Source organism: Choloepus didactylus, chromosome 13, assembly GCF_015220235.1.
Source record: "Choloepus didactylus isolate mChoDid1 chromosome 13, mChoDid1.pri, whole genome shotgun sequence".
NCBI classification, from domain to species: domain Eukaryota; kingdom Metazoa; phylum Chordata; class Mammalia; order Pilosa; family Megalonychidae; genus Choloepus; species Choloepus didactylus.
In genome coordinates this window covers 8,183,809-8,472,166 of record NC_051319.1, presented here as the reverse complement: position 1 = coordinate 8,472,166, position 288,358 = coordinate 8,183,809, and the positions used below count along the sequence as shown (strand labels likewise).

The following is a 288,358-nucleotide window of genomic DNA, read 5'->3' as shown; positions in this document are numbered from 1 at the left end:
GACACCAACTCGATGTTGCGATTCATGCTCCAGTGCTCCCTGTGGGCTCAGGCTGAAGCTGGACTCTGCTGAGACTGCCTCCCTGTCAGCACTACCCCTGCCCTCATCCTTCTCCCCTCACTCCTCCTCCTGACAGCACTTCCTCAGTATATCACGTGCACAAGAATCCCCCATCAAAGGCTCTGTTTCTAGGAATCCCAATGTAGGACAGACTTCTCCCGGGAAAAGTATATAAACATTGTATACTATCAATTGAAATCTATGTGTGATTTTTTGTGATTGGCTACTAATGAGAATGCATTCTTTCTAGTAATGTGCTCTACCCGCATTGACTTCCGGCCCTTTCTGTGCATAGTGACGGGTTTATCCCACTTTCACTCAAGCTTTCATTTAACAACATTTACAAAACACCCATGATATGCACCAAGTATTGAATAAAACTTCCTAAGGTCAAGGAGTTTATAATGTAGTAGGGGGGACTCACCTGTAGCCACAAACTCTGCTTCAAGATAGAATAAAATATGAACAACAACAAAGCTAAACATAGTACTTTTAGAGTCCAGAGAAAGGAGTGATTAATTTTGATTGAGAGGGTCAGGAAAAAAGGGTACAGGGGAGGCAGTATTTTAACTGCGCCTCAGAAGGTGGTAGGATTCTGATAGGTGGAGGATGAAGGGAAGGGCATTCCAGAAGAGGGAACAGCATGTAAAAGGCACAACTCCTGGGGATGCATGCCATGTTCCTAGCATGCTTGTCTGCTTAGGGTGTGAATTTTTTAGGTTTGATTCTCAGAGGGCAATATTATTTCCCTTGTTTGTGTATTTCTGGAAGGAAGCCTTTTTACAGCCCCAAGTATTGGTGTTTTGGTTTCCTAGGCAGCTCAAGCAAATATCATGAAATGGTTTGGCTTAAATGATGGGAATTTCTTTGCTCATGGTTTTGAGGCTGGGAAAATGTCGAAATCAAGGCATTGTCAAGGTGATGCTTTCTCTCTGAAGACTGTGGCATTCTGGGGCTGCTGGTGATTCTTGGCTCCTCTGCCACAGGGCAAGGCACAATGGCAGTGTCTCCTGGTCTCTCCCTTCTCTTCCAGGTTCTGTTTCAGTATTTCAGCCTCTTGCTTCCTGTGGCTTTCTCTTTCTCTGTGTCTGAATTTCATTCTCTTATAAAGAACTCCAGTAGCAGGATTAAGACCCATCCTGAATGAGGAGGGCCACACCTTAACTTAAGTAACCTCATCAAAAGATCTTATTTGCAATGGACTCACACCCACAGGAATGAATCAAATTTAAGAACATGTTTTTCTGGAGGTACCTACAGCTCCAAACCACCACAGTTGGTAATAACTCCTCATGAAGCTGGAGAGGCAGAACCCATTGTGCAGCCACCACAGGGACTGGCTAATGGTAAATGGCCACAGGAATGACAAGAGCCCTCCCTGGCCTCTTTAGCCTTATGTCAGCACCAGCTTGGGACAGGCAGAGTCACAGTTGAAGGTTTCCTTTAAAGTCCCTCCCTCCAGGAGCTCTGTGCCTGCACAGCTCACATACATTCCTTGGAGCCTGTTGTCCATGCCCCCTCAGAAGAGACTTTCCCACCAGCCAAATCATGGCCCAGGTCCTGAACCATTTTGAAACAGGGACAGAGCCTCATCTTATTGGTGTTTGTTTAGTATGGGCACTAAGATGATGTCTGGCACAGAGAAGGTCAATAACTATTTATAAAACAAACTTTCTTTGGCTTTGTTGATCCACCTGTTTTGCTAGTCCCTTCCCGATGGGAATAGATCCAAGTCAAGTTAGAAAAATATTTTTAAACCAGATATAAAGAACTTAGATACATGCATTGGCTATAATGACTACAGACCACGTGACTTTTGTTTGCCCGAGAGATACAAGAAAGCAAGGTGACTTTAAAAGGCAAAAACAGTGATAAACTAAAAAGACCCTAGAAGGGCACAGGGTGTCAAACTTTGAAAGTCGGTGATTCTTTGACCCACTGAGTCCATTTTGCCTCAGTTAGGATCTGTGTGTGTGACCCTCTGTCCATCTCTTGATTTTTTTTATGTGTTTTCTTCTTCGTATCTTTCTGCTTTTCCATTTTTTTCATTTCTTTCCATCACTCCATGTCCATCTTGGACTATCCACATATCTGTCCATTTCCTTGTTTCCCCTCTCTCCCTTTGGACTTTCTTCCTAAATTAACTATCATTAGAAGTAGGTCTAGATGTACATTGACACATATCATGAGGCTGATGCTTTCCGATCTCTTCTAAAGATGTGTAAGGAGAGTGCTTTGTCGATGACCTACTCGTACTTTAAAACACCTCCGTATCTTTGCCCCACTTCTCCTTCCTTCACCTCTCAGAGAAGTCTCTTTTCACTGAGCCGCCCTCCATGATGAGTTATGATCTCATCCCTCCATCCTTACTCTCTTTATTATCCTGTCACCTCCTTCACTGAGTCTCAGGTGTCCAGACACCAAAAAGCAAAACCCTCTCCCTGCCCAACATTTGCCCTCTTCTGTAGCCATCACAGTACCACACCAAACTTCTTGAAAACATTTCTTTGTTCCCTTTGCGTCCCCTTCCTTCCCTTCTATGTAATCCTTAAACCCCCCTGCCATTCCAAACGTGGGGAATTACTCTTGCCTGATCCCAATGCCCACCAAGGTGCCTGATCCAGTGATTTTTTTTTTTCCAGTCCTTATCCTCCAGAACATTTCTGTAGTATATCACACTATCTACCACCCATTCTTCTTGAACTCAGCACCCTCACCTGTCAAGGTGTTGGACCTCACAGCTTCTCTCTTTCCTTGCCCCTCAGATCCCATATGCCCTCCCCTCCCTGGCTCCCCTCCACTTCCTGTCTTCTAGAGGTGCACGTTCTTAACGGAGGACTTCCGGATTTCTTACCCTTCCCCCATTACCTCCAAGACCTCACCTACCCAGCACCCCACACACCTGAAGCTCTGGTCAGTGTCTCAGAGTGCCAGTGAGTTTTAGGTCTGAGGGCAGACATTTTCATATATATGTGTGGTATCCATGTGACCCACGTTTTCACTATTTACCAAACAGCATCAGGGGGCCTTGTCTCTCCTGTGCCTTTTTCTATGAATGGCTTTTAGCTTAGTTGGCAGAATTCGGCCAGGAGGGCCCTGTGCAGGCTCGGAGAACAGGTGGAGAATGCTGGGGGTGGGTAGCTAGTTAACCATTCACTTCCCTTCCATGAGGGGCAGCAGAGCAGTGGCCCCAGCCTCCCTTCACCCCTGCACCCCAGCCCCGGGGACTCATCAGCTGGACCCTCCCTGCCCCAGCAACCAGCCAAGGAAGCCAGAAGGCCAGCAAAGCCCCAAGCAGGGCATCCCATGTCAGCATAATGTTACTGCTCACATGTATAATGCTGATTGTTCTGGAATTCTGTTCCAAACAGGCACTTCGAGGAATTTAGAGAAAATCATAACCTGAGCTGTGTCTTCATATCTTCTAAGGAAGAATTTGTGGGGTAAGCCACAGCATCTCAACATTAACTTTTCTTCCCCAACTTTTTATTATTATTTTGAAAAGTTGTGGGAAAATGTTGAAAAGTCAGAAATGTTGAAAGTACAATGAAAATTTATATCTATGCCCTCCACCTTCTTCAAGAATTAGTAATATTTGCCAGATTTCCTTCACCTCTCTGTGTAAGTGTATGTACATGTTTTTTGTTTTTATTAAGCCACTTGAAAGGAAGTCACAGACATCATGACAATTCGTTCCTATATAATTCAGCATGCATCTCCTAAAAATAAGGACACGCTTCTACCAAACCACATGCGATTATCAAACCTAAGAAGATTAACAGTAATTCTATAGTGTTGTCTAATAGCCAGGTGTAGTGGTTAATTTCATGTGTCAGATGGGCTAGGTTATGGTGTCCAGTTGTTTGGTCAAACACTGGCCTACTAGCTACTGTGAGGGCATTTCATAGATAGGATTTGCAGCTACAATCAATCAATTGCATCTACTTAACCAAGGAGATTACCCTCAGTAATGAGGGTGATTCAATCAATTGCAGGTCAGAAAAGTCGGAACTGAGGGTTTCAGCTGTCAGGAGAATTTCCACCTCACCTTCAACATTGGCGCTTTACAGGATGTCCAGCCAGCCAGCTTCCCCTAGGGAACTTGGACTAAGGACTTCAACTTCACCTTTATTGGAGTTTTTAGACTGTGGCTTGCCCTATGGAGTTCAGACTTGCCAGCCCCCTGGCCAAGTGAGCCAATTCCTTATCATAAACATATTCTCTGTTGGTTCTGTTTCTCTGGCGAATCCTGACTAATACACCAGGCCATAGTCAAAATTCCCCTATAATTCTAAGAATATCTTTTATAGCTTTGTTTCTGCCAAATCAGGAGTCAATTGAGGTTCATAAATTGCATTTGGTTATTATTTCTCTTTGGTCTATTTAAACTTTTTTCAACTCTACTGAAATAAAATTAGCATTCATTGTAATGCAACCATTTTAAGTAAACAGTTTGATAAGTTTTAAAAATATGTATATATTCTTATGTATATATACTCTTATGTATATATACATAAAATATATATACTCTTATGACCACTATCCTAATCAAATTAGAGAGAAAATTCCCTCATGAGCCATTTGCAACAATCACCCACCCCTTCTTTCCCAGGCAACAACTGATCTGATTTTTGTCACTACAGAAAGCTTTGCCTGCTTGAGAACTTTATAAATGCAATAATGATTGGGCCAGAAGCAATGGGTTCTCTGTCCAATGTACGTAACAGCCAATTCATGACACCAGGGTTTCAAATAGAGAAAGAATTTATTGCTAGGCATGAAGCAGGAGATCAGATGACCTACCAGCCTAAAAATCTGTCTCCTCGAGTCTAAGGAGTTCAAGGTTTTTATGGATTCAAACAAGGGGAGCTGGAGTTGTTACCATTTCAATAACAAATATAAGCAGAAACAAGGAGAGATGGATGTTATTATTTCAATAACAAGTACAAGCAGAAACAATTTACAAATGTAAAGGAGAGGAGCTGTGCTAGAATTAAAGTAACCATTACAAGCACAAGTCAATGGTTAGTTCTGAGCTGACTCAATTTTCTGCATTAACATTAGGGGACATTAGGGGGTGGCCTTTGTTACAATCATTATCAAAGATCAAGGCAACTGGATTACAGTTCAGCAATTTCAGGCATTTACTTTCTAATACACTGTAAGTAAAAAAGAAATACCTGTATATTGACGCAGTAATCATAATAATCATTTCTTAAATCCTAACTTCTTGATTACAATAATACAATTTATACTCTCTTGTGCCTGGCTTCTTTCCATCAGCATAATAGTTTTGAGATTCATCCATATTGTTGTACACATGAGTAGTTCGTTCCTTTTTATTGCTGAGTGGTATTCCATTGTGTGAATATACTATAATTTGCTCACCATTCATCCAGTGATGAACACATTTGGATTGTTTCCAGTTTTAAGCTATTATGATTAAAGCCACTATGAACATTCATGCTCAACTCTTTTTGTGGACATATGTTTTCAGTTCTCTTGGGTAAAAATCTAGAAGTAGAATTGCTGGCTCATACAATAAGTGTATGTTTAACTTTATAAGAAATTGCCAAACTGTATTCCAAGGTGTTTGGAATGTTTTACATTCTCCACCAGCAACATATGGGAGTTCAAGTTTCTCTGTGTCCTCACCGATGCTTTATATTGTCATCTTCTTACTTCTAGCTGTTTTATTGGGTATGCAGTGGTATCTCAGGGTGGTTTTAATTTCCCTGTCCCTGATAACTAGAGCTATTGCACATTTTAATGTATTTTTTTCCATTTGCTATTATATTCTTACTATTACCCATATATGTGTGTGTGTGTGTGTGTGTGTGTGTGTGTATTCTTTTTTTTTTTAATCATCATTTTATTGAGATATATTCACATACCACGCAGTCATACAAAACAAATTGTACTTTCGATTGTTTACAGTACCATTACATAGTTGTACATTCATCACCTAAATCAATCCCTGAAACCTTCATTAGCACACACACAAAAATAACAAGAATAATAATTAGAGTGAAAAAGAGCAATTGAAGTAAAAAAGAACACTGGGTACCTTTGTCTGTTTGTTTCCTTCCCCTATTTTTCTACACATCCATCCATAAACTAGACAAAGTGGAGTTTGGTCCTTATGGCATTCCCAATCCCATTGTCACCCCTCATAAGCTACATTTTTATACAACTGTCTTCGAGATTCATGGGTTCTGGGTTGTAGTTTGATAGTTTCAGGTATCCACCACCAGCTACCCCAATTCATTAGAACCTAAAAAAGGTTGTCTAAAGTGTGCGTAAGAGTGCCCGCCAGAGTGACCTCTCGGCTCCTTTTGGAATCTCTCTGCTACTGAAGCTTATTTCATTTCCTTTCACATCCCCCTTTTGGTCAAGAAGATGTTCTCCATCCCACGTTGCCGGGTCTACATTCCTCCCCGGGAGTCATATTCCACGTTGCCAGGGAGATTCACTCCCCTGGGTGTCTGATCCCACGTAGGGGGGAGGGCAGTGATTTCACCTTTCAAGTTGGCTTAGCCAGAGAGAGAGGGCCACATCTGAGCAACAAAGAGGCATTCAGGAGGAGACTCTTAGGCACAAATATAGGGAGGCCTAGCCTCTCCTTTGCAGCAACCGTCTTCCCAACGGTAAATCCTATGGTAGAGGGCTCAACCCATCAAACCACCAGTCCCCTATGTCTGTGGTCATGTTACCAACCATGGAGGTGCGGTAAGCGAATACCCCTGCATTCTCCACAGGCTCCTCAAGGGGGCACTACATCTTTTTTTTTTTTCCTTGTTTGTCTTTTTTCTTTTTTTTTTTTTTTTTAACTTTCCCTTCTTTTTTAAATCAACTGTATGAAAAAAAAGTTAAAAAGAAAACAAACATACAATAAAAGAACATTTCAAAGAGACCATAACAAGGGAGTAAGAAAAAGACAACTAACCTAAGATAACTGCTTAACTTCCAACATGTTCCTACTTTACCCCAAGAAAGTTACATAATATAGCAACATTTCAGTGAACTTGTTCCTACTACATCCATCAGAAATCAACAGACCATAGTCATTTCTGGGCATCCCCAGAACGTTAAATAGCTTATCTGTTCTTGGATTATTGTTCCCCCTTCCTTAATTGCTCTCTACTGCTAGTTCCCCTACATTCTACATTATAAACCATTTGTTTTACATTTTTCAAAGTTCACATTAGTGGTAGCATATAATATTTCTCTTTTTGTGCCTGGCTTATTTCGCTCAGCATTATGTCTTCAAGGTTCATCCATGTTGTCATATGTTTCACCAGATCCTTCCTTCTTACTGCCGCGTAGTATTCCATCGTGTGTATATACCACATTTTATTTATCCACTCATCTGTTGAAGGACATTTGGGTTGTTTCCATCTCTTGGCAATTGTGAATAATGCTGCTATGAACATTGGCGTGCAGATATCTGTTCGTGTCACTGCTTTCCGATCTTCCGGGTATATACCGAGAAGTGCAATCGCTGGATCGAATGGTAGCTCTATATCTAGTTTTCTAAGGAACTGCCAGACTGACTTCCAGAGTGGCTGAACCATTATACAGTCCCACCAACAATGAATAAGAGTTCCAATTTCTCCACATCCCCTCCAGCATTTGTAGTTTCCTGTTTGTTTAATGGCAGCCATTCTAACCGGTGTTAGATGGTATCTCATTGTGGTCTTAATTTGCATCTCTCTAATAGCTAGTGAAGCTGAACATTTTTTCATGTGTTTCTTGGCCATTTGTATTTCCTCTTCAGAGAACTGTCTTTTCATATCTTTTGCCCATTTTATAATTGGGCTGTCTGTACTATTGTCATTGCGTTGTAGGATTTCTTTATATATGCAAGGTATCAGTCTTTTGTCAGATACATGGTTTCCAAAACTTTTTTCCCATTGAGTTGACTGCCTCTTTACCTTTTTGAGAAATTCCTTTGAGGTGCAGAAACTTCTAAGCTTGAGGAGTTCCCATTTATCTATTTTCTCTTTTGTTGCTTGTGCTTTGGGTGTAAAGTCTAGGAAGTGGCCTCCTAATACAAGGTCTTGAAGATGTTTTCCTACATTATCTTCTAGGAGTTTTATGGTACTTTCTTTTATATTGAGATCTTTGGTCCATTTTGAGTTAATTTTTGTGTAGGGGGTGAGGTGGGGTCCTCTTTCATTCTTTTGGATATGGATATCCAACTCTCCCAGCCCCATTTGTTGAAAAGACCATTATGACTCAGTTCGGTGACTTTGGGGGCCTTATCAAAGATCAGTCAGCCATAGATCTGAGGGTCTATCTCTGAATTCTCAATTCGATTCCATTGATCTATATGTCTATCTTTGTGCCAGTACCATGCTGTTTTGGCAACTGTGGCTTTATAATAAGCTTCAAAGTCAGGGAGTGTAAGTCCTCCCACTTCGTTTTTCTTTTTTAGAGTGTCTTTAGCAATTCGAGGCATCTTCCCTTTCCAAATAAATTTGATAACTAGCTTTTCCAAGTCTGCAAAGTAGGTTGTTGGAATTTTGATTGGGATTGCATTGAATCTGTAGATGAGTTTGGGTAGAATTGACATCTTAATGACATTTAGTCTTCCTATCCATGAACATGGAATATTTTTCCATCTTTTAAGGTCCCCTTCTATTTCTTTTAGTAGAGTTATGTAGTTTTCTTTGTATAGGTCTTTTACATCTTTGGTTAAGTTTATTCCTAGGTACTTGATTTTTTAGTTGCTATTGAAAATGGTATCTTTTTCTTGAGTGTCACTTCAGTTTGTTCATTTCTAGCATATAGAAACATTACTGACTTATGTGCATTAATCTTGTATCCCGCTACTTTGCTAAATTTGTTTATTAGCTCTAGTAGCTGTATCGTCGATTTCTCAGGGTTTTCTAGATATAAGATCATATCATCTGCAAACAATGACAGTTTTACTTCTTCTTTTCCAATTTGGATGCCTTTTATTTCTTTGTCTTGCCGGATTGCCCTGGCTAGCACTTCCAGCACAATGTTGAATAACAGTGGTGACAGCGGGCATCCTTATCTTGTTCCTGATCTTAGAGGGAAGGCTTTCAGTCTCTCACCATTGAGTACTATGCTGGCTGTGGGTTTTTCATATATGCTCTTTATCATGTTGAGGAAGTTTCCTTCAATTCCTACCTTTTGAAGTGTTTTTATCAAAAAGGGATGTTGGATTTTGTCGAATGCTTTTTCAGCATCTATTGAGATGATCAATTGATTTTTCCCTTTCGAGTTTTTAATGTGTTGTAATACATTGATTGTTTTTCTTATGTTGAACCATCCTTGCATGCCTGGAATGAACCCCACTTGGTCATGGTGTATGATTTTTTTAATGTGTCTTTGGATTCGATTTGCAAGTATTTTGTTGAGGATTTTTGCAGCTATATTCATTAGGGAGATTGGCCGGTAGTTTTCCTTTTTTGTAGCATCTTTGCCTGGTTTTGGTATTAGATTGATGTTAGCTTCATAAAATGAGTTAGGTAGTGTTCCATTTTTTTCAATGTTTTGAAAGAGTTTGAGTAAGATTGGTGTCAGTTCTTTCTGGAAAGTTTGGTAGAATTCCCCTGTGAAGCCATCTGGCCCTGGGCATTTATTTGTGGGAAGATTTTTGATGACTGATTGGATCTCTTTGCTTGTGATGGGTTGGTTGAGGTCTTCTATTTCTTCTCTGGTCAGTCTAGGTTGTTCATATGTTTCCAGGAAATTGTCCATTTCTTCTGCATTATCCAGTTTGTTGCCATACAGTTGTTCATAATATCCTCTTATAATTTTTTTAATTTCTTCAGGATCTGCAGTTATGTCACCTTTTTCATTCATTATTTTGTTTATATGGGTCTTCTCTCTTTTTGATTTTGTCAGTCTAGCTAGGGGCTTGTCAATCTTGTTGATCTTCTCAAAGAACCAACTTTTGGTGATATTTATCCTCTCTATTGTTTTTTTGTTCTCTATGTCATTTATTTCTGCTTTAATCCTTGTTATTTCTTTTCTTGTACTTGGTTTAGGATTGGTTTGCTGTTCATTTTCTAGCTTCTTCAGTTGATCCATTAGTTCTTTGATTTTGGCTCTTTCTTCCTTTTTAATATATGCGTTTAGTGCTATAAATTTCCCCCTTAGCACTGCTTTTGCTGCATCCCATAGGTTTTGGTATGTTGTGTTCTCATTTTCATTCGTCTCTATATATTTAGCAATTTCTCTTGCTATTTCTTCTTTAACCCACTGATTGTTTAGGAGTGTGTTGTTTAACCTCCAGGTATTTGTGAATTTTCTAAGTCTCTGATGGTTATTGACTTCTAATTGTATTCCATTGTGGTCAGAGAATGTGCTTTGAATAATTTCAATCTTTTTAAATTTACTGAGGCTTGTTTTATGTCCCAGCATATGATCTATTCTGGAGAAAGTTCCGTGAGCACTAGAAAAGTATGTGTATCCTGGTGATTTGGGATGTAATGTCCTGTAGATGTCTGTTAAATCTAATTCATTTATCAGATTGTTTAGGTTTTCAATTTCCTTATTGGTCTTCTGTCTGGTTGATCTATCTATAGGAGAGAGTGATGTGTTGAAGTCTCCCACAATTATTGTGGAAACATCAATTGCTTCCTTTAGTTTTGCCAGTGTTTCTCTCATGTATTTTGTGGCACCTTGATTGCGTGCATAGACATTTACAATTGTTATTTCTTCTTGCTGAATTGCCCCTTTTATTAGTATGTAGTGGCCTTCTTTGCCTCTCAAAACATCCCTGCATTTGAAGTCTATTTTATCTGAGATTAATATTGCTACACCTGCTTTCTTTTGGCTGTAGCTTGCATGAAATATTTTTTTCCATCCTTTCACTTTCAGTTTCTTTGTGTCCCTGTGTCTAAGATGAGTCTCTTGTATGCAACATATTGATGGTTCATTTTTTTTGATCCATTCTGCGAATCTATATCTTTTAATTGGGGAGTTTAATCCATTTACATTCAACGTTAAAACCGTGAAGGCATTTCTTGAATCGGCCATCTTATCCTTTGGTTTATGTTTGCCATAGTTTTCCCTCTCTCTATTAATATCCTTTATTGTATCCATACCGAATCTCTTTAGTACTGAACCTTTCTCCAAGTCTCTCTGTCCTGTCTTTGTTTCTCTGTCTGTAGGGCTCCCTTTAGTATCTCCAGTAGGGCAGGTCTCTTGTTAGCAAATTCTCTCAGCATTTCTTTGTCTGTGAAAAATTTAAGCTCTCCCTCAAATTTGAAGGAGAGCTTTGCTGGATAAAGTATTCTTGGCTGGAAATTCCTCTCACTCAGAATTTTAAATATATCGTGCCACTGCCTTCTTGCCTCCATGGTGGCTGCTGAGTAGTCACTACTTAGTCTTATGCTGTTTCCTCTGTATGTGGTGAATTGCTTTTCTCGTGCTGCTTTCAGAACTTGCTCCTTCTCTTCTATGTTTGACAGTGTGATCAGTATATGTCTCAGAGTGGGTTTTTTTGGATTTATTCTATTTGGAGTTCGCTGAGCATTTATGATTTGTGTATTTATGTTGTTTAGAAGATTTGGGAAGTTTTCCCCAACAATTTCTTTGAATACTCTTCTTAGACCTTTACCCTTTTCTTCCCCTTCTGGGACACCAATGAGTCTTATATTCGGACGTTTCATATTATCTATCATATCCCTGAGGTCCATTTCGAGTTTTTCAATTTTTTTCCCCATTCTTTCTTTTATGCTTTCATTTTCCATTCTGTCATCTTCCAGGTCACTGATTCGTTGTTCAACTTCCTCTAGTCTTGTACTATGAGTGTCCAGAATCTTTTTAATTTGGTCAACAGTTTCTTTAATTTCCATAAGATCATCCATTTTTTTATTTAGTCTTGCAATGTCTTCCTTATGCTCTTCTAGGGTCTTCTTGATTTCCTTCATATCCCGTACTATGGTCTCATTGTTCATCTTTAGTTCTTTGAGTAGCTGCTCTAGGTGCTGTGTCTCTTCTGGTCTTTTGATTTGGGTGCTTGGGCTTGGGTTATCCATATCGTCTGGTTTTTTCATATGCTTTATAATTTTCTGTTGTTTTTGGCCTCGTAGCATTTGCTGAACTTGATAGGGTTCTTTTAGGGTTTGTAGACCTATTGAAGTCCTTATCTCTAATTTATCAGATCTACAGCTTCGTGGAGTACACTTTCTCTAACTAACCAGCAGGTGGCGTCCACGAGCCACCTGTTCTCCACAAGCCAGTTCTCCCCTGCTTAGCCTTTTTGGTGAGTGGGGGAGTGAGTCTTGTGGGGCCCAATTGGTGTACCAAGCTTGCGTGTGTAGTTGGTGTTGCCTGCCCTGTATGTGGGGCGTGTTTCTGGGCAGTCGGGGAGGGGGGGTGGCCCTAACAATCAAATCTCCCTGATGATACTAGAGTTTTAAAGCTGCTGCAATAGTCTAATCCTTCAGTTCAGTCCTGCCACAGTTTGTCTCTGCCACTGACCCACAAGTCTTTGGTATTGGCGTATGGCTCCTGAGACTTGCAAGTGGGCCCCTCTTCCAGGCTGTGCACCCCGGGTCCTCTGTTGAGGGATGACTGTGCTATGTCACAGGTGAGTGCCGTCCCCCCAGGGCAGTTCTGGGCTGCTGGGCTGTGTAGGGAGGCTCCCAGTCTGCTCAAATGATGGCTGATTGGGGCTTTGTTAATTCACACTGCTCCACCTTCCCAGCTCTGGGACATTCAGCTGAGGTTGCAGGGAAGGCTAATGTCCACGCCCAGTTTTGTGGTGTGTGCCTGTTATTTGAAGCACTTCCGTCACACTGGGTTGTCTGGGGCAGCTCTGGGCTATGGGGCTGGCGATGGGCAGGAGTGTTTCCTGTCCACCAGGATGGTGGCTGTGAGTGGACACCCCCCTTTTCTTGGGAAGTTGTGTTGTTTAGTGAATTTTCTCAGCCACTGGATTATTGCCTTTTGTCTCAGAGCTCTCTTAGTTCTGCTCTTGACTTGACGTGCCCAAATTGCAATTCTTTGAAGCTTTCTGTATTGGGCTTCTTAGAGTAATTGTTTTAGAAAAAGAAAAAAGGATTTAAAAAAAAAAAAAAAAAAACGGGCCCTCCTCAGAGATCTAATGGGTTATTGAAATGCTAAGAGACAAAGCAACCAGGGCCATTAAGGAAAGGTCCACAGGGCAGAGAGATCAGCTTTTCTTCGGGATTTGCATATGCGCCTCAAGGCCTGAGCTCCGCCCTTCCCCTTTCTGTGTTCACCAGAACTCCAAAAATCCTCTGCTTTTATTTTGGAGTTTTTCGTGTTGTTTTTTTTTCTATGCCTGTCTCCTCTCTGCTGGGCTGGCTGCTCTCAGAGTCTCTGGTGTCTGGTCTCAGTCTATCTATGGTTGGAGTTTGAATCAGTAGAATGAGTTTCCGATAAGAGCAGCCACTGCAGTTCTCCCTTCTCCTTCCCGGAGCTGACAGCCCCTCCTCCCAAGGGACTGAGCCTGGCAGGGAGGGGCGCGGGTCCCCTGGTCGCAAAAAATTACAGATTTCGCTGATCTCAGCAGTTCCACGTTTTCATGAGTGTTGTATGAAGTATGCCCAAAGACAGATTGCTCTGTGGTGTCCAGTCCACGCAGTTCCTGGCTTTTTACCTACTTTCCTGGAGGAGTAACTACAACTTACAGCTCACCAGTCTGCCATCTTGCCACTGTGTATTCTTTTTTATTTTATTTGTATTCATATCTTCTTTATTATCCAGAGAAGCCAAGACCTGCTAATTTTGTCCCTGGGAGAGGAGAGGCCTCCCCTATTTTTCTTGGAGCACTCTGCATGCTCCTGATGATTGGTCTGGGTTTACTCCCAGATGAAGGGCTTGGGATTAATGACAGGTGGGGCTGGAAACTGTGGTCAGGCCTTGAGTCTGAAGGCCTCTTTCTGCATTCTCGGCTTTGGTTCATCAGGTTGTGAATGAAAACCCAAAGGAAGACAGTTGTCAGCTGAGCTATTGACAATGCAACTATGAGTGAGTAGGAAATTCTTCTTCAAGTGAAATTACACCTCAGTTCCCAGCAGGTGGGCAGGTTTCCCCTATTGCGTGGATATTCCAAGCACATTCATCAGCTATTCGAGGATCTGAGCTTCAGTTAAGTTTATCCTGGACTTAAGATATAGTTATGGTAAGGTAGGGACTGATCAATAAGTAAATTCCTTCCCAGCATTGTGGTAGCTTGTTCCAGCTTCCATTAAGGCTGAGAGATGTTTTCTTTGTCTCACCCAACCCATGGCCTCATTGGAGAAATAATGCAGCCGTGGATCATGTTATTGCCTAGAGTTGGCTTAGGCGTGCAATGAACAGAGGTGATAGGGATTAGTAAGAGCAGAAGTTAACAGTCAGTAGGGAGGCTGATGTTTCAGCAGTTGTGTTCGATCAATCTAGTGTTATAGGTGCTGGGGTATAGGGCTCTGCACTGGTGGCAGTAGCAAAAAGGAAGGTTAGGAAATAAAAGGAAATAAAAGGAAATGGGGAAACATTTATTTATTTTCCCCAATTTAAAACTCTTAAAGTTTTGATAGAATATGTTGCTTCAGATAAAGAAAACAAAAGCTCTCCTTACCCCTGTTGTTCCCAATTGCCCAATTTCAACTTTTGTAAATCAGCTTTATTCAAATTTTATAAATGGGTACAATGTATGAGAAGTATTGTTTCCTTAATTTTGGTTGTGCATTCAGGAGGAGTATATAGGGTAGAATAAAATTTTTGAAGAACAGGGGACACCAGAAGCAACGAAGGGGCTTCTTTTACTCTTGAACATACAGATGAGATGAAAATACAAGAGAGACAATGCAAATTGGTGTTGTAGATCCCAATGTTGAGAATGGGAGTCTCCTACCACAAGAATGGTTAGGTAGTCCCTGGCTTGTGATCCTGAACCATCTCTACTTATACATTATAGAGAACACCTAAATTATGTAGAGCTGTGGGAGGTAGCACCTACTGATCCTGAGTTCTGTATGAAACCTGTTCAGTTCTGCAGAATTCTGGATATTGCTTCCAAGTTCTCTGCCATGTCATGAATAACAGACAAAACCCAACTGGGAGGAGAGGGGGATTCCACATGGTCATTCAGGAGCTGAGGCTCACAAGATCTACCAACTTCCACAGCTGGAGTCCAACGTCATTCCACGATTCAACATTCAGTCAGCAGTTGTGAGGAAAGAGCAAGGCTCTTGAGTGGGAGGTTTGCCAGGGGCAATCCGTGTGTATATAAACGATCTTCCATAATTTGCATATATTCAAATACCCCACAACATATACTGCCAACGATGATGCAATCTGAGTAAGAAGTACAAACCAAGCAAACCACCAAGGAAGCAGAAAAATATATTGGAAATGCAGCGTGCAATCAAGCTTCCTCTATAAACTTCTGTAGCCCTGAGACTATGAGTCACAGGCTACATCTGAAGTACAAGAAATGGCTATGAGAAGCTTTCACAATGAGGTAGTGACCACATTACACGGGTACACTTGCGTCGGGGCACCTCCTCAGGAAGGCTGGAGGAGGCGTCCTCCACGTACTGGCTGCGCAGCGGTGCAGGCTGGGCAGGAGGCCCCGTTGGGACCATGGGCAGCCCGTGTCCCCCTGCCCTGGCGCACCCGCCGGTCCTGCCGTGGTGTCCGAAGCACGAACCCGGCGCTCGCGGCCTTCCCTGGGGCCCTGCACTGATCCCTCCGAAAGGGCGGGAGGCGGAGGGAAAGTATATATTCTTTTTGTGGTGTGTCTGTTCAAATATTCATAAATTGGTTGTCTCTTTTATTATTGAATGCTATGTATTCTTTATATATTTTAGAGATGAGTCATTTGCTAGGTTTATGTAGTACGGGTATTTTCTTCCAGCCAGTCACTCAACTTTTCCTTTCCTTAACAGTGTTTTCTGAAGAACAGAAAATTTCAATCTTGACGAAATCCAACTTATCACTTTTTTCTTCTATTGCTGGTGTTTTTGTATCCTAAGATAGTTTTTTGTAACCTATCCAACATTACTAAGATTTTTTTTTATGTTTTATTTCTAGACATTTTTAGTTTCAGCTTCTACATTTGGACCTCTAATCCATTTGGAGTTAATTTTTGTATATGGTGTGCAATAGGAGTTAAGGTTCTTTTTTTCCCCATACAGATAGTTGTTTTAGCACCATTTGTTGAAAGACAATTCTCAGTTGAATTACCTCAGTACCTTTGTGGGAAAAAAATCAATTGGCCATATATATGTGGGTAGATTTCTGGACGTCTATTCTAGTCCATTGATCTATATGTCTATCCTCTGCTAATATCACAGTGTCGGGCAGCCCTTCGGTTAAGAAAAGGCATCCTGGGCTCAGGACAATGACGATCTAAAAACATGTCCATGAATGCTTTGGCAGTCCTCCCTTCAAAAGGTGGAACCAAATTCACTTCCCCTTGAGTGTGGGCCAGATGTAGTGACTTGCTTTTAACTTAGAATGTGGCAAAAGTGATGGTGTGTGGCTTGCAAGACCAGATCCTGGAAAATATTGCAGCTTCCTCCCTTGCTTTCTCTTGAACCTCTCGCTCTGAGGGAAGGCAGTCATCACGTAGTGCGACACTCAAGCAGCCCCATGGAGAGTCCGTGTGGAAAAGAACTGAATCCTCTTGCCAACAGCCAGCGTGACCTTGGCAGCCATGGGGTGGCCATCTTGGGAGTGGATCCTCCAGCCCTGTCAAGACTTCAGAGGACTGCAGCCCCAGCTGACATCGTGACTGTGACTTCACGAAAGACCCAGGAGTTGCTCATGGATTTTTGACCCACAGACACCTGTGAGATAATATGTTTTTTCTTGTTTTAAGCCTTAACTTTAGGGTAATTTGTTGTGTAGAAATAGATAACTAACAGGGACTCTACTCATAGTTTTAGGATGCTGCTGAGATGGTCCCCGGGAGCCCCATGTGCCACTCCACGTGGGGCAGCCAGCTGGAGAACAACACTTTGCACGGCTTTGCATACACTACCGTGTGACACATGGATCTTCTCGACTGGCTGCTGACCACACGGTAAAATTCCCAGGCAGAAACCCACACCAGGCCTCCAAAGGATCAAGAGTTGGGCATCCAGCCCCCCCAGGCAAGCTATGTTTGGAGATGACGCCATTGCTCCTTCCTGACCCCCAGGGTGTTCTTTTGAGATTTCTCTCTAAATGTAAGGCAGCTGGGCAGCCCCCTTCTGGCTGGCAAACAGCTTTTCTCAGCACACAACCAGCAGCCCATATGAGTATCCAAACTGCAGCCTTTGTTTCATTAACACCAAGTTCTAACCAAACCAGCTGACTGGCCAAGATTTAGAAAAATAACAAAATGATGTTTTAGTGCCAAAATACTCCAGTCAACTCAATAGGGCCTCTGAAGAGAGGTTAACATGTAAAAGATCACAAATCCTTTTTTGGTTAGAGTGAGTTTGGGGATAAGGGAGCAAAATGCTGTATTGTGCTGTTCTTTTGTTTGTTTGATTTTATATTTTATATCATTGTGGTAGGAAATGAAAAGTGATTTTGCTTGCATCAAGAGATATTTGGGATGAATTTACAAGGAAGTTAGACTGCAACCCGGTAGATAATGGGCAAAGAATATACACAGCTAGTTCATAGAAAAGAAAATTCAAAAAGCTCTTAACCTTTGCAAAGAGGCTCAGTCTCACTCATAGTTTTAAAATGTGTATTAAAACTGCACTGAAATAGGTCCCTCCTCTATTAGATTGTCAAAAATCCAAAAGCCGGACTTGGATAATACACTCTATTGTTGAAGCTTTAAGGAAATAGCCACTATTTTATGTTGCTGAAGCCCCTATGGAGGAGAATTTGGCAATAAGTAATGAAATTACATATGCATTTACCTTTTAGAAAACAATGCTACTACTTCTAGGAGTTTGATGATACACCTTCATGATCAAAACCTACAGAAGTATAAAGTTATTCGTAACTATTTTTATAATATTATTTGTAATATTAAAAGATCAGAAACATCCTAAACATCTGTTACAACCTAGCTTAGCTCCCAGACTGAAGAACATGCCAGGCATGGAGTTAGACATAAGTATAGACATGAATATAATAAGACTAACTTACAGGAGATGGTTTGTTCCATGGCGGTAGCAGGTGGGGAAAGATGGAAGTTAGTGCTCTGCAAAAGCAGGGGGTGCCAAGGGGTGGTTTATAAGAGTTAGGACAAAGAGGGTGTGAGTAGGAGGGTCTTGTGACACAAGGGTGTGGAGATTTGTGATCGGGGAGGGGAGTTTCAGTGCTTTGTTAACAATACATGTTTTCCTCCCCTGGGGAGTTCTGATGACTTTTAGCATCTGTCCAGGTCAAGTAGATGGCTATGTGACATCACTATGGAGGGAAGGGGACCCAGGCCCTGGGTTCCCAGAATGTCCACCATTAGAAGACTGGTTGAATAAACTATGGTACATTCACACAATGGAGTGCTGTGCAGCTGTACAAAAGAATGAGAAAGATCTCCGTATATGAAGTGATCCCCAGGAGATATTACTAGACTAAAAAAAGCAAGGTGCAGAGGTGTACATATTTTATATATATTTGGGGATTGAATTATGCCCCCCATAAAGACTAGTGCAAGTCATAACCCCCAATTCTGTGGGTTTCATAAATAGGACATCTGAAGATTTTATTATTAGAGAAGGTGAGGTCTCATTTGTGAATAGATCTTCAAATATCCTGTTTAGGTGAAGCCAAATTGAATCAGGGTGGGCCTTAATCCAAGATGGCTGAAGTCCTTATACACAAAGGAAATTAGACATAGAAAAAGCCAGAAACCAGAAGAAGTCCCAATGAGGCAGATCGCCATGTGATGCAAGCCAAGGAACCCCAAGGATTTGGCAAGCCAGCATCAGAACACTACGGACTCCAGGAGAAAGAATGACCTGTTGAGACCTTGATTTGGAACTTTTAGCCTCCAACACTTTGAGACAATAAGTTCCTGCTGTTTAAGCCAGCTAGTTTTGTGGTATTTGTCATAGCAGCACTGGCAAACTAAGATGCTTATATCTATTTAAGCATTATATAAATATTATATAAATAGATTGCAAAAAAGAAATGCCGGAGTTCTGCCACGGCCTCCATGGAAGATAGTTGTTCTCCTCTCAGGCCCAGGCAGGAGCCTGGGGAGAAGCAGAGGGGCACCCCCGTGGCAGGACAAGCGTGCAGTGCTGTTGCCCACCTGCAACGAGCGGAGAACCTGCCCCCCCACCCCCCATCGTGTGGCTGCTGGTGAAAAGCTTCTCCGAGAGTGAAATCAACTACGAAATTAGAATCATAGATGATGGACATCTGGATGGAACAAGGGAAGTTGCTGAACAGTTGGAAAAGATCTATGGGTCAGACAAAATTCTTTTAAGACCATGAGAGAAAAAGATGGCACTAGAACTGCATATATACATGGAATGAAACATGCTACAGGAAACTACGTAATTATTATGGATGTTGATCTCTCACACCATCCGAAATTTATTCCTGAATTCATTAGGAAGCAAAAGGAGGGTAATCTTGACATTGTCTCTGGAACTCATTACAAAGGAAATGGAGGTGTATATGGCTGGGATTTAAAAAGAAAAATAATCAGCTGTGGAGCCAATTTTATAGCTCAGATTTTGCTGAGACAGGGAGCATCTGATTCAACAGGAAGTTTCAGATTATACCAAAAGGAAGTTCTACAGAAATTAATAGAAAAATGTGTTTCTAAGGGGTATGTCTGCCAGATTGAGATGATTGTTCGGGTAAGACAGTTGAATTATACAATTAACGAGTTTCCAATAACATTTGTGGTTTGTGTTAACAGTGAATCCAAGTTGGGAGGAAACAAAACAGTCTCTTTCTTGAAAGGATTATTGACTCTTTTTTGCTACTACATAAAAGAAAGTTACTCATTTACACTTATCATGTGCATTTCAATTTAAACATTAAAGAAGCCGGTTGCTGATTTTTGTAAAATGTACTCTCAGAGCATAAACCATAAGGTAAGGTAAATTTCATGTAAATCTTTTTTTCTGAAGAAACTCTCACTATATATTTCAAATTAGAACAATGAGCAATTTTCTCAATTTCATTTTTATATTGCTGTATTGAGATCTATAAATACATGTATGATTTTGTTTTCACAAAATTATTGCTACTTTCATTAGAAGTATGCAAATACAGAATTTCTTATATTAGGAAAATTTTGAAATAGTCTTTATAAAAACTGGATTCATAGCTCTTTGTACCTAATATATGTTAGAAGTAGGAAGAATGTTAATAAAATTATATTCATAAAATATATATGACTGTTTCTGTATGAATTGGGAAAAAAATACATACCTCTGCCCTGTCCTTAAAAATGAATCTCAGATGTCTTAAATGAATTAAAACAAAAAAATTAGAACAAAATTTTAAGGTTTTGGTTCTTTGCAGCTCTTGCATTAGTGAAGTATTTCATCTTTTAGAGCAAGTGTCATGTATATAGTGATTTGGAAACAGCTTGGCAGCAGTTGATTGCATAGCTTTTTTTTTTTTTCCTCTCTTCTAATAGAAGCAGCAACATCTGTCAGTAAATATTGAAGCACTTGAGGCATAAACTTAGCTGTTTTGGTAATTTTTTAATATCTTATTGAATTACTTTTATAAAGTTTTTTTTTCTCAAAAAGAAAAAATAGAAAAAGAAACATGGGAAAGATAGACCTGAAACTAATGAAAATAATGATTACTTATAAGGGGTGATAGACCAGGGTGGATGAATAGGGATGGAACCAAGACTTCTCTAAGCACCTTTCATGGAGTTTATGTTTTCTGTGTTCACAAGTAAAATTAAATTTAAAAATTAACCTTGATATTGAAAATAAACTGGTATTAAGGACCCCAATTGTATAGCAAAATTAGTAATGCAAAAACAACAACAAAAAAGAATTGAGGGACTTTCGATACGCTCCTCTAACTGTATATGCTTAGTGAGATATGTTTTAAGGATTTAAAAAAACAAAACATTTTATAATTTATTGAATTGTAATTTTGAAATTGTTTTGTATATTATATGATAAATCAAATAGGTAAATATGGAAATGTTATTAGAAACCAAGTATTAGCAACCAAGATTTTCAGAGTAAGAGAAAAGAAATACAAATACAAAATCAGAGTTAAGGAAAAAAGTGTTATGTTACATTCAAATTGGAAATGTTAATATGAACTTATGATTTTTAAAACATATCTCTTAGCTCTTATTCATGGAAAGGGCTAGAGACAATTACACTCGATAGCAATAAGCAAACTCCAAGTCCAGATCTTGGTTTCTAAATCTCTTTCCCACAAAAGGAACCAGGGAGGGAGAAATGGTCTTTTCTAGGTCTGGGGCAGGGAAAATACAAAGTGAGGTTGGGATAGCTCATGGCAGAAAGCAAGGACTCACTTAAAGACTAAAATGGGAATATGTTGAAAGGATAGATGAACCCGCCCAAAGGAGTGCCAACTAGCAAAATTTGGAAGAATTTGAGCATGAAAATAAAACGCCGAACAAATTAAAATCCTCACATTGATAGTGATGAGAGAGACAGAGAGAGAGAGAAGGGGGGGTTCTTCTGCCATTGCTGGAGGACATTTTCACACCAACTCCTTATTCTGGAAATTATTAAAGATAAAGAAATAATCCTCGACCCTGCCTTTTTACAAGCAACTATAGTCCACTCCCAGTTGGTGTGTGACCCTTAGCTCCTTTTTACAGATGCCAGGAAATCACAGGATCAGGCAAGAAACATCTATGGATGCTGAAATCATTAGGTGAGGGTTTGGGGGGAACAGGGTGTTTGCACTGTGCCAAAGGGTTACCTTTAATCTGGTACCAATGTCACCAGCGGTTCACCCTCCCATCAGACGCCTTCTGGTGGGATCAAGTAGGAAGTATGCAGCATCCCCTCTGAGCCATTCTTCCCCAGAATATTTAACAACAATCTAGTCAAGCTTTCAGTTCTAACGTCTAGTTCACAGGAACACAGAGAAGAGAAGACCAACATGAGGAGACCAGAATGTAAGAAATTATACCATACAATCCCCTGGTCAGTGAAATGAAAAGAAAAACGGACCGAAGAACAGTGCTTAGTACTGAAATAACACTGACTTTAAAAAATGAGTGAATTGTGTATGGACAGTACAGTAGATAACATTTTCTCAATGTTAAATTTCTTGAATTTGACAATTGTATAATTGTACTGTGGCTTTTTACAAGAATATCCTTATTTTTAGGAGATAAATGCTGAAGTGTTTGGAAACAAAGAATTATGAGGTCAACAGTTTACTCTCAAATAATTCAGTATTGATAACACAGGCATGTGAATTATACACTACTATACTGCACATTATATATATGCGTTAAAATAAGTACAATTGAAAAAACAAAAATGTTCGGAGAAAAGTACAAATACTCATTGCAGCGTTTTTTTCCCTAATAACACAAAACTGAAAATGATATAAATGTCTAACAATAGGGGCCTGGGAAAAAGGAGTGCACCCACTTGCCAAGGAGCTTCTTGGTGCAAGATCTTTTCCGGGCAAGATCCCCCTGCAGGTGTTTCACCCACTGTGGTCACGCCATGAAACTGTCCTTTGGTGTGTTCCCTGTGATTGCTTTTTTTTTTTTTTTTAATTGTAAAATATTGGGGACCTAGTGATAGACAGAAGCTAGCAAGGGGAAATGATAATCTAATATGTTCAGATATGTTAATGATGGTGAATTCAAAGGTATGGGAATGGATAGGGTGATGATTGTTTGTTGATGGGATTGTAAGTATCAGAGCTGTACTGGAGGCAAATAGGATGGAAAGGGGGTTGTTTAAAGGCATGTATCCCACAGACTAGCATCACAAATACAGATAGGTCCTTGTGATTGCTTTTTGAATCCTCGCGCTTTTTGTAATCCTGCAGCTAATGCCTCTCCTACAAGTGGACTTTGCTGATCTCTGATACGTAAGGCTCTGTGTATTTTCTAACTTGCTTCAAGAGCAAGTTATAAGGTCAGGATGGGAGTAATAGCAGGTTGACTTCCAATACCTGAAGGATCCACTGGATCCAGGCAGTAGGGAAAACTCACAGCTTCTCTTTTCCTTCTACTGTTTGGAAATGACACTTACTGGCAAAGACCTAAATGTTCATAAATGACTGAGGGGTTCAAGAAATTATTATGTATCCATAATTTGAAACACCGTGTATCTACATATGTGTGTGTTTTCTTTTATTGAGCATTTATTGTTTTTTAAAAAATCTTAGTTTAATAGCATTTAAATGAAACTTTTCTCCTTCCTGATTCTGACACGCAGCCAGGCCCCCTATAGTCTGGGGTTGACCTGGGGGTGTCCCTGCACAGAATCCCACCCCTGCTGCCTGCAGCAGCCTCACGTGCAGCCCCGTGCAGTCCCTTCGCGCTGACGCTGCAGGGAAGAGAGGAGAAGGCGCACTCTGCCCAGGGGCAGCTGTCACTGCAGATTTCCCAGCTAACGTCAGGAACATCCTGGCAGCAACACCATTTGTGGGTTCCTCTTTCATACACACACACATGCAAATATACACACACACCTCCAGCTGCAGGTCATCCTGTCTCTCCCACCTCCCTTTGCAGTGGGCCACCTGGGTCCCGTGGGAGCTGCCACCACCATCTGCCTGGGCCCTGACTTGCTGCTCCTGCTCATCTTCTCCCCTTATACTGAACTTGCACCCTCACTATTCTAGCCCCCTCCCATCCAGCTGGATTCCAAAGAAGGAAAGGATTCCAAGGCCAGCTGCCAATTAGGGAAAGGGGTGGGGAAGACCCGAATAGGGGCTGGACCATAATTCTAGTTCCTTTCCAAAGCTGAAGGGCACCTCAGAATCAGGATGGAAGGTGCAGTGACCCCCCCCCCCCAGCCACACAATGCTATACCCTTGTGCACTAAAGTCCCCTTCCCAGGGCACAGCAGTGGCAGGCACAGATCTCCGAGCCAGACAGACCATGGTTCAAGTTCTGCCTCTGCCAGATTCTCCCTGCAGGGTCTGTAAGAACAGGTTCTCCTTCACAGACAGGCTGGGAGGGTTCAACCAGGCACTGCAGAGAAGGCACTTGGCCAGCACTTGGCACTTCCTAAGAGCTGGGATTCCAGCCCCAGTAGGCAGGCTCCTCGGGGACAAACTTCAGCTTGACAGAAACGGCCCAGAGAGCAGCAGGGTGGGCTCCTAGCAGCTCTACTGCCCTAAGTACCAACAGGAATGGCGGAGTTTCAGAGCCTGAGGAAGGAAATCTTGGAGGCAACTTAGTGCCTAAGTGCCTGTAGGGAGGCAAGCACGTGTGTCACAGAGTGCACATGTGACAGGGTTGGTGAGCAATGGCTTCTTCTGGGCAGGGCCTGGGGTACCAGGAAGACCCCAAGTTTGAGGAAGAACTACGGCCCCTGAAGGGACTGCCTGGACCTCCCTACCGTCTTGGGTCCCAGCCCCTCAGTCTGACCTTCCCTAGAAAATAGATTGTCCTCCTTCTAATAAATAAGCCATTCGGCCCACGTAGTCCCGGTAGGCGGGATTCACTCTCTAGTTCAAAGGCCTTTAAGGACATGACCTGTAAGTGGTTTGGCACAGGTCAGTTCTGGTGGCTCATCCACCCACCAACCCACCCTCGTTCCTCTTCCGGCCGCTTCAGGCCCAGAGCAGCCTCCAGGAGAACACACAGCAGTGTTACTGCCCCTCCCCTCCTCAGCAGGTGGCTGCCTTCCCCCTGCCCCTCCGAGGGGGGAAGAGATGAAGTCACACCACGCTCAGACCTGCTCCAGCCTCGCCTCCACCCAGAGCACTTTTGCGCCTCCAGCCTGCCCAGGTGAGATCACTGCGTTGGGTGAGATCACCACCCTCGGCAGGCAGCATTTTCAAGCTTGCACCCTGAGTACAGGGACCCTGACTCCTTGGGCCTTGGATGTAGGCGTTTCTCCAGAAGAGAATGCTACATGCTACACAGAGACAGAACCACCCCCTTGCCTCTCCAAAGCATTCCTTTTTAGGAAAAGCAGCGTCCCAATACTTCAGGAATTTTAAGTATGCCAGAGTGCAGAAGGACTCGAAGAGCTGGAAGTGATTCATGAGCTCCAAGGGATGGGCAGGTGGCATGACCCTAACTTTGTTTCCCCACTCCCTTGGAGCTTATCAGGCAGGACGAATCTCCCACCAGGCCACTATCCCTGTAGTGCACTTCCTGCTTTCACTCCTCTGGAGAAACTCCTATTTCTGAGGCTGAAGGAGTCAGCTGAGCTTAACCCTCCATACTGACATATTAGGAGCCAGGAGGCACTGAGAGGAAGGAGTCCTGGCAGGGGCAATTTCCATACTACTTCCCACTTGGACATCCTCAAGCATTTTCCATTTCAATCCAACCAGTGTTTTCCTCCATGTCTGCCTCATCTTGACAAACATAACTGGTGCTCCCAGGTCTAGACACTCAGCACAGTCTTGACCTCTTCCAAGGCAACGAAGCAAAGATGAACCCGGGAGGCGGGGCAAGATGGCGGACTGGTGAGCTGTATGTTTTAGTTACTCCTCCAGGAAAGTAGGTAGAAAGCCAGGAACTGCGTGGACTGGACACCACAGAGCAATCTGACTTTGGGCATACTTCATACAACACTCATGAAATCATGGAACTGCTGAGATCAACGAAATCTGCAAGTTTTTGTGGCCAGGGGACCCGCACCCCTCCCTGCCAGGCTCAGTCCCGTGAAAAGAGGGGCTGTCAGCTCCGGGAAGGAGAAGGGAGAACTGCAGTGGTAGCCCTTATCGGAAACTCATTCTACTGATCCAAACTCCAACCATAGATAGACTGAGACCAGACACCAGAGAATCTGAGAGCAGCCAGCCCAGCAGAGACGAGACAGGCATAGAAAAAAACAACACGAAAAACTCCAAAATAAAAGCGGAAGATTTTTGGAGTTCTGGTGAACATAGAAAGGGGAAGGGCAGAGCTCAGGCCCTGAGGCTCATATGCAAATCCCAAAGAAAAGCTGATCTCTCTGCCCTGTGGACCTTTCCTTAATGGCCCTAATTGCTTTGTCTCTTAGCATTTCAATAACCCATTAAATCTCTGAGGAGGGCCCTTTTCTTTTCTTTTTTTTTTTTTTAATCCTTTTTTCTTTTTCTGAAACAATTACTCTAAGAAGCCCAATACAGAAAGCTTCAAACACTTGCAATTTGGGCAGGTCAAGACAAGAGCAGAACTAAGAGAGCTCTGAGACAAAAGGCAATAATCCAGTGGCTGAGAAAATTCACTAAACACCACAACTTCACAAGAAAAGGGGGGTGTCCGCTCACAGCCACCATCCTGGTGGACAGGAAACACTCCTGCCCATCGCCAGCCCCATAGCCCAGAGCTGCGCCAGACAACCCAGTGTGACGAAAGTGCTTCAAACAACAGGCACACACCACAAAACTGGGCGTGGACATTTGCCTTCCCTGCACCCTCAGCTGATTGTCCCAGAGTTGGGAAGGTGGAGCAGTGTGAATTAACAAAGCCCCATTCAGCCATCATTGCAGCAGACTGGGAGCCTCCCTACACAGCCCAGCAGCCCAGAACTGCCCTGGGGGGGATGGCACTCACCTGTGACATAGCACAGTCATCCCTCAACAGATGACCAGGGGGTGCACAGCCTGAAGAGGGGCCCACTTGCAAATCTCAGGAGCCATACGCCAATACCAAGGACTTGTGGGTCAGTGGCAGAGACAAACTGTGGCAGGACTCAACTGAAGGATTAGACTATTGCAGCAGCTTTAAAACTCTAGGATCACCAGGGAGATTTGATTGTTAGAGCCACCCCTCCTCCCTGACTGCCCAGAAACACGCCCCATATACAGGGCGGGCAACACCAACTACACATGCAAGCTTGGTACACCAATTGGACCCCACAAGACTCACTCCCCCACTCACCAAAAAGGCTAAGCAGGGGAGAACTGGCTTGTGGAGAACAGGTGGCTCGTGGATGCCACCTGCTGGCTAGTTAGAGAAAGTGTACTCCATGAAGCTGTAGATCTGACAAATAAGAGATAAGGACTTCAATAGGTCTACAAATCCTAAAAGAACCCTATCAAGTTCAGCAAATGCCAAGAGGCCAAAAACAACAGAAAATTATAAAGCATATGAAAAAACCAGACGATATGGATAACCCAAGCCCAAGCACCCAAATCAAAAGCTCAGAAGAGACACACCACCTAGAGCAGCTACTCAAAGAACTAAAGATGAACAATGAGACCATACTACGGGATACAAAGGATATCAAGAAGACCCTAGAAGAGCATAAAGAAGACATTGCAAGACTAAATAAAAAAATAGATGATCTTATGGAAATTAAAGAAACTGTTGACCAAATTAAAAAGATTCTGGACACTCATAGTACAAGACTAGAGGAAGCTGAACAACGAATCAGTGACCTGGAAGATCACAGAATGGAAAATGAAAGCATAAAAGAAAGAATGGGGAAAAAAATTGAAAAAATCGAAACAGACCTCAGGGATATGATAGATTATATAAAACGTCCAAATATAAGACTCATTGGTGTTCCAGAAGGGGAAGAAAAGGGTAAAGGTCTAGGAAGAGTATTCAAAGAAATTGTTGGGGAAAACTTCCCAAATCTTCTAAACAACATAAATACACAAATAATAAATGCTCAGCGAACTCCAAATAGAATAAATCCAAATAAACCCACTCCGAGACATATTCTGATCACACTGTCAAACACGGAAGAGAAGGACCAAGTTCTGAAACCAGCAAGAGGAAAGCAATTCACCACATACAAAGGAAACAGCATAAGACTAAGTAGTGACTACTCAGCAGCCACCATGGAGGTGAGAAGGCAGTGGCATGATATATTTAAAATTCTGAGTGAGAAAAATTTCCAACCAAGAATACTTAATCCAGCAAAGCTCTCCTTCAAATTTGAGGGAGAGCTTAAATTTTTCACAGACAAACAAATGCTGAGAGAATTTGCTAACAAGAGACCTGCCCTACTGGAGACACTAAAGGGAGCCCTACAGACAGAGAAACAAAGAAAGGACAGAGAGACTTGGAGAAAGGTTCAGTACCAAAGAGATTCGGTATGGGTACAATAAAGGATATTAATAGAGAGAGGGGAAAAATATGACAAACATAAACCAAAGGATAAGATGGCTGATTCAAGAAATGCCTTCACGGTTATAACATTGAATGTAAATGGAATAACTCCCCAATTAAAAGATATAGATTCGCAGAATGGATCAAAAAAAATGAACCATCAATATGTTGCATGCAAGAGACTCATCTTAGACACAGGGACACAAAGAAACTGAAAGTGAAAGGATAGAAAAAAATATTACATGCAAGCTACAGCCAAAAGAAAGCAGGTGTAGCAATATTAATCTCAGATAAAATAGACTTCAAATGCAGGGATGTTTTGAGAGACAAAGAAGGCCACTACATACTAGTAAAGGGGGCAATTCAACAAGAAGAAATAACAACCGTAAATGTCTATGCACCCAATCAAGGTGCCACAAAATACATGAGAGAAACACTGGCAAAACTAAAGGAAGCAATTGATGTTTCCACAATAATTGTGGGAGACTTCAACACATCACTCTCTCCTATAGATAGATCAACCAGACAGAAGACCAATAAGGAAATTGAAAACCTAAACAATCTGATAAATGAATTAGATTTAACAGACATACACAGGACATTACATCCCAAATCACCAGGATACACATACTTTTCTAGTGCTCACGGAACTTTCTCCAGAATAGATCATATGCTGGGACATAAAACAAGCCTCAATAAATTTAAAAAGATTGGAATTATTCAAAGCACATTCTCTGACCACAATGGAATACAATTAGAAGTCAATAACCATCAGAGACTTAGAAAATTCACAAATACCTGGAGGTTAAACAACACACTCCTAAACAATCAGTGGGTTAAAGAAGAAATAGCAAGAGAAATTGCTAAATATATAGAGACGAATGAAAATGAGAACACAACATACCAAAACCTATGGGATGCAGCAAAAGCAGTGCTAAGGGGGAAATTTATAGCACTAAATGCATGTATTAAAAAGGAAGAAAGAGCCAAAATCAAAGAACTAATGGATCAACTGAAGAAGCTAGAAAATGAACAGCAAACCAATCCTAAACCCAGTATAAGAAAAGAAATAACAAGGATTAAAGCAGAAATAAATGACATAGAGAACAAAAACAATAGAGAGGATAAATATCACCAAATGTTGGTTCTTTGAGAAGATCAACAAGATTGACAAGCCCCTAGCTAGACTGACAAAATCAAAAAGAGACAAAACCCATATAAACACAATAATGGCTGGTGGTCTTAGCGTGATGAGCTCTATCGGCACCGGGTATGACCTGTCAGCCTCTACATTCTCTCCTGATGGAAGAGTTTTTCAAGTTGAATATGCTATGAAGGCAGTGGAAAATAGTAGGAAAGTAGGTAAAAAGCCAGGAACTGCGTGGACTGGACACCACAGAGCAATCTGTCTTTGGGCATACTTCATACAACACTCATGAAAACGTGGAACTGCTGAGATCAGCGAAATCTGTAAGTTTTTGCGGCCAGGGGACCCGCGCCCCTCCCTGCCAGGCTCAGTCCCGGGGGAGGAGGGGCTGTCAGCTCCAGGAAGGAGAAGGGAGAATTGCAGTGGCTGCTCTTATCGGAAACTCATTCTACTGATTCAAACTCCAACCATAGATAGACTGAGGCCAGACACCAGAGACTCTGAGAGCAGCCAGCCCAGCAGAGAGAGACGGGCATAGAAGGAAAACAACACGAGAAGCTCCAAAGTAAAAGCAGAGGATTTTTGGAGTTCTGGTGAACACAGAAAGGGGAAGGGCGGAGATCAGGCCTTGAGGCGCATATGCAAATCCCGAAGCAAGGCTGATCTCTCTGCCCTGTGCAACTTTCCTTAATGGCCCTGGTTGCTTTGTCTATTAGCATTTCAATAACCCATTAGATCTCTGAGGAGGGCCGGTTTTTTTTTTTTTTTTTTTTTTTTTTAAATCCTTTTTGCTTTTTCTAAAACAATTACTCTAAGAAGCTCAATACAGAAAGCTTCAAAGAATTGAAATTTGGGCACGTCAAGTCAAGAGCAGAACTAAGAGAGCTCTGAGACAAAAGGCAATAATCCAGTGGCTGAGAAAATTCACTAAACAACACAACTTCCCAAGAAAAGGGGGGTGTCCGCTCACAGCCACCATCCTGGTGGACAGGAAACACTCCTGCCCATCGCCAGCCCCATAGCCCAGAGCTGCCCCAGACAACCCAGTGTGACGGAAGTGCTTCAAATAACAGGCACACACCACAAAACTGGGCGTGGACATTAGCCTTCCCTGCAACCTCAGCTGAATGTCCCAGAGCTGGGAAGGGGGAGCAGTGTGAATTAACAGAGCCCCATTCAGCCATCATTTGAGCAGACTGGGAGACTCCCAACACAGCCCAGCAGCCCAGAACTGCCCTGGGGGGACGGCACTCACCTGTGACATAGCACAGTCATCCCTCAACAGAGGACCCGGGGTACACAGCCTGGAAGAGGGGCCCACTTGCAAATCTCAGGAGCCATACGCCAATACCAAAGACTTGTGGGTCAGTGGCAGAGACAAACTGTGGCAGGACTGAACTGAAGGATTAGACTATTGCAGTAGCTTTAAAACTCTAGGATCATCAGGGAGATTTGATTGTTAGGGCCACCCCCCCTCCCCGACTGCCCAGAAACACGCCCCACATACAGGGCAGGCAACACCAACTACACACGCAAGCTTGGGACACCAATTGGGCCCCACAAGACTCACTCCCCCACTCACCAAAAAGGCTAAGCAGGGGAGATCTGACTTGTGGAGAACAGGTGGCTCGTGGTCGCCACCTGCTGGTTAGTTAGAGAAAGTGTACTCCACGAAGCTGTAGATCTGATAAATTAGAGATAAGGACTTCAACTGGTCTACAAACCCTAAAAGAACCCTATCAAGGTCAGCAAATGCCACGAGGCCAAAAACAACAGAAAATTATAAAGCATATGAAAAAACCAGACGATATGGATAACCCAAGCCCAAGCACCCAAATCAAAAGACCAGAAGAGACACACCTAGAGCAGCTACTCAAAGAACTAAAGATGAACAATGAGACCCTAGTACGGGATATGAAGGAAATCAAGAAGACCCTAGAAGAGCATAAAGAAGACATTGCAAGACTAAATAAAAAAATGGATGATCTTATGGAAATTAAAGAAACTGTTGACCAAATTAAAAAGATTCTGGACACTCATAGTACAAGACTAGAGGAAGTTGAACAACGAATCAGTGACCTGGAAGATGACAGAATGGAAAATGAAAGCATAAAAGAAAGAATGGGGAAAAAAATTGAAAAACTCGAAATGGACCTCAGGGATATGATAGATAATATGAAACGTCCGAATATAAGACTCATTGGTGTCCCAGAAGGGGAAGAAAAGGGTAAAGGTCTAGGAAGAGTATTCAAAGAAATTGTTGGGGAAAACTTCCCAAATCTTCTAAACAACATAAATACACAAATCATAAATGCTCAGCGAACTCCAAATAGAATAAATCCAAAAAAACCCACTCCGAGACATATACTGATCACACTGTCAAACATAGAAGAGAAGGAGCAAGTTCTGAAAGCAGCAAGAGAAAAGCAATTCACCACATACAAAGGAAACAGCATAAGACTAAGTAGTGACTACTCAGCAGCCACCATGGAGGCGAGAAGGCAGTGGCACGATATATTTAAAATTCTGAGTGAGAGGAATTTCCAGCCAAGAATACTTTATCCAGCAAAGCTCTCCTTCAAATTTGAGGGAGAGCTTAAATTTTTCACAGACAAAGAAATGCTGAGAGAATTTGCTAACAAGAGACCTGCCCTACTGGAGATACTAAAGGGAGCCCTACAGACAGAGAAACAAAGACAGGACAGAGAGACTTGGAGAAAGCTTCAGTACTAAAGAGATTCGGTATGGGTACAATAAAGGATATTAATAGAGAGAGGGAAAAATATGGCAAACATAATCCAAAGGATAAGATGGCCGATTCAAGAAATGCCTTCACGGTTTTAACGTTGAATGTAAATGGATTAAACTCCCCAATTAAAAGATATAGATTCGCAGAATGGATCAAAAAAAATGAACCATCAATATGTTGCATACAAGAGACTCATCTTAGACACAGGGACACAAAGAAACTGAAAGTGAAAGGATGGAAAAAAATATTTCATGCAAGCTACAGCCAAAAGAAAGCAGGTGTAGCAATATTAATCTCAGATAAAATAGACTTCAAATGCAGGGATGTTTTGAGAGACAAAGAAGGCCACTACATACTAATAAAAGGGGCAATTCAGCAAGAAGAAATAACAATCGTAAATGTCTATGCACCCAATCAAGGTGCCACAAAATACATGAGAGAAACATTGGCAAAACTAAAGGAAGCAATTGATGTTTCCACAATAATTGTGGGAGACTTCAACACATCACTCTCTCCTATAGATAGATCAACCAGACAGAAGACCAATAAGGAAATTGAAAACCTAAACAATCTGATAAATGAATTAGATTTAACAGACATCTACAGGACATTACATCCCAAATCACCAGGATACACATACTTTTCTAGTGCTCACGGAACTTTCTCCAGAATAGATCATATGCTGGGACATAAAACAAGCCTCAATAAATTTAAAAAGATTGAAATTATTCAAAGCACATTCTCTGACCACAATGGAATACAATTAGAAGTCAATAACCATCAGAGACTTAGAAAATTCACAAATACCTGGAGGTTAAACAACACACTCCTAAACAATCAGTGGGTTAAAGAAGAAATAGCAAGAGAAATTGCTAAATATATAGAGACGAATGAAAATGAGAACACAACATACCAAAACCTATGGGATGCAGCAAAAGCAGTGCTAAGGGGGAAATTTATAGCACTAAACGCATATATTAAAAAGGAAGAAAGAGCCAAAATCAAAGAACTAATGGATCAACTGAAGAAGCTAGAAAATGAACAGCAAACCAATCCTAAACCAAGTAGAAGAAAAGAAATAACAAGGATTAAAGCAGAAATAAATGACATAGAGAACAAAAAAACAATAGAAAGGATAAATATCACCAAAAGTTGGTTCTTTGAGAAGATCAACAAGATTGACAAGCCCCTAGCTAGACTGACAAAATCAAAAAGAGAGAAGACCCATATAAACAAAATAATGAATGAAAAAGGTGACATAACTGCAGATCCTGAAGAAATTAAAAAAATTATAAGAGGATATTATGAACAACTGTATGGCAACAAACTGGATAATGTAGAAGAAATGGACAATTTCCTGGAAACATATGAACAACCTAGACTGACCAGAGAAGAAATAGAAGACCTCAACCAACCCATCACAAGCAAAGAGATCCAATCAGTCATCAAAAATCTTCCCACAAATAAATGCCCAGGGCCAGATGGCTTCACAGGGGAATTCTACCAAACTTTCCAGAAAGAACTGACACCAATCTTACTCAAACTCTTTCAAAACATTGAAAAAAATGGAACACTACCTAACTCATTTTATGAAGCTAACATCAATCTAATACCAAAACCAGGCAAAGATGCTACAAAAAAGGAAAACTACCGGCCAATTTCCCTAATGAATATAGATGCAAAAATCCTCAACAAAATACTTGCAAATCGAATCCAAAGACACATTAAAAAAATCATACACCATGACCAAGTGGGGTTCATTCCAGGCATGCAAGGCTGGTTCAACATAAGAAAAACAATCAATGTATTACAACACATTAAAAACTCGAAAGGGAAAAATCAATTGATCATCTCAATAGATGCTGAAAAAGCATTTGACAAAATCCAACATCCCTTTTTGATAAAAACACTTCAAAAGGTAGGAATTGAAGGAAACTTCCTCAACATGATAAAGAGCATATATGAAAAACCCACAGCCAGCATAGTACTCAATGGTGAGAGACTGAAAGCCTTCCCTCTAAGATCAGGAACAAGACAAGGATGCCCGCTGTCACCACTGTTATTCAACATTGTGCTGGAAGTGCTAGCCAGGGCAATCCGGCAAGACAAAGAAATAAAAGGCATCCAAATTGGAAAAGAAGAAGTAAAACTGTCATTGTTTGCAGATGATATGATCTTATATCTAGAAAACCCTGAGAAATCGACGATACAGCTACTAGAGCTAATAAACAAATTTAGCAAAGTAGCGGGATACAAGATTAATGCACATAAGTCAGTAATGTTTCTATATGCTAGAAATGAACAAACTGAAGAGACATTCAAGAAAAAGATACCATTTTCAATAGCAACTAAAAAAATCAAGTACCTAGGAATAAACTTAACCAAAGATGTAAAAGACCTATACAAAGAAAACTACATAACTCTACTAAAAGAAATAGAAGGGGACCTTAAAAGATGGAAAAATATTCCATGTTCATGGATAGGAAGGCTAAATGTCATTAAGATGTCAATTCTACCCAAACTCATCTACAGATTCAATGCAATCCCAATCAAAATTCCAACAACCTACTTTGCAGACTTGGAAAAGCTAGTTATCAAATTTATTTGGAAAGGGAAGATGCCTCGAATTGCTAAAGACACTCTAAAAAAGAAAAACGAAGTTGGAGGACTTACACTCCCTGACTTTGAAGCTTATTATAAAGCCACAGTTGCCAAAACAGCATGGTACTGGCACAAAGATAGACATATAGATCAATGGAATCGAATTGAGAACTCAGAGATAGACCCTCAGATCTATGGCCGACTGATCTTTGATAAGGCCCCCAAAGTCACCGAACTGAGCCATAATGGTCTTTTCAACAAATGGGGCTGGGAGAGTTGGATATCCATATCCAAAAGAATGAAAGAGGACCCCTACCTCACCCCCTACACAAAAATTAACTCAAAATGGATCAAAGATCTCAATATAAAAGAAAGTACCATAAAACTCCTAGAAGATAATGTAGGAAAACATCTTCAAGACCTTGTATTAGGAGGCCACTTCCTAGACTTTACACCCAAAGCCCAAGCAACAAAAGAGAAAATAGATAAATGGGAACTCCTCAAGCTTAGAAGTTTCTGCACCTCAAAGGAATTTCTCAAAAAGGTAAAGAGGCAGCCAACTCAATGGGAAAAAATTTTTGGAAACCATGTATCTGACAAAAGACTGATATCTTGCATATACAAAGAAATCCTACAACTCAATGACAATAGTACAGACAGCCCAATTATAAGATGGGCAAAAGATATGAAAAGACAGTTCTCTGAAGAGGAAATACAAATGGCCAAGAAACACATGAAAAAATGTTCAGCTTCACTAGCTATTAAAGAGATGCAAATTAAGACCACAATGAGATACCATCTAACGCCGGTTAGAATGGCTGCCATTAAACAAACAGGAAACTACAAATGCTGGAGGGGATGTGGAGAAATTGGAACTCTTATTCATTGTTGGTGGGACTGTATAATGGTTCAGCCACTCTGGAAGTCAGTCTGGCAGTTCCTTAGAAAACTAGATATAGAGCTACCATTCGATCCAGCGATTGCACTCCTCGGTATATACCCGGAAGATCGGAAAGCAGTGACACGAACAGATAACTGCACGCCAATGTTCATAGCAGCATTATTCACAATTGCCAAGAGATGGAAACAACCCAAATGTCCTTCAACAGATGAGTGGATAAATAAAATGTGGTATATACACACGATGGAATACTACGCGGCAGTAAGAAGGAAGGATCTGGTGAAACATATGACAACATGGATGAACCTTGAAGACATAATGCTGAGCGAAATAAGCCAGGCACAAAAAGAGAAATATTATATGCTACCACTAATGTGAACTTTGAAAAATGTAAAACAAATGGTTTATAATGTAGAATGTAGAGGAACTAGCAGTAGAGAGCAATTAAGGAAGGGGGAACAATAATCCAAGAAGAACAGATAAGCTATTTAACGTTCTGGGGATGCCCAGAAATGACTATGGTCTGTTAATTTCTGATGGATGTAGTAGGAACAAGTTCACTGAAATGTTGCTATATTATGTAACTTTCTTGGAGTAAAGTAGGAACATGCTGGAAGTTAAGCAGTTATCTTAGGTTAGTTGTCTTTTTCTTACTCCCTTGCTATGGTCTCTTTGAAATGTTCTTTTATTGTATGTTTGTTTTCTTTTTAACTTTTTTTTTCATACAGGTGATTTGAAAAAAGAAGGGAAAGTTAAAAAAAAAAAAAAAAAAAAAAAAAGAAAAAAGACAAACAAGGGAAAAAAAAAAAAAAAAAAGATGTAGTGCCCCCTTGAGGAGCCTGTGGAGAATGCAGGGGTATTCGCCTACCCCACCTCCATGGTTGCTAACATGACCACAGACATAGGGGACTGGTGGTTTGATAGGTTGAGCCCTCTACCATAAGTTTTACCCTTGGGAAGACGGTTGCTGCAAAGGAGAGGCTAGGCCTCCCTGTATTTGTGCCTAAGAGTCTCCTCCTGAATGCCTCTTTGTTGCTCAGAAGTGGCCCTCTCTCTCTGGCTAAGCCAACTTGAAAGGTGAAATCACTGCCCTCCCCCCTACGTGGGATCAGACACCCAGGGAAGTGAATCTCCCTGGCAACGTGGAATATGACTCCCGGGGAGGAATGTAGACCCGGCATCGTGGGATGGAGAACATCTTCTTGACCAAAAGGGGGATGTGAAAGGAAATGAAATAAGCTTCAGTGGCAGAGAGATTCCAAAACGAGCCGAGAGATCACTCTGGTGGGCACTCTTACGCACACTTTAGACAACCTTTTTTAGGTTCTAAAGAATTGGGGTAGCTGGTGGTGGATACCTGAAACTATCAAACTACAACCCAGAACCCATGAATCTCGAAGACAGTTGTATAAAAATGTAGCTTATGAGGGGTGACAGTGGGATTGGGAATGCCATAAGGACCAAACTCCAGTTTGTCTAGTTTATGGATGGATGTGTAGAAAAGTAGGGGAAGCAAACAAACAGACAAAGGTACATAGTGTTCTTTTTTACTTCAATTGCTCTTTTTCACTCTAATTATTATTCTTGTTATTTTTGTGTGTGTGCTAATGAAGGTGTCAGGGATTGATTTAGGTGATGAATGTACAACTATGTAATGGTACTGTAAACAATCGAAAGTACAATTTGTTTTGTATGACTGCGTGGTATGTGAATATATCTCAATAAAATGATGATTAAAAAAAAATAAATAAATAAAAGTCTTTGTAATGTCCCAAAAAAAAAAAAATAAAAAAAAAAAATAAACACAATAATGAATGAAAAAGGTGACATAACTGCAGATCCTGAAGAAATTAAAAAAATTATAAGAGGATACTATGAACAACTGTATGGCAACAAACTGGATAATGTAGAGGAAATGGACAATTTCCTGGAAACATATGAACAACCTAGACTGACCAGAGAAGAAATAGAAGACCTCAACCAACCCATCACAAGCAAAGAGATCCAATCAGTCATCAAAAATCTTCCCACAAACAAATGCCCAGGGCCAGATGGCTTCACAGCGGAATTCTACCAAACTTTCCAGAAAGAACTGACACCAATCTTACTCAAACTCTTTCAAAACATTGAAGAAAATGGAACACTACCTAACTCATTTTATGAAGCTAACATCAATCTAATACCAAAACCAGGCAAAGATGCTACAAAAAAGGAAAACTACCGGCCAATCTCCCTAATGAATATAGATGCAAAAATCCTCAACAAAATACTTGCAAATCGAATCCAAAGACACATTAAAAAAATCATACACCATGATCAAGTGGGGTTCATTCCAGGCATGCAAGGATGGTTCAACATAAGAAAATTAATCAATGTATTACAACACATTAACAATTTGAAAGGGAAAAACCAAATGATCATCTCAATAGATGCTGAAAAAGCATTTGACAAAATCCAACATCCCTTTTTGATAAAAACACTTCAAAAGGTAGGAATTGAAGGAAACTTCCTCAGTATGATAAAGAGCATATATGAAAAACCCACAGCCAGCATAGTACTCAATGGTGAGAGACTGAAAGCCTTCCCTCTAAGATCAGGAACAAGACAAGGATGCCCGCTGTCACCACTGTTATTCAACATTGTGCTGGAAGTGCTAGCCAGGGCAATCTGGCAAGACAAAGAAATAAAAGGCATCCAAATTGGAAAAGAAGAAGTAAAACTGTCATTGTTTGCAGATGATATGATCTTATATCTAGAAAACCCTGAGAAATTGACAATACAGCTACTAGAGCTAATAAACAAATTTAGCAAAGTAGCGGGATACAAGATTAATGCACATAAGTCAGTAATGTTTCTATTTGCTAGAAATGAACAAACTGAAGAGACACTCAAGAAAAAGATACCATTTTCAATAGCAACTAAAAAAATCAAGTACCTAGGAATAAACTTAACCAAAGATGTAAAAGACCTATACAAAGAAAACTACATAACTCTACTAAAAGAAATAGAAGGGGACCTTAAAAGATGGAAAAATATTCCATGTTCATGGATAGGAAGACTAAATGTCATTAAGATGTCAATTCTACCCAAACTCATCTACAGATTCAATGCAATCCCAATCAGAATTCCAACAATCTACTTTGCAGACTTGGAAAAACTAGTTATCAAATTTGTTTGGAAAGGGAAGATGCCTCGAATTGCTCAAGACACTCTAAAAAAGAAAAACGAAGTGGGAGGACTTACACTCCCTGACTTTGAAGCTTATTATAAAGCCACAGTTGTCAAAACAGCATGGTACTGGCACAAAGATAGACATATAGATCAATGGAATCGAATTGAGAATTCAGAGATAGACCCTCAGATCTATGGCCGACTGATCTTTGATAAGGCCCCCAAAGTCACCGAACTGAGTCATAATGGTCTTTTCAACAAATGGGGCTGGGAGAGTTGGATATCCATATCCAAAAGAATGAAAGAGGACCCCTACCTCACACCCTACACAAAAATTAACTCAAAATGGACGAAAGATCTCAATATAAAAGAAAGTACCATAAAACTCCTAGAAGATAATGTAGGAAAACATCTTCAAGACCTTGTATTAGGCGGCCACATCCTAGACTTTACACCCAAAGCACAAGCAACAAAAGAAAAAACAGATAAATGGGAACTCCTCAAGCTTAGAAGTTTCTGCACCTCAAAGGAATTTCTCAAAAAGGTAAAGAGGCAGTCAACTCAATGGGAAAAAAGTTTTGGAAACCATGTATTTGACAAAGGACTGATATCTTGCATATATAAAGAAATCCTACAACTCAATGACAATAGTACAGACAGCCCAATTATAAAATGGGCAAAAGATATGAAAAGACAGTTCTCTGAAGAGGAAATACAAATGGCCAGGAAACACATGAAAAAGTGTTCAGCTTCACTAGCTATTAGAGAGATGAAAATTAAGACCACAATGAGATACCATCTAACACCGATTAGAATGGCTGCCATTAAACAAACAGGAAACTACAAATGCTGGAGGGGATGTGGAGAAATTGGAACTCTTATTCATTGTTGGTGGGACTGTATAATGGTTCAGCCACTCTGGAAGTCTGTCTGGCAGTTCCTTAGAAAACTAGATATAGAGTTACCATTGGATCCAGCGATTGCACTTCTCGGTATATACCCGGAAGATCGGAAAGCAGTGACACGAACAGATATTTGCACGCCAATGTTCATAGCAGCATTATTCACAATTGCCAAGAGATGGAAACAACCCAAATGTCCTTCAACAGATGAGTGGATAAATAAAATGTGGTATATACACACGATGGAATACTACGCGGCAGTAAGAAGGAATGATCTCGTGAAACATATGACAACATGGATGAACCTTGAAGACATAATGCTGAGCGAAATAAGCCAGGCACAAAAAGAGAAATATTATATGCTACCACTAATGTGAACTTTGAAAAATGTAAAACAAATGGTTTATAATGTAGAATGTAGGGGAACTAGCAATAGAGAGCAATTAAGGAAGGGGGAACAATAATCCAAGAAGAACAGATAAGCTATTTAACATTCTGGGGATGCCCAGGAATGACTATGGTCTGTTAATTTCTGATGAATTTAGTAGGAACAAGTTCACAGAAATGTTGCTGTATTAGGTAACTTTCTTGGGGTAAAGTAGGAACAGGTTGGAAGTTAAGCAATTATCTTAGGTTGGTTGTCTTTTTCTTACTCCCTTGTTATGGTCTCTTTGAAATGTTCTTTTATTGTACGTTTTTTGTTTGTTTGTTTGTTTGTTTTTACTTTTTTTTTTTCATACAGTTGATTTAACAAAGAAGGGAAAGTTAAAAAAAAAAAAAGGAAAGAAAAAGAAAAACAAGGAAAAAAATATGTAGTGCCCCCTTGAGGAGCCTGTGGAGAATGCAGGGGTATTGGCCTACCCCACCTCGATGGTTGCTAACATGACCACAGACATAGGGGACTGGTGGTTTGATGGGTTGAGCCCTCTACCATAGGTTTTACCCTTGGGAAGACGGTTGCTGCAAAGGAGAGGCTAGGCCTCCCTATAATTGTGCCTAAGAGCCCCCTCCCGAATGCCTCTTTGTTGCTCAGATGTGGCCCTCTCTCTCTAGCTAAGCGAACTTGAAAGGTGAAATCACTGCCCTCCCCTCTACATGGGATCAGACACCCAGGGGAGTGAATCTCCCTGGCAACATGGAATATGACTCCCAGGGAGGAATGTAGACCTGGCATCGTGGGACGGAGAACATCTTCTTGACCAAAAGGGGGATGTGAAAGGAAATGAAATAAGCTTCAGTGACAGAGAGATTCCAAAAGGAGCCGAGAGGTCACTCTGGTGGGCACTCTTACGCATACTTTAGACAACCCTTTTTAGGTTCTAAAGAATTGGGGTAGCTGGGGGTGGATACCTGAAACTATCAAACTACAACCCAGAACCCATGAATCTCAAAGACAATTGTATAAAAATGTAGCTTATGAGGGGTGACAATGGGATTGGGAAAACCATAAGGACCACACTTCATTTTGTCTAGTTTATGAATGGATGAGTAGAAAAATAGGGGAAGGAAACAAACAGACAAAGCTACCCAGTGTTCTTTTTTACTTCAATTGCTCTTTTTCACTTTAATTATTATTCTTGTTATTTTTGGGTGTGTGCGAATGAAGGTATCAGGGATTGATTTAGGTGATGAATGCACAACTATGTAATGGTACTGTGAACAATCGAATGTATGATTTGTTTTGTATGACTGCGTGGTATGTGAATATATCTCAATAAAATGAAGATAAAAAAAAAAGATGAACCCACACCTTCCTTAACAAGTGAGTCCAAGATCCCCTAACCTGAATGTGGAGTCTCCATGTGAGAGAGGAACGGGCAGGTGGCATGACCCTAACTTTGTTTCCCCACTCCCTTGGAGCTCATGAATCACTGACAGAGCTGCCTAAAAGGAAGGCTGGGGCAGGGGACTGTGTGAAGCCCCCCATCAACAAGGGGCCCAGCTGTGAAGCCACGTCTCTTCTCCCAAGTCCCCTTACCACAGGCTGGGACATATAAGCAAGATTTTGCAGAAAGCCTGCAAGCCATAGGAAGGTCATAAACCCAGAAGATCTAGCTCACAAGGTGTTGCCTCTAAAGTTCCTCTGTAGTGTTCCCTCAGGCCATGTTTCCCAGGTTCCCGGAGGATAAAAATTACCTGGTGTGCTTGTGAAGAACACAAGCCAGATTCACAGGCCACCTCCCTGGAGATTCTGACTCATTGGGCTGCTTTGGGATGGGAATTTATGCTTTTCCAAAACTTTCCCCAGTGATTATCATCATGTACAATTAGGAAACACTGCAAGGGCTGCCTCCACCCAACAGAGGCCCCACCTGAGCATGGCCTGAAGGGAAAATCTTACAGATCCAGCCAAACCCATTCTCTCTTCTGCTCTTCCAAGATCTAATTGTTGTCTCTGGACCCACTTTTCTCCTGTGTCTTAGATTGGAATGATGACCACCTTCAGGAGAGACCCACCTGCCCACATGGCCTCAGTCCTCCACAAAACAACCTTATCAGAAGACCAGCTGTCACACGTAGGCTAAAAAAGGAGACATTTTCTGTCACAGAGGCCACCTTTACTCCTCCTGCTCCTTTCCCCACCCCACTCCAACCTCTCAGGTAGAAAGTGGATGAACACTTTCTTGTCTTCCCCATTGGTTCTTACTCTCTGAACACAAGATGCCTTTGTCTTGCCCCATTCCTCCTTGGCCCATATATTGATGAATATCAAAAGGACTTCACCCAGTCAAACACTGCTTTAGTTTCAGTAGAGTTGGTTGGTTGGGGTAGTCCACTTAGCTGATGCCAGAGAAGGACAAAGATTCACAAGAATGGATTTTCACAGAGTTAAGGGAACATCAATAGATACTTAGAGATGACACCAAAAACATGACCAACAAAAGAAAACAGAAAAGTTGGGTTCATCAAAATTAAAAACTGTTGTGCACCAAGAACATTATTTAGAAAGCGAAAAGACAATCTACAGAATAAGGAAAATATTTTGAAATCATATATCTAAAAATGGTTTAATATCCAGAATATATAACTCAACATAAAAAGTTCAACAACCCAATTTTAAAAATGGGCAAAGAACCTGAATAGACATTTCTCCAAAGAAGATATACGAGTAGCCAATAAGCATATAAAAAGAGGCTCAACATCTTTGGTCATCAGGGAAATGCAAATCAAAACCATAGTGAGATACCACTTCACATCTTTTAGAATGGCTGCTATTAAAAAATGGAAAATGAGAAGTGTTGGTGAGGGTGAGGAGAAATTGGGACCCTCATGCATTGCTGGTAGGAATGTAAAATGGTTTTGCCGCTGTGGAAAAAGTTTGACAATTTCCCTCTTAGGCATATACCCCAAAGAATTGACATCAGGGACTCAAACAGAAACACCAATGTTCATAGCAGCATTATTCACAAAGGCCAAAAGTGGAAACACCCCAAGGATCCATTGACAGATGAATGGACAAACAAAATGTGGTATATTCATACAATGGAATATTATTCCACCATAAAAGGGAGCGATGTTTTGTACATCCTACGATACAGGATGAAAACATTATGCTAAGCAAAATAAGCCAGACACAAATGGACAAATATTGTATGATTCCACTTATATGAAATATCTAGTATAAGCAAATTCATAAAGTCATAAGTAGATTAGAGGTTACCAGCAGCTCTGGGAAGGAGGAATGGATCTATATTGTTTAATTGGTAAAGAGCTTCTGTTTGGGTGATGAAAAAGTTTAAGTAATGGTAGGTGGTGATGGTCGTACAACATTGTAAAAGTAATTAATAATTAATCATACACTTAAAAATGTTTAAAAAGGCAAAAAAATTAATACAGAGGCAGCACATGGCCTTTTCCACCTGGGTAGTTCATACCATCCAAATTTGCAGATCCCATCATTATCTTAAGTAGGTTGGGGCTTCAGACCTCCCAATATCATAGCAGGAAAATCTTGAGGAATATTTTGGATGCTATTGATGATAATGTTTAGTGTTCAGAAACAAGCACCACACATGAAAAGATGCTCAAAAGATCATTAGTCATTAGGGAAATGCAATTCAAGATCACAAGATACCACTTCACACCCACTAGGATGGCTATAATTAAAAAAAAAAAAAAAAAAAAGGAAAATAACAAATGTTGGTGAGGAAGGGGGGAAATCTGGAACTCTTCAATACTGCTGGTGGAAATGTTAAATGGTGCAGTCACTATGGAAAAGTTTGGCAGTTCCTCGAAAATCAAACATAGAATCACACAGCAATTCCACATACAGCCCTAGATATATACCCAAAATAATTGAAAAGATTTACTCAAATAAATACATGTACACAAATGTTCATAGCAGCACTATTCACAATAGCCAAAAGGTGGAAAAAGCCCAAAATGTCCATCGACAGATAACAGATAAACAAAATGCAGTATGCCCATACAATGGAATAGTTATCACCCATTAAAAGGGATGAAGTACTAATCCATGCTACAATGTGCATGAACTTTGAAAACATTATGCTAAGTGAAAGAAAGCAGGCACAAAAAATCACATATTGTATGATTCCATTTATTTAAAATATCCAAAACAGGTAAATCCATAGAGACATAAAGCAGATTAGTGGTTCCAGGGGCTGGAGAGAGGGAAGAATGGGGAGTACTTGCTTAATGGGTATGGGATTTTCTTTTGGTGATGAAAATGTTTGGGAGCTAGATAGAGGCAGTGGTTGCACATCATTGTGAATGTACTAAATGCCACTGAATTTTTCACTTTAAATTGATTAATTTTATGTATGTGAATTTCACCTCAATAAAAAAAGAAAAGAAAAATTTTAAATCGACACATATAAGAAAACAGATATAGTCCACTGGGTTTTCAGAAGCTGTCATCCTCTGCTAGCACCTGGATTTGCAAAGCACACATCTACTTATGACTAAATGATTCACTCACATCTGCTTATGACTAAATGATTTTTTTTATTCAAAGGACACATCTTATGACTAAATGATTCACCCCAGCTTTGGTGCCTATGATTTCAGTTGCTAAATAAATATTTTCACATTTAGAAACTCCTTGCAGTGCTGGCAGGTTTACAGACCCTGGCTTCAATCCCTGCTTTGCCAAATACCGTGGAGATGAAGGGAGCAGAATAGGAATAGACTTCCATCAGCAGAAGGTCAAATTTATACCTAAGCATTTCTAACAGCATGTTTACATTTATTTGTATATAAAAGTAAAAGTCATTTAAAAGGCTCTTGGTTTTATATAAAAGAATTCACAAATGTTAAAAACCGAATCTGTTCGGGCATCTGCATGATACCGGAGACTCAGAGCTAGAGTTCTGCAGCTATGAAAGTCAGCATTAACTCCTATAGCAACTGTTAAAAAAAAAAAAAAAAAAAAAAAAAAAGCTGAAAAAGAAATCAGACTTCAATTAGAGATATGAATGAAGCTGACCTGGTTAGGACTAAGGCAAATCAGACTAAAGGGTAAAGGATGATATTGACTATGTTTTAAAACTTCAACTTCTGTGTGAGACCAAAGGAAGAGATGTTTATCTGGTGCAAAATATATATTTTCTGTAGCACACTATATAATTTAACTTGTATCATCAGCTTATTCAAATACCATAACTACATAGAACCTTGAATAGGGAGTGAGATCTTGTTGGTTTCTACAGGTTAGTGTGATGCCCCAATAAACCCCAGAGTAATTTGGGCAGAAAATAAAAAAAGTATTTGCAAATCTCCCTTGAGGGACTGGAGAAAATGTGGAAATATTAAACTCTCCCACCTGGGGAATTGCTGATATTATCACAAGCATCAGGGACTACCAAATGAATGGGTAAGCCCTCAATCTTGGGGCTTGCCCTTATGAAACTTATTCCTGCAAAGGAGAGACTAAGCCTACTTAACAATTATGCCTAAGAGTCACCCCCAGAGAACACATTTTGTTGCTCAGATGTGGCCTTTCTCTTTAAGCCAACTCTGCAGGTAAACTCACTGCCCTCCCCCCTACATGGGACATGACTCCCAAGGGTGTAAATCTCCCTGGCAACATGGGACAAGACTCTCAGGGATGAGCCTGGCCCTAGCATTGTGGGATTAAGAAAGCCTTCTTGGACCAAAATGGTGAAGAGAAATGAAACAAAATGGAGTTTCAGTGGCTGAGAGATTTCAATTAGAGTCAACCTCATTCTGGAGGTTATTCTTATGCAATATATAGCTATCCCTTTGTAGTTTTTAGTGTATTGAAACAGCTAAGAGGAAATACCTGAAACTGTTGAACTGTAATCCAGTAGCCTTGATTCTTGAAGATGATTGCTTAACCGGGTAGCTTAACATGGTGTGACCGTGTGATTGTGAAGACCTTGTAGCTCACACTCCCTTTATCCAGTGTATGGACAGATGAGTGAAAAACAAGAACAAAATATAAATAAATAATAGAGAGGGAAAAGGGATATGGGATGTTTGGGTTTTTTGTGTTTTGTTTTTTTTTTGGTTTTTAGTTTTATTCTTATTTTTATTTCTGGGGGGAGTAATGAGAATGTTCAAAAATTGACTGTAGTGATGAATGCACAACTATATGATGATACTGTGAACCACTGATTGAACATTTTGGATGATCATCTGGTATGTAAATATACGCAATAAAATTGCGTTTATAAAAAAAAGGAAAGAAACTAATTCTGCCTAGAAGTTTCAGTTTAATCATTTAAAACAAACAAACAAAAAAAAGCAGAAGGAAGTGGTGATAATATACCCTCTCTTCTAATTTCAAAATGTGAATAATTAACCTTCTAGGAAAAAAAGAAAGAATTTTAAAAGCAGTTCAATCCAATAAATGCCCATTTTAAAAACAGATCAGTACTACCGGTACAAACTGTCACCTCTGATTTATGGTGGCAGCAATTCCCACGAAATCAGTCATTACTTCAACTAAATTTTTGGAGCACTACCGCCCTGAAGCTCTGCTTTCAGGCATTTAAATGCTGATAGTACTGATTTTATGGGGATCATGGCTTATATAAAAGGCATAAAAAGTTTACATTTTTGCCACACCAAATTTTACTGTTGCTGAAAACACTGAGTTAATAAAAGATTTCATAGTCTAAAAATCAGTTTCTTGCAGGCAGAGTTGCCAATGTTTGTCGTTTCTTAAGGCTTATATCAAAAACTAAATGGACATATTATAGTACCACCTAAGCTTTTGTTTAGCAGTATCCTTATAAGAGTAAATAAAAGTCAAAATAAAAATTTAAAAAGTCAAAACTGATTGAGACAGTTTTGAACCTGTACATGACAACATGAAAAGGCAAATCCTTGTAGGACCCAGCAAGGGGAATCTACCCACTAAAGTATCCCAAGAAATTTCACTCTAAGGAGGCTCTACGGTGTCAGTATACTTGTAACTGCCCCAGTATAAAGGCCTTCTGATTATCTTCTTTCAAAATGAATGAAGAAGAAAAGGGGAACAGGAAGATGAGGAAAAGGGAGGTGGACAAGGAGAGAAAGGGAAAGAAGAGAAGCAGCATAAACAAATCAGCTAAACAATTAACCCTAGAGATGGAATGGACCAAGCTAAACATTAACGGCGTCTTCTGGTTGACCTTTGACCACACAGGGCAGTGGTATGAACCTGGCTTCAGAAACCAGCTAAATGGATTTAAATCCCAACTTCCATTTAGAAGCTGTGTGACCTTGAATAAGTTAATTAGCTTCTCTGAGCCTTTGTTTCTTTGTCCAGCAACAGGAATAATCCACTTACCTCCCAGAGCTGTAGGTCTCCAGGAGGGAAGCACATGGAGTGCGTGGCCCGTAGGACACACTAACTCGAGTGTGAAGCACAAGCGCTGGACCCTACCTGGAAGGTTTTTACTGTTGCTGATGCCATACAGGAAAAACAGAACGTAGCCAAAGCTGTTGTGTTTTTTTTTTTTTTTAATTAAAAAACAAATTAAATACTATTCAATTATATATAAAACTGAACAGGAGTCCACGGCTCATGGTGGGGAAGGCTCGGGAGATGGAGACAAGGATGTAGTCGCAGTGTTTTCTTTTTCTTCATACCTGGGAGGTGATTCAGATGAAAGATGTGGAGGGTGTGAGATCTCAGAGAATGAATTAGTCCCAGAAATAGTATATATGGATTCGTGATCTCTACCGAGAGCAACGCCTGGGCCCTCAGGAGCTGGGGTCCTGCTCAAAAGGAGAGAGAACAGGAAAGGGAGGGGAGGACAACAGTAACACACCTTAAGTGCTGGATTCTTTTCAAATCTGTATGACATGCATTTAGGAGTAATCATGAGGATCTAAAGAAGACTTTCTTCCCTATTCTATTTTTTGTGGGTTTGTTTTGGTTCCTTACCACTTACTTTTCCTAGAGCTGATCATAACATTAAGACAGTCTTACTCGCCTTGTCAAGTCCCTTGCAATTGAAAAGACAAAAAAGTAAGTGCAGAGATGTCAGCCAGAGAGAACACATAGTTACTGCTCTCTGCTATTTTGTCTTCTGAGACAGCAAGACAGGTGGGCAAACTGAGGCAAACAGAAAACCAAAACATTAAGCCAAACCCTTGAAAGGAGGCAGGAAGGCACACTGGTGAAGGGAGTGGGCTTGGCAACAGCAGGCCTGCATTTGACTTTCCACTCTGCAGCTTTCCAGCTGGGTGACCTTGGGCAAGTTACTTAACCTCTCAAAGCTTCAGTTTCCCCATCCGTGAAATGGGGACGATACCAGTGCCTACCTCCTTGAGCTGTTGTGAGAATTAGATGAGGGAAGGCAAGAAAAGCCCTTCACCTGACCCTGGCATACAGAAATCATAGTAGTAGAAGCAGCAGCAATAGTTTATTTTGAGTTAATAGACATTTCCTTTAGGGCTCTGGAAAGTTCGTTGTTGAAAAAAAAAAAGAAAAACTTCACGAACAGAATTCTACAAATGCCCTGCCTTGTCCTGTCCTTCATCTGTGCAGGCAATTCCTACATTTGTCCCCAGTAGGACCCCCAGCTCACCACCCACCTCCTCTTTCCCTCTCTCATCAGATGGTGTGTCCCCTACTTTTGTGGAAAAATGAAAGTCTCCACAACATCATTCTCTCCAGGCCTCAGGAACAGGCATGTGTCCCCTGGTCCCCGCTCCAGGAACCGTGCATCTGTATCTGCTCCAGGAGGGCCCTGAAGCCCCAAGGTGCACCCCTGAGTTGAGGAAGCAGACATGCGCCTTTGAACATAATTGACCAAGTCAGGCAGGACACGTGTCCAGCACTTTCACTCAGTCTCTAGGGAACTGCTTCTCGCTGCTTTCAAAACTGTACACGTCAAGTATATCCTCACCGAGTCCTGCCTATCCCTCCCACATTACCCTATGACATTTTCGAGCAATCATTCCTTCTTTCCTAACCCCAGTTTCCCATTCAGAAAGGGACCTAGCCTGCCCCAGCCCTTCTCCCTGAATGTTCTATCCCTGGGTCTGCACAAGCCCCTCTCCTCCATGACACTTCCCTTTCTCTCTGGGATTTCCCACAGGCATTTGGCTCTTTGCCCTCCTGACTCCAGCAGCCTCTTTACAGCTCTGTCTCCAGCAGCGCCTCTCCCAAGAGCTCTCCCCATCCAGTCTGTGTCAAAGGCCCCCATCTAGCTCTAGCCCCCCTCTTCCAATGAGCCAATGCACCCTCTTCTCCCACTTAAACAGGGCTCACCTCCCACCTTCTCCCCAGTCAGGGACACTCTGCTGTCCCTGCCACTCACCCTTGAAATCATGATCTCTCCCTCCTCCTGCAGATTCCCTCTCACATGAGCCATTCTTTTCCATCTGCCACAGTTCCAGGCGTCTGCTTCCTTGGCCCTCCCCGCTCCCCACCCAAGCTGAGTCGGCCTCCTGACCAGTCTCCCTGCCTTCTGCCTTTCCCGCTGTCAACTGTGTTTAACCACTACAGTGACCCCATTACTCTGACTCAGAAACCTTCAGTGGTAAGCCTTTGCCTAAGGGAAGAGCACTTACATTTTTTATTTTTAAAATCTCACCCCATGTATATCCTAATTTGTAGCATGGAGACAGGAAGGGGGAACTTACAGGTCTCTTCACCCAATCTGAGAAGGCTTTGGAGACCCAGGAGTTATGGGAATGACTTCGTATTGAGGGGAGAAGCCCAGCTTGTTCAAGTTAGGGCTTAGGACTGATTTCAGCCAATCATACAAGCACCTTCATGAGTATCCCACACACTTATGTACCTATTGGGCATCCCTGGGACCCCCATATCTCCCCACAATCTAAAGCAGCAAGGCTTACATAGCAGAGATCCTCCCGGACTCATCATCTGGTCTGACTGATCAACTGTTAAACATTTTGAGTATCACCCCTGCTAGAAGCATAGGAAGACGCCTGGGGAAGGCTTCATATTAACCTGCCATAGCCACTTCTATAATTTTTAACTCATGCGCTGCCCAAAGTTTCTTGAAAGATGCTATTACCATTAAGGCAATAATTCTGACATAAAGTCAGCATAAATGACATGCACACTTTAAGGTTTATGCTTGTATCACAGCCTTGACAAAACTAATTTGGACTTGCACAGGCCTGAAACAGTTTAAATGTACTCTTAAAGTTCAAATGGAAAGTCTTACCCATAGTTAAAAATACTGTAATATGAAGGTGGATTTTCATTCGGAAGCAAAGCGCTAGCCCCAGAACCTCGAGTTACTGCAGAAGCTGAAGACTCAGGAAAGTAAGGTGGTGGAGGGGGCGGAAATATTATCACTGCATCACCTAAGGAAAAATAATATTTAGATAAAGACAGATGGGTAATAAATGGAAGCAAAAATAGCAAGAGTACAGTAAATCAATTCTGTAACTGCCCCATCTACATATAAAAGGTCAAAACATTTACCACTGACTCTAATTAAAAAGTGGGTTTTCTCCTTTTTTATTTTTATTTCTTTTCTGGAGTAATGAAAATGTTCTAAATTTGATCACGGGGCTGTATGCACAACCATGTGATAATAGTGTGAGCCAGTGATTGTATACTTTGGATAGTTTCTATGCTATGTGAATATATCTCAATAAAATTGAATTTTAAAAAAGTGCGCCTACCCAAGTATCCATCAAACATGAATGGAAAAACAAAATATGGTATATACCTACAAAGGAGTATCATTCAGCTGTAGAAAGGAATGAAGTCCTGATACATGTTATAACATGCATGAACCTTGAATACATAATGTTGAGTGAAATAAGCCAGATACAAAAGGACAAATACTGTGTGATACTGCTTACATGAAATACCTAGAGTAAGCAAATTCACAGAGACAGTAGATTATAGGTTACCAGCGGCTGGGGGCGTGAGGGGAATGGGAAATTATTGCTTAATGGGTACAGAGCTTTTGTTTGAGGTGATGAAAAAGTTTGGGTAATGGATGTGAGTGATGGTAGCAGAATATTGTGAATGTAATTAATACCACTGAATTGTACACTTGTAAGTGGTTAAAATGAGAAATTATGAGTTGTATGTATATTACAAAAATAAAAAGTTAAAAAGGGGTGTTTGGGGGGGGCTCTATTTCATAACAAGCACAAATTCTGTGAATCATTTGCTAACAAGGTTCCTTCCCTCCCCCAGGATGTCTACTGTTGACAAACCTTTTCTTGGTTTAGCTGTTGGATAAAGTACCTTCTTCCTCAAATGCAATTCCGACCTCTGAACAAATAACAAATAAGCTGTGCCACAGACTATCATTGTCATTGCCATACCTGTGGCTTAAGCTCTTTTATAATTTTTTATCTACCAAGATTTCATCCAAGTTTTACAAATGAAAGTCAAACTCCCTTGGTTTTACATTCCTGCTGCTACTGTTCACTCTAAAACATATCCCCTGTGCTTCTGGGAGGAGAGACGAGGGACCAAATATAGGCTCTAATTTGCATTCCGATTCCAATGCAAAGTGCACCACATAAGTTGCCAAGAACATTCCAGATGTGTGGCAGCACCGCCATGTTGAGGTCTGAGGGAAGTCTCTGATAAGTTGGTGGCACCAAATGACAGTGCAGGAACAAACGAAGCTGGAGAGAGGACTTTACTGCCCTGTAGGGAGGAGTCTGGTTCACACGGGCAGCAAAACTGACACTTGGCTTAGGTAGGTACGGGACTCTTTAAAGACCCTGGGGTTCCATTTGCCAATTCCCAACCCAGCAGGGTGGTGAACAAGTATGTGGCCTCTCTAGGCCTCAGCTGACAAATCTGTAAATTGTACTAGCTGTACCTGCCTCAGGGCCAGGTTGAAGGAAAGGACGAGACGATTTGTACCTGACAGTTAAAACAGCACTGGGCACAAAGCAAGCTCTCTCAGCTTTCCTGCACCAGCAAAGGTACTTTCTTTACACCCCACTAGCAAATGGCACTTATCTGCCTAGGTGAAGAAACACTCCCAGCCGGCAGTCTGGCCAGTAGCTTCTCTTTGCACCCTGAAGTCTCAATCACTTCCCCTAAAATAATGAAAAAACGCATTAACTCCTCTTCTCCTTCTGAGAGGTGATGGTGAATAAAACCTCAAAATATATATGGCTTACCGAAACATGATAAAGCATACTGGTGCTCTTGGAATTCTCATTTAATGTTTTAGAACTTAGTAGGTCAGAGGAATTAAGTTTGAGTGTTCACTTTTAATTTCACATTGTAGAACAAAGTACTTACTTTATCTATTGCAGGCCAATTGCATACCAAAAACAAACAAGGAAATGGTCAAAGTAACCACAGTTATCTCCTCTGGCCTCTACACCTTGCACCCTGATCCCCAGGATCCTGGGGTATGCCTTTCACAGACGCCCTTCAGAACTTGGTGCCCTCTGTGAGTTGATAAAACACACCCTTGAGGACACACCCTGAGTCATACACCTTCTCATGCATCCAAGGTCTAGCACTGAGTCTGTGGACTAAGTGGGCTCACAATGGAGAGAGCCACTTCCTGGTTTGTCTTCCATTCTGAGGCCAGCTTAGAATTAGCCCAGAACTGCCTCTTACCATCTCAATTTCCTAAGAGGGTCATAATGCAGAAGTAACCATTGATAGACAATGTCTATATTCTTATCCTCAATTGTGCTAAAAAGAAGGCATGATTTTTAAAAATTTAAACCTCATATCACAATTTCAAAGCCGAGAAAAACAAGGAGCTAGGGATGCCACATTGTCACAGGTTTGATGGGGTTTAAAGTGCTACATGGAAAAGATTTTAAACTATGCAGTGCCACAAAGGGCATGGAGCCATCCAGTAGTCCCCATGTCCCGGAGCCACAGCTCTGTTCCCTGCCTCCACCCTGATTCCAGGCAGTTCCACCATGGGGAAGGCTGGCCTGGAAACTCCCCTGCCAGTAAATCCAAAGAATTCACCTCAAAATGTTCCCAACTAAGTGGGAGACTTTGAGCATTCCATCAAATGCTTCATTTACTTGAATTTATTTGTGCCCCACTTGCTCCCCAAAGGACTGAAACATACAGAACACACTGGGTGGGCTCTTTTGTCATATAACAGCTACCCTGAACACCTGGCGAAGGATGAGGGTGCCGTGCGAGTGCATAAATGCTAAAATGGAGATAGGAGTATCCGCCTCATTGGGTTGTTGTAGGAGCGAATGAATTTCACACAGTAAGCCCTTGAAGAACATATACGAAAGCCCTTAAATGGGTGTCTGGCAGAAGAATAAGCCCTATATAAAAGTTGGCTATTATTAATATGTGATTAATAATTGTCTCACAAATAGATACACAAACGCACAAATAAATGAACCATGAAAATCAACCCTGGCTCAACCCAAGGAATGTGTGTCTATAAACCCAGCTCTCCTTCCTCTCCCTGCAAGGCCAGTAGCCCAGGCCCTTGCTCCCGTCTGCAGTCCCTGAATACTGGTGGTTGGGGAAGATGGCCCCAAACCCAAGAAATGTCTCACTGTCATACTCCTTTCCTGTACCTCCCCTGGTTTCTGCTTTGTAGTCCTTTTTGCCCAACTTTTAGTGTCAAGGTGGTAGCTTCCTTCAGAGCTTTTACCCTTTCTAATGTAGGATACTTGGGGGAGGGGGAGACAACACAGTGATTTGCAAATGAGCAGCAATGGGGTTTTTCCTCAGCTGTGTGAAGCTCTGAAACTAAAGCTCCTAAGGTGGCTGTGCAGGCAGCTGACCCTGGGAAATGGTAATCCATCTCTTCCGCAGTACCTGGGGGTTCCCAGAAGGAATTTCTAGACATTCCATGGTGGGGACAGAAGTGACAGGTGCTGTTGTCTTTCAACTCGGTCTATACCCTGGCTTCCAAACTTCACCGTGACCCTGCAGCCAAGGATGAAGTTACAGAAAATGAAGAATAATGTGGAAAATGGCATAGAAGGCCCCCTCAAAACATCTGAAAACCAACGGACATGGGGCAGACTCAGAATCCTAGAGTATTAATGCTGGAGGGAATATTAGGAATTCAATGCTCGTCTTACAGATGTATAGACTAAGGCCAGGAGAGGTTGAGGGCTCAGCCAAGGACAGCCAGCCAGTGACAGCCAGGGATGAGAGCTCACAGGCCCAACTCCCAGCAGTGCCACAAGGTTTCAGCATGAAAATAAAAGAGGAAGTTGGCAGGGCCTAAGGTGACAGAAGGCTCCAAGGCTGTCCTCACAGTTCTTCTCACTTCCTCTTAATTTGCTGTATGACCTCATTCAAATTCACTACTTAAATGCTGCAGTGCTTTTGCTACATAATAAAGAGCTGCTGTGGGGAAATGATAAGTACAAGGTATCCTACCTGGCAGCAGCACTGTGTGTGTGTGTGTTGTGTGTGTGCATGTGAGAGAGAGAGAGGGAGAGGATCTAGGCCAGTCCTGAGAGCAGCCCAGTGAAGATGTGATGCAGCCTCCATGGTGCTAGGAGCAAGGCCTTGAACGACAGCCACCCACCTACAGTAACCCGGACGGGCTCCATGCTCTGAGTCTGTCCCTCTTCACTTTCAGAGGCCTCCTGGCCTGAGGTCAAGTTGTTTCTCTTCTTAATGTGGGCAACCACAAAGAAGCATAATCCTACGAGCACAATCAAGGGCCCTATGATTTGCAGTGACAGGAATCCACAGATCCGGGGCTCAGCATCGGCAGGGTCTGTCTCATTCAGCGGTTCCTGCATCCAGTCTGAGCCACATCCAGGGACCCAAATGCCCAGGATGCTGATCAGCATGCCACTTGTCAAGAACAGAAACCCAAAGATGAGGCACTGGGCAAACTGGCGGCTCTCTCCGCAGATGAAGGCTTGGTCGGCGTCCTCCCTGTTGCCCCGCCGCCGCCTGGCCCGGAGCTGAAGTCGAGCCCGGGAGCGGGCCAGGATGACAGCGCCAAGACCAACAGCAGCACACGAGGGTCCCGCGACCTTCAGCACCATGCTACAGTCTGGGAAGGTCCCATGTTGGCACGCCTGGAACCCAAAGATGGAGAGCAGGACTCCCACACACAACAGGATGATGCCAAACACAAACAGGCAGAAAATGAGCTTGCTGACATGTCTGTCTGACTCCTCCCCACCTGGCTCAGCAGCAGCAGTGGAAGACATGGCGAGAAGTGGCCCCTTCCCCAAAGTGGGATGGGATGTGAGTCCTTCTCTCCGATGGTTTCAAAAGCTCTGCAAGTATAACCAAACACCTAATTAAAGTGGGTACACGTGTTCTCAACCCACCTTGTTCCTTTGCTGCCATTTCAGAACCATGTTAGGATGAAATCACAGAGGGATAGTACTTCATGCAACTGATACACTTTAGAATGATGAGTTGGTTTATGAGTCAGAAGAACTGGCATTCAGAAACTCCTGAATATGTAATATTATGAATATAATCAAGAAGAGGAAACGCAATTACCATGCATCTAAGAGAATCGTTTTTTAAAAAAACACAGTAAAAGTAACCGGGAGTAGCTTTTCCTGTTGGAGTCTTACAAACTCATTTCCCCCAATGGCAAGTGAGGGCAGAACTACAAGGATTATTCCTGCTTTACAGACGCCCCCACATTTCATTACAGCTGTTCTGAGCATTTCCAAGTCAGTAAATTTTCATTCCATAAGTAACTCTGCATTTCCTGCTTTTGTCTGCAGCAACTTTCCCTTTTATGCTTTGCTCTGAGCTACATCTGCAGGAGACCCAAGTTCAGCAGTTTCAAAAGAATGGGAAGGCAGTTCAGGAACGATGGGATATCTGTCAAAATGTGGTTCTCCCTCTTTTGTTGCTCAGATGTAGCCTCTCTCTCTAAGCCAACTCTGCAGGTAAACTCACTGCCCTCCCCACTACATGAAACATGACTCCCAGGGGTGCAAATCTCCCTGGCAATGTGGGAGATGACTCCCAGGGATGAACCTGGGCCCAGCATCAAGGGATTGAGAAAGCCTTCCTGACTAAAAGGGGGAATAGAAATTAAACAAAATAAAATTTCAGTGGCTGAGAGATCTCAAATGGAGAGGTCATTCTGGATATTATTCTTATGAATTATATAAATATCCCTTTTTAGTTGTTAGTGTATTGGAATAGCTAGAAGGAATAGCTAGAAGGAAATACCTTAAACTGTTGAACTGTAACCCAGTAGCCTTGATTCTTGAAGATGATTGTATAATTAAATAGCTTACACTGTGTGACTGTGTGATTGTGAAAACCTTGTGGCTCCCACTCCCTTTATCCAGTGCATGGACAGATGAGTAGAAAAACGGGGACAAAAAGTAAATGAATGAGAGTGAGGGATGGCAGGGATGAGATGTTTGGGTCTTCTTTTTTACTTTAATTTTTATTCTTATTCTTTTTTTCTGTGGTAATGAAAATGTTCAAAAGTCGATTGGGGTGATGAGCATACAACTATATAATGGTACTGTGAACAAATGATTGTAAACTTTGGATGACACTTTGGATGTCCCCGGGTGGCCGGGCTGCCTGGGCTCACCCAGGGATGACCTGTTTGTTCTGGAGAGTCTGGCACAGCTGGTCAGGTAGAGCCCAATGCCCAAGGTGGGTGGGCTCCCTGTGGCAGGCAGCTTCTCACTCATTCTCCTCCACAGTGCCACAAAGTGGATGAGGCTCTGTTAAAAATAAGCACCTGATAAACAAAATTGCCAGTTATGAAGCACCAGACACCAATAGAACTTAACTTTGAAAGAAGAGTATAAGTGAAACCGAGTGGGAGACACCTTCCACTAAATCTCCAGGTCCTTTTCAAGAGTGTTATGTTTTAAATTAACCTGAGTAGTTATTAAAGAGTTGTCTAGTTTATGCAGAGCTGACTTTATTATCGAGTTAGCTTGCCCCACTCTAATGAATGAAAGATTTTACCAAGGCCCTTTTAAGTTAGGGCACTCTCAGCAACAACAGATGTGAAGACCATTTACACTTGCTCAAGGGGAGAAGACTTTTAAAATATTTTGCTCCACTCACATTCTTGATCATGTAAAGAAGCTCAAGACTAAGGCTCTTAAACAAGGCCATCTTGGCAAACCAAAATTATGTCTAAGTAAGGTAAGTTTAGGTAAAGAAAGACAACAGCTAGTCTTAAATACTAGGAAGTACTTTTCCAGGAAAACAACCATGATAGAATCAGAAGGAAATTGGAGAAAAAAGGAACTATAGGAAGGAAATAAGTTTTCATTGCAAACTTAGAAAACTTTACTTTTTGAACTGGCAGCTAAGCTGAAACAAAGGCTTAAAGAGAGTACTACACTAATTTTAAAAAAAAAATTCTGAATCATGTAATCTGTTTTGCTGGTTCCAGAGATTAGGATGCTTCTTGGCTACAAAAATCCCATCAGGAAGGAATTCATTGTATTCCTGGTATGTCAACTTTGAAATGAGTCACAAGGCTTAAACTGTCTCAAGGCAAATTCCCAAATAGTAAAGTAAATAGAAACAGCCCAAAGCTGGATTTGTAGTTTCTTTTCCAGTGGACTAAACTAGCACTTGGCATGTGTATTAATCTCTCATCCAAAATAGTGAGTGGCCACAGGCAGTTGGTCTCATACGCACTCATAGACACACAGAGAATTTTACACCAAGAGAAAATTAAACCTTTTCCAAACACCAACCTAAATTTCCCTAAAGCCAAATCCACCTCCCCAACACCGCATCCAAAGGCTCTGGTGAATTTGGGGCTCGAGGCAAAGAGAGGCAAGAGTCTTTTATGGGAAATAGGTTTGTGGATTTTAGGGAGCCCGAGCAACCAACAGTCTTCCAACAGCCCGATTCCCGGGAGAGAAGCGTGTGTGGGGGGCGGGGGATGGGTGGTGGGAGGCTGCGGGCAGGTTTGGGGCAGGTTTAGCACAGGGTTCTCCGCATCTCTGAGCCGGAGCCCCTCCTTTCACCAAACTTTGGCAGCAAAACCGCAGCACCCCTCCTTCTGCTCTAAGCTATACGAGCACAAGCGCGGGGACGCGCGGAGCCCGTCGCCGCTTACCTGAGGCCGCGTCCTGCTTGCGCTCTGCCCGCACCGGGGCGCGCCGTCCGGCCGCCTCGTTCGCGCTCAGCAGGGGCTGCGCTGCCGGTCGGGCCCCAGCTCCGCTCCGCGTCCTCCCGCCGTACCACCGCACTAGCTGCGCCGGCCGCGCTCCGCACCTTGACACCTGCGTGCCGGAGCGAGGGGCGGGCTGCGACTTGATTTAAACGAGGAGGCGGTGCCCAGCGGACGCGGTGGGAAGGTGGACGGCAGGCGGCTGGCGAGGCCGGGCAGACCGGAGGGAGCTGGCCGCCACCGGGTGCTGCCCTTCGGGGGCCGGAAGCGCGCCCGTCGCGGGGGTGGACAGCGATGGGCGACCCCTGACTGCGCACGAGAAATCCGGGGAAATGGGTATCCCCGCCGCCCGGCCCAGGTCCCGGTAGCGGGAAGGGGAACCAGTCCCTTTCGGAACCTAGAGCTAAGAATTTGGGGGAGGCGTGAGAAGGCGACAAGGAGCTGGTGCAGAGGGGAAGCGCCTGCCCCCGCCTCCGGGGTGGCCGTACCTGAAGCGGAACGGAGTCCCCGCGTTCCTGCTGCCGCGCCCTGGACCACAGCGCGCTCTGGGGCCGGTGCACCCGCGTAGCGGAGCGGCTGAGTGGCCCTCCTGCGGCCCCGAGGACGGGTCACTGGAGCAAGGGCCTCACTGCGAGTTCGGTGACGAACAGGATAGCAGACCAGATTCACAGAAGTGTACGCGCCGTAGAATGTGAGGTGAGGCTCCTCCGCGGCTGAGCTATTCAGGCAACAGAACCTCGCTCGGAAGCTGAGGAAGGCCCTCGGCAGGGTCAGCTATTCCTTTCCGCACTCATACACCCGCACACAGCTCTTTGCCACAGAAACCCCTGCCTGGTTTTCAACTAATGATCCGCCAGAGTTAAACTGGTCACTTTCCCTGCCCTTGAACCAGGAGTTTACCTGCTATTTGTAAGCTCCCTCGTGACGCGTGACAGGGATCCAGCTGTGCCAGTTTCCACCCCAGAGGTCAGCGCACTGTGGAAGGTGAGTCAGGGGCTCAGCCGAAGCATGGAGAGGCCTTAAGCCTTTGGGGACTTCCCCACCCATGCTCTGCTCTCTGGCTTCCTGTTCACCCTCCCTGAAACCACACAAGAGTTAAAGCCTAATGGATTAACCTTTTCAAAGTGCAAGCACCCTACCTAATATAGCAAGCTGTTCCCAGTCCTCACTGAGAGTCAGGTGTGAGTTAGGTTTAGCTAATTACCAGAGGTAGGAGTAAGACTCTTGAAGAAGGAGTCAGAGAGAGGCAGAGAGGAAAAGGTGGTTCCCTAGGGCTCTGACAGCTGGAGGGGTGGGGTGGGTGAGATGGGGTTCAGCAAAGAGGCCTACTGGACCAGTTCCAGCCATTGGAATTTGGTGATGCACTTGTCCCTGTGGTCAAATGTGGACTTTCTCATGGCCTGGGTGCCTAGACCTCTGAGAATCCCTGTCATAATTGTCATCATAATGAATACTAACATCCACAGCACTGGATGTGTGCCAGATTCCATGTTATGCACTTTATCTACAGCCTATAGATTTTTTCTTACTATGTGTCCCCATCACCCATGAAAGTTGGAACCAGAGGCAGACAGGGAACCTGGAAGTAGCCATGTGTCCATTGGAAAAACCAAGGTCCAAAGAGGCTGAGTGGCTTCCAGAGGTGGTTAACATAAAGCAAGGGCCTAAACTAGGCCTGCTGACCACGCATTGCTCCTCTGTGTGTACACAGGGCACCTGGAAGGTTCACCATGCTGGGAACTCAGAAAATGCCTCTGATTATGTGTTTTTAAATGCTGGGCAGAGAATCTCGTATAGATCATCATAACAATAGGGACTCTGTATCCCAAGTATATTGCAGCAATCCATGCCTGAGGCAAAGTGTCAAGTTTTTCTGCCTTCTGGAAAGGCACCAAAGCATGCCCAGTTAATGAGCAAACTGACAGCAGGGGCACCAGGGAGGAGATGTGAGGCCTCCTGTTCGAAAGTTTGCTTTCTGAGAACACAGGCCCTCCCAACAGGCTATGACCTTCCTGAGCAGACCTACTAACAACTCTTCCTTGTGCAAGGAGGTCTCCATTTCCTTTCCCTACTCCTGCCTGCCTTGTCCCTTATTTGGAACTAAATCCTGGGTCACGTTGTGTGCAGACCTGCAAGGGGCCTGTTGATACAGCTGTCCCTCTGTCCCTGAGTGCAAGTCCGCCACACATGATGGATTTGAATGTGCTGGCACCAAGGACAATCAGATTAGCTCCACTTGGGGTATCTGCTGCTTGGGCTGTTTGTGGTTTTCAGAGCCTGTGTGACTAAATTAAACTCCTTGAAACGTATCATTGGTCAAGTATGACAGACATACTCACCAGCCTTTGAGGTGCTTGTCTCAGTAGCAGACCTGCTCTTAGGAAGAGACCAGATGACCTCATCAGTATCCAAACCCAGGCAGTATTTTCCAGTCTAAGGGGCAGTGAGAAAAGATAAGCCCAGTCTATATTCTTAGAAAAATAGCATCAGAACAAGATTAAAAACTGGATGAAAATAAAACTATAAAAAAATGGATGAACTTTGAATCCAGGAAGTGACTAGAAGAATAAAGCTGAGGTATGCATCCATTTATTCATTCAGCAAATATGTATTCAGTGCTTACAATGTGCCAATAAACAAAACAGAATTCTCTGACCTTATGGAACTTATGTTTTAATGGGGACGAGAAAAACAATAAAAGAAATATGTAAATTACACAGGGTATTGGAAGGCAGTAAGTGCTATAGAGAAAAGTAAATCAGAGGAGAGGGGTGGGAAGTGCTGGTGGGATTCCAATTTACATAGGGTAGTTGAGGAAGGCACCAGTGAGAAGGTGACATTGGAGCAAAAACTTGAAGGGAATGAGGAAGTAAGCATATTAATTATCTATTGCTGCATGGCAAATCACCCCAAAACTTAGCCCCTTAACGCAATGAACTGTTATCACCTCTCACAGTTTCTGAGGGTCAGGAATCAGGAAGTGGCTTAGCTGAGTGGTTCTGAGGCTGCAGTCACCTGAAGTCTGGAATGGGGCTGGAGGATCCACTTGAGGGCTCCCTCACAGGGCTGTAGGCAGGCCTTAGTTTCTCCGCCACCTCAACCTCTCCGCAGAGCTGCTTGGGTGTCCTCATGAGTAGTCCAAGAGAACCACAGTGCCTCCAATGATATCCTCAAAGTCCCACACTGTCACTTCTCCTTCACTCTGTTGATTAGAAGTGAATCACTAAGTCTAGCCCATACTCAAGGCAGGGGGAGGGAGGTGAGGATTAGTCTCCACCTTTCGAGGGAGGAATGAACAGGGAAGGATTGTAAACATATTTTAAAACCGCCATGGAGGACTATGGTGATGTTTGGCGACGGAAAGGAGGAGCACTTATGCAGAGGAAACAGCAAGTGTAAAGGCCCAGACGTGGGACCCATGTAGCCCAAGTGTAGTGTATTCAAGGAAGAGCAAGGAGGCCAGAATGGCTGGAGCAGGTGAACACAGGGGAAAGGAATAGGAGAGGAGGTCACAGTGGCACACAGTCTGTGTGGCCAGGCACTCCAGCTTACATAGGGCCTTGTGGTACCTGACACGAGGTGGGGAGCCTCTGGAGCATTTTTGAGCTGAGTATGATGTAATTTCGTGAAATGAAAATTGTGACTGCTGCAGGGAGGATAGTAGAGGAGGGGCCTGGGTGGAAGGGAGACCAGTTAGGGGGATATTATAATAATCCAAAAGAGAGCTGATGGGGGCTTGGGTTTGGAAGTGATAAAAAGTGATCGGATTCTGGCTATATCTTCAAGATAGAGACAACAGGATTTGGCATGTGTTTTGGTTTGCTAAAGCTGCCAGAAAACAATTTACCAGAAATGGGTTGGCTTTTACAATGGGATTTCTTACCTTACAATTTATAGTTCTTAGGTCATAAAAATGTCCAACTCAAGGCAGCAACAGGACGATACCTGGACTCTGACAACAGGTTGCTGGGACACATCTGTCACATGGGAAGGCACATGACCAGTGTCTGCTGGTCCTTCTCTCCTGGGTTTCATTGCTTTCAGTTTCTGGCTTCAATGACTTCCTCTCAGTTTCTCTACATACTGTATCCTCTTAGAAAGAACTCCAGTAAGAGGATTAAGACCCATCTTGAATGGGGTGGGTCGCATCTCAATTGAAGTAACCTAATCAAGAGGTCCCACCCACAGTGGGTCTACACCCACAGGAATGGAGTAAAAGAACATGGCCTTTTCTGGGGTACATAATGGCTTCAAACCACCACAGTGTGGATTTGATATGGGTTATGACTCAAGGTTTTTGACCTGAGCAACTGGAAGGATGGTTCTAGCATTAGCCAAGATGGGGAAGACTGCAGGTAGAACAAATCTGAGGGGAAGATTTAGAGTTCAATTTGGGGCATGCCAACTGGGAGATATCATTAGATACCCAAGTGGCGAAATTGAGTAGGCAGTTGGATATAAGGGTCTGGAGTTCATGAATTCTGGCAGGAATACCTTCCTGTGGTCTGTCAGTAATATTTATTGCAAAATAAAGATGGCTGTGCCCTTCTCTGGAAGAATTGACATGTATGTATATGGTTGTGTCTTACTATTAACAATTCAGACTTGACCAAATGCTCCAAACAAGCACAAAGCAATGGACAAACAAGTTCCAACAAACGTGAATTTTAGATATTTCTGGGAGAAGGGGTGGCCAGCCTAGTAGGTCAGGATGAGTTTCTGCTGATACAGAGGCTTCTGCCACTCTGTTCCCAGAAGTGGTGCCCTAAGGAATATGTGTCCTTTATTCCAACAAGACAGGCCATGTGATACTCTCCAGGGCACTGACAATCCCCAGAAGAAGCCTGGAGCAAGTGGCATGGCTTGGCTTGCAGATGTCAGTATTACCATTTCTCAGAACTCAGAAGATTGCAGAAAGACAAAAAATAACAATAATAAAGTCTGCCACCCTGACCCATCAGACTCGAGTTGTCTTTTGTTGTTTCTGTGATACTGCCCAAATTAACATCTGCACCTAGAAGCATGCCTTCTCCCCTCCCATTTCTGACACTCCTGGCTCCCTGCTGGGGCTGGCTTATAGGAGTTTGTTCTCAAGGGCTCGGTCGTGGGTCCAGGTTTCCAGTAATATTCCTAAGATTGACAGAAACTCCTCCGAATTTACTTGGACCCCATTCATTGCCTAGTCCTGCAAGTTGCCTAGCTGCAGTCAGGGAAGGCCAAGGTTTCTGGGGCATTTTCTCTTCCCCTACTCCTATGTTGAACTTGGATCCAGAGGCCTGAAAGAGAGCTGTCCAGGGTGGGACCAGCTGATTTGGCAAACTTGAGTTGAAGGTTTAGATCTGACCCCTTACCTGACCCCTCGTACAAAGGCTAATCTTATTGCCTGGGATGCTGCTGTTGATTTTGCACAGTTGATAACAGCTCAGCCTGAGTTCTTGCTGGCTTCAGCCAGGGATGGGGAAGCTCACATGGAGGGCACTTCAACAGTGGTGGCAGCATTTGGGCAGCAGGTTAGAGGTGGCGAGTATGTTGATAGCAAGAGTTTTATGGAAAAGTAGTGGTCTCTATCAAACACTTACCTACCATCAACTAGATCCCAAAAGCCTGAATTATTTCTCCTCAGCCTGTAAAAAGGGGATAAGTCAGACCTGAGTGCCTTTGCCATTTACTAGTGTGTCACTTTGGGCATGTAAACAATTTTTCTGTACCACGTTTTCTTCATCTGTAGTATGGGAATAAGCAGACATAATTCTAGGGTGTCCTGAAGAGTAGATATCTGGTACATGGTAGGCCATCAATAAATATATTTCTCTTCAAGCTCTAGCTACTCACCTCATCTTCCACCCATGGCTCCTTCCCCACAACCTTCAGAAATGGAGATGGTGAAGAGATAGAAGAGGAGAGAGGTCCCCACATGCTCAGAGTTCACTGTTCTGTGAGAACAAAATGAGATCATGTTGACTTTCATGTTGCAGGGTGTGAGCCTCTGCCAGCTCACCCCACATCTCCCTGCAGTGCATCGCTCGCTTGTTTCTGGGAGTTCTCAAAAGAGTGAATCACATGCTTTCACAAACTAGTGGCCCAAATGGTCATGCTGTGATATCTGTGTGTTGCTGTACCTCTGCTCAGGCTTCCCATCCAAAGTCTGCAGGTGCTAACACTGCCCAAAGATGCCACACAACTGGTGGTGTCCCTGGAGGGTGTGTGGTGGCCCTGCCCAGAGGGATCGTCCAGCCAACCAGTGGCCAAGGCTCAGGACTCTACACTCCAGCATTTTTCGGTCCTTCAGTGCCACCATCCTTGTTCTGGAGAACACTCCATCTCTGAGTTGCCACTGATGATTCCAAAAAGGATTCAAATCAGCTTATAATGCTCCAAAAACATAACAAGATGAAAAGAAAAGATTTACTGTATTTTCTGCCTCTTTCAAACAGCTTGCTGGTAATGTATGGTGTAAGACAGAATCTTTTTGACATCATCCATACAGGTGACCTGGGTGTTTAAGGGTCAGATGTGGAAACTTATCTGAGATACTTGGAGATTGCTCTAGAAATGGCCTGCCCAGAAACCCAGAGCTGGCCCCCTGAGAGCTCTAAGGCCCTGTGTTGGGGAAAACTGCCCCTGGGGGTTCTGAGGGCAGGGGAGTGGGTGTGACCTCCAGGGTGGGGCCGCAGCTGGTCACTGCCTCAGTCACACAGTTGAAATTCTTGGCTTCTCTCCTCTGAAACTTCTGACCTAAAGAATTAAGCAATAAGAATCTGAACACCTGAGCACTGGGAGTCTGATAAATCTAAAGGCAGTTTGGCAGGAAACCATCTCCCGAATGCCCCAGATTTTAACAAAAGGCCCTTGTTGCCACAGAATGCAGGGAAAGCCAAGACTTGAGGCAGTGCTGATTCAGAAGGCAGCAGGAAAAGAAAACTACTCTTCAGGTTTTTTTCTTTGTAACCTACCTCATAGGATTGTTGAAAGGATTAAATGAATACTGAGAGAAAGGCCTGCTGTGATTTGTGCTCAGATGTAATTCCAGGAGAAAGATTTTCTCCTAAATGATAACAGTAGCTAACGCCTCTATTAAGGCCTACAGTGTTTTCAGTGATTTACACGTATGTATTCACTCATTTGTGTTTCATAACAACCCAAGGAAACAAGTCCTACTACAAATCCCCTGCTCACAGATGGGGAAACAGGTAGGGCACGTGGAGCATGGGCTTCTCCATGCACTCCGACCTTTTTCCGTTCCACATCGGAGGTGACTATGGCTATCGATTAATGTCAATTTTCAGTCATTCGAGGGCAAGCTAACAAACTCATGCATTCTTTAAATCTCCAATTAAATATCATTTTCCCAGAGCAGTCTCCCTTGGCCTCCTGAACTAAATTAGAAAGCCACCTTCCACCCCCTTGTTATTCTCAGAAAGCTAGTGTTTTCCACTCAGAGCACTGGAGTTATCCCTTTCCAGCCATTGTTCCCCCATCGTTTGCTGTTTAAACCGCCGTGTTATCCTCTACCCTTCTGTAACTGTTATCTACTGTCTTCCCAAATCCCTCTTTGTTTAGCACAGGTTTTGGCACTGGATACTTATATCCCTTCTATGTCAAACCTGCCTTAATCCTGGATACTTTTAACCTCCACATGGATGACCCATCCCATATTCCTGCCTTCTCTCTTCCAAATCTTCCCTCTCTCATCCACCTCAGCCGCAGCCTCCCACCATCCTGAAACAGCTCCTCCTCCAAAAGCAGGGAATGGAGAACCTCCTTCCATCTCACTTGTCCAATCATTCCTACAACTGTCCTTCACTCTCAGCTGGACCCTTTTCTTTTCATCTACTTGTGTGAACACGGAATTTCAATACTGTACTGACATCCATAACAATGAAAAATAAGAACAGGGCTCTCTCTCATGCTAGCAATCAGTATTAATTATCCCCTGATGACCCTCATTCATTTCATTAACATATGAATTTCTAATAGAAGTTTGCTTTTGTGCTTATTATCAACATTTATAATATATTATGTTTGACCAATTAGTGCTAATAATAATTGTACTGATAATTCAATCCAAAAATATTTTAATACTCAGAAACTTATGGTAAGATATATATATATATTTTTTTTTTTTTTGCAAAGAAATATCTTTATTTCAAAGAAATATGAAAGGGTGATTAATAAGAAATTTTATTGTGTAAAATTATTACATTAGGATAAAATTTTGTGGGGGGAAATATGGAAATAAAGTACAAATAACATGTAATATATAATAATAACAAAAACATGTACATTTTATTACTGTTAAAGAAAAGTTGACTAATGAAAAAAATAGGTTATGGTTAGTGTCTGAGCTAAATCAATTAATTGTATACACCTCTCAGGTTATTTTCTGTAGCCACCAAAGATGTCTGAAGTGAGTAAAGTTTTGCTACTTCCCTACTAATACTGAGCAAAAGAGGGGCTTCTCTGCCTGATGTGCAGAAAAGCCAATCTATGATGACACGGGGGTTTCAAAGAGACAGAGTTTAATGCTAAGCATGAAGCAGATCAGATGGACTAGCTGCCTAAAAATCTGTCTCCCTGAGTCTAAGGAGTTGAGGGATTTTATGGATTCAAACAAGGGAAGGTGGAGTGGTTACTATCACAATAGCAAATATAAATGAAGGCTAGGACTCGGCTAGAATAACCATCACAATAGTAAGTATAAACAAGGGACAAGTTCAGGGAGTTTAAAATTTCAGAGGTTAACTTTTGGTTATTCCACAATGTATCAGAAAGTTAAAAAAAAAAAAAGGCACCTGTATAATGATTCAGTAATCAAAAATCTTAACTCTCGGTTACATTACACCCTCACTAACAGGTGAAAGCAAATGTTTCAAACGTCTCACAGCAAATTCTGCTAAACATAGACATTTATCAAACATTTATCAACAGGCGTGATGCCGTTTATCCAGCTGCCCTGCTCCACGAGCAGGGTGACGCTGACAGACAGGTGGACACTCCAGAGCAGGATTCGAGGCCATCAGACATCTTTGTAAATGAAAAGCTGCTCAATGGCCCTTTGGGTGTGAAACCTCAGTCCTTAGGGGTAAGAGCCCCAAGGCCCTGTTAGTGCTGGGGTAGGTGACCTGCTATAATCTTTAAGTCAACCAGCAAGTCCCGAATACTGGCAATTCCCCAATGACAGCCCACTGTTACCAGGGACGGTAGCATTTAACAGGCCACTGCTTTCACCAATAAAAATACACTTCCAACATCTAGTATGCTAATTAGCAGAGCCACAGGTAGAGATCAAAAGGGCCAGCAGAGGCCCTTGTGGAAGCTGCCTGTGAACTGTGGCCTTTCTGGTCCCAGCTGACTTCCCTGAGTATGTAGTCTTGATAGCATCCTAGCTGACCTTGGTTATAGTTTAACCTACGTAGCAACACAAAATATCACACTCACGCTGCAGAATTTTAAAGTGAGGACATTTACCAGTGAAGTGAGTGTCAAACCACTATGTGTTTATCTTGCCATGAGTGTCTTTCAAGGTGATGTACATTTTCTTTTTTAAAATGTTAATATTTAAAACGTGCCATAAATGTAAGTCCTTTCTCTGTATATTTATAATGAAAAATTTATACATCAACTTTAAAATGAACAAGGGGGTATATCATTTTAAAAAATTATTTTAAAAGTTAAAAAAAAATTTGAAAACCCTTTAGGTTTCTTGATCCCTTTGGAGATGGAGGAATGTATTTCCTTGGGCTTCAAACAAATTTGCTCAATCCCTTCCCAGATCTCTCAGCACTCTGCACATTTAAGGATCAGGGCGAGCGACCTTTCGGACAGGCAGGAGGCCTTCTGACCTGGCAGTTTATATAACTAAGAGGGGCTCATCTGGAGACTCTTCCAGAACAAACAAGCTCTGCTACAAGGTGACCGCTCACTCTATGTAAACCCTGAAGCACTTAGCCCTTAAGTAGCAGCTTCTCTCTAAAAAAAAAAAAAAAGTTTTGCTTTATTACTTCTCCCTAGTCCCCATGACACAATTCAACTTTTATTTGTAGACTTTAAAAAAAAAAAAGTCTGTGTCCGTTATTAAACTGAAAGCACCACGAGAGCAGGGATATATCTGATTTGCTTACCACCATATCCCCAGTGCCTAGCAAAATGGCTGTCTGGCCCCTGGTAGGTGCTGAATAAGTATTTGCTGGATGAAGAATGGGATGAGGGGAGGGGAGGGGGAGGGAAAGGAAGGGAGGGGAGGTGATGAGGGATGGAAACTAGATCCCCCATGTCAAAGCTGAAGATGGAAGAGGAACTAGGCCAGAAGCCACCAACAGGATCTAGTGATGAATCTGGGTGGATGCTGCTGAAGATGGAAGACAGAAGACACGCGCCAGCCAGGCCAGGATCCAAGTGAAGCAGGTGAAGGGCCCTGAGAATTCATAAGGCTCAGCTTAAAAATGAATATACATGACTGACCTGTAACATATATAATAATTTCATTTTACTCATCCCTGGCTGCTCTTGCAGGGCCTCAATCATTCCCTAAAAAGGACACCCCTTCTCTCCTTAGCTTTGCCTGCTTATCTTTCATTTCCTGTTTTCTTGCCATCCCTACCATGAGCTCTCACATATCTTCTTTCTTTTTTAAAAAAAATTTTTAATAGAGAAGTTGTGGGTTTACAGAAAATCATGCATAAAATACAGGATTCCCATCCACCACCCACCATCAACTTGCATTAGTGTGGAGCATTTGTTACAATTGATGACAGCACTTTTAAAACTAATTATACTATTTTTTTTAACAGTAGTTACCTTTGTTACAATTGATGAATGAGTATTAAAACAGTACTATTAACTATCGTCCATTGTTTACATAAGGTGTATTTTTTCCCATGTACCACCTAATTATTAACACCTTGTATTAGTGTCATATATTTGTTATAATTTGTGAGAGAACAGTCTTATACTATTAACTATAGTCCATTGTTTATATAGGGTTCACTACTGTGTTATATAGTCCTATGTGTTGTTTTTTAATTTTTATTCTAGTAATATATACAACCTAAAGTTTCCCTTTTTAACCACATTCACCTGTATAATTCATTACCATTAATTACACTCACAATAGCATGCTACCATCACCGTCATCCATTTCCAAACCTTTACAATCAACCTAAATAGAAATTCTGTACAAATTAACCCTCAATTCCCTATTCTCTAACCCCAATCTATCCCATGGTGACCTATTTTCTAGATCCTAACCTTATGAGTTTGCTTATTATAATTAGTTCATATCAGTGAGATCATACAATATTTGTCCTTTTGCATCTGGCTTATTTCACTCAGCATAATGTCCTTAAGGTTCATCCATGTTGTTGCATGCATCAGGACTTCATTCCTCTTTGTAGCTGCATAATATTCCATTGTTTGAACATACCATATTTTGTTTCTCCATTCATTGGCCAATGGACACTTGGGTGGCTTCCATATTTTGGCAATTGTGAATAATGCCACTATGAACACTGTTGTGCAAATACCTGTTTGTGTACCTGCTTTCAATTCTTCTGGGTATATACCTAAGTAGAGGGATCACCAGGTCATATGGTAATTTTATACTTAGATTTCTGAGGAACTGCCAAACTTCCACAGTGGATGCCCCATTTTACATCCCCATCAGCAATGAATGAATGTTCCTATTTCTCCACATCCTCTCCAATATTGGTAGTTTTCTGTATTTTTAATAGTAGCCACTCTAGAAAGTTTGAAATGAGATCTCACAATGGTTTTGATTTGAATATTTCCCTAATAGCTACTGATATTGAACATCTTTTCGTGTGCTTTTTAGCCATTTGCATATCCTCTTTGGAGAAAGTGTACTCAAGTCTTTGGCCCATTTTTAAGTTAGGTTGTCTGTATTTTTATTGTTGAGTTGTAGGATTTCTTTATACATTCTGAATATTAAACCCTTATCAGATATGTGGGTTCCAAATATTTTCTCCCATTGAGGAGGTTTTCTTTTCATTTTTGTGACAAAGTCCTTTGATGTACAAAGTTTTAATTTTATGAAGTCCCATTTGTCTATTTTTTATTTCATTGCTTGTGCTTTGGGTATAAAATGTAAGAAACCGTCACCTAGCACAAAATCCTGAAGATGCTTTCCCATATTTTCTTCTAGGAGTTTTATAGTCCCGGTTCTAATGTTTAGGTCTTTGATCAATTTTGAGTTAATTTTTGTATAAGCTGTGAGATAGGAGGTCTTCTTTCATTCTCTTTTGCAAATGGATGTCCAATTCTCCCACACCATTTGCTGAAGAGAGTATTCTTTCCTGATTGAGTGGACTTGGCAATCCTGTCAAAAATCAATTGACCATAAATGTGAGGGTTTATTTCTGAATTCCAATTCAATTCCATTGGTCAGTACCATTGTCCCTGTGTCAGTACCATGCTGTTTTGAGCACTGTAGCTTGTGATATGCTGTCAATTCAGGAAGTGTGAGTCTTGCAACTTCATTCTTTTTCAAGATGTTTTTGGCTATTTGGGGCCTCTTACAATAAATTTGATAATTGGCTTTTCTATTTCTGCAAAGTAGGCTATTGGTATTTTGATTGGGATTGTGTTGAATCTGTAAATCATATTGGGTAAAATTGACATCTTAATGATAGTTAGCCTTCCAATCCATGTACATAGATTGTCCTTTCATTTATTTAGGTCTTCTTTGATTACTTTAGCAATATTTTGTTGTTTTCTTTGCACAAGTCCTTTACATACCTGGTTAAATTTATTCTTATATATTTTCTTCTTTTAGTTGCCATTGTAAATGGAATTTTTTTCTAAATTTCCTCTTTAGATTGCTCATTACTAATGTATAAAAATACTACTGATTTTTGCATGTTGATCTCGTATCCCACCACTTTGCTGAATTCATTTAGATTTTTTGGGACTTTCTATATATAGGATCCTGTCATCTGCAAATAGTGAAAGTCTTACTTCTTCCTTTCCAGTATGGATACCTTCTATTTCTTTTTCTTACCTAATTGCTCTGGCTAGAACTTCCAGTATAATGTTGAATAACATCAGTAAGAGTGAGCATCTTGCCTTGTTCCAGATCTTATAGGGAAAGCTTTCAGTCTTTCACATTGAGTATGAAGTCAGCTATGGGTTTTTCATAGATGCTCTTTATCATGTTGAGAAAGTTTATTTTTCTAAGTGTTTTTATCATAAAAGGATTCTAGATTTTCTTAAATGTATTTTCTGTGTCAATGGAAATGAGCATGTGGTTTTTCCCCTTTATTTTTTATTTTTTATTTTTTTGAAATAAATTCAAAGTTATATGAACAGTTGCAAAAACAATACTAGCCCCATACACAGAATTCCATCATACCCTGACCCTCCTCCCCTGATAGCTCAATCCACCAACTTTAACTTGCTGTCACATTGCTATTTCTTTCCCTCCCTCCCTCCCTATCATCCATCATCTATTGCTCTGTCATCTGAACATATGAGAGTTAGCTGCACACATCCTTGAGCATTCACTACAATTCATGTATACACTTCCCATGAACAAGAACATTCTTTCATGCAATCCCATTAAGCGCAGCTAAGAAGTACAATAGATTCAACAATGATACAAAGCTTACATTCTATATTTCCTTTTCCTTATGTCTCAACTGTGTCCCTTTGAGCCACCTGTCCTCTATCCTCCTGTCCCATCCAAGTTCATCCTTAGCATTCAATTGTCATCTATTTAGACTGTCTTTTTTTTTTTTTTTTCAGTTGTGGAAACATATATACAGACTAAATCTTCCCATTCCACTCCCTCCCTAGCCTTTCATTAGTGGGATTAATCACGTTTAGAATGTTGTAATGTTCTTTCCCACCATCCATTACTGGAAATTTCCCTGCACCTCAAACAGCAACCCTACACTCATTTCTTAACTCCCCATTGTCCCTTCCCCCATTTCTCTTAACCCAAACTCTACTTTTCATCTCTATGGTTATATTCTCTGATAATTTCTTTGTGTTTACTGTGGGGCTTAAAATTAACCTCTTAAATCCATATCAATCTTGTTTTTCTTTGATACCACCTTCACTTCCATAGGACACATAAATTATGTTCCTATACTCCTTCATTCCCCTTTATATAGTTGTCTAAAATTACATATTTTACATTGAGTTCAAAACCACTGATTTGTCCTTAGAGTTTGTGTATTTTATATCATGTAGGAAGTGACTAGTGGAATTACAGTTCAAAAATTATTGACTTCTATTTGTATTCCATTGTGGTTGGAGAATGTGCTTTGAGTATATTCATTTTTTTTTTTTTAATTTCTTGAGGCTTGTTTTATGTCCCAGCTTATGGTCCCTTCTCGAGAAAGATCTGTGATCACTAGAGAAAAGTGAGTGTCCTGGTGATTTGGGATGTAAGGTACTATATATGTCTGTTAAAATTCTCTATATCTCTTTCTCCTTTCCCTGTCTCTCCGCCAGCAGGGCTCCCCTCAGAATCTGAAGTAGGGCAGGTCTTTCATCGGCAAAGTCTCTCAGCATTTGTTTGTCTGTGAAAAATTTAAGCTCTCCATCAAATTTGAAGGAGAGTTTTGCTGGATAAAGCATTCTTGGTTGGAAATTTTTCTCTCTCAGAATTTTAAATATGTCATGTCACTGCCTTCTCGCCTCCATGGTTGCTTGCTGAGTAGTCACTACTTAATCTTATGTTGTTTCCTTTGTATGTGGTGAATTGCTTTTTCTCTTGCTGCTTTCAGAACTTGCTCCTTCTCTTCAGTATTTGACAGTCTGATCAGAATATGTCTCGGAGTGGGTTTATTTGGATTTATTCTATTTGGAGTCGGCTGGGCATTTATGCTTTGTGTATTTATATTGTGTAGAAGGTTGGGGAAGTTTTCCCCAACAATTTCTTTGAATACTCTTTCTAGACCTTTACCCTTCTCTTCCCCTTCTGGGACACCAATGACTCTTAAGTTTGGACGTTTTATTTTATCTATCATATCCCTGAGATCCATTTCGATTTTTTTGATTTTTTCCTCCATTCTTTCTTTTGTTCTTTCATTTTCTGTTCCGTGGGCTTCTAGGACACTGAGATGTTGTTCAACTTCCTCTAATCTTGTATTGTGAATATCCAGAGTCTTTTTAATTTGGCCAACAGTTTCTTTTATTTCCATAAGATCTTCTATTTTTTTATTTACTCTTGCAATGTCTTCTTTATGCTCTTCTAGGGTCTTCTTTATGTCACTTATATCCTGGGCCTTGGTCTTCTTGATGTCCTTTAAGTCCTTTGCCATGTTTTCATTCCTCGATTGTAGTTCTTTTATTAAATTTGCGAGGTATACTGTATCTTCCGATATTTTGGTTTGTGTGTTTGGAGTTGGATTCTCCATATCTTCTGGTTTTACCATATGGATTAAGATTTTCTGTTGTTTTTGGCCTCTTGGCATTTGTTTTGCTTGATAGGGCTCTTTCAAGTTGTAAAGAAAAAGGGATATTGATCTAATTTTTCAGGAACACAGTTTGATGACGTACACTTTCTCTAACTAACCAGCAGATGGCGTCTGTGAGTCACCTATATCCCTCAAGTCAGTTTTCAACCTTTTTTCCGCAGTGTGTGGGGAAATGATTCTTGTGGGTTCAGTTGGAAAACTCAGTTTTGGTGTGTTGCTGGAGCTGTCTGCCCTGAATGTGTGGCGTGTGTATGGGTGGCCAGGGAGGAAGGGCAGTTCTAATGTTCAAATCCCCCAGGATCCCGGAGATTCAAGGCCACCACATGAGTCTAAGCCTTCATTTCAGTTCAGCCCCAGACCCTCTCTCTCACTGATCCAGAAGCCACTGGACTTGGCGTAGTGTCCCTGGGTTCTCCGAGCGGATCCCTCCTCCCAGCTGCGCTCCTCCAGGAGCTCAGCCGAGGGAATGCCGTGCTACATCACCTGTGCGCGCCATCCCTCAAGGGAAGCCCCAGGCCGCCGGGCCGTGCAGTGGTGCACTCCCACGAAGCAAAAATGGCCGTGTGGGGTGTCTCAGCCCCCTCCTCCTTGCACAGTTCCTCCTTCCCAGCTCCAGGACAACTGGCAGGGCTCTGGGCTGTGGGCACGGCCCCAGGCAGGAGTTTATCCAGCCCTCCAGGGAGCCAACTGCAAGCCACGGGGTTTCTTTCAGCTTCCGGCTCTCTCCTCCATTCCCCCGTACCCAAAGGTATCTGCTGCGGGCTATCTTCCCGGCCAGACAGCAAGAGGCCAGCCCAGCCCCCTCTTGCTGTGTTTTACTGCATGGTTCCCACAATTGCTACTGGAGCCGCTCTTTTTTTTTTTTTTTTTTTTTTTTAAAGAGCCAGCTGGTCTCCATACGCTGAACCCTGGCTTCCCCAGCCCACCGCGCGGCTGTGGGTCTTCCAGCCAGCTTACTCACTCGTTTCAGAATGCCGACTCCCAGTTTCATCAAGTTTACGGCCCCTCTGGAGCTAGGAGCCCTCATCCAGCTAGCGCACCACTGTAACCGGTATTCTAGGTCACTTTCTGGTTTTTAGCTAGCGTTTTTCACGGAGGTGTTTTTTTCGCCCTGTCTCAGCTAGCCGCCATCTTAGTTTCTCCCTTTATTTTTTTAATGTGGTGTATTACATTAATTGATTTTCATATTGAACAACCACTCTTGCATACATGGGATAAAACCCACTTGTTTATAGCGTATAATTCTTTTAATGTGCTATTAGATTTTATTTACAAGTATTTTGTTGAGGATTTTTGCATATATATTCATAAGAGAAATTGGTCTGTAATTTTCTTTTTGTGTAGTATCTTTATATGGCTATTATGGTGGTGTTGGCCTCATAGAATGAGTTAGGTAGTTTTCTATCCTCTTCAATTTTTTGGAAGAGTTGGAGTAGGATTGGTGTTAATTCTTGGAATGATTGGTAAAATTAATCTGTGCAGCATCTGGTCCTGGACTTCTCTTTTTTGGGCGTTTTTTGATGACTGATTCAATTTCTTTACTTGTAATTGGTCTGGTGAGGTCTTCTGTTTCTTCTAGAATAAGTGTACATTGTTCATGTGCTTCTAGGAATTTGTCCATTTCATCTAGACTGTCTAATTTGTTGGCAAATGGTTGTTCATAGTATCCTCTTATGATCTTTTTTATTTTTGTGGGGTCAGTAGTAATGTCTCCCTTCTCATTTCTGATTTTATTTATTTCCATGTTCTTTCTTCTTCTTCTTTTTTGTTTGTTTGCTTTTGTTTTTGGTACTCCAGCTAAGGGTTCGTCAATTTTATTCATCTTTTCAAGGAACCAATTTTTGTTTTTGTTGATTCTATTGTTTTTCGTTTTTTTTTCTCTATTTATTTCTCTCTAATCTTTCTTATTTCTTTCCTTCTGCTTGCTTTGGGATTAGTTTTCTGTTCCTTTTCTAGTTCCTCCGGATTTGCAGTTAGGTCTTTGACTATAATGCTTTCTTCTTTTTTTTAATGTAAACATATAGGCTATAATTTTCCCCATCAGCACTGCCTTCACTGCATCTCATAAGTTTTGATATGTTGTATTTTCATTTTCATTCATCTCAAGATACTTACTGATTTCCCTTGCAATTTTTTCTTTGAACCACTGATTGTTTAAGAGTATGTTAACTTCCATATATTTGTGGATTTTCCAGTTCTCTGGTTGTTACTGATTTCCAGCTTCATTCCATTGTGGTCAGAGAAGATGCTTTGTGTAATTTCAGTCTTTTAAAATTTATTGAAACCTGTTTTGTGACCCAATATGTGGTCTATCCTGGAGAATGATCCATGTGCACTTGAGAAGAATGTACATCCTGTTGTCTTGGGGTGCAAAGTTCTGTATATGTCTATTAAGTCTAGTTAATCTATCATATTTTTCAAGTTCTCTGTTTCCTTATTCATCTTCTGTCTAGATGTTCTATCTATTGATGGGAGTGGCGTATTGTAGCCTGCAACTATTACTGTAGAGGTGTCTATATCTCCCTTCATTTTTGCTGGTGTTTGCCTCATGTATTTTGGGGCACCATGGTTAGGTGCATAAATATTTATGATTATTTCTTCTTGATGGATTTCCTGTTATTAATATATAGTGCCCTTCTTTGTCTCTTGTAATGGCTTTTGACTTAAAGTCTATTTTGTCCAATATTAGTATAGCTACCCCAGCTCTTTTTAGGTTACTATTTGCATGGAGTATCTTTTTTTTTTTTTAATTGTGATTGTTCACATACCATACAATTATCCAAAGATCCAAAGTGTACAATCAGTTGCCCCCAGTACCACCATACAGCCATGCATCCATCACCACAATTAATTTTTGTTCTATTTTTAGAACATTTTCATCACTCCAGAAAAGAAATAAAGACAAAGAAGGAAAAAAAAAAAAAGAAAGAAAGAAAGAAAAGGAAAGGAAACTCACATCCTCCCATATCCCTAACCAAGCCCCCACCGTTGTTGACTCATAGTATTGGTGTAGTACATTTGTTACTGTTTATGAAAGAATGTTGAAATACTACTAACTGTAGTATATAGTTTGCAATAGGTATATGTATTTTTCCTAAATACCCCTCTATTAATAACTTCTAGTTGTAGCATCATACATTTGTTCTGGTTCATGAAGGAGACTTCTAATATTTGTACAGTTAATCTCAGACATTGCCCACCACAAGGTTTACTGTTTTATACATTCCCATCTTTCAACCTCCAACTTTCTTTCTGGTGGCAAAAATGACTCTGAGCTTCCCCTTTCCACCACATTCACGTACCATTCAGCACTGTTAGTTATTTTCACAATGTGTTACCATCACCTCTGTTCATTTCCAAATATTTAAGTTCATCCTAGTTGAACATTCTGCTCATACTAAGCAACTGCTCCCCATTCTTTAGCCTCATTCTATATCTTGGTAACTTATATTCCATGTCTATGAGTTTACATATTATAATCAGTTCCTATCAGTAAGACCCTGCAATATTTGTCCTTATGTGTCTGGCTTATTTCACTCAGTATATTGCCCTCAAGTTTTCATCAACCCATTTTTTTTAAGATGGTTTTGTTCACATGCCATACATTCCATGCTAAGTAAACAATTGATGGCTCCCTGTATAGTCACATATTTATGTGTTCACCATCCTCACCACAATCTATATAAGGACATCTACATTTCTTCCACAAAGCAGAGGAAGAGTCAAAGAAGGTAGAGAGGCAAAAGAAAAGAAAAAAGAGAGGAGCAAACAAACAAACAAAAAAACCATGAAAGCTAGGAAGCAGCAAAAGGAAAGTTAACCTTAGATCAAAGTAGAAAAAAAGAGTCAGACAACACCACCAATGCCAAGAGTTCCACACCCCTCCCCTATGCCCCCCTCTTATCTGCATTTACCTTGGTACATTGCCTTTGTTACATTAAAGGAAGCATAATAAAATGATTCTGTTAATTATAGTCTCTAGTTTACGTTGATTGTATTTTTCCCCCAATACCTCCCTATTTTTAACACATTACAAGGTTGACATTCGTTTGTTCTCCTTCGTGAAAAAAACATATTTGTACATTTTATCACAAGTGTTGAACACTTTAGGTTTCACTGAGTTATACAGTCCCAGTCTTTATCTTTCCTCTTTCCTTCTGGTGTCCCACATGCTCCTAACCTTCCTCTTTCAACCATATTCATAGTTTTATTTGTTCAGTGTACTTACATTGCTGTGCTACCATCACCCAAAACTGTGTTCCAAACCTCTCACTCGTGTCTTTTTCTGTAGTGCTCCCTTTAGTATTTCCTGTAGGGTGGGTATCCTGTTCACAAACTTCTCATTGTCTGCTTGTCAGAGAATATTTTGAACTCTCCCTCATATTTGAAGGACAGTTTTGCCGTATGTTCTAGTTTGCTAATGCTGCCAGAATGCAAAACACCAGAGAAGGATTGGCTTTTATAAAAGGGGGTTTATTTGGTTACACAGTTACAGTCTTAAGGGCATAAAGTGTCCAAGGTAACACATCAGCAATTGGGTACCTTCACTGGAGGATGGCCAATGGTGTCTGGGAAACCTCTGTTAGCTGGGAAGGCACATGGCTGGTGTCTGCTCCAAAGTTCTGGTTTCAAAATGGCTTTCTCCCAGGACATTCCTCTCTAGGCTGCAGTTCCTCAAAAATGTCACTCTTAGTTGCACTTGGGGTATTTGTCCTCTCTTAGCTTCTCCGGAGCAAGAGTCTGCTTTCAATGGCTGTCTTCAAACTGTCTCTCATCTGCAGCTCCTGTGCTTTCTTCAAAGTGTCCCTCTTGGCTGAAGCAAGCTGGCTCCTTCTGTCTGAGCTTATATACTGCTCCAGTAATCAAGGCCCATGCTGAATAGGTGGGGCCACACCTCCATGGAAATTATCTCATCAGCGTTATCACCTACAGTTGGGTGGGGCACATCTCCATGGAAACACTCAAAGAATTCCAATCTAATCAGCACTAAAATGTCTGCCCCACAAGATTGCATCAAAGAATATGGCTTTTTCTGGGGAACATAATATATTCAAACTGGCACACCAGATGCAGGATTCTTGGTTGGCAGTTTTTCTCTTTCAGTATATTAAATATATCACACTACTTCCTTCTTGCCTCCATGGTTTCTGCTGAGAGATCTGCACATAGTCTTATTGAGCTTCCTTTGTATGTGATGGATTGCTTTTCTCTTGCTGCTTTCAGGATTCTCTCTTTGTCTTTGACACTTGATAATCTGATTATTAGGTGTCTTGGCATAGGCCTATTCAGATCTATTCTGTTTGGGGTATGCTGTGCTTCTTGGATCTGTAATTTTATGTCTTTATAAGAGATGGGAAATTTTCATTGACTATTTCCTCTATTATTGCTTCTGCCCCTTTTCCCTTCTCTTCTCCTTCTGGGACACCAATGATACGTACATTCTTGTATTTTGTTTTGCCCTTAAGTTCCTGGAGACATTGCTCAGATTTTTCCATTCTTTTCTCTATCTGTTCTTTTGTGTGTAGGCTTTCAGGTGCCTTGTTCTCCAGTTCCTGAGTGTTTTCTTCTGCCTCTTGAGATCTGCTGCTGTGTGTTTCCATTGTGTCTTTTGTCTCTTGTGTTGTGCCTTTCATTTCCACAGATTCTGCCAGTTGTTTTTTTGAACTTTCGATTTCTGCCTTATGTTTTCTTTATAGCCTTTATCTATTTTGCCACACTTTCTCTAAACTTTTTGAATTCATTTAGAATTAGTTGTTTAAATCCCTGTATCTCAGTTGAAGTGTAAGTTTGTTCCTTTGACTGGGCCATACTTCGTTTTTCTTAGTGTAGGTTGTAGTTTTCTGTTGTTTAGGCATCTGGCCTCCCTGGCCACCCCAATCAGGTTTTCCCAGAAGAGAGCAGGCTCAGGTCCCAGAAGGAGGAAATATTTAGTATCCAGTTTCCCTGACGGTGTGTCTTAGAGGATTGATACACCCTGTGCTTTTCTGACCAGCAGGTGGCACCTGTCAGCCTGTCACTCCAGACTGGTCTAAGGTGGTGTGGCCCGCGGCTCTCCTCCCCCAGGCTCTGGGGTCTGGCCCTGAATGGAAGGCAGGTAGTAGAGCTGGGCCCCACCTCTTTCCTCTTGGGAAGCTATGCCCCCTAGAGAGAGGTCATTAGCATATAAATGGATTCTTTGTTTCTCTGACTCGGCTATCTCCACTCCTGTCTGGGTCAGAGTGCTGCGAGTTTAAAATGGCTGAGGCTTTCTCTACTGCAGAGCACTGCAAGCTGAAAATGGTTGAGGTTTTCTCCACTGAGCCACCCAGGTTGACAGAGAAAGAAAAGAAAGCCCTTTTCAGGGTCAGTCTTTGGTCCCCAGATTCGCCTGTTGGCCAGAGATAGCACCCGATCCTTTGGGCTCCCCATCCCCAGACAGATATGTCCCCTGGCTCTCCAAGGTCAGTTGTCACCAAAAGTCTCTGTCTGCTTTTTGGGGATTTGCAGTCTGTATTGAGCGGTTAACATTAAAACCCTAGTTGGAGCTGGGCTGAGGTATATTAGCTTGTTTAGAGAGCGCTGCTGTTCAGCACTGCCAGGCTTCCATGAGGGAGGGGCTCCTGGCTTGGGTCCGCAGTTTTTACTTACAGATTTTATGCTGCGATCTCGGGCATGCCTCCCAATTCAGGTTGGTGTATGATGAGCGGGTGGTCATGTTTGTCTCCCCGCAGTTATTCCAGGTTATTTACTTGTTGTTCCTGTTGTTTATTAATTGTTCCTTGGGGACTAACTAGCTTCTACTCCTCTCTATGCAGCCATCTTAGCTACTTTCCCTGGAGTATCTTTTTACAGCCTTGTAGGGCAGATCTTTTGTTGACAAACTCTCTGTTTCTGTTTATCCATAAATATTTTAAACTCTTCCTCATTTTTGAAGGAGAGTTTTGCCAGATACAGAATTTTTGGCTGGCAATTTTTCTTTCAGTATCTTAAATATATCATACCACCGCCTTTTTGCTTCCATTGTTTCTGATGAGAAACCAGAATTTATTTTTATCGAAGATAGCTTGTATGTGATAAATCACTTTTCTCTTGCTCTTTATCTTTGGCATTTGATGTTCTGATTAGTACATGTCTCAGAGTAGGTCTATTAGGATTTATTCTGTTTGGAGTACATTGCAGTTCTTGGACATGAGTATTGATGTCTTTCATAAGAGTTGGGAAATTTGCACTCATTATTTCCTCAAATATTCTTTCTGCTCTTTCCCTTCTTTTCTCCTTCTAGGACACCCATGACATGTATGTCTGTGTACTTTGTGCTCAAATCCCTGTGACACTGTTCAATTTTTACTATTCTTTTCTCTATCTGTTCTCCTGACTGTATGATTTAGATTGCTTTGTCTTCTAGTTCACTGATTCTTTCTACTACCTGTTCAAACCTGCTGTTGTATGCCTCTAGCATATTTTAAATCTCTACTATTGTGCCTTTCATCCCCATAATTTCTTTCTTTTTTTTACAGTCAGTTAGGTAAATATTTAATAATAGAACACCCAAATTCCTTTAAACACAATATTTCAGTGACCATATTTTTGTCTGAAGTACATATCTGAAATGGTACAAACTGTCCTCCAATATTAAACATGAATTAAGCAAACTGAATGAAAAAATCTCCTGACTTAAATCCCTTCCACTCATTACCCTCTCTTTCTTACTCTCACATGCCAGAAATTATTTCAAGATACTTGGTTAACATGGGAGCAAAAGTTCTGTTGACAACAGGCTGAGACTGGCAGTGGGCCTGGGTGCAGCACTGTGGACATGGAGCTGCTTGCTTTCTGCTGGGAGTCAGTTCATTTCTACAATTTTAATCCATTTGGCTCAGATGAAGCAGCACTCAGTAGCTACTGACCATTTGAGTATGGAGAGAAAAGTAAAGTAGAGAAGTGTTTTCTTTTAGAGAGAAAGCAAATGGAAGGCCAGCTTACAGCTCTGGAGTACTTCAGGCACCGGACGGAGCAGCCCCTCTGGGATATCTGCATGTCATGTTCATGTGTCTGCAGCAGCTTGCTTCCCTGACCCTCTTGCTTCTGTCATTGTGGCCATAGCTACCACAGGGACCTCACAGAGAGCAAAAAGTTTAGGAAAACTGGAGGTCTGAGACAAGCTGGCAGTGATAGAGACACACAGTATGGCTATTAATAACATCATTGGCCTCCTTACTTTCAGCAATACTGGCTGTTAAGAACACTTTTGAGAGTGACCCTTAGAACAGAATGGAATGATGAGGCTTACTTTAGTGGTGACAAGAAAGACCTTATTATACTTTATGGCCAAAGAATAGCTACCCATTCCCAAGTCTGCAAGTACCAGTTCTTGTGTTGCTGCACATATACATACATTTGGGAAAGTTTAAGAAAACTGCTTTTCTTATGTTTCCTTACTTTATAAAGTCATACCCTACATAAAATCACTATTAAAATTCACTGACTTCCAGTACCCAATTTTAGAAGACTCCAGCACTTTTAAAGCATGGCAAAGAGTTAAGGACCTCAGCATAAATTTCAGAATGGGCTAATCCTGACATTACTCACTGCCTAGTACAAGCACTAAGTTCTATTTAGTCCTATCTGAGAGAAGAGGACTTCACCCATGAGTACTGTGACTCAATAAACAGGGAACAAAGGCTTCTCTTTTTTTTTAAATTCAGTTTTATTGAAATAGATTCACATACCATACAATCATCCATGGTATACAATCAACTGTTCACAGTATGATCATATAGCTATGTATTCATCACCACAACCATTTCTGAACATTTTCCTTACATCAGAAAGAATCAGAATAAGAACAAAAAATGAAAGTAAAAAAAAGAACACCCAAACCATCCCCCCCATCCCATCCTATTTGTCATTTAGTTTTTGTCCCCCATTTTTCTACTCATCCATCCATACACTAGATAAAGGGAGTGTGATCCACAAGGTTTTCACAATCACACTGTCATCCCTTGTAATATACATTATTATACAATCATCTTCAGGAGTGCAGACTACTGGGTTGGAGTTTGGTAGTTTCAGGTATTTACTTCTAGGTATTCCAATACATTAAAACCTAAGAGGTGTTATCTATATAGTGCATAAGAATGTCCACCAGAGTGACCTCTCGACTCCATTTGAAATCTCTCAGCCACTGAAAATATTTCATCTCATTTTGCATCCCCCTTTTGGTCAAGAAGATATTCTCAATCCCATGATGCTGGGTCCAGATTCATCCCCGGGAGTCATGTCCTGCGTTGCCAGGGAGATTTACACCCCTGGGAGTCGGGTCCCACGTAGGGGGGGAGGGCAGTGAGTTCACATGCTGAGGTGGCTCAGTAAGAGAGAGAGAGGACCACATCTGAGCAACAAAGAGGTACTCAGGGGGAGACTCTCAAGCACAATTATGTGCAAGTTTAGCCTCTCCTTTGCAGTAACGAGCTTCATAGAGGCAAGTCCCATAATAGAGGGCTTGGCACATCAAACTGACAAAGCCTTCTCAGTGGTCCAAGGTGGCTCCTAGATTGGCTAACAGAAATCCTGTCCAGGCCAGGACCCAGAAACCAGAAGCTAGGAGATGCTAGCCCACCCAATCTTGTTGGGTGGGGCCTTTTCATTAGGTTGTTTCCATGGAGATGTGAGCCACCCAGTTGTGGGCGGGAACTCTGATGACATTATTTCCATGGAAGTGTGGGTCTTGATTAGTTTACTGGTGTCCTTTAAGAGAGCTCACCGAGAGAAGGAGCTCAGAGAAGCTGAGGGAGATATTTGGAGAGAAGCTAAGATATGTGATCCAGATTTATGCTTGGGAGAAGCTAAGAGCTGACACAGGCCCAGACACTTGGAGATGCAGACAGAAAGATGTTTGGAGATAATAAGCTAAGAGAAGAAGCCCAGAGTTTGCCCTGGGGAAGCTAAGAGAGGACCCCCAGATGCTTAGAGAGAAATGCCCTGGGAGAACAAGCTGAGAAAGAGAAGGAAGCTAAGAGAGACAGAAGCCCAGAGACATTTTGGAGAAAGCCATTCTGAAACCAGAACCTGGGAGCAAAGGACCAGAAGACGCCAGCCACATGCCTTCCCAACTGACAGATATGTCCCGAATGCCATCAGTCTTTCTTCAGTGAAGATATCCTCATGTTGATGCCTTAGTTTGGATACTTTTATGGCCTTAGAACTATAAGTTTGTGACCTAATAAATCCCCTTTATAAAAGCCAATCCATTTCTAGTATTTTGCATAATGGCAGTTTTAGCAAACTGAAACACTAGGGTAAGTCAAGTGAAGCACCTAGGGAACAAAATTTAAGGAGGTCCTTACTTTCAGGAGCTTGCAAGTGTAGGATCAGCAGCTGAGAGTGGGTGCCTCCTTAAATTTGGTGCCCTAGGCACCTCGCTGACCTCATCCTAGTTCCTGCCCTGCTGCTGCACTTCCTACCTATTGCCATTAAAATTCAATAATATATCTCTTGTTATTTCTTCATGACCTAGGCATCTCCTAAAGTTAGTCTGCCCTGACATCCATCACCCACTGGCTACCCAACCCTCCCCTTTCTGGCTAGGTCATGTGCCCCTTCTGCCTGCTCCCATAGCACTCTTGGTTTCTCTCCACAATCTGAATTTTCACATGCACACACTTGTATAATTTAACTGATGATTTAAAACGGTTAACAAAAATGCATACATTCCAACTGTATAAAGTGAAATAAACACCATACTATAGTAGAATCCTGTTTCCGCTGATCTCGAGTTCTTTGAAGGTCAGAACATTGTGTTTTGTATGTCTTTGTCCTCCCTTATAAAGGGAGGATGCAGAAGAATGAATGGGCAAAGGGAGAACTTGTCTAACAGGAAGCTGCATGCCAGCTCTTTTCTCCACACAGTCCTATGGCAGCAAAGTACTGGTGGACTATGTCTACAAGCTCCTCCATTGCCTCCAGGGGATCTTGGGCTCCTAATCAGCTTCTGCTGGCTCAGCTAGGAAACTTAACCAGGTAGCAAATATAATGTCTACAATTAAGAATACACTCTGCTAATTAGCTGGGTGTGTATCTATCAGATGCAGCTATCTCTTTGGTCTAGAAACAGAAATGTAAACTTAGCTCATGTTTCTGATCTTTCTGGGCAACTGTGAAGTTTTTAACTCCAACCAGGAGACTGAAAGATGGAGAAAAGCATCTTGGAAATAACTGTACAATTTCACAGGTCATTAGCATACCTGTCTTCCCAATAAAAACCTCAAAGTTGTAACATGACTTTTATTTTTATCCAATCTTGACTATTCTTTTTAAAAAATCTACCCCCAGTTCTCGATATTCTTTGTAATCAGACCCATTTCTCTCCACACGCAAGTGATAGATAACAGAGAAAAATACCCATTCAAAACATAAATCTTATATGAATTAAATATAAATATAGCCACAGTAAGAGAGAAAATATGTATACATGAGGTGAGTTTTATCAGGTAAATTCTTAGTGATACAGTAGTTGGACATTAAGTCCTAGGTTCAATTCTCAAATATTCTGAGCGGTGTTAATGAATATTAAATCATAAGCCTCTGAGGAGAGCATAACTACTTGTAATCTCAGTTTTATAAACATAGTAAAAACTTGCTAATCGAAGAAAGGAAAATCTGTTCCTGAGCAGACTGAATTAAGGATTACATTAAAAAGAAATATAGCTTTCTTGCCTTCAGAGAATCAGTATTTATCTAGTCATTCATTCACATACTGACAAATATTTTTGATCTCTAACTGAATGCCACAGCCTGTTCTAAGTGCTGAGGATACACAGATGGCAAAGATGGATAGAGTCTCTGTTCCTAAGAAGCCTATACTCCGGATGAGGAGACAGAACATGAACAAGCAAATACATAAACATAATTTAATTTCCAGCAGAAATGAGCACTATAAAAAAAAAACAAAGTAGATTAAGGATTCAGAGAGTGGTGGTGGTGAGTGCTATTTCAGATTAAGCGGTCTGGAGAGGGTTCTCTGAGGAGGTGGAATTTGGCTTCACACCTTAATTAATGAGAGAGCAAGCTATACAGAGATCTGGGGGAGAGTTTCGGAGAGAGGGAACAGCATGTGCAAGGCTGTGAGGTGGGAATGAGCATGGCACATTCAAGGAAGAAGGCGGCTAGTGCAGCCGGGGGCAGGGTGAGCAACAGGAAGACTGAGAAGAAAGGAGAAGGCATGAAATAGTCACGAAAGAATGTAGAAGAGGGACTGGATGGCGCACTCCAGTAGGAGGGCTGCTCAGATCTGTGGGCACACGTGAAGCTTGTGGTAGGGAATTTAGAGCAGGACTAGTCAGCTGAAACCATGGTTAGCTGTTTGGGAGCAGATAAGAGCATTAAGAGAATTGGGTTTAAACAAGGTTGGTATTTGCCAGCCCAGTGAAAGGGTAAGGCAGTTGAGGATGTTTGCAAAGGAGTGGTTATAGTGGTTAATCACAGCATTGGATCTGCAAACAAGGGAAACGAGGGCCACAGGGAGCGGGAATCTGTAAATGGTGGTAGGATTGAAGGGGTCAAAGAATTGTTGGAAATGGGGTACTCGATGAAACGACCTGGAAAGATAGAAAGTGGTGATTAGAGAGTAGGATGCTTAAAATTGAGATTACGAAGGGGTTGGAGTTGTAATGACAAGGTTTAGGATACGATCTGGGAGTAGGTGGCTGTTGAAGTGAGGAAGTCAAGGAATTGAGAGGACAGAGTGCTGGCAAAGTTGTTTACGTGGGTGTTAGTATCACTAAGAATGATGAGCAAATATTGGGGGAGAGAGAAGCAGCAATGCAAGGGCTAAAATCATCAATGAATGAGCAGAGCAAATGGGAACAACAAGGAGGGACTTATATTCAAGAAGGTGGGATTTGTGAGAGGAGAAAAAGTCTGAAAATGGCAACAAGGAGTGATGCCCTCTGGCTATGTGGGATGTGAGGAAAAGCAGCTACATCATTTAGCATATCCACCAAATGAGCTTATTCCAAGATGATGAGATCTGACTGATTTCTCCATTTTTCACAATGGCTCCTTATGGCAATTACTCCCTCTCTCCCTCGAGGCAGGGCAAACACATTCTTCCTTACCATCCTTATTGTGATAATCTGGTGATAACCCTTGGGAAATGTGCTCAGAGCAGGGTCAGAGACCTGAAACCTAGGTTTTCTGGATGGGAAAGGATGTCAGCCTGACCATCCTGGGCTGTTTCCCTTAGGAAACATACACCTAAGGGCTCCCCTTGAGGAGGCTAGCAGATGCCTATCCCAGTGTGGCCTGCTCTCCTCAGCTGTGTCCTATCCTGCTCAGGATAGATCTTTCAGGAATTTTCAATTCAGGAGACATTTTTTTTTTCACATGTAAAAGCCCTTGTGTCATTTCCTGTGGGATACCAGCTGGGGAGCACCAACCATACTTGTCAGAGTTGTTTCATCTCTTGGGGGCCAGTAAAGGAACACAGATGGGAACCAGAAGACCCAAGTCTTATACTGGCCCTGTCACGAACATGGGCAAAAGATTTAATCTCCCGGTCCCTCAGTTTCCTTATCTGCAAAATGGGGTAATAATGAGTACTTTCTGTCTGCCTCCACCCTGAGGCCAAAAGAAGAGAAGAATGTTTGCAGGTGTGGGAGGAAGGGCAGGCCCCTGGAGGCAACCCAGAAGGAGCCCAACATGCAGAAAGAGGACTGGCCTGCAAGTCAGGATACCTTGAAAGCTGGGCCAGGCAGAGCCACATTTGGGCTTCAGGCAGGTGAGCTAACAATCCGAGCTCAAGCTAGGGAAGGGACAGAAGGTCCCAGTTATACAGAGTGTGAGCAGAACTTAGTCCTTGTCTGAACTTAGCCACTGACTCACAGGGAGGTTGGTTTTTTTGTTTGTAAAAAGAGGCCTTAGAGCTTAGGTAGCCAGGTAGTTTAAAAGTTTTTTGTTTTTTTTTTTTAGCCTATGACCCTTTTTCTCAAACTGTCTTACCAGGGAAGACCAACATGTAAAACAAATCTTGGGCTGGACTCCTTCAGAACAAAGACTGAAAGTCACTGGTTCTCTCCAACCCTTCCCTTTTCCTTCCCCAGTTTATACTTAAGGAAACTGAGTTCCAGAGAAATCAGTGCTCAGTCAGAGTCACACAGCTAGTTCATGACAAAGCCAGTACAAGATATAAACAGTTCAGCGTTCTTCTCCCATGTTGAAGAAGACAGATTTCAGGATGATCCAGGAGAAATGGGAAGGCAGCAAGATTAGGCAGCCAAGGGTGAGCAAGAAGCAAAGAAGGAACACCCCTAGGGAGGACAAACTCCTGAAATAAGTGGCTAGACCTGTTCCCAATGAAACAGTTTTCTCTTTCCCAGGCCCACAGAGCAAGAAGGGGTGGGGGAGAGTGGGGTCCCCTGGGAAAAGAAGGGGAACAGGAATGTGGTCAACAATTCTTTTGAAAGGGGGTTGGTGGCAGGAAGTAGCTCAACTCTCCCCATCAAGATAGCTCTGCGACTGGGGAGAAAGAGCCAGAACCTCTTCCAAACAAGGATACTTGGACTATTACTATTACTGCATAAAAGCAAATTTAATTTAATTTAGCCAAGAGTGCTTTCTGACTTTTTTCTTTAAAACTAAACTTTCCATGTAGAAGACTTTATGTCTCCACAAGTGCAAACCCCAGAAGAGGAATGGAAAGAGTAAAGTAATTACAACTTGCATTTGTTTTTATCCTTTTCATCGCCTTTAATTCCATTTCACTTTAAATTTTTATTCTGAAAATGTTTCACATATCCGCAAGTTTTCACCAACTAAACAAAATAATTTATAGGAACCCTTGTCCCATTACTGTTTCTTAGGAACACCATAACTTCAATATTCACTTATGGCCCCCTTTCCATTTCTCATATTTTTATCCAAACAGTCTTCCTAGCATTCTAACTCCTAATATTATACATTATATTTGTGTATTTAAAAATAACATTTCAGGTGACATCATCAACATGGTGACATAAACAGCTACTGAAAACTTCTCTCCAGAGATTCAATGAAAAAAAGGATAATTCTGAATTGTTTGAAACTCTGAAGGAGGATACAGACTGGAGAAGGACCCTGCAAAGGCCAAAATGAAGAAAGAAAAGAAATATCATGTAAGAATCTTCCATCCCAGACCAGGCAGTCCTCCCCCCCACCCACAGTCTCAGTGTGGGAAAGACACAGAAACAGCAGATGGGACACCTCCCACCAGAGACACAGACTATAAAATCTCTCACAGCAATGAGACATACCCCACTGTTTGAAGACCCAGGGATAGGGAAGGAGAATTCAAGGCCCAGGTCAGTGAGGGACAAAGAAACTGAAAAAACATGGACAGAGAGTATGTTTCCAGCCCTGGGTCTAAAAGCCCTTCCCCCACCCTTGAGGGAAGCATAACCAGTGGCCATCTCCTTGTCTTGGGGATGTGATGGAGTACTGGGTCAGCTTAGGGAGTACTTTGCCACAGGTAGAGCCCAACATTGAGCCAGATTTTGGTCAGCAAATTGAAGGCACAGGAATCCCACAGTTTCAGCTCACCTGTGTAGACTCAACTTGTGCTTGGAGGCAAAGCAGCTGCTGAGGACAATTAAGTTACTGAAAAGTGCCATCTGCTGGATGGTGGCTAGAAGGTGCAAGAGAATTGAAACACTTTTTAAAAAATGCTCCAGACCCTTTCTTAGGACCACAGGAGCTGGTCTACATGCCCTGTATGGAAATCTGGCCCTGTTTTGGCCAAGAAATAAGGAAGACCCAACTGTTAAAGCAGGGCTCTAAAACAAACCCAGGTCTTTCTGGCTAGCTAAAAACAGAGCACCACTGGAAACCAGCAGATTTGTATTACCACACACAGTGAATTTGCTGGGGTTCCCAGTGCCTACCTCCCATCCGTATGACAGGACACTGTGGGCACCTGATTTTTGGAGGAATACTGGGGGGCAGAGCCAATCTGACAACTGGCCTGTGAGAGAAACAAAGAAAAGATAGAGATCAAAGGCAACCAACAAGAAAACCCTAGGCAAAAGAGAGAAAATGACCTCCAGAATAATCAAGAAAATCAGATGCCCACACAGCAAAAAATCACGAGCCACACCAGGAAATGGGAAGATATGGCCCAGTCAAAGGAAGAAACTAACACCTCAACTGAGATTCAGGAGTTGAAACAACTAATTAAAGACATTCAAACAAATCTTCTAAATCAAATCAATGAGTTGAAAGAAAATATGAAAAGAGATGAAGGATATAAAGAAGACAGTGGGTGACCATAAGGAAGAATTCGTAAGCTTGAAAAAACAAATGGCAGAACTTATGGGAATGAAATGCACAATAGAAGAGATGAAAAACATGATGGATTCGTAAAACAGCAGACTTGGAGAGGCAAAAGAAAGGATCAGTGAACTAGAGGACAGGATATCTGAAATCCCACACACAAAAGAACAGATAGGGAAAAGAATGGAAAAGTACGAGCAGGGGCTCAGGGAACTGAATGACAACATGAAGTGCACAAATATATATGTTATAAGTGTTCCAGGAGGAAAAGAGAAGGGAAAAGGGGCAAAAAGAATAATAAAGGAAATAAACTAACAAAAATTTCCAAACTCCTTATGAAAGACATAAAATTACAGGCCCAAGAAGCGGCAGCGTGCCCCAAAACAGAACTGATCCAAATAGACCTACTTCAAGACACCTGCTAATCAGATTTTTCAATGACAAAGACAAAGAGAGAATTCTGAAAGCAGTAAGAGAGAAAAGCAATCCATCATGTACAAGGGAAGCTCAATAAGACAAAGTGCGGATCTCTCAGAAGAAACCATGGAGGTGAGAAGGCAGTGGTATGATATATTCAAGATACTGAAAGAGAAAAACTGCCAAGCAAGAATCTAATATCCAGCAAAACTGTCCTTCAAAAATGAAGGAGAATTTAAAATTTTTACAGATAAACAGACACAGAGAGTTCATGAATAGGAAACCTCCTATACAAGAAATACTAAAGGAAGTGCTATAGACAGATAGGAAAAGACAGGAGAGAGAGGTTTGGGGAAGAGTGTAGAAATAAAGATATCAGGAGATAGAAAGACATCAGAGATCAGGCATTTGACATTAAAGGAGTACAGAATGTTCAAGAAGATTGATTGTATATATCCAGAAATGGATAGCACAATACTGTGTGATAGGAGCACAATATTGTAAGTATAATGAACAAAGATGACTGTGAGTATGGTTGAAAGAAGCAGGTTAGGGGTATGTATAACACCAGAAGGAAAAATAGAAGATAAAGATGGGGACTGTATAACTTAGTGAAACCTAGAGTGGTCAATGATTGTGATTAAATGTACAAATATAAGAATGTTTTTACATGAGGGAGAACAAATGAATGTCAACTTTGCAGGGTGTTGAAAATGGGATGGTGTTGGGGAAAAGATACAATCAATGCAAAATGGAGTCTATAGTTAACAGTAACATTGTGTTGTGCCTACATTAATTGTAGTGGGGGGAATATACCAAAGCTATATGTCTATAAGAGGGGTCTATAAAGGAGGGTATGGGATTCTTGGCATTGGTGGTGTTGTCTGACCTTTTTAATGTATTTTTTATTTTTTTTTTAGTCATCATTTTGTTTCCTGTTTCTTTTTTTCTTTTTTCTTTGTTCTCCTCTTCCTCTTTCTTTGTGGAAGAAATGGAAATGCCCTCATATAGATTGTGGTGGTGAATGCATAACTATGTGTACAGTAACAGACAAAATGGAATTTAACAAAGGATTATGAATACTGAATCTCTACACAGTGGGGTTTAGGGTGGCAGTATTCACAATTCACAAAGGATGGAGGTGGCCTAAGGGTACATTGGCTGATGAACGGAATGGCGAAATGTGGTGTATACATACAATGGAATATTGAGAGGCTATAAGAAGGAATGAAGTTGTGAGGTATGCAACTAGGGGAATGGACCTTGAGGAAAGCATGTTGAGTGAAATAAACCAGAAATGAAAAGATAAACAGTATAATGCCTCATTAATATGAACTAACTATAATGTGCAAACTCTGAGAATTGAATATGAGAGGAAGGCTTATGGTAAAGGTTCCTAGATTGCAAGCTCTTACAGCAGTAACATCTACTCCTGAGTTGTAATGGCTATTTACAAATTCTGAGATGCTGAGCTCTTTGTGTACAACCCGGTCAGTCCCTGGAACTTCAAGTATCTCTGTGACATGACACTTAAGACTCAGAGCCAGAGTTCGACAGCTATGAATGTCAGCAATACCCAAAACGGCAACAGAGGTTGAAAAAGAGATCAGACTTCGATTATAGATATGAACGAAATGGACTTGGTTAAGACTAAGGTAAATCAGACTAAAGGGGAAAGGATGATATTGATGGTGTTGTAAAACTTCAACTTCTGTGTGAGACCAAAGGAAGAGATGTTTATCTGGCACAAAATCTTTATTTTCTAAAGCATACTATATAATTTAAGTTGTATGGTCAGTTTATTCAAACACCATATTTACACAGAACTTTGAATAGGGAGTGAGATCTGGTTGGATTGTACAGGTTCAGGTGAAGCCCTGTGTGCCAGTTTGAATGTATTATGTCCCCCAAATGCCATTATCTTTGACGTAATCTTGTGTGGGCAGACATTATCAGTGTTGATTAGATTTCTTTGAGTGTTTCTTTGGAGATGTGCCCCAGCCAGCTGTGGGTGATGCCTCTGATTGGATAATTTCCATGGAGGCATGGCCCCACCCATTCAGGGTGGGCCTTGATCAGTGGAGCTATATAAATGAGCTGATGGGCAGAGGGAACTCAGTGCAGCTGTGAACGACATTTTGAAGAGGAGCTACAGCCAAGAGGGACACTTTGGAGATAGCACAGGAGCTGCAGATGAGAGACAGTTTGAAGACAGCTGTTGAAAGCAGACTCTTGCTCTGGAGAAGCTGAGAGAGGACAAATACCCCAAGTGCAACTAAGAGTGACATTTTTGAGGAACTGCAGCCTAGAGTAGAACGTCCTGGGAGAAAGTTATTCTGAAACCAGAACTTTGGAGCAGATGCCAGCCACATGCCTTCCCAGCTAACAGAGGTTTTCCGGACGCCATTGGCCATCCCCCAGTGAAGGTACGCAATCACTGATGTGTTACCTCAGACATTTTATGGCCTTAAGACTGTAACTGTGTAACCAAATTAAACCCCTTTTATAAAAGCCAATCCATCTCTGGTGTTTTGCATTCCAGCAGCATTAGTAAACTAGAACACCCTGATACATCCCAGAGTAATTTGGGCAGAGAATAAAAATGTATTTCAAAGCCCTCTTGAGGGTCTGGGGGAAAATGTAGAAATATTAAACTTCCCCACCCGGGGAATTACTAATATTCTCACAAGCACTGGGGACTACCAATTTAGAAGGCTGAGCCCCTGATCTTGGGGCTTGCCCTTATGAAGCTTGTTACTGCAAAGGAGATGCTAAGCCTACTTATAATTGTGCCTAAGAGTCAGCCCCAGAGAACTTCTTTTGTTGTTGAGATGTGGCCTCTCTAAGTCCACGCAGCAGGTCTACTCACTGCCCTCCCCGCTATGTGGGACATGACTCCCAGGGTGTAAATCTCCCTGGCAACATGGGACATGACTCCCAGGATGAGCCTGGACCTGGCATCATGGGATTGAGAAATCTTCTTGACCAAAAGGGGGAGGTGAAATGAAACAAAATAAAGTTTCAGTGGCTGAGAGATTTCAAATGGAGTCTAGAGGACATTCTGGAGGTTATTCTTATGTGTTATATAGATATCCCTTTTTAGTTTTTAGTGTATTGGAACAGCTAGAAGGAAATACCAGAAACTGTTGAACTTCAACCAGTAGCCTTGATTCTTGAAGACAACTGTATAACTATGGTGACTGTGTGATTGTGAAAACCTTGTGGCTCATACTCCGTTTATTCAGTGTATGGACAGATGAGTAGAAAAATGGGGACAAAAAAAGTAAATTAATAGTAGGGAGGGATGGGACAATGGGATGTTTTTCAGTGTTCTTTTTTACTTTAATTTTTTATTCTTACTCTTATTTTTTTGCAGTAATTAAAAGATTCAAAAATTGATTGTCATGATGAATGCACAACCATGTATTGGTACTGTGAACAACTGATTGTACACTTTGGATGATTGTATGGTATGTGAATATATTTCAATAAAATTGAATTTAAGAAATAACATTTCGTTGTGGAAAAATTTAAAGTGCAGATAAGCAAAATGAAGAAAATGGAAAGTAACCATAATCCCCCCACTCCTATATACGTAATTTTAAAAAACAAAAATTGAATCAGACTGTATGTACTCTTTAGCTTTTCTTCTGATGTTCATTCTTTTTCAGTTGTTAAAAGGTCTGCTAAAAGCTGTCCAGGATCTCACTGTTCACTTGTAATATATTGCCAAAACTTCTTTGAATTTGAAAACATGTCCAATACTTCTTTCTAATCCATTAAGACTAATAACAAAAAGTGACTCTGAAGTGGAGGGGAAAATAACCCACCCCTTTAAAGTAAGATAGGATTAGTACTGGAGGATAGGACACAGATCAATCAAAATGACTTACCCAATTTTGCATACAGTGAGTCATGAAAAGGACTCTCACGTACCTGTTCTCAGAGTTTGTGTTGCAGCTGATCCACAGAGGGGTGGCCTCAGCCTGTACACCCCAGGGCTAATCCTGGCTCTGCTAACTTGCAAGGCTGCTTTCTGGCCTTTCCTCTGTGAATACTCTGCTCTGACTTTCCTAGGACAAGAGATTCACAAAAGGTGTGTCTGTACAAATCAGCACTTAAGAACTAATTTTAGTCAGCATTAAACACACAAGGCAAGCTAAAGTGTTCTCACACCCAAACTGTGAATGACAACAACAGGTTCAGCTCTCAGAACTGACCATTTCCTAACTCTTACCAACCAACCACACCCAGAATGACTAGGGGTGAGGGCTGCCATGCTTCTCAAACAGCCACTTGGCTAAGTAGTCATTTCATATTTAAAAGCAGAATTCCTGGGGACAGATTGGGGGTAGGGAATAGAGAGTTAAGGCTTAAAAAGTATGTAGTTTCTATTTGCGACGATGGAAAAGTTTTGGTATTGGATGGTGGGGATGGTACACAACATTGTGAATGTAACTAATAGCATGAAATTTTATATTTGAATGTGGTTTAAAGGGGAAATATTAAGTTGCATTTATGTTACTAGAAGAAAAAAATTTTTTAAGAAGTCACAGAACTGAACAACACACTGAATCCTAAGCTAAACCATGGACTAGTTAATAGTACAATTATAAAAATGTGCTTTCATCAATTGTAACAAATGTACCACACCAATGCCAAGGTATTAATAATAGGGTGGTATAGGGGAACCCTGTATTTTAGGCATTTTTCTGTAAACCCACAATTTCTCTTAAAAAAAAAAAAAAGGAAAAAAGCCGATGTCCTTCAGCCATACCCAGTAATGATGGGATTTGTGCTGTGCTTCAACCCCATGACTTGCAAAGGGCTTGCACTTTCAGATGGTTGTTAACAAGGTCACATTTCTAGAACTAAATGGCCATGGTCAAACAGCAGAGAATGTTCATGTCACCTGAGCTCCTCGACAAGGAAGTGGCATTTCTTGCAACTGAAAAAATAAAAATCAGTGGTGGGTTTAAAGCTTTAAATTAACAGAGGATTAGGAAAAGCCTACCTAGCTGTGAAGGCAGAGCATTCTTGCGTAAGTCTGACATAACTATTTCTCCATTAAAAATCTCTATGGGGAACTGCTGTCCATAAGACTTTGGTGCTTAAGGAGCAGAAGCTGATCAGTCCCACTGGCTGCTGGCACTTTAATATCTCATCAGGAAATAGATATTCTCCAGGGTTTCTTTTGGGAAGCTCACCACAGAGATACCAATGATAATGCAGATATCTAGATCTTTTTCTTTGACTGCTCTAAGCAATTCTAGACAATACAGAAGTTTTGTGGTTATTCACATGAAAAAAAGCAAACGGAAGTTGACATTTCCAGGACTTTTACAGCAAAGTAGATATTATCTGGAAAATTTATTGCAGCCATATAAAATATGTCTACTTTGGAATGTTTGACAGGCTCCAGTGTTAGTTCTGGTTAATTATTGAATTTTTAAATATTTCTTATTTAAAAATTCCCACATAATATCTGTTGTCCAAAGATTTCAGGAAAGGTATGTTTTATCTCTTTCTCGTAGTTTGCCTGCAAACCAAACTTGTATTTTTCAAGTTACTAGCAATCCTGTATGTTTTACATACTTCATGACTTGTTTTCTTCCAGGAGAAAAAAAAATTATTCATACCTACAAATCCAGTTTGTACTGTTCTCTTAAAGAAAAGAAGTTGCCCTTCCACTTTTGATCAATGTCAGCCACAACTTCCAAGACGCTTAATTTCTGAAAACCTGGGCTGGAAAGAGGAAATTACGGATTTGTTTGCAGATGTGAAATGTGTATGCTTAATTGCTCACTGACTTCTGTCCTAATGAGTTGGCACCTTGGAGGATTCTGCCTAATAAAAACACCATCTGTGACTGGGGAACTGTCTGGAGTCAAAGATCCCAGAACCACTAAATATTGTGGGTGTCACCAAATGGGATCACAAGGAAGTAAAGCAAGTAGCTTCGATTATGCAATGACAGGATTTTGAAGTATACAGTCAAATCACCAGGAAGTTTAAAGGCCACAGTACCTCAAAAAGCAACCACAATTTAGGTATCAGTCTTTCTGAAATATGCTTAAGTGAACTATACAAATTAATATAAAGATGGGTTCAAAGTGTGCCTTTCACACTTTCTGAGAAGGTTACAAGTTATTCAAGTTTTCTAACTAATGGAAATATTTCATTAACAAAAGGTGGAAAACCCAAATAACCTAATCTTTGTTGCAGGTTCATCACTCTTCTTATCACTCCCTTGGAAATTTCATTGGTATAAATTAGGCACTATTCACTAAGATGATAACATCAAGCTTCTGAACTTAAAAAAGTCTTAATTTTGTCAAAAGCTCAACCTTAACCAGACCATTCATACTTACACATTTCCTCTATCCGTTCTCTGGATCACACTTAATTCTTAAACAATTAATTTGGGCAAAATGTATTCCCAGAAAGAAGAGATGATCTATATTTATTTAGGCCAAAGAAATCAGCACATTTAGCTTTGAGATAAAATAATAAAGTAGAGCAAGAATCTGCTGCCATGCATTAATAAACATAACAAATAAGTGAACAAACCAACCTGGCTATATTGGTAGGACCAAGTGGCAGGCTAGGGCAATTATCAAAATAGGAAGATTCTTTTGTGAGGAGATCCTTGTGTACTGTTTACATCAACATAAAATTCAATTTGCACTCTATTTCTAAAACTGTTTTTCAAAATGGAAAAAATTTTTATTATAGATGTAGTATCTACACATTTTAAAAAATGAAATTTAATTTAGACAACACCAAACATTTTGCAGAAAGCAAAAATCCCACTACCAAGATTGTAACAGCTTGGTACACTTTTTTGCGAAGATAATTAATTACTCTAGATTATGCACTTTTAAAAACAAAAATTATATATCACCTTTTGCCATTTAACAACATTAGGGCAATATTTCCATGTCAATCCCTATAGGTCTTTATGATTATTTTCTATAGTTACACAGTATTCCACCATATGGGAGTTATCATTTAACAGCCCTCTCATCTGTTTAAATATTATAAACAATGCTGTAATAAATATCTTTACTTACTTGTCTCATTAGTTCCTAGGACAAATTCTCAAAAGTGATGCATTACTAGTTTAAAAAAAAAAAAAAAAAATATATATATATATATACACACACACACACACACACACACACACACACACACACACACATTTATGTATTTATTTATTTAAGTTTTGGATTCAAATTGCTCTCCAGCAAGTTTACACCAACTTACTCTTTCTAAAAGTAAAAAATGAGAATATACATTTTCAAGTTCATCCTGCTCATTGCTGAGGTTCACACTGTTAAGAAGATTAAAAAATTGATTGGGATAGGTGATTTGATTGACAACATGCTATCAGGAGACATGCCTGTATGTGTCTGAAATTCTGTGCCTGACCCGTTGACCAGCCCACCTTCAGCCATTTCCAACCCCTTCTTCACCCACTTTCATTATAAAAGTTACTGTTTTCTCTTTCCTACATAATTCTGGCCAATAGGGTATAAGCAGAAGTGTGTTGGATTTCTGGAAAAGCTTTTACTCTCCTGACAAAAAGAACAGACATTCCTGGAACTGCTCTTTATCCCAGCTTTGGATGTAGACATACAGGCTGGAGCTGTGGCAGCCATACTGCAACCATAAGGAAAGGTCACAAGAATCACTTGATCTGAGCAATGCCAGCAGCCGATATCCTGCAGTTTGCGATGTGAAAAAAAATTCTATTTTGCTTACACCATTCTTAGTTGTACTTTGTTACTTGTAGTCAATGACATTACTGACAGTAAAACTGTGTATGCTCAAGATAGGCAATGGTTTCTGAGACATCACAAACAATTGTTCGAGGAAGTATGGAAATAATCAGGCACATTTTGAAATGGGGATAAAACATCTCCATATAGTAAGAGATCAGGGAACAAATCTCCAGTATACATATTCACAGCCCCTATTAAATATTTTCACTTGGGAGACAAGAATAGGGAAAGTAACAAAGTGGAAAAGGGGTGGGGTGTGTGGCAGAGGAGTATTCTATAGTTATTAAAACCCTGTTTCCTCTTCCTCCTGTGCACAGAACCAAACTACATTTCCGAGTTTCCCCTGCAGTTGGCTGTAGCCACAAAATCAAGCTCTTGCTAATGGAAGGTTGGCAGAAGTGATGATGCCAATTCTGGACCTGGTCCATAAAAATCTCCCAGGTAGTCTGGGTTCTCTTTCTAGATTTACTGGTCAAATGGAGAAGATCTGAGCAGAATCCCAAAATAGAAGGAGCCTGGAACCCTGAGTTACTGTATGGAGCAGAGCCCCTCCTCAAACTTGCACAGGACTGTGATGTGGGCAACATAGCATTTTATAGCATAAACCCATGAGATCTTGGAGTTGTTAATTACAGCAGCTAGTGTCATTTACCCTGACAGAGGTGGGGCTGGAGGAAGGAGAAAAAGAGTGAATAATGAAGAAAAAATTATGGGCATATGATATTAATTGTAGAAGTGCTACATACCCTTTCCACAGGTTCCCCAGCCTTGACCGGAATTAACTAAACTCCTTCTTATAACACATACTTGGCAAAAACATCAATATTTAGGATGAATTCTTCTATCTTTTTCATTTCCTTTTTTGCTTCTTTATAACTCCACTATCTTTTTTTTTTTTTTTTTTTTTTTGGTGGTGGGTGGGTAGGATTTGTTCCTGATTACTTTAGAACAGTATGGTTTTAAAATTGTGTAAGATTGTGCTCCTGAGCAACTCGTCAGGAGGAACGTCTTCTACTAAAGCTTAACAATTTAAATATATTTAGAAACTCATAAAAAGAATCCCTTTTAAAAGAATTTCTATATTTTTGGGACATTCTCTAAATAAAGTTTTCCTATATGACCAATTAAAACTATATAATGCAATTCAATCTGTATAGCTGCTTAAATGGTGGTACATTCATTCCTTGGCTGTCTTGTCTTAACAACTAAGACATTGCTAGTTCTTTCAAAAGGAGTACAAAGACACATAAAGCAGTGGATAAATTATATATTACATGTTTATTAAGGGCACAACTTTTATGTAAAATTTACATTTTATGAAAAAATCAAAAATATTTACAAAACTTTGTAAGATAGATTTGCATTGTTCTAATTACAACCCGAAGTAGTAAATAACAATCCTTTAAAACTCACATTTGTTAGAGTTCTGTGTTTACAAATTCTTGGTCAAAGAGACAGCTACAAAGTTTATCACTACACATAGGCAAGAACCAGCTTGCTAAATACATTTCCCATTGAAAATCTACTGGTCTTTTTACATCATTAGTGGACTTTTTTTAAATGGAAAAAAAAAACAAACAACCCATCCCAAACTAAATTCATATGGCTTCAAAATTGTAAACTGCACTTGATACAAATTTATCTGTCAACACTTGGTATGAAGACTGTGGTAATTAAGAAAGTGCAGAAGTTTAACCATTTCATCAATTTGTGCATTTTCAGGTAATACTTGATTAAAAACAAACACAGTGAGTATAGGAGTGTCTGGATTCCAATAATAATAATACATTAACTGCCCACTTAAAGCAGTTTGATTGCAAAGCAGATTACAGTTAAGATCTAGTAAGGGACTGTAACTGGCATTTAAAAGAGCACAATATAAGAGTTAAAATTCTAGTTTTGCTCACTATTTAATAAGGTTAACATTTTTAGTAAAATGTTTTATGTGTTGCTTTAGTCAAATCTAAATTGAGAACTGGGCTAACAGACTATATAAAAGAGCACATACTATGTTATATATTTCTGCATATGTAGTGTAGCAAGACTTTACATAAATGTCTAGTAATAGGGATTTTATTTTCTGTAAAGCTTATCAGAACAATTAGTGGCTTTATATAAATTATTATATATAATACAATTTATCACTTCTACTATGCAAAATGAAGGGGGTATTTATCATTATAAATATATTTCCCATTTGTAAATTATGAAGCCTTGTCCAAAATGTTTCATTTCTGTAATCAGGATTTACTATAAACAGGTTTTCTGCTATTTAACATTAGTAGTTATTTTAAGAAATGCTTAACCCAATCCATAATTTCCTATTTTTGGCAGGTGGCAATTAAATAACAATAAAAATATATAAATTGATAATTTTTCCCATTGTCGAAAAAAACCCAAATGACAGTACTTCTCCCTCTTGCCAAAACTAATCTTTTCTAAAATGCTATTCCTCACAAAATACTACAAAAATCATGCTCACAACACAACTGGTGAGTAAATGTGTAAATTTTCAATGATAAACAGAGTCAAGGAAAATGCTAAATTGAGAGTTAAAATACCAATTACCAATTTACCAATTTGTAATTTTTTGGAATTTATCTGTTTTAAAATTCATTAATGTTTTGATGAAGTTAAGATAGAATATTGAAGTTAAATATTTTTTTTCCTGTAAACATATGCCATTAGGTATACTTCTATTTCTAATGGCTACAGTGTATCACTAAAGGAGTGAGCCAGGATTCTTATGTATAAATTATCCTTATTCACCCTGAATTCCCTTGCCAATTGCAGCCAAAGGTATATACTAATATTGCAGATAACTTGTAAAAATGCTTGACCACCATAAGATTCTAAATAGAAGACCCAGACTGTGAGAAAAAAAAGTGAGGCACATTAATGAACACAAACTGAATAGGCACAATTCTGGTTTTTGTTATTGTTTTAAAAGGCACACATTATATAATCCATATAAAAATAAATTAAATCTACAGCATTAATTCATCAAAACAATCACAACTATAAAGTTAACTAACTGCAGAAGTAAATTTCTCTGCTGTCTTTTGCAAGCTTATTTAAAACACATTGCACTTGAAGATTTAAAAAAAATCATATAAAACACCATTTACACTTTATTAATGTTTATATGAGAATCAAATTATCAATTTTTTGCATACCACATGGACTCTGTTCTGATTATTTTATGGCACATAACTCAATTTGATTGAGTGTTCTCAGTTACCATTATCTCAAATTTAGAATTTATGTTCTGTTTGTATCCATTCTATATCAAACTCAGGAAATCTCAAAGCTATTTCTGACTCTAAAAATTTATGGAAAGCTAAATTATTTTGTGCTTGCTCTCCTGAAATTTCAGGGCTGATGTTTATACATACCATAACCCCTTTTACCAATAAAGGCAATGAAGATAATTTGAAATTTCAGCCTATATAAACTTCATTTTACTGAGAATCTAAATAAATGTGCTTCCTGAATATTGTAGTTGATCATTTACAGCGTTGAAAAGAATTTCAGTGCTATTCTTTCAATGACTCATTTTAAAAGTGCAATTTAATGTTTGTAGTCAGCTCTCAAATATGTCTTAAGTTTAAAAGACATAATAATACAAGCTAGAATAGTGTTTAGAAAGAACAAATAATGCAGAACGGCAGGTTTCTATTACTCCCTCAGGTCCATCAACAATCCGCCAGATATCGTCCTGTAAAACACCAAGCAGACCTTTGTAAGTACAATTCCAAATGAACTCAAAGGAGGACATTTTTCATTGTGGTTACAGATACAAAACTCCAGTTCCCATCTGCTGTTTATAATACATTAGAAACAAATCACAGGTGTTTATCAGCTACACTACCAGTATGCTCTCTCCCAGGTGTGTTTCTAGATGGCATCTTGTTACCAGTGGTCACAGAAAAAACTTCCATATCTGTAGATCATAAACTGTCTGACAGTCATTTAGTAACAGTTAGAAAACAAAAACTCTTCCCATGTACATTAAAAAACTTGAAATCTCCCAACTTACCAGTGGCAAACCGCTTCTTTACTAAGGAAAGCCTATAGCCAGTGCCTACAAGTTCAATATCCACTCCTGAGAGGGTATTTCCCTCACTGAGGAATTGCACTGCAAGTGTTGTGGGTTTGCTGGGTCCTTCTGAAAGATCAAATTTTGCTCTGAGGGACCCAGAACCTACAAAGAAAACAATAACAAAAAAAAAAACTTATACAAGGGCAAAACACATTTCACACCAAATAAAACCAAATGAGCAAGTAAACTAAACCACGTAAGTCTTGCCAAATCATAAGATGTGTACAGTAAACAAATCCCTGTCCTGTTTCCACATCAGATTTTATTCCGTGAATTTGCACTTTCGCTAAGTAGGCAATCTTAACCCATGTTTCTCTACTTAACACAAATCTTCAGAGATATTTAAAACTGAGATTCTTAAGACATTGAAGGCATCTCAGAGTGAAGCCCTAGGAGGTATGTGGATGGGATAAAGTCAAAAGGAAATGACTGCCAGATACTCATATCATAGAGGCAGGAAAGAAGTGAAGGTAGCTAGGATTGAGAAGAATAATATCAACATAAATATCTTTTATTCACTTCCTTTTTAAAATTTTACTGGTCTCACATCATGCCAAATACACATTTCCAAGGTACTTTCTTTTCAATACAACCACTTATTCAACACACCTCAGTCTAATGGTATGACAGAAACAGTAAACTAATAATTATAAATGAATACGATAAACGCTTTATGAAAAGAAGCTCTCAGGAGCAATGGGTACATAAGCATATATCTCTGCCTGAAATTATGGATGGTGGTGGTGATGATGGTACGTATTTCAAGTAGAGGTAACTATGGGTACAGAGACAGGAGACCCGCAAGAGCATGACGCATTTAGGGAACTATGTATATAACAGAATAGCTGGAGAACAGGGTACAGTGGAGGAGAGTGGCAGACTCCAGATATCTTTACAAGTTATAGTAAGAAATTTATGACATAATCACTGGAGAGCCACCGAAGATAAGGAAACAAGAACATTTCAGATTAGTGTCTTAGAAGGAGAGGGGTAGCAAGATGCAAGGTAGGGAAACCAAGTGAAATTGTCTAGGACTCTAGCTGCCAGAAAAAGGGGATCTGAACTAGGGCTGCAAGAAGAGAATGCAACTGAAATATATTTAGGAGTTGTGCCTGCCAGTACAGATCTGTAGCAGAGAAGAATTGATGCCTAATTCTTAACCATGTCCAAGCCTTCCTTAACCTTTGGTAATTCTTGGTATGCAAATCAATTCTGTGAAAGTTCCATCATGGGTCAAGAGCAACTACCTTGAAAGTCCTTAAACTTGAGAATTATTTCCTGTCCCTTTTCTGGGAATAGAACCATAAATAGAAACAAATTTCTATTTTACAATATACTAATTTGGTTCTTTCTTTTTAATGGCTTGACTAATACCGAATCAGAACTACATTTATAAGATTTTTTCATTTCCTCACATAGACACTCAGATAGTTAAAAACAGAGGGAAAATATTAAGTTACCTGGTTAACAAAATTTGTGTCTTATTTTGAGAGAACAATTCCCTTCTTGGTATTTACAATATACAGTTTCACTAAATAAGGGGAAACACACTCCTTCTTCCTCGCTAACTGTTTGTAAGAACTGAATTCAAATAAGATTTCTGGTTTACTTCCAATTTAAGCTAGGAATTACAGTTTGCCACCTACCCCTCCATCCCCACCCCCCAACAAAGCTATATAGCTAGGGTAAGACCAAGAACACCTATTTTTTTTCCCCCTGAAAATAGGCAATCTTTTAAGTACCAAATAGTAATACGGAAACTGCAGATTAGCTTGGTTATTTCACCCAATTGCCAGGCAAAAGTCTGATTCTGTATGGGAAGTACAAATGAACAGACAACCCAGATACGTTCATGTTCCTTCACACAGAAATATCCATGAGGAAAACTACCGATATTTTTTATGTTTTGATCACATCATACTTAAAATGTTCAAAAAGAAAAAGCTGAGAAAAATTTGAAAAACCCAAAAAATCTTGTCAACAGAAGTTACTGGGAGTTAATTAGGCATTCAAAAGAGGGCAGGGGAATTCTCCTTGGATTAAGAGAAAACAAGAATATCTAATGTTAAAGGTTCAACTGATCTGGGAACTATATTCGAATTATAAACTAAGTTAGTAGGGGAGATACTAAGGGTGATCAGCTAGTAGAGACTTCCTTTCCATTGTGAACACAAAAACATGCAGACTTAGCGGGAAGAGTCAATTAACTTGTGCCATGGTTAGGTTCATGTGTCAACTTGGCCAGGTGATGGTGCCCAGGTGTCTGGTCAAGCAAGTACTGGCCTAACCATTACTGTAAGGACATTTGTGGCTGGTTAATAAACCAGAAGGCTGGTTTATTAAATCATCAGTCAACTGATTGCATCTGTGGCTGATTACATCAATGAAGGACATACCTTCTGCAATGAGAGAATTTAATCAACTGGATTTAATCTGATCAGTTGAAGACTTTTAAGGGAGAAGAGAGAACTTTCACTGCTTCAGCCAGCCAGCCTCTCCTGGGGAGTTCAAAGACCTTAATTGGAATTGCCAGCTCGCTGCCTGCCCTATGGAATCTGAACTTGTGCATCCTGCCCTACGGAATTTGGACTCATCATCCCCACAGTTGCGTGAGACACTTCTACAAAATGTCATATTTACAGTTATCTCTTGTTGATTTTGTTTTCCTAGAGAACCCTAACTAATACAACTTATTTCTCCTTAAAATAATCATCAGAGAATTGAAGGTTGCTAATGGTTAGCTTTAGTAGGGTAAAATGACAAGGAAGATGGAGTAGGCAAGAGGGCTTTTAAAGGCCTGGAAGCTTCTATATATTTCTGGGAGGCAAGGAGGATGCCATTAACAGAATGAAATAAAATGTGTTAAATCCGTTTCAGTTAGTTATCAGGTTACCTGGCTAAGATAGATGGCTCTATTTCTTTAAATTTACTTTATTACGTATTTTCTCTTAATGTTGACATATAAACATATGAAGCATTACATACTATTTACAAAGTAACAGCAAAACATTATTTTTCTTACAGGGAAAGCATATTCAATCTAGAGGAAAAAATATATTCTGAAGCTCATCTAGTCCACTCTTACTTAAGGTAGTTATTTCCACCTAGTGGCCAATATTAGAACTGAAGGCATGAAATTCTAGAAGGAACCTTTCAATAAATGTGCCTTAACTATCCAAGTTCAGTGACATCATATTATAGCCAAAATCATGCACACACTTGCCTCCATTTTCTGATTTTTCTGAAATACCAGACAACTTCCAAAAGGCTTTCATTTGCTCTGCATTCCTGTAGGAAAAAACAAATCTCTTTAGATTAAGTAGTATGCTACCTTACACACAGATGGGTACTCAATAAATGAATGCATTTAAAATATTTTCAGTAGAACTACTGTGCTAAATTTACTTTAAATAAGGTTGTATGTTTCTCAACTAATAGAAGTTTATTAAATTATGTAATTATTTTCATTTTTACTGGTCAGAAACAGGTACCCTTCATTACTCAAGGAAATTATTAATAAATGGTGAAGCAAATATAAAGAATGGTTAGAGTATACACTAATATTACCAGAGGAGGCAAGTGAGGTGGTTAAGGGATGAATACTAATAGTTATTGCACACTTACTCATATGCCAGACGCTATATTTAACCCTGTAGTACAAGCATTATTATCCTTATTTTAAAGCTGGGGAAAAAAAAAAGTTTAACAAGGTTAAGCAATTTACCCAAGGGTTAAGTTAGCATGGAACCGTTCAAGTCTGGGTAGTGACAGCAAAGCTAGTTTTTTGTTTATTTTGGATTGAGGCTACTGTGGCTTGACTAGTAAAATGAACACATCTTTTATAGCATGGCTTTGATGGGAAAATATACTAAAACTTTTCAAACTTAAACCAGAAATTTAGCAGGAATTCAGAAATATATTTTTCATTTACCATATTGCAGGGGGAAGGGACTGCATGTTTGTGACTCCTCCATCCACTGGTACCACCACTTGTATGCTGGAAAGCACACTTGGTGCCACCATAGCTTCTGGGTTGTACTTATAATCCACTCTGAGATCTGTGGTGCCAGCACTACATTTCCAGTACGTTGCAAGATTCAGAGGAGTTGACTGAATACCATTTGATGATACCTTTAAGGAGAGAAACAAACAAATGAACCATTGTCTTTGGCTTGAAATGTAAACAAGCCATGTTAATGACATGTATACCTGAATATAAGAGTTCATAGAATCAAAAATACCTATTGAAGGAACTGTCTATTGGAAGGTAGGGTAAAGCAGACTGGTATCAAAAGAGTAAGGATCACTCTCAAAGCATGGACCTGGAACTACCTACATCAAAATTTCTATGGTGTTTGTTAAAAATACACATTCCCCTGGCTCCAACTGCAGATAATCTGATTCAACTGCTTAGGGACAGGGCCAAGAAGTTTGAGAACCTTTAAACACTGAACAAACACTGAAAAATTCTATTGATTTTTTTATGAATTATAAGAATTTAGATTTTTTTTTATGAATTATAAGAATTTAGATTTAAAACAGTAAGAAAAAAGGATGAGTTGCCATGCATGCAGGTTCTGTAGCCTGGACTAATTCCAACTTCATATGTATAATCATAGGACCCATATAGTAAATGGTGTAATTCCTTCAAATTCTTCAGTTCTTTGCTCAAATGGCTCCTTCTTAATGAGATCTACTCTGACCATGGTGTTTAAATTTACATTGAAAATTGCGTTTTCAATCCTTCTTACCTCACGCTACATTTTTTCTTTTCTCTATACCACCATCTATTTTCTAACAAATATTATTTACCAATTTATGTCTGTCTCCCTGCCCTACTCCTAGTAATTAGCTGGCACTGACAAATATTTGTTTAATGAATAAATAAATGACTCCTTGTAATGAACTTTACACAAACTTCAGTAACAGCACTTTTTTTCTCTTTAAGTATTTACTGCCTACAAACTATTTTAATATAATAACCCTATTAAAAATTCAAACAATACAGAAGTATATAAAACAGAAAATTTATCCCTTTGCAATCTTATTATCACTGTTATATCTGATGACATCATGGTATGTATCCTTCCAGACCTCTTGGGCATCCGAAAACAGGGATACCCCTGCTTCTTTTTAATGGCTATATCATATCAGTCTCCTTCTCCACTGATGTGTACTTAGATGGTTTCTGAACAATTCTGCAGCGAACATCCTTTGCACCTTTATCTTTGCCCACTTGTGGGTTTTCTGAATACTACATTTCTCGAAGTGGAATTTTTACATTAAAGCTTACATCTATTTAACAATCTAAAGGAATTGCCTTAAGAGGTTCTATTAATTTGTACTCCAGTTAACAGAGCGGTCACATCCCTCTTAATACTGGATATAGCTATCTTTTTCATTTTTGTCAATCTGGTGTGCTAAAACTGATAATATAGTTTTTGTCTTAATATGCATTGCTCTGATTACTACTGATATGGAGCATTTTTCCACATGTTATCTGTCTATTGAGTTATTCACTGTTTACTTACTGATTCATAAAAGTTCTCTGGGGTAAGTCCCACACACTATCTTATGTGCTGCAAAACCTTTTCCCTCCAATTAAATATTGATTCTGTTTAAGGGTTTGTTTTAACCAAATATTTTATACACACACATACTATTTATTTATTTATTTATTTTAAGAAATTTTATTTTGAAATAAATTCAAACTTACAGGAACAGTTGCAAGAACAGTTCAAACCCCATACATAGAACCCCAGCATACCCCAACACCTCTCCCCTGATATCCCAATCCACCACAGGAACAGTTGCAAGAACAGTTCAAACCCCATACATAGAACCCCAGCATACCCCAACACCCCTCCCCTGATACCCCAATCCACCACCTTTAACATCCTGTCACACCACCATTTGTTTCTTTCCCTCCCTCCCTCATTTGTCTGTCCTCTGAACATATGAGAGCAAGCTGCACACATCTTTGAACAAACACTATAATTCCCATATACCTTTCCCATGGACAAGAACATTCTTTTATGCAATCCCATTAAGCACAGCTAAGAAGTTCAAGAAATTCAACATTGATACAAAGCTTACAATTCTATAGTTCCTTTTTTTTTCCTTATGTCCCATCTGTGTCCCTTTGAGCCTCCTCTCCTCCATCCTCAGATCCCATCCAGGATCATCCTTGGCATTCAATTGTCATCTATTTAGCCTTTTTTTTTTTTTTTCCCCAATTGTGGAAACATATACACAGCCTAAATCTTCCCATTCCAACCCCTCTCTTGCATTCTATTAGTGGAATTAATCACATTTAGAATGTTGCAGTGCTATCAAGTTCCCACCATCCATTTCTAGAAGTTTCCCTTCACCCCTAACAGAAACCCTACACTCATTTCCTAACTCCCCATTGCCCCTTCCCCCACTTCTCAGAACCCTTACTCTACTTTTCATCTCTGTGGTCATATTCTCTGATACTTTCTTTGTGTTTACCGTGGGGCTTAAATTTAACATTTTAAATCTACAACAATCTTGTTTTTCTTTGATACCAACTTAACTTCAATATGACACATAAACTATGTTCCTATACTCCCTTATTCCACCACTTTTATGTAATTCTTGTCAAAAACTACATATGTTACATTGAGTCCAAAACCACTGATTAATCATTACAGTTTATGTATTTTAGATCTGGTAGGAAGTAAACAGTGGAGTTACAAATCAAAAATACAGTAGCATTGGTATTTATATTTACCATGTGATCTTTACTGGTAATCTTTATTTCTTCATGTAGTTTCAATCAATTGTTTAGTGTCCCTTCCTTTCAGCCTACTCAACTCCCTTTAGCTTTTCTTATAGGACTGATCTACTGGTGGTGAAGTCCCTCAGCTTTTGATTATCCGGGAATGTTTTCACCTCCCCCTCATTTTTACCCTCCAGGTGTTTGTGACTTCTCCAAGCCTCTGATGGTTACTGACTTCTATTTGTATTGCATTGTGGTCAGAGATTGTGCTTTGAACAAATCTGTTTTTTTGTTTGTTTGTTTGTTTGTTTAATTTATTGAGGCTTGTTTTTATGCCGCAGCATATGGTCCATTCTGGAGAAAGATCCGTGATCACTAGAGAAGAATGTGTGTCCCAGTGACCTGGGATGTAATGTTCTATATATGTCTGTTAAAATTCTCTATATCTCTCTATCCTTTCTTTGTTTCTCTGTCGGTAGGGCTCCCTTTAGTATCTGAAGTAGGGCAGGTCCTTCATTAGCAAAATCTCTCAGCATTTGTTTGTCTGTGAAAAATTAAAGCTCTCCCTCAAATTTGAAGGACAGTTTTGCTGGATAACGTATTCTTGGTTGGAAATTTTTCTCTCAGAATTTTAAATATGTCATGCCACTGCCTTCTCGCCTTCATGGTGGTCGCTGAGTAGTCACTACTTAGTCTTATGTTGTTTCCTTTGTATGTGGTGAATTGCTTTTCTCTTGCTGCTTTCAGAACTTGCTCCTTCTCTTCAGTATTTGACAGTCTCATCAGAATATGTCTCAGAGTGGGTTTATTTGGATTTATTCTATTTGGAGTTCGCCAGGCATTTATGCTTTGTATATTTATATTGTGTAGAAGGTTTGGGAAGTTTTCCCCAACAATTTCTTTGAATACTCTTTCTAGACCTTTACCCTTCTCTTCCCCTTCTGGGACACCAATGAGTCTTAAATTTGGACATTTTATTTTATTTATTGTATCCCTGAGAACCATTTTGATTTTTTCAGTTTTTTTCCCCATTCTTTCTTTTGTTCTTTCATTTTCTGTTTTGTGGTCCTCGAGGAGGCTGACTTGTTGTTCAACTTCCTCCAATCTTGTATTATGAGTATCCAGAGTCTTTTTAATTTGGCCAACAGTTTCTTTTACTTCCATAAGATCTTCTATTTTTTTATTTACTCTTGCAATTTCTTCTTTGTGGTCTTCTAGGGTCTTCTTTATGTCCTTTATATCCTGTGCCATGCTCTTGTTGCCTGTCTGTAGTTCTTTGATCAATTGTGCCAAATATTGTGTGTCTTCTGATCTTTTGATTTGGGTGTTTGGGTTTGGGTTCTCCATATCGTCTGATTTTATCATATGCAAGATTTTCTGTTGTTTTTGGCCTCTTGGCATTTGCTTCACTTGATCCCTAACTTATCAGAACTGCAGCTTGGTGGCATACACTTTCTCTAAATAACCAGCAGATGGTGTCCGTGAGTCACCTATTCCCCTCAAGTCAGTTCTCCCCAACTTTGTCTTTGTGGTGTGGGGGTCTGATTCTTGTGGGGTCCAATTGGTGCACCAAGTTTGAGTGTGCTATTGGTGCTGTCCACCCTGAATGTGGGGCGTGTTGCTGGGTGGTTAGGGAGACAGGGCAGCTTGAATAATCAAACCTCCCAGGTGTCCCCAGAGATTTAAGGCTGTTGCAGGAGCCTAAGCCTTCATTTCAGTCTTTCCACAGATTGTCTCTGCCCTGACCCACAAGTCCTTGTTATTCGCGTAGGGTCCCTGGGATTTCCGAGCAGGTCCCCCTTCCCAGCTGTGCTCTTCCAGGACCTCTGCTGAGGGAAGGCTGTGCCACGTCACAAGTGCACGCTGGCCTCCAGGGAAGCCCTGGGTCGTGGGCTGTGCAGGGGCGTTCCCAGCCTGCTTCAAAGATGGTTGAATGGGATGGGTTAACTTCCCCATCTTCGCACAGCTCCGCTCTCCCAGCTCTGGGGCAATCAGCTGTGGGTGCACTAAAGGCTGATATTGTGGTGTGTGTGCAGTGCTGCAGGAAAGACTCCGTCGCACTGGGTTTCTTGGCGCGGCTGTGGGTCCAGCCAGGGCAGGAGCGTCCCTTGCCCCCTGGGGGGATGGCTGCAAGGAATGTGTTTTTTTTCTCCTTTTGGCACCCCTCTGCCTCCCTGGTCTTGAGACAATCAGCAGCGGGTGTGGGAAGGGGTATTCTCCACGCCAGACACCAAGGCATTAGCCCAGCCTGCTCCCGCCATGCTTCAATGTGCGACTCTCCCCATCGTATCTGCAGCCACTCCTGGGCTTTTTTTTTTTTTTTTTAAAGAACTAGTCCATCTCCAAACGCCAGCCCAGCGTTTCCCCACACCACAGAGTGGCCACCGGACTTTCAGCTGGCTTACTCACTCGTTTCAGAATGCAGACTCCTGGTTTCACCAAATGCACTTTCCCTGTGGATTTAGCAGACCTTGTCTGGCTTGTGCTACACTGGAAGTGGTGTTCTGGGTCACTCTCTGGTTTTTATCTAGTATTTTTCACAGAGGTGTTTTTTTTGCCCTGTCTCACCTAGCCGCCATCGAAGGTTCTCCACATTTATTTATTTTTATGTGTCAAATATCTCAATCTCTCCTTGCACGGCTTCTGGGTTTCACATCATACTTAAAAAAGGTCCTCCATACTTCAAGGTATTAAAATATATAATAAATATGTATCATATACACACACATATATATTCACCCATGATTTATTTTAGAAACTTTATGGTTTCATTTTTTACTATTAAATCTTTGATAAATGTGTATTTTATCTTGGTTAAAAGTATGAGTGGGCTTCTTTCACCAACTCCTTAAGCCAGGTATAAAAGGACAAATAATGTATGATCTCACTAATTGAAAATCAGAACAAGCAAACTCAGAGTCAGAATCTAGAGTACAGGTTACCAGAGGATGAGGTGGGGACAGGTAATGGGAAGTTAAGGCTTAAAATGTACAGGGTCCCTATTAAGAATGATGGAAATGTTTTGGTAATGGATGGTAGTAGGAGTAGCACAACATTGTGAATGCAATTAACAGCATGATTAAAAGGGGAAATATTAGATTGTATATATGGTAACAGAATAAAAATTTTTTAAAAATCCATGGAACTATACTATATGGTCTAAAACCACAGACTTTGATTAATAGTACAGATATAAAAAGGTGCTATCATCAGTTGTAACACATGTTCCACACCAATGCAAGGTGCTGGTGGCAGGGTGGCATATGGAAATCTTGTACTTTATGCATGATTGTTCTACAAATGCACAACTTCTCTAATAAATTAAATATATGTATAATGCCACCTCATGAGATCAAAGGATAGTATTTGCAAAAGTCTTATTTGTCATTTAAGGCCTTTTTTTTCTTAAACTGGGATGATTCCTGTTACACACTTTGTGAAACAACTATCTCAAAACCTAAACTATCAATAATAAAACTTGTTATTCTAATTTTTAAAAAAAGTGTGAGTTAGGAACACAGCTTATTTTTTCCTCTGATGTCTAGTCTGTAGTCATACCACTTATTGAAAAATTCAGCTCTTTTACATTGCCTTGAAATGCTACTTAGTCATATAAACCATTTTCCATTTACTGTTAGATCTTGCTCTGGATATTCTAATCTGTTCCATTCATTGGGCCATCTATTGCTGTGCCAGTTTCAAATTATCTTAAATACTATAGCCATATAATCAGTTTTCCCATTAGAGCTAAAACATCACTCCTCACTACTCTTTAAGACATTTCCTGATTTATTTTTCTAAGCTTTGTTCTTTTAGAAAACATGAGAATGATTATTAAGTCTCCAAACTCAAACACACACACAGTCGCACTGGATTTCTGATCACTATCACATAAAATTTTCAGGTTTATTTAGAAACTAATAACCTTTTAACAGCATTGACTCTTTCTCTCAATGAACACATTATACCTTTCTAACTATATACAAGTCAGTAGAGATTTTATCAATTTTTATATTAATTTTTAAACTGACCATCTTACTGAATTTTCCTATATCAAACAGCTTTTCAGTTGATTCTCTTGAGTTTTCCAGGAATATATCATCTGTAAATAACAATTTTGGTTCTTTCTTTCCAATATTCATCACTACTTATTTTAGTCTGTGCTAACTGCACTGGCTAACACATCCAGAAAAATCTTACATACTAACAGGATTATGGGTATATCTGCCCTTCCTGACTTTAAGTGATAGCTTTACACACTTCACTATTAAGCCTGATGTTACTGCTTTACTTTGGGATAAATACATATTTTCAGGTTAAGAAAGCATTCATGTATTAATATTTACTCAGTATTTTATATTTACTCAGCATTTTAATCAGGAATAGATGGTGAATTTTATCAAAATATCTACTGGTTTATTAACATATTTTCTAATTCTGAAACATCTTTACATTCCTAGAATGAATCTCATTTGGCGACAACACTATGTAATGATCTGCTAGATTCTATTTGTTAATATTTTAATTCAGGATTTTTAAAATGACATGACACTCACCTGATACTTTAATACATCTACATTATAATAGGAAGCAGCTGGATTTTGCTCTGATAGCTTCTTGAGGTAGACAGTAACAGCCTGCATGTTCATCCAAAAATCTTTTGTGTTGGAATCACACTGTGATGGATCACTATAGGTAGAAGAAATATTTTTATTTTATTTCTCTTTAACCTTTGTCCCTGGTGCAGTAATTTGGTGACCTGGGAAAAACGAGTAAAAATGAACCAAAAGGTGGGATGACAGAAAATTAAGGCTACAAGATAAAGAATGGAACATAGCAGAATCTTGCCTGAAAGATGAGAAGATTGAGATGGAGAAAGATTTAAAAAGTACCGCCACCTCTAAAATCAAAACAAAGCAAAACAAAATAAAAGACATCAAAAAGATTGTTAAATGATAATAAGTAATTTTGGTATTTGTCTTTAAATATTACTTTTTCAAAGGAACGGATTTCTTAAACAGAAGTTTCAACTTGTAAACATTCTAAGCTAATTAAAAGTATACAAACCTGAACACAAGTTGTGTATTTGGAAGAATCTGCTCCAGTCTGCTGATATTTTTCACCCTGAAGCATAGCACAGATGGAGATGGATTGCTAGTGAAGACTTTAATAATTCCACTTGGAAATGATATTGTCATGTCACCAGTGATCTTGACAATACACCTGAAATTGGGGATTTTGAAAAGTGTTTAAATAAGATGCTTTAATCTCCACTTAAATCATATTTGTTTTAAAAAGGAATATAAGAGTGTGTGTTTTATATATATGTCTTTTATTGTAATTATGGATGAATTATTTTTTCTATTTAATTATAAAAAATGATTCTGCATGAAATGGCATACTCATCTAGCTTTATCTTTTCCTGAAATTAACTCCAAATATAAATGCAAAGGCAGTGATAATGTTACTTTACTTTCATGTGTTAACCATCCCTTGGCTGTCCCCTAAGGACACTGCTGCACTGGTACCATACTATCCCTAGTAGCAGCTACTTTTCCCTCGCAAATCTCAAAAAGCACTAGGCCTTATGGTGATGGTAGATGTCCTCCTTGCTCCTCATTGCCTCTTCCATCCTTCAATTACTTTTTCCTTCCTAAACATGACCAATTTCTTTATAAACTCATGCCATTGAACTACACTACTTGCTATCCCATCCCTGCTGAAGTCACTTCCAACACTCCCTTTCATTTTCTGAAATTAGTTCCTGACTCACTGTCAGTCTGTCTTTGCACCACTACTTCTATCATAATTTTCAGTGATTTCAGTATCCACATAGATGATCCTTTCAATACCTTGGTCAGCTAGTTCTTCACCCCCTAACTTTCAATAATCTTGTCTTCCAGCCCACTCAGCCATGCTGTACCTCCTCCATAATCTCAATTTCAGGCTCCCCAACTCATCTAAATGCCACTTCACATTTTTCCAACTCATTCTGTATATTACCCCATCTCCAACAACTCTCCAACTCCATATGAACCTCCACAATCCATTGTTCCTACCACTTTTTTCACTAATCTTCATTCACCCCTTCACATCCTCCTTTTCCTTCTATCCTCAGATTTCCTGGTCTATCATCAAACATCTTTGCATATACTCTCCTTTGCCACTCCTTCACTTGACTTCTCACTTAGAAAACAAAATACTGGCTAAATCCAGTTCCCTACCCACATCTATACAGCTGAATGCAACTAGAGAAAAACATATAACCATGTAACCAGTCTGTGTTTGTGTATCCGAAACCCTTAACTGGGTCTCCTTAGTGTCACCTGGCAATCCTGGTCTACTCACCCTTCTGCTCTTTTCATATATTCTTTTCTCCAATATTCCCACTTCCTACTCTCAGTTGATGACTTTCCCATAATCTCACCAAGGAAATAAAATCAGAAAATAACTTTCTCACTCTCATTACTAAACTCCTCCTCTACCTACCTGTGTATCCACGGCCTCTGTCTTCCCTCCTGTTTCAATAGATGATCAGTTTATGCGCCTAAAGGTAATCCCACCACTTCTCCACTGGATCTCATCTCCTCTTACATACTGAAGGATTTCATTTATGCAACTCTCCTGTCTTTTCTGCAGATCAGAATTTTCTCTAAATACTGTATCTTTCCCATCAGCATATAGACATGCTGAAATACATTACCATCTTAAAAAAAAAAAAAAAAAAACTTAAATAAACCCACTTCTGATTCTACCATCTCACTCCTGCTGCTGCTTTCTCTGCTCCCACTCAGAAGAAATCATCCTGAAAAAGTTGTCTATATTTGCTCTCTCCAAATACAGTTGTCTACATTTTCATCATCTTCTCTTGTACTTCCTCCTTGCAGGCTTTCATCTCTATCACTCCACTGAATTTGTACTTGTGAGGTCACCAAGGACTTCCACATTGTCAATGGACAGTTTTCCTGGCCTTGTCAACAGCATTGGATATAGCGTCATAACTTCTTTCTTGAAATGGTTTATTCACTTAGTTTCTGACTCTATTCTGTTAGTTTTCTCCTCATGTGCCTTGCTGTTTGCTGTCTCAAACTCCTCTGCTGGATCATTCTAATCTTTCCATTTTTTTAAATGCTGGAGGGGCTCAGGGCTTAGTTCTCAGACTCTTCTCTACCTACTCCCTATACAAACTAATGACTAACAAAATTTTTATCTCTAGCCTAGATCTATCCCCTGAACCATAGAATTATGTACCCAACTATCAACTCAACAGCTCCACTAAGATGTCTTAGTAAGTATTCTAATCCCTCAGATCTTGACAACTCTATTTTCAAAATATATTCAAAATCTCACTATTATGAACCATTTCCTCTGCTAATACCCTTATCCAAGCACCATCATCTCTTGCCTGGACTTCTACAGTTAACCTTTTAACTCTCTCTGCATCTACTCTGGCCTCCTCCTGTCTATTTTCTGCATAGCAGCCAGTGTGCTCCTTCACATATGTAAGTGAGCTCATCACTAATCTGCTCACAAGCCTCCAATGGCTTTCCACTTCACTAAAGAATAAATTCCAAACTCCTTATCATGGCCTACAATGCTAACCTTATATGGTACCATTCTAGATTCATCTTCTACTACTTTCCCTCCTCGTTTATTCCTACCCAGTGAAATGGGTCTCCCTTGCTGTTTCCGAGCATGCTTTTTACCTTAGACCCTTATATTTGCTGGTTCCCTCTTCCTGGAATGTTCTTCCCTGAGGTATCTGCATGGCTTGTTCCTCCAAGTCTTTCATTTACTAAAATTAGCCTTATCAAAGAGGTTTTCACCTGATCATTCTGTCTAGAATAGCAGTACTCTATTTTTATTCTCTATTCCCTTATCCTCCTCTTCAATTATTGTGGTATAATATATATCCAGCTTTATTTTTCTTCATAGCATACATCAATACCTGGTATACACATCTATCTGTTTCTTTGATTATTAGTTATTCCTCAGTATAATACAAGCTCAGAAAACTTTGTTTTGTTCACTAAGGTATCTCCAGCACCTATAACACAGTCTGACACATAGTAAGTACTTAAACATTTGATGAATGAATGTTGAATGAATAATGTTATGCAAGAAAGGTAGGGGTGATCATTTGCACAAATATAATTCTCTTTAAAGAAAGAGGTTAAACTGGTTCCTGCAAGAATCTTATATATTAAACATACATTCTAAGTCTCTCTTAGAAACATCACACTTTCACCAACAATATATATTAGGCCAAGATTCAGAGTTACATCCCCATCTAGGCCAGCTGCACCATCCTGCTCTACAGAAGTGCCAAACAACAAATAAGATATATTGGTCATAAAATCTGGACAGGAATGTAGATAAACTGGAGAAAAGGGCACCACTACTACTGAATTTAGAATGATTTTTTAATTGGAAATACAATCCTGAAATGGCCCTATTAGAGAACAAAAGGCAGGCAAACAAATAATAGACACCCCCAACCCATGCAGAATCAAAATATAACTCTTAAATTACCATCAAAACCCCCTCCAAACCCTCTCGCCCCCACACATGTATGGGTATATATTAAAAACTAACTTGGTGGGGTCTGCTCCTTTAAAGTAGGCATTAACAGATTCCGTAAGAGCAACTGCCACAGGTAAGGTGTCCTGATTTCCAAGGCTGACAGGGCTGGGACCTCGTGACACACCTAAAATACATATAGTTTTTGTTTGTTAAATCCTTCATAAAGACATATATTATTAAAAACCACAACATGTAGATTCACAATGTTAGGCTGTCACAAATGACCCTAATACTCGGTTCAGTGATGCTTAAAGTATACTCTGGAGGTTAAGAAATATACCATAAAACAAACTGAAAAAAAATGAGGAAAATATGTCATACTGACTTTTATTTTAAATGAAATGACACAGAAGGGTTAAGGAATATCAGGAGGAAAAACACCTTTGACTTGAAGTGATAAAATTACTAAAATACGGCTTCAAAAACAAATACTAAATCCTTTCAGGTTCTAATAATCACTTACCTCAGGACATGAAACTGGAGTTTTGTATTTAAGCTATTTTTATCCAAGCAGTAATGGTGTTTTTTTTTGTTTTATTTTGTTTTGTTTTTTAGCAGAAATATGATTTTATTTGGAAAGAAAACATCTTGGTGAAATGGTATGTTTACATATCACCTATTATATAAAATCATGACTGTCATTATACAAGAAGAAAAGACAAAATGATCTACCCAGACATTTTTATTTTTCTAAGTTCCTTCTAAGAAAAATGCATTTAATGCATCCTTGTTTTCTGAAAATAACTTTAGCACCATCATGGCTTAATGTTTACAAGCAGTAATGTTTTGTTTTGTTTTTTTTTAAATAAATTCAAAGTTAAATGAACAGTTGCAAAAACAATACTAGCCCCATACACTGAATTCCATCATACCCTGACCCCCCTCCCCCGATAGCTCAATCCACCAACTTTAACATGCTGTCACATCGCTATTTCTTTCCCTCCCTCCCTATCATCCATCATCTATTGCTCTGTCTTCTGAACATATGAGAGTTAGCTGCACACATCCTTGAACATACACTATAATTCACGTATACACTTCCCATGAATAGGAACATTCTTTTATGCAATTCCATTAAGCGCAGCTAAGAAGTACAAGAGATTCAACAATGATACAAAGCTTACATTCTATATTTCCTTTTCCTTATGTCTCAGCTGTGCCCCTTTGAGCCACCTGTCCTCTATCCTCCAATCCCATCCAAGTTTATCCTTAGCATTCAATTGTCATCTAGTTAGACTGTCTTTTTTTTTTTTTTTTTTCAGTTGTGGAAACACATATACAGCCTAAATCTTCCCATTCCACCCCCTCCCTAGCCTTCCATTAGTGGGATTAATCACGTTTAGAATGTTGTAATGCTCTTTCCCACCATCCATTACTAGAAATTTCCCTTCACCTCAAACAGCAACCCTACACTCATTTCTTAACTCCCCACTGTCCCTTCCCCCATTTCTCTTAACCCAAACTCTACTTTTCATCTCTATGGTTATATTCTCTGATAATTTCTTTGTGTTTACTGTGGGGCTTAAAATTAACCTCTTAAATCCATATCAATCTCATTTTTCTTTGATACCGCCTTCACTTCAATAGGACACATAAACTATGTTCCTATACTCCTTCATTCCCCCACCTTTACATAGTTGTCTAAAATTACATATTTTACATTGAGTTCAAAACCACTGATTTGTCCTTAGAGTTTGTGTATTTTATATCATGTAGGAAGTAAATACTGGAGTTACAGTTCAAAAGTTATTGACTTCTATTTGTATTCCATTGTGGTTGGAGAATGTGCTTTGAGTATATTCAATTTTTTTTTTTTTTAATTTTTTGAGGTTTGTTTTATGTCCCAGCTTATGGTCCCTTCTGGAGAAACATCTGTGATCACTAAAGAAAAATGAGTGTCCTGGTGATTTGGGATGTAAGGTACATGTCTGTTAAAATTCTCTATATCTCTTTCTCCTTTCTTTGTTTCTCTGTTGGTAGGGCTCCCTTTAGAATCTGAAGTAGGGCAGGTCTTTTATTGGCAAAGTCTCTCAGGATTTGTTTGTGAAAAATTTAAGCTCTCCCTCAAATTTGAAGGAGAGTTTTGCTGGATAAAGCATTCTTGGTTGGAAATTTTTCTCTCTCAGAATTTTAAATATGTCATGCCACTGCCTTCTCGCCTCCATGGTGGCCGCTGAGTAGTCACTACTTAGTCTTATGTTGTTTCCTTTGTATGTGGTGAATTGCTTTTCCCTTGCTGCTTTCAGAACTTGCTCCTTCTCTTCAGTATTTGACAGTCTGATCAGAATATGTCTTGGAGTGGGTTTATTTGGATTTATTCTATTTGGAGTTAGCTGGGCATTTATGCTTTGTGTATTTATATTGGTAGAAGGTTTGGGAAGTTTTCCCCAACAATTTCTTTGAATACTCTTTCTAGACCTTTACCCTTCTCTTCCCCTTCTGGGTCACCAATGACTCTTACGTCTGGACGTTTTATTTTATCTATTGTATCCCTGAGATCCATTTCGATTTTTTCAATTTTTTTCTCCATTCTTTCTTTTGTTCTTTCATTTTCTGTTCTGTGGACTTTTAGGACACTGAGATGTTGTTCAGCTTCCTCCAGTCTTGTATTGTGAATATCCAGTGTCTTTTTAATTTGACCAACAGTTTCTTTTATTTCCATAAGATCTTCTATTTTTTTATTTACTCTTGCAATGTCTTCTTTATGCTCTTCTGGGGTCTTCTTTATGTCACTTATATCCTGGGCCATGGTCTTCTTGATGTCCTTTAAATCCTTTGCCATGTTTTTGTTCCTCGATTGCAGTTCTTTAAGATTAATTTTGCGAGGTACTGTGTTTCTTCCGATATCTTGATTTGTGTGTTTGGAGTTGGACTCTCCATATCGTCTGGTTTTATCATATGCATTAAGATTTTCTATTGTTTTTGGCCTCTTGGCATTTGTTTTGCTTAATAGGGCTCTTTCAAGTTGTAAAAAAAAAAAAAAAGGGATATCGATCTAATTTTTCAGAAACACAGTTTGATGATGTACACTTTCTCTAACTAACCAGCAGATGGCGTCTGTGAGTCACCTATATCCCTCAAATCAGTTCTCAACCTTGTTCCTGCAGTGTGTGGGGAAATGATTCTTGTGGGTTCAGTTGGAGAACTCAGTTTGGGTGTGTTGCTGGAGCCGTCTGCCCTGAATGTGGGGAGTGTGTACAGGTGGCCAGGGAGGAAGGGCAGTTCTAATGTTCAAATCCCCCAGGTTCCCGGAGATTCAAGGCCACCACAAGAGTCTAAGCCTCCATTTCAGTTCAGCCCCAGACCCTCTCTCTCGCTGATCCACAAACCATCGGACTTGGCGTAACGTCCCTGGGTTCTCCGAGAGGGTACCCCCTCCCAGCCGCGATCCTCCAGGAGCTCAGCCGAGGGAATGCTGTGCTACGTCACCAGTGTGCACCATCCCTCAAGGGGAGCCCTGGACCACCAGGCCATGCAGTGGTGCGCTCTCAGCCTGAAGCAAAAATGGCCGAACAGGGCATCTCGACCCCCGCCTCCTCGCACAGTTCCTCCTTCCCAGCTCTGGGACAACTGGTGGGGCTCTGGGCTGTGGGCACGGCCCTGGGCAGGAGTTTATCCAGCCCTCCGGGGGGCCAGCTGTTAGCTGCAGGGTTTCTTTCTGCTTCTGGCTCTCCCCTCATTCCCCCGGACCCAAAGGTACCTGCAGTGGGCTATCGTCCCGGCCAGACACCGAGAGGCCGGCCCAACCCCTTCTTGCTGTGTTTTACTGCCTGGCTCCCACTATTGCAGCTGCAGCCGCTCCTGGGTTTCCCCCCGCCTTTTTTTTTTTTTTAAAAGAGCCAGCCGGTCTCCAAACACTGAGCCCTGGCTTCCCCAGACTGCCGCGCGGCTGCGGGTCTTCCAGCCAGCTTACTCACTTGTTTCAGAATGCAGACTCCCAGTTTCAGCAAGTATATGGCCCCTCTGGAGCTAGGAGACCTCATCCAGCTGGCGCATTGCTGTAACCGGTATTCTGGGTCACTTTCTGGTTTTTAGCTAGTGTTTCTCACAGAGGTGTTTTTTCACCCTGTCTCAGCTAGCCGCCATCTTAGTTTCTCCTAGTAATGTTTTTTATACTACTCATTATTACAGCCTTCTGTATGTCTAAAGCTTGTATTATGCACTCACATTACTTTCCCTCAATAAATATTTGACTTATAACATTACCTTTTAAATAATATCCTTGACATAAAGCTCATTCAGATAAAACATCTTAAGAGTCAAATCATATATAGACTAAAGTCTGCAAAGCATAATAAAATGTAAACAAATTTAATTTATGGGTATGTTCAGGTTTTTGGTCTGTTTATTTAACTTCACACTTTTTATTTTGAAATACTTTCGAACTTACAAGACAGTTATAAAAATAATACAAACCCTATTCAGAGAACTCCAACATACCCCTCTCCCCTCAGATACCTAGATCCACGTGAAATGTCCACATCCACATGAAACGTCACATTTGCCATAACATTCTATCTATCCATCAATCTATCAATCCATCTATCTATCTGTCTTTCAACCTATTTATCAATTCATTTTCTGAACACTTGCATTGAGGCTGTTTACATTGTGTTCCTTCAATACTTACTATTGCCATGTACATTTCCTAAGAAGAAGGATATTCACTTATGTAGCCACCTTATGTGCAGTTATCACGTTCAAGATACTCAACACTGATATAAAACTTACAGTCTATATTCCACTTTTTTCATGTCCCAGTAATGTCCTTTAGAGCCTACTCCTTTTTTATTAAATCCCATCCAGGATCACATGTTACCTTTGCCATTGTCTCTTTAGTTGTTCTTTTTTTTTTTTAAATTGTGGGAACATATATATAACATAAATTTTATCATTTCAACCACTCTTAAGCATACCATTCAACAGGATTAATCATATTCACTATGTTGCAGTACCCTTACTACCCTCCATTACTAAAATATTCCCATTTCCCCAAACAGAATCCCTATACCCATTTTGCATTAACATCCCATCCCTCCTGTTCCTGATAAGCTGTATTCTACTTTCTATTTCTATGAGCTTGCATATTCTCCAATATTTTCTTTATAGTTACCACAGGGCTTACATTTAACACCCTAAATCTGTAACTATCTTGTTTTCTTCGATACCAAATTAACTTCAATAATATACATAAACTATGTTTCTATACCCCTCCATCTCCCAACCTTTATGTAGTTCTTATCCCTAATTACAAGTTTATAAAGTATGAGTCCAAAACTACTGATTTCTTGTTACATTTTATGCATTTGACTTTTAGAATCTGTAGGAAGTAAGAAGTGGAGTGTCAACCAAAAATACGACAGTACTGACATTTATATTTAACCCTGTGGTTACCCTTACCAGAAATCTTTATTTCTTCATGTGGCTTTGATCTATTGTCTACTGTCCTTTCCTTTCAAGCTACAGAACTCTCTGTAGTATCTCTCGTAAGGCTGGTCTAGTGGTGAAAAACTCCCTCAGTCTTTGTTTATATGGGAGTGTCTTAATCTTTCCTCATTTTTGAAAGTTTTGCTGGATACAGAATTCTTGGTTGGCAGTATTTTGCTTTCAGCACTTTAAATATGTCATCCCACTGCCTTCTTGCCTCTATGGTTTCCTATGAGAAACTGGCACTTAATCGTATTGAAGCTGACAAAGCTCTTATGGCTTTCAGAAGTCTACCTTTATCTTTGGCAGGACAGTTTGATTATAATATGGAGTGGTGTGAGTCTATTTGGGTTTGTCCTGTTTGGAGTCTGCTGAGCATCAAAGATGTATATACTCAGGTCTTTTGTAAAATTTGGGAAGTTTTTTTTGGTCATTTGTTTTTGTATATTCTCTCCACTCCTTTTTTTTTCTTTTTATGGGACTCCCACAAAAACTATATTAGTACTCTTGATGGTATCCCACAGTTTCCTCAGGCTCTGTTCACTGTTCTTCATTCTTTCTTCTTTCTGCTCCTCAGACTTGATGATTTCAATTGTCTCATTTTCAGGTTCAGTGATTCTTTCCTCTGCCAGCTCCAATCTGCTGTTGAACCCCTCTAGGGAATTTTTAATTTTTGTTATTGTGGTCTTCAGCTGTTTGGTTCCTTTTCATAACTTCCATCTCTCTATTGATATTCTCTTTGTGTTCACCTATTGTTTTCCTGATTTCCTTTTGTTGCTTGTCCATGTTTTCCTTTAGTCCTTTGAGCATATTTAGGACCATTTTTTAAGAGTCTTTTTCTGGTGTGTTCCAGGTCTGTTCCTCCTTATTGATGGTTTCTAATGCTTTAATCTTCTCCTTCGCCTGGGCCATCACTTTCTGTTTCTTTGTATGTTTTGTAATCTTTTGTTGAAACCTGGACATTTTGATATTTTAATGTGTTTGCTGGAATTGAGACACTGTGGTCTGTTCCTTAAGCCTGTATCTAGCTAGTGTTATGACAGAGCTTTCCTTGAATGCTAGGAACAAACAAACATAAAAAAAGAAAAGAAAAGAAAAAAAGGAAGAGAGAAAGAAAGAAAATAAAACACCATTCCCAGTCTTTGCATATTGACCTGTGTGAGGGCTCTCCTTATAGGGCTTATCCATAGAACAGGCAGACCCAGGCCAAAACTCAGGGGTCTCCCTGATTCTTTTTGCACATGTGTCTTGTCCTGGGTATGTGTGTATGGCTCTAGGAATTCCCTCATTTGCATGGATACAAATGCCCCCTCTTCCCTAGGAAACTGTTTCCTCACAGTTCTGGGCACTATACTGTATACAGCCAGCAATCCCTTGCCCCAGGGTAGCAGAACTTGACTGCTCTCCCACAGCATTCTGTAGGAGAGCTTGGTGAGCCATCTTGTACATACAGAGCAAGTTCTGGGATGATGAGCCCTTCATGCCACCAGCAGAGAGCTGGGCTGGACATACATGCTCCCATCATATGCATGAGAGTTACTCTGTTCCCTCCGGAACGAGGACCAGGGGTCTGAACCGGGAGGGCAGGCCAGCTTCGCACCAAGTCATAAAGGATCAGGGAGGGGACAGCCAGGATATCATGAGTTCCTTTTGCTATTAAGTAGCTTTTTTCTTGATTTGGGACTCACCCTGTTACTGCAATCCTTTAACTGTCTTCCAAAGCTTTGAGAAAGATGTTTTTGCCAGTTCTTGCTGTTCAAAGTTTCTATGGTGGGGGAGGGTGACGACAGAACCCTGAAGTGTCTTACTCTGCCATTTGATCAGGGTTGGGCCACCTTTAGTGGTTTATTTTTTTAACCTAAACAAATTATCAGGTTTACCTCAAAAGAGGAAAAAAAAACCCTCAAAACAGTGCATTGTTTTTCTTCACAACTGCACTATTCCTATTTATGCCTTACCACTATTCTACAGATTTTCCAAAGTGGTACATTTTATTTAATATACAATATATGATGCAATTTCATAAATACAAGTCAATAGGATGTTTAATCATAATTATTCACCCATATTTAAGGAAAAAAAGAGAACCTAGGTCAGCATGTACCTATCATATGCCTTTGTTATATGAATGTTACATAATGTTTATAAACATCCATTATTTTTATTTTAGATGTGATTATAGTACAAGACTGAGTTACTTTTGAGATACCTGGAGTACTAATTCTGATAAAAATCAGTATTGGCTTTCTCCCCCTCACTACTAAACCCAAGTTCCTACAACTAGTTAGAAAAGATATTGTGCTAGCTTGAGAGGCCAGAAGATTATGCAATGTTCTATATTCTGATGGTTCTTCATAGCTGGAAAACAGCTGAGTGTTTAATACACAGAGACAACAACTGCTGCTTCTTTGCTATTAGGAAAAGTAAAACCCCCCAAAAGAAGACAACTCAAAATTTCATGTGAAAATAAAGAACTCAAGAATATGAAAATTTATTCACTAAACTATAAAGTTGCCATTTACTAACCACTAATATGTGCCAAGCATTTTGCTAAGAAGGAACACACATTCACAAAAAGTGCCTTTTGGAAAACAAGCAGTTTCACAAAGTTGGAGCATGCTTTGTGGGTGATGGATGGGCTGGAATGATTAAAGGATGTAAAGATGAGGCTGGAGAAGTGTATCCAGATCAGGGTGTGGAAAACATTTGATTTTATCCTTTTGGCACCAAAAAAACTGAAAATGCTTAAGAGAAACATTATCAGGTTGTTCATTTAATAAAATCACGCTGAACACAAGAGTGGAGTCTGGATTGAAGGGAAAAGTGACTACAGGGATTCAAATTTGGATGAGGTAAGAGAGAGAGATGCTAAAGTGAAAGATGGGTAAGGGTCTGAGCAAGAGGTATAGCTGTGGGGATGTATGTATGAAATGTTAAGTGAGGAAAAGCAGACTAAAAATTAACTCATTAATTACAACTATGCAAATATGTTTGTGCAGTGGGAAAATTTCACTGTAATGATTAATGAATATTTATGCAGAATTCTTTTTAACTCAGGAGTAAAAAACAGAAGTTCATTGTTCATTCCCAACTATTTCCTACATTTGTACCTCTAACTTCAGCTCACTATATGTATAGCTTTCATAAGACAGCCTTTGCTCTGGCAGCATAATTATTATCAACTTTTAAAAACTGACTTTCTGTTTCCTTTCTGATTATTTTTTTCTGATTTTGATAGCTTTAGAGTTAAGATTTATTGATACTTAATACTGAGGGCAGGAGAGCAGGGAGAGAGAATAAAGTACAAAACTATAAAGTTTTCTATAATTAGGAATTTCATTTCAATGGATCCTTGTATAGCAACTGGACATAATTAGTACAAAATTGAGATAGTTAAACCTTAAAGCTATTCTTGATTTCTGAAACACCATACATTGCTGGAAAAGAAAAAGTTAGGTCACAAAGTATTTTAGATACACTTTAGGATTATTAGTCAAACACATACATTTCCTTCTGATACTATACCTGGTGATGTCTCACAGTGCTTTTCAATTTCAGAGAGTGTCCCAATCAAATTATCACCTTCTATCATATTTAAATAAAACAAAATATTGCAGGGAAAAAAAAAAACATTTTCAAGAACCAAGAAGAATCAAAACTTTAAAACTAAACAGAAAGCTAAGTATCATGATAAAGAGAATTTTTTAGACCGATTTAAAAGAACTGTTTTTGGATAAAACCCACATACATCCTGCCTGCTGTATCACATTGTCACCTACTTGTGGTTCTACTATTGCCAGCAGTGGCTCAAAATGTGAACAAATATGTACCAACCCAGTCAAAATTTAACTTAAAGTTTCTATCACAAAGAGAAAACCTTCTGAAAAATCTAAAGATAATAGAAAAGAACTCAAGCTCATTTCAGTTACCCAGATCACCTGCCTGATTTCTAGTAGGACCCATCAATGTTTTCTAACTAAAATAAGATTGTGTGGAAACAAAAATTAACAAAATCTCATATACAAACAAAGAATAAGAATTAAGTGCTCATTAAAGCAAATAAATGGGAAAAAAACCTTATTAGGTATACTCAATTTATAAAAGTTAAAAAATGGGGAAAACGCCATGTTCATGAAGGTATATAAAATAAGATGATGACATATTTAGACATTTAGAAATCAAGCCATTTTATATTTCATTCTAGCCGATATTATACAAGATACATTTCTCATATATGAGTTTTGACAAATTAAATTGGATACAATTCAATCAAATAATTAGGGCAGTAGCGGTCAAGCTCAGCATGTATCAGAATCACCTGGATAGCCTGTTAAAACAGATTGCTAGACACACCCTTGGAGTTTCTGATTTTAAATATGTACATTTCTAATAAGTTCCCAGGTGAGGCAGACACTGCATGTCCAAGGACCATACTTGGGGTACTGAATTAATGCTCAATTAGTAGAAATTGGTGATTTGCATTATCAAGGATAATCCCATCACTAACTAGAATGAGTAGAAAAAAGGACAATGAGTTGTAATTTTGATGAGAAGCTGTTGCTCACAAAATAGAGCTGCTTTGTTTATTATATGAATGATGGGTAAGAAAGGTAATAAGAATTTGTAGGAAGAACTGGGTTACGGTGATGACAGGAAAAATTTCTGAGCAAAAGCTAGAGGTAATAATAATACTGGATTTACTGCCCTCCCCCCTAAATGGGATCAGACACCCAGGGGAGTGAATCTCCCTGGCAACGTGGAATATGACTCCTGGGGAGGAATGTAGACCTGGCATCGTGGGACGGAGAACATCTTCTTGACCAAAAGGGGGATGTGAAAGGAAATGAAATAAGCTTCAGTGGCAGAGAGATTCCAAAAGGAGCCGAGAGGTCACTCTGGTGGGCACTCTTACACACACTTTAGACAACCCTTTTTAGGTTCTAAAGGATTGGGGTAGCTGGTGGTGGATACCTGAAACTATCAAACTACAACCCAGAACCCATGAATCTCGAAGACAGTTGTATAAAAATGTAGCTTATGAGGGGTGACAATGGGATTGGGAAAGCCATAAGGACCACACTCCACTTTGTCTAGTTTATGGATGGATGAGTAGGAAAATAAGGGAAGGAAACAGACAAAGGTACCCAGTGTTCTTTTTTACTTCAATTGCTCTTTTTCACTCTAATTATTATTCTTGTTATTTTTGTGTGTGTGCTAATGAAGGTGTCAGGGATTGATTTAGGTGATGAATGTACAACTAGGTAATGGTACCGTGAACAATCGAAAGTACGATTTGTTTTGTATGACTGCGTGGTATGTGAATATATCTCAATAAAATGGAGATAAAAAAAAACACTGGATTTGTCTGGTGAAGTTTATAGGCTTATATATAGTTATGTCCTAAGAGCCATTTTTAAATCTTTATTTTTAAATTTTAAAAGTAATTCATTGCAAGCATAAAACCTCTTTCTTTCACTGTATCAACTATTTTAAAAACAATTTTTTTAAAACAAACTTTTTTCGGAATGCAGCTATCAGTTCACAGCAGAAAGAACTGCATTATATTTAGCTTCCAACTATTAATATTGATCAGCCATTTAAAAATTCGATTTCTTACAAGAGCTAACGGTAGTTAAACTTCCCCATCCAGATAATACAGACTGTGAAAGAGAAAAGGAAAATGTGGCTAGTATGATAACGCCAGATGTTTTTCCAGAAAAACAAAATTTCTAATGTTAAATTCTTTGCCAGCCTATTTTAAAATAATAATAATAAGCCTGACATACTTTGGATGTTACATTTCACATGTAGTTGCTAAATATTACTTACCTACTGTTGGAGTATTGGCAGCACTCAATGAAGCAGATGAGGAGATAGAGGAAGAACTTTCTGCCCGGGCTAGAGGCACGGCAGGAGGTGGGCTGGTGTTAGAAGTTACAGGTGGGCTGAATGGCCTGGGCTTAAATAACAAAAAGTTACTTATTAAAATGCTAAAAATAACTCCTTCACTGTCAGAAAAGATTTGTAGGTAGAAGGCAAGTTTAATTTTAACACAGGAAATAAAATTTATTGTGTTAGTTTCATATTGCTCCAAAATCACAGCATTTTTGAGAATTATACTGAAAGCTGAAAAAGCTATTTTAAAATAATGTATTAAAGAGGGTCTTTGTGTATAAAACATTTTCTGTATCTACAAAATTATTTTTAATATAGATACTTATAAGTTAAAATATTGGTTTAAAAGCATGAAGACTCTTAATACATACTACCAAACTGCTTCCCAAAAAGGTTATTCACTTTACCTTGCTGCCTGTAAATGTATGAGAATACCTATTTCTCTACACCCTTGCTAGTAATAAATGGATAAACCTTAGAAAGAAAAATAATAATTAAAAATAAATAAACTTAAAAACCTTAGCTAATTTGATAGATAAAAACAGAAATTGAATTTTCTCTTTTATGACCTGCCCATATTAGCTTTGTCTGATTTAGTTTTGGGAGGTCTTAGTATTACTTGAGCTTTGACTAACCCTCTGCTTTATTTGCTGCAAATATCTTCTTCCTAAATATTGCTCACCTTTACTTTCGGTGTTTACAAATCTGTCCGTATTTCCCTTTATAATTCCTTGTAATGCTTCCTTACTGATAAAGTACACCCCATAAAGGAGTAGGAACTTAATTCTATTGTATTCCAATTTTTCTAGTTAAACATAAAAACAATTATGAAAAAATATAACTCTAATTAATTTATCTTTTACTTTGGTGCATGGAATTTTTTTCTTTACCAACTCCTAACTGTTCCAATAATACATTAGCAACATTTTCTGAAATGTTTCACTTTTTAAAAATAAGGCACACTTTGCTTAATTTAAAAATAACCTTTTCCTGCTTATAAAAAGTATTGGTAAATAACAAGTATTTATTTAGTGTGTACTATGTGTCAGGCCTGAGTTTTGTACTAGAGTCAAAGCAGTGAAGAGACACTGTTCCTGTTCTCATTTATTTGAGGAACATTAAAAAAAAAGGGGGGGGGGAACAAACGAAACACTATAAGCATTCATTTACTAAAATCAGTCAACCCTTCATTGTATGAATATAAGCTTACAGATACATGTTTTTATAAAAATGATTACACTGTAATAGTGTTTTATAATTTGCACAGTCCCTTCCCCCATTTATTAGCTTTTGAATGATTCATCATATGGACAACAGGTTAAAAAAATACAGCAATGTGCTAAAAATGCAGCTGTGAATGCAGATAAAGGTGGTTGCAGGACATGGGGCTGAATAGATAAGAGAACTCAACAGCTGATATGAAACTTACATGCTTGGAAGTCTGAGACCAGCTTCTGTAAGGAACATTTCTCCTTTGGTAACAAAGCTTTATGGCCAATATAACGAAGCGGCATTTTTACAGTTCATTTCACAATTTTTTATGAAAAGGCAAAAGCAACCCTTTCATTCAACTGTTTTTCTCTTTTTCTAGAACTGTACTGTCTAGTACAGTAGTCACTAACTGCATGCGGCTGAGCATTTGAAATGTGGCTAGTTTCAAGAGAGACAAGCTCTAAGTGTAAAATAAACACAGGATATAAAAAACTTAGCACCCAAAAAAGGGGAAAATATCTCAGTAATTTTACATTAATAAAATATTATAAAATATTTTGTATTGTTAAAATGATATGTTTGATATACTGGGTAAAATAAAAACATTAAAATTTATTTCATTCCTTTTACTATTTTTAATAAGGCAAATAGCTTAAAATTATATATGTTGCTTGCATTATACTTCTATTGGACAGCATGCTTTTAAAACAGTGATTATCAAATGTTAATGCATCAGAATTACCTGGAGGGCTTGTTAAAACATAAATTGCTGGGTCCCTCCCCAGAATTTCTGATTTGTCTATGGTGGAGCCAGAGAAACTGGATCTCTACCAAGTTCCCAGGTGATGCTAATGCTGCTAGTCTGGGGATCACATTTTGAGAACCACTGCTCTAGAACAATGAAGGGTTCTCTGTGGGGTACGGGGAGGTTAGAGACCCCTTGAATATCTAGTGAAAGCTATGAGCCCTTTCTCCAGAAAAGTGCACAAACAAGCAAGCAAGGAAAAACGCACTCCAATATACAGTTAGAAGAATTCAGATCAGCATAACCTTTCTGGTGGGCAATACAACAAAAATTATCAAGAGTCTTAAAATGCGCATACACTTTAGTTCAAGCATTTCACCTTGAAATTTTTTTTAGTAAGGAAACAATGAATATCTGCAAAGAAGTAAGTATAAGGATATTCATTAAGACACTTTATAATAATAAAACTTTGGAATAAACTAAATGTGAAAAAACACATTTCTAAAAAAACATTTAGAAATTTAACTCCAGCAACAGTGTAGAAGACAGAGCATTTATACACTGACATTTTCTGCAGCCACTTCAGTGGTGCTCCCTGAAGCCCTCAGAGAGTGGTTTCTAAATGTCCCACAAGACTGGGTGCAGGAGGGGAGTGACAGGAGATGCGAAGGTCAACTGTAATGTAACAGCCACATTTTTACTTATTTAATAGACCTATAATTTAAGATATGACAAAGGATTCTACCACTTTAAAGAAGTTGAAAACTATACAAAAAGAAAAATTCATGATATAAAGACATTTCCAAATTATATTCAAGTGAAAAACAAACTGAAAATATGTAGTTTTTATTTAAAACCGTAATTTAAAATGTGATTTGTTTTATTTAAAACAAATGAAAAACATGTTGTATTTAAAAACACACAATTTCAGTTATAATAACTGACTTTTCAGAGCAATTACTTTGCACCTGACAATGTTCTAAGTGTTTTACACATTATATTAACTCATTTAAGTCTCACAACATCATAGTAACTATTATCCCCATTTTATCCATGAGGAAACTGAGAATCCAAGCCCAAGGTTGCCCAGATAATAAGTGGCTAAGAAGCCTGAGCTTCTAACCACTATATTTTACTGCCGCTGGATAAATAAATACTTTTGCATTCAAAAAATAAGAAGAGGAGATATATAAAAATGTTAACAGTGGTTATCTTTGGGTGGTGATACAGAGGGATTTTTATTTCTGTGTTTTCCGTATTTTCTACATAATCATGCATTGCTTTTTTAATCAGAAAAAAACTTATGAAGATGCAGTAATTTTTATATTACTTAAATAATAACCATCTCCTTGGCACCCTGTACCTAGTCTTTCATTTCACTTCCACTAAGTTTATTCATTGGGATAGACTGTTTCAACACCTGCTCCTCAACATTTGGTGCTCAAGCCTTTCTACTTATTCACTGAACATTTCCTAACTCTATACTGTGTGACAGGCATTATACAAAATACCAAGGAAATGAAATTGGCTAAGACATACTCCAGTAAGGTGAACACACACAAGGAAAGTATATAGAATGTGATATGCGCACTAACAGAAATATGAGCAAAGTACTATGGGACATAAGGAAAGGACTGATCAAATCCTCTGGGAGAAGAGTGGCAGAATGACTGAAGAGATGGTAATATTTAGCTGGGTATTAAAGAAAGATGTCAGTTTGTTACATGGAAAACTGAAGGACATTTAAGATAGAAGGAGCAGAATAAAAGACATCAGTGTATAAAAGAGTATGGTATATTTGGGGAAGACGGCAAAGTTTCAAGTGACTGGAGCCTAGATTGCAAAGAGTAGAAAAATGGGCAGTTAACCTAATTATTGAGGCAACTTTATGAAGAGCATTGCACACTGGGCATAACCACATGGATTATGGGAACCAACAGAGATGTGTATTAAGAGAAAAAAACAAGAATAAGGTTGACTATTAGAAATTGAGCTCTGGTAATGTAGATGATAGAGCAAAGCAGCAGAGTTTGAAGATCTGAAGACAAGAAGAGTGGTTTGGGAGGGCTTCCTCACTTTAAAAAGACTCCATACTTTTTCTTTCTTCTGATGATTTCTGAAGACCAACACTTTTTTCCAGTTTTTGCTTTTTTTTAATAACAAATGTACTTTTACAAGTCACTTAACTGATGAGAACTTCAGTTTCCTTATGCATAAAATAAAGGAAGTGGGACTAGATGCCCTCTAGAACTCTTCAGACAGCATGCTTTCTAAAGGCCATCATTTCCTCCTTAATATTTTACTTTGAATGGAATTACATGAAAATTGCTTCTTTAATGTGAAGCAATGGATCCTGAACAGTATTTTTGTAAGGTTTCAACTTTCTCAGGAAATCTCTGTTCTCTTGAACATGTCTTGCTCCACAGGTAATATCACTAAAGAAATATGAGAGTGTAGGGGATGGGAGTTGGGAAAATTTTTCTATACTTTGCTGACTTGAGTAGAAAACTTCAAACATTTAATTGTAATGGGGCATATAGAAAAATATCATTTGCATCTTACATCAAAGCAGTTAATTGAAAAAAACAACCTGAGTACATACTATTTCATTAATCCCACTGAGTTTGCCTGAAGTAAGCTTTGGTCTGGAAGCAGGCCTTGGAGGCGGGACAATGGTGCCTACAGAAAGAGGAGTTGTAGGCCTGGCTGGTGGGGGGAAAAAGAGAATTTGAAGAAAATCATTAGTAAATAGCAATCCTTACATAAAGACATTCTATTATACAGGAACTATTAGGATTCAAAGCTTATTTTTCAGAAGATTTTTAAAAATGTAATTACAAATATTTGTTGAAATTTTGGGAATCTGTCAAATATGTTTTTGTCCATGATATTCCTGAAAAAAATAACTTTTCAATAAAATTTATAAACATAAATTGTATTCCTGTTTCAATTATTTATATGCATAAAAAGTTAAATCTGATAAATTAACCAGTGAAAATAAACAAATTTAATGCCAATACATCTACTTTACAGATAGTACTGCAAGAACAAAATCTTTGAAGCAGTACCTTCAGAATAATAACAAACTCTAAATACAACACTTACCTTAAACTTGTTACTTGGACTTTTAAGTTGATCCATATAGTAACATTTTTGGGATAATTAAAAGCATAAAAATCTATTAGTTTACTAAAAAAAATTCCCCCAAACAATACAATTAATTTTTAAGTGTTCTACATTTCTTAACTTTTCCTAAATCCTATACAAATTTAGTGTTCATTGTTTTTTAACACCATTTGCAAACTCTACAATTTTACAAATCAGGAATATTAAACTCAGCTTTCCTAATAAAAAGCTCTTACCATGGTAGAAATTACTGAAAAATTCAAGTGCACAAAATCAAAAGTCACAAATCTATTAACATAATAAAAGCAGAATGAAAGCAAATATGTTTAAATCACTTTTAAATAAATTAACCTAGAACGATTTCAAATCATTTTGGTCTCTATTAAAATATGGGACTATTATTCAGAGATTAAGGAATATAAGGATAGGAAGAAATACATTCCGAAAATTCAGTTAAGTTTACAGATGTGTAAAGTTAAACTACATGAATAACAAACACCTCAATTATATGGAACCTTGAACAGGAAGTGAGATCTGGTAGGTTTGTACAGGTTAGTGTGAAATCCCGATACATCCCAAAGTAATTTGGGCAGAGAATAAAAATATATTTGTAGGGCCCCCCTGAAGAACTGGGAAAAAATGCAGAAATGTTGGACTTCCCCACCTGCGTTATTATAGATACTGGGTTATTATACAAACATTGAGGACTAACAATTTAGTAGGATGAGCCCCTCAATCTTGGGGCATGCCCTTATGAAGCTTGTTACTCCAAAGGAGAGGCTAGCCTACTCATAATTGTGCCTAAGAGTCTCCCCCAGAGAACCTTTGTTGCTCAGATGTGGCCCCCGATCTCTCTAAGCCCATGTGGCAGGTGAACTCACTGCCCTCCCCACTACGTGGGACATGACTCCCAGGGGTATAAATCTCCCTGGCAACATGGGACATGACTCCCAAGGATGAGCCTGGGCCCAGCATCATGGGATTGAGAAATCTTCTTCGATCAAAAGGGGGAAGCAAAATGAAACAAAATAAAGTTTCAGTGGCAAAGAGATCTCAAATGGAGTCGAGAGGTCACTCTGGAGGTCACTGTGGAGGGCATTCTTATTGCTATATAGATGTCCCTTTTTAGTTTTTAGTGCATTGGAATAGCTAGAAGGAAATACCTGAAACTACTGAACTGCAACCCAGTAGCCCTGATTCTTGAAGACAACTGCATAACTATGTAGCTTACACGGTGTAACTGTGTGACTATGAAAACCCTGCGGCTCACACTCCCTTTATCCAGTGTATGGACAGATTAGTAGAAAATGGGAACAAAAACTAAATGAAAAATAGGGTGGGAAGGGGGGTAATGAAATGTTTTAGGTATTCTTCTTTACTTTTATTTTTTTTGGAGTAAGGAAAATGTTCAAAAATTGATTCTGGTAATGGATGTACAACTATATGATGGTACCGTGAATAACTGATTGTACACTGTGAATGACTGCAGGGGTATGTGGATATATCTCAGTAAAACTGTATTAAAAAATGTATGAATAAGCCTAAGTATATACATGGGGAAACAAAGAGGAAAGCTGAGGGTCCTAGGATCACTGATGATAGAATGGAGGCATGAAAGGAAGGGGCCTGAAAGTTATAGGGAGACCTAAAATAAAGGATGATCACATAGGAGTAAAAGCAAATGCTGTAAATGCAGGAAGGTGGAAGTGGGGGTCGATTAGAAAGAATATCACATGAGGGAATGAAATATGCAAGTAGCAAGCACAGTTCAGGTTGCTTGAGGTAAACAGCTAAGAAATCAAGTTTAGATTCTAAGACTGCTGCCTTCTTCCAGTAAGTACTACTTCTCTCATGCTGTACTCATACTTTAAGCTGTACATTGGAAGAAATGTGCACCAACCTGAGGACCATAACACTTCCCTGTGCTATGATATGTCTGCTTTAAAGATACATCCATTATGGATGAAACCAGCACTGACCCATAATCAAGCTATTTCAAGTCTGTGAGAAACCTCTACTCAAGAGAGGCATTCACACCTGGAGCTTCATTATTTATCAAGCTGCTTCTCCTAACAGTATGTAGAAGTGTTAAGTTCAGCTCTTTCAAACAATCAGAATATCCTTTTTGAGAGAAAGCTAAAAACAGTACTTGTAAAACCACACAATTTATATCACATATGCATATATCAGTGTTCACATTCTTCAGGATCTTTCTTTGGGGGGGGGCTGTTCACTGCTAAAAATGTCAATTAAATGCAGTGTTTCAAAGAACATGAGGTGACCTTTAAAGTCAAAAAATAACAGAGGAGAGGGGCTAATCTATACCTTCCCTCTGACATGAAAGAGCAATAAACACATTTGCTATACTATTCTTGATCTGGACGAAGACAGAAACTGATCTAGATTCTAGAAACAATGATGGTGATGTAGAAGAAATATCAGCAGCATTATTAGCTTCTTCAGTCAGTAATTTTTCAGGACATGTAAAATTATGGCAAAGGTCACTTTGATCCTCACAGATGTCATTGTTGAAAGATCTCCCATCCAAAGCATCAGGGAACCTGAAGCAATTTTCAGCTTTACAAGGCAATCTCTGGAATGCCTTCTGTGCTGCACTGGAGTGATTAACTGTAACAAGTCCATCAGTGAAGGAAATCCACTGATTTTGTTACCATGAAGCAAAAGGAAACTTATCTGTGCTCTCTGGTGGTGCCTTTAGAGCAGAATAGGATATAGGATTAGTGGAAAAGTTTCGTGATGGGCTTTTAGACCCAGAATCTGACCTGGTTCCAAGTAGAGATTCAATTATCATACACCAAGTCATATCAGTGGGAGAGGAAGAGGAGTTCCTACTGTGCTCTTTAAGGACAGCTGGCTGAGAAGAAAACAATTGAAAACTAGAAGCAACAAGAAAATTCTAGAACTGAAATATAAATCTACATAGTCAAACAGTTCTCTTTCAGCTAAATGTCATTTTTATTACTCAAACTTGAAAAATTTCATAAATACGTAGAACAAGAACATGAGCTCAAACTTTATATTAACTGAGGAAAACAAGTATGAGCAAAGAAATTTAAAATACATTTGAATAAAACCAGAGTTCCAAAAATATATGCTTTTCAAAAGATAGTTTAAGGGGTTTTCGCACAGCAATAGAACTCATTTAATTCATGGGCAGCGAAGAAAACAGTCTATACTGCACTTACCAAAGGGGAGGGAGGCATGAGATATTTATTTTAAAAGGGGTGCAAGGATTAAAAATTGTTCATAAATACTAGTCTACGTGGTAGAAGAGGCTACTGAAACCACTTCTCTTTCAAGCTCTAAGCAATTCTTTTTCAACAGTGGGAGACTTAATATATGTTATTAACTGATTAATTGGAATTGTTTTCTTAGACTGCTTTCCAAAATAATTTAGCTGAAATGCGGTCACTGATGAAAAAAAGATTTTGAAAGGGGCAAATAAGTAAGAAATCTGACAACTTGACCTTGCTAAAATGTAAAAATGGGTATATAGTAGAGAATGTTAAGATGAGGGAGAGGTGCATTGCAGAAAGAAGTGGAATAAAATTAAGGCAAAATGTATATTTCACAATTTCACTTAGGGCCAGTCTTGCAAAATAGGAAAATCATCAATAATGTAATGCAATTTGATCTATATTCTATTCAGCTTAATTAATAATAACGATATAACAGGATAATCATCTATTTTTTGAAAGGCGAAATGATTTATACTCTTTTCCAGAAAAGATGGGAAGGTTTGAAAATGCATACTGAAGTGAATTTGAAGAACAGTAAAAACTGAATATGTTTATCATTTCCTAGCTACTAAACATCAAATGAACACTGAATGGAAATGTATCATTTTTTTACCTGAAGTGAATGTGGTATGGGCAAAACATTCTTTAGACAGGTAGAAAGAAGAAGAGTTAGAGAACATTTTTGAAAAGGAAGAGATTGTGCTGAAGGAAAATAGCAAGAAATAAAGCACAGAATTAAGAAGAAATTTTTAAATGACCAAAAAGCCTCTGTGATACCAGCTGGAAAATTTTTAGTAATTATTTGAATAAGTAATTCATAAATGGATGCTAACAAAATTTTAATGTATAACTCAGAATCCTCTTTATTCTAAATAGAAAACATCATTCTGACATTTTTTACTAAACAAAAATGAGACCTTAGCAACAACTTCAGTTTTTCCTGCACAATTACCTTCCTTATATAATTGTTTTGTAAGATCAGGTTTATAAAACAAATTTGTTACACTAACAAATGTCCACTGAGAAAGGCTATGCTGTCACTTCAGAAAACGTTCAGCTATCTATCGACCTATTTCTTGCTTTTCTACTAGCATTAGGTATAGTTCATCCTCTTTTCAAAATTCCAAATTTTCAGGGTTGAAGTTGCCATAATCCACTTATAATTTCTTTTAAAAGTATTTAGTTTTGAAACAATCTGACTTTAAATATCAATGTGCATTCTTATTACCAATAGTAAAATGTTTTAATATGCCTTATTTTTTGTTAACTTGTCAGGGTATAACAGATAGAACAAAGATTTCAGATTTTGTAAAAAGCAGTAAGATACAGGTTCGAATCTTAACTTCTGGCTATGTGAGCTTGGGGAGTTCTTTATCCTCTCTGAACTTTAGCTTTCTCATCTATAAAACAGGGACAATTAAGAACTACACGCAGCTGTTAATGAGATGAAATTATATAAGACATGAGTAGTTCCTAACAGAGTAACATATTAGGAACTCAATAGATGTAAGTTCTCTGCTACTGTTTCCCCATTCCAGCACTCCCTTAACCCCAAATACTACATGGCAATTCTGAAATCCCAAAGAAGACTACTGAAGATAAACCCAAAGTGATTTCATTTTCTTGTTTTGAAGAGTACTGGTTTTATTAATATGCATTTTTGATGCCTGTTTTGATTCTAGGTTAATGGTAAACTTAATATTTTAAAGAAAAGAGAAACTTTAATATGTTCTTACCAAAACAATAACTAAAAAGAATTTATCAAGTTTTTCATGCATTGCTTAGAAAGTGCTAATCCCTTTCTGGAAAGCAGTTTGGCAATAAGAATCAATGGGCATATCCAATGACGTAGAAAATTTATACTAATAAGTCATGATAGAGATATTATAAAACGTGCACAAATACTGTTATATCCACGGATGCTCACAATACTAAAAAATTAGAAGCAACCTGAATGTCTATAAAGAAAGGACTGATTACATTAGTATAGATCTATGGAAATGAATTTTCTACAAACAATAAAAATTATTATATGGGTATTGATATGAATAATGCCTAGAAATAAATAAGTAAATGAAAAACCTCTTGGAATTTGATAAATCTTTATTGTTTAAGTCATAGGGTCTTTATGCTAAGTTAACAAAACCAGTATAAAATCATTTTTATCTGGTAATATGATCAAAAGACAAGTTAAAAATATTTTTGTCAAGTACATAACACAAGTGGTAAATAAATCAATTTTTTAAAAAGTAACTCCTATGTTCCTCAGTTAAAAATAATGTGTGTATATATATTTATTTACCTGATGATGCTGAAGTTAATGAAGATGAAGTAGATGAATCAAGAGATGGTCCAAACAGGGGGTCCCAAGCAAGCAAATCACTGGTCCCTTTCCTACCATAACATTTAAAAATAAGGATTGTAAAAAAAGGAAAAATTTATTAGTATAAAATCTAGTCACTTATTTTTATTTCACAGAATTATAACAGCTCAATGCCATAATTAAAAAGCTGGATACTCTGCCAATAGCATATGTAAAGAAATCTAACTAACAGATTGGATAAACCATTATCAGTAAATTGCTAAAAGCTGAACTACAATAGCATTGTGTGAAGTTGGTAAGGAAGAGTTGGGAAGATTAATCCCCACTGATCCCATCTAGTTATAGTCTAACAAACTTTGGGAGTTGTCAGAATAGAAATAATGATTTCAGCTTTACAGCTGAAGAAACACAACACAAAAGGTCTAAATAAGCTGCCACAAGACACACAGCTACTTGGTTCTAGAACAGTCTCAGGTCTGCTGATTTACAGGCTATACCCAATTGCGGACAGAAAATTTCTTAACTGATGTGAAATAGGGTGGACATTTTATAAGGCCACACTTATTTTCAAAGACAAAGAAAAAGTGCAAAGGATATAAATTTTTTACTACTTCTCAAGTATAGAAGGATAGTTTAAATAGTTCAATGTATTAAAAAAGTCACCAAAAAAATTAAGAAACATTAGGTAGCAGGTCTACTGCAATGAAAATGTTACAATTTTCCATTAGCATATGTTTAGGATCTCAATATGCACCTAAATGGAAGCATACTATACTTTGTATGATAAAGGACAGCATTGTAATTGCATAAATGATTCCTAAAAACAGTTTTTAAACACTAAACAACTTATCTTAAAAAAAGATAAATTAATACCATCATGATCACTGTGCTTAATTAGTGCACAGCTTCAAAACTATCAATTTTTAAACTATGCATTATTAAAACCTACTTTTACGTGTGTAAAAAACATTAACTCAAAGTATTATTCTTATTGATAGATAAGTGAGAAAGAAACCTTGCAACTCAAAATGAAGACTTACTGGAGTAGGTTGTGTCCTTAATCCAATATGACTAGTGTTTTATAAGAAGAGGTCGGGGGACACAGAGAGGAGACATTTGACAGTTAGGTAGAGACCGAGCAAGGTCGCAACCCAAAGAATGGCAAGGATTGCCAGCTACCAACAGAAGCCAGAAGACAGGCAGTCATGGAAGAGACTTCAGAGGGAGTATGCATGGCCCTTCTGACACCTTGATTTTGGACATCTTAGTCTCCAGAATTGAGAGAATAAATGTCTGTCGTTTTAAGCCACCCAGTTTGTGGTACTTCATTAGGGCAGCTCTAGGAAACTAAGAAACTGAATTAATGAATACATAACCACTGATCCTAGGAGAAATACAAAGTTAGGTTCCTGCAAGCCTCTGGTCACAACATTTTCTTCAACTGAACAACACATAACCTTGTTTTACTTGTGTTTCTGTTTAAAGAGACTTTATTTAATGGCTAGAATTTGCAAACTCATAGAGACAGAAAGTAGAGTACAGATTACCAGAGGTGGAGAGCAAAGGATATGGGGAGTTAGTGCATAATGATATAGAGTTTCTGTTTGAGGTGATGGGAAAGTTCTGGTAATGTATGGTGGTAAGGATAGCACAGTCTAGAAACCTAATGTAAACCATGGACTGTAGTTAATAGTACAATTACAGTAATCTTTCATCAGTTATGACAAATGTACCACAATAATGCAAGGTGTTATTAATAAGGGAGGTATATAGGTACTCTGATTTTCTACATGGTTTTTCTGAAAACCTACAACTTCTCTAATTAAAAATTTTAAAAAGCAAACGAAAGACACAATGGCATTAAATGCAATACATGATCCTGGACAGGATCTAATAATGGAAGAGAAAAGGCTCCAAAGGACATTTTTGGGACATTTTTAGTAACTGGAATATAGATTGTAGGCTTTATATCAATGTTAAATTTCTTGAACTTGAAAACTGTACTTCAGGTAGAGGAAATAAGTGAATACCTTGTTGTCAGGAAATGTATGTGGAAGTATTATGTTCAGGAAGCATGATGTATTACTTTCAAATGCTCAGAAGGTAGATATATAAATAGATAGACACAGATCAAATGATATACAGATGGACAGATAGAACAATGTGGCAAATGTGGCAAAATGACAAATTGGTGGATCTAGGTGCCTAGGTGAGGAGGGGTATGTTGGAGTTCTCTCTATGGGTTTTATATTATTTTTGCAACTATCTTGTAAGTTTGAAATCATTTCAAAATAAAAAGTTTAAAGAAAAAGAAGCCACTTTATTTAATACATATGGTTGATTTATTAACACTGAACTCATGGCCAATAGCACTATAATGCACGCCTGAACAAAGCTTATCTAACATATTTTCTTCACGAAGGAAACACATCACAGCTTTCTTGTGCTTAGGAACACTACACAGCATTTCAACACTACACTTGAGGGCCATTTTAAACAATAAAATCACCAACAAAACATAAAAAACTGTGAAAAAACATAGCATTATATACACCACAAAAAAGACATTTGTTGACAGTATGAGAACTGAGACAAGAAGGCAGAGTGTGGCCTTGTTTGATCTCAGCTGCAATGGGAGACTCAAATCTCCCCACTTGGATTGTGAATGAAGGCAAAAGCACCACAAGTACTGATTTTGGGATCACAAATAAATTTTAGTGAGTAGGTGAAGAACATGTAAATAGAGAATTCACAAATAATGAGAACTGACTGTTGTCAAGTGAGAAATAATCTAAAATATCCCAAAATTCCAACACGGCAATTCACTGCATAGAAAACATGACTAACAATACTACTGGAGATGAAACTACAGAGGTAATAAAAAACTCTAAAAAAAAAAAAAGGACAAAACAAGGATATTTAAAATTGAAATGCAGAACTTACTCAGTGGATGGAGCTGATGGCTTTGATTTTGTTAACTCTTCACCTAATTAAAAAATTAAAATACTATAAGAGAAAATCATTTGCGTAATAAAATATTTTACTGTAAATAGAAACACTACACACACCCTCAATATTATGAGTAAAAAATTACAGAATTACCAGTGTAAATTTTAACAATAATAAATTAAACAATTATGTAGAAAAGAGAAGTAAATTTCTAACAAGTTTTCTATCAAGTTGAAGATTAAAATAGCTGAATTTCTGCTAAAATAATGTCTTCTGACATCTTTGGTAAGAAATGATGTAAATCAACTAAACTGGGATATTCGTTAAAATTGACATCTTACGTTAAAAAGAGAAAATATGGGCTGCAACTTAAAAATTAGAAGAAATGTTTAAATATGTAAATTGACTCAAGGACTTTTACGGATATGAATCATGAAAGCATTCTTCCAGTTAAAAGAATAATACTAGTGATTATTATAGTGACCAAAAGTAGCTATTAATTCTTGAAGTACCATCTTTATAAACTAAAAATTTTATAGCAACCTAAAGCAACAATCTCTTTAGAAGATAGTCTGTTTTGCTACCTTTTACCTATGTAATGTGAATTATTTCATAAGCAAATGATGAAAAGAGGAATGGGATCAGTAATGTGAAAACCATGTAGGTTCAGAAGCAATTTTCCCTGCACCTCGATGTCTTACATAGCCAATGCAAAGTACACCAATAATGAGTAACTACAAATGAGTAACTACAACAAACTACAGAAACATCCATCTTATATATGATGCCTATCCACACCACATTCTTCCTTTTGGCACAGTTTAGCGATCTATTCTGCTTCAAAGTGCTTGTTGTATGCTGTTCTTAGTGCACTTTGTTCTCATCTCCAAAACTCAGCAATCTCCTTTTATCTTCACATTTCTTACATAATTTACCATCAAGCTACCATCACCATTTCTTTTTTAAAGGTAAAATCCTACTTCCATTTTTGTATTTAACATGAATTTAACAGGTCTTTTTAATTTGCTAGAATTTTTATAAGGATGGATGTTACAGTTTTTGTAAAGTGTTCCCTTTACAAAGTTGCATACGTTTTGAGGCTGCCTCAACCCTGTTTTTCCCATAAGCCTTGTCATTTTTAATGCATGATTCTGCAAAAGGTATTAACATCCCTAAATGTTTTAGCATAATTAACTTACTACATTAACAATTATGTAATAGAAATTTCAATTGTAATATGCCTTAAACATGAGTAAAACTAAAGATTATTCATCTTATAAACACCTTGCAGCTCATGAGGCATAGTTATGTCACACAAGCATTTTAATATTTTTAATCAGCAATTACTCTTTGGCTTTGTTGATTTCTGAAAAATGTAGCCATATAAAAGTTTAAGGCATGTCTCTTAATGTTACAAAAAAAAAACATAAGTTATCTTCTGCTTAAAATAAGTATCTTGCTATTCTGTCTTTAAGGCCCATGATAAGACCATTTATTTCTATAGTTTCAGGAGGCTGAAAGATTACCAAACTGTGTGAAAAGTTTAACAGACATGAAATAACTAATTTAAATGTCAAACTTACTAGACGAATTCCGATTCATCTGCTCCTAAAACAGAAATGTGAGAATAAGTGCCATTAAACAAATAATTTAATTTAGTAATGAAACAGTTGGCAAATAATATGTTAATACTGGGATAATTAAAATTTACATTTAAGTAAATACAACTAATTTCAGTTATTTTTAGTACATCTGCTCAGTCATGAACTGTATTTGCATAAAAAGTATGGAAAAAACTTTTGAAAAGTTTTTGTTTTATAGTAAAAAATGATAATACATGTACCTTTAATATCCAATAAAATGTTTTAAAATATTAATACCTACACCAGGATACAGTGGCTTGTTAATTTAAATAATTTAACATAAACATTTTGAAAATCAATGTTCAAATATTAAAATGTTTTTTTTTTTTTTAAGTCAAGGTAAAAATACAAAATCTTGCACTTACTGGGCTATGCCTCTAGTAGTATATGGAAGGAAAAAGAAAGAAAGAGTGTGCAGTTTAGAATTTAAAATATTATTTTGTTGTCTAATAATCTGTCTATTCTCATATACATCATTGTTGGGTGGGAAAAAAAAACTTAAACTAGAAAAGCAAACGGGGCAACAAAGTACACAAAAAATATCTTTTCAAATCCAATATTAACTGTTAAAATTTTTCTGATTATTATTTATTTTCTGAGAATCAAATTACTACATGTTCATTATTTTTTAAAAAGATTAGAGAAGAAAGAAAAGTACAACAGAGAAAATTTCAAATCATCCATGATCACACTATGCAGAGATAATTGCTTAATATTTTGGTATATATTTCTCTAGGTTTTTATTTTATATATACATATATTTTTTTAACTAGTTATACTCTTCCACAATAAAAATTTGTAATGGTTTCACAACTTCCTATTTCATATACATACTTTAATTTAGGCAGCTCTCTTTACAATTCAACATTAATCTTGATGTTAAAAAAGTAATGATACAATAAAACCTCACTCCAGAAATCTTTTTCTGGTAGAAGAAATCCCTCGAAAATTAAAAATTCTAAAGTGCATGACTGGGAGGAAAACACTCTTTCCAACAAATGCATACAGATTATTTAAACTATGTAATATTTAAACAACATGAAATAATAAGAACTTCTATTCTCCATTATCAAGGAGAACACAATTATTATGTACACAATAACTGTCATTCTAAGACATGCTTTTTTTTTTCATAGTTTAGCATTTCTGAACTTAGACTATGTCAACACCAGTGGAAAGATTGATGATTATGGTAATGTTCTTTTTCTCCCTCAAAACCTAAGTATGGAGAATTGAGCCACCATCATAAGAATCTTCATCTTTGCCTTTCCTTTTTATGAAGTCTGGAAAAGCAAATGTTGTAGTGACAGAAAAAAAATACAAAGATATAATTTAAACTTTGAATTAATTTTTTTGGGATACACCTAGTTCACAAAACATGGAAAAAAAACTTTCAAACTACATGAGGAAAAGATTTACACTGCCACTTCACAAAATTCTGCACCATTTATAAAATGAAACAAATGGCAGAAATAGTGAATTTTCTAGATTTTTGCTCTATTGTAAATACTTTCAAAAGCAAGCAAAACTAAGCCAATCTTACAAGTTCATTTGCCTGTATAAAAATTTATAAACTAAACATTTCCTCATCCAATGGGCTTAACTATTGCTAAGCTGACCCATAATAAAGAGGTTAAAAAAAAAAGGTTCTACATAACAAATACAAACTTGTCCATTTTAAAACTTACGGATATTGCTGGGGACAGTGTTATATTCCCTATGGATACTTTTAATTCATCTAAAGAAGCCATTGTGTGATGTGAGTTACTTGGATGCATAGGTTTGATTTCTATCCGGTACTTCTTTGGTTCTTCATCTTCAGAGTCAGAATCACTAGATGAGTAGAAATGGTTCTCTTTGGTATGTAAGTAGCAGTTAAAGAATTTAGTTTTTAAATTATCTTAATGCATAACCAGTAAATTTAAGGGATAAGATGAGCTTTACAGAAATAATATTAACTTTTATTATTAAAAACATGTCAAATGAAGAATAAGGAGTCATACTTTATTAGAATTAACTAAAACCTTGAGGCTTCAGTTAAGTAATAGATTACTTTGCTATAATTATCTACTCATCTGCCAACATAAACCTTAAGAATATCCTGATGATGAAAGGATATCATTCTGATTTGCTTCTGGTTTAATACTATAGCCTTCTTCATCTACATCAGGAATGTTCTATGAGATAAAAGAGTAAAGAAATCTTCACTGTAATGACAACTGCAATGTATAAAAAATATTAAAGATTAGCAAAAGAGCCTAATGATTATATTACTTAGGAACTATATCGCTTATCAAATATCAATAGATTGATAAAATTATTAACACTATGGGAAAATTATGTTTTTATAGTTTAATTAGCTTCAAATCACACCCCCTGCTTCAGATGTCTGAGAAAGGGTAGCACTGCAAAATGAAACAGAGCAAACATAATTTCAGGCCAAGAAATAAATCTCCAAGGTCAAAACCAATTCAAACTGCTCAAAATTTAGTTTCTGTTCCCAATCAGGAAGAGTAAGCTATGTTAAAAAAAAAAAAGAAAAAAAAAAGGCACTATCAAGTTACATTTGCTTTCTACAAATATTCTTGACACTGTCAGAGCCCTATGGAAATGTAACATCTAGCTCTTCTCTTTAAGCAGCTTAAGATCTGGGTAAGATTTTGGCACTGACCATCAATGCTGCTACCATCCCATAAAGAAGGACAACTAAACATTATGTGCCTCCTAAGAGAAGTAGCCTTGACAAACAAAACAAACAAAAGCCAAAATGTGAGCCTGGTTTGATAAAGTTTCTAGATTCAAAATACCAATTTACGGGATAGGAAGTAGAATATAATAAATATACTATGGGAATACAATCAACAAAATCCAGACTGAATGGAACTAAAAAACAAAGCACTGGTCTCTTCAACAAATAAATAGAAAGCTGAAGATAAGAGTTGAGGGGGATAGGGAACATAATAGATTAAAAGAGACTTAAAAGATAAATTCAAACAAAGTGTAAAAAAAAAAATCATGATAAGAGATAATGAGAAACTTGAACACTGAATAGATATTTGAAAATACTATGGAATTACTGTAAATTATTTTTTGGTGTGTGACATAATATTGTGATTATGCTTTAGAGATATATAATGAAGTACATTCAGATAAAATTATATTATTCTGGAATTTGGGCAGGGAAAATGGATGGGCAGGATTAGTTATGGGTGGTAGTTGTTGGGGCTATTTATTGGATATATAGAGGATTATGATACTACTCTTTGTACTTTCATATTCAATATTCTCCATAATAAAAAGTTAAAAATAATCCAGCTTGGAAATCAAGACCATATAAAACAGAAGTTGCTAAATATTATGATTCAGAATGAAGATATTTAAAAAGCATTTTAACAGTTTCAAGAAGGGGTTTTCTGTCCACACCATAAAATTCCCATAGGTGGAAAGGAAGGAAGAGGAAAGGGCATTGCAAATGAGTGGAAATAACACTTAAAAAATACCAAAAGAGGAATAAATATTCAGTTCAGGTACTCACAAAATGGTCAAGTTAAAGGAAATTGGGAATACCTTTAAAGAAGAAGAGCAAATAAATATTATAGATATTGTAGAAGTGAGAGATGATACAGGAAAGCAAGGTCCTCTAAGAGTAGGGAAAAGACAGGATAAAACAAGAGGCTAGTATAAAAAGCGTCCCGTTCCTCAGGGCTAGGGAAAAAACAGAAGGAAAAGAAAAAGGTGTTCTGGTAGAAATGCTAGTGGTTGTGTGGAAAAACAAATTTTCACCCAAATCTTGAAAGTGAAGAAGATAAGAGTGAAAGAATGTGTAAGTGCAGTGGGGGGTGGGTGAAGGGAGAGGACTAACAGCTCAAGGAAACAGAAATAGATTGAAATCCTAGAAGAGTGAATATAGAGTTCACAAGACCATTAACACAGGATGAAAATAAAAACACTACCAAGACAATTAAAACTACACTAAGATACCATTTCTTACTCATAAAACTGGCAAAAACTCAAGAGCTTGAAGATGTACTTTGTTAGTGAAATTGTGGGGAAATGCAGTCTCATACTTGCTGGTGTAAGTACAAAATGGTACAACCTACAGAGAGAAATTTGGCAATATCTAACAAATTACATACACATTTATCCTTCCACCCAGGAATTCCACTTCTGAGAATTTACCCCAAAGATGTGAAAATACATATGCACCGGGTTATTCATCAAAGATTATTTGTATTTCAAAAATACTGGGAAGAACCTAAATGTCCAAGCATAGTTGAATAAGATACAGTACATACAGCTGTAAAAAAAAAAAAAGAAAGAAAGAAAGAAAGGGAAAGGTTTCTATGAACCGATATGGAGTGATTTCCAGGAAATACTCTTAAGTAAAAAAATTCAAGGATAATAGAGCATATATAGCATGATACCTTTTGAGTAAGAAAGAAGGAAAATAAAAAAACACACATATAACTGCTTAGATTTAGGAAAAGAAACATTGAAAGAATAAACCAGAATACAAAAAGGTGGTTACTTAGAATGGAGAGTGACAGGGCAGAAGCGAAACAGGAGGGAGGAACACTTCTGAGCATGCTTTTTACATAGTTCTGACTTTTAGAAGTATGTTAATGTTCTGCATATTCAGAAAAAAAATTAAATCAATGACAATGGGAAGTGAGAATCTAAAACTGAAAGCAAATGGAAACAAATGAAGCAAATTATATTTTAAACAATGCTGTAACTACACTGAAAGTGACCAAAAAAAAAAAAAAAAAAGCGAGAAAGGAAGAGAAAAAACTAATCCAAGTAACTTATGAAAAACAATAATAACTAACCACTCTCAGTCTTGGGCAGGGCAGGAACAAAGGGAAAGAACTGCAAACAAATTCTGAACTCTTTTTTAGTAGGCTTATTTATTTTTGTAGTGCTATGTATTTTAGAGTTGAGCAAATAAGTAAAATTAAGGTTCTCACCAAGGAAGAAAGGGACTTCAAATATGGAATAGAGGAAAGCAAGAAAGAACCCTCAGGGACAGATTGGAATTGAGAGTATTAGGTGTGAACTCATATTTTCTAAAATATGTATAGATACATTTAGATGCATATATGTGTGCACATATAAACGCATGTACGTGTATTTGTATGTTTGTGTATGCATCTATGTACGTAGGCATGTTTCCTGGCTCTGTCAGCAGAAAGGGCCGAGGAGAGGTACTCAGTAGTAACAAGTGTACCTAGTATCCACATTTTGGTCTCTAATATTCTCCACTAAAAGGAACTAGGGCTCCTCAGAGAAACTGGTGTTTCCAGGGCTAAGGAGAGTAGGTACAAGAAGAACCTGGAACATCTTGTTATGACAGAAAATAAGGAAGCACTCAAAAAACGATGGAAGCATGTCATAAGGAGACAGAAACTAGCCTGAAGGAGCTCCTATCAGCAAAATCAGGGACAAATAAAACACCAAAACAATTAAATACAATAATGAATAACCACTGAATAAAAAGGGAATTCATGAGTCCAAACTGATAATAAATAATGGGTAGGCAGATAAATAAATAAATAAAACATACAAACAAATGGAAGAGAAGGGACTCTTGTTATAGTAAAATGCCAAGTGCTGACAGTAAATGGAGAGGGAGTGCTGGAGTTGAAATCATCATTTTGTAATGATCATAACAAAGACTGCATCAGGCAAGAATCATCAATAGACACTAAATTTGGGGAGAAATTTTTATGAGGCTCACGATATTTGCAAGGTCTTAAAATATCTCCCCTCAGACTTCTCATTAGTTGCAAAAGAAAATAATATAGTAATTTTACAGTGGATATATATCAACCAACACCTGGACCAGGTGATCAAAATTAACATTATCAATGAGGGTGGACATTGTGACTCTCCAAATGTGATTCCCTTAGAAAGATACAACGCTAATGAAGTATTAAAGCCAAGGATTCATTGCCTGAATTTAATAATGAGGAAACCATCAGTGAAACACCATGAGGAATATTCTATTTTTAAAAGGGGGTGGGGAGGGTGGGGCAAGATGGCAGACTGGTGAGCTGTAAGTTTTAGTTACTCCTCCAGGAAAGTAGGTAAAAAGCCAGGAACTGCGTGGACTGGACACCACAGAGCAATCTGTCTTTGGGCATACTTCATACAACACTCATGAAAACGTGGAACTGCTGAGATCAGCGAAATCTGTAAGTTTTTGCGGCCAGGGGACCCGCGCCCCTCCCTGCCAGGCTCAGTCCCGGGGGAGGAGGGGCTGTCAGCTCCGGGAAGGAGAAGGGAGAACTGCAGTGGCTGCTCTTATCGGAAACTCATTCTACTGATTCAAACTCCAACCATAGATAGACTGAGACCAGACACCAGAGACTCTGAGAGCAGCCAGCCCAGCAGAGAGGAGACAGGCATAGAAAAAAAACAACTCGAAAAACTCCAAAATAAAAGCAGAGGATTTTTGGAGTTCTGGTGAACACAGAAAGGGGAAGGGCGGAGCTCAGGCCTTGAGGCGCATATGCAAATCCCGAAGCAAAGCTGATCTCTCTGCCCTGTGAACCTTTCCCTAATGGCCCTGGTTGCTTTGTCTATTAGCATTTCAATAACCCATTAGATCTCTGAGGAGGGCCGTTTTTGTTTGTTTGTTTGTTTGTTTGTTTTTTTTACTTCTTTTTTTTTTTTAAATCCTTTTTTCTTTTTCTAAAACAATTACTCTAAGAAGCCCAATACAGAAAGCTTCAAAGAATTGCTATTTGGGCACGTCAAGTCAAGAGCAGAACTAAGAGAGCTCTGAGACAAAAGGCAATAATCCAGTGGCTGAGAAAATTCACTAAACAACACAACTTCCCAAGAAAAGGGGGGTGTCCGCTCACAGCCACCATCCTGGTGGACAGGAAACACTCCTGCCCATCGCCAGCCCCATAGCCCAGAGCTGCCCCAGACAACCCAGTGTGACGGAAGTGCTTCAAATAACAGGCACACACCACAAAACTGGGCGTGGACATTAGCCTTCCCTGCAACCTCAGCTGAGTGTCCCAGAGCTGGGAGGGTGGAGCAGTGTGAATTAACAAAGCCCCATTCAGCCATCATTTGAGCAGACTGGGAGCCTCCCTACACAGCCCAGCAGCCCAGAACTGCCCTGGGGGGACGGCACTCACCTGTGACATAGCACAGTCATCCCTCAACAGAGGACCCGGGGTGCACAGCCTGGAAGAGGGGCCCACTTGCAAGTCTCAGGAGCCATAAGCCAATACCAAAGACTTGTGGGTCAGTGGCAGAGACAAACTGTGGCAGGACTGAACTGAAGGATTAGACTATTGCAGCAGCTTTAAAACTCTAGGATCATCAGGGAGATTTGATTGTTAGGGCCACCCCCCCTCCCCGACTGCCCAGAAACACGCCCCACATACAGGGCAGGCAACACCAACTACACACGCAAGCTTGGTACACCAATTGGACCCCACAAGACTCACTCCCCCACTCACCAAAAAGGCTAAGCAGGGGAGAACTGGCTTTTGGAGAACATGTGGCTCGTGGACGCCACCTGCTGGTTAGTTAGAGAAAGTGTACTCCACGAAGCTGTAGATCTGATAAATTAGAGATAAGGACTTCAATAGGTCTACAAACCCTAAATGAACCCTATCAAGTTCAGCAAATGCCACGAGGCCAAAAACAACAGAAAATTATAAAGCATATGAAAAAACCAGACGATATGGATAACCCAAGCCCAAGCACCCAAATCAAAAGACCAGAAGAGTCACAGCACCTAGAGCAGCTACTCAAAGAACTAAAGATGAACAATGAGACCATAGTACGGGATATGAAGGAAATCAAGAAGACCCTAGAAGAGCATAAAGAAGACATTGCAAGACTAAATAAAAAAATGGATGATCTTATGGAAATTAAAGAAACTGTTGACCAAATTAAAAAGATTCTGGACACTCATAGTACAAGACTAGAGGAAGTTGAACAACGAATCAGTGACCTCGAAGATGACAGAATGGAAAATGAAAGCATAAAAGAAAGAATGGGGAAAAAAATTGAAAAACTCGAAATGGACCTCAGGGATATGATAGAAAATATGAAACGTCCGAATATAAGACTCATTGGTGTCCCAGAAGGGGAAGAAAAGGGTAAAGGTCTAGGAAGAGTATTCAAAGAAATTGTTGGGGAAAACTTCCCAAATCTTCTAAACAACATAAATACACAAATCATAAATGCTCAGCGAACTCCAAATAGAATAAATCCAAAAAAAACCCACACCGAGACATATACTGATCACACTGTCAAACATAGAAGAGAAGGAGCAAGTTCTGAAAGCAGCAAGAGAAAAGCAATTCACCACATACAAAGGAAACAGCATAAGACTAAGTAGTGACTACTCAGCAGCCACCATGGAGGCAAGAAGGCAGTGGCACGATATATTTAAAATTCTGAGTGAGAGGAATTTCCAGCCAAGAATACTTTATCCAGCAAAGCTCTCCTTCAAATTTGAGGGAGAGCTTAAATTTTTCACAGACAAACAAATGCTGAGAGAATTTGCTAACAAGAGACCTGCCCTACTGGAGATACTAAAGGGAGCCCTACAGACAGAGAAACAAAGACAGGACAGAGAGACTTGGAGAAAGGTTCAGTACTAAAGAGATTCGGTTTGGGTACAATAAAGGATATTAATAGAGAGAGGGAAAAATATGGCAAACATAAACCAAAGGATAAGATGGCCGATTCAAGAAATGCCTTCACGGTTTTAACGTTGAATGTAAATGGATTAAACTCCCCAATTAAAAGATACAGATTCGCAGAATGGATCAAAAAAAATGAACCATCAATATGTTGCATACAAGAGACTCATCTTAGACACAGGGACACAAAGAAACTGAAAGTGAAAGGATGGAAAAAAATATTTCATGCAAGCTACAGCCAAAAGAAAGCAGGTGTAGCAATATTAATCTCAGATAAAATAGACTTCAAATGCAGGGATGTTTTGAGAGACAAAGAAGGCCACTACATACTAATAAAAGGGGCAATTCAGCAAGAAGAAATAACAATCGTAAATGTCTATGCACCCAATCAAGGTGCCACAAAATACATGAGAGAAACACTCGCAAAACTAAAGGAAGCAATTGATGTTTCCACAATAATTGTGGGAGACTTCAACACATCACTCTCTCCTATAGATAGATCAACCAGACAGAAGACCAATAAGGAAATTGAAAACCTAAACAATCTCATAAATGAATTAGATTTAACAGACATATACCGGACATTACATCCCAAATCACCAGGATACACATACTTTTCTAGTGCTCACGGAACTTTCTCCAGAATAGATCATATTCTGGGACATAAAACAAGCCTCAATAAATTTAAAAAGATTGAAATTATTCAAAGCACATTCTCTGACCACAATGGAATACAATTAGAAGTCAATAACCATCAGAGACTTAGAAAATTCACAAATACCTGGAGGTTAAACAACACACTCCTAAACAATCAGTGGGTTAAAGAAGAAATAGCAAGAGAAATTGCTAAATATATAGAGACGAATGAAAATGAGAACACAACATACCAAAACCTATGGGATGCAGCAAAAGCAGTGCTAAGGGGGAAATTTATAGCACTAAACGCATATATTAAAAAGGAAGAAAGAGCAAAATCAAAGGACTAATGGATCAACTGAAGAAGCTAGAAAATGAACAGCAAACCAATCCTAAACCCAGTAGAAGAAAAGAAATAACAAGGATTAAAGCAGAAATAAATGACATAGAGAACAAAAAAACAATAGAGAGGATAAATATCACCAAAAGTTGGTTCTTTGAGAAGATCAACAAGATTGACAAGCCCCTAGCTAGACTGACAAAATCAAAAAGAGAGAAGACCCATATAAACAAAATAATGAATGAAAAAGGTGACATAACTGCAGATCCTGCAGAAATTAAAAAAACTATAAGAGGATATTATGAACAACTGTATGGCAACAAACTGGATAATGTAGAAGAAATGGACAATTTCCTGGAAACATATGAACAACCTAGACTGACCAGAGAAGAAATAGAAGACCTCAACCAACCCATCACAAGCAAAGAGATCCAATCAGTCATCAAAAATCTTCCCACAAATAAATGCCCAGGGCCAGATCGCTTCACAGGGGAATTCTACCAAAATTTCCAGAAAGAACTGACACCAATCTTACTCAAACTCTTTCAAAACATTGAAAAAAATGGAACACTACCTAACTCATTTTATGAAGCTAACATCAATCTAATACCAAAACCAGGCAAAGATGCTACAAAAAAGGAAAACTACCGGCCAATCTCCCTAATGAATATAGATGCAAAAATCCTCAACAAAATACTTGCAAATCGAATCCAAAGACACATTAAAAAAATCATACACCATGACCAAGTGGGGTTCATTCCAGGCATGCAAGGATGGTTCAACATAAGAAAAACAATCAATGTATTACAACACATTAAAAACTCGAAAGGGAAAAATCAAATGATCATCTCAATAGATGCTGAAAAAGCATTTGACAAAATCCAACATCCCTTTTTGATAAAAACACTTCAAAAGGTAGGAATTGAAGGAAACTTCCTCAACATGATAAAGAGCATATATGAAAAACCCACAGCCAGCATAGTACTCAATGGTGAGAGACTGAAAGCCTTCCCTCTAAGATCAGGAACAAGACAAGGATGCCCGCTATCACCACTGTTATTCAACAGTGTGCTGGAAGTGCTAGCCAGGGCAATCCGGCAAGACAAAGAAATAAAAGGCATCCAAATTGGAAAAGAAGAAGTAAAACTGTCATTGTTTGCAGATGATATGATCTTATATCTAGAAAACCCTGAGAAATCGACGATACACCTACTAGAGCTAATAAACAAATTTAGCAAAGTAGCGGGATACAAGATTAATGCACATAAGTCAGTAATGTTTCTATATGCTAGAAATGAACAAACTGAAGAGACACTCAAGAAAAAGATACCATTTTCAATAGCAACTAAAAAAATCAAGTACCTAGGAATAAACTTAACCAAAGATGTAAAAGACCTATACAAAGAAAACTACATAACTCTACTAAAAGAAATAGAAGGGGACCTTAAAAGATGGAAAAATATTCCATGTTCATGGATAGGAAGGCTAAATGTCATTAAGATGTCAATTCTACCCAAACTCATCTACAGATTCAATGCAATCCCAATCAAAATTCCAACAACCTACTTGGCAGACTTGGAAAAGCTAGTTATCAAATTTATTTGGAAAGGGAAGATGCCTCGAATTGCTAAAGACCCTCTAAAAAAGAAAAACCAAGTGGGAGGACTTACACTCCCTGACTTTGAAGCTTATTATAAAGCCACAGTTGCCAAAACAGCATGGTACTGGCACAAAGATAGACATATAGATCAATGGAATCGAATTGAGAATTCAGAGATAGACCCTCAGATCTATGGCCGACTGATCTTTGATAAGGCCCCCAAAGTCACCGAACTGAGCCATAATGGTCTTTTCAACAAATGGGGCTGGGAGAGTTGGATATCCATATCCAAAAGAATGAAAGAGGACCCCTACCTCACCCCCTACACAAAAATTAACTCAAAATGGACCAAAGATCTCAATATAAAAGAAAGTACCATAAAACTCCTAGAAGATAATGTAGGAAAACATCTTCAAGACCTTGTATTAGGAGGCCACTTCCTAGACTTTACACCCAAAGCACAAGCAACAAAAGAGAAAATAGATAAATGGGAACTCCTCAAGCTTAGAAGTTTCTGCACCTCAAAGGAATTTCTCAAAAAGGTAAAGAGGCAGCCAACTCAATGGGAAAAAATTTTTGGAAACCATGTATCTGACAAAAGACTGATATCTTGCATATACAAAGAAATCCTACAACTCAATGACAATAGTACAGACAGCCCAATTATAAAATGGGCAAAAGATATGAAAAGACAGTTCTCTGAAGAGGAAATACAAATGGCCAAGAAACACATGAAAAAATGTTCAGCTTCACTAGCTATTAGAGAGATGCAAATTAAGACCACAATGAGATACCATCTCACACCGGTTAGAATGGCTGCCATTAAACAAACAGGAAACTACAAATGCTGGAGGGGATGTGGAGAAACTGGGACTCTTATTCATTGTTGGTGGGACTGTATAATGGTTCAGCCACTCTGGAAGTCTGTCTGGCGGTTCCTTAGAAAACTAGATATAGAGCTACCATTCGATCCAGCGATTGCACTTCTCGGTATATACCCGGAAGATCGGAAAGCAGTGACACAAACAGATATCTGCACGCCAATGTTCATAGCAGCATTATTCACAATTGCCAAGAGATGGAAACAACCCAAATGTCCTTCAACAGATGAGTGGATAAATAAAATGTGGTATATACACACGATGGAATACTACGCGGCAGTAAGAAGGAACGATCTGGTGAAACATATGACAACATGGATGAACCTTGAAGACATAATGCTGAGCGAAATAAGCCAGGCACAAAAAGAGAAATATTATATGCTACCACTAATGTGAACTTTGAAAAATGTAAAACAAATGGTTTATAATGTAGAATGTAGGGGAACTAGCAGTAGAGAGCAATTAAGGAAGGGGGAACAATAATCCAAGAAGAACAGATAAGCTATTTAACGTTCTGGGGATGCCCAGAAATGACTATGGTCTGTTAATTTCTGATGGATGTAGTAGGAACAAGTTCACTGAAATGTTGCTATATTATGTAACTTTCTTGGGGTAAAGTAGGAACATGTTGGAAGTTAAGCAGTTATCTTAGGTTAGTTGTCTTTTTCTTACTCCCTTGTTATGGTCTCTTTGAAATGTTCTTTTATTGTATGTTTGTTTTCTTTTTAACTTTTTTTTTCATACAGTTGATTCAAAAAAGAAGGGAAAGTTAAAAAAAAAAAAAGAAAGAAAGAAAGAAAAAAGACAAACAAGGGAAAAAAAAAAAAAGATGTAGTGCCCCCTTGAGGAGCCTGTGGAGAATGCAGGGGTATTCGCCTACCCCACCTCCATGGTTGCTAACATGACCACAGACATAGAGGACTGGTGGTTTGATGGGTTGAGCCCTCTACCGTAGGTTTTACCCTTGGGAAGACGGTTGCTGCAAAGGAGAGGCTAGGCCTCCCTGTATTTGTGCCTAAGAGTCTCCTCCTGAATGCCTCTTTGTTGCTCAGATGTGGCCCTCTCTCTCTGGCTAAGCCAACTTGAAAGGTGAAATCACTGCCCTCCCCCCTACGTGGGATCAGACACCCAGGGAAGTGAATCTCCCTGGCAACATGGAATATGACTCCCGGGGAGGAATGTAGACCCGGCATCGTGGGATGGAGAACATCTTCTTGACCAAAAGGGCGATGTGAAAGGAAATGAAATAAGCTTCAGTGGCAGAGAGATTCCAAAACGAGCCGAGAGATCACTCTGGTGGGCACTCTTACGCACACTTTAGACAACCTTTTTTAGGTTCTAAAGAATTGGGGTAGCTGGTGGTGGATACCTGAAACTATTAAACTACAACCCAGAACCCATGAATCTCGAAGACAGTTGTATAAAAATGTAGCTTATGAGGGGTGACAATGGGATTGGGAAAGCCATAAGGACCAAACTCCACTTTGTCTAGTTTATGGATGGATGTGTAGAATAGTAGGGGAAGGAAACAAACAGACAAAGGTACCCAGTGTTCTTTTTTACTTCAATTGCTCTTTTTCACTCTAATTATTATTCTTGTTATTTTTGTGTGTGTGCTAATGAAGGTGTCAGGGATTGATTTAGGTGATGAATGTACAACTATGTAATGGTACTGTAAACAATCGAAAGTACAATTTGTTTTGTATGACTGCGTGGTATGTGAACATATCTCAATAAAATGAAGATTTAAAAAAAAAAAAAAAAAGGGGGGTGGGAAGGACTGCATTTTTTAAAAATGTCAATGTCATAAAGAGAAAGGAAAATTGTGGAAATGGTCCAGATTACAGGAGGCTAAGAGACATGACAACTTAACCATAAATGACCCTACATTCACACTTGTACTGTAGGGGGGAAATGCTATAAAGGACATCAAGTTGACAAAACTGGAATACAAGTGGCAGATGAGATGAAAGTACTGGATTGATGTTATACTTGCTGTAGTTGATTGCTACAATGGATAGGCAAGAGAATATTTCTATTCTTAGGAAATATACACTTATGTGTTTAGGGGGAAAGGGTCATGTTGTATATAATTAGTTTATGCTCAAATGGATGGGAAATAAATATACACATACAAAAACACATGCACATACATATACAGAGAAAACACAAATGTTAAAGCAAATGCGGTAAAAGTAAAGGTTATAACATATTCTATTTTATTATTGCATTTTTATTAGTTAAAAATTATTTCCAAGTTAAAAGTTTTAAAAATGAAAAAAATTAAAGAGAAATGAAAAAAGAATGTCAAGGAATGGGAGTTGTAATTGGGCTGCAAAAGTCTTTCTACTGGCATGTTTGCTGTTCTTCCTCTAATCACTTTCTGAAGCTCAGCAAGAGGGCTATAAAACACTACAGACTGAAAGGCAGGTACCGCACAAGATCAGGGAGAACTGAGAACAATATTTACATGGCTATACCTTCCAGGCTGTATAAACAGTCTCATGTAGCCAGCAGTGAATTAAAAGATTGGATTAAAGGCTAGAAGTAAAAAAAATCTGCTGTAGGGTAAAGAGCAGATTTCACAGACTAAAAGTTGATGAGCAATGTAGTTCTAAGCCTAGAGTTGAGCACTTTCTTTGAGATCTATATAGTGCTTGTTAATATGCAAATAATACTTTAAAATATTTTAACAACAAAGAAACTTCTTCAAAATACTTTATCTCTATTCCAAGGGCCCCAGAAACTTAGTTTCCCACAGGCTCTCCTTAGGATTTGATAACTGACACTACTCTTAAATTTGTTTACAGTTCACTATATAATATGATTAATAATTATGTAATAATTTAGAGTAATACTGAGCTGCTTTTTACATGGCTGCATAACTGTTTTTGGACCAACCTCTTGCAGATTACAACTATCAACTCTGGTCAAAACATCCCAACAAAACAAAACCAAAAAACCTATCTGAAGGTACCAGAGAGAATAACCCAAAGCTGGCAGATTTTGGAGGGAAGTTGACATTTGGAGGAAGGGTGAATTTTCCATTTTTACAGATTCTAGCCTTAGAGAATGCTCCAGCTGATAGAAACCTGAAGCCTTTCTAGCCTGAAGAAACAGAGGACAGATGTTGGAAACTGAAGGGGTATTCCCAGAAAGGGGGAGTCCCAGATTCCACATATGGAAACTATGCCCAAATCTCTAGCGGAGCCCAGGGCAGACTCCAAAGCACCACAGCTAAGGTTAAAAGAACTAAACTGAGATTTGAGCTACCGATCAAGAAATAGAGTTTGCAGTTTAAATCCAAGTTAACTGCCTTATGAAAAAATTAATACTTTACAGAGGAATAGAACAGAAAACCAAGTGTCCACTCAAAAAACACTACACAAAAAGGTTAAACAGAATTACCATATGTCTTAGTAATTCCACCCCTAGATATACACCCAAAAGAATTGAAAGCAAGGATTTAAAAAGATTCTTGTACACTGATGTTTACAGCAGCATCTAGAATAGCCAAAAGGTAGAAATAACCCAAGTGCCTATCAAGAGATGAATGAATAAACAAAATGTGGTCCATCTATACAATGGAATACTATTCAGCCATAAAAAGTAATAAAGTTCTGATATATGCTACAACATGGATAAACCTTGAAAACACATGCTAAGTGAAAGAAGCCAGACACAAAAGGCCATAAACTATATGATTCCATTTATATGAAATATCTAGAATAAGCAAATCCATAGAGAAGAAAGTAGACTAAGGGTTACCAGGAGCTGGGGAGAGCTGGAACGTGGAGCTTAATAGGTTCAGAGCTTCTGTTCAGGGTGATGAAAAAGTTTTTGTAATAGAGGGTGTTGATGGTAGCACAACACTGTAAATGTATTTAATGCTACTTAGTGTAAACTCAAAAATGGTTAAAAGGGCAAATTTTACGACATAAAACTATATATAAATCAAAGTAGAGTTCTAAAAAATGGTTAAAATAACCCATAGAAGGCAAGAAAAAAGAAAAAGATGGAATAAACTGAAAACAAAAAGTAAAATAGCAGACTTAAGCCCTAACATACCAATAATTACATTAAATTTAAGTGGTCTAAATACACCTATTAAAAGACAAAGATAAATACAGTGAATTAAAAAACATGACTCAACTATAGGCTATCTAAATGAAACTCACTTCAAACATTGTGGTGATGGAAATATTCTGTTTTTTACTATATTAATATCAGTTTCCAGTTATGCCACTATACCATAGCTCTGCAAAATGTTACCACTGGGAGAAACTGCATGAGGGCTCATGGGACTTCTCTGTACTGTCTTTGCAACTTCCTATAAATTCACAATTATTTCCAAATTTAATAAAAAGCAATTCTCAGTAGTACTAGCTTTTCAATGCTAGAAATACTTGCTATTAAGAAAAACTTATATTTTACCTGCTTACACCTTTGCCTAATTCAACCCATGCTTTCCATATTAGGGGCCCACACTACTGAAGCAAAGCATTAAGTCAAAAGCAGTATGAAGAAGCCATGTGGTGGTGTTTTAAAGAAATATATTGGAATGGAGCTCAAAAGTCAATGGAATATTTTTTAATCTCTTTGTTTGGAAGGGGGAAATTTGCAAAAAATAAAATAAAAAAATAAAAAGCAATTCATACTTCCCTGGTCAACCTTTGAAAGACATGGTCCCTCCAAATTTTTTTTTAATTACACAAACCTTAAAAAAAGGAACAAAAAAGTGAACAATAATTTCCCTACCAAAATAGCCTACTGAAATTTTTAAGTAATTAGTAAGATATATATAGGTCATAAATAAGATAGAACAACAAAAAAGAAAGCTTCACTTCCCTGCTGACCACTATTGTAATCTCTCTCCCTAAAGGTAACCACAATTAAGTTTGTTTAATGTATTCTGAAAAAAAAAAAAAAGAAAAGATAACACATATACCCACACATTTATATTTTATTTCCAAAACCATGACTACTTAAGAGATCAAACTACTTTTGTTTAGTAAGCTCTTTCCATATTAGCAGACACAGATCAACCTAATTCTTTATAACATGTGACTATTACCTATTTTGATGGATGCTTCAGTGTTTCCAGTTTTTGCTAATATAAACAATGCTGAAATAAACATCTCTTTCTCTTTCTTTATATATCTTGAAAAAGTCTTGCACATATAGCCCTAACAGCAAGCACCTAGTGATGGGATTACTTGATCAAAAAGAAAGTGCATTTTTTATTTGAGGAGATATTCCCAAACTACCCACAAGACAGATTATACCAATTTACATTCCTACCAAAGGTATATGTGTATCAAACTTAAAAATGTTGGCCAGTATGATAGGCGAAAATAAAATAGTGGCTTTACTCTGATTTGAATTAGAACGAGAATATGATTTGGAGCAAAATTCATTAGGTTTATTGATAGTTTTAAATACTTTTTATGAAAACTGCTTGTTTTTATATATGCCCTTTTTCTACTGAGTCCTTACTTTCTGTTTTGATTTGTATAAAAACTTTATACATACTTGCAACACACGCACCTTGTGACGTGTTGCAAGTATGCTCTTCCAGTTTGTCTTTGGTGATGCCCTTTCTTGGTGAATTTTTAAAAATTATATAAATTTTTCCGTTATACACAAATTTATCAATTATTTCCTATTGACATTAGAATTTTGTGTCCACTTCAAAAACACTTTCCTAATTCCAGATAAGAACTGACTAAAGTTCAAAACTGATAATACTGATCATTATACAACAGTATCAATGAGAGAATTATATTTTATTTGAAGGGAGTACATATAAAACCAAACATAAAATCAACCTAAGAACGTTGCTAAATGTTGCAATCATCAAATATAATGCTATAAATAATTCAGACATAAAATGCATGATGAGTACCAAAAGTAAACGCCAAATACATCTGGGGACCTTTTCATTATCAGTAAACCCAGGGTATCAAAATACACAAGTGGTAAGGTAAATACAATGACTCAAATACTCTGAGGTTTTTAACCATAGAACTCATTAGAAGCTGTTTCTTTACCTTCACTATAAATTTATTCACAAAATCATAACTTTCTTATTTTAAAGCTGAAAATTTAAACAAAAATACTGGTTTTATTTTAGTTAAGTAACAAAAAACCCAATGGTTCACAAAATACTGTTAGTTCTTTTTTTTTGGTACACCATTATACTCTAAAAAAAATGAAACTGATTGGGCCAAAGGAAATAATAGTTACACAAGCACAAACTATAAGCAAAGGAGACAGTTTGACCCTCCTACACTTATCAACATGATCAATGTCTAACGATCAGTTTGAAAAATGTGTCTTGTCTACTCATTAATTACAGCATTTGATAAATCTACTCTCCCAATGTAAACACAGGGAGTTCCATTTTATATCTTCTTAAATTATATATAAAGAATAGGATTAAACAAGAAATATAAACAAACCTTCAATTTTTAAAACAAAACAAAATGAAAACCACAGAAAATACTGACCATGGTTATTACTGCTACTGTTGTTTCTGAAATGACAATCTCTAAAAACAAAAACTCAAATTCAGGAATAGATAAGGTAGTATTTTAATAGCTTTGAGGATAAATTAGTAAAAACATCACATTTCAGAATGCAATAGGCAGATTTGAGCTCCAGCATGTTTCCCAAGAAAAAGCAATATAATATAGCACCACTCCATTTCAAACTAAAACGTCCACTTTTCAAAGGTAACGTTAGAAATACCTTCTATTTAATAGGAAAGCATCTAGCAACGTAAAGCCAAAACTGCATTTGTAGAATAATTTTAATATTGAATTTGCAACAACATGGTTAGTATTTCTCTTTGAAAGACTGGTAAACAACTACACCCATCTCTGCTGTGTTTTTCCTAATGAAAAAAGCTGATGTTATTATATCAAAGTTAAATCTACTTACAAGTGAATCTGAATCGGGGCATTCCCTATTAAAACAAACAAAGTATTAGAAATATTCAATTATTAAAAATGTTTGCTAATTATAATATGCTTAAATTATATACCTTAATATTTAAACAAAACTTTCTTATTAAATTCTAAAAATTATATTTAAAGAAACCAAAACATAAAGATTAAAATTTACTGTTATTTAAAATTTTATAAGAAAGTACTCCTATTTCCATAATACATGACAAAATCAAACATAAATAGCTTACAAGTACTCTAAAAACTATTTTCAAAAATACTTCTTTTCGTGAACATACTCATGCACCATATTAAGGAAGTTGCCAGTTCTACAAGGATTTCTAGTGGCTTTTAATTCTTTAAGTAGAGAAAGGTTAAAAAAAAAAAAAAAATCCCTCAAGAAAGCTTGGCTAAAAAAAAAAAAGTCTATATTAAATGGCAAGAAGTCTTAAAACTTAACACCAGTGGATAAATTTATATTTATTGGTAAAAAATGGTAAATGACATTAAATCAAAATTTTAAAAACTGTTTCATTTGAAGTATTTCTATAACCTAATATATATGGAAGTCAAAACCAGTTTATTCTAAATATGTTAAATGAATAATTAGACTTTGAGTTGGAATAATTTTCTAGTCTTAATATGTGGCTGAGAATTGGTATTTATCATTTAACTGATAACCAAATACTGAGTATGGATATAAGCTAATGAAAACTATTATTTTAAATGTAAAACTAAAACATAAGATGACCAGCCTTCTCAATTAAGCAAATAAAGACCTACAGATGAAAACTTAAGGTCAGTGAAACCATGAGAAATAAGGCTAGAAGAATTTCTACTTATATACTCCAAAACAAATTTGCAAAGAAAAATTAGAGTGCAGATATAAAAGACATTTGGGTCAGTTACATATTCTTTGGCTTGAGACAATTAAAGCTATATGTAATATCAGAAACTGTCACTTTAACAATGGACTGAAAAGATATAGGCAGTAGGTACCTTAACAGTCAAATGAACAACAAAAAGTACTAAAATAATATATTGAGTTGTTAAATAGGTAATCTCTACCAACTCAAAGACTAAGCACAAACCAGAAAAATCTAAAAATTGAAGAGCTTTATTAAAGAAAGATAGAATGAATAGACTGGAAAAATGAAAAAAAGACCACAATGATTTCAACCCAAACTGAGGGTAAATGCAGTCTTTATATCCACTTAAAAGTCACTTAAAATTGCAAATTTTGAAATGCAGCTTCCTTATTGTTGGTAGATGAGAAATAGTAGTGAATCAAAAGCACATGAACACACTGAGGAAATGTTCTACAAAAAGCACTATAATATTAAATTCAATCCCTTACAGAACCAAATCATTTAAAATTCTAGAACATTTCTTTTTTTTTTTACAGATATATTTAAAATTTTAATTTAAAACTAAGTGTTAAAGTTCCAAATAGCTTATTTTCTGGCCTTAAACCAGAACTCTCCAGTCTTGCTGGTAAAGCACACATCTGTTTGGCTTCACAGTGGGCTGTGTGAGACATGGAAGGAAAAGCTCTGAGCGGGACTCCTCCTCTGCAATTGCTGGCATTTCAAAAGCCTTCAAGGCTCAGAAGAGGCATGCCAAGGGCTTCCAGCATTTCAAGCAAAGTGAATTCTAAGATTTTTCTTGCCAAAAAGTATTGAAGAAAATGAATGAATGAGTGAATGAGTGAATGAACGAACAAAAAAAAGTGTTGAAAGAAGGTGATAGTGATCCAGTGGTTTAAACTTTCTGCCCTAGTTTTCTCATGGGTAAAAATATCCCAATATCTAAGTGGCTTAATGATCACGTTGGGAAACGACTGATTATGAAAAACTTTTAAAAACATGGAATATATACAAAGATATTACGAGCTCCCTTAATGAACAGTTGTAAAGGCCATACATTATAAAAATATTTTAAGTTAAGGCCATCGCCCTTGACAATACAGTCATTAGCACATGAACTAGCCACATTTTGAAAATTCACTTAAAAAATCAAATGTTTAGACTTCAACATGCACATCCAATATAATAAAAATACCCCCTTCTTAAATGCGTAAGAAAGACATTTCCAGAAAAGATGATGAATGTAGATGCATTTCACTTTGTAACTGGTAGCAGTTTGTTAACCAAATACTCCTTAGGAGTGACGAAGATTCAGACAATTAGAAGGGGAGAAACTCTGAAGACAGAAATATAACTAGGCTGGAGGCAAGAACTCCCAAAGCAAAAGTTGTTCTCTTACATTAAAAATAAGAAGACCCACCAAAATATTAGATCTCATGCTAATTCCACTGATTATGGTAGAAAAAGTAGGGAATTTAACTTTTTTATAAATTTAGAGAAGTTGTGGGTTTACAGAACAATCATGCATAACATACAGAATTCCCGTACACCACCCCACTACCAACACTTGCATTATTGTTGAAAATTTGTTACATTGATGAAAGCACTTTTTTGTAATTCTACTGTTTTTTAACAGTATTTACATTTGTTACAACTGATGAAAGATTCTTAAATAGTACTATTAACCACTGTCCACATAAACTAACTTTTAGCCAATGTTAGTGGGTCAACAAATCACGCAAGACTTTTGATTAGTATCTCTTCAGTCTAAACAGTCTGAGTAATTATCATACGATTCCTTTAATTCTAGTTTGTCTCTGAATAATCATAGTTCAATGATTCTCAATCCTGGGTGCATATTAGGAGTCACATGGGCTATTTAAAACAGAACAAACCAAACAAAAACTATGCTGGGTCTTTAACCTAGAGACTCTGATTTAACTGGCTGAGGTGAGGCCTGAGCACAGGTTTATTTATTTTAATTTCCCATGAAATTTTAATGTGCAGCCAAGGATGAAAACTCTGCTTAACTAATACTAGTTAAATTTCTTGTATGCTAATTATAAATTCTTTGTATACTGATTTTTTATTTTTCAAAAAAAGGCAAATCAGATTTAAAAATGGATCAAATACCACATCCAAAAATGATGACCTAGTATAAATAGTAAAAAATGTTAGGGCTTTTTTCCTCCTCCACTTAGCACTTTCCATTTATGGATACATTTATCACTAAGTGCCTTACTTAGAGTTGTCTAAAAGGATTATCATCAAATTATTGAGCATGAGTTTTCTTTTAGGCATTAGCATTTTGAAGGGTTTTTAGCTTCTTCACTGTACTTTTGCTTAATTTATCAGACTATGTATGTATTATTTTATAAAACAAGACTATTTAAAATTTTTAATTTCCAGACACTTCAAGTGTTCTTCTATAATGTCTTAAAATGTTAAAATAATAGGAGAAAATATTTCTAAAACAAAGAACTAGCAAATGTATTTATTTAAAAACATTTGTATTTTTCACATTTTAGACATATAAACTTAGTTATTTCCAAAAGAATTTTTTCTTTCAAATTCAAAACAATAGTCTTATTCCTGATCACTTATAAAAATGAAAAGGGTTTTGCCAATATTTAGCATACTTACACAGACTCTGCATCTTTTTCTTTTTTAATTATTCCTGGCAAAGCAAAAGTCTTCCTTTTCCTTGGTTTTATACCTTAAAAATAAATATATATTGTTACAGGAGCATCAACTGTTCCTGACAAATATACTAAACTCATAAATACATCTTGTATCTTGACAGAAAATTTGCTTATAACCAGTGACGCTAAATTTGGATGAATGTATTATAAAAGTAACAACTGCTAAACACTAATATTTAAATCAGTCATAGTCTGTTTAAGCTCTTCTTATATTATTATAATATAGCCTATTATTCACCAAAAGATTATATAGCCTATTATTCAAAAAAAATTTGTATAGGCTATTACTCACCAAAAAGTTATAAAACATTCACTTGATCACTGAAATTTTCTTTTCTTTTTCTACTTCTGCCCTAAGTCACCTCAGGCAAAATAGCTTAAACAGATATCATAAAACTTCAAAGAAAATATGTTATCATTAAGTTAGATTTTGTTATAAAGATAAGTCAAGTCATAGTCCCAGTCTAGAGGTTCACAATATATAAATGTGCTGTCTTAAATAAAAAGATGACACAGTATATCCATTAGCAATATAATATGGAAAGCTTAATACATGGCATTCTTGTGTCAATATGTAATCTCTAACATAAACACTATTACAAATAAAATAAAGATTTAAAAATAAAAATAAACACTATTACAAATGGATCCTACCATATTTGCTGAAGAGAAAATATAATCTTTGATTTTCCTAATATGGCAGTAATTTATCCTCTTATTACATGACAAATTATTTTAAAGGTTGGTAATGGTGTTAACTGTTGAAGGAATTCAGCACTTAAAGCTTAGCTGCTTACTCTTTTAATGCTAGAGCTGTAAAAGACCTCAAGTCATCTAGACGAACTCCTTCATTTTATAGATGAGGAAACTCAAAGAGAACTCAAGCGTTTTTTGTTTGTTTTTTAATTCAATATTATTATTAGATATATCATACTAATATATTATTAGTAAATAATACAGGTAGGACAGGAATCCAGGTATCCCAGAATAATGTAATTGTATAATTATATAATGCAAAGCTGCCTCCCTAACCTATACATTTATATAGTAATTATGATATTTTAAAAATCAAATATTTTTATTCTCACAGAGTAGGTATTATTTATTATTCTTTTTACAATAAAGAAAACTGAAATACAGAGAACTTACAATTACTGTTCTTAAATAGCTAGTGATAGTAAGAAGCCTAGGTCCCAGAGCACCTGACTGCTCCAACAAGAAACTTGTACACTACAGCAAATCATTTCTCAAAATTCTTGCACAGAGCTTGGAAAAAGTTGGAGATGGTTGTCAAATTATTTCTAGTAGCTCACAAAGTTATATACATATATATACACACATACATATATATGTATATACATACATACATACACATACACACAAAAACAGGAAGCATTCCTTGGATTTCATATTATGAAAACAGCTATTTAAATAGTACTCAGCTTGGCTGTAGATCCTTCTTCCTACTCAAATCATCACCCATTTTGAATGATAGTGACAATACTAATGTGAAATCTCATTAACTACTGATAAGTTATCCAGTGTAGAATAAGGATTATACATTTACATGTAGCGACAAGTTTCATACGCCTGACATTAGAAGTTTAAAGAAGGATGTCAATGGAGAAAACAAATATGTTATGTTTAAACATTTTTTTACATTTTATTGAGATATATTCACATACCATGCAGTCATACAAAACAAAGCATACATTCAATTGTTTACAGTACCATTATATAGTTGTGTATTCATCACCAAAATTAATTTTTGACATTTTCATTACCACACACACAAAAATAATAATAAAAATTAAAGTGAAAAAGAACAATGAAAGAAAAAAAGAACACTGGGTGCACTTTTTTTTTCTTCCCTCATTTTTCTACTCATCCATCCATAAACTAGACAAAGGGGAGTGCGGTCCATATGGCTTTCTCAATCACACTGTCACCACTCATAAGCTAATTTTTATACAATCGTCTTCAAGATTCATGGGTTCTGGGTTGTAGTTTTGACAGTTTCAGGTATTTACTGCTAGCTCTTCCAATTCATTAGAACCCCTAAAAAGGGTTGTCTATATTGTGCGTAAGGACCTCTCGGCTCCTTCTGGAACCTCTCAGCCACTGAAACTTATTTCATTTCCTTTCACGTCCCCCTCTTGGTCAAGAAAATGTTCTCCATCCCATGATGCTGGGTCTAGATTCCTCCCTGGGAGTCATATTCCATGTTGCCAGGAAGATTCACTCCCCTGGGTGTCAGATCCCACGTAGGGGGGAGGGCAGTGATTTCACCTGCCAAGTTGGCTTAGCTAGAGACAGAGGGCCACATCTGAGCAACAGAGGCATTCTGGAGAAGGGTCTTAGGCACAATTATAGGGAGGCCTAGCCTCTCCTTTGCAGCAACAGTCTTCCCAAGGGCAAGTCCTGTGGTAGACGGCTCAGCACATCAAACCACCAGACCCCTATGTCTGTGAGCACATCAGCAACCATCGAGGTGGGGAAGCCCAACACCCCTGCATTCTCCACCTGCTCCTCAAGGGGGCTCTGCATTATTTCTTTCATTGTTTGTTTGTTTGTTTTTTAAATTAACGTCTTTTTTAAATCAACTGTATCAAAAAAAAAATTTTTTTAAACATACAATTAAAAAACCATTTCAAACAAACCGTAACAGGGGAGTAAAAAAAAGACAACTAATCTACCTACTTTACTTCCAACATTTTCCTACTCTACCCCAAGAAAATAACCTAACACAGCAACATTTCTGTTAACTTGTTCCTACCATATCCATCAGAAATTAACAGACCATAGTCATTCCTGGGCATTCCCAGAACATTAAATTTACCCACGATAGCTTATTTGTTCTTAATGGGTTATCATTCCCCCTTCCTTAATTGCTATCACTAGTTCCCCTACATTCTCTATTATAAACCATTTGTTTTACATTTTTCAATGTTCACATTAGTGGTAGCATATTTCTCTTTTTCTGCCTGGCTTATTTCGCTCAGCATTATGTCTTCAAGGTTCATTCATGTTGTCACATGTTTCATGACATCGTTCCTTCTTACAGCCGCATAGTATTCCATCATGTGTACATACCATATTTTATTTATCCACTCATCTGCTGAAGGATATTTCAGTTGTTTCCATCTCTTGGGAATTGTGAATAATGCTGCTATGAACACTGGCGTGCAGATATCTGCTTGTGTCACTGCTTTCAGATCTTCCGGGTATATACCAAGAAGTGAAGTCGCTGGATCGAAGGGTAACTCTATATCTAGTTTTCTAAGGAACTGCCAGACTGTCTTCCAGAGTGGCTGAACCATTATACAGTCCAACCAACAATGAATAAGAGTTCCAATTTCTCCACATCCCCTCCAGCATTTGTAGTTTCCTGTTTGTTTAATGGCAGCCATTCTAATTGATGTGAGATGGTATCTCATTGTGGTCTTAATTTGCATCTCTCTAATAGCTAGTGAAGCTGAACATTTTTTCATGTGTTTCCTGGCCATTTGTATGTCCTCTTCAGAGAACTGTCTTTTCATATCTTTTGCCCATTTTATAATTGGGCTGTCTGTACTATTGTCATTGAGTTGTAGGATTTCTTTATATATGCAAGATATCAGTCTTTTGTCAGATACATGGTTTCCAAAAATTTTTTCCCTTTAAGGTGGCTGCCTCTTCACCTTTTTGACAAATTCCTTTGAGGTACAGAAACTTCTAAGCTTGAGGAGTTCCTATTTATCTATTTTTTCTTTTGTTGCCTGTGCTTTGGGTATAAAGTCTAGGAAGTGGCCACCTAATACAAGGTCTTAAAGATGCTTCCCTACATTATCTACTAGGAGTTTTATGGTACTGTCTTTTATATTGAGATCTTTGATCCACTTTGAGTTAATTTTTGGGTAGGGTGTGAGGTAGGGGTCCTCTTTCATTCTTTTGGATTTGGATATCCAACTCTCCCAGCCCCATTTGTTGAAAAGACTGTTATGTCCCAGTTCACTGGCTTTCGGGGCCTTATCAAAGATCAGCCGGCCGTAGAGCTGGGGGTCTATCTCTGAATTCTCAATTTGATTCCATTGATCAATATGTCTATCTTTGTGCCAGAATCATGCTGTTCTGACAACTGTGGCTTTATAATTAGTTTCAAAGTCAGGGAGCGTAAGTCCTCCCACTTCGTTTTTCATTTTTAGAGTGTCTAGCAATTCGAGGCATCTTCCCTTTCCAAATAAATTTGATTACTAGCTTTTCCAAGTCTGCAAAGTAGGTTGTTGGAATTTTGATTGGGATTGCATTGAATCTTCAGATGAGTTTGGGTAGCATTGACATCTTAATGACATTTACCATTCCTATCCATGAACATGGAATATTTTTCCATCTTTTAAGGTCCCTGTGATGGTTAGGTTCATGCGTCAACTTGGCCAGATCATGATACCCAGCTGTCTGGTCAAGCAAGCACTGGCCTAACCATTGCTGTGAGGATGTTTGTGGCTGGTTAATAAACCAACAGGCTGATTTATTAAATCATCAGTCAATTGGCTACAGCTGTGAATGATGACTCAGCAAAGGGCGTGTCTTCCACAATGAGAGAATGTAGTTGGCTGGATTTAATCCAATCAAGCAGTTGAAGACTTTAAAGCAAGACAGATGAAGGACCTTCACTTCTTCAGCTGCCCAGCAAAGCATTTCCTGAGGGGTTCGTCAAAGTTCCCAGTTCATTTCCTGAGGAGTTCATCGAACATGTTCGTCGAAGATCCTGGTTCATTTCCTGAGGAGTTCGTTGAAGTTGCCAGTTCATTTCCTGAGTTCGTTGAACATCTTCGTTGGAGTTGCCAGTCTGCTGACTGCCCTACGGAATTTGGACTCATGCATACCCACATTTGCATGAGTCACTTTTATAAATTTTATATTCATAGATATCTCTCATTGATTCTGTTTCCCTAGAGAACCCTAACTAATACAACTTGGTATCAGGAGTGGTTCTTGAGAAACAAAATCTTAAAATGGGCTTTTACAATTTGTTTTCCACTCTGATTAGATTCAAAGGCACTAATGACCCCATTTCCAATAATCAAGAGGGCACTGACAGTCCATGGCATGGGTTGGCAAAGGAGATACGCAAAATAGCACCGTTTGATTCTCCTAATCATACTCTTGTACAAAGCAAGGCTCTGAGTGACAGTGTTTTCGACATCTTCACAGAGTTTTGCAGAATTAAGAGGTATAATGATGTTGGCTGGCTGCTCTCAGATAACACTGGATAAAGTTGTAAGGGAAAGGGATGAGCTAAAGGCGTCAAATTTAAAACTTAAACACCATATGACAGATATAAAGGTTTCTATGTGTGCCCTGTAACAAAATCTTATTTCCTGTGCCCACAGACTTGAGGTTTCTAAAAACCAGACGCAGACTCTCATTGTGCGAGTAGCAGATTTACAATGTAAACAAAATCGCAACCTCTCAGGGTGTCTGCTGTTAAAGTGAAGGCACTGATTGGAAAAAAATGAGATCCTGAAACTTGGGATGGGGACATATGGATTGATATAATAATGACAGCGAGGACATTGGAACCCTGGATTCTACTGAGTCATTGTTAGATTTACCTGTAGAGGGCTGTCCTGAGGAAACAGCTTCCCCACCTCCAGTCTGCCATAAGGAGCTTGCCATCCACCCTCCATCTAAAGAGATTAACCCTTCAGTGCCTGCTAATCCTGTAATCACCTCCCCTGAGGAAGCAGCCCTCACTCCTGTCTGAAGAGATTAATCCGGTTTTAAGAGATGAAAATGCAACAGAATGTCCTGAGGTAAATGGCTTGAGGGATAATTCTAACTCTGATCATGACCCACTCCCACCACCAGTCTTTGCTTCAAGACCTATAACTAGACTAAAGTCCCAACAGGCCCCAAAAGGTGAGATACAAAGCGTGACCCATGAGGAACTATGCTACGCTGCAAAAGAACTCCATGAGTTTTCCAACTTATACAGACAGAAACCAGGAGAATATGTAGGGGAATGGATATTAAGGGTGTGGGATAATGGTGGAAGGAATATAAGGTTGGATCATGCTGAATTTCTGATATGGGCCCATTAAGCAGAGATTCTGCATTCAATGTTGTAGCTTGAGGGGTTAGAAAGGGCACTGACATTTTATTTGGGTGGCTGGCTGAAACAAGCAAGGATCAAAAGGTGGCTGGCATTACCTGAGGTTGAAATGCCAGAACTGCCCTGGTATAATGTAGAAGAGGGGATTCAAAGACTTAGAGAGACTGGAATGTTAAAGTGGATTTATCGTGGAAGACCTGCTCACACACCCCTGGAATGTCCAGAGAACACACCTTTTACCAGGACTGTGAGGAATAAATTTGTGAGACTAGCTCCATCATCCCTGAAGAGCCCTGTAGTCATCCTTCTCTGTATGTCAGATATTACTGTAGGAACTGCTGTCACTGAACTGGAATCCTTAAACACAATGGGGATAACTGGGTCCCGAATCAGCAGAAGCCAAGTGGCTGCAGTTAATCACCACAGACAAGGTGGGCGTGGCTACCATAATGGAAAACAGGCTCAAAGCAGTAATAAAAATAATATGACTCACAGAGACTTATGGCGTTGGCTAGTAGATCATGGGGTACCAAGCAGTAAAACAGATGGGCAAGCAACTAAATTCTTGTTTGAACTATATAGGTAGAAGAATTCTAGGTCAAGCAAACAAAAATCTCCCTTGAATTACAAAAACAAGAGAGTCATGGCCCCTTAATTCCCAGACTTGAGATAGTTTACAGATCCAGGGCCCCTTGAACAAAGGGAGGGCTGGGCACCCTTGGGGAAGGACCCTGTTACACTGCCAAATATTTATACTGTTAATCTTCCTCCCAGCCTTCCCCAGGGGGCCCTACAGCCTTTTGCCAGGGTAACTGTGCATTGGGGAAAAGGAAATGATCAGATATTTCGTGGATTATTAGACACTGGTTCAGAAGTGACATTAATTCCAGGAGACCCAAAACGTCACTCTGGTCCACCAGTCAGAGTTGGGGCTTATGAAGGTCAGGTGATCGATGGAGTTTTAGCTCAGGTTCGTCTCACAGTGGGTCCAGTGGGTCCCCGGACCCATTCTGTGGTTATTTCCCCAGTGCTGGAATGCATAATTGGAATAGACATACTCAGCAACTGGCAGAATCCTCACATTGGTTCCCTGACTCCTGGAGTGAGGGCTATTATGGTGGGAAAGGCCAAGTGGAAGCCACTAGAATTGCCTCTGCCTAGCAAAATAGTAAACCAGAAGCAATACCAGATTCCTGGAGGGACTGCAGAGATTAATGTCACTCTTAAGGACTTGAAGGACGCAGGGGTGGTGATTCCCACCACGTCCCCATTCGACTCTCCTATTTGGCCTGTGCAGAATACAGATGGGTCCTTGGAGGATGACAGTGGATTATCCTAAGTTTAACCAGGTGGTGACTCCAATTGCAGTTGCTGTTCCAGATGTGGTATCATTGCTTGAGCAAATCCACACATCCTCTGGTACCTGGTATGCAGCTACTGATCCAGCAAATGCTTTTTTCTCAATTGCTGTAAGGACCACCAGAAACAGTCTGCATTCAGCTGGCAAGGCCAGCAGTTTACATCCACTGTGCTACCTCAGGGTTATATCAACTCTCCAGCCCTATGCCATAATATTGTCGCTGGGATCTTGATCATTTCTCCCTCCCACAAGACATCACACTGGTCCATTATATTGATGATATCATGTTGACTGGACCTAGTGAGCAAGAAGTAACAACTACTCTAGATTTGTTGGTAAGGTATTTGCGTGGCAGAGGATGGGAGATAAATCCAACAAAAATACAGGGGCCTTCCACCACAGTAAAATTTCTAGGTGTCTAGTGGTGTGGGGCCTGTTGAGATATTCTTTCTAAGGTGAGGGATAAGCTGTTGCATCTGGCCCCTCCTATGACCAAAAAAGAGGCACAACACTTACTTGGACTCTTTGAGAACAAGATGAGGGTCTGTGACATGTCCCGGCTGCTGTGCAAGCTGCTCTGTTGTTTGGACCGTATGATCCAGCTGACCCAATGGTGCTGGAAGTGTCAGTGGCAAATAGAGATGATGTTTGGAGCCTCTGGTAGGCTCCTATAGGAGAATTACAACGCAGGCCCTTAGGATTTTGGAGTAAAGCTTTACCATCCTCTGCAGATAACTACTCTCCATTTGAGAAACAGCTGTTGGCCTGCTACTAGGCCTTAGTAGAGACAGAATGCTTAACCATGGGCCACCAAGTTACCATGAGACCTGAGTACCTATCATGACCTGGGTATTGTCTGACCCACCAAGCCATAAAGTTGGGCGTGCACAGCAGCACTCCATCATAAAATGGAAATGGTATATACAAGATAGAGCTCGAGCAGGTCCTGAAGGTACAAGTAAGTTACATGAGGAAGTGGCCTAAATGCCCATGGCTCCCACTCCTTCCCCCTTACCTTCTCTTTCCCAGCCCATAGTGATGGCATCTTGGGGAGTTCCTTACAGTTGACTGAAGAAGAGAAAACTCAGGCCTGGTTTACAGATGGTTCTGCACGATATGCAGGCACCACCCGAAAGTGGACAGCTGCAGCACTGCAGCCCCTTTCTGGGATGCCCAGTGGGCAGAACTTCGAGCAGTGCACCTGGTTGTTCACTTTGCTTGGAAGGAGAACTGGCCAGAGGTGCGTTTGTATACTGATTCATGGGCTGTTGCTAATGGTTTGGCTGGATGGTAAGGGACTTGGAAGGAACATGATTGGAAGATTGGTGACAAAGAAGTCTGGGGAAGGGGTATGTGGATACAACTTTCTGAGTGGGCAAACAATATGAAGATATTTGTGTCCCACATGAATGCTCACCAGACGGTGACTTCAGCAGAAGAAGATTTTAATAACCAAGTGGATAAAATGACCCGTTCGGTGGATACCAATCAGCCTCTTTCCCCAGCAACTCCTGTCATTGCCCAATGGGCTCACGAACAAAGTGGTCATGGTGGTAGGGATGGAGGTTATGCATGGGCTCAGCAACATGGACTTCCACTCACCAAGGCTGACCTGGCCACAGCCACTGCTGAGTGTCCAATCTGCCAGCAGCAGAGACCCACATTCAGTCCCCGATACGGCGACATTCCCCGAGGTTATCAGCCTGCTACCTGGTGGCAGGCTGATTACATTGGACCACTTCCATCATGGAAGGGGCAGCGATTTGTTCTTACTGGAATAGACACATACTCTGGATATGCGTTTGCCTTCCCTGCACGACATGCTTCTGCCAAAACTACCATCCATGGACTTACAGAATGCCTTATCCACCATCATGGTATTCCACACAGCATTGCTTCAGACCAGGGAACCCACTTCGCAGCAAATGAAGTGAGGGAATGGGCACATGCTCATGGAATTCTGTAGTCTTACCATGTTCCCCATCATCCAGAGGCAGCTGGGTTGATAGAACGGTGGAATGGCCTGTTGAAGACTAAATTATGGCGCCAACTAGGTGGCAATACCTTGCAGGGTTGGGGCAGTGTTCTCCAGGAGGCTGTGTATGCTCTGAATCAGCGTCCACTCTATGGTGCTGTTTCTCCCACAGCCAGGATTCATGGGTCCAGGAATCAAGGGGTGGAAACAGGAGTGGGACCACTATCACTCCTAGTGATCCACTAGGTAAATTTTTGCTTCCTGTCCCTGCAAGCTTAACTTTGGCTGGTCTACAAGTCTTTGTTCCAAAAGGAGGAGTGCTTCCACTAGGAAACACAACAATAATCCCATAGAACTGTAAGTTAAGACTGCCACCTGGCAACTTTGGGCTTCTTATGCAAGGAAGGGGATTACTGTACTGGCTGGGGTGATTGATCCTGACTACCAAGGGGAAATAGCACTGCAACTACATAATGGAAGTAAAGAATTTTCCTGGAATACAGGAGATCCCCTAGGGCGTCTCTTAGTACTACCATGTCCTATGATTAAAGTCAATGGAAAACTGCAACAACCCAATCCAGGCAGGACTACCAACGGCCAAGAAACGTCAGGAATAAAGATTTGGGTCACCCCACCAGGCAAAGAACCACGGCCAGCTGAAGCACTTGCTGAGGGTAAGGGAATATGGAATGGGTAGTGGAAAAACGTAGTGATAAATATGAACTACGGCCACGTGACCAGTTACAGAAACGAGGACTATGATGGCATGAATATTTCCTCCTTGTTTTGTTATATGTTGTATTTGTCTGTAAAGCAAACATCTTTGCTTTCATCTCTGTCTTATCCCCTTATCATATGGCATAAGCTGTACTGTTCGTTTTGCTATATTTAAGCTAAAGGAAATGAATTTTAAGAGTTATTGTCACCCAAGGACTTGCACCCTATTCTGGAGAGATTTAGTGTGTTTCCAGTTGTACGCTGCACAGTGGAGTACTGTCAGGTGAAATATATCTCTGTCATTGTTCTCTACTTAGAGATAAAGTATGGTTTTAAGTGATGTGTATAACTGCCAAGTTGACAAGGGGTAGACTGTGATGGTTAGGTTCATGTGTCAACTTGGCCAGATGATGATACCCAGCTGTCTGGTCAAACACGCACTGGCGTAACCATTGCTGTGAGGATGTTTGTGGCTAGTTAATAAACCAACAGGCTGATTTATTAAATCATCAGTCAACTGGCTACAGCTGTGAATGATAACTCAGCAAAGGGCGTGTCTTCCACAATGAGAGAATGTAGTTGGCTGGATTTAATCCAATCAATCAGCTGAAGACTTTTAAGACAGATGGAGGACCTTCACTTCTTCGGCTGCCCAGCGAAGCATTTCCTGAGGAATTCATCGAAGTTGCCAGTTTGTTTCCTGAGGAGTTCATCAAACACGTTCGTTGAAGATCCCACTTCATTTCCCAAGGAGTTCATTGAAGTTGCCAGTTCATTTCCTGAGATCATCGAACACCTTCATTGGAGTTGCCAGTTTGCTAACTGCCCTACAGAATTTGGACTCGTGCATACCCACATCTGCCTGAGTAACTTTTATAAATCTTATATTCATAGATATCACTCATTGATTCTGTTTCCCTAGAGAACCCTAACTAATACAGTCCCCTTCTATTTCTTATAATAGAGTTATATAATTTTCTTTGTGTAGGTCTTTTACATCTTTGGTTAAGTTTATTCCTAGATACTTGATTCTTTTAGTTGCTATTGAAAATGGTATCTTTTTCTGAAGTGTCTCTTCAATTTGTTCATTTCTAATATATAGAAACATTACTGACTTATGTGCATTAATCTTGTATCCCGCTACTTTGCTAAATTTGTTTATTAGCTCTAGTAGCTGTATCGTCGATTTCTCAGGGTTTTCCAGATATAAGACCATATCATCTGCAAATAATGACAGTTTTACTTCTTCCTTTCCAGTTTGGATGCCTTTTATTTCTTTGTCTTGCCGGACTGCCCTGGCTAGCACTTCCAGCACAATGTCGAGTAACAGTGGTGACAGCGGGCATCCACGTCTTGTTCCTGATCTTAGAGGGAAGGCTTTCAGTCTCTCACCATTGAGTACTATGCTGGCTGCGGGTTTTTCATATATGCTCTTTATCATACTGAGGAAGTTTCCTTCAATTCCTACCTTTTGAAGTGTTTTTGTCAAAAAGGGACGTTGGATTTTGTCGAATGCTTTTTCAGCATCTATCGAGGTGATCATTTGATTCCTCTCTTTTGATTTGTTACCGACTTGTAATACATTGATTTTCTAGAACCATCCTTGCATGCCTGGAATGAACCCCACTTGGTCATGGTGTATGATTTTTTTAAGGTGTCTTTGGATTCGATTTGCAATTATTTTGTTGAGAATTTCTGCATCTATATTCATTAGGGAGATAGGCCTATAGTTTTCCTTTTTTGTAGCATCTTTGCCTAGTTTTGGTATTAGACTGATGTTAGCTTCATAAAATGAATTAGGTAGTGTTCCATTTTCTTTGATGTTTTGAAAGAGTTTAAGTAAGATTGGTGTCAGTTCTTTTTCGAAAGTTTGGTAGAATTCCCCTGTGAAGCCATCTGGCCCTGAGCATTTATTTGTGGGAAGGTTTTGATGACTGACTGGATCTCTTTGCTTGTGATGGGTTGGTTGAGGTCTTCTATTTATTCTGTGGTCAGTCTAGGTTGTTCATATGTTTCCAGGAAATTGTCCGTTTCCTCTACATTATCCAGTTTGTTAGCATATAGTTGTTTATAGTATCCTCTTATAATTTTTTAATTTCTTTGGGATCTGCAGTAATGTCACCTTTCTCATTTATTATTTTGTTTATATGGGTCTTCTCTCTTTTTGATTTTGTCAGTCTAGCTAGGGGCTTGTCAATCTTGTTGATCTTCTCAAAGAACCAACTTTTGGTGTTATTTACCCTCTCTATTGTTTTTTTTGCTCTCTACGTCATTTATTTCTGCTTTAATCCTTGTTATTTCTTTTCTCCTACTTGGTTTAGGATTGGTTTGCTGTTCATTTTCTAGCTTCTTCAGCTGATCCATTAGTTCTTTGATTTTGGCTCTTTATTCCTTTTTAATATATGCATTTAGTGCTATAAATTTCCCCCTTAGCACTGCTTTTGCTGCATCCCATAGGTTTTGTTATGTTGTATTCTCATTTTCATTCATCTCTATATATTTAGCAATTTCTCTTGCTATTTCTTCTTTAACCCATTGATTGTTTAGAAGTGTGTTGTTTAACCTCCAGGTATTTGTGAATTTTCTAAGTCTCTGATGGTTATTGACTTCTAATTGTATTCCATTGTGGTCAGAGAATGTGCTTTGAATAATTTCAATCTTTTTAAATTTATTGAGGCTTGTTTTACGTCCCAGCATGTGATCTACTCTGGAGAAAGTTCCGTGAGCACTAGAAAAGAATGTGTATCCTGATGATTTGGGATGTAATGTTCTATATATGTCTGCTAAATCCAATTCATTTATCAGATTGTTTAGGTTTTCAATTTCCTTATTGGTCTTCTCTCTGGTTGATCTATCTATAGGAAAGAGTGATGTGTTGAAGTCTCCCACAATTATTGTGGAAACATCCATTGCTTCCTTTAGTTTTGCCAGTGTTTGTCTCATGTATTTTGTGACACCCTGATCGGGTGCATAAACATTTACGATTGTTATTTCTTCTTGTTGAATTGCCCCTTTTATTAGTATATAGTGGCCTTCTTTGTCTCTCATAACATCCTTGCATTTAAAGCCTATTTTATCTGAGATTAACATTGCTACTCCTGCTTTCTTTTGGCTGTAGCTTGCATTAAATATTTTTTTTCATCCTTTCACTTTCAATTTCTTTGTGTCCCTGTGTCTAAGATGAGTCTCTTGTATGCAACATTGATGGTTCATTTTTTTTTTGAGTCTCTTGTATGCAACATATTGATGGTTCATTTTTTTTTTTTGATCCATTCTACCAATCTATATCTTTTGATTGGGGAATATAATCCATTTACATTCAACATTATTTCTGTGCAGGCATTTCTTGTATCAGCCATCCTATCCTTTGGTTTATGTTTGTCAGATATATTTTCTGCCTCTCTCTCTTAATGTCCTTTAACGTACCCATACTGAATCTCTTTAGTACTGAACCTTTCTCCCTATTTCTCTCTCCTTTCTTTGTTTCTCTGTCAGTAGGGCTCCCTTTAGTATCTCAAGTAGGACAGGTCTCTTGCTAGCAAATTCTCTCAGCATTTGTTTGTCTGTGAAAAATTTAAGCTCTCCCTCAAATTTGAAGGAGAGCTTTGCTGGATAAAGAATTCTTGGTTGGCAATCTCTCTCTCCCAATTTTAAATATGTCATGCCACTGCCTTCTTGCCTCCATGTGGCTGCTGAGTAATCACTACTTAGTCCCATGCTGTTTCCTTTGTATGTGGTCAATTGCTTTTCTCTTGCTGCTTTCAGAACTTGCTCCTTCTCTTCAGTATTTGACAGTCTGATCAGAATATGTCTCGGAGTGGTTTTATCTGGATTTATTCTATTTGGAGTTTGCTGGGCATTTATGATTTGTGTATTTATGGTGTTTAGAAGATTTGGGAAGTTTTCCCCAACAATTTCTTTGAAAACTTTTCCTAGACCTTTACCCTTCTCTTCCCCTTCTGGAACACCAATGAGTCTTATATTTGGACATTTTATATTATGTATCATATCCCTGAGGTCCATTTTGATTTTTTCGATTTTTTTTCCCCATTCTTTCATTTTCTGCTCTGTCATCCTCTAGGTCATGGATTCGCTGTTCAGCTTCCTCTAGTCTTGTACTATGGGTATCCAGAATCTTTTTCATTTGGTCAATAGTTTCTTTAATTTCCATAAGATTGTCTATTTTTTTATTTACTCTTGCAATTTCTTCCTTATGCTCTTCTAGGGTCTTCTTCATGTCCTTTATATCCTGTGCTATGCTCTCATTGTTTGTCCTTAGTTCTTTGATTAATTGCTCCAAGTACTCTATCTCCTCTGATCTTTTGATTTGGGTGTTTGGGCTTGGGTTATCCATATTGGCTGTTTTTTTCATATGCTTTAAAATTTTCTGTTGTTTTTGGCCTCTTGGCATTTGCTTAATTTGATAGGATTCTTTTAGGATATGTAGACTGATTCAAACCCTCAACTCTAATTTATCAGATCTACAGCTTCGTGGAGTATACTTTCTTTAACTAACCAGCAGGTGGCGTCCGCGAGCCACCTGTTCCCCTCAAGCCAGTTCTCCCCCACTTTGTCTTTGTGGTGACTGGGTGTGTGAGTCTTGTGGGGTCCAATTGGTGCACCAAACTTGCATGTGTAGTTGGTGTTGCCCGCCCTGCACATGGGGTGTGTGTCTGAGCAGTTAGGGGCAGGGGGGCAGCTTTAATAATCAAATCTCCCAGGTGTTCCTGGAGATTGAAAGCTGTTGCAATAGTCTAATCCTTCAGTTCAGTCTTGCCACAGTTTGTCTCTGCCGCTGACCCACAAGTCCTTGGTATTGGCGTATGGTCCCTGGGACTTGCGAGTGGGTCCCTCTTCCAAGCCGTGCATCCTGGGTCTTCTGCTGCGGGATAACTGTGCTACGTCACAGGTGAGCGCTGTCCCCCAAGGGAGGTTCTGGGCTGCACAGCTGTGTAGGGGCATTCCCAGTCTGCTGAAAGGATGGCTAAATGGGGTGTGTTAATTTCCCCCTTTTCACACAGCTCTGCCTTCCCAGCTCGGTGACAATTAGCTGAGGGTGTGGGAAAGGCCATTGTCCACACCCAATATTGTGGTGTGTGCATGTGTTGTTGGAAACACTTTCCACCACAGTGGGTTGTCTGGGGCAGCTCTGGGCTGTGGTGCTGGCGCCAGACAGGAGGGTTCTCAGCCCACCGGGAAGATGGCTGTAATGGGACGCCCCCCTTTTCTTGGGAAGTTGTGGTGTTTAGTGAATTTTCTCAGCCACTGGACTTATTGCTTTGTGTCTTAGAGCTCTCTTAGCTCTGCTCTTGTCTGGGCCCAAATTGCAAGTCTTTGAGGCTTTCTGTAATGGGCTTCTCAGAGTAATCGTTTTAGAAAAAGAGAAAAAAGATAAAAAAAAAGAAAAGAGAAGAAAAGAAAAGAAGGCCCCTCCTTGCAGATCTAATGGGCTATTGAAATGCTAAGAGCCAAGGAGATTAGGGCCATTAAGGAACAATCAAGAAAGCAGAGAAACTGGCTCTTCAGACAACGAAATTCGCCATCCAGATTTGCATATGAGCCTGACTCTGTTTGAGCCCTGCCCTTCTCCATTGTATGTTTACCAGATTTCCAAAAAGTCTGTTTTTATTTTTGGGGTTTTTTGCTGTTTTTGCTAGCCCTATCTCCTATCTGCCAGGCTGACTGCTCCCAGATCCTCTGGTGTCTGTTCTCAGTCTATCTATGTTTGGAGTTTGGATCAGCAGTCTGAGTTTTCAATAAGAGCCACAATTGCAGTTCTCCCTCCTTGTTCCCAGCACAGACGGGCTGGCCCCTCCTCCCAAGGGACTGAGCCTCACAGCGAGGGGCATGGGTTCCCTGGCCACGAGAACTTACAGATTTCACTGATCTCAGCTGTTCCATGCATTCGTGAGTGTTGTATGAAATATGCCCAAAATCAAATTGCTCTCCGGTGTCTGGTCCACACAGTTCCTGGCTTTGTACCTACTGCCCTGGAGGAGTAACTAAAACCTACACCTCACCACTCCGCCATCTTGTCCCACACCTCTGAACTTTTAAAATATATTTTCTAATACGCTAATATTCCTTTGGGCAAACCTACTATTTATTTATTAAGTAAATATTAGCATCTGCAGGCCTTCAAATTACATTCAGATTTTTGTATCACTTCATAGATACGCTGACTCTAATGAATAGCAGCCCCTATTTGTTCAGTAAATAGAAGATATTAGATAGATGCCATGCATTAACACATTATTACCTAGTCAACTTACCTTCAACTGCACTAGCAGGGTCACATTCTTCAAATTCAATAAGGCCTGAAAAAAAAAAAAATATGAACAAGTTCCAGTAGAAAAAAAAAAAAACAGCTGGCAGAAAGCAAAAATTACATCAGGTCCCATTATATCTTTTTAATTGCTGATAAATGTTTTCTTGTCTCATCTAACAGTGTTAATTAAAATAACATTAATAATTTGGAAAATTAAATAATCATAACAAAAAAATGAGACTATTATTAAGATAAAAATTTACCAAAAACCCTTTATATCTGAAACCACAGAACAGGAGATGCAGAGACCTAACATATATTTTCTGCTTCCAAGGAATCTGCAGCATAGGTGATGACAGAAAACAAGTATACAGGAAATTGATTGATTCTTGGTTGTGCCCAGGAGAAGGGAAGGGGCAGCAAGACAGTAAATACTACTAAATTGTAAGCTTGGAACCTTCTCTATTTTGTAAACCCCTATATCCCCAGTGCTTAGATTAATGCCTGGCAAATAGTGGGTCTTCAATAAATATTTGCTGATTGAAAAAATGAATTACATATTTTCTAACTGTAAAGTCCATGCTTTCTCAACAAGGTATGAGATTTTGAATAGCAGGTCAAGGAATTTGAACTGTAATTTTCAGGCAATGGGAAGAGTTTTTCATGTGGGTAAGTGATAAACACACATATACTTGCAAAGTGGTCTTACAGGAAATTTAACTCAGCACTGGTATGTGGAACAGACAAGAAAGAGGGAAAGATGATAAAATGGTAATCATTATAAAACCATTAAAATAGCCCTGAAATGAAAGGACTACTGAGACTAGCCTTATATGCCTTAAAATATGGTATATTTCTATATGTGAAACATACTAAAATATTTAGGAAGTAGAGAAAGTAGCAAAAGCATGAATTATTCTCCTATTGAAATATTACAAAAACTAAGTACCAGACTAAATAAAAAATTATCTCCCATTAAACTGTCATTTTGGATGGCATCACATATGTGAAAATAGTAAAGGCATTCCTTAACTATAAAAATCAATCCCTGAAAAAACAACAACAAAAAACCTGGAAATACAGCAACACAGCCCAAATCGCAAGGTGGAATGCTTTCGTCCGGTAAGGGTAAACTTTAGTTCATATGTGACATACCTGACAGAATTTGAATAACTTACCAAAACTCTAAATGTACATTTTTTTCTAATGTTAATTGGTTATTTTAAAACTAAATAATAAATCAAGAAAATTAAACATTAAAAAAAATCAATCCCTTCAATAAGAATGCTACATTTTGCTCTTCACAAAATCTTGTCCTATACTAGATATATCTTGATTACCATTCTCTTTTATCTTTTCTAAATGTCCTCTTACAATCCATTTCAAATAATAAAATGTCCAATAAAAATAAACTGTTCAACTGTTTATAGAGTGGAACAATTATGCCATCACAACTTTTGAAACTCCTGCCAAAAAGAGGTTGGCCTGTTCCTATTGGATTATAGTTTCATTGATATCTAACATAAGCTTGGAAAAACCTTTATTGGAAGTGTACATAGTTGTAGATTAATTTTAGTGCATGGCAAAATTTGATGTAGTTCTCTCTCCTTATGCATCCTGAATTTCTTTATCATCAAGTGGATTTTGATTCATTCCATATTTAAAGTAGCATTTTCTGTATTATATTATTATACTTTAGAAGGTAGTTTCAATAAATAAAAAAGTCCAGCGTGTTATAAATTTTATTGCGGTAGTATACATAGTGAAAAGGACAAGCCACCTGCCCCAAACCTTTACCCTGTCCCTCAACCCCCATCTCATTTTTCTTAAATTAAATGTGTTCAACTTGTGATTTATTATTTTCCTAAACTTTTATCAGAGTTTTAATGACTCAGTTTTAGGGAAGGGACTACATAATTTTGACTTATGTTTTAAGTTGTGAGGGTTTTAAAAGCTATATACAAAGCTTTGTGTAGAAAAAGAATCTTCAATAAACTTTTTTAAAGTAGTGTTGATTCAGAAAAAATAAATAAATAAATAAACTGTTCAAAATGAAAATCATTTTTGAAATATAAAGTGATAAATCCTTTCAAATTATAAAAATATATTTAAAAATTTTAATTTAGTATCCACACATCAGCTTTTCTCTCAAAGACAGAAATACTAACAGTTTCTGATATAATAAAACTAAATTTTTATTTATTTCATAAAAACCACTAATCATGTATGAAAAAGATTTTCTTTTTCAAATGGTATATGCTCCGCATGATGCTTCAATGGCAAGGCTTTGCGTGCCTGGCTCAGTGCCTGCTGACAATTCAGTTGGATATCAGTGCACATTTTGACACGCCGCCCCCACCCTTTGTAGCATGTCACAAATAAAGAGTTTATTCAGCATCTCCCTCAAATGCAGTCCACTGCCCATCATTCTATGTAAGCATAAGACAAGTTATTTTTTTTACAGTACTAATGCCAGAGTGAGAGTCCTAATGAATAGTTTGCTATAACTGGAATTTCAACTGTTTTAGCCTCAATTAATTCTGTTGTAAAAACAAATAAGTGTTCTTAGTGCTTAGCTTTTATACTGGGTCACAAGGACAATTCAATTTGTAAAAGGAAAAAAAAAACCATTTTCGCTCTGTCTCCTGATGCTCTTTTACATATTGTCTTTAAAAACAAACACACACACACACAAAAAAACCTAAGAGTTCAATTAAAGGCATAAGAACAATTCCAAAAGGTCAACCATCCAACAAACACCAACAATTCTGAAATAAGATACTTTAATCATTAGGGAGGAAACAATTATTGCTACCAAAATTAACAAATAAATAAAAACTCAACAACCTCAAGAATTCATCCAAACCTAATATGGATCAAAACTTTAAAAAAATGTTACAGGGGTAAAAAAGAAACACATTTAACAGTAATATTTAATCACCACAAATGTTTTCTGAAATGAGGAAGAGTATAAAAAAATGCATAAACTATTTAATAGTTCAAATTGTTTTGGAATTAATCCTAAATCTCAGGCTACCAATAGGGCAATTTTACAACTCTGTCTACTTAAAAACTGGCCTCAAAACTCAAATAGTAAGTCTAGGGTATCCAAATCAATCCTATTTCTACATATTCCCAACTAATACCAAAGAACACTTGATTCTATTTAGGGCTAAGGGTAAACGCACAAACATACCCACAAACCCAAGTCTAAGAGGAACAATGATAATGAAGGTTGTGTGTGTGTATGTGGGGGGGGAGGTTAGAAGGTAATGATTCACAACAATGGGAGTCAGTGACTGTGTTTTTAAGCTTGCTATAGGTCTATGGAATGCAACACAACCACATTCCTAGGTGCCCAGACTGATGAACCAGGCAAACTAGCATGAAAAAGACCACAGAACTCCAGCTCGTGATGTGCAAAAGACACAGAGGCCTGCGCTCAAGCTCTAGTTTTGTCACCTGCTTCCTGATTACCTTGGACTAGTTACTTCCTCTTTCTGAACCTAGGTTGTATCAGTTATAAAAGGGGGTAATAACAATAACTGACATAATTGTGGTAAAGATTAAACTAGGTAAGTAATTATTTAATACTATACAACCTGCCCCCCCCACACCAAATTCCAAACCTTTTCCCTATGGCTCTTAATATTACTGTTCTAGTTTGCTAATGCTGCCAGAATGCAAAGTATCCAATCAAAAGCTTGGATTGGCTTTTATAAAAGGGGTTTATTTGGATTGGGTTTTATAAGGGGGGTTTATTTGATTACACAGTTACAGTCTTAACACCATAAAGTGTCCAAGGTAACACATCAGCAATCGGGTACCTTCACTGGAGGATGGCCAATGGTGTCCAGAAAACCTGTTAGCTGGGAAGGCACATGGCTGGCATCTGCTCCAAAGTTCTGGTTTCAAAATGGCTTTCTCCCAGGATGTTCCTCTCTAGGCTGCAGTTCCTCAAAAATGTCACTCTTAGTTGCACTTGGGATATTTGTCCTCTCTCAGCTTCTCTGGAGGAAGAGTCTGCTTTCAACGGCCGTCTTCAAACTGTCTCTCATCTGCAGCTCCTGTGCTTTCTTCAAAGTGTCCCTCTTGGCTGTAGCTCCTCTTCAAAATGTCACTCACAGCTGCAATGAGTTCACTCTGTCTGTCAGCTCATTTATATGGCTCCAGTGACAACTCAGACTCACCCCCGAATGGGCGGAGCAACACCTCCATGGAAATTATCAAATCAGTCATAAACCACAGCTGACTGGGGCACATTCCAAAGAAACACTCAAAGAATTAAAATCTAATCAACATTGATAACGTCTGCCCACACAAGATTACATCAAAGATAATGGCATTTGGGGGGACATAATACATTCAAACTGGCACAATGGTGAAACTGACAACAATGGTAACATTAAAAGGAAGCTTTAACTCCTGGAAATATTTCAGAAGCGCATGAATATATATTACACACACACTTTACCATAATGCCTTGCGGGCAGTGAAGGATAAAATGTTTGCTTTGGCTTTCTATCAAAAAACAGAAACAAATCTGGGCCTGTCAACTATATATTACACAATCTTAACCTTTTCTTCCCAACACTATACCAAAGCTTTCCCCATGTGTCTGTTAATAAGAGCTATGCTAATGCACGTGAAGTCTTAAAAACTGATAGACCTTTCTGTCATCCTTCTCTGGGATTTTCCACCCAACTTTCTATTTTGAAATATTTTAAGGCTACAGAAAAGTTAGAATAGTGCAATGAATATCATAACACTGTTTACTTAGATGCAATACTGATAATTTTCCACATTTGCTTTCGCTTTCTCTACATGTACACAAACATGCAAACATGCACAATTTTTTCTTTTTCTTTTGCTAAACCATTTAAAAATAAGTTGCAGACATCAATGATGCTTCACTTCAAGAATAACTATTTTAATAAAAGATTTGTGGAAACAATTCCCTCAATGCAATGGTTCCAAACCCCCCCAAAAAATGCCCTAGTGCAATGATTCTCAAACTTTACCATAAAACAGAATTATATGGAGGGCTTAAAATAAAAATTCTGGACTCCATCCCCAGAGCGTCCAATAGGAAAGGCATAGAGGTAGTGCCAAGGAATTTGCATTTCTAACATATTCTCAGGTGATGTCAATGGTTCTAGAATCACACTTTGAGAACGACAGACCTCGGGGACCCTGGATCCACTGCAGATATTCGGTGAGTAACAATGCTACTCTAATTTATTTGTGCAGAAAAATCACCTGGGTATCTTATTAAAACACAGACTCTGATACAGTAGCTCTAGGGTCGGGTTTGAGATTCTGCTTTAACAAGTAACCAGGTTATAGGATCTCAACATCGGTTGCACATTAGAATTAGCTGAGGAGTTTTAAAAACAAATGATGCCAAGAATTGTGGGAATATGGCAGAGTAAGAAGCTCAGGAATTACTCCCTCAACCAGAACAACTAGTAAACAGGCAGGAACTGTCTGAATCAACTATTTTAGAACTCTGGAGTCCAGTGGAACACTGTATATCATCTGGGGAAGAGCAGAAGGAAGAACCTGGTAAATTATGGTAAATACCAGTAAATCGCTTTCTCAGTGCAGTAGTTACCATTGCCCAGCCCCCACTCGAGCAGCAGACAGCATTGGGGTTTGGTTCATGACATAGCTTGCTGATGCCAGAAAGGGACATAAAAATCCACTTCCCCAAGACACAGAGGGCGAACCAGCAGATTGCTGATCACTTTTAATTAGCTACTTCAGATGGATGGGACACAGATCTGAAGGAAGCCATTGTTCAAATCCACCAAGGTGACAGAGGAGACTAAGATAAAACACTTCTTCAGAGCTGTGGAACAAACTGAAGGGCTGCATTTGCTGGGCAGGTCAAGAAAACATAGGATTAGGGAGTTGTAAAAGAAAACACCGGGTGCCCTAGCTGGCCCCTCCCTCATCCACTCTCTAGGGCAGTCTGGAACCAGCCAAACGCTCCCTTGAGGGTCCCTGGCCTTGTCACAGCAGGGAAAGAATGACTTGGGAAACTCCTCTTCTACATGCCCCCTCTCTGAATCTGCCCTCTAGGAAAAGTAGAATGAGACAATGAAAATAGTAGAAGAAACAACTGAGACAGACAGCCTAGGTAAAGGCATACCTGCTCTAAGTCCTGCAGTGGAACACCTGAGAGAGGGAGAAGGTCTATCTCCTGGGAAGTACAGGTGGCATTCAAAATTGTAAACAGGGGAACTCCTAAAGCCACTGTTTAGTCACTCCTAAAGCCTGAGCAAGCACAAGCCAAGGACAAGACAATGGCCCAGAAAAAAACAGGGAGAACCTTGCACTTTGCATTTGCCTTGAGTGGATCTTCTTGATAGGAGGGCTGACACTCAAGATAACCTCTGTCATATCACCAGCTGGCTACAAACTCAAAAAAAAGACATCTCAGGGAATAAATTCCAGAGTTAACATTTTAAATTAAAATGTACAATGTACAACAAAAGATTACAAGACAAACAAACAGGAAATGATGGCCCATTCAAAAGAAGAGAATAAAAACCCAGAAAACGCCAGCAAAATCCAGACTGTACATGCTGGACAAAGATTTTAAAAAATGATCTTCAATATGCTCAAGGAGATTGTTTTAATTTCCTAGGTCAAAGCAAATAATATGAAATGGGTCCAGTTAAACAATGGGAATTTATTTGTTCATGGTTTTGAGTTTGGGAAAATGTCCAAATCAAGGCATCAGTCATCAAGGCAATACTTCTTCCCAAAGAGGTGGCTGTGATCCTTGGCACCTCCAATCATATGGCAAAGCACATGGTGACAGCTGCTGGTCTCTCCCCTCTCTTTCAAGTTTCACTGATTTAGGTTCTTGCTTCTGTGGCTTTCTCTCTTTGAATTTCATTCTCTTATAAAGTATTCCACTAACAGGATAAAGATCCATCCTGATTGAGGTGGGACACACCTTAACTGAAGTAACCTCATCAAAAAGGTCCTATTTACAATGGATTTTCAATCACAGGAATGAATGTGATTTAAGAACATGTTTTCCTGGGGTACATACCACTTCAAACAACCAAACTTCACCCTCTTGGATCCTTTTGGATCCCCAAAAGACATGTTCTTTCTATATGCAAAATACATTTAGTCCATCACAATATCCCAAAAGTCTTAATTCCTGTGCTTTAGTACAAAGTCTCATCAAAATCAATTATGGGTGTGGTATGCCCAGGGAACAATTCCCTTCCGTCTGTGGACCTGTGAAACCTAAAGAATAAATTATCTGCTCCCAATATTCAATGGAGAGAAAGGCATAGTATAAACATTCCCATTCCCATAGGGAGAAATTGGAAGGAAAATGATGATCGTGGGTCCCAAACAATTCCAAAATCCAGCAGGGCAAAGTCCATTAGATTTCAAGGTCTGAGAATCATCTATAGCACAATGTTTTGTCCTCTGGGCCTAATGGAGGGGCAGCCCCACCCCTTCCAAGCACTTGCCCAGCAGCCTTGCTCTCCCTGAACACTGGTGTGTAAAGTTCTACTCTCTGAAAGCATCAGAATGGTGGCCAGGCTCTGCAGAAATGCCAGCGTACAGGCTCGACCCTCTCAGAGCACTGGGGTGGGGGCCAGAGTCTCCTCTATCACCTGGGCATAGGCTCCAGACTCTGAGAACACTAGGAGGCAGCACTCTTCCTGAACAACAGGGTGGAAATTCCTCCCTCTCCAAGCACTGGGGCAGACTCACCCTTTTCACATGTATGGGTAGGCCTGCTCTCTCGGCCTGAGAAGACACACAGACATTAGTTTCCATGGCTCTGCCCTTAAAGTGATTTTCCTCCAAACTGTCCCTTTTCTGTACTTTTTAGTCCCAATTGGCAGTGGTTCTGTTCAGACATATCTCACAAAAATATTGTCAGTTTGCATGTAGCACACAGGGATCCAATCCTTAATGAGAATTAAGACCCATTTTGATTGAGGTCAGGCACACCTTAACTGAAGTATTCTCATCAGACAGCAGGACTATCCACAGATCCTTCCTGGATAACTGCACCTCCTATCCTGGCTTGCACTGAAATGGCTGACTAGCTCAATCAATGTTCAGTTACACCCTCACATGGAGCACTATTCTCTGGAGACTCACTTTCTCGAAGTTAAGAATTTTCCAAACATCAATTTCTGGTTTCTTTGTGCCCAGGACTTCAGTTCTCAGCTTATCCCTTTCCTCTTGCATTTCACTGTAAGCAACACTTTTCACAGCACAGAAATCTCCTCAGCTAAATATCAAAATTCATTGCTTTCAAGTTCTGCCTTCTATCCAAAATCAGAACTCAATTTTGCTAAGTTCTCTGCAATTTTAAAAGAAGGATTGCCTTTCCTCTAGTTTCCAATTACACATTCATGATTTTCTTCAAAGATCTCATCAGAAGTACCTTTAGTATCCACATTCTACAGTCTCCTCAAAGCAATGAAAGCCTTTCCTAGGAAGCATATCAAAGTTCTTCCAGTAACTACTCATTTACCCAATTCCATAACCATTTCCAAATATTTGGTAATTGCAATAGCAGCACCCCACTCTCCTGGTACCAAAATCTGTTTTAGTTTCCTAGGCTGCTCAAATCAAATATCGTGAAATGGGTTAGGTTAAACAATAAGAATTTATTTGCTCACAGTTTTGAGACAAGGAAAATATCCAAATCAAGGCATCAAAGTGATGCTTTCTTCCCGAAGACCAGAGGCCAGTGATCCTTGGCTCCTCTGTCATGTGGACAGGCACATGCTAGAATATGCTGATCTCTCCCTTCTCTTCTAGGTTTTGCTGATTTAAGCTTCTTTCTTCTGTGCCTTTCTTTCTCTGTCTGAATTCCATTCTCTTATACAGGACTCCAGTAACAGGATTGAGACCCATTTTGATTGAGGTTGGAAACACCTTAACTGAAGTAACCTCATCAAAAGACCCTACTTACAATGGGTTAAAACCCACAGGAATGGATTAAATTTAAGAACATGTTTTTCTAGGGTACATACAACTTCAAACCAGAGGGGAAGGAAAATATGAGGAAGAACTTTTACATACTGTTGTAAAAACTAAAATCCTGTCCTTGTTATATTTTGCACATGATTTTTACATATAAAACTTGTAATCAGCTTAGATATTTTTTTCCTCACTTCTGTTTTGTTGCCAACGTGTTTATACATATATTGACATTTTTAATGGCTACCTCAAATTAATTAACTAAGCTTCCCTTAAACAAGCCTGCTCAACATGGTTTACCCTTTACACCTCTCAACTTAAGATTATTATTATGAATATCAGTTGCCATGCTGTGATATGACTGCAGATGTAGCTGATGCAGGATGTAAGATTAAACGATTTCTGAACCAAGAAGAACAGAATTCACTTTTTGAAAAAAGATTATTTACTGTTATGAGCTACATAATTCATAATGTATTATGACATATGCTAGTATACTACACAAGAAATGTACCCTCTAACACATGGGTCAGCATACTTTTTCTGCAAAAGACCCAGACAGTAAATATTTTAGGCTTTATGGGCCATGCGGTCTGTCATAGCTAGTCAACTCTGCCATCGTAGTGTGAAAGCAGCCATAAACAATAAATAAACAAATGAGTGTGGCTATGTTCCAATAAAACTTCATTTATGGACACTGACATCTGGACTTCATATAATTTTCATGTGTCATGAAATACTACTCTACTTTTGATTATTTTTCAACAATTTAAAAATGCAAAAACCAATCTTTGCTTTTGGGCCTGATAAAAGGCCTGATAAAAATAGGCAGAGAGTAAAGGTCACAGTTGCCAACTCCTGCTCTAAAAGATATAAAAGATAATCATTATGAGGTGGTATGACTTTGGCATGCATGCAGATAAACTTTAAGAAGGATTATGTATAAATGGATGCTTTTTAACAGTCCATTCCATATACATCCCCCATGCCTCTACTCTAGTTAGCTAGGACACAATAGTTGGAGATGTATTCCTTCACAGAGAAAAGCTTTTCTGTTACCTTTATTTCTATCTTATCTTCTCTGTGAACTCATTCTCTTTCACTGTCCCATTGGCATTAATCTGCACTATCCTCTTCCCTTATCATCATCATCCATTGTTCTTTCCTCTTTCTCTGGTTGGTCCCTCTTTGCTACTTAATAGAAAAACCAAATAATCACAGAATATCTGGTATGGTCTGTCAGTCTTAGCCCCTTCACAGATATTTTTAATTTAGCTTTCTACCTAAGGGTTTCTGCTTCCCTGATTAAAGACAAAAAACAGAAACAAAATTTGGGGAGATTGGGAGGAGGCTCTATTACAGGTTTGGCATTATTCTAAATCTTTGAGGGGACTAAAAAGATGATCTTTAAACTATTTTTATTTTTGTTTCTTTTCATAATACTTTATAATAATATACCTAATGTAGAAGCTAAAATATTACAAATATCTAAACTAATAAATTAACCTTATTCCAGTAATCTGATCACAGGAATCTCATTTTTCCCTTTTTCTTTGTGGCTTATTGTTTTTTATGTGTTCCTTTCTCAGGTTTTCCCTATTTGTATCTTTAGCACAGGTTGATCCCTGGAATTCTTTAAATGTTAGCTATAAATCTATATTAACATATAATGAGGGTAAATATAAGCTTTTCAACAAATCCTCTTTTCTAAACACGTTATACATTGGCCTATCAACTTTTTTTTTCTTTTTTTTAATGCAATTTTATTAAGATATATTCACATATCACATAATCATCCAAAGTATACAATCAATTGTTCACAATATCATCACACAGTTGTGCATTCATCAACACAATCAATTTTTGGACAGTTTCATTACTCCAAAAAATAAGAATAAAAATAAAAGTAAAAAAGAACACCCAAAACATCTCATATTCCCACCCCACCCCGCCCCCAATTATTCATTTACTTTTTTGACCCCCTTTGTTCTACTCATTTGTCCATACACTGGATAAAGGGAGCGTGAGCCACAAGGTTTTCACAATCACAGTTACACCACGTAAGCTATATAGTTATACGATCGTCTCCAAGAATCAAGGATACTGATTGCAGTTCAACAATTTTAGGTATTTCTAGCTATTCTAGTACACTAAAAACTAAAAATGGATATCTATATAATGCAAAAGAATGACCTCCAAAATGAGTTCTCAACTCCATTTCAGATCTCTCAGCCACTGAAACTTTATTTTGTTTAATTTCTCTTCCCCCTTTTGGTCAGAAAGGTTTTCTCAATCCCACAATGCCAGATCCAAGCTCATCCCTGGGAGTCATTTCCCACGTTGCCAGGGAGATTTACACCCCTGAGAGTCATGTCCCACGTAGGGGGGAGGGCAGAGAGTTTACCAGCTGAGTTGGCTTAGAGAGAGACATGGCCTATCAACTTTTGATTTTCTCTAAATTATTTATTCTTTTCTTTCTTATAAATGGAAACTTGCTGAACTTTTATGAAAATATGAATAGCATACAGTAAAATTAGCAGAATGACTATGGTAGGTTGAATTATGTACACCTGAGATGTTCCAGTTTGCTAATGCTGCCATTTTGCAAAACACCAGAAATGGATTGGCTTTTAAAAAGGGGATTTATTTGGTGACACAGTTACAGTCTTAAGGCCATAAAGTGTCCAAAGTGGGCATCAACAATCAGGTAACTTCACTGGAGGATGACCAACGGCATCCGGAAAACCTCTGTTAGCTGGGAAGGCACAAGGCTGGCATCTGCTTGCTCCCAGGATGCATACAATATGGCGTTCTCCAAAGCATCAGCTTCCAACGGCCATCTTCAAAATGTATCTCTAAGTTGTAGTTCCTCTCCAAAATGTCACTCTCGGTTGCTCTCAGGTCCTTCTGTCTGTGAATTCCTTTATACGACTCTAGTTAACACTGACCCTGAATGGGCAGGGTAACACCTCCATGGAAATTATCCAATCAAAGGTTTCACTCAGGTGGTAAGTCACATCTCCATGGAAACATTCAATCAAAGAATTCCAATCTAATAACACTAATACGTCTGCCTCCAAAAGATTGCATTAAAGAACATGGCTTTTTCTGGGGGACATAATATATACAAACCAACACATGAGAAAAACACATTCTTAATTTTAATCCTTTCCTATGAGTGTGAACCCACTGTAAATAGGACCTATTGAGGATGTTATTTTTAGTTAAGGTGGGTCAACTGAATCAGGATAGGTATTAATCCTATTATTAGAGGCCTTACAAAAAAGAAAGCCAGAGGAGGAGCCAGAAGCTAGAAGTCAACAGAAGGAGAAGACATTGCCATGTGAGAGGAAAGTCAATGAACCCAAGGACTACCAGCCAGCCAGAACACTACGTAGCCTGTGAAACCATGAGTCAATAAATTCCTGTTGTTTAAGCCAATCCATTGTGTGATATTTGTCATAGCAGCTGGAAAATTAAGACAGAGTAACTCAGGAAACATTAAAATAGTGGATTTTAATCTCTCATAGCAACTTAAATACATGAGACTGCTTAGTACTACTAAGATACTGTCATTAGAACATTAAAAATATCCAAAATTAGGAAATACCTGTTTATGCATGATGCTTTCAGACCATAGGTGCTTTCATACTCAAAGCATCCACATACAGTGATTCAAAATCAAGAGGAACTGGGAAGCACCACACTTAAAAAGTAATGACAAAAAAAGGCTGCTACATATAATAGGTAATATAAACAGTCTCAACAATTACAAAAGAAAAAAAATTAATGCTCTCAAATTGTGTGGCTTACATAGAACTGGAGGCATTAATTTTAGAAGTAAGTAGCATAAAGTTAAAGGCTATTATCTTTCAAAAGATTAGCAAAAGACAGAAAAACAATGTCATTTCTCAGCACATGAGAGAGAGGTTAACTTCTAGGTATACAAATTTTATAAAGCACTGGGTCTCTTGTTTCCTATTTTTAAAATGTGCATCCTATAGATCTAACTAAAACCATTTTAGGAAGGATATCATCCACCAGAGGGAAATAAAATGCTAGTAGCAATCAATAGTATACATAACCAAAGGTGAGAACACAGCTTATAAAATGTAATCCTTTGAGTCCATGAATTCTATAGTCACATGCAAAAATCTGTGTATGACATTCTTTTGAGAAACAAACATAAAATTTTCATTAGTTGCAATGGAGCACCAGACTCATTTGTTCATATATCCATAAACTGAACAAATACATATGCAAGAGCTGTAACTAGTTGCCCGTAGCAAGCTGAACACAGAAGTTAACTATTCATCCCTTCCACTCCACTCTACAAAACCCCCTTTTTAAAAAGTAAGTACTAGGACCACTTTTTTTGAAAGCCATATACATAGCATCAACAGTCATCCTGAAATAGCAGCTACTTCTGGGTTTAGTCATTAGTCATTCTAGGAAAGCATATGTCATCATCACTCTTCTTAGCCTCCTTCTTATCACCTACTATGGTAGCTACAAGTAATTCCTACACATCTTGGTATATCTCGAGGTCAGTAAAATGTACTTAAAAACATCCATTAGTAGCTACCTGTTAATTCAGGAGTGTACTAATTTTTGAAAATAACATTTAATGAATATTTAACAAATGCTACATTATCTCATGAAAACCTCACAACAACCCCACGTGATAGGTACTATTATTACTCCCATTTACAGATGCGGACCTTGAGGCTTAATGATCTCACTGCTAGTCAAGAGCAAACCACAAACTACAGAGATAAGTACTACACTGTACCACAGACAGGAAAATAAACATGTTCTAAATGTCTAGAATTTAAAAGAAATCAGGCAGTGAGTAAAGACAATTTCAGATGAACAGCTATTTTAAATATTTAAACAACAGAAGGGACTTTATGAAAAAACTGTGGACATTTGTTGGTGTTTTTCATGAAGAAAAGTATGGCATGTTGGCAGGTAGAACATTATGATGAATAAGGATTCAACTATTCTCATATATTTAGTAAGAAAAATTTCTCAGAACAAATTAGACTTAGTTCTATTGTAACTTCTCCAAAGCTCAAGAATCCTGGAAATAATTCCAGCTCTGCTATGCACCAGCTTACGCATAAATCATTTAATCACTCAACATTTCTCTCATTTGTAAAATGGGAATAATAGTACCTACTTCAAAGGGTTGCTGAAGATCAAATGAGAGACTGCCTACAAAGTGTGTGGCACAGTACCTGACAGAATGTGCTAATCATACATTAATTAATTGTAAGCACTAATTATAATTAATTATAATTATCTAGTATTCACTCACCAAGACCTTTCTAACAGCAAATCCATATCTTCCAATCTCCTTAACATCCTAACCTTACCATAATATTCTCATTTGTTCATTCATTCAACAACAAAAGTGTACTGTTTCTATATAGAGAAGATAAACAGCTGAATCAAAATGGAACTTTTCTCCACAGGTGCACAGTTGGCAACAATGCCAGAAAATAAGTGCAGTTAAGAGTTCTCTGGCACTTTTGATGGAGGAGATAACATATAACCTTGTTCTTTAAGAGTTCATTTATTCAACAAATAAATGGGGAGATGTTGGGTAGGAAAGGAGTGAGATATAGCATTTTCTAGAGTAAGGGCTTTTCTACAGTAAGGACATAAAGGGAACAAAAGTACTAAGGTAAAAAAAGGAAGAGGGGAGACATTAAAGGAAACAGCAAGTAGTTTAGGTTGGCTGTAGTGTAGGGTACCAGAAAAGGAAAAATGGAAGTTAAACTAAAGACTGGTCAGGGCCAGAATGTGAAGGGCTTTCAATCGAAGTCCAGAGTCTACAATTCCATTCCGTCTACAATGAAAATCTAAAGATTTTATAAGCAGTGCATTCATAAGTTCATAATTGCATAGTCAAAAAATAAATATGCTATAACACATAAAATAGATTGGAGAAGTCGTCTCTACTGTGCCAGGATGCGAAGCTTGCTAAAAGGCTGCTGTGATTAATCAGGCCTGTAGAGGAAGCACAACTGGATCAATAAGATTTGAAAATTAATGAAATGTGGGGAAGAAGAACTGAAGATGACTTAGGTTTTAAGCCTCAGTTCCATGAATCATACTGAACAAAATTGGCTCCCAGCCTTCTCCACAAACCACTTATCCATTTTCCTGAATTCCATACCATATTATAATATCTGTATTGGACTGAATAAATTTTTACCTGTGGAGTAAAGCAAGTATCTTGCAAGTACATGGAACAGTAATTAATGAATAAATTTAAGAAATCTGAAAGACTAGTTATGCTGAGTAGGAGACAGGAAAGGGATATCTTATTACATTTGGTGTATCATAACATGCTTATTCAAACTACACTTGAGGATTCCTGTAATCATTTGTTCATAAAAATAGGGACCAGGATTCTTGCATTCATTTGTTCATTAGTGTCTCCTAAGTATTTGGAAGAGCATCAGTATACCATTAGAATTCAATAAATACATTTGTTGAACAAATATTTAAATGAAAAAGAAAAAAGTATGGAACATTAAGAAAGGTTTTATGTTGGTTTCAATGTTCTGAGAGAAGAAAATGATAACTGAGAATTTACATAGATTTTTAGGTATATCCCAAGAGCTTCATTTTACAGTTTTGGAAACATTAGTTCAGACATGTGATACCAAAGTTAAAAACAGCCCCTACACATGAGAATTAAAGGCAAACATATTTGTTACTAGATAGGAAATTTGAAAATGTTTTCTTGTAAAATTTTTCATCTTACCAGGTCTTTCCTTCCCAGTGCCTTTTGACTCAGCAAATTTTTGTATCAAACTTTCAACTGTGGTGTTAGCCATGTTATTTATAAATTCTTCATGGACCTGTTAAAATGGAACAAAAATAGACTTTTTCTTTTTCCACAAATATTCTTACTGAACTGTACTTCAGACAAAACATCCACAAATCAGTTAAAATTCATTACAACAAAACAAGTATTTTTTAACCCAGGGATCTTGAAAGAATTTTGTTTGTCTAACATGCAGTTTACCTAACTTACAGTGTTAGCAGATCTATGGGAATAAACCCTGCTTACATTAATCCCTTACAATACGGTCTCACAGCCTTAGAAGTCAAGGCAGTTTCCTTTTCCCAGCTTTGAGTGTTTTAGAGGCATAATTCTTATAATAAATAAAACTTATATGGACAATGAAAATAGTTTTGGACTTTTAATAAAAAAGAATAACAGACTTCACCTTTCTCTACTGTATTTCAATATACCCCAAAATATCATCATGAAACCTCTAGTATTTGCGGAACATTTCTAAGTACAAATTCTATAATGTACTGAAGTTGTTCTAAATTTAAAAATAGTAAAACTTGGGAAAAAAAAGTAAATTGGTTACTTCTGAATTTTAACGTAAAGAGAACTGAGCATAATTAATTTTAAAAATTAATTTGAATTACTATCCTTGGTGGCCAAAAAATTAAAAAAAAAAAACATTTATTTTATATTTCATTCCTGAAAATGCATATTCTTTATCTGAAATAATTCCGTATGATAATTACAGGCTTTGGACATACTGATAAAAGGATAAAATATTTTTAAAGAGCCATAATGAACATAAGAGTGTCATGAATCAGTTCAACTTACCTGGCCTATTTGAAAATGAATTTCCTTTATAGCATTTGACAAAGATTCTATAATTTCTTTTGTATGAATGAGATGAGTTTCTTCAATATCCTGAAATTTCTGGATAGCAAATATGAAAAATTTTATATACATATACATATACACACATACATATCCTGGTGTCAAAAGAGCTTTTAGAAATCACCTCAATACAGCCAATTAAATGTCAAGTTATTATTACTACATAATGTTTAACAATGCTTCTAAGCAAATGGGTCTAACAGAAATATTGAAATTCAATGTTGAGAAAAATTAACTTTTTATCATAGCATATTTCAGGTAAATATGAACTTTCTCGGAGTTTGAAGACATCACAAGTTAAAATCTATAATCATGGTCAGCAAATTAAGAGACCCAGAAGAGAGTAGTGCCACAAAAATCAAGGAAGAAGGGTTTCAAAATTGAAAAACCATTAGCTGGCAAGGCAAAAACTACAATTTACTTCTGACAACTTTACAATATCTTTTTAATCTTTGAAACATTAATAAATAATCTCCCAAAGAGGTAGTCTATGCTAAAAGAAATTTGGGAAAGCCTGTACACTCTAACTCAGCAGTTCTCAATCAAAGGTGGGCTTGTATCAGAATCACCAGGCAAATGTTTTCAAATCACAAAACACATTGAGTCTTCTCTACCACCTTGGGGACACAGTTGAAGGAAAATGAGAATGTTATTTGGGAAAAATTCTCAAGTTATTCTGATGTATTTATTCTGCAGGAAGTAAACCAGTGTTAGCCTTGACTTTACAATAAACATAATACAAGTTCTGAAAAATACTGAAGTGGCAAAACTTGTCTCGTTTTGTTTAGTGGTTTCCACTTTGACTACACAATCCTTTTTGTTTCTCGTCTTCCCTGAGTATCTTTTAATATCTCACAGAACAAGAATATTCCTCAAAACAAGGCTGGGAAATGCCATTTTAAAACAAAATACATTTGTCATGTCTACTGAACAAACCTGATTAGCCAATTTTTGTCAAATTAATTCACTTTTAAGGATAAGTCTAAATGCCTTATCATTTTTCTATGGTTAAGTTATCAAATTAAATTTCTTCACCCCATATTTAATATCTGATTTTTTTCAGCACTAAGTCACATGATCAGAAATCACTAAGCCAAATTATCAAATACACATTTGTGCAAACAGTATGACTTTGTAAAAATTCAATAATTGTGAAATTACAGTTTTGGTAGGGCAACAACAGTCTAAAATGTAAATCAATTTAATTATGAGGAATGGAAGAGTTAAAATAGAGACCCTGTCATTGATTAATTTTGACCAAGTCAATGAGATTACCAATATTTAAAGAGCCTGAATTATTCTCAAGTGAGGAATACTGAACAGGAGCATGACTATATTCTAAGTTCATATTATACGAAGTGGCTCTCAGCTTAAATTTCAGCAAATTAATTATACAATAATTTTCTCATGGGTATACCAAAATACAATAAAGTTTGGCCATACAAGGAACAAAAGTACTAAGGGAAGAAAAGGAAGAGGCTGGTGCTAACTCAAAGGAAACTGTGTATTCCTCTTAAAGCTTATTTCCTTTTGAAACAGCTATACTGAATAAAGCAGATCCTTAATTATTTAGAAGTACCTTGAAGCATGAAGCCACACATAAACTCAAAGCATTATTCAGATACATCTGTGTCTCCCTTTGGAAACTGAGGTAATTTGGAGGAGAGAAGGGGCAAAATATCACAATTCCTAAAAAATCTGTGACAACTTGAGCTGGGAGAAACTTAGCAATGAGAAATGAGTAGTCTCTAGTGTTAAAAATATATGAACTTTCTTGAACAAATCAGATATACTTTTTTCCCCTTGCAATTTCAAATTCACTATGTTCATATGTATTGTTACATTAGTTTTTAAAAATAGTACCGTCTTTTCAGCCACCAGAGATACATAAAAGCTCTCTAATTCTAAAATTCCTGAATTTGAGGGCATAATTCAATAAATCTCAAAGTCTTCATAAACTAGCCATCTCACTGCTTTATAAACAAACAAAATCTCCATATTCTGTTTCAAATTTTTTTTCAAATGTCCCATTAACTAATGATGGTTAAAAAATATGAACACAAAGAAAAGTCTGCAATTTTAATCATTTTTATTTTCAATCTATAAGAAATGAACTTAAATTGCATTCCAAGTAAATTCTAACCTCTTTCACCTTCAGGACCCAATTTCTTTTCCCACTAGTACATAAAGTCCTGCCACCAGACTGATAGGCCCCTTCCCATTGGGATTAGGTCAACCTAGTAGCCTGGGACAAAAGGAAAGAGAAGTAAGAGGACTCTTTTCACTTCTAAATAACGCAAAAGAAAATCTATTCTCTATTATAAAGAAACAACAGTTAACCTATTCTGCAGTGTGCGTGTGTGCATGCGTGTTCACAGGAAAGAACAAACATATACATTAGTAAAGTACACTATAAGAGAGATACAGATGAAGGGGAGGGGAGGGGAGAGAGGGAGAAAGGGAGGGTGGGACACAGGGAGAAAGGGAGGGAGGGACAGAGGGAGGGGGAGAGAAAGAGAGAGAGAGAGAGAGAGAGAGAGAGAGGGGGAGGGAGGGAGAACACATGGGAAAGAGAACAAACATACACGTTAGTAAGGTATACCATAATAGTCATCTTTGTTTAAAAGCAGCATGATCTCACACATCTGCTCAAATGAATTAATGTTCCCATCTTGAAAATGGCAGGACAAACAAGTTAAAATGCCATTTTGGGAAAAAAGTAATAAGGAAGAAGAAAGAAAGAATGAAGGAAAGAAGAATTCTGGCAATTTCTGATGAATACTTTTATAAAGTAACAAAAACAAAAAAATCTGACTTGAGCAAATTCTAATTTGCTTTTTTAAGTCAAATAACTGAAAGGAAAAACATGTTTATTGAGAGCAACTATTGTTTTAATGCTCAAATCAACAATAATTACCTTATAAATGAGTGCCTAATGACTTAAAAGACAAAAACAACACTTGCTGAAGTCTATAATGACCTCAGTTACTACAGAAATTGAAACTTTTCTCTTTCTAGACTTGGAACCCCATTTAACATAACTAAATAATCTCTTCCTCTTGAAACATTATCTTCTCTCAGTTTCCATGACATTACCCTTTCCAGTTTCCTTCTTTCTTCTTTGGCCTCCCCTACTCAGGTCTCAGTAACTCTTCCTCTACTATACTCTCAATAATGAGTCTCTCAGAATTTGGTCCTGAGCCCTTTCTTCCCCACTCTAAAAAGATGATCTCCATCAAAGCTTTGGTTGCTGATAACCTCTATTTTATACAGGCTCAAAGTCCTTTATGCAAAACCTGTGGAACCATCTGTGTTTTGGAATTCAATTTTTTTGGATTTTTAAAATGAAGATAATATGGTGCTATTACTATATATTCTCTAAGACTACCACCAGCAGCATCTGCAGTAGCACCTGTTTATCAAACATATTTCTGAAGGAGAGCATATGTATACTTAGGTTAACTGGGATAACTAACTATAAGTAGCGTCACATAACTTCAGGTCAAATTTTATGCCAAATGAATTACAGAAAAAAAATGGTTTTCAGAGCTTTTAGGATCAAGAATTGTGGTTAACATCTGTGGGCATGTACTTCCAGCCCAGACTACTTGGATCCCACCCCCCTTCCCCACCCCAAAATTGCCCACTTGATATCTTCACTTAGGTATCTCAAAATTAGCATATTCAAAACTGAACATCTAACCTATTAACTGGTTCTTCCTCTAGTCTTTCCCATTCATCTCTATCTACACAGACTTACACGCTAAAACATGGAAGTAACCTTGATCTCCCTCAACATCCCCTTACCTAATCCAGCCCTGACATTTCCAAATGCATTCACTTCTCTCCTTCTCCAAGGACACCATACTGGCCCTCATTGTTTCTTGCCTGACTACTATAAAATCTTCCAAATTGGACTCTTGGTTCTCCTTTGGCCTCACTGTAATCCATTTTTTCAAACTACCTGAATAATATCTCTAAAATTAGATCAGATCATGTCACTTCTTGTCTAAAACCCTTCAGTGGCTTCCCAGTGCTCTTACAAGAAAGCCTAAATCCTTACTGTAGCCTACATGGCACTTGTTCTTGACTATCTCTTCAATTTCATTTCTCAACACCATCTACCCTTGCTCAGATTCAGTAAGTATTTTTTACTTTCTAGAATGTGACAGCTCTTTTACACCTCTGGGTCTTTATAGCCACGATCCCCAATGCCTAAAACACTCTTGCCCTATTGGTCTCTTACTCATTGCTCATGTCTCAGTTTTAAATGTCACTTCTCCAAAAAGGCTTTCCCTGTCTCCCTAATCCAACTTAGGGTACTCCTATTTTTCTACCTCATGGAAATCTGTTCTTTTCCCTTACGACGCTTATCATAATTTATAATTTCATATTTAAGCTTTATTATACTATTTAATTTACAGTATTTAAATTTAAATTTAATTTTAAGCATATACATGGTATTTAATTTCTGTCTCCCCCCTTTATACTGTAAATTCCATCGAGAGCAGGAAGAAATTTATTTACATATATACTGTATATACCTAGCACATCTAGCATACAAGCATGTAAGCCTTTTGATTTACTGAGCTGAGTACACTGACCACTTCAAGAGACAAGACTCCTTCAAGTCCAAAAAGCCAGATTCATAAAGTTCTTCTTTCATCCAGTAAATACTTACTGAATGCCTACCATGAACTGGGAATTGTTGCAAGAAAAATCCCTGCCCTCATAGAACTTACATTTTAGAAGAAGACAGACAATAAAAAATATGGGTAAAACAGCCAGTGTGTGCCTCCTATATCACTAGTCCTTCAGCCATGCCAAGAATGGTCCGAAGAAAGGTTCCTCCACCAGCCTTAGCACCAGAGTGAAGATGATGTGGAGCAGACCTGCAGTCAACTCATGATGAACATGCAGCATTAGCAAGAAATAAACCCTTGATGTTGTAAACCACTGAGAGTTTTGGGGTCTTCTGTCACCTTAGCACACCTAGTCTATCCTGACTAATACAGTAAATAAAATACATAGTATGTTGGATAAATGATAAAGGCTAAGGAGAAAAATAAAGCAAGAGGAAAACAAGAAGGATAGAAGTGGGGATTTTAGCTATGATCCATAAAAGGTACACATTTGAAACCTAGACCTGTAATTAAGGTTCCGAGAACACCAAATCAGATATAATTTATCTCAAGCTTTTGAGTTTAACTGAGTCATTTCCAGTGTTCCTCTTAAGCAAAGTGAATTTTAAATCAGCATGGCTTTCACGATCTACCAATGCCCTCATTTTCCCCAATTATCTTTAAACCACCTCCCATAGTCTATTTAAATAATCCTTATGGCATCAAAATTATTACATCTTGGTACTAAGTCTCCAAAACAACATGTATATTTTTAAGTAGCATTATAAAAACACTGAGACTTTGCATTTTAACATTTATAATACTAAAAAATTATGACAGAAAAAGTCTAATACTTAATCAGTGTACACAAACATAAATATCCTGTTTTTCTGCCTAATAAAATCTGTATTTAGATTCAAAACCTTAAAAATACCAACCTGAGCTGTTTCTGACATCTTCTGTTCAAAATCAGCTTTTGCTAATGCATATTTTTCCACATAGACTTTATAAGCATCTGTAGCTTTCTTAGACTTAACAGCTGCCTGTAACAAAACAAAAACATTTTAAATTGCACAATGACCTTTTTTCTTTCTTGATATAATATGAAATAAATTAAAATACACTTTAAGGGTATGAGCCCTATGTACACTTCAAAATGACTGTGATGGTTAATTTCATGCGTCAACTTGGCTAAGTTATGGTGTCCAGTTGTTTGGTCAGGGAACTGTGAGAATATTTCATGGATTTAAATCATTAGTCAGCTGATTGCATCTATAGATGATTACATCTACAATCAACAAAGGTGACTGCCTTCAGCAATGAGAGAAGTTTCATCCAATCACTTGAAGGCCTTAAAGCGAGAACTAATGATTTCATCAGTCAGAAAGGATTTCTCCCTCTACTTTAGCCAACCAGCTTTTCCTTGGGGAATTCATCACCTTCATCAGAGTTCCCAATTTGAGGCTTCTCCAGGGAAATTCAATGTCAATCAAGTTCCCAACTTGTGGCCTGCCCTACAGAATTTGGATTTGCCAATCCCTATAGTTACATGAGGCAATTCCTACAATAAATCTCTTAATATTCACTTTCTTACTTATGTATGTATCTCCTGTCAGTTCTGTTTCTCTGGAGAATACTAATACACTGGTATACATCGAATTTTAATAACTTTTTTCAGGTCATCCTTAGCCATTTTTTTGTTATAGTCACACAATTACTCAGGAATTAAATGCTGATTCTCCTTTCTCTCTGATAGAAAGTGCCTTGAAAAATTAAAAGTCTTATTTTATAACCCAGAGTAAGATTGCATAAGCACATTATAATGGTACAGTGTTACTAAGAAACATGTTAACCCACTCTGGGAAAGTAATTACCAGACAATGTACCAAAAAAATACCATCAGAACATACATGGCACTCCTTTCTAAACACGTCAAGTTTTCCCTCCTCCCCCAATACATGTATTTCATTCACATCTGATTAATGACTATAACCCTAGCCCATAAGTTGAGAAAATCAGTTTTCCTTGATGTTCCTCAGTTTCCATTGTTTCAGAAAATCTGTTTTTCCAAAGTTGCTATTTAAAAAAACTGTTACTGCATTATTGCAGTCCTAATTTTATCAAAGTATTTATTCAATAAAAACTTAATAACATTAAATATTAGACAGTAAGGAACACAAACTAAATTAGATAGAGATCTTTTCCTCAAGGACTTCATATGCAGGGGTATTGGCCTACCCCACCTCCATGGTTGCTAACATGACCACAGACATAGGGGACTGGTGGTTTGATGGGTTGAGCCCTCTACCATAGGTTTTACCCTTGGAAAGACGGTTGCTGCAAAGGAGAGGCTAGGCCTCCCTATGGTTGTGCCTAAGAGCCTCCTCCCGAATGCCTCTTTGTTGCTCAGATGTGGCCCTCTCTCTCTGGCTAAGCCAACTGGAAAGGTGAAATCACTGCCCTCCCCCCTACGTGGGATCAGACACCCAGGGGAGTGAATCTCCCTGGCAACGTGGAATATGACTCCCGGGGAGGAATGTAGACCCGGCATCGTGGGATGGAGAACATCTTCTTGACCAAAAGGGGGACGTGAAAGGAAATGAAATAAGCTTCAGTGGCAGAGAGATTCCAAAAGGAGCCGAGAGGTCACTCTGGTGGGCACTCTTACACACACTTTAGACAACCCTTTTTAGGTTCCAAAGGATTGGGGTAGCTGGTGGTGGATACCTGAAACTATCAAACTACAACCCAGAACCCATGAATCTCGAAGACAGTTGTATAAAAATGTAGCTTATGAGGGGTGACAATGGGATTGGGAAAGCCATAAGGACCACACTCCACTTTGTCTAGTTTATGGATGGATGAGTAGAAAAATTAGGGGAAGGAAACAAACAGACAAAGGTACCCAGTGTTCTTTTTTACTTCAATTGCTCTTTTTCACTCTAATTATTATTCTTGTTATTTTTGTGTGTGTGCTAATGAAGGTGTCAGGGATTGATTCAGGTGATGAATGTACAACTATGTAATGGTACTGTAAACAATCGAAAGTACGATTTGTTTTGTATGACTGCGTGGTATGTGAATATATCTCAATAAAATGAAGATAAAAAAATATAATCAGGTGTAAGGAAAATGTTCAAAAAATAGATTGGGGTGATGAATGCATAACTATATGATGGTACTGTGAACAGCTGATTGTACATCATGGATGATTGTATGGTATGTGAATACATCTCAATAAAACTGAATTTAATTAAAAAAATTAAAAAATTAAAAATAAATAAATAAATAAATAAATACACGTTCCAAAAAAAAAAAAAGAGTCAAAACTTATACATTAACAGTAGAAACTGGCAGAAAGTAACAAAAAAAGACATAGAAGTCAAGATGAATTCTAAGGAAACACATTCAGGGAAGGGAAAGATTATGTCTAGCGTGTGGGCTGGGGCAGACAGATGACTATCAAGAAACTTAACTATTCTCAAAGGAATGATCAATTTAGAGATAGGGAGATTGAGGAGTAAGGGTTGGAGTAAATGGGAGTTCAAAGAAGATCAAACAAAGAAGCTGCAGGATTTCAGGATATAAAGCTCTCTAATTTCTTGATGAAGTAAGAGATGGTCTGCTGAGAGTAAGGCAGAGTAGGGTAGAGGTGGGAGCTTAAAGAGAATAGAGTTTGAAAGCATAGTTATGGAGAATGCAACAGTGAGTAGATGAGCAAAAGGACTGCTAAGCACCACTGAGAGCCAAGTAAAGCTGGAAAATGGAATTTGTAGCAAAGCCAATCAATATCAATGGGTCTCATTATTCAGGATCTAGGAATAAGAACAGGAAACAGAGGAGTTGGGTTTACTCACAGGGTTGGTTTGGCAAGAGATTCATACATCAATGCAACTTCGTGTTTTCTCTAAAATATAACTGTATATATTAAATTAAGTGTATATATTATATGCATTCCTGCCTTTTAAAATAAAGAACATAGGATACCACTTTACCTTGGAGTGTAAAGAAAACTGGTTTTGGAAACAGAAGAAACTGGATTCAAATTCTGGCTCTCATTTACTACACATTTGACCTTGTGTCTTTGATAAAGCTTTCTAGTTCTCTAACTGCTAAAATGGTAACAATACTTTTAGGGCTGTGGTAGTAATGAAATGTAATTATGTAAAATGCTTAATTACAAAGCCCAGCAAAATGATGTACTCCCACTAGTAGAGTCTTCTTTCTTTGTTCCTCATCCTAACATCTACTCTTTTTCTTTTCCACCAATTATTGCCTAATAATTTGTGTTAGCTAATGATAAAGACATGAGGTATGATCACTCCTAGGAATAACTGCTGTATGCAAAGAGACTCATAAAGATGGAAAATACCAAAGAAATACAGATACAATGACACTTTCCATACTTTTTAAAATAATTTATTTCACAGACTCTTTCCTATACTTTTTACAGGCTCTGTACAAAAATAAGATATCTCCCCTTTTCAACTTACTATTCAACCCTCTCTCTAACCTCTTTTCACTATTCAGTATATCTTGACTCCTCAACAAGTATGTCTCTTGGAGAGAGAAAGTGATAACACATACTTATTCTCATTAGAGCATGCAAATTATCACTTCATAATCCAACAAAAAAACAAAAAATGTATGAATAAGTCATTTTTAAACGGCAAGAATTTATTCTGTACCTTTTATTTAAAATTAGTGAACTCCTAAATTAGTTTTTAATATATTAATGAACAGACAAAAAATTCAAATAATACTTTGTTATAATGATTATTTTCCAAACAAACATATATGCTGTGCTGTGTTTACTCCAACAAAGAATTTATAATAATAGAAATAAAGGATGACTGCCTGAAGGAGCATCACTCCTTACAGAAGACCTATGATGTATTTCTGGAATATAAACAAAGTAATTATTTCACATTATTCATCACACTTAAAATTATAGTACTTTAAGAGATGGAAGGAAGTTCCTGAAGCATCATTTTTCCTTCCTATACTAAAGAGTCTCCAGAATATTCTCTAACCAGTTTTGCTACTTCAAATATTCAGTAAGTAAATCGGGGTAGAAATATTACTTCAAAATTTTTAAGCCAGCATATTTTCGTAACTTTCTTTTTTTTGTTTCACAATATTCTAAATATAAATCTTGGTGTGGCTATTCATTCAACTCAGTGTATGAACTTACTTGTTCACTACTTCTGAACACAAAATTATTTTTACCTTAAAGATTAAGGGCTGGTTCTAACTCAATTGTGAACAGATAAGTCTTTTGGAGAATACTTTCTATACCAGGAAACTGTGTAAAATTTCATTTCTCTTATTTGGAAATATGAAGGAAGAAAGAAATTATCCTTTTTAAGTTCTAACTTGTATTTTTTATATCAGCTTTCATTTTGGAAAGGTAAAAATAATAATCCAAAATCTTAAGGAAATTACATACCAACTTTAAGAAGCATTTTGGAAACTGGCAAAAGAAGAACTTATTAATAAAGGAAATGAATTTTTCCTGTAACTTCCTTTCACAAAGTGTTTAATGACAAAAAAAAAAATTTAAAGAAAACCAGTGGTATCATATAAATAGATGTAGAGGCAATTTCAGAATGTAATTGTACTGGAAACACCTATATTTTTTTAAGAGTAAGAAACATCCATCATAGGAAGCAACTATACAGCAATATTAAAGTATTTAAGTCAAAACAACTTCTTGAATGGCATAAATGCTTAGTCATTACTGCATATTCTTAGGGGAGAATTATAAAAACTGAATTCTCTGGTATAATAAAGTTGACCACTTTTGTAAAGTTATTATTAAAAGAGAAGTTGAAGCATTTTTGCTTAAGTGAGGAAATCGTGCTTTAAAAGCAACAGCTGGATGGTGGTGATGGTAGCACAAAATTGTGAACACAACAGCACTGAAATATATATCTGAATGTGGTTAAAATGGGAAATGTTAGATTGTATATATGGTAGCAATAAAAATTTCTTAGAAAAATCCACAGAACCATACTACACAGTGAAACTCAAGTAAACCATGAACTATCGTTAATAGTTCAATTATAAAAATGTGCTTTCATCATCTGTAACAAATGTTCCATACGAATCAAAGGTGTTAGTAATAAGATAGTATATGGGAATCCTGTATTTTATGCATGATTGTTCTGTAAACCCACAACTTCTCTAATAAATAATAATAAAGCAATAGCTACATAAATTCATAGAGACAGAAAGCAGATTACAGGTTATGGGGGAAGGGGTGGGACGGTGGAGTGGGGAAATGGTGAATTATTGTTTAATGGGTACAGTTTCTGTTTGGGGTGATGAAAAAGTTTTTAATGGTGGTGATGGTGGCACAATATTGTGAATGTAATTATTGTTACTGAATTGCACACATGAAAGCGGTTAAAATGGGAAATTTTGTGTTGTGTATATATAACAATAAAATGTTTTAAGTGCAATAGTTACATTTCTTTCCATAAAAGATTGACTTTAACAGATTATCTATTAGAATAAACAAATCCCACATTTTATTAATTTCCTTAACATTACAAATAAATTTATTGACACATTATAAGACATGTTTAAGTACCCATACTTTTTGTAGTAACATCCTGTGGAGCAAATATATACATGTAAGTATTTAGTCATAGTCCACAAAAGTGAGTTTAATAAAAATAAGGGTTTGTAAGGATGAGAAGCATACTAAGTCATAAGACCCATAAGCATTTGTTTTTTAGTTTATCAAGGGAAAATGGTTCAAAGATCTGTCTTAAAAAATCTCCATTTATGTTAATAAAAAGTTCCTCATTACAGGCAAAAATAATTTACTTAGACCCGGATCCGAATATATTATAAATCAGAGCATCCACCAGCAAAGGTGCCACCTCTGAACAGAATAATTAGGAAAAAAGTGCCTTTAGTCTGAGCTATCCACCCCACTACAGGAAAAGAAAGTGGAGTACAGACTGGATTTCAGTAACCAACTCACAACTCTTGGATACAACCACATGCTACAGACCTCCTATATATGCTAAGCAAAAAGAAATCCTTTTTAACTGTATTTAAACCATTACATTAAAATCTTTCCCAGTTTTTATCAAAGAATCAGATAATCATTTATTTAAGTGCAACCCCTAGCAACCATATATTTTTTTAAACAGTAACTACCTAGATACACTCTCCAATGAGGTTCACAGAAAAGAAAAGACAGCAGTGTTTAACCCAGCAGTTAACCCTCTATAAAGTTTCAACTAATTTAGATAGTAGAGTTTCATATGAATGATAGGGAAGCCAAAGCCAATTCAGGGTCTGAATTTGTTTGGCATGTGTGTCACAATGTGTATTATAAGTAAGTTGTTCCTATGGTTCAAACTTTTTTAAAGTAATTTAATTTATTTTAAAGTGTAGTCCAGTTTATACAATATTTGTTAACTTTTTATTTTTTAGAAAAAAATTAAACTTTACATAGACAAATGCAGCCCTGTGCCCTTTTTGCCCTTTCCAGTCACATTCCCCTCACTTTCTCCCCAAAGGTAACTTCCATCATATTTAGTGTTTACTGTCACCACGTTTTAATACTTCTAATATATATTTACTTGTACATAAATATTAAATAGTATTTTTTGCATAAAATTTGTTATTTAAAAGGCATCAAATTCTACAGTCTTCCGAAACTTTGCTTTCTTGCTCAACATTATGCTTTTTAGATTTATCCACGTTAATACATGAATTCTAGCTCATGTATTTTTTTACTTTTTTATAATAGAAATTTTCAAGCACACAAAAGTATAATAAACCCCTATGAACTCAACACCTAGCTTCAATATTTCATCTGTTCTTCCCCCACCAAAAATTTTTGCTAGAGTATTTTAAATCCAAGACCTATCGTTTCATCTTCTATAGTTCATTTATTTAAAATGCTGTATAGTGTCCTATTACAGGAAACATTCTCCTATTGCTGAACATTTAGGTTTTATATAGTAAGAATATTTTTCCAATTTGAAAATTATTCTATTATTAGGAAAATCTAATTCATTTATATGTATTGAGATTACTGGTATATTTGGACTCACTTCTTTCAACTTATTTTCAGTTTTCTGTTTACCCATTCTTTTTCTTTGCTTTATTTCCTCCTTCCTTCACTTCTTTGGATTAATAAAAATTTTTATATCTTCTTTTTGCTGATTAAGAAGATTCAGATTATATTTCTTTTTTTTTTTTAGTAACCATCTTTAAATGACCACTGCTTTTTCAGCAAATCTAAGATACCACTGATTGTAAAGTGCACCACTATCTTGTGTACCACTAAAACAGAAAAATGTTAACTAAAACAAGATATAATGCTTTATCGTTTCCAGTTTTTATTTTACATTTATTAAATGAGCTCTTTTAGACCAACTTAGGGATAGATTTTTATTCTGTACCATTCCTGTGCAAAAGTCAGAGAAATGAATTGTTTGAGATACTCTTAAATCATCTTCATATTCAGATTCTGAGTCTTCTGAATTACCTTCCAAGTCAGGGATCACTAAGATCTATTTTTTTTTCTACATAACATCATTCTTTATGCCATCAAGAGCATCACCGACATGGCATTTCTTAAAACAGTGCTCCATTATTATCTCCAGATTTTCTTCCAAGCACTGGTGCTTACTTACACTTTCATCTTAACAGAAGATGTCAACAAAAGGTTTTCAGACAACAATCAGACCTCCTGTACCTTCCCCCAAACGGTCCGTAAAGGGCTTATTAACTGAAACTGCAGTTGTCCACAATCAGTCCACCAGAAATAACAAGTTTATACCAGAAATAACAACCAAGTATATAAAAGCAATGATGACTTACACCACAAGTGCCACCTTACCAACAGTAATTGTAGGATATTATGCCAGTTTGTATATATTATATCCTCCAGAAAAAGCCATATTCTTTGATGCAACCTTGTGGGGCAGACATATTAGTGTTGATTAGATTGGAATTCTTTGATTGAGTGTTTCCATGGAGATGTTATCCCCTCCCATTCAGGCTGGGTGTTAATTGGATCACTGGATTCCTTTAAAGGAGTTCACAGACAGAGGACCTGAGAGCAACTAAGAGTGACATTTTGGAGAGGAGCTGCAGCTTACAGAGACGTTAGGAAGATGAAGAACACCATTTTGAAATGCAACCTGGGAGCAAGCAGACACCAGCTACATGCCTTCTGAGCTAACAGAGGTTTTCCGGACGCCAGTGGCCATCCTACAGTAAAGGTACCTGATTGTTGATGCCTTACCTTGGACACTTTATGGCCTTAAGACTGTAACTGTGTAACCAAATAAACCCCCTTTATAAAAGCCAATCCATTTTTGGCATCTTGAAAATGGCAGCATTAGCAAACCGGAACAAATACTATCAAGTGAATATGCATTCTGATTTCAGAGATGTCAGGGAAAAAAGAGAGATACCTGGTAGTGTTTAATACTCTTTTCCTCAGTGTCTAGGCTTCAACTTATCTTTATTTAAGCTGCTTGGTACCTAAAATGGACTTTCAATCTGAGGTCTTCTAAATTTCTTAAATTCTGGAAAATTCTGAGCTGTTAAACTCTTCAAATATTACTTGCCCACCATTTCCTGAATTCTTTTTCTGAATTTCATATTAGATAAATATTGGTAACCTGTTTTTCTGTACTATGTTCTGAGTGAGCTCTCTCAGTACTATATTCCAAATTTACTCTTTGACTATATCAAGTCTAAAGTTTATCTCCTTTATTGCTTTTTCAAATAAATTTCAGTAACTATATTTTTCATTTCCAAGTTTTTTTTCTAAATAGCTATTTTTCCTTTCTACTACCTCTTGTTTCATTACGCCTCTTCTAATTTCTTAATTTTCTTTAATGAAGTTTGATATTCATTTATCTTTTTCAACATCTTCAACACAAATTGTTTTGTTCATCTATTCTATATATTTATATTTCATGTGAAGTGAATCCTTATTCCAATTCTTAAATTTATTGGTTGCCTTAGTATTAGATTTCTTTGATGAGCTCTAGAATTTTGGTTATTTGCTCATTCTGAACATAAGGTTTGTTTTTCTCCCTTCTCCTCCTCCTCTTCATTCGCGCAGGCCTGCCCTTCCCGCCCCTCTCTTAATCTAGAATCAGTAATATATAGTTTCAAATTATTTACCTGCAAGAATATTGGAGATATGGCCAACATAGTCATGAATTGATTCCTTGGCTTGATTCTTATTCAGGATTGTGTCTCTGTTCCAGTGTCCCTAAGCCCCAAACTTCCAGTAAAGCTTTAGCCCAGTCAGCAGGTTAAGAGTCTTCTTTGTTGTTTGCTTACAGCTACAAGCAGTGAGATGGACTCTTGATCCCTCACTATAGTGGGAAACATCTGGTCAGCCCCTTTACCACATAAAGGCCAAATTCCACTGCCTTAGAACTTTAAGTCTAACAAGTCTGCAAAAACAATCTCTACTTACACTTCGGGTTTCTATCCCATTTCTTTCCCACAGAGATAATATTCTTTTTGGACCCTCTATTTTGTTTCGTTATCCCTTTTTATTCATTAATTGTGGTGTCTGGAATAGAATGTGTCTTCAAATTGTGAACTCACTGTGCCTATCTTTTTCCCTCTCCCAAATTTTACTTATTGCCCAAACATTAGAGGAAATGTTACCCCAAATTCCATCAACTGTTTTGATTTTTTCCACATTCTCTTCTAGTTTTTGCCCATGTATGTACACTTTAAATTTATTATACAGGTACAATTTGGTTTCCTTTTTTACAGGATATCTCAAATATTTCACAAAGAAAGCTTTCAAAATTATCACTCCATATGAGATATACCATACTGTTTTGAAAGGGGGAAAAGAACTACTTTAAATTAAAACATGGGGGGGGAAGGGCTATAGTTTACCATAATATTACAAAAATGCTGCTCAACATCAGTAATGAATAACCCATAAGATACATTTATATCTTACTTCAAGAATCTATACCTTTCTAAATATACTCAAGTCTTGCTTCAAAAAACTGTTCACCTCATTGTTAAACCATTTACCAAGTAGTATCTCATCAATTACCTTACTATAAAAATGTTCTACAAATGTCATTAACATAAAGAAAGCATTCTTTTATATGTCTGCTAATCTGCTTACCATATACAACATATTTTACAAACCTTCTTTTATGCTACTTAAGTAAATCATCAATACTCTGAGATGCAGTGTCATCTTTAAAATGAGATCATTTTGAGAGTCTGAAGTTTAAATGCAGTCTTGCATGTGAAAGTGCTTTGACACGATAGAGATGTTATTTTCAATTATGATTACCTTTTCTATTTCTCTTTGTGTAGCTCCTTCCTTTTTCAAACGCTCCTGTTCTACACACTTAGCGTTGTAATTTTCCTTGGATTTCTGGAGGGCCTGAGTTATGCTCTGGATGGTTTGAACAGCTTCCAGAGTTCCTGCAACTTCTTCTTTAGTCTGTTTAGTATAAAACAATTCATCAAAATGACTGAACAGTAAAACACTCAACATCTGACCAATCAATTCTTTAGTAAGAAAAAAGTGATACCTTTTTATGAGATTTTACTTGTTCTTCTCCATACTTCTGAACTTCCTTAATTAATTCCTGCAATTTCCTAACAAGATCCAAGTGACAGTTTGCTAATTTCTCTGTAGATGTTTTAAATACATCCCACATTGGTGCAAATGTTCTAGAAGAAAGAAAAAACATGGGAATAATTTACCTAAAGCAGAAAAAAAGTTTAAGGCTCCAGGATGGAACCAAAGGCAACAATAATCCTATATCCAGCAATTTTAGTTAGGCATAAGATAAAATTAAAATTAATGAAGAATGAAATGACTGACTGACAGACTGACATTAATTTCTTGATTCTTGATTAATTATTTAAAATATTTGGGGACCTAAGGTACATAGAAATGAGTTGACTACTTATCACAGGTCTGGCCATACCCCCTTTTATTTAACCATATCCTATGAGTTGCTTTGATTATTTAGACTTGTATCAGAAGCATTTCTACCTCTGTCTATTTTAAAAATTAACTCATTATCAAACTCCAATTTTTGACTATTTAATGTTCCATTAAAACAATAATTTTTCTGAATTTAAACAAGCAAAAGCCAAATTTGGACATGTGATTTTAAAAATTTCTTCATTAATAATTATATCAGAATTATTTTACAATACATTATCTGAAACCTCTGCTTGGGCATAATTTTATTTATTTGTACATTTCAATGGTACACACACACTAAAGGCTGTGAGATGCATGACATACTTCCCTACCACTTTTTCTCAATACTGAGCATTTAAAAATTTCAGCAGACTCAAGTATATCCAAGGATTACTACATTATAGGTTCTTGGATCATACCCAAGATGCCAATGATTAGTTTAAACTAATTTGGTCAGTAAAGAATGATCTAAGGATAATTTATCCCATGCTTTGCTCAGGTATTTCTTCAGATATTTTCACCAGTACATGCTTCAAAGTGGTCTCTATAGTAAAACTCCTTTAAAAAAAAAAAAAAATAGCAGCAATGATCACTAGGTAAGAGGTCAGAGAAAGAAACTACTTATATAAACTTTATGACAATTATTATATTAACTACCCAGTAGGAAAGCTAACTGGCAATAATCATTTTAAGCAATAATAAAGAAGTTCAGAGAGGATAATTAAAATCCTTAGAATAGGACTGTTCTGATTGGATCTCATTTCACATTTTAACAATATAATCAGCACTAAATCTGGTGCTGGTACTTGGATGGAAAATTTCAAGAGAAAATAAGATACATGAAAAGTATCCACTCACCACAGCACCAAAATACATGTACTTCACTTTCAAGTAAACCTGATATACAGTAGTCTGGTCTTTACAAAGCAGGTAACGTGGGACTGTTCCCTTACTTTACCAGAGGATTCTTTACACCACAAAGGGGTTCAACATTTCTTTTAATACAGGTTTCTTTAAGGAATTTCAAATATCATTCAATTTTTAAAAGTTCAATCAACACAAGTTTTTTCCTGAACAATAATACACAATGTAAAATAAGCACTGAAAAAGAAAACTGACCATTCAAAAATATGTTTAAATGCAACAAAATACAGGACAAATTTCAATTTCTTGCCAAATATACTTAAGTATGCAAGAACATTAACATTTATAAACCAGATGATCTTGAGATGATGCTAATCCAAAAAATACCACGTATTATTTATGAAATGTGCATATTCCAAAGACAGAATGCTGTCAGTAACTTTCTTATCAACAGACAGTCGAAGTCAATCTATGTTCCTTCTATCTTCCATCTGGAAACCAAGAATAAGACAAAATTTCCTATAATAAAATCAAGGCCAATTGGTTAAAGCTAGCTTTCGTTATTTCAATTACTCCCTGGCTCTTCTAAAGCAGTCAATAAAGAAAAATGTAAGAGGCATGTCAACATGCAGCTTTTAGAAATAGGGGCTGCCAGAAAGTGAGGAGGGAGACAATAAAGAAAAGAAGGAAGTTGTGATGGAGGGAGGAGAGAGGGGAAGGAACTGGAGTACAACTGAGAAGAATTTCTATAAAATAGTCATTCTTAAGTTTTTCGATCACACTTTTGTATATCTGATAATTGGTATACCCTCTTTATCAGAAATATGCATTAATACCTATACAAAATTTTGCATAAAATTTCAGGGAATTCACAGATTCACCGGAATCCCAGAACTACAGGAATCTTTAACCCAGTAACACTATAAAAATCTTTTAAAACACATTAATCATTTCAACATCTTAGCAAAACTATTACATTTTCCCAATTTTTAGATAATTAAATCACACACTACAAGTATTCAAATATTCCTTCCAGAGTTGTTACGGTTCAGATTCTACAATTATTCTTTCCATTGTTCTTATGGCTATGAGCAGATCTCATTTTAATACATTCTTTTTATATGTAAGCTTTCAGTTTTCAAAGAACATATTCTTCAACGTCAATTTTTGAGGGGAAAATTTAATAACAGTCTCTAAAGCATGAGATGTTTTAAATAAGTTTTAATTATTTTAATAAAGCATTGCTTTAATTGAATTTTTAAAAATCACTGTTAGACTGCAACAGAATTTAAGTGAATTTACAGAAAACTAGAATACTTTGCATACATGTAACATAATATTCATAATCTCAAAATTATACTACTAAATGACTAAGTAGTTTAATAAAGGGGAAAAAATAAGTTTCACTTACTTCATTGCATTAACTGACTCAACAAGTTCAATTTTATTTTCTAACCACTCAAAACATCAAAAGCATATACATATAGACACATTTTAAAGAAGTATATAATATACTCTAAATTCATGAATAATTATATCCTCAATGGGAATCTAATAATTTCATGAACATTGAAAAAGAGAAGAAATTAACTCACCCAAGTTGTGAATAATTGCTTGCCGATTTTGCTAGTTTTGTCATTGACCTAGAATATACCTCTTCTATGGTAGCTCTGTTAAATCAAAATACCTTATTATAATACCTCTTGTTTAAAGATCAAAAACATAACAAATTTATCAAACTACAACTACAACTGCAAAAACAAAAAGATATCTCAAATTGCATAGTAAAAATAAGTAGATACGTGGTCATGAATTTCCATTTAATCTTTAAATGCCCTTTTGCACATCTACTTTAAATAGTAGAACTAAAAGAATTTATACCACTTGAAAAACTTAAAATAATTACTCTTTTTTCTTTATAACCAATAGCTATTTGAACAGGAAGTACATGAATGCTAATGCTTGAATTTTCTCTGTAAACTGATTCACTATGACAACTCATTTGAATTTAATTTTTTCTTGGTGTATTTAACATGGTTTTATTATTTCTCAACATTCTGATGTCATCATTATACACATTTAATAGAACAAGAGATTGATAATAGTCATTTGTATGAAACTAAATATGAATCATCAGCAAGTCTGAAATCCTGAATTTGAGCTTACTTTATTTTGTATTAGATCTGAAGTACTAACCAGTAAGTATCACACTCCAAAACTGTGTTTTATATAACCACTATTTAGCAAATATAAGTTTAGGTTTTAAAGAGTCAATAAAAGCTACGAAATATGGAATAAAAAATGAAACAAATTATCCTATAAACATATAATCTACAAATAAAAAATATGAGGCTGTCTTGGCATTCTTAACACTACAAAACTTAAGCTCTACTCTTCTCTTTCCCATATTTACCCTGGCCCTTCTCAATCCATGCTAAACTTAACAGTAGGACATTCTACAACTACCACTGTTCTTCTATTTACTTTGAGAGGTTCAGCTAACAACTTTTTGTTTCCATGTCCAAATTAACTTCACTACACTGTTCTTGCACTGAGCCATCTCTCAATATTTCTATCTCAATCAGGACTAAACTCTGATATATTAACTACTTCAAACTCAGAATATCCAAACTAAGCTCAACTCTAAACTATTCCCCACTCCCATCTCCACAAAACTAACACTCTAAGTAAAAAGAAATATTAACAGTAACGGCCTCTCACTGAGACCATTGTGACATTTTCCTGCTCCTTTAACCTTTTCTGTATTTTCTGAATATACTACAATATAAGGGTAATATCTTAGTAATCTAAAAATATAAACACAGGGGAAAATATTAATAGCCCGATAGATTAACAAGTTAAACAGCAAGAAAAAGTGGTTCAGTTTCCAGTAATATTAAACTAGATAACTGAATCAAAAACCTCCCACTGAGGACAACTAGAAAAAACTGAGGACTTGGGGAAGGCGGAACTGACTAAAACATCAGAGAGTAGGCCAACATCTAAGAGAAGGATACTCAGAGAAGTGAGCCAGGTATGTGGGGCAGCTTTTCCCTTGGAAGTATCTAGAAGATGTAGCTGAGAGGCTGAGAAGTGGAGCAGAGTTACTGATAGCCTCACAGGGCAAGGAAGAGAAAATTTAAAAGAATTCAGGCCTACCAAAGGTGGGGAAGTATGGTAAATCCCATACCCTTTGTGTTGAGACTCCAAAGAGGAACACCACAGGAGTAAGGATGAACCACAAAACAGGCAAGTACAGGAACTGCAAACCAGATCTTTTCAGACTCTGCTTTTGGATCCTAGTATGGACATATGTCCAGCATATATTCATAAAACAACCAGGAACATAAGGAAATAACACGACATGAACAAAAACAAGGAAAACAAATCAGCAGGGTTCCAAATGTTAAGAACATCAGGCTTAAACTTTATGAATTTACGTGTTATACTCATTATGTGGTGGTTTATACTATTTTCTCCATTTCTGACTAAGTTTAAAAATTGCCACAATAAAAAGTTAAAAAAAAACAAAAATGGCATACAAAGTGTGTATATATACATATATATACACATACACACACGAAGGTATATTTTTCCATAATAAAAGTTTAAAAAATGGAAAATGCTTTAATTCCATAATAAAGTTTTTTAAAAATCGCCCCCTCTTCAGAAATGGCATATAAAGCATAAAATATAAGTATGGAAGATAGGCTAATCAAGGGAAGAAAATAGAATTTTTTTAAAAATAAGCCAAAAGAAGGCAGAAAGACAAGAAAAAATATATAATCGGTAGAACAACTAGAAAACAAAGAGTAAAATAGTATACAGGTTGGTGAATGTACAAAAGGGCAAAAGCTAGCCCAAGACTTGCTTTTGTAAATAGAGTTTTATTGGAACACACTCATACTCATTCACTTATGTGCTGGCTATGACAACTTTCACGCTAAAACACCAGAATTGAGTAGTTGCAACAGAGACCAGTTGGCCCACAAAGCCAAAAATATTTACTTTCTGGTCCTTTACAGAAAAGCTTTCCTGACCCTTGAGATAGATTTGAACCCAAATATAAGAGCAATTATATTGAACGTGAATGAATTAAATGCTCCACTTAAAAGACAAAGGAGAGAAACAAATCTAAATCATAAGACTACAGAAAAGAATAGAAAAAATATATGTATCTTGCAAAAACCAACAAAAAGTAAACTGCTGAAGCTATAATAATAACAAAGTAATCTTCAAGGGAAAAAAAAACACTGCTCAAGATATAAAAGGATACCTCACAATGATAAAAGATTCAAGTCACCTAGAAGATATAACAGTTCTAAATTTGTACCCACCTATTAACGTGGCCTCAAAATATGAAGTAAAAAATGGCCAGAACTACATGGACAAAATCACAATCAAAATGGGAGACTGTTAGCTCAATTCTCTTAGTAACTGATAAAATGAGCAGGATAAAAAAAAAACAAAAACCATATTAAAATTAAACACCAGAATTAACAAACTTGCCCTAAAGAATACACAGAAAAGCCTATATCCAATGAACACAAAATATATTCTTTTCAGGCACAAACAGAATACACATCAAAACTGACCAAATTCTGGGACTTAAACAAGTGTCAACAAATTTCAAAACACTGAAATCACACAGATTATGTTCTCTGACCACAATGTAATTAAGTTTGAAACCAATAGCAAAAATAAACCTTTAAAAATCCACACACAGTGACTATATCTCAATAAAACTGAATTTAAAAAAAATCCACACATATTTGAAAATTAAGAAATACATGTCAAAATAAACCAGGGCAAAGAAGAAAGCATAATGCAACTTAGAATATATTTAAATTAAATATGATGAAAATCCTACTTCTCCAAATGGGTGGGATGCAGTAACAGCACTGCTTGAGGGAAATTTATAGGCTTAAACGAACATAACAGAAAAGAAAGGCTGAAATCATTAAGTTAAGCATCCATCTCAAAATGTTTGAAAAATAGCAGCAAATGAAACACAAAGTCTAAGAAAAGAAGGAAGAGAAGTTAATGAAGTAGAAAACAAACATATAAAAGAGAGGATTCAATGAAGCTAATAGTTGGTTCTTTGTAAAAAAAATAATAAAATAAAATACAATAACTATTAAAACCAATAAACTGCAAATGAGACTGATCATGAAGAACAGAGAAAACACAAATAAGTAATGTCGGGAATGAAAAGTGAGACATCACTACAGATTTGCAGACATTAAAAACATCATAAAAGGATATTAAGAATTTGTTTTTTGCCAATAAATTTGAAAATTTAGATGAAATGGGAAAATTTCTAGAAAAATATAACAATATTCACAGAAGAACTGTGAAATCTGAGCAATTCTATAACTACTGAAGAAGTTGAATAAATAATTTTTAATACCTTCCTGCAAAGACAATTCGAAGCACAAATTCTATTAAACACATTAAGGAAGAAACAATGATCTTCCAAAAAATTTTCCAAAGAATACAAAAATAGAGTACATTCCCCAACTCATTTTATGAGGCTAACAAATCTTGATACCAAAATCTAACAAGGACATTTAGAGAAAGGGAATTTACAGGGTAATCTCACTAAGAAATACAGATGCAAAATTCCTAAATAAAACAGTAGCAAACTATTCTATCAATATACCAAAAGGATAACACATCTCAACCATATGGGGTTTATACCAGCAATGGGAAGTTGGTTTAACATTCAAAATTCAGTGTAAATCAATTAACAAGAAAATAAAGGGAAAGTCTATCATCTCAACAGCTACAAGAAAAGTATTTGATCAAATTCAATAAGCATTAGTGATTTAAAAGGAAAAAAAAAATTAGCGTAACTAATAAATAAAAGGGGACTCTCATAATCTGATAACAATAGGAAAAAATCTAGTAAATATCAAAGCAACACTTTTTGTAACAGTTAAAAGCTGGGAACCATTCAAATGTCCATCAACAACAGAGTAGGTAAGTATGTTTTGGCATATTTATACAATTAATATTAAATAGCATTGTAAATGAATGACAACTATACTCAACAATACAAATGAATCTACCAAACCATGCTGAGTAATAGGAGCCAGGCAAAAGAATACCTACTTTATGATTGAATTGAAACATACTTAATATAAATTTCAAAAAACAGGTACAATTCCCTCTACAGATGAATGGATAAACAAATTGGAGTATATTCATAAACGGAATATGAACTTATCATTAAAAATGAATCAATTACTGATGCATGCAACAACACGGATAAACATCAAAATTATGCTGATTGAAAGCAGCCCGACACATTCTAGAAAATGCAAACAGACTGAAATGTCAGATGTAAATTAGTGGTTGCTTAGGGATGGGAATGTGGGAAGGTGTGGGAGGGAAGAATTACAAAGGGAATGATGGATATGTTCAATCTTGACAGCAGTGTTAGTTTCATGAGTGTGCACCCATGTCAAAATGTATCAAGGTATACACTTTAAGTATGTGCAGTTTATTATATGTTAACAATATCTCAATAAAGCTGCTGTAGGAAGGAAGGGAGGAAGGAAGAGAAGGAGAGAGGTAAAATCTGAATGACTGACTGACTTAGGAAGTAATTTAACCTTTTTGGGTCCCAATTTTCTCATCTGTAAAATGTGACTCAAGATTTTTGAGAGTTAAATGAGCTAATATACACAAAGTCCTTAGTGCACAGTATATGTTTATGTGTTCTATCTTTTCTTCCTTTCTTTCTCATTCACTTTGTCAAGAAACATGAGTATCTAGTGGTGCCAGGCTCTATACTAGGCAATGGGACACAACAGAATACTAATAGAACACAGAAACAAGTAACAAAATGAATAGTTACAAAACTGTATAAGTACTACCTAGATACATGAAGTGGAAAGAGAATCTAATAGGTGTCTTTGACCTAGTCAAAGAGATCAAGAAGGTATTCTGGAGAATGACCACAGAGATGAGCTCTAAAGGATAAGTAGGCAATAACTAGGTGAAAAGGGGCATAGGCATGTGCAAAGCCTGGACTGGAAGAAGCCTGGCAATAAATGGCCAGTGTGGTTAGAGGGGAAAGAATAAGGAGGAACCTGATGTGAGCTTAGGCTTGAACGGTAGATTGGGGTCAAACCATGCAAGGGTATCTTAAAAAGTAAGGAACCCTTGCAGTGTTTTAAATAGGAGAGATGACACTGATCTGTAGTTTAAAAAAAAAAAGCATTCAGAATACAGCGTGGAGAACAGGTTGCAAAGAATAAAAATGAAATGTAGATAGATCAATTAGAAGGCACTGCTATAGTTCAAGCAAAAATAATGAGGGTCGTGAAGGCAGAGACTCAAAAAACCTTTACTAAGGGCCTACTAAGTGCCAAGAACTATCCCAAGTGCAAGAGATACAGCTATAAACAGAAAGACAAAATCCCTGCCCTTGTGGAGTTTATATTTTAGTGGGGAGAGACACAAATAAATAAGTAAAATGTCACATGTCCGACAGTTTTAAATGCAATGAAAACAAATAAAATAGGCGGGGGGAGAAGAAGAAGGGGTTATCTCACTGCCTGCAGAATCATAAAGGACTTAAGATTCTGGAACGGAGACATGACTCAAGAGTCCTGGACTTCTTAAGGTGACTGACATAAACAGGGATATAAGGCATAATTACATCTCCCCTATAGTCACAAGGTAGACAGTGTTGGCAGTGCCCTAAGTGTTGGGAGACAGGTAAGGCTAGGAGACATGCCAGAAGGGCGAATAATTCTAGGGCCTCCCCTTCATCCTGCCAATGATAACGTAGAAGTCAGGGAGGGAGCAGCATTACCCAAAGCACCTGGAGCTTTTGAACTCCTTCTTGACTCCAGTGGAGAGGTGGAAGCCAGAAAAGGATTGGTCTTAGTGAAATAATTTGCCCCTACTAATTCCCACCACTCTGTAAACTCAATGAAGGCAGAAACTGTACCGTTGTAACTGTATCCCCCAGCATCCAGACAAGTGTCTGGCACACAACAGACACATGATGCATATTGTCAAAAGAATAAATGAATGAATGGCATATTGTAGACAAAGGCAAATTACACCCATAATAACAAAGCAACATTTAAAGTATGTTCAAATGAAAATTACCAAGTGGGTCTAACCACAAAACAGATCCAGGAAGCAGCATGACAGGTGGGTTATATTTGATTTTGATCATAAATTATATTGATTTTTAATAATTTTTAAATTGATTCGTATAAGAATTTTAAAAAGTCACATTTTGTAAATTTGCAGGATGTAAAAAATGTATAGTTAAGGCTTGTCTTTTTCTTAAATAAAACTTACATAATAAATAATAAACTACAAGTTCTGAAAACTTAAGTGTTTTCACATTCTGTTAGCATGTTTGTATAATAACTTACTTAAAGAAATGGTAATATTTTATACTACAAAATTCCTCAACTTTTCTACTGTGTTACCTTGGTAGGACATCCAATGAAAAATACGCACATATTTTCATGCAGTGATTTGCAAACCAGGGGGGTTAACAATGCCACATTGAGACACTGCATATCCATCAAGTGTATAGAAAAGATAACCACTACTTTAAAGTATAATTATAGTACAATTTTTAAAAGAATACTTGATTACTTAACTCCAAATTCAATTAAAAGATTTCTCAATGTTTATATTCTAAAATTTAAATTGCAAATAGTCAAAACAAAATACTTAGTAAAGAAATACATACCTTTCTCTTACAAAATCTGCTAGTTCTTTCGTTGATATCTGTCCATGTTTCATATTATGGTAGAGGATATCAAAGCCACTATTTTTTTCTCCCTAGAATTTCAAAAAGATTTTTAGTTTAACAAAAACAGAGATCAAAATGACTCGAGAATACAATAACCCTACATTAGCTAATGTGCAATTCTAATGTTCAGGTGAATGGTTTTCCCTTATTTTGACTATTAATGTTGCTTACTGTAGGATTTTACAATTGACTACACATATATATACACAAATTCACACACATGTACATACTTCATATTTACCTAAAGGTAACATTAATGAAATTAATTCTTAAATTTTGAAGAAATAATATTCAACATAACTTAGAAAAGAGAAAAATGGCACTTTTTAAAATACATTACTAAGTCCCACTTTAATCATTTTAACAAGCATTATGGGGCTCCTAATTAATTAACTAAAAAAACAAAAAATAAATCTTGACTTCTGAGTTATGACAGCACAGAGCTAATCATATATAGGAAATGAATACACAAAGCACGTTATAGACTTAAAGTCCCTAATCTAAGTTTTACAGTAAACTTAAAAACTTGAGCACTTAAAAAAAAAAGATAAAAATTTAACAAAAAGGAAAGTAACAGCATATTAGCTAGCAGAATTTTAACCATCAACCGATGGGAAATTAATAGAACCAGACACAATCCTAGAAAACCTTTACTGCTATTTAATACCGTAAATCTTGGATTAGCAAATCACAGCAAAGAAAATGTTAAAAATATCAATTTTATAGATGAAATAAGATAATTAAATATAACTTTAACCATTTTCTACTCAAAATCAAAATAGCTGTTTTTCTTTTTCTTTAGTGAAAATAAAATAAAGAATTGAATATATTTGCTGGAAATAAAAGCAATGCTGTAAGTGCGTGCTGTGCAACCTGAAAGCTACTATTTCCATAGCTCACAGAAAACAGAAAATACATTTTAGAAACTTTGTTACATTGAAGTGATCCCTCATAAACTTGCCATATAAAACAGGACACAGCAAATCAAAATGTTACAATTAACATGAGACTATATAACAATAAAAATCCTTAGCATTTTGATTGCAATATTAAGAATATAACATAAAACCAGTCTTCCTATGAATCCAAACATTACCTCTTGGCTCTGCAATTTTCACATTTAAGGCAAAGAAAAAATGTATTATCTAACTTCAATTTTTTACTTATCCTGGGGATTTCAAGCAAATTTGTTCCAACCAAAATAAGTATTTTCTTTGAGGTAACCATTAAAACTAGTCTTCAGTAAGCAAAAATAACATTATAATGCAGATTAGTAAAAAAAAATTACACACCAGAAACGAAGGGCCTGAATCCTGTAAGTGATTCCATCACTTCGATATAATACAGAAATTACACATATCTGATTGTGCTATCCACCAACCCCCAAAACATAATCATAAATCCTGAAAGAGGCAATTAAAATAGAACATAAACCTGAAATCCTAAACCATAAAATCAAAAGTCTGAAGCTACCATGCTTCAAAGTTTTCCCCTCATAACTACTGGTTCTCATTTGCCCAAAATTCTAAAAGTCAGATTACCCTGCATTTTGCATTCACCTTGGGTAGACCTTCCTGATAGGAGAGCTGACACTCAAGAAAATCTCTGCCATATCATCAGCTAATTACAAACTCAAGGAACACATATCTCAGGCAATATATCCCAGAAATAACATTTTAAATATTAATATGTAAAGGCTACAAGACAAATAAGGAACAGTAAATGACAGCCCATCTAAAGGAAGAGAATAAGAATCAAAAAACACCAACAAAGAAGATCAGACTGTGAACATACAAGACAAATACTTTTAAAAACTGATTATCAACATTCTCAAGGAGATGGAAGAAAATATAAAGAGCTAAAGGATATCAGGAAAACAATGAATAAAAATATGAGAATCGGAATAAAGAGACAGAAATTTTAAAAGGAACCAAACAGAACTACTAGAGTCAACGACCAATAACTGAAATGAAAAATTCCCAGGAGGGTTTCAAAAGCAGACTGGAGTTGGCAGAAGAAAGGATTGGCAAACTTGAAGACAAGACAACTGAAATGAGTCAAGCTAAGGAGTGGAAAGAAACAAGAATTATAAAAAGCAAAAATAGTCTAAGAGACTTCTGGGACACTATCAAGAGTACCAGTGTATGCATTATGGGGGTCCCAGACAGAGAGAAAAAGGCAGAAGGAATATTCAAAGAAATAATGACAGAAAACTTTCCAAACTTAACAAAAGATATGAATATGCAGAGAATATGTGAATAAGGCCAGAGAAAAACAAACAGGATAAACCTGAAGAAAAATATGCTCTGTCACATACTGATCAAACTGTTGAATACAAAGGACAAGGAAACAGTTCTGAAAGATGCAAAAAGAAAAACAATGTGTTACCTAGGAGGGAGTCCAAATTAGACTGAGGGTTGATTACTCATCAGAAACTGTGAAGGCAAGAAAGCAGTAGGTTGAAATACTTAAAGTGCTGAAAGAAAACAATTGCCAAACAAGAATTTTACATTTGGTGAGACTGCTTTTCAAAAATGAGGGAGAACTTATGAAGTAAGTAGGATGGATTGAAAGTGGAAGATCAAGTCCTACTGGAACGGCCAGCTGGAAAGTTGCTCTAATGGTCCAAGAATGAATAAGTAAAGTCTGAACTCGAGTGAGGCAATGACAATGAGGAACTAACATTGGACACAAGAAATATTTCAAAGCAAAAAATGTCCACAGCACTTGGGGAGTGTGGTTTGTATATAACATGTCCCCCAGAAAAAGCCATATTCTTTAACACAATCTTGTAGGGGCAGATGTATTAGTGTTGATTAGACTGGAACCTATTGATTGACTGTCTCCATGGAGATATGACTCAATCAACTGTGGGCAAGACCTTTGACTGGATAATTTCCATGGAAGTGTCACCCCACCCATTAGGGTGGGTCTTAATTAAATCACTGGAGTCCTATAAAAAGGGTTCATAGACAGAAGGAGCTAACAGCAGCATACAGAGACATTCTGGAGACTGCAACCTACGAGCAAGAAGACACAATAGTACTGGCATTTATAATTACCCAAAATGGCTACCTTTACTGCAGGTTTTTATTTCTTCATGCCACTTTGAACCACTGTCTGGTGTCCTTTTCTTTCAGTCTGAATTACTCCCTGTAGCACTGTTTATAAAGCAGGTCTAGTAGTGATGAATTCTCTCACCTTTTGTTTATTTGGGGAATGTCTTAATCTCTCCCTCTTTTTTTTGGGGGGGGGGGTTTGGGTTTTGGCTTTTATAAAGGGGGTGTATTTGGTTACACAGTTACAGTCTTAAGGCCGTAAAGTGTCCAAGGTAAGGCATCAACAATCGGGTACCTTCACTAGAGGATGTCCAATGGCATCCGGAAAATCTCTGTTAGCTGGGAAGGCACGTGGCTGGTGTCTGCTCCGGAGTTCTGGTTTCAAAATGGCTTTCTCCCGGCACATTCCTCTCCCAGATCCTGTGCATTCTTCAAAGTTTCCCTCCTGGCTGTAGCAAGCTTACTCGTTCTGTCTGATCTTATTCGGTGCTCTAGTAAACTAATCAAGGCCCACGCCAAATGGGCAGGGCCACACCTCCATGGAAATTATCCAATCAGGATTATCACCTACAGTTGGGTGTCACATCTCCATGGAAACACTCAAAGAATTACAATCTAATCAACACTAATACATCCACCCACACAAGATTGCATCAAAGATAATGGTGTTCTGGGGGACATAATACATTCAAACTGGCACACATGGAAATCAAAAAATGTATCTTCTCCTATCACAATGGAATGATGCTAGAAATCAATAACAGAGAAACAGAAAATGCAAAAATATGTGGAAATCAAACAACATACTCTTACTCAATGGGGTAGAGAGGGAATCAAAAGGGAAACTATCCTGAAGCAATTAAAAATGCAAATATGACATAACAAAACAAATAAGATGCAGCAAAGGCAGTGCTGAGAGGTAAATCTATAGTTTTAGTTCCTTATATTAAAAAAGAAGAAAAATTTCAAACTAGAGGTCTCACCTCAAAACTGGAAGAACAAGAAGTACAACAGCAAAATAAACTAAAAGCAAGCAGAAGAAAGAATATAATAAAGATTAGAATGGAGATAAATGAGATAGGGAAGAAAAAAACAATAGAGAGAATCAACAAAATCAAAAGTTGGTTCTTTGAAAAGATCAAAAAAATTGAGAAGCCTTTCTGACAGAAAAAATAAGAGGCCACAAATGACTAAATAAGGAATGAAAAGGGGACATTAGTTCCAACCCCACTGAAATAAAAAGGACTATGTGATGGTTTGGGGCTGAGTGGACCCTGGAAAAGTATGTTCTTAAAATTAATCCATTCCTGTGAGTGTGGACCCATTGTAAGTAGGACCTTTGGGAAAGTAGGATCTTAAGTTAAGATGTGACCCCACCTCATTCAAGATAGGTCTTAATCCTCTGACCAGAGTCCTTTATAAGAGACTGTAAATCAGAGAAAGAGAAAAAGCCAGGGAAGCAAGAAGCTGAAAGCAATGAAACCCGGAAGAAAAGACAAGCAGTCACTGCCATGTGCCTTGCCATGTGACGGAGAACTCCAAGATTGCTGGCAGCAGGTCTTCAGGAAGAATGCTTCACTTTGATGATGGCTTGATTTGGACATTTTTCTCGGCCTCAGCATTTCAGCAGCTTAGCAAACTAGAACAGACTATAAGAGGGTACTATGAACAACTGTACACCAACAACTTAGATAATCTAGATGAATTGGGCAAATTCCTAGAAATATACAAACTACCTACACTGACCCAAGAAGAAATAGAAATCACAGCAAACAAAAACTAGTAAAGAGATTGAATCAATAATCAAAAACCTCCCAACAAAGAAAAGCCCAGCACCCAATGGATTCACAGAGAAATTTTACCAAATATTCCAAGAATTATTAATGCCAACCTTGATCAAACTCTTCCAAAAAACTGAAGAAGAGGGAATATTATTCAGTTCATTCTTCCAGGCCAAAATCACCTTCACACCGAAGTCAGATACCACAAAAACAGAAAACTACATGCCATTTTCTGTTATATAGCTGCAAAATCCTCAGCAAAACATAGCAAACCAAACCCAACTGCAAATTTAAAGAATTGTATACCATGATCAAGTGGGCATTTATCCCTGGTATGCAAGGGTGGCTCAACATAAAAAAATCAATTAATGTAATACAACACATTAACAGAATGAAGGGAGGAAAAAAAAAAAAAAATGTTCCTCTCAATCAACACAGAAAAGGCATCTGACAAAATCCAGCACCTCTTCTTGATAAAAACACTTAGAAAACTAGAAGAAGGAAACTTCCTCAACATGATAAACACATATATGATAATTCTACGGTTAACATCCTACTTAATGGAGAAAGACTGAAAGCTTTCCCTCTAAGATAAGAAACAAGACAAGGTATGCCCACTGTCACTGCTGTAAATAAACATACTGAAAATCCTAGACAGAGCAAATAGTTAAGAAAAAGAAATAAAAGACATCCAAATTAAATAGGAAGAAGTAAAACTTTCCCTGTTTGCAGATGACATGATCCTATTACAGAAAACCTTGAGAAATCCAAAACAAAGCTCCTTGAGCTAATGAATGAAATCACTGAAGTGGTGGGATACAAGATCAACAATCAGCAGTGTTTCCACACACTAGCAAACGAACAACAAGAAGAACTCAAGAAAAAAACTTCCATTTACAATAGCAACAGCAACTAAAAGAATCAAATATCTAGGAATAAATCTAACCAAGGATGTTAAGAATTTGTACACAGAAAACTAAAAAATATTGCGAAAAGAAATCAACGAAAACCTAAATGAATGGAAAGACATTCCTTGTTCATGGATTGGAAGATTAAACGTTGTCAAGATGTCAATTATACCCAAAGCAATTTACAGATTCCCTATCAACACAATCCCAATAAAAATTCTAACAACCTTCTTTGCAGAAATGAAAAAGTCAATCATCAAATTTATATGGAAAGATAAAGAAGGGCCCTGAATAGCCAAAGCCAATGAAAAAGAACAAAATTAGAGGACTCACACTTCCCAATCTTAAAACTCATTACAAACCACAGTAAACAAAAAAGAATGAAGTTGGACATCCACCGCACATTACCTACAAAAATCAAATCAAAATGGATCCAAGACCTAAATATAAGAGCCAGAACTAGCTAACTCCTAGAAGAAAATGTAGAGAAGCATCTTCAGGACCTTGTGTTAGGCAATGATTTCTCAGACTTTACACCCAAAGCATAGGCAACAAAATAAAAAACATATAAACAGGACCTCAACAAAATTAAAAACCTTGCATCTGAAAAGACTTTATCATGGAAGTAAAATGGACAACCTACACAATGAGAGAAAATATTTTTCGAAACTACATATGCAATAAGGATTAATATCCAGAATATATAAAGAAATCCTTCAACTCAATAACAAAAAGACAAACAACCCAATTAAAAGTAGGTAAAAGACTTAAATAGACATTTCTCCAAATAAATACAAATTGCCAAAAAGCACTTGCAAAGGTGTTCAACATCATTAGCCATATAGAGAAATGCAAATCTCAATCACAATGAGATTCCATTTCACCCCAGAAGAATGGCTACTACTAAAAAAAAAAAACAAAAAATTACAAGTATTGGAGAGGATGTGCAGAAATAGGGATACTCATTCATTGTTGGTCGGAATGTACAATGGTGCAATCACTGCGGAAGACAGTTTGCAAGAAAGTTAAGTTTATAATTACTATATAACCTGGCAATCCAACTTCTAAGTAAATACAAAAAATAATTGAAAGCAGGGACTCCAAAAGATTTTGCACACTGATCTTCTTAATAGCATTATTCACACTTGCCAAAAGATGGAAACAACCAAAGTTTCCACCAACTGATAAATGGATAAACAAAATGCGGTATATTCACACAACGGAATATTATTTAGCTGTAAAAAGGAATGACATTCTGATGCATGCAACATGTATCAGGATGAAACTTGAAGACATCATGTTGAGTGAAATAAACTAGACACAAAAGGATAAATATTCCATGAGCTCACTGATAAAAAATAATTAAAATAAGCAAACTCATAAGAGTCAGAATTTAGAACATAGGTTACCAGGAGCCTGGGTGGGCGTAGGGAATTATGTTAATGTTTAATTTGGACAGAATTTCCCTTTGAGGTGGTGGAAAAGTTTTAGTGATAGTGGTGGTGATGGTAGTGCAACAATGTGAATGTAATTAACACAGCTGAAATACATGAATGTGAATGTGGGTAAAATGGGAAATTTTAGGTTATAAATATGTTAATAGAATAAAAAAAAAACACATAGGACTGTACAACACAGTGAATCCTATCGTAAACAATGGACTATAGTTAATAGTAAAACTGTAAAAATGTTCTTTTAAGAGTTGTAACAAGTATACCACACTAATGCACCAATGCAAGGTGTTAGTAAGAGTGGAACATGGAAACTCTGTATTTTAAACATAATATTTCTGTACAACTACAACTCTTCTAATTAAAAAAAACAAACATAGGACTGTACGGCACAGGGAACCCTAATGTAAATAAGGGACTATAGCTAATAGTATAATAGTAGAATTATAATAGCATTATTTCATCAATTGTAACACAGGTTCCACACAATACAAAGTATTAATGATAGGGAAAACTATGTTTGTGTATGTATATGGGGACTCTGTATTACCTCCATGACTTTTCTGTAAATGTACAACTTCTCTAATAACAAAAAATACATACTGCATGATTCTATTTTCAATGGAAAAGAATAACATTTACCACATATGTACACAAAGAATTGGAAGAAATGGAGAGCAAACTATTAACAGCAAATCAGCTCTGAGAAGTAGAATAATGAGCACAGATTAACTTTCTAACCAAATAAACAAGTAAATAAATAAAGCAAGTCTTTAATACAGTAGTAATAGAGATAGAACTGTACTTGATCCAAAATATATCTTGAAAATAGAAATTGATTAGGGCAAGAAACAAAAAGTTATTTCTTGGAGGGGTGGCAAGATGGTGGCAGAGAAAGGGGTGGAGTTCAGTCAGTCCACTGGAGAAACTAATAAACAACCAGGAACAACTAGTAAATAATCTAGAATAACTGCTGGGGAACAACCATGACTGTCCACACATCATAAACCAACCTGGATTGGGTGGAATGGCTGAGATTGAAGCATAAAATCTGTAAGTAAAATCTGCGGAACTGTGCTGGGATCCCCCTCCCCCCATGGCAGGCTGAGCTGCAAAACCTTGCTGTGAGAGAAACCAGGAGTCACAGAGCAAGGGAACATAGCTCAACCCAACTCCAACTGGGGTTTTAATTAACAAATGTGGGCTGCTGAATACAAACTACAAACACAGACAAACTCCTAACAAGCAGAGGCTTTTAGCGACAACTGACCTTAATGAGCCAGAAAACTCCTGTGTCCCAGGAAAGGGAGTCCAGAAGACCAGGTGCCATCTCTGGCTGACAGGCGAAACTGGGGGGTAGTGGACCGGCTCTGACAGGGGGCTTTCTTTCCATCCTTTTATTTTTCTCAACCTGGAGAGAGCCTTAGCCATTTTCAGTTCACAGAGCTCTGACCGAGACAGGGGTGGAGAAAACAGAGTCAGAGAGACAAGAGAGCAATTCAAATGCAAACGATAACTCCCTAGGGGGTGTATCTTCCCTAAGATGAAGGAGGTGGGCCACAGCTTTTGTACCAGCCTTGCCTTCAGAACTCAGACCCCAGAGCCTGGGGGAAAACAGCCAAAACAGAAAGTAAAGGAGCCACAACTCCTTACATCAGTCAGGAGCAACAGGCTGACAGAAACCACCTGCTGGGCAGGTCAGGAAAAGGACAGCAGCCAGAGACCTCACAGGAAATGCTGTCAACCTTCTAAGACACATCCTCAGGGAAACCTGAAACTGAATATAACCTCATTCTGATATCTGAACCTGTTCTGGATGGGAAAATCTGACTGGGGTAACCAAGGAAACCAGATGCCTAGACAACAAACTACAAACAACACTAGGAAAAATGAAGATATGCCCCAGTCAAAGGAACAAACTTACACCTCAATTAAGATACAGATGAGATATTGTTTCACTTTAATGAAACAATCAATTAAAGATTTTCAAAGAAATATGCTAAGTCAAAAAGAGATGAAGGATATAAAGAAAACACTGGGCAAACATAAGGTAGAAATTGAAAGTATGAAAAAACAACTGGCAGAATCAATGGAAACGAAAGGCACAACAAAAGAGATGAAAAACACAATGGAGGCATACAACAGCAGATCTCAAGAGGCAGAAGAAAACACTCAGGAACTGGAGAACAAGAAACCCAAAATCCTACACACAGAAGAACAGATAGGGAAAAGAATGGAAAAATATGAGCAACGAACATCTCAGGGAATTAAATGACAACATGAAGCGCATGGATGTACGTGTCATGGCTGTCCCAGAAGGAGAAGAGAAGGGAAAAGAGGCAGAAGCAATAATAGAGGAAATAAACAAGGAAAATTTCCCATCTCTTATGAAAAACTTAAAATTACAGATCTCAAGAAGAGCAGCATACCCCAAACACAACTGATCTGAATAAACCTACACCATGAAACTTAATAAGATCATCAAACATCAAAGATAAAGAGAGACTCCTGAAAGCAGCAAGAGAAAAGTGATCCACCACATACAAAGAAAGCTTGATAAGACTATGTGCAGATTTCTCAGTAGAAACCATGGAGGCAAGAAGGAAGTGGGGTGATACATTTAAGATACTGAAAGAGAAAAACCACCAACCAAGAATCTTATATCTGGCAAAACTGTCCTTCAAATATGAGGGAGAGTTTAAAATATTCTCTGACAGACACTGAGCGAGTTTGTGAACAAGATACCTGCTATACAGGAAATACTGTAAGGGAGCACTACAGACAGACAGGAAAAGACAGGAGTGAGAGGTTTGGAACACAATTTTGGGTGACAGTAGCACAGCAATGTAAGTACACTGAACAAAAATGACTGTGACTATGGTTGAAAAAGGAAGGTTAGGAGCATGTGAGACACCAGAAGGAAAGAGGAAAGATAAAGACTGGGACTATAAACTCAGTGAAACCTAGAGTGCTCAACAATTGTGATAAAATGTACAAGTTTGTTTTTACATGATGGAGAACTAATGAATGTCAACCTTGCAAGGTGTTAAAAATGGGGTGGTAGTGGGGAAATAATACAATCAATGCAAACTAGAGACTATAGTTAACAGAAACATTATATTATGCTTCCTTTAAAGTAACAAACACAATATACCAAAGCTAAATGCTTACAAGAGGGGGACATAAGAGAGGGGTATGGGACTCTCAGCATTGGTGATGTTGTCTCTTTTATTGTACTTTAGTTTAATTCTATCTTTCCTTTTGTTGCTTTTTTGCTGTCATTTTTTTTCTTTCTTTTTTTTGTCTCTCTGCCTTCTTTGACTCTTCCTCCTTCTTTGTGGAAGAAATGGAAATGTCCTTATATAGACAGTGGTGATGGTGGTGAATACATAAATACATGACTATACAAGGAAGCACCGATTGTTTACTTAGGACAGAATGTATGGTGGGTGTAAAAAACCGTCTTAAAAGAAAAATGGGTTGATGAAGAAACCTTGAGGGCACTATACTGAGTGAAATGAGTCAGACACATAAGGACAAATATTGTATGGTCTCACTAACATGAACTAATTATAATATGTAAACGCATAGACATGAAATGTAAGTTACCAGGATATAGAACGAGGCTAAAGAGTGGGGAGCAGTTGCTTATTATGAGCAGAATCTTTAACTAGGTTGAACTTAAGTGTTTGGAAATGGACAGAGGTGACAGTAGCATGTTATTGTGAGAATAACTAACAGTGGTGAATGGGGTGTGAATGTGGTGGAAATGGGACACTTAGAGTCACATATGTCACCAGAAGGAAAGTTGGAGGTTAAAATATGGGAATGTGTAAAACAGCGAATCTTGTGGTGGACAATGTCTGTGATTAACTGTACGAGTATTAGAAATTTCTTTCATGAACTAGAACAAATGTGCGACACTAAAACTAGAAGTTAATAATAGAGGAGTATATAGGAAAAAAGTATACCTATTGCAAACTATGTACTACAGCTAGTAGTATTTTAACATTCTTTCATCAACAGTAACAAATGTACTATACCAATACTATGAGTCAATAATGGATGGGGGGGAGTAAGGGGTATGGGAGGATTTGAGTTTTCTTTTTTTGTCTTTATTTCTTTTCTGGAGTAATGAAAATGTTCTAAAAATTGAAAAAAAAATTAATTGTGGTGATGGATGCACAGCTGTATGATGGTACCGTGAGGAACTGATTGTGCACTTTGGCTGTTTTGATGATTGTTTGTTGTGTGAACAATCTCAATAAAATTAAATTTAAAAAAAAAAGTTATTTCTTGGATTTACTCCCACAAATAATGACAAGGAGTTTTAAAATGCAATTTTCTCCCAAGTACACAACAGTTTTCAATATAAAATCCTAAGTATCAATGGCTAGGTTTTTTCCCCTCTTCTGCTCAAATTTTTGGAATACCCTTTTTCATACCCTTTAATGAAATGTCATTTACATACCATACAGTTCATCGACATTTGTGTAACTTTCACCACAATCGATGCTAGGACATTTTTATCACCCTAAAAAGAAACCTGTATCCATTTAATGGCTTGATATTTTTTTTGGCAGGGGGTGGGGAGTGGGTTGTAGGTTTACAGAAAAATCATGGAGAATATACATAGTTCCCATATAACCCCACCCCATTAGTTTGGCACCTTTCCTACAATTGATGAAACAACATTATTATAATTATACTATTAACTATAGTCCATAGTTTACATTATGATTCACTCTCTGTGTTGGCTTTTTTTTTTTTTACTTTTATTTTATTCTGGTAATATATATAAAACCTAAAATTTCCCATTTTATGCACTTTCAGATATACAATTCAGTGGTGTTAATTAATGCATTCACAATGTTGTTCCAACCATTACCACCATCCATGACCAGAACTTTTCCATCAAACAGAAACTCTGCACCAACCAAACATTTACTCCCTATTGCCTACTCCCACCCAGCCCCTGGAAACCTGTATTTTAGTTTCTGACTCTCAATTTGCATATTCTAATTATTTCATATAAATGTACCATACAATATTTATCCTTTTCTGTCTGGCTTATTTCACTCAACATGTCTCTAATGCTGCTATGAACACTGGTACACAAATATCTGTTCGAGTTCCTGCTTTCAATTCTTCTGGTTATACACCTGGAAGTGGGATTGCTGGGTCATACGATAATTATATACTTAACTTTCTAAGAACCCACCAAACCGTTTTCCACAGTGGCTGTACCATCAACTGCCGCGATTTTAAAAGCAAGTATACACACACTGGTGACAAGCTTTTTTTCAGCTGGCTTATTCATTAGTTTTAAGGCAGCATAAAACAGGGCATCAAGGCTGTGGTCCCTGGTCTTCTATTCAGCTTCACAGGAGTTAATGCAGACCCATGAACTTTTCATGGGACATAAATTTCCCCTAAAGCCCCAAAACCTCCCAAAACCATAAACACTTGTAAAATCATAGGCCCAAAGCAAATTCTTAGTTAATGACAAAAAGCATCAGCTCATAAAGGTTGTTAAACATCTGCCCAAAGAGAAAATTTAGATAGGCAAGGGCAGGTCACAAGTTCTGATAACTGTGATAACTATCCCCTCCTAGAACAAACAAGACATCAGGTGTTCAAATGTTGTGAAAAGAAGTTTATTATAAAATTTCCCCTTATAACAAGCCAACCCACTCATTCAAAGCATACTTCTCCCTTGAACATGCCCATATTATCTCTTTAATGTATCTTTCTTTCTTTAATAAACTTTACTACTTATTCCTACCAGCCCCTCTCATCTGAATTCTTTCCAAGGCGTGAGTCCCAAACCTACAACAGAGTTCTGCCTGGCACTGCTGCCAACTGGGTGCCGCTTATGTATCCTGGCAAGCCATCCAGGACAACACTGCCATAAGAGCTTCCTGGAGTCCACCTTTGCAGTCTTCAAGTAAGAAGACATCCTGAGGTATGTCTCCTAACACACTAATGCTTACATACCACATGGCTGTGCCTCCTGATCATTCTCCTCCTTGGTGCTATACCCCTCTTAATTCTTGCTTTTCTTATGGATGCTTGCTACCCACTTGACACTTGGGTCATTCCAACCTGCAAGTATTTGCCTCCCTAGTCCCCCTGATTTATGAATGGACCTTACAACCCCCGGCAGAGAGAGCCTCCCTTTCCTTTCTTCCTGTTTTGGGCACATTCTCTCCTTCTGCCTCTCTCTCCTCCCTTTGCTGATGTTCTTGCTCACCTCCTCCTTTACAGGTGTCTTATGTATCATTCCCATTAAACAACCCTTAGCCACTACTGATAACATCAGCCTTCTCCTCCCAAAGGAGTACATAGGCCTTAGCCAAGTAGAACCTCTGTCCTGTCAGGCTCTCTGTTTGTGGTGGTTTTTAGATGAGGTCATGCACAAAGCTTACCAAAAGATTTTTTGCCCCCAGAGTTAGGGAAGGAGAAGAGGTTCAGCTCACAGCCACTGGGGTGAGGCTACCTTACCAGCTCCTGAGTTCAACCCAGTACCGCTGGGGTGAGGCTAGCTCATCAGCCCTCTGAGTCCAGCTCAGAGTCACTGGGGTGAGGAATCTAGCTCACTAGCCCACCAAGTTCAGCTCACCAGCACTCTGATTTCGGCCCAGAGCTCCTGCAGTGAGAAATCTGGCTCACAAGCCCTCTGGGACCAGCATGGGAGTCAAGGGGTGAAACCAGACAGCCTGTCTCCTAAGCCTAAGGTTTTCTCCCCCACAGGGACACCCCGGGCAAGCAGGTGTTGCAAGGGTAATACTCAGCAGCAGGACCACGGTACACCGAGCCTCTGTGAGTATCCCTCTATCTCTCTCCTTTCAGAATAGGGGTAGTACATCCAGCATCCCGAATGACAGCCCCCTGGGCTGCATCCAAAAAAAACTGGACTATGTTGCTTGGCCTCAGTATAAGTTGGGAGGTAGAGAATAATGGCCCCCAAATGGCACTATCAGCTTCAATGCCATTCTCCATTAGTTCTTTTTTGCAAAAAGGAAGGGAAGTTGTCTGAAACCAATTATGTCCAACTTTTCATGGCTCTGTATCAGGACAAGGCCATGAAAGGAGATTGTAAAGTGTGCTATCTTAGAGGGGAAGTAAAAGATGAATTATTTTCATCTCAAGAAGAAAAAAGAGGCAGATATTTTAAATGACCCATTGTTAACCAGACCCCCAAAACTTGAAATCCCAAGACTCAAACATAATTCTCTCCCAAACCCAGACCCCAAGCCCACTGGACCTGAGGCCCCTGTGAACCCTCCTCCTTTAAAGGAAAAGGCTTCTGAGCCCACTGGAACCTCTCCTTATCCAAAACTGGCTGGACACACTAACAGAGGAACCCCTTACCACTACCTGGAGAAAGAGAAAAGGAGCTCAAAGGGAAACAGAATGCACACACTCCAGGGAGTAGCCAATGGAGATATGGGAACCATAAGGGTCCTTGTCCCTTTTTCTATGACCAACTTAGAACAGTGTAAGAAGCAATCGGGAAAATTTCCCAGGATCCTTCCAAGTTTCTGGAGGAATTTAAAAACATGGTCCTGGGAGATGGAAGAAGATGGCAGCATAGAGAGGAGTGGAAGCTAGTTTGTCCCCTGAAACAATGAGTAAACAACCAGGAACAACTAGTAAATAATCTGGAATAACTGCAGGGGGACAAACAAGACTGTCCACTCAACATACTCCAACTTCAAATTGAGAGGAATGCCTGAGATAGCAGCACAAAATTTGTAAGTAAAAACCGTGGATCCAAGCCGGGAGCTCCCTCCCCTCATGCCCAAACTGCAAAGCAGCACTCTCCCAGCAAGCAAATATAGCTCAGCAGAGCTCCAACTGGGTTTTAACTAACAAACATGAACTCCTCAATACAAGATATGCATCTGCAACAGGCAGACAGAGGCTTCTGGTGCTGAATTTGGAGAGCCACAGGGTGGCCACGGACTGCCCCTGAAGGGGGCTTTCTGTCCCTTTTTCAGCTCAGTGGAGAAAGCCTCTGCCATTTTTCAGTTACCAGCACTCTGACCCAGACAAGGGTGGAGATAACACAGGCAGAGAGACAATTCAAATGCTAATGACCTCTCCCTAGGCGGGGTATCTTCCCTAAGTGTTAGAAGGTGGGGCCCAGCCCTACCACCCGCCTTCCATTCAGAACCAGACCCCAGAGCCTAGGAGAAAACAGCCACAGGCCACACCTCCTTACACCAGTCGGGAGCTACAGGCTGACAGGTGCCACCTGCTGGGTGGAAAAGCACAGTGACTTGAGGCCTCACAGGGTGTACCAATCTTCTAAGACACCCTCAGGGAAACCAGATACTATTCTCTCCTTCCAAGATCTGAGCCCGTTCTTGTCTGGGAAAACCTGATTGGGGCAACCAAGGAAACCAGATGCCTAGACAAGAGAAAAGTACAACCTACACTAAGAAAAATGAAGTTATGACCCAGTCAAAGGAACAAACTTACACTTCAACTGAGATACAGGAATTTAAACAACTAATACTAAATCAACTCAAAAAGTTTAGGGAAGACATGGCAAAAGAGATGAAGCATATAATGAAAACACTGGGCATACATAAGGTAGAAATCGAAAGTTTGAAAAAATAACTGACAGAATCTATGGAAATGAAAGGAACAACACAAGAGATGAAAGACACAATGGACACATACAACCACATACAACAGCAGATCTCAAGAGGCAGAAGAAAACACTCAGGAATTGGAGAACAAAGCACCTGAAAGCCTACACACAAAAGAAAAGATAGAGAAAACAATGGAAAAATATGAGCAACGTCTCCAGGAACTTAAAGACAAAATGAAATGCAGGAATGTACGTGTCACTGGTGTCCCAGAAGGAGAAGGGAAGTGAAAGGGGGCAGAAGTAATAATAGAGGAAATAATCAATGGAAATTTCTCATCTCTTATGAAAGACGCAAAATTACAGATTCAAGAATTGCAGCATACCCTAAACAGAATAGATCTGAATAGGCCTACGCCAAGACACTTAACAAACAGATTATCAAATGTCAGAGATAAAGAGAGAATCCTGAAAGCAGCAAGAGAAAAGCAATCTATCCCATACAAAGGAAGCTTGATAAGACTATGTGAAGATTTCTCAATAGAAACCATGGAGGCAATGTTCTAGTTTGCTAATGCTGCCAGAATGCAAAACACAGAGATGGATCGGCTTCTACAAAGGGTGTTTATTTGGTGACACAGTTACAGTCTTAAGGCCATAAAGTGTGCAAGGTAACACATCAGCAAACGGGTACTTTTACCTAAGGGTGGCCAGTGGTGTCCGGAAAACCTCTGTTAGCTGGGAAGGCACATGGCTGGTGTCTGCTCCAGAGCTCTGGGTTCAAAATGGCTTTCTGCTAGGACATTCCTCTCTAGGCTGCAGTTCCTCAAAAATGTCACTCTCAGTTGCTCTTTGGGCGTTTGTCCTCTCTTAGCTTCTCCATAGCAAAAGTCTGCTTTCAATGACCGTCTTCAAGCTGTCTCTCATCTGCAGCTCCTATTTCAGCTCCTGTGCCTTCTTCAAAGTGCCCCTCTTGGCTGTAGCTCTTCTTCAAAATGTCACTCACAGCTGCAATGAGTTCCTTCTGTTTCTCAGTTCATTTATATGGTTCCAGTGATTTAATCTAGACCCACCCTGAATGGGAAACTGCAATGGGTTCCTTCTGTTTCTCAGCTCATTAATATGGCTCCAGTAATTTAATTTAGACCCACCCTGATGGTTTCCTCCATGGAAACCATCCAATCAGAGTCACCACCCACAGCTGGGTGGGACACATCTCCATGGGAACACTCAAAGGATTCCAATCCAATCAGCACTAAAACGTCCACCCCACAAGATTGCATCAAAGAATATGGCATTTTCTGGGGGGACATAATACATTCAAACCAACACAGGCAAGAAGGAAGTGGGGTGATATATTTAAGATACTGAAAGAGAAAAGCCATCAACTAAGAATCCTATATCTGGCAAAACTGTCCTTCAAATATGAGGGAGAGTTTAAAACATTCTCTGACAGACAGACAATGACAGAGTTTGTGAACAAGATACCTGCTCTACAGGAAACACTAAAGGAAAAACTGCAGACAGAAAGGAAAATACAGGAGTGAGAGGTTTGAAAAACAATTTTGGGAGATAGTAGCACAGCAATGTAAGTACATTGAACAAAGATGACTGTGAGCATGGTTGAAAGAGGAAGGTTAGGACCATGTGGGGCACCAGAACGAAAAAGGAAAGATAAAGACTGGGACTATGTAACTCAGTGAAACCTAGGGTGCTCAACAATTGTAATAAAAGGTACAAATATATTTTTACATGAGATAGAACAAATGAATGTCAACATTGCAAGGTGTTAAAGATAGGGTGGGACTGGGGGGGGGAATAAAATCAATCAAACTAGAGACTATAACAGAAACGTTGTATTATGCTTTGTTATATAACAAAGGCAGTATACCAAAGCTAAATGCATGTGGGAGGGGTGGGAACATAGGGGAAGAGTATGGGACTCCTGTCATTGGTGATGTTGTCTGACTCTTTATTCTACTTTAGTTTAATGCTATCTTTCCTTTTGTTGCTTTCTGGCTGTCATGGGTTTTTTTTCTTTCTTTCTTTTTTCTTTTTCTTTTGTCCCTCTACCTTCTGACTTTTCCTCCTTATTTGTGGAAGAAATGGAGATGTCCTTATATAGATAGTGGCGATGGTGATGAATACATAAATACGTGACTATACAGGTAGCCAGCGATTGCCTACTTAGGACAGAATGTATGGTGTGTGAACAAAACCACCTTAAAAAAAATGGGTTGATGAAGAAACACTGAGGGCACTAAATTGAGTGAAATAAGACAGACATAAGGACAAATATTGGAGGGTCTCACTGATATGGACTAATTATAACATGTAAACTCATAGACATGAAATATAAGTTACCAGGGTATAGAACGAGGCTAAAGAATGGGGAGCGGTGCTTATTATGAGCAGAATGTTCAACTAGGGTGAACTTAAACGTTTGGAAATGGACAGAGGTGACGGTAGCACATTGTGAGAATAACTAACAGTGCTGAATGGTGTGTGAAGGTGGTAGAAAGCATAAGCTCAGAATTACATATGTCATCAGAAGGAAAGTTGGAAGTTAAAATATGGGAATGTGTAAAACAGTGACTCCAGCAGTGGACAATGCCTGTGATTAACTGTACAAATATTAGAAATCTCTCTCATGAACTAGAACAAATGCATGACACTATAACTAGAAGTTGATAATAGAGGGGCATATAGGAAAAAACATATACCTATTGCAAACTATATACTACAGTTAGTAGTATTTTAACATTCTTTCATCAACAGTAACAAATGTACTAAACCAAAACTATGAATCTATAATGGAGGCGGGGTGGCTAGGGGTATGGGAGGATTTGAGTTTCCCCTTTTTGTGTTTATTTCTTTTCTGGAGTAATGAAAATGTTCTAAAAATTGAAAAAAAAAATTGTAGTGATGGATGCACAGCTGTATGATGGTACCATGGGCAACTGATTGTACACTTTGGACCTTTGGATAATTGTATGGTAAGTGAACAATCTCAATAAAAAATAATAATAATTAATTTAAAAAAAAAACACATCTGTTCCTTACCTATGAGTTCCCCTAGGGAGACATTCAACTTATTCTCTCCTCCTGTTACACTCCCGAGGAGAAACAAAGGATCTAGGTAGGAGTCCAAAGACATGCAGACAAGCTGCATGAGGAACGGCCAGCACAATATAGCTATCTCAAATGCAGACCCTAACTAAAACTATCCCAAATGCAGACCCTAACTGTAACTATCTGAGAGGGCAGTGAGATCTTGATAAAAGGGACCATATGATTACTTGCTTACTAGAATGTACAAAAAATGTATTATTATACTTGTAAATTACAACATGCATCAAAGTGTAACTCAGGAAGACAAGGAAAATCCTACTTTGTTTCAGGGGAGACTAGTGGAAGCTATGAAAAAGTATATCAATGTAGACCTAGACTCTGAGTAAGGACAAATTATGTTAAAAACCTACTTCACACATAAGGAGAAAATTGCAAAAGATATTCTCAGGGCCCCAAACACCTGTGAATGACCTTATGGCCTTTTCTGTCTTTAATAACTGAGACAGGACTGCAGAGGAAGAGAAAGCAAGGAGAAACCAAAATAAGGCGAGGCTTAGAGCTTTAGATGTAAGTGGTAAGCAGCCACCTCAGGGCCATTTGGGGCAGAAGTCACAGGGAACCAGTCAACAATGAGGAGAGTCGGGGCACTAGAGATGAGAGTGCCCCAAGGACCAAAGGAGCTCCAAATATGGAGAGAGCCTCCAGGTCCTGTCCACAATGCAGCAAGGTAGGACACTAGACCAGAGAGTAGGTCGCGCCCCCAAGGGAGAGTGAAGCCTCTTCAAAACCCCTGTTGACCACCCCCAATGAGGACTAAAGGTGCTAGGGCCAAAGGCTCCCTGGATCTCACCAAAGAACATCAAAATTATTGAGCCCAGGTGTCTCTTGACATGGCAGGTAAGTTCATTAATTTTTTAATCGATAATGGGAGACACATATTCTGTCTTAACTTCTCACTTCGGCCCTCTCTCTTCTAAAACCTGCCCCATTGTGGGAACAGATGGGAAGTCTTGGGCTGGAGCCTTCTCTCCACCTCTCCCCTGGTAAATTGGTAGTATTCTTCCGAGTCATCAGTGTTTAATAATACCAGAGTGTCTGTCACGGACCATGGGGGCTTTTGCTGCTGAAGGACTAAAGAAGGCACTGGGCAAGGTTTGAGGCATGAGCTTTTATTCAGGGGCTACTTACAGGAATAGAATGGGAAGTCAGTGAAGCTGCTCTGAATGGTGGCTGGTTCAGAGCTCAGTGTGAAGGTACTCTGCATTCTGGGGGGAACTGGTCAAGCCAGTTACAGGGGCTTGAGAAAAAGACATTCCAATGGATATGAGAGCATAAGCGGAAACAGGGGTCTTGCAGCATAGGGAAAGACTGATTGTATTCAACAGGAAAGAGGGGAGGATTATAGGCTACCTTGTTGATAACAAGAGTGATAGTATCTCAGGAAGTTCAGGAAGGAGGTAAGCTATAGGTTATATTTAGCACAGGAAGCCTGGATTTACAAGGAGGGTGGTTAAACCTTGACTGACCTAGGTCACGCCACCTGCTGTGTGCACAGTCTTCAAGGCCTTCAGGGAAGGTCCCAGGCCCGGGGCTCTCACAGTGTCCCACCCCACTTCTAGGAAGAGATACACTAACAGCATTAGGTGCTCAAACCCAACTGTGCCAGTTTGAATGTATTATGTCCCCCAGAAAAAGCCATATTCTTTGATGCAATCTTGTGGGGCAGACATAATAGTGGGGATTAAGTTGGAACATTTGGATTAGGTTGTTTGCATGAGATGCGCCCCACCCAACTGTAGACAATAACTGATGGGATATTTCCATGGAGGCGTGGCCCCACCCATTTAGGGTGGGACTTGATCAGTGGAGCCATAAAAATGAGCTGACTCAAAGAGACAGAACTCAGTGCAGCTGTGAGTGACGTTTTAAAGAGGAGCAAGCTTGCTAGAGAGGAACGACCTGGGAGAAAGCCATTTTGAAACCAGAACTTTGGAGCAGACGCCAGCCACGTATGTGCCTTCCCAGCTAACAGAGGTTTTCTGGACACCATTGGCCATCCTCCAGTGAAGGTACCCGATTACTGATGGACACTTTATGGCCTTAAGACTGTAACTGTGTAGCCAAATAAACCCCCTTTTTATAAAAGCCAATCCATCTCTGGTGTTTTGCATTCTGCAGCATTAGCAAAGTAGAACACCAACTAATAGATTATCTGCCAAAGGAAGAACCTGAGAGCCCTGCTGAAGGTACTGCAGACTTGAGTAAATTGTTAACTGGGACTGAAAGCACTATAGAGTCCCTCCCCTCAGTTAAAAAATCAAGTGAACTCCACAGAATGGGAGACAGACCCGCCTGGGAAGGCAATTCATGTCCTCCTATTGTAATCCAGTACAGGAGAAACCTGACTTTCCCCCAGAGAGAACAGCTTCCCCTTAAGCAGGAACATTAAAGGTATTCAACCTCTAATCCAAAAATTCCTAAAAGCAGGACTTCTCATCCCTTGCAGGTTCTCCTGTAACACTCCCATTCTGCCCATTAAAAAGCCAAAAAGCCAAACAGATCCTACCAGTTAGTGCAAGATCTTAGAACCGTAAATCAATTTTTCACTCCCCTCCACCCTATCATACCTAACCCTTACACCCTCCTCAACAGGATACCAAGCTCCACCCTATGGTATTCAGTTCTTAATTTAAAAGATGCTTTCTTCTGTATACCTTTACACCCAAATTCATAGTTTCTATTTGAATTTGAATGGCAAGGGCCAGGGATGCAACCCCCACCCAGTTCACATGGACAGTCCTACCCCAAGGGTTCAGAGACAGGTCTCACCTTTTGGGAATGCACTAGCACAGGACCTAGCCCTCCTGCATTTGGAGACTAGCTCCCTCCTTCAGTATGTGGATGATTTGTTAATATGCAGTACTACAAGGGAAGCTTCCTTCAGTGACACCATTACCACCCTTAATTTACTAGCCAAACAAAGGTTAATTTACTAAGGGTTAATTTACTAGCCAAAGAACAGTTTCATCTTCTAAGCCTCAGATTGCCTTGCAAAAGGTTCTTTATCTTGGATTTGTCCTCACCCCAGAAGAGCGCATTTTGTCATCCGAAAAAAGTCCAGGCACTCTCAGTGCCACCCCCTGAAACTAAGAAACAATTAAGGGCCATTCGGGGAATGGCAGGATATTGCAGAACCTGGATACCCCAATTTGGAGAAATTGCAGGCCTCTATATGATGCTGTTGGAGGACTAGATAATGCCCCCTTGGAGTGGGGAGCAAAGCAAGCTACTGCATTCACCGCCCTCAAGAGTGCTCTTACCAGTCTGCCTTTTACCTATATGCAACTGAAAAGAAAGGAATAGCACTGGGAGTCTTAGTACAAAAGCTTGGAAAGATTCCCCAACCTGCAGTATACTTTTCAAAGCCATTAGATGTCACAGCCCAGGGATGGTCACCCTGCCTCAGAGCAGTAGGGGCCACTGCCACACTTACAGAACAAGCCACAAAGCTAATGTGAGAATAAACTTTAACAGTGTATACCCCACAACAAGTCCAAGACATTCTAGAGGAAAAAGGATATCAATGGGTTTCAAACAATAGACTCCTAAAATATCAAGTCCAGCTCCTAGACACACCAGAGGTTCAAATCCAAGTCTGTACCACCCTAAACCTGGCTACTCTGTTGCCTATAAATCCAGACCAAGAGAGTGTACCCCTCAAGCACTCATGCACAAAAACACTAGATGAAAATTATTCTAGCAGGCAAGACCTGAAAGACTCACCCCTAGATAACCCAGAGTTAGAATGGTTTACAGATGGAAGCAGTTCTGTAAAAGAAGGAATTAGGAAGGCAGGATATGCTATTGTTTCCCTGCAAGAACACACAGAGGCAAAGCCTCTACCCTCTGTGACCTCAGCCCCAAAAGCCGAGCTCAGAGCCCTCACAAGAGGTTTAACATTAGCAGTGGGGAAAAAAGTAAATCTTTAAACTGATTCTAAGTATGCCCTTCTTGTGCTGCATGCTCCCTCAGCTATCTGGAAAGAAAGAGGGCTGCTCACTAATGATAAATCCCCTGTCAAACACAGACAGGAAATTCTCCAACTGCTAGGAGCCGTATTGCTCCCCCAAGAGGTTGCAGTAATTCACTTTCTGGGGCACCAAAAGTCTGACTCTGATGGCCAAAGGGAATGACAAGGCAGACAGAGCTGCAAAAGCAGCTGCCCAAAGCCCAATCTCTGTGCTAGCATTAGTCCCTGATCTCTCTTCCTCCTATCACTCCTGTTTATACCCAGGAGGAAGAAAAACTAGCAAAAGAATCAGGTATATGTGGGAAGCAAATGGATGGCCTAGTGAAGTTCAATGGAAAGCTCTCCAAGGCCTCCACCAAGCTACTCTTCTAGGCAGAGATGCTCACCACTCTAGCACAAAAAATACTTGAACAGAAAAATTTAGCTAAAACCATTAAAAAGGTTACTCAAAGCTGTGCTTTGTGTGCCGTTAACAACCAAAATTCTAGCAACTTTGCCCAGCCGCCAGACCTGACAACCCCAGCAGCAGTAAGGAACACACCTAGAAGACTGGCAGGTCAACTTCATCCATATGTCACCTTGCAAAGGATTCAAATACCTACTAGTTTTTGTGGATACAGTTACAGGCTGGATAGAAGTCCTTCCCACTCAAACAGAAACAGCTAACACCATCTCTAAACTGCTTCTTAAAGAAATTATTCCTAGATTTGGGTTGCCTATTTCCATCGAAAGCAACAACGGGCCAGTCTTTGTTAGCCATATAACACAAGGGGTAGCAACAGCTCTTGGCATAAAATATCACCTCCATTGTGCCTGGAGACCACAATCCTCCCGGAAAGTAGAATGAGCTAATGAAACCTTAAAACAAACTTTAGCAAAGTTATGTTAAGAAACTCATAATAAGCGTGGGTACCAAATCTTCCCTTAGCCCTCCTCAGAATGCACTTGACGCCAAAAGAACCCCTCCAGTTGAGCCCCTTTGAAATGACTTATAGGAGGCTGTTTATAACACAGGATTTAGTGTTAGATCCTGAAATCAGTACTCTAACCAAGTGCTTCACTTCCTTAGGAGCCACAGAGAAGCTTATACAAGACCTAGAGACCCAATTTCTTCCTGCCCCAGAACCAAATTTAAACCCTACTGAGGTAAAACCAGGAGACTCAGTTTTAATCAAAACTTGGCAAGAAACCAGGCCCAGCTCCAAGCTGGAGCCAAAATGAAAAGTACCTTACTCTGTAATTCTTATTACTCCCACAGCAGTAAAACTCAGTGGACTCTCCAGTTGGGTTACCTGTCTAGGGTCAAGCACCCCAGACAGGATCCTACAGACCCCCCCTGAACAAAAAGAATCCTACAGCTGTCAACCATTAGACGGATTAAAACTCCTACTAAAGAATCAGAACTAAGTATAATGAGCGCACGTCCTCTCTCTCTCTCTCTTTTGGCTTTTATATCAACCACTCAGGTGAAACTCAAAAGAATATACAGGACTTCTGGGAGGAATCCCAACAAATTAAAAACAATACTGGAGAAAACTGGAATGCTTTTCCACATCTACCTAATCTAACTACTTAGATCTTTCCTTTTCTGGGCCATTTAATTCCTTTTCTTCTCATTCTTATGTTTGGCCCATGTATATTTAACCTACTTGTCAAATTTATTTCCAACAGACTGCAAGCATTCCACACTAAGCTCATGCTCATCCACAAATATCAAGCTGTTCCGGACCAGGACTGGCCTACCCCCACCCTTACTAGATTAGAGAAAGAATTTTACACCCTGGCAGCAGTGTCCTTCGCCCTTCAAACAGCAGGAAGAACACCCCCTTAAGATTAAGGGTGTTCAACTCTTTCAGAGGGTAGTTGAGGCAGGATAGAATAGGGCATCAAGGCTGTGGTCCCTGGTCTTCTATTCAGCTTCACAAGAGTTAATGCAGACCTGTGAACTTCTCATGGGACAAAAATTTCCCCTAAAGCCCCCAAACCTCCCCAAAATCTAAACACTTGTAAAATCATGGGCCCAAAGCAAATTCTTAGTTAATGACAAAAAGCATCAGTTCATAAAGGTTGTTAAACATCTGCCCACAGACAAATCTTAGATATGCAAGGGCAGGTCACAAGTTCCGATAACTGATAACTATCCCCTCCTAGAATAAAGAAGACATCAGGTGTTCAAAGGTAGAAGATAAGATCACTGTGAAATTTCCCCTTTAACAAGCCAACCCACTCACTCAATGCTTGTTTCTCCCTTGAACATGCCCATGTTACCTCTTTAACATGTATTTTTCTCTTTTTTTAATAAACTTTACTACTTACTCCTACTGGTCCCTCTCTTCTCTGAATTCCTTCTGCAGCGAGAAAGTCCCGAACCTGGAACAAGACTCTACCTGGCACTGCTGCCAGCAGAGTGCCAGTTACAGTTCTATAATGTATTCTCTCTCTGAGGTTCCTGTCTTAAGCATCTGACAAATTTCTACCGCTTGAGTACAGCTACAGTTAGAAGAATTAAGCTTACCCCTTCTAATCAATAAATTCTTTGAGATATTTTCATTATTAACTGACAAAAACAGCAATCAGAAATATTGCTGATATAGACAAAACAGCTACAAGGAGGACAATTATATTGAAGGTTTGCACTTAGTATCTTTCATTTGCTGGTACCAAAGCACTTAACAAATAATTAGCACTCTAATGGAACTTCCAGTGACTATGAACTGGGGCAAATAAAATCTCGTTATAATTTAATTTTAAACAAGTGTTAAAGATCTTTGTAGCAACTCCTAATATGAAATACGGCGAAAAAAGTTTCATCATTCATTGAAAATATAAGTCCAGAATCACACAGCCTTAAAAAGAACACAAATTTCTTGGTATCAAGTGAGATAACTGCTAATAGTTTGATGTGTATCAGTCCAGATACCTTTTTGCATGCATAGAGTAACATGTCACTGTTTAATATGAAAATGAAATCTCATTATGCATATTGTTTTGCAACTAAGTTATCGTTAAACTGAAATTTAACTGAAAAGATATTTAAATAATAATGTCATCAAGTCACCGAAAATGTTTAGATTTTTCCTAGTCTAATACTGAGTCTACAGGTGAGGAATCTTTGAAATTTCTAATTAAAAAGTTAAAATAAGTCATGGAACCCACTTTGAAAACCCAAAGGCATTTTCCATGGTTGATTTTCTAACTCAACTGCAAAGGAGAGGCTAAACCTGCTTATAATTGTGCCTAAGAATCTCCCCGAGTACCTCTTTGTTGCTCAGATGTGGCCCTCTCTCTCTAGCTAAGCCAATTCAGCAGGTGAAATCACTGCCCTCCCCTCTACATGGGACCTGACTCCCAGGGGTGGAAATCTCCCTGGCAATGCAGGATATGACTCCCAGGGATGAATCTGGACCCGGCATCGTGGGATTGAGAACATCTGCTTGACCAAAAAGGGGATGCAAAATGAAACAAAGTAAAGTTCCACTGGCTGAGAGATTTCAGATGGAGTCAAGAGGTCACTCTGGTGGGCATTCCAATGCACTATATAGATAACCCTTCTTAGGTTTTAACATATTAAAATAGCTAGAAGTAAATACCTGAAACTATCAAACTCCAACCCAGTAGCCTTGATTCTTGAAGACAATTGTATAACAATGTAGCTTACAATGGGAGACAGTGTGATTGTGAAAACCTTGTGGATCACACTCCCTTTATCCAGTGTACGGATGGATGAATAGAAAAATGGGGACGAAAACTAAATGAAAAATAGGGTGGGATGGGGGGAATGATTTGGGTGTTCTTTTTTACTTTTATTTTTTATTCTTATTCTTATTTTATCTGGTGTAAGGAAAATGTTCAAAAATAGATTGGAGCAATGAATACACAACTATGTGACGGTACTGTGAACAGCTGATTGTACACCATGGATGACTGTATGGTATGTGAATATATCTCAATAAAACTGAATTTAATAAAAGAAAAAAAAAACATATAATGCAATTTAGGAAAAGGCAGGGCAAGATGGCAGCAGAGAAAGGTGTGGAATTTAGTTAGTCCTTCTACCGGTTTGTATATATTATGTCCCCCAGAAAAAGCCATGTTCTTTGATGCAATCTTGTGGGTGCAGACATATTAGTAGGGATTAAGTTGGAACGTTTGGATGACGTTGCTTCCATGGAAATGTGCCCCACCCAACTGTGGGTGATAACTCTGACTGGATAGTTTCCATGGAGGTGTGCCCCCACCCATTCAGCATGGGCCTTGATTAGTTTACTAGAGCACTATATAAGCTCAGACAGAAGGAGCAAGCTTGCCACAACCAAGAGGGACACTTTGAAGAACGTACAGGAGCTGAGAGAGGAATTGCAGATGAGAGACAGCTTGAAGAAGGCCGTTGAAAGCAGACTCTTGCTCCGGAGAAGCTAAGAGAGGACAAACACCCCAAGAGCAACTAAGAGTGACATTTTTGAGGAACTGCAGCCTAGAGTGGAACATCCTGGGAGAAAGCCATTTTGAAACCAGAACTTGGAGCAGACGCCAGCCACGTGCCTTCCCAGATAACAGAGGTTTTCTGGACACCATTGGCCATTCTCCAATTAAGGCACCCGACTGCTGATGCGTTACCTTGGACACTTTATGGCCTTAAGACTGTAACTGTGTAACCAAATAAACCCCCTTTATAAAAGCCAATCCATTTCTGGTGTTTTGCATTCCAGCAGCATTAGCAAACTAGAACAGTCCTCTAGAGCAACTACTAAATAGTCTGGAACAACTGTTGGGGGACATCTGTTCTGTTCAGACACTGTACTCCAGTCAGGAATGAGTGGAACAGCTGAGACCGCAGCACAAAAACTGGAAGTAAAACTGTGGAGCAGGTGCCCCTCCCCCTGGCACAGCAGGCTGAGTTGCAAAACTTCACTGTGGGAGAAAGAAGCAGTCCTTGCCGGGAGGAAGGGAAAATAGCTCAACCAAACTCCAATTGCATTTTTAATTTAACAAATTTGGACTACCGAATACAAGCTACAAGCACAGATAAGCCCTGAGCAAGCAGGAATCTGAGGCTCCTCCCTGCAGAGTGCAGACAGGGCTGAAGAGAAAAAAAAATACGTAACTAAATAAAAACAGAGGCTTTTGGAGATGGCTGAGCTCAGAATACCAAAAAACGGCTGTGTCTCAAGAAAAGGGGCACACAGAACTGGGTACAAACACCAGGAGACCAGCAAAACTGAGGGGCTAGGGACTGGCTCTGAAAATGGGCTTTTGCTCTTTTGCCTTTCCTTTTTCGCATTCTAAGCAGCTCATTGGAGAAAGCCTCAGGCATTTTCAATTGTCAGTGCTGACCCAAGAAAGGGTGGAGTTAAGAGAGTCAGAGAGACAAAGGAGGAATTGAAGTGTAGAAGATAACTCCCTGGGGGATGTATCTCCCTAAGAAAAGGGGGGTGGGGACCAGATCAAGTGGCAGCCCTGCCCCAGAGAACTCAGACCCCAGGGCCTGGGGGAAAAAAAAAGTGAGGGCATAGGAATCCCACAGTTTCACCCTGCTGGGTCAAACAAAGCCTGAGCTCAGAGGCAAAACAGACTCTGAGGATGATTACGTTACCAAACAGCACCATCTGCCGGACAGTCTACATACCCTGTATGAAAACCCAACCCCACTGGGCTGTTAAAGCAGGGCCCCAAAACAAACCCAAGTCTTGCTAGCCAGTGGAAAATAGAGCACCACTGGAAGCCAACAGATTTGTATTACCACACATAGTGAACTTGCTGGGGTGCCCAGTGCCTACCTCCCATCCCTAAGGCAGGACACAGTAGACACCTGATTTGGAGGGGAAGATTGGGGAGCAGAGCCAATCTGACAACTGGCCAGGGAAAGAAAAAAGAAAAGATAGAGATCAAAGACAACCAACAAGAAAACCTTAGGCAAAAGGGAGAAAACAACCTCCTCCAGAATAAACCAACCAAGAAAGTCAGATGCCAAGACATCAACAAAAAATCACAAGCCACATCAGGAAACGGGAAGATATGGCCCAGTCAAAGGAAGAAACTAACATTTCAACTGAGATTCAAGAGTTGAAACAACTAATTATAGATGTTCAAACAAATCTTTTAAATTAAATCAATGAGATGAGAGAGAATGCAACAAAAGAGATGAAGGATATAGAGAAGACACTGCGTGATCATAAGGAAGAATCTGTAAGCTTGAAAAAACTATGGCAAAACTTACGGGAATGTAAAGCACAGTAGAAGAGATGAAAAACACAATGGAGACACAACAGCAGACTTAGAGAGGGATAAGAAAAGATCAGTGAGGTGGAAGACAGGACATCCTGCACACGAAGGAACAGACAGGGAAAAGAATGGAAAAATATAAGCAACGTGTCCAGAAACTGAAGGACAACATGAAGCGCATGAATATACATGTTATACGGGTCCCAGAAGGAGAAGAGAAGGGAAAAGAATAATAGAGGAAATAATCAATGAAAATTTCCCAACTCTTATGAAAGACACAAAATTACAGGTCCAAGAAGCACAGCATACCCAAAACAAAACTGATCCAAACAGACCTACTGCAAGAGACTTACTAATCAGATTTTCAAATGTCAAAGATAAAGAGAGAATTCTGAAAGCAGCAAGAGAAAAGCAATCCATCACATACAAGGGAAGCTTGATAAGACTAAATGCGGATCTCTCAGCAGAAACCATGGAGGCAAGAAGGCAGTGGTACAACATACTCAAGATACATAAAGAGAAAAATTGCCAGCCAAGAATCCTATATCCAGCAAAACTTAAAAATGAGGGAGAGTTTAAAATATTTACAGATAAACAGACACTGAGAGAGTTCATGAATAGGAGACCTCCTCTACAAGAAATACTAAAGGGAATGCTACAGACAGACAGGAAAACACAGGAGAGAGGTTTAGAGAAGAGTATAGAAATGAAGATATCAGGAGATAGAAAGAGGGTAGAGAGCGGGCATTTGATGTTGAAGAAGAATAAAATTTCTAGAGGATTAATTGTGTAGATCTAGAAATGGATAGCACAATACTATGTGACGGCAGCACAATATTGTAAGTACACTGAAAAAAGATGACTATGAATATGGCTGACAGAAGATTAGGGGTATGTATGACACCAGAAGGAAAGATAGAAGATAAAGATTGGGACTGTATAACTTAGTGGAACCCAGAGTGGTCAAGTGTCATTAAATGTACAAATATAAGAATGTTTTTGCATGAGAGAACAGCAAGAAGGAAGGAAGTTGTGAGTTATGCAATGAAGTGAATGGACTGTGAGGACACAAGCTGAGTGAAATAAGCCAGAAATGAAAAAGACAAACATCATAATGCCTCACTAATATGTACTAATAATTATATATAAACACTGAAAATTATATCTGGGGGCATCGGTTATAAGGGGAAGGCTTATGTAATGGCTCCTAGATTGTAAGCCCTTACAGCAGTCACATTTATTCATGAGTTGTAACAGTGATTACTAAATTTTGAGATTCTGGGCTGTTTGTGTGTGACGTAGTTGGTCCCTGGAGCTTCATGTGTCTGTGGGGCACCTGGGAGTCAGAGCTAGAGTTTGGCAGCTGTAAGTGTCAGCATCACTCCATGAATCAACTGTTAAAGAGGCTGAAAAGAAGATCAGACTCTGATTGGAGATATGAATGAAATGGACTTGGCTGAGATTAGGGCAGATGAGACTAAAGGGTAAAGGATGATATTAACCATGTTTTAAAACTTTGGCTTCTGTGTGGGACCAAAGGAAGAGATGGTTATATGGTGCAAAATCTGTATTTTCTGTAGCACACTATATAATTTAACTTGTATGGGCAGTTTATTCAAATGCCATAATTACATGGAACCTTGAATAGTGAGTGAGAACTTGTTGGTTTGTGCAGGTTAGCATGAAGCCCCAATACAACCCAGAGCAATATGGGCAGAGAAAAATAAAGTATTTGCAAAGCCCCCTTGAGGGACTGTCGAAAAAATGTGGAAATATTAAACCTCCCCAGATGGGGAATTCCTGACATTCTTGTCAAGAATTCTTGTAAGCATTGGGGACCACCAGCTTAGCAGGTCAAGCCCTCAATCTTGGGGCTTGCCCCTATGAAGGCTATTACTGCAAAAGGAGAAGCTAAGCCTACTCATAATTGTGCCTAAGGGTCACCCTCTGAAGGCCTCTTTTGTTGCTCAGATCTGGCCTGTCTCTCTAAGCCAACTCAGCAGGTAAACTCACTGCCCTCCCCCTACATGGGACATGACTCCAAGGGATATAAATCTCCCTGGCAATGTGGAATGTGACTCCCGGGGATGAGCCTGGACCCTGCATCATGTGACCGAGAAAGTCTTCTGGACCAACATGGGGGAAGAATATTGAAACAAAATAAAGTTTCAGTGGCCGATTTCAAATTGAGTTGAGAGGTCATTCTGGAGATAAATTTTATGTGTTGTATAGATATCCCTTTTTAGTTTTTAGTTTATTAGAATAGTTAGAAGGAAATATCTGAAACTGTTGAACTGCAACCCAGTATCCTTGATTGTTGAAAGCAATTGTGTAACTATATAGCTTATATGGTGTGACCATGTGAATGTGAAAAACTTATGGTTCACACTACCTTTACCCAGTATATGGACAAATGAGTACAAAAATTGGGACAAAAAAGTAAATGAATAATATGGAGGAGGGGGGTATGGGATGTTCTGGGTGTTCTTTTTACTTTTATTTTTATTCCCATTTTTATTTTTTGGAGTAATGAAAATATTCAAAAATTGATTGTGATGATGAATGCACAACTATATGATGATATTCTGAACAACGGTTTTACACTTTGGATGACTTATGGTATGAGAACGTATTTCAATTAAAAATTTTTTAAAAAATGCAATCTAACATATTTTCACTTAAAGAAAAAAATGCAGGTCTCTATTAACAATGCTATGAAACTCCGACACTAACAAAAATGAAACTGTTAAGACTTGTGATTTAACAATCACAAAAATAGTGAGAAAGCATAAATAAATAAATGCCTTAGGTTTTAGTTAATTGTTTGAAACTTTTCCTTCAATGAACCTTTCAAAGACAATAGTATGTTAAATACTAAAAATAAAAACCTTTTATGAGTCCAAAAGCTGGAAAATAGGCAGAAGATGTGGGTAGATAAAGTATAAACCAAACTAGAATTTTTTTTTAAAGTTCCTTCTACTTTTTCTTTTTTTGGAGGGGGAAGAGAAGGGTTGGGGGGGTTGTCATATAATGATGATAAATATCATTTTTGACTCTAAACCGCCTCAAAAATAAATAAATAAATATCATTTCCCAACCTCTCTGCATTTTCCTTTTATTCTAGCTCTTACTCTGACACCTTTTAGACAACTTTGGACAAGTCACTGCAAAACATAACATGAAGATGTGCTTCATATAGTCCTTCTTTCTCTTAAAAACACCATAAACATTTAACTAATTCAGAACATATATTTTTCTTTGAAAAATAGCCCCTCTACTGAAGAATCTACTAGAGGTATTTTTGATGAGTTCAACAAACATGCAATGTGAGCCCTCTAGTACCATTTTTGCTTTGAAAACTATGAGGAAGAAATTAAAATATATGCAAGCAGTTTTTCCATAAGTAAACACAAGGTTCAACCACAAGTCACTACCTCTTCTAGAGTATATTCAATAATCCATTTTAGATTTTCAGATAGGATTACTAAAACTACATTGCAGAGCCATCGGCAAGATATTGCTAAAGCAGTAAACAGCGATTAAAAGATGTGGAATGACCACTGTTGGCAGTCAGCACTTTTGATACATTACAGAAGTCACCCAAACACATTTGGTGGTTAACTGAAAGAAAGAAATCTTATTATATTTTCCTACCCCACAGATAACCCTCTCTAATCTTTTTAATTACAATTCATCTCTCCCAGTAGTTTCCACAGGTTAAATCATTAAAGCCTTCTAAGTAGCTATTATATAGGTTCAAAAAAATAGCAGAAGCAAACAGTGGTGGCATAATAATTTTTTTTGTTTTTATGCCCGTCAAATTTTCTGTAATAAGACTTTTACTTTTCAAAATGAAAAAACTGTAACAGCTGTATTCATTAGGGTTCTCTAGGGAAACAAAACAGGAGATATCAGTAAATATGAGATTTTATAAAAGTGTCTCACAGAACTGTGGTAGTACATGAGTCCAAATTCCATAGGGCAAGATGCAAGAGTCCTTCAACTGATTCAGTTAAATCCAAGTGACTGGATTCTCCCATTGCAGAATACATGCCCTTTGTTGATAATCAGCCACAGATGCAATCAACTGACTAATAATTTAACTAACCAGCTTCTGGTTTATTAACTAGCCACAAATGTCCTTGTAGTAATGGGTAGGCCAGTGCTTGCTTGACCAGACACCTGGGCACCATCACCTGGCCAAGTAGACACATGAACCTAACCATCTTAACAATTTCAGCTTTCTCAATAAACTCTTCAATTTACTCCTGTAAACAGAAATGAAGGCTTTCTTAAACTGGCATCTCATTTACATTGGTACTTACTTCTCTAGTCCCCATAATTCATAAATGAAAAAAAATGGAAGCAATCTTAATGTCCAAAATGGGAGTGGTTAAAAATATTATGTCTTATCCATTCTTTGGAAACTTATGCAGTCACTGAAAATATTTTCAAAGAATAATCACATAAGAAAAATGGTTGATGACACTATTGCTTGAAAATATCAAGATATGGAACCATATAGAATCCAGAACTGTGTATTTCTATAGAAATGTGTATCTCTAAAGAAAATCTTAAGGGGAGGTGCTGCAGGTAATTTTAGTTTTCTTTTGTATTATTGTGAGTTTACCTAGAAATAATAATGTTCTTCACTGGCTATTGTTTCAACCAACTAAAAACACCTTGGTTTTCTGCTCCCATCATCACCAATTTGCTTTAATTATGTTATACCTTCCTATCTTTTCCCTAAAGTCAAGCAAGCATACTTGTCCCATCTTCCATGACTTTCATTTCCGCAATTCCATCAGGGAGCAAGAACATCTCCTCAACTTCATCACACAGTTCACTAATCACTTCACTCTGACTCTGGCCGTCCCAGTAATATCCCCTAGCACCTTTTCTAACAGGTATTAATTATAGGTTTCAATCATTCTTGTTCTGTTGTTTTTGTTTCTCCCCACATCTGACCAATTTAAGCTTCTTTTTGTACACCAGATTGCTACCATCTCTAATATTCTTTAATTTTTCCACATAGGCAACTTGAAAGCCAAGCCCTTTTTCCCTTTCCATATATCCATATGGATTTCTTATGCATGATGATACGAAGCATAACTCTTCTCCCATTCCTATGCCTAAATAATTTAAATAATTTTCAAGGTATTAAGTGTGTACTGAGAGAAAGTACCCACACATCAAATTTTTATCCTTTTCATATCAATGCTCTAAAATCCTCCACCTACCCCATACTGAACTTACGCATTCTATGAACTTACGCATTCTAAGTCAGTATCAATTTTTCACTTCCAAATTTTTCCTATTATTAAGGTGAATATAAAAAACAAACATATAAACAGCACCTCTCCCCAAAAGAAACCCTAAGGGCCTCACAATAAAATTCAGTGAGATCTACTTCTTGACCAAAAGGGGGATGCAAAATGAAATAAAATAAAGCTTCAGTGGCTGAGAGATTTCAAATGGAGTCAAGAGGTCACTCTGGAGGACATTCTCACACACTATATAGATAACACTGTTTAGGTTTTAATGTATTGGAATAGTTAGAAGTAAATACCTGAAACTATCAAACTCCAACCCGGTAGCCTTGACTCTTGAAGATGACTGAATAACAATGTAGATTACAAGGGGTGACAGTGTGATTGTGAAAACCTTGTGGATCGTACTCCTTTTATCCAGTGTATGGATGGATGAGTAGAAAAATGGGGACAAAAACTAAATGAAAAATAGGGTGGGATGAGGGGATGATTTGGGTGTTCTTTTTAATTTTTTATTTAAATGAAAAATAGAGTGTGATGGGGGATGATATGGGTTTTCTTTTTTATTTTTATTTTTTATTCTTACTCTGATTCTTTCTGGTATAAGGAAAATGTGACTGGTAGAAGGAAAATAGATTGGGGTGATGAATGCACAACTATATGATGGCACTGTGAACAGATGATTGTATACCACGGATTATTGTATGGTATGTGAATATATCTCAATAAAACTGAATTTTAAAAAAAAATCAGTGAGATCTAAAACACTATTATTTTATAACGTCCACCTATCAAATCTACTTGAACCAAGTTGGATAAATCTATAGTTTACATTTTCATAACTTACTACAGTTGAAAACAATTTGGGTGAGGCTAACAGTTTTACAATACATTTTAATTTAATGTAAGATATTTGCTTATATATATAAGTACGCTATCTCTATAAAAACTACCATAAGAAACTGGTAATAGTGACTGCCTTTGGAGAGAGCTTGATTGCTGGAGAAAAGGAAGGAGATTTTACACTACAGTCCTTGTTTACCTTTTGAGTTTTGAACCATGTAAAATTTGCAAACCTGTTAATTTATATAAACATATAATCTTTTTATATGTTAGTATATCATCTGATGGCATCATAACCTAGGCAGATACCCCATACCCCAAATTACAATATTTGAAATTTCAAGTAACAAAAAAACAGCTTTTATTCTGCGTCTCTAGGGTCACCACAACTAAATTTTCTGAAGATTTCATATGGATAAATTTGTGGGTGGGTGGGTGGGTGGGTGTGCGTGTGTTAAATCCCTCAATCACAATGTTAAATTTAGATTAATCAAGCAAAAACACAATAATGTTCTGCATTCCAAGTCCTATTAATAGCAATTCCAGATTTTTAAAAAACATTTTAAATCTCCCAATCTTATCCAAGTAATAACAAGATCAATTTTTGGATATATAACCAACTGCTCCATTAAAATTAAAGTACAACAAAATCAATAGATAAATGGAATGAGACTTCTGCACAGGTTAGTCAAAGAAATAAGGAAAAATTTCTGGAAAAAAATGCCTAACGTAATTATTTATTCACTTTTTATGTGCTGACTCTAGACAACCTCTGGAAAAAGTAATCTAACTAAAAATGCCAGTTCATTACAACATGACGTATGCAAAAGAATAGGTGAGGGCCCTTGGATGAATGCTTCATAGCTTGTACAGATATGGATTATTATGTAAAATGAGATTTGAAAGTATTCAACTCAAGTGTGCTGTGCTCACTTATCTTTTCCCCTTAAATAATTATGATCTATGAAATCCATTCCTTAAAAAAGTTTTTTATTCCTGAACTAAATAATCTGGGCTTGTATAAAAATATAATGTAATTTTAATTACTATAGTGGAATGCTGACACAGATAATCTCAAGGACATTATAAAATACTACTACTCAATCACAAGAAAGAAACAGCAAATAGAGACACTTCCTCACTGTAATATTTGTAAGTAACCTTTTCTAAATTACATAATCTTTTGAAAGGCTAACAATTGTTTTTAAATACTGAAGGAAATGGTGGGGATTTCTGAAATCAAAATTATTTTTGCTGTTAAATTTTAATATAAAGAAAAACATTTTCAGCTTTGTGGCAAAAACTGACTTATCAGTAACAAAACACCTGTTGCACAGGGAATTTTTAATATATTTTTCTCTTCAGAGCATAGTATTAAGGGATATGTAACTTTGCATAAAGTTTTAGTTAATAAAATATACTTTAAATAAAAAGGCAGGATGTACTGTTTTTAAAAGAGCTTGAAGAGAATTTGAGTGATTTAAACCATCCTCAAACAAACTGGCACAACAAAAAAGCTGGTTTTTATATGTGGGGGGAGGGGAAGCAATTAATAGCCTGTTTGATTAGAAACCTAAGATTTTAAGGATTTCCACTACCTCACTTCAACAAGTTTTATTTTGTTTTGGCAGTGCCCCTTTAAATATTAGGAAAAACATGAAATTAATATTGTACGTTTTCTATTTTAGTAATTGCTTAACAAATGTCCTCAGTTATGCAAATTTTAAGTTGTTTTAAATAGACAACTATCAAATTCTCAAAAGCAGATTATATAACTAGTTCCTAGACTTTCCTAGCTCACTGAGCCCTCCTTTGGAGCTTTTTAAACTACAATTTAGAGTTTTCAGCCCCAATTCCAGGCTGGGAAGTATGATAAAATGAAGACTATTTTACTATCTGTACTCAGTTTCTGTTCAAATAAAATATTTCGTGGAAGTGAAGGCAAAAACTGAAGCATAAATGAGATTTGGAAATTCTCTCCAGAATTCAGATATCTAAGTTCCTCTATTAACAGAGACATTAAAAAGAGACACATAAAAGCTTGTACAAAAATGTTCATAGAAGCATTATTCATAATAGACAAAAAATCAAACAAAGCTATGTGCAAAGTTCAATTAACAGAAAATAAAATACAACCTTATAATGTTAAGATGCATTTTGGAATTAAGTTAGCAAACTTCAAAAAAACACTCATGAATCAAAAAATTACATAAAACATGTATAAGAATGTCAATTTAATTGGAGGAAATGGTCTGTATACAAGTTTTCATAAGTGCCATTGTAAAACCTAATGCCTGAAATTAACAAATTGCTCCTAAAATTCATATGGAAATGTAAGTGACCCAAAAGAGCCAAAACAATCTTGACAAAGAACCACAAAGTTGGAGGACTCACAATTCCTGATTTCAAAACTTACTACAAATCTATGGTCATCAAAACAGGGTGATCCTGGCATACGAAATAAATCCTCACATTATGGTCAACTGATTTTTGACAAAGATACCAAGACAATTCAATGGGGAAAGAATAGTCTTTTCAACAAATGAGGCTGGAACAATTGGATATCCACATGCAAAAGAACAAGGCTGTACTACTCCCTGGTACATGCACAAAAATAACTCCATATGGATCATAAGCCATGTAAAAGTTAAAACTGTAAAATCCAAAGAAGAAAACATAGGAGTAAACCATTGTGACCTTGGGTTAGGCAAACTTCAAAGCTTTTTAGATATGACACCAAAACTACAAGTGATAAAAGAAAAAAACTGATAAACTGGGCTTCAAGAGTTCATCAAAATTAAAAACTTTTGTGCTTTCAAGGACACCAAAAAAAAAAAAAAAAAAGAATATGAAAAGACAACTCACAGATGGGAGAAAGTATTTGCAAATCATATATATGACAAGGGACTTGTATCCAGAATATAAAAAGCACTCTTACCACTCAATAATATAGACAACCCAATTTAAAAATGGGCAATGGATCTGAAGAGACATTTATTCCAAAGAAGATATACCAATGTATATATAAATGCAATCACAAATGTAGCAGCAAGATGCTGAAAACAATCTAAATGCCCATTTGCAAAAGGGTGGTTGAATAAATTCTGTTACAGCCACTCCGCCACAATAAAAAAGAATGAACATTTCTCCAAAGATATACCAAAGGCCAATAAGCACATAAAAAGATGCTCAGCATCCTTAGCCATTAAGGAAATGCAAATCAAAACCACAGTGAGGTACAACTTCACACCCACTATGACGGCTAATATTAAAAAAAGCAGAAAATAACAAAAATTGGAGAGGATGTTGAGAAATAGTAACCCTTGCACATCACTGGTGGGAATGCAAAATGGTGCAGCTGCTGTGGAGAACACTTTGGTGGTTCCTCAGAAAATTAAGCATAGAATTACCATATGACCAAGCAATTCTACTTCTAGGTATCTATCCAAAAGAACTGAAAACAAGGACTCCAACAGATATCCATACACCAGTGTTCACAGCATTAATCACAAGAGACAAAAGATGGAAACAACCCAAGTGTCCACCAACATTTGGTATATACAAACAATGGAATATTATTCAGCATAAAAAGGAATGAAGTTCTGATACATGCTACAACATGGATGAATCTTGAAGACATTATGTTGATTGAAATAAACCAGATACACAAAAACACCAAATACTGTATGATTTAACATATTTGAAATACCTAGAATAAGCAAATTCATAGAAACAGATAGTAGATTAGAGGTTATCAGAGGCTAGGGAGAGTTATTGCTTAATGTACCAAGTTTCTGTTTGGGGAGAAGAAAAAGTTTTGGCAATGGATGGTGGATGATAGTAGCACAATATTGTGAATGTAATTAATATCACTGAACTGCATATATATAAGTGGTTAAAATGAGAAATTTTGTGTTATCTATATATAACCACACATAAACACACACAAAGACAGATAATAACAAATGTTGACGTGCATTTGGAGAAACTGGAACCCTCAGACATTGCTGGTGGAATTGTAAAATGGTGCAGCAGCCAGTTTGGAAATACAGTTTGGCAGTTCTGCAAAATGTTAAACATAGAGTTACTATGTGACCCAACAATTCCTCTTCCAACAAAAATGGAAACATTTGTCCACACAAAAAAACTTGTACAAAATGTTCATCACAGCACTACACAAAACAGCCAAAAAGTGGAAAAACCCAAATGTCCATAAATGCATGAATGGATAAATAAAATGTGGTATATCCATACAATGGAATATTATTCAGCAATAAAAAGGAATGAATTACTGATACATTCTGCAGCACAGAGGAATTTTGAAAACATTATGCTAAGTGAAAGAAGGCAGTCACAAAAGACCACTTATACGGTTTCATTTATAGGAAGTATCTAGGGTAGGCAAATCTATAGAGGCAGAAAGTAGATTAGTGGTTGCCAGGGTCTGGAAGAAGAAAGAACATGAAGTGACTGCGAATGTGTACAGATTTCTTTCTGAGTTGATGAAATTGTTCTAAAATTGCTCTAAAAGTGATCATGAGGATGACTGCACAACTCTGTGAACAAACTAAAAGCCAATGAATTTACATTGTAAATGCATGTATTGTATGGTAGGTAAATTATATCTCAATAAAACTTTTTTATAATGTGTAGTATTTATGTTGCTTGTGGAAAACAAAGAACATTTACAGCAAACAATTCTGAACTGATTTGATTACCAAACAAGTCTTTGCATAAGAAGCTTAGGAGCTAAGAATTTAGGATATATCCCTTAGTAACTAAAATATTACCCCTTTATGATGTGAAATGAAATGAAATAAGTTTCAGTGGCTGAGAGATTCCAAAAGTAGCTGAGAGGCATTCTAGTGGACATTCTTACACATAATACAGATAACCCTTTTTAGGTTCTAATGAATTGGAATAGCTAGCAGTAAATACCTGAAACTTTCAAACTACAACCCAGAACCCTTGACTCTTGAAGACAATTGTATAAAAATGTAGCTTATGAGGGGTGACAATGTGATTGGGAAAGCCATGTGGATCACACTTCCCTTTGTCCAGTGTATGGACGGATGAGTAGAAAAATGGGGGCGGAGGGGGAGCACCCAGTCATCTTTTTTACTTTAATTGTTCTTTTTCACTTTAATGTTTATTCTTATTACTTTTGTGTGTGTGGTAATGAAAATGTTCAAAAATTAATTTTGATGATGGACACACAACTATATGGTGGTACTGTGAACAACTGATCGTAAGCTTTGTATGACTGTAGGGTATGTGAATATATCTCAATAAAATTGAATTATTAAAAATATATATATATTACCCCTTTAAATATTTCCAAGTTTTAACTAAGATGGAACTGCAGTACTTGAAACTGTCAGGACATTAAAAATGAAATTAATACCAAATACCTGAGTAAACATGCTACTTTCGGATGCACGGCTGAACGGTACTTCCCATTACAACAAACAATAACTGCAGAAAAATACCCTACAGGGAGACTGAGAAGTCATTTTCAAAGAAAAACCGAATACTAAGTTAAGAAAATGGGTGTGGAAAGAATGAGGAAGGGGAAAGAGCACAGGGGACAAGGGGGAAGTCTCCATGCATTTAAGTCCAAGCAATACAGTTACATTAAATTCAACTTTTGTACGCTTTGTGAACAGGCCCAGAGGCAAAGTCCTGGGCACAGACCAACCGGCCGTGCTGAGAGGCCGAGAGGAAGTGCTTTACCCAGCCCAACCTCGGCACGGGATTCCGTGTGGAAACGGTGGGGGGCACAGGGGCTACCACAGGGGCCTGCGGTGCCGAAAGGAAGCAAATCCCCCCCACCCAGCTCCGGCCGGCGCTCCCAGGCAGCGCGCAATGGGAGGCGGCCGCGCCGCGGGCACGTCCTTCGCGTCCGAGCCGCCGCGCACGCCCGGCGTTCAGCGCGCCCGGCGCCCAAAGCCTTTGGTGGGGCCGGGTCCCGTCTCCCGCCCCATCCGGCGCTTTGTCCCGAGCCACGGCGTCCCCGTCGCGGGCCGAGGGCCGCGCTGACAGCCCTTGCCCCCAGCAGAGTCCACGAGCCTAAGCGTCCAGGTCGACCACCGACCCGCAGCCGGCTGGGCTTCAGCTAGGCGGGACCTAGCAGGCGGCGGTCCGAGGACGCTCGCTGTGACCCGGGAGCTGCCGCTGCCACCGCCGGCGCCGTCGCCGCCGCCGCCGCGCGAAGCGCAAACAGGCCGAGCTCAGGCGCCGAAAGCGTCGGATGCCGAAACCCACACAACTTCCAACATCCTTCTCTTACCCAAAAATTATCGACGAAATGCGCCATGACCATCGTGCCGCCCCGCGCCGGGTTCCGCGTCCGCGCCCGCCCGTCGTTGTGTAAACACCGGCCGGGCCCCCACGGCGACCCCGCCTGTCGCCGCCGCCGCCGCCGCCTTCTTCCCTGAGACCGGCCCACACCCACCAGGGCGCATGCACCACCTAGCGGCTACCGCCGCTGGGCGAAGACTTAGACGCCACGGCTTCGCCGCGCGCATGCGTCGCGGGCCGTATGCCCCGGTCTTGATCATTTTGGTCTGTTAAGTCCGGGCGCGGCTGGACTGAGTATTCTCTTGGGAATGGTGGAAAAACCGGGCCCCAGTGGAGTCACGGAGGAGAATGCCCGCACCCTCTGCCTTGCGACAGGTACTGGCCTAGGATCGGAATGAAGAAAGGGTCGGGCCGGCGGCAACTCTGCCTCCTGACAAGACCCTCCCCTGGCCTTCGAGGATCCCAAACGGACCAGACTCCGGGCAAGCTGGAATGGAGGAAATTTGGCCTCTGGCCATCCGATGGTGCGCTGAGAAAGCTTTGGTCAACCGGGTGCCTTGCCCTGACGGGGAACTAGGAACCAAAACAATCCTTTCCGGGACCGGAAAAGAAGGAAACGCCTATTGTCGCCTGAGAGTCACTGGTGCTGCATGTGACTGGGCACTGAGGCTGACCAGAGCCTCTGGCTGGAGCAGACCAGCCAGGACGGCCAAGAGCAGGAACGTGACCCTAACCAATTTCCCTGACTCAGGCAGTTAAAAAAACAAACAAAAAAAACTTTTCCAGGACTTGCTCATATAAGTCCATAGTTTTCTTAGCAACTTGTACATTTTGGAAAAAGAAGCAAGTTTTAACATGCCTCGACCTGATAGAGAAACTAAATCCCCTTCCCACATCTTGCTTTACAAGGTTTTATATATATATAAAATTGTCACAGAGGTTTCAAGTTCACTATCACCTGGTCATTCGCCAAAGAGGAAAGAAAGATTAGTTCTATTGAAAGCTAGGTCTACAATCTGCAGTTCTTTAAGCCAAACCCCACAAATAGATTTAGTGTACTTTATTTATACACACATCTCAGATCTTGTGACTTCAAGCATTATGAACACTTTAAAATAATACTATTTCTTTGTGGGGAAATATTTTCATCCTCAGAAGTGAAAACCATGTGGTACCTTTCACACAGATGAAACTGAAAAGTGTTGAAAATTGGGAATAATTGTGAACAAGACTATCTTTTAGAGATATATAGGATGCAACCATAAGATGTTTAAGATTTGCTTCAAAATAATTCATTGAGGGAAAAGGGATAAATAGGGGTACAGATGAAACAAAATTGGCCATGCGTTGATAATTGTTGGAGCTGGGTGCTGGAAACATGGTGGTCCCTTATTCTATTTTTATGTATGTTTGAAATTTTCCACAATAAAAAAGGTGGGGTTTTTGTTGTTGAATTGCTTTGGAAAATGCTATTTTCTTTATTTAAAAGGTCTTCATAACATTATCTTTAACACCTAGTATTTGGGAAAGTCAAACTTAGATATATGCTACAGTGTTCTCCAAGCCATCAATCTAGTGCTATCTCTTCTTGATGCTGAAGAAAATCTAGAAAGATACATCCTTCTAGACCACCCTGTAAATGAGGTTGGCATTAAATTTCTAGTATTCACCAAGCATTACCACCCTTGGTCCAGGGAAGAAAGGTCCCTATCCTGGGCTCCATGGCATAAAGGACCCTATGTATCACAAAGACACACACATTAATTTATTAGAACACCTGGGTGCCTCTATTATTCATGATCTGGTGCTGAACACTGACATATTATGACCCATAATTCTAAATATCCTCTCCCATGACCAATACATTCGGGCCTAAGGAAATACTTTTTCACATCTCTTGCCTTATGTCCTCAAAACATAAGGTGACTTCAAATGCAGTTAAACTGTGTGGGTGGTATGGTTGCTGATATCAGAAATAGACTGCTTTGGAGTTCAGGCAGAATTTGAGCAGCAGAAGTGCTTGAATAAGAGAGAAAATAAATTAGTGATATTGTCAGATCCATCATCTCAGCTTGAATGTAAAAGACTTTTGCATAACAAAACACTTTCGCAGTAGTATCAAACGTAGATTTTCCTTCTCTTAGTGTTCCACTTTGTGGTTACAACATTTACAGTTTAGTATAGTATTCACAACAGTTGCACATGATATACAAGCCTCCATTTATACTCCTACCTCTGATCCCATAAATATCAGAAGCAGGCTAGCCATGAAAATAAATATTCTTTGTATTTCAGGTACTTGCAGTGTTCATTAGAGCCAAAACACCACAAGCAGTAGTTGCCTGTTGTTTAAGTTGTGGGACTTTATAGTAAATAGCGTTAAATTTCAGAGGAGATGATGTAGTCTGGGAAGAATGTAGGTGGTGTCAGCTAGCCTCTGTCCTCTCAGGTGAGGTTTCCAGGAATGCACATCCACTCTAGTAAAGTGTAGATGAGGCTCTGAGTGAGTAGCTCAACTATATGCCTTAAAATATTTGTGCCACAGACTCTTAGCCTTTGCTTATCCAAATGTATTTTGAAATTATTAAAAACTGGCATAGGTTACAACAATGTTCAACACACTGACAATAATACCTGGCACTTAATAGTCACTCACAAAATGTTCAGAGGAAGAAGGGTGAATGATTGAACCTATCATAGAAATATGTCAAGCTGGATGAAATCTTGGATATGCAATAACTTAACCCTTCCTTTACTCAAAATCCTTAATTGGTGCTAGATCTTAGAGTCTATAAAAAAAAAAAAAATCCATTATTTAAGTTCTAGTTAATTTAATTTTCTCAGATTACTTTAAATATTTTCAAAAGAATTCTTTTGGGCTTGAATATGCTTCTTAAGGATAGGCTACTTTTTGTAATAGCAATTAAATAAAACTGAAATAACAATATTCAAGATTGACTCAGCAAGACATCTCCTGTTGGGAAGGGGTCCCTAAAAATGTGGCCTTTAGGTTTTGGGTGCCTCCTCCCTAGATTCATCTTCCTCCTAGGATCTCTCTCTCTAATTACACCTGTCAACAACATGGTTTCCAGGGGATGCTATTGCTCCCCATTGAACTCTGGCCCAAGCAGGTACATTATAGTCCAAAACACACCTGGACTGTATAAACATAACTCAATTAGCAGTAGCAAATAAGAAAGGAAAAATAACATAAACCTAGATTCTCTGGTTTCCAAAATATGGCTTGTCTCCAAGATTTGAGGGCCCACATTCTTAGGCAAGGCACCCAAAGAACTTCCCCTTAAGTTTGATTTCCTCCTATTTCCAGTCCTGGGTTCACAGCCCAGAGCATATTAGTCAGCATTTTAGTCACAAGCACCGTTTCCTCATAACTTCATTTGGAACTAGTTCTATCCCAGAAGAGTTGGCTATAAAATAAAACACATTTTTTCAATTATTTTCAATATAATTTTGCAAATATATACCACCACTTGTTTCCAAGGTGAGAGTGGCAGAGGAGACACTCCTGAAAACCTCTCCTATTTCCTGCTAATTTCTTCAAGGAGAAGAATCCTGTGTCAGATGTATACAAGTATACTCATCTTGTACTTGACAATAACAAGCGACAAAAGAGCTGAGCTCCATTAAGAAGGAGAAGAGAAATAGGGAGATCCCTGATGTCTGATATTCTTTTGTTTTTCCCTGCTTAACAGCACCATATTGAAAGGAAAAGCTTTATGCAAAACAGAAAGAAAAGCAAAAGCTTAGCAGATGGTACCCAAGCAGACCACAATGCAAGGGCCAGGAGGTAGAAACATGTTAATCAAACTGCAGAATATAGTTAAACATCACCCTCCACACACGCCTCTCAGCTCAGGGTAGCTTGCCATGTGCACCTTTCTCCACTCCTGAATGCACCTGGAATAGACTGCCTACTCCCCGCCGTAGCATCATCTCTTCCTCCAGAATGAGATGTACTTTTCCAGGGGCTCCCTTACCTTCTTGTCTGTCTGTCTGCCTAAGTTCATGTGTCAACTAAGCTAGTTTATGGTATCCAGTTGTTTGGTCAACCAGCACTGGCCTGATGGTTACTGTGAGTATATTTTGTGTATTTAAATCAGTAAGTTGATTGTATCTATGGCTGATTACATCTACAATCAATTAAAGAGATTGCCTTCAGCAATGTGAGTAGTCTTATCTAATCAGTTGAAGGCCATAAAGGGAGAACTGATGATTTCAGCAGTGGAAGGAATAATTTCCATCTCTACTTCAGCCAGCCAGCTTCTCCTGGGAATTAATTGAAAACCTTCATTGGAGTTCCCAGCTTGCAGCCCAACCTATGGAAATAAGACTTGCCCATCCCCACAGTCGCATGAGTAAATTCCTATAATAAATCTCATAATACTTATATTATCTAAATATATCTTTGTCTTCAGATGAATCATGAAAACACCTGACAAGCTGTTCAGGGATTTTCACTGCTAGTGACCACAAGGAAATAATAGGAGTTTCAAAAGTAAAAAAAAGAGAAATTACTTAATTACAGAAAACCACAAAGGTAATGATGGTAATGTACAAGCATGCAAAAATGTTTGTCATTAATATTAAGAGTAAAGGCAGAAGATGAATTGGAAAATACATTAAAAATACAAATATGTAAAAACATGCATGCAAATGGATGCATGGAAAGAAAATATGGAAAAATGAAAAAATTATATACATTAAATTGATGTGATGGTTTGAAACTGTATGTACCCCAGAAAAGTAAGTTCTTAAAGTTAGTCCATTCCTGTGAGTGTTGACCCATTGTAAGTAGTATCTTTTGGTGAGTAGGATATTAAGACGTGACCACTTCAGTCAGGGTAGGTCTTAATCCTCTTACTGGAGTCCTTTATAAAAGAATGAAACTCAAAGAGAGAGAAAGCCACAGAGCAAGAAACTGAAAGGAAGGAAAACATGAAGAGGAGGGAAAAAGCAGCAGACATGGCCGTTTGCCTTGCCATGTGACAGAGGAGTCCAGGATAGCTGCAGCCAGTTTTGGGGAAGAATGCATCACCTTGATGATGCCTTGATATGGACATTTTTCTCAGCCTTAAAACTGTAAGCTTATAAGCTAATAAATTCCCATTGTTAAAGCCAATGCATTTCATGGCATCTGCTTTGAGCAGCCTAGGAAATTTAACAGGTGTTAAGATTATTATATTAAACATTAATAGTGTATTTTAAGGTAATGTACAATGTAAAGAGTAATAGTTGTTCTCATTTGAATATAAATGTAACTGGACTGAATCTTCCTTAACTTCTTTCATTACCTCTTCTTTCTTCTTCACTTCCTCAGGCAATAGGTATTGAGCACTTATTACAATGGAAAGACTGTCTCTGCTCTTAAGAAATTAATGATCTAATATAGATTACTGATGAGGAGATGATGACAGTTATAAGAATAGTGTGCCTAGAAGAGTGCCTGGCACATAGATGGTGCCCAATAAACATTTGTTAAATGAATAAATTAATGATTCAAGATTTGTTCCTGAAAGATAACCTCAAAGGAATTCAGTTTGTGCTCTTTCTTTTTTTTTTTTTTTTTTTCACAAAGAAAATGACAGGAAACTGCCCTGGATTCACTGGGGACAACCTCCACTAGCACAATGGTTTGGGGTCTATGGGGTAGTGGAATCCCAAGGAACTTCTGAAACTCAGTGCTTCTGGGGCCAGCTGCTGCTGTAGAAAATGGCCGTGTATGGGAACTGGAAGAACAGAGCACTAGGAATTGTGATCATAGGAGCCCAAGCAAAAGGTACCCTTTGCTGGGCTTAGAATGGGGGGAATGGGCTTGGTCTCCTTCAAAGACCCACTGCACCTGGTCATGGATCTGAGTGACCAGGAGATGTCACCAGGTGCTGACCCTCTGCACACTGTGTAACAGCAGATTTCAGCAATAAACACTTATTGAATCATGTATTGAGGTAGTCCCTGTTCTAAATCCTGGGGATATAATAGTGAATGAGAATAATCATTTCGCTGCTCGAGTAGCATGCACTTAATGCAGGAAGACAGACCATAAGCCTCTAAATAAATGAGATTCTCTCAGATTCTGATACATGTTATGAAGTGTAATTGGGATAGATTGTGGTGGGGAGAGGGGATTTCTCATCTAGAGTAGTGAAAATGTCACTTCTTTGGCAGTGACATTTGAGCAGACATCTGAATGAGCAAAAGCAAATAACCTTGCAAAGATCTGGAAAGAGCTCCATGTTGAAAGATCAATAAATGCAAAGGCTCAGAGGTAGCAATGAGCTTGATTTGTTCAAGTAAATTGATAGGAGACCAGTATAGATAGATGGAGGGCATTGATCAAATGGGAGATAACAGATGAGGTCAAAGACAAGTGAAGGGTAGAGAGACTGCTTTGTAGTCTAAGTGCCATAGGAAGCCAGTGGAGGGTTTTTAAGCAGCAAAAATGATATGAGTTGATTTATGTTTTTAAAAGACCACATTGACTGCTTTGTGAAAAGGGATTGTAGGGAGACAAGAATTAGGAGGCCAGTTAAAAGGCTGATATAATTTTTCTGGCATGGGAAGTTGGTGGCAGGGACTAGGTGATAGGAGTGGAAGTGTTAAGATATGATTAGGTTCAAGATCTATTTTGAAGGTAAAATGGACAGAGCTTGCTAATGATTGCATGTGGGGATTGAAGGGAAGAAAGGAATAAAGAATGATCCTAGAATTTGGGCCTGAGCAACTGAGTGCATAATGGTGCCACAGAAATGGAATAGACATGGAAAGGAGCTGGTTTGGAGAAAGGGAGGAGGACTCAATGGTTCTATTTTGGACACTTTAAGTTTGAGTTATACTGGAAATCCAAATGGAAATGTCTATCAGGCAACTGAATATATGATTCTGGAACTCTGGACAGAGGTTGGGTTGAAGACATAAATTTGAGGTTCATCAGCATGTATTGATAAGATGATGAAATCATGTAGGGAGAGAGAAGATTGAGAGAGACAAGAGACTGTTGAATGGAGAAGAAAGTCCCGGACACTCCAACATTTGGAGATCAGGAGAAAAGGATAAGCCAGCAATGGAGATAATGAATGACAGTAAATTAGAAGAAATGACAGGAAAAAGAGATAACATCGAAGTGGTCAACTGATGGCAAACACTGAGTGTTGACCATTAGAGTTAGCAGGATAGAGGTGGCCTTGGCAAGGATTGATTCTTTGAATTGGTGGGGACATAAACCTGATTGGAGTCAGTTGAAGAAAGAAGAAGAAGTGGAGACAGCTAGTAGAGATAACTCATTTGAGACATTTGTAAGAAAGGAAGCAGTGAAATAGTCAGATATTGAAAGGGACAAAGGGTAAAAGGAGAGGACTGTTAAAATGAGCAGTAATAGAGCATGCTTGGGTGCCAGAGGGGAAGAGCCAAAGAGGGGGGTGAAGGGAGATAATTGTAGAGATGTAGTCCTTGAGTAGAGGAAAAGACATAGGATACAGAGTAAAAGTAGAAATTCAAAGGGATATTTCTAGATTCCCAGCTAATAAGTTTAATAGAGTCTAGACCAATTGACTGGAAAAACAAGAACTACTACTGTATCTGTAACTTTAGTTCTGCATATTGTGGCAACATTCATGTATATCATTGCATGATATCATTGCATCCTCACATGAGGTCAATATTATTATTATCCTAATTTTACAGATGAGAAAATATGCTCCAGGAGGTTAAATAAGTTTTCCAAGTGGTAAACTGCTGTTAACTTTGTGCTGCAATAGAGACATGGACAAAGTGTTATGGAGGGTGTGAAGTTAGGCTCAAGGAATAGCACAAGTCAAAAGAAGGGGAATGGTCAATGATAAGTTAGACTCATCTACCCAGGGCTTTTATTTATGTTGTCTCTGTGTGTGTGTGTTTAACTCTGAAAGCTCCCTTCATTTGTTTCCACATTCTTTCCATAAAGAAATCCCTTCCTTACCTTCTCCCTTACTCCGGTGCTCTAAATGGGTATGGATACTTAAACGTTTCCAGAAAAAAAAACATCTATATCTTACTTTTTTTAAAAAGGCCTTTATCTCCTCACTCTCACTCCTGAAACATACAAGAAAAATAACTGTTCAAAAACTCAGACTTTCATCAAAATCTAGGGCTGTTCCACCCTAAACAGGACATCTGGTCATTGTATTAAAAAACAGTCCCATTTACAGGTAGAAGGAAACAGACAACCAAATTCAGCCTGGAAACATGGCTATAATGTACTCTTTCAAAATCCTCAAGAAAGACCAAGAAATTTTGATTAACTAATTGCAGGAAAGCAACTGCATTGGGCCAAACTTGCTATACCCAAAATAAAATGTCTGTTTCTAGTCTTAAAATGCCACTAGATGACATCAGCCTTGATATACTTTTTTTTACAGTGTTTCCAGAAAAAAAACTGTAATAAACCAGTAATTTTTTTTTTCATTTAGGTACAGATACATATGCTACTTTTTTCTTCCCACTTCCCACATGCCAACTAAAACTACTTTAGTTTATTCAAAGCTATCTTCAAATGTATCTTCATCAAGAAAGAAAGTTGCCAGATCATTACTTTCTGCATAATCTCAATTATGTTTCTTTTTTCTTCCATATTCACTGAAACACCCTTAGAAAAAGCTACATACTATTCTTTCTAGCATCTTCAGTGATTTTCTTTCCTTCTCTCCCTTTCTTCCCCCACCCCTCTCGCTCTCACACACAGGTGTATTTGTGGTGGTGGTGGTTGTGGTGGGAAGATTCATCCTTCTTTACTCTTTTTATTTTTATTTTTATTAGAGAAGTAGGTTTACAAAAGAATCATGCAGAAAATACAGAGTTCCCATATATCCGCCCCCATTTTTAACATTTTAATTAGTGTGGTACCTTTGCAACAATGAATGAGAGAATATTATTATAATTATATTACTAACTATAGTCTGTAATTTACATTAGAGTTCACTGTTGGAGTTGTATAGCCCTATGGCTGTTTGTTTGTTTTTTTAATTTTTATTCTAGCAACATATATGCCACCTAAAATCTCCCTTTTTAACCACATTCAGATATATAATTCAGTAGTGTTATTAACATCACCACTATGCATTACCAAAACTTTTGCGTCACCTTAACCAGAAACCCTGCAACAGTTAAGAATTAACTTCCTGCTCCCTGCCCCCATCCCAGTCCATAGTATGCATATTCTAATTTCTGACTCTATGAATTTGCTTATAATTATTACAAAGACCATGTAGTGAAAGTCCTTTATTATCAGTGGTTACTTTAAATGTAAGTGGAGTAAACTTCAGTCAAAAGGCAGAGATTGGCAGAAAGGGTTTAAATAAACATGACCCATTCTATGCTATCTACAAGAGACTTGCCGTAATTTCAAAGACACAAGTAGGTTGACAGTGAAAAAATGAACAAAAATATACCATGTGAATAGTAACCAAAAGAGAGCTAGGGTAGCTATACTAATATCAGCTAAATTAGACTTTAACTAAAAAAGGAGTTGTGAGGGACAAAAAGGTCACTGTTTACTGCTAAAGGGGTCAATTCAATAAGAAGACATAAGAATTATAAATATATATGCACCTAATGACAGAACCCAAAAATATATGAAACAAATATAGACATATTTGAAGGGAGAAATAGACAGTTCTGTATTCATAGTAGGAGACTTCAATACACTCACTTTTGGTAATGGATAGAATATATAAACAGAAGATCAGTAGGAAAATAGATGACTTGAATAATACTATAAATCAACTAGACCTAACAGACTTCACCCAACAGCAGCAGAAAACATATTATTCTTTAATGCACATGATCATTCTCCAGGATAGACCATGTCTGAGGTCACAAAACAAGTCTCAATAAATTTAAAAGTATCAAAATCATACAATATATCTTTCCCAACCACAATAGAATGAAGCCGGTAATAAATAACAGAGAGAGAACTGGAAAATTCACAAATATATGGAAATTAAACAACATACTCTTTAACAACCAATGGGTCAAGGGAGATTCAGAAGGGAAATCAGGAAATATCTTGAGGCAAATGAAAATGAAAACATAACATACCAAATTTTACCAGATGCAGCAAAGGCAGTGCTGAGATGGAAATTTATAGCTCTGAATGCTTACATATAAGAGAAGGAAGGAGGAGTGTGGGAATATGGTAGAGGTGGGAACACCAGATCTCAGGCCTTTCACCAGAGCAACCATTAATAGGCAGGAACTGTCTGAAACAACTATTTTGAAACTTCAGTGGCCAGAAGAACACTTTTTAGCATCAAGGGAAGAGTGGGAGGAAGAGGCAGAAAAGTTATGGTAAATTACAGTAAATTGCTCTCTTGAAGTGGCAGCTACTGGTGTCCATCCCCTATTCTTGCAGCAGGCCACCATGGGGTTCAGGCGTTGGCTAGTTCTCTGGTGACATGAAGGAATGCAAAAATCCTCTTCCCCAAGACCAGGGGTGGGTACAGCTGATCACTGAACATGGCTTTTGATTAGCAAATTTGGTTCACTGGGGGTCCTCCTCTGAGGACAGCCATTGTTTCACCCAGCCCAGAGAAGGGTGATGGCCACCGTTGTGTCAAACCACCATGGATGGGGCAGTGGCAGTGCAAATTTAAGGATGCTGCATCTCCTCAGAGCTGTGAGTGACAGTTAGTTGAAGGGCTGCATATAGTGGGCAGGCCAAGAAAGCTCAGCTTTGAGGAGCCATCAGAGAAGTTATTGGTGCCTGTTCTGGTTATGCTAATGCTGCCGATATGCAAAACACCAGAAATGGATTGGTTTTTATAAAGGGGGTTTATTTGGTAATAAAGTTACAGTCTTAAGGCCATAAAGTGTCCAAGGCAGGGCATCAACAACAGATACCTTCACTGAATAAAGGCCACTGGTGTCCGGAAAACCTCTGTTGGCTTGGAAGGCATGTGGCTGGCATTCGCCTGCTCGCAGGTTGCATTTCAAAATGGCGTCCTCCAAAATGTTGCTCTTGGGGCATTTTGTCCTCTCTTAGCTGCAGGTCCTCTTCAAAATGTCACTCTCAGTTGCCCTGAGGTCCTCTGTCTGTGAACTCCTTTATACCACTCCAGTGATCCAATTAACACCCACCCTGAATGGGTGGGGTAAGACCTCTGGGGAAATTATCCAGTCAAACGTTTCAGTCACAGTTGATTGAGTCACATCTCCATGGAAACACTCAATCAAAGAATTCAAATCTAATCAACACCAATACATCTGCCCCCACAAGATTGCATCAAAGAACATGGCATTTTGGGAGACATAATACATCCATAATGGCACAGTGCCCTTCCTGATTCTCCCTTCAGGGCACTATAGAAATCCCACTCCCTTGTGGGTCCCTGGCCCTGTTTCAGATGAGAAAGATTGATGTGGGACAGTCCTGTCCAGTGGCAGCTACTCCCAGAATTTGTCCTCAAGGCAAAAGCAGTGTAAGACAAGAAAAAGAGTGTAAAAACTATAGTGGAGGAAAGTCTGGGGTAAAGGTTTGCCACATTCAAAAATCCATGAGAGGGAGGTCTGTTTCCTGAGAAACAGAGTGGATAAACAAATTCCTGTAAACAGGGGAACTACAAAACAACTAACAAGCAAAAGCCCAGGACAAGACAGAGGCTGAAAAAGAAAGGGAAATCCCTGCACACTGCATTTGCTTTAGGAGGGCTAAAGCTCAAGAAAATCTTTGTCTTACACCAGCTGGTTACAAAATCAAGAAACAGATATCTCAGGGAATAAATCCCAGAGCTAACATTTTAAAAATACTAAAATGCACACTGTGCAACTAATGAGTATAAGAAAAACAAAGAAACAGGAAATAATGGCCCTCCAAAGGAAGAAGATGAAGATCTGAAAAACACCAAAGAAGATGACCAGAATGTGGACATACTGAACAAAGCTTTTTTTAAAAAAAGATCTTAAAAATGAAAAAAAAAAGAAAAAAGAAATTAATGATTCTAGATTAATAGTAGGAAATTTTAGTATACCACTCTCAATAATGGATAGAAAATCTTGTCAAAAGAAGGAACTACTGACTTGAATGACACTCTAAACCCACTAGGGCTAACAAAAATATAGAGAACACTTCACACCCCACCACCAAAAAATATATATATATATATGCATTCTTCTCAAATGTGCATGGATCCTTCTCCAGGATAGACCATAAGTTGGGTCATATAACAAGTCTTAATAAATTCATATCCATTGAAATCATACCATGGACATTCTCTGACCACAATGGTGTGATCCTATAAATCAATAACAGAGGGGGAAACAGAAAACTCACAAATATGTGGAAATTAAACAACATACTCTTAAACAACCAATAGGTTGAAGAAGAAAACAGAAATAAAATTAGGAAATATCTTGAGGCAAATGAAAATGAAAATACAACATACCAAAACTTATGCAAAGGCAGTGCTGTGAGGGAAATTTATAGCTCTAAATGCTTATGCTAAAAAAGAAGAAAGCCTGCAATCAGAGACCTTACCTCAGAACTGGAAAAACTAGAAAAAGAAGAGCTATTAACATAGAACCATCAATTTCTGTCTTCAAAACTGTCAGTATTTGCCTCATATATTTTGGGGCTTTGCTGTTACGTACATATATATTTCTAATTGTTATGTCTTCCTGTTGAATTGTCCCCTTCATCAGTACATAATGACCATCTTTGTCCCTCATAACTGTTTTTCTCCTAAAGCCTATTTTATCTTATATTAATATTGTTTCCTCAGCTTGCTTTTAATTACCACTTGCATGATATCTATATCTATATTTATATATCTATATCTATATCTATATCTGCACATGAGTCATGTTTTGAATCCATTCTGCCAATCTCTGCCTTTTTACTGGAGAGTTTAATCCATTTACATTTAAAGTCACTACTATTAACACAAGACTTCCTGGTGCTATTTCACAGTTTAACCTTTGTAAGTCTTATACCTTTTTTGTCCCTCACTTCCATTAATGCCTAGTTTTATATTTTGGGGGTTTTTGTGTGTTGTACCATATTGTGTTCCTTCTCTTTTCTGTCTGGATATATTTTTAATCTATTTTCCTTGTGGTTACCATCAGTTTAACATTTAACATAGTAAATATAGACCAATCAAAGATGGTTTGATAACAACTTAACTTCAATAACAGGCACATATCCTTTTCCTATACCCCTCATTCACCCACCTTTTTTTTGTACTTGTTACCACTTATAACTGTACATTTTATGTCCAAAAGCATAGATTTATCATTACTTTTTATGCATTTGCATTTTATCACTTGTAGGAAGTACGAAGTGTAGTTACATAGCAAACAATAGACTACAATAATACTGGTATTTGTAATTACCCAAATGAGTACCTTTACTGCAGGTCTTTATTTCTTTATGCTACTTTGAACCACTATCTAGGGTCCTTTCAATCTGAAGAACTTACTTTAGCATTGCTTGTAGGGCAGATCTAGCTGTGATGAACTCCCTTGCCTTTTGTTTATCTGGAAACGTCTTAATCTTACACTCATTTTTGAAAGAAAGCCCCACTGGAAATAAAATTCTTAGCTGGCATTTGTTTTCTTTCAGCACTTCAACCAACTGCCCTCTTGCCTCCATGGTTTCTGATGAGAGACTGACATGCAATCTAATTGGGACTCCCTTGTATGTAACACATTGCTTTACTCTTGCAGCTTTCAGAACTATCTCCTTGTCCTTTGCATTCAATATTGTGATCAGTATATGACAGGGTGTATTTTTCTTCATGTTTATCCTGTTTGGTGTTCTCTGGTCTTCTTGGATGTACATATTCACAGATTTTGCTAAGTTTGGAGAGTTTTCTGTCATCATTTCTTTGACTATTCCTTCTGCCGCTTTCTTTCTTCTCCTGGGACTCCCAAAATACATATATTGTTGTGTTTGATGGTGCCCCAGGGGTGTCTTAAAATGTTTTCATTGTTAATATTTCTTTTTTCCTTCTGTTCCTCAGACTGATTCATTTCAAGTGTCTTGTCTTCAAGTTCACTGATCTTTATTCTGCCAGCTTCAATCTGCCCTTGAAACCCTCCTGGGCACTTTCCATTTCAGTTATTGTGGTCTTTAAGTCCAGTAGTTCTATTTGGTTCCTTTTCAAAATTTCTACCTCTTTACAAAGACTCTCATATTGCTCACTGGTTGCTTTCCTGATATCCTTTAGTTCTTTCTCAGTATTTTCCTTAATCTCCTTGAACATTTTTAAGATCACTTTTTTAAAGGCTTTGTTCAGTATGTGCACATTCTGGTCTTTGGTGTTTTTCAGGATCTGTATCCTCTTCCTGTGGATGGGCCATTTCCTGTTTCTTTGTTTGTCTTATACTCATTAGTTGCACAGTGTGCATTTTAGTATTTTAAAATGTTAACTCTGGGATTTATTTCCTGAGATATCTGTTTCTTGATTTTGTAAACAGCTGGTGATATGACAGAGACTTTCTTGAGCTTTAGCCCTCCTATCAGGAAGGTCTGCCTAAGGCAAACACAGTGTGCAGGGATTTCCCTGTGTTTCTCAGCCTCTGTGTTGTCCTGGGTGTTTGCTTGTTAGTTATTTTGTAGTTCCCCTGTTTACAGGAGCTTGATTGTCTCCTCTGTTTCCCAAAAGACAGACCGTCCTCTGCCAAATATTTGAAGCGGACAGGCATTTGCCCCAGACTGCCTGCCTCTATAGTTTTTACACTCCTTTTGTTGTCTTAAGATGCTTTTGCCCAGAGAGAAATTTCTGGGAGGAGGTACATTCCAGAGAGGATTTTCTCAAGTCTGTCTCCCCACCTGAAATAGGGCCAGGGTCCTACGAAGGGGTGCAGACTATCTCTAAAGGTCCTGGGGAGGGGATCAGGAAGGGTGCCAAAAGCTTCTCCAACAGCTCTCCAGAGCTGAGCTTTTCTGGTCTGCCCAGAAAATGTGTCCCTTCAATTAACTGTACTCCACAGCCCTAAGGAAGCATAGTGTCTTTATGTCTCTATTGCTTCCACTCCTATCCAGGGTGGCTTGAAACAATGGCAGCCACCACCCTTGTCCAGGGCAGGTTGAAACAATGGCCACCCTCAGTTTATGGACCCCCATGATCCAAAGTTGCTAATCAAAAGCTGTGATCAGCGACTGGTTGTGCCTATTCCTGGTCTTGGTGAAGAGGATTTTTATGTCCTTTCCTGTTACCACCAAGCTAGTCTAGGGCAGCCTGCCACGAGAGTGGGTTATGGGTGCTAGTGGGCACGATGTGAAGAGAGCAATTTACTGTTCTTTACTGTAATTTTTTAGCCTCTTTCTTCTGCTCTTCCCTGGATGCTGTATAGGATTCCTCTGGCCTCCAGAATTTCAAAATAGTGGTTTCAGATAGTTTCTGCCTGTTTAATAGTGTTTTGCTGGAAAGACTGAGTCCTGGTTTTTGCCACTCTGCCATCTTCCCACAATTCTAGGGAAGACATTCATAGAGACAACTTTTAAAGATTAATTCATGTCAATGGGTCACAATTTTTATCTGCTCCATTGTGAGAACGTTTCATCTGCATTTGTTTCACTGGGTTTTATTCCCACATTTTTCCTTATCTCTTTTCATAGCTCCTACGCTAGCTCTTTTGAAAAAAAAAAAATTACTCAATTTTAAATATAAGGTGAGTTCTCTCTGGACCAGCTATTTGTTGGAGGCTTGTGTGAGATAGGCTAGGACTCATTCATGGTTAGGAATTCTCATTACACAATGTGGTGTGTGTACATCTGTTCCTTTGGGTTTTGCTTCTCTGAATCCTGCAGAGGTCATCACTACAGAGCTGTCACAATGGTGTCTTTTGCTTCCTCCCTCATTCCTCAACAACAAACTGCTTCCTGAAAAATAGGTTTAGTCTATGAAATTTCTTGCTCAACTCTACTTCCTCAGCTTTTCTCAGCATCAAAAGAAGTTCCCACAGCCAGAACTCATTGCTTTGTTGCAAAAAAGGGATTATTGGCTTTTCATCTTAAGCTGTGCACTTAAGGTGAAAAGTTCTGCCAGCTTTTTTTGAGATCTGCCATTCTGGGCTGTATGCTTCTGCTTCCCTGCATTTCTGTTTGACCTTTGCTGATTTGGGCAGTCCTTCTTCCTATTTTAGTTTCAGATGTCTCCGGGGTTCATCAGATATGGAATTGACATTACAGTTTCTCATACTCTTTGTTAATTTTTTAGGTGGTTTCTGAATGGAGAAGCAGAAATGGCTAACTTCGTTTTTGTCCTGTTAAAACCTGGATCCCTTCCGAAGATCATTTTGCATTAATTCTGCCTGACATCTGATAGACTCTTTCAGTCCAGGTCCCTCTTTAGTACTGGGAAATGTTATTTTCTTACGTCTTTGATAATTTCCTCCCTTTTATTCTCACAGCCCTATATTACAACTTTAGTTAGCACTAACCTCCATGTCTTTTAACTCTAATTTTCTTTCCCATCCCCCCCCTTTTTTTTTCTTGCACAGCATTTGGAAGAATCTCTGCTCAATTTTCCAACTCATTAACTTCATCTTTAGCCCAACCATTGATTATAGCAATCACAAATTTAATTTCCATGATTCTGATTGTTCCATAGCACCTATCTCTTTTTTTATGGATGTGATATGCTTTTGAGCAACTATAAGGATATTAATTATATTTAATTGATAGTTTTTATCTATTTCCAGTGACTCTATTGTGTGTGTGTGTGTGTGTGTGTGTGTATGAGCTAGTTCTGTTTGTTGAATTTGGTATTCTGTTTCATGTCTTTGGTCTTCCTAAAATCTTTGTTGATTCTTGGTTTTCTGTTCCTATTTGTCAGCTTGAGTCTAGACTGAACTTCATTCATGACTGCAATGCATTTCCTCACTTCAGATGAGAACTCCTGTTAACCTGGCAGTGAATACAAGTTTTGAACACAGGAATCTGCTTCATGGGATTGTGCAGTGGTAGGTAGGCTATGTGGGCAACTTCTCTTGGCATGGTTTCCCTGACCCTCTGGGCATTGTCCTGTTCCTCTGACCTTAGTTTACTCTAGAGCAGTGGTATGCTGGTAAATGTTTAACAACCAGCTCTGGAGTGGAGGGGGAAACCCTGATTTGCAGCATTTGCTGCTTTTCCATGGTACAAATTCTGGCCAATTTCAGGCTAGCAATGTGATGACACTGAACAGGGAGTTGGGAAGAATGTACTCATTGGCTCCCAAGAACCAGGCTTCAGTACAGCGTTGCTCTGGGTCTCCCATGAAAAGGAACTACTTCGGAAAAGTGTACTTGTGGCTCTCAGATGAGTTCAAACAGCAGAGCCAGGGTGAAGAGTTGGTAGAACCTTAGGGATTTGGCTCAATTATTTCTCCTTTTAGTTAACTGCTTGTATGCTTCATTCCCTTTAAAGGTTCAGGTTCTTCCTCTGTGCTTGACTTTTCTGTCAATAGAGTTCCATCTCTCTTATTCCTTTTAAAAATTCCTTACCATTTTGGTCTGCTGGAAGCACCCTTTCTCCTTTTCCTGCACTGTTTTGAATTTACTTTTCTATTTCTTTTGCCATTTCAAGGGGATTTGGTGAAGGAGAGGTAAACCAAAGTCCTCTTATTTCATGCCTTAAATTGTTTTCATTAGAAATCACTTTCCCTTATGTCTCAGAGGCTGATTTTCTTCCCATGACCAAGAGTTTTCCTTATGTTCGTTGTTCTGGATGATGGTTTAACTAACTAGGGCCACTGATTGCTCAGGCATTTCTGAGGATACTTGGGTGGACTGACTGTGGCTATCTGCCTCTCCACCTGGTCTGCACTTGGGGAACTCATTTCTCTGTTCCTGGATGCCACACCCACTAGTGCTATGTGGAGGCAGGTGGATCAAGGTGAAATTTTCCATAGGCCATGTGAGAGAGTTGCCTAGATGAATTCAGAAAGTAGTAGTAGGCAATCATCCCCAGATCACTGGATGCCTCTTTGGTTGATGCTCCTTGGACCTTGAATTGATTTCCCCTGTTTTAGTCTGCTGGGCTGCCAAAAGCAGTGTACCAGTTTGAATGACCCCCCAAACGCCATTATCTTTGAAGCAATTTTGTGTGGGCAGACGTATTAGTGTTGATTAGACTGTAATTCTTTGAGTGTTTCCATGGAGATGTGACCCACCTAACTGTAGGTGATAACTCTGATTGGATAATTTCCATGGAGATATGGTCCCACACATTCAGCATGGGCCTTGATTAGTTTACTAGAGCACTATGTAAGCTCAGACAGAAGGAGTGAGCTTGCTACAGCCAAGAGGGACACTTTGAAGAACACACAGGAGCTGAGAGAGGAGCTTCAGCTTACAGAGACATTTTGTAGACAGCCTTTGAAAGCAGACTTTTGCTCCAGAGAAGCTAAGAGAGGACAAATGCTCCAAGAGCAACTAAGAGTGACATTTTTGAGGAGCTGAAGCCTAGGGAAGAACATCCCAGGAGAAAGCCATTTTGAAACCAGAACTCTGGAACAGATGCCAGCCACATGCCTTCCCAGATAACAGAGATTTTCTGGACACCATTGGCCATCCTCCAGTGAAGGTACCCGATTGCTGATGACTTACTTTGCACATTTTATGGCATTAAGACTGTAACTTTATAACCACATAAACCCCCTTTTAAAAGCCAATCCATTTCTGGTGTTTTGCATTCTGGCAGCATTAGCAAACCAGAACAAACAGTATACCAGAAATGTGTTGGCTTTAACAATGAGAATTTATTAGCTCACAAGCTTACAGTTCTGAGGCAGTGAAAACGTCCCAATCAAGGCATCATCAAGGTGATGCTTTCTTCTCAAAGACCAGATGAAGGTGATCCTGGGACCCTCAGTCACATAGCAAGGCACATGGCAGCATCTGCTGGTCTCTCCCTCCTCCTCCGTATTTCCTTCCTTTCAACTTCTTGCTTCTGTGGCTTTCTATCTCTGTCTGAATTTCATTCTTTTATAAAGGGACTCCAGTAAGCAGATTAAGATCCATCTTGAATGAAGTGGGTCACATCTTAAGATCCTACTCACCAAAATATCCTACTTACAATGGGTCCACATCCACAGGAATGGATTAAATTTAAGAACATACTTTTCTGGGGTCCATACAGCTGCAACCATCACACCCCACAAAAGATATGTTGAAGTCCTAACCCCAACCACCTCTGAATGTGACCTTATTTGGAAATAGGATCATTGCAGATAGCATTTGTTAAGAAGTCAGACTGGAGTGGGGTGGGCTCTTAATCCAATATGACTGCTGCCCTTATAAGAAAGGGAGAAGAAACAGAGGCACATGAGGGGAGAATGCCTTGTGATGATGGAGAGAGACACTGGGTGATGCACCTACAAGCAGAGGAATGCCAAGGATTGCCAACAAAACACCAGAAACTAGGAACAAGCAAAGAAGGATTCACTTATACAAGTTTTAGAGGGAGCTTAGCCTGCTAGCACCTCAATTTGGGACTTCTCATCTCTAATATAGTGAGACAATAAATTTATGTTGGTTTAAGCCACCAATTTTGTGGTCGATTGTTATGGCAGCTCTAGGAAACTAAATACAGACTCCAATACTTGGCAGGCCCTCTCTAACCAGGAGCAACTTTTACTTCAGTCAGAAAATACAGGCAGGTGTGCACAGAGCAGAGTGAGTCTGCCCCTGGGGTAGAAACCCCAGGGAAGTTCCCTTTAGGCTAACATTTGTTAAGCACTTACTATATTCCAGGCACTGGTTTAAGCCCATACAGGAGTATCTGGGTTTCCTCCCTTTGAATCTGGATAGAATTATGACTATGGTGGAAATAATGCTATTTAATTTTTGAGGCAAGATTATAAAAACAGTACAATGTCTCTCTGGTTTTCTTGGGATGCTTGATCTTCAAACCCAAACACCATACTGTGAGGAAGCCCCACAGAGAGGAATTGAGACTCAATGGCCCATATCCCCAGCTGAACTCCCAGTCAACAGCACCAAATCAACAGCCATGTGAGTGAGCCATTTTCAAAGAGGATCCCCCATTCCTAGTCAAGTCACCTCAGCCAGTGAGATGTGAGTAGAGATGTACTTTCCATCTAAGCCCTGACCAAATTGCAGATGCATGGGCAAAATAAATAATTTTTGCTGTTTTAAGGTACAAGATTTTGGAGTGATTTGTTACACAGCAATAAATAACTGCTATACTCCTGGATATTACCTGCTTGCCTCTAAACAATCCAAAGTTTCAGGGTCATAGGTGGGACTTCCTCTGTGGAATCTGGTAAAGATCAAATTTTCTCCACAACTTTGGCCAAATTGTTGAACTGCTCAAAGAGAGGAAGGGTATAAAAAGTATATTAATACTCTTCCCTGATTTCATTTTTTTTAAACTTTTAAATCTTTAATCTATTTAGAATATATTTTAGTTAAAAGCATGATGTAGGGGAATATAACTTTCTTTTTTTTCTAGTCAACATACAACTGTTCATTACATTTTCTATTATTTTGTAATTGATTTAAAGCATCTTCTTTAAACCAGGGATGTAAAAGACTTGCTTACTGAAAACTACAAATTGCTGAAATAAATTAAAGAAAACCTAAATAAATGGAAAAAAAATCTGTTCTAGTTTGCTAATGCTGCCAGATTGCAAAACACCAGAAATGGATTGGCTTTTATAAAGGGGTTTATTTGGTTACAAAGTAACAGCCTTAAGGCCATAAAGTATCCAAGGTAAGTTATCAACAATTGGGTACCTTCACTGGAGGATGGCAAATGGTGTCCAGAAAACTTCTGTTAGCTGGGAAGG

At 38.4% G+C, this 288,358-nt stretch overlaps 2 protein-coding genes, 1 long non-coding RNA gene and 1 pseudogene across 4 annotated transcripts; 1 reads left to right on the top strand and 3 right to left on the bottom strand.

Annotated features, from left to right (window-relative positions):
• The first annotated feature begins 17,051 nt into the window (after window positions 1-17,051).
• On the top strand, window positions 17,052-19,997 carry LOC119508413 (annotated as a pseudogene).
• Window positions 19,998-47,553: 27,556 nt separating this feature from the next.
• Window positions 47,554-58,743, bottom strand: TMEM171 (transmembrane protein 171). 2 transcript variants are annotated; one of them, XM_037802043.1, is made up of 5 exons: window positions 58,607-58,743; window positions 58,065-58,230; window positions 54,558-55,266; window positions 50,256-50,397; window positions 47,554-47,829 (listed from the first exon to the last, which is right to left on the bottom strand). In XM_037802043.1, the coding sequence occupies exons 3-5, from the start codon at window positions 55,195-55,197 to the stop codon at window positions 47,634-47,636; spliced, it is 978 nt and encodes a 325-aa protein (XP_037657971.1). In that variant the 5' UTR covers window positions 55,198-55,266; window positions 58,065-58,230; window positions 58,607-58,743; the 3' UTR covers window positions 47,554-47,633. The 2 variants fall into 2 exon arrangements, with proteins under 2 accessions (XP_037657971.1, XP_037657972.1); XM_037802044.1 differs by lacking the exon at window positions 58,065-58,230.
• LOC119508449 lies at window positions 50,835-54,548 on the bottom strand. The gene is made up of 3 exons (XR_005211455.1): window positions 54,407-54,548; window positions 53,834-53,944; window positions 50,835-52,110 (listed from the first exon to the last, which is right to left on the bottom strand). It is a non-coding gene; the product is annotated as an uncharacterized LOC119508449 (long non-coding RNA).
• Window positions 58,744-99,299: 40,556 nt separating the features above from the next.
• On the bottom strand, window positions 99,300-267,736 carry FCHO2 (FCH and mu domain containing endocytic adaptor 2). The gene is given in 29 exon segments (XM_037802054.1): window positions 99,300-101,758; window positions 102,080-102,244; window positions 105,366-105,430; window positions 106,074-106,273; window positions 113,441-113,573; window positions 113,952-114,107; window positions 117,480-117,591; window positions 128,724-128,853; window positions 133,349-133,452; window positions 139,435-139,526; window positions 142,399-142,441; window positions 143,988-144,012; window positions 144,413-144,424; window positions 145,736-145,911; window positions 146,167-146,224; window positions 163,122-163,146; window positions 166,636-166,708; window positions 183,113-183,157; window positions 198,863-198,959; window positions 199,730-199,828; window positions 205,350-205,454; window positions 215,735-215,887; window positions 215,979-216,120; window positions 218,842-218,916; window positions 225,975-226,066; window positions 267,562-267,605; window positions 267,608-267,647; window positions 267,649-267,723; window positions 267,725-267,736. Coding segments are annotated over 29 exon segments (2,571 nt in total). The 3' UTR covers window positions 99,300-101,735.
• Window positions 267,737-288,358: the final 20,622 nt, after the last annotated feature.

What these genes read in the sequence shown, in the direction of transcription:
- TMEM171 (XM_037802043.1), bottom strand. Translation starts at nt 55,197, where the DNA reads ATGTCTTCCACTGCTGCTGCTGAGCCAGGTGGGGAGGAGTCAGACAGA. An exon ending in GCCCGTCCGGGTTACTGTAG is followed by an intron (nt 50,398 to 54,557) that starts GTGGGTGGCTGT and finishes ATTTTTCCTTAG; the next exon opens with GTGATGCAGTGATAATATTT. An exon ending in TACAGTATTTTTAACTATGG is followed by an intron (nt 47,830 to 50,255) that starts GTAAGACTTTCC and finishes CCTTTTGAGCAG; the next exon opens with GACCCCAGCTCCTGAGGGCC.